General features: G+C 45.2%; 5 protein-coding genes across 11 annotated transcripts in view; 2 read left to right on the plus strand and 3 right to left on the minus strand.

The window, feature by feature from the left end:
- The window catches only part of LOC149286408 (BTB/POZ domain-containing adapter for CUL3-mediated RhoA degradation protein 2-like), a 19,925-nt gene extending 16,571 nt beyond the window's left edge, over nt 1-3,354 (minus strand). Inside the window, exon 1 of one of the 5 annotated variants that reach the window (XM_089494040.1) lies at nt 3,267-3,354. The gene's annotated coding sequence lies outside the window, so the exon portion shown is untranslated. Of the gene's footprint in view, nt 96-1,426; nt 1,607-3,266 lie in introns of those variants that run through there. The other 4 variants (XM_089494039.1, XM_089494037.1, XM_089494036.1 and 1 more) reach the window with 4 other exon arrangements.
- On the plus strand, nt 1,863-8,613 carry IFT20 (intraflagellar transport 20). The gene is made up of 5 exons (XM_089494043.1): nt 1,863-2,104; nt 3,284-3,430; nt 5,407-5,492; nt 7,086-7,189; nt 8,011-8,613. The coding sequence occupies exons 2-5, from the start codon at nt 3,304-3,306 to the stop codon at nt 8,090-8,092; spliced, it is 399 nt and encodes a 132-aa protein (XP_089350169.1). The 5' UTR covers nt 1,863-2,104; nt 3,284-3,303; the 3' UTR covers nt 8,093-8,613.
- Nucleotides 8,614-12,961: 4,348 nt separating this feature from the next.
- Nucleotides 12,962-22,049, minus strand: LOC149286410 (sigma intracellular receptor 2-like). Its single transcript, XM_089494123.1, has 4 exons — nt 21,985-22,049; nt 20,110-20,276; nt 15,257-15,401; nt 12,962-14,119 (listed from the first exon to the last, which is right to left on the minus strand). Exons 2-4 carry the CDS (start codon nt 20,260-20,262, stop codon nt 13,869-13,871), a joined length of 549 nt encoding a protein of 182 aa, XP_089350249.1. The 5' UTR covers nt 20,263-20,276; nt 21,985-22,049; the 3' UTR covers nt 12,962-13,868.
- A 4,537-nt stretch (nt 22,050-26,586) lies between these two features.
- On the minus strand, nt 26,587-168,740 carry NLK (nemo like kinase). 2 transcript variants are annotated; one of them, XM_089494045.1, is made up of 11 exons: nt 165,681-168,740; nt 92,727-92,856; nt 83,980-84,035; nt 57,925-58,031; nt 56,510-56,595; nt 52,171-52,380; nt 45,118-45,219; nt 36,763-36,849; nt 32,435-32,633; nt 30,568-30,667; nt 26,587-27,127 (listed from the first exon to the last, which is right to left on the minus strand). In XM_089494045.1, the coding sequence occupies exons 1-10, from the start codon at nt 166,130-166,132 to the stop codon at nt 30,570-30,572; spliced, it is 1,527 nt and encodes a 508-aa protein (XP_089350171.1). In that variant the 5' UTR covers nt 166,133-168,740; the 3' UTR covers nt 26,587-27,127; nt 30,568-30,569. The 2 variants fall into 2 exon arrangements, with proteins under 2 accessions (XP_089350171.1, XP_089350170.1); XM_089494044.1 differs by having other exon boundaries at nt 30,574-30,667; nt 165,681-168,739.
- A 38,738-nt stretch (nt 168,741-207,478) lies between these two features.
- Nucleotides 207,479-216,068, plus strand: LYRM9 (LYR motif containing 9). 2 transcript variants are annotated; one of them, XM_089494132.1, is made up of 4 exons: nt 207,479-207,496; nt 210,743-210,881; nt 213,556-213,648; nt 215,502-216,068. In XM_089494132.1, the coding sequence occupies exons 2-4, from the start codon at nt 210,756-210,758 to the stop codon at nt 215,517-215,519; spliced, it is 237 nt and encodes a 78-aa protein (XP_089350258.1). In that variant the 5' UTR covers nt 207,479-207,496; nt 210,743-210,755; the 3' UTR covers nt 215,520-216,068. The 2 variants fall into 2 exon arrangements, with proteins under 2 accessions (XP_089350258.1, XP_089350257.1); XM_089494131.1 differs by lacking the exon at nt 215,502-216,068 and adding an exon at nt 215,291-215,417.
- The last annotated feature ends 27,005 nt before the right edge of the window (nt 216,069-243,073 follow it).

Consider the following 243,073-nt stretch of genomic DNA (forward strand, 5'->3'; position numbering starts at 1 on the left):
GGTGCTGGGAAATACAATGGCTCAGATGATTCTCACTTCAGAGTTATGCCTTTACATTTTTTGATCTTGTCCACTTCTTTCATCGCTGCCATTCCTAATCTCCTTCTGATTTCCTGACTTCAGTTTCCATTCCAATCAATATTTGAACCAAGGTATGGGAACTCAAGAGAACCAGTGTGGTATAATGTTTTGAATCTTGGACTACGTCTCTGGAGACCAAGGTTCAAAGATGGTTCAAACTGGAGACCCAGGTTCAAAGATGGCTCAGATATGGACTCTAGAGACCAAGGCTAAAAGATGGTTCAAAGATGAACTCTGGAGACTGTAGGCTCAAAGATGGTTCAAACTGCAGACCAAGGTTCAAAGACGGTTCAAATACAGACTTTGGAGCCCAAGGTTCAAAGATGGTTTAATGGTAAACTCTGAAGACCAAGGTTCAAAGATGGGCTTTGGAGACCAAAGTTCAAAGATAGTTTAAAGATGGACTCTGGAGACCAATGTTCAAAGATGGTTCAGAGATGAATCCTGGAGACCAAGGCTCAAAGATGGTTCCAATATGGACTCTAAGGGAAAAGGTTCAAAGTTGGACACTGGAGACCAAGGTTCAAAGATGATTCAAAGATGGACTCTGGAGACCAAGGTTCAAAGATGGTTCAGAGATGAATCCTGGAGACCAAGGCTCAAAGATGGTTCCAATAAGGACTCTAAGGGAAAAGGTTCAAAGTTGGACACTGGAGACCAAGGTTCAAAGATGATTCAAAGATGGACTCTGGAGACCAAGGCTCTGGTGACCCAGGTCTGCTATGAAACCCATTGGGGGTGACTTTGGCTGAGTCACACTCTCTCAGCCTCCGCCGACAGCAATGGCAACCCCCTTCCGAACAAACCTTGCCAATAAAACCCCAGGATAGGGTCTCCATATGTCGGAAACAACCTGAAGGCACAACCCTATTATTTTTTATTAACAACACGGGACCTTCCCCAAACTACCAATCCCAGGATTCCATAGCAGTTAGAGCTGGTGTCAAAGCGCTTTACTCCTGCAGTGTGGCATCTCCATCCTCCACCTGGCTCTCTTCTGGGCTTCATCAGCAGTCAGCATCCAACAGGTGCAGCATGTTTCCCATTGCCACTATAGCTCTACCTGTGGGACAGCCACCTGTGCCAGTTGTTAGGAATCTCCAATACAGGAAAAAAGAGGTAGGGGTGTGTCTGTGTGTGTCAATAATACCTCTTCTTCCTTTACTTTCCATTTTCCCTTTCGAGGTTCAATTCTTTCCCCCCAAAAAGTCATTATTCCCCTTATCCGCCCGCCCGCCCCATTCCCTTGAGGGGCTCTCTGCCTCCAAAACACAAAACCAACCCCCTCTTTTCACTCACCCCCCCTCCACCGGGGCCCGCCCGCCTCGCTTTTCCCCCTCCCTACTTGTTTATTTACTCGAGTGGCGCCTCTCTTAGCCCACTAGGCCTCGGGCCTCGAAACTTCCCAGTCGACGGCGAACTCACCGAACAACTGACCCGGCTCCCGACCGAGTGGGCGCGCCCTCAGCTTCCCCAGCCCAGCCGAAGGGCGGAGCTCCAGACCCCGCGCCCTGAGCGGCCCTTTCTAGTCAGGGGGCCTCTGACTACATATCCCGGCATGCAAAGCGACCCCGCGGGCGCCCATTGTAACGTAATCAGAGGCGGGCGAGGATCCCTTTCTATATTCGACGTTCCTCTTCTCCAGCCAGGCGGAAGGTGTCGAGCGCCGAGTTATCGAGCGCTGCCTGAGTATAATATGCTTTATTTCGAGGGGGGTTTCAAGGTCTACCCAGCGTGGCCTAGCGGTTTGAGCGCTCGCCTTGGGACCCCGGGGAACAGGGTTCGAAACCCACCGGGTGACATTGGCTCGAGGCTGAGAGTCGCATTGATACAAGTTAATTAAAAAACAAAAGACACCACCATCTTAGCTTTGGAGCATTCCCCCACCCTTAGGACTACATTTCCCAGAAGGCGCTGCGTCCCTCCGAGTGTTGCGTTCCCTGTGGGCGGGGCCAAGGCGGCGGCTGGTGCTGCTGTCGCCGTGGCAGCGGAGGCCGCGCTGGAGGGGCTCACCTGGGCGCAGGTGAGCAAGGAGGACCCTCTCCCATCCCTCCGTCTTGAGATGCTGGGTTGGGGGCTTCATAGAGAGCCTCCCTGGCTAGGAACAGGCCATATCTCTAGGTCCCTGTGGGCTGGGGATGATGGGGGTTGCTGTACAGTGGGACCTTGGTTTCTGGGGATAATGAGGTTGTAATACAGAGGGCGGGGTCTGGGGATGGTGGGGGTTGTAGGACAAAGGGACCTTGGTGTCTGCGGATGATGGGGTTGTCATGCAGAGGGACCTTGGTGTCAGGGGATGATGAGGGTTGCAGGACAGAGGGCCTTTGGTGTCTGGGGATGATGGGAGTTGCTGTATAGTGGGACGTTGGGGTCTGGGATGATGGGAGTTGCTGTATAGTGGGACGTTGGGGTCTGGGGATGATGGGAGTTGCTGTATAGTGGGACGTTGGGGTCTGGGGATGATGGGAGTTGCTGTATAGTGGGACTTGGGGTCTGGGATGATGGGAGTTGCTGTATAGTGGGACGTTGGGGTCTGGGATGATGGGAGTTGCTGTATAGTGGGACGTTGGGGTCTGGGGATGATGGGAGTTGCTGTATAGTGGGACGTTGGGGTCTGGGGATGATGGGAGTTGCTGTATAGTGGGACTTGGGGTCTGGGATGATGGGAGTTGCAGGACAGTGGGCCCTTGGGACTTGTAGTTTGGTGGTCCTTGGTGTGGGACTGATGGCGGTAGCAGGACAGAGGGACCTTGATGCCTGGGGTTATGAGGGATAGTAGGACAGGGATTGCAGTACCTTGGTGTCTGGGGCTGATGGGGGGTGTAGTACAGTGGACCCTTGGGGTTTAGTGTCAACTTGCTAGGTGTTTCTATGTGGGGGTTTTTAAACCTCCAGCTGCCATTGTCCCCTGTGTGACCTGGGGCTGCTGATGGGAGTTGTAGTACAGTGGGCTCTTGGTATCTGGGGCTGATGGGAGTTGTAGCTCAAGGGATGCTTTAGAACAGTAATAATAATATTGGATCGAGGCAGGTAACCAATAATACACAAATAAAACACATACATTCATAATAATAGTCATTCCCAAACTCTGGGCCTCTGGGTGTTTCAGACTCCAGCTCCCAGAAGCCTCAGCTATCGGAGTCAATGGCCTGGGATTCTGGGAGTCGAAGTCCCAAAAAATATACCTGCTTTTTTGGTACAGGAGACGGAGAAGAAGCCGTAATGGCCAAAGACATCTTGGGGGAAGCAGGACTCCACTTCGATGAGCTGAACAAGCTGCGGGTTTTGGACCCCGAAGTGTCCCAGCAAACGGTGGAGCTGAAAGAGGAATGCAAAGTATTTGTAGACAGTAAGTGCCCTTCGCAGGACCCAAGTCTGCACCTCTCGCACCCAAGTCTGCGTCTCTCGCACCCAAGTCTGCGTCTCTCGCACCTTCGGCGGACAGTCGGACATATTACATTGGTCCAAAACGCACTGCCGAAACCGTCCAGTTCGAAACCGCTTCAGCGGCTAGAAAATCCTGGGAACTGCAAAACCCCAGATGCTTTGATGGAGAGTTCCTGCATGGCAGAATGGGGTTGGACCGGATGGCCCTTGCGGTCTCTTCCAACTCTACGGTTCTCTATGATACTCCCAAACACTACACTTCCCAGAATTCCCTAGCATTGAACCGGGGCAGTTAAAGCGGTCTTGAATGAGATGGTTTCTGTTTTGGACCCATGGAAAGTTAACCTTAGGGACTACAACTCCCAAACGGTACCCTTAAAGAGATTTTCTGGACATCAGCTCGCAGAAGCCTTGGCCACGTTGGACAACAGCCTGGGATTGTGGGACTTGAAGTCCAAAATCCCTTAAAGACCACTGTTTGGGGGCCGTTGTCCGAATCTCCCAGCCGGCATTGGTTCGTGGAGGAAATCTGGGAGTTGTAGTCCAAAGAGACCCCAAACCCTGGGCTCATCTAGCCGGGAAATGAATGGGAATTCATTGAATCGTAGAGTTGGAAGAGACCCCAAGGGCCATCCAGTCCAACCCCATTCCCTTGAGTCTCCTTCCTTGGAGGTCTTTAAACAGAGGCTGGATGGCCATCTGTCAGGGATGCTTTGATTTGGATTTCCTGCATGGCAGAATGGGGTTGGACCGGATGGCCCTTGGGCAGAATGGGCTTGGACCGGATGGCCCTTGGGCAGAATGGGCTTGGACCGGATGGCCCTTGGGCAGAATGGGCTTGGACCGGATGGCCCTTGGGCGGAATGGGCTTGGACCGGATGGCCCTTGGGCGGAATGGGCTTGGACCGGATGGCCCTTGGGCGGAATGGGCTTGGACCGGATGGCCCTTGGGCGGAATGGGCTTGGACCGGATGGCCCTTGGGCGGAATGGGGTTAGACTGCATGGCCCTTGGGCAGAATGGGGTTGGACCGGATGGCCCTTGGGCAGAATGGGCTTGGACCGGATGGCCCTTGGGCAGAATGGGCTTGGACCGGATGGCCCTTGGGCGGAATGGGCTTGGACCGGATGGCCCTTGGGCGGAATGGGCTTGGACCGGATGGCCCTTGGGCGGAATGGGCTTGGACCGGATGGCCCTTGGGCGGAATGGGCTTGGACCGGATGGCCCTTGGGCAGAATGGGCTTGGACCGGATGGCCCTTGGGCAGAATGGGCTTGGACCGCATGGCCCTTGGGCAGAATGGGCTTGGACCGGATGGCCCTTGGGCGGAATGGGCTTGGACCGGATGGCCCTTGGGCGGAATGGGCTTGGACCGGATGGCCCTTGGGCGGAATGGGCTTGGACCGGATGGCCCTTGGGCAGAATGGGCTTGGACCGGATGGCCCTTGGGCAGAATGGGCTTGGACCGGATGGCCCTTCTTAAGGTCTCTTCCAACTCTACGATTCTATGATTCTACTTGGACATGAAGCAGTAGGTTCAAATGATAAGAGATTGCAGCTAAACGTTAGGAAATCAATGCCGCAAATGTGGACGGCCAATTTTAATAGATAGGTTAAGAAGAAGAAGCCCGAGGGTTATCTTTAGCCAATACAGGGTGCAATGGGTAGAAGATCTAAGATGGATGGACCAAGCCCTGGAAGCTCCATTATCCACGGTCAGATAGTTCAGGAGTTTTATTCTAGCAGCTCTGGAGACCCAACATTGGGAGCTATTGGTCTTCCAGACCATGAAGGAAGTGCTTATTCTTTATGGGGAAATGGTTAAAGAAATGTAGCGGCAGTGCCAGGAAAAGTGCCGCTTGCCTTCCAATGGCACCCTGCCGCCCGCTTTCTTCACTGTCTTGGACGTATTTTGTTATTGTTTTGTTTCTCGTCGACAGAAATCGGGGAATTTAAAAAAATAGTGGGCAGCCTCATTGAACTCGTGGATCAACTAGCAAAAGCGACTGAAAATGAGAAAATTAAGGTGAGTTGCCACTACCAGACAGCAGACACATGCCATCCTCTTTGCAACCCTCTGAATACAGGGTGAAACAAAACTGTTGCAGTGGGGATCATCATCATCATCATCAATTGTATTTATATACCGTCCTGTGGCGAACCAATCCGGGCGGTTTACAACATTAAAATAACATACAGCATAAAAACAATATATTCCCCCCCCCCGCTTAAAAAGTTATTAAACTGCATATCTAAATTAAAACCACAATAAAACCACAGCCATAGAGCCATAAGAGTTGGAAGAGACCCCAAGAAGGGCCATCCAGTCCAACCCCATTCTGCCATGCAGGAACTCTCAGTCAAAGCATCCCCATTGACAGATGGCCATCCAGCCTCTGCTTAAAGACCTCCAAAGGAGGAGATGCTCCTGTTCCAGCCATCTCTTGAGGGTGCTTTGGTTGGGAGTTCCTGCATGGCAGAATGGGGTTGGACTGGATGACCCTTGGGGGTCTCTTCCAAAGGCTGGCTTTTTCAAGCTTGGATTCAGCCCGCTTGTGCAAAGGGTTGATTTGCAACGAAAGAAAGAAAGAGATGTCCGAAACCAAGCGTTCCTTTCTCTATGCATCTGAGAAAGTAGACTGAAGCCTACGAAAGCTCATGCTGCCAATTTCTTTTTCAGTGAGTTTCAAAGGTCTCTCCAGCTACTGATTCTACAGCAGGGGTAGGCAACCTTTTTGAGCCGGGGGCCAGGTTGCTGTCCCTCAGACAACTGGGGGGTGGAGCTTCCACCCTCCGGGGGCGGGGCCACATGCCGAGGCGGAGCTTCCACCGAAGCCCTGCAGGGGAGGAGGAGGCGTGTGCCCACCCTCACCTCCTTGGTCCCTTCCTTCGGCCGAACGGGCTCCAAGGGGCCCTTTTGGCCGAAGGGAAGGGCTTGGGCACCCGTCCCAGGCTCTTCCCTTTGGCCGAACGCGCTCCAAGGGGCCCTTTCGGCCGAAGGGAAGGGCTTTGGGCACCCGTCCCAGGCCCTTCCCTTAGGCTCTTCCCTTCGGCCGAACGGGCTCCAAGGGGCCCTTTCGGCCGAAGGGAAGGGCTTGGGCACCCGTCCCAGGCCCTTCCCTTAGGCTCTTCCCTTCAGCTGAACGGGCTCCAAGGGGCCCTTTCGGCCGAAGGGAAGGGCTTTGGGCACCCGTCCCAGGCCCTTCCCTTCGGCCGAACGGGCTCCAAGGGGCCCTTTCGGCCGAAGGGAAGGGCTTGGGCACCCGTCCCAGGCCCTTCCCTTCGGCCAAAAGGGCTCCAAGGGCCGTGGAGGATCCCAGGAGGTGGCAGGCCACTTCCGCGGGCCCCTTCTCAGCCCGTGTGGCCCCAGGCCTCCCTCCGGAGGGAGAGACCTGGGGCCACAAGGGCCCTGGGGGAGCCCGCGGAGGCGGCAGGCCGCTTCCGCGGGCCCCTTCGTGTGGCCCAGGAGGAGGTGGAGGAGGCGGCAGCGGCCTTGGCAGCAAGACCGGGCTGGAACCTGTCCTGTCGCATCCGGCCCATGGGCCGGGGGTTGCCGACCCGTTCTACAGACTGACACAGCTATATCTTTGAATTCTACCCTTTTCTCCGCTTTCTCCAGGCCATCGGTGCTCGCAACCTGCTGAAGTCGATAGCAAAGCAAAGGGAAGCTCAGCAGCAGCAGCTCCAGGCTTTAATATCCGAGAAGACCACGCAGCTTGAAAGGTGCGGCAAGATTTTCTACCCATCGCAGAACCTTGTGGCGACATTTTTTATGGTGATCTCACCCTTTTGTGTGGGTCAAAGCCTCTTAGGTTTAGTACAAAGCGTTCCTTACCCGGAATTCTTGAATCCAAAAATTACCTTCGGGCTATGTCCATAAAGTATATATGGAACATAAATGAATTTCATGTTTAGACTTGAGTCTCATTAAGTATATGAAAATGTTCCCAAATCGGAGAAAAATCTGAAATCCCAAACACTTCTGGTCCCAAGCATTTTGGATAAGGGAGACTCAACCTGTAGTCTATTTGTCTGTGTGTGTGTATTGTGTGCCTTCGAGTCGTCTCTGACCTATGGCGACCCAAAACAGACCTATCGTGAGTGTTTCTTGGCAAGATTTATTCAGAGGTTTGCCACTGCCTTCCCCTGAGGCTGAGAGAGTGTGACTTCTTGCCCAAAGTCACTCAAGAGATTTCGTGGCAGAGCTGGCGACCGAACCCCAGTCTCCAGTCATAGCCCAGCACTCAAACCATATTGGCTCCATTACATGTTCCTAAATAATAGAGTCATATTGAATATGCAACTTGGGAAGGCTAAAAAGTGACTTTTCTGAACGATTCCTCCCAAAATCTTACCTGTCTGGAGACTAGATGGAGATTCTGGGGATGATTTAATGTGCCATTTGTGCTTCAGACTAGACACATTGACCATAGATCTTTGGCCCCTTGCTGGAAAGAAACCCAGCTTTTCTCTGAGTGCCTGTTGCCACCCAAAGGTGTGTTTCAGCGTTGTTTATTCATCTTTTCCCCCTTCCCTCTCTCCAGGTACCGAGTCGAGTACGAAACGTTGTGCAAAATAGAAGCGGACCAAAATGAGTTCATCGACCAGTTCATTTTCCAGAAATAGGGGAGACCTTAAGACCAGGAGGCCTCAAGCCATTCCAGAAGCCCAAACGTTCAGCAATGGCCAGCTTTGAAACATTGCGTACAACCGGACCAAAGTCACCTCTCACCAGACGGAAAGAAAGATAGCTCAGAGCCCCTTTCCCTGAACTGGCACTTTTTGGAAGTTGGAATATAGTTCCCATCATCCCCAGCCTGTATGGACCTTAGCTGGGGTGTTGGGAGCTGTAGGCTGAAGCCATCTAATGGGCACCAGATTTGGGGAGGAAGGCTCATTTAGAGCATTATTGTTGAAGGAGTGTTGAATTTGTTATGGAATTGGTAATATTTACTAAGAGTGTGTGGACCGGAGTGCGCCTGTTGTATTTTTATGTATTTTTGAAAAACACGTAACCGTTTATAGCATCCTTTTGAACCACCAGACTGTTGTGTATTTATGCAGTCCCCTCCTCCCTACTTTTTTAAGACAAGAAAGAGAAAAAATACTTTCAAGGGAATCAGCAAATAAATATTTTTTTCCTTTTGGCAATGTCTCCACATCTCTAGTTGCGCATGGTACATGTTGGAATGATGCCTCTTGGGGAAACAGTCTGATGCACCAAAACGTCTTGCTATCCTTGCACCGGGCTCCTCTTTTTATGGGATGATAGCAGATACTTTGAGAGTGGCACACAGCAAAAGGGATTTCCAGTTGTTGTCAAGTCACTTGCAACATGTGGCAACCTTGCGATACGTGTCCCTTAGCAAGATTTGTTCAGAGGGGGTCTGAGGCTGAGAGTGTGTGACTTGCCCAAGGACACACAATGGGTTTCCATGGCCAAATGGATTGTACAGTGGTACCCCGGGTTACGAAATTAATTCGTTCCGCCGCCGCTTTCGTAACCCGGAAACTTTCGCTAGCCGAAAAGCCCATAGGCTTTAATAGCGAAAGCCGCGATTTCGTGTGAAATCGCGCCGAAAAGCACCAAAAATTTTCTTCGTAACCCGGAATAACCTTCGTAACCCGGAAACATTTAATTACATGCATTTTTTTCGTAACCCAGAAATTTCGTAAGGCGGCGCATTCGTATCCCGGGGTACCACTGTAATCTAGAGTCTTACTCCACTATTTAGACCATGACACAATGATGAATCTCGGGGTAACAGGTGGCTATTGTTAATATGACCATTCTGACATTGTCAGGAACCAGTGTGGCATCATGGGTTGGATGATGACTCTGGAGAGCAAGGTTCAAATTGTGACTCAGCCATGTAAGCTGGGTGGCCTTGCGCAGGTCACACTCTCTCAGCCTCAGAGGATGGCAATGGCAGACCCCCACGGAAGAAACTTGCCAAGAAAACCCCACGATAGGGTCGCCATAAGTAAGAAATTACTTGAAGGCACACAACAACATAGTCATGGCTGAGGACGCTGCTGGACTACTACTCCCATTGTCCAGAGACCACAGGCGCTAGGGCTGATGGGAATTAGAGTCCAACATCAGGAGGACTACAGTTTCCCCACCTACTTTAAACCCTGTTTATTGTAACCCTTGTTTCCTCCCAGTCTCCTTTTGTGTACTTTCCCATCAAACCTCTTGGGACTTTTGTCTTACATGACAAAGCACCATGTCCATAGACAGCATAATATGAAGTCTCAACCTTTTCCACACAAGAACCAGTTGGACAGAAATAGGCCATGTTACCTGTAGTTATGGATCCCACATGGACCTAGATAAATCCTTCAAGCAGAAACTTTCAACGCCCATCGCCCACACTGAACTTTCCTTAGGAGAAACAGGTGTCATCTCTCTCCTAGGAGTAAAACATAACAGGAGGCCATCTCTTACAAGAGAAGCTGTCGCTGATCTGTCAATAACCATCTCAAGAGTTGTGGGTCCAAATGGACACGCAATTTAAGTCGGCGAACCACCCGATCTCCGCCTGTTTTAATGCCTTCTTCAAGTTACAACAAAACAATCCCCAAGCAGAGATCTTTTGCAACCCCAAAGCAGTTGTGCTCTTAAACCAGTTTTCCAAATTTTGATAAAGGGTTTTTAGTTCAGGTACTTTCTAGCAGTGGCCAGGATAATAAAAACATTGCTGGGATAATGATGCACGCAAAATGTTTTTGCAGCTTTGTATTGACTTAAAAAAGAGAGTGAGAGAGAGAAATCACCTTCAACCCAATCTGTTGTCAGAGTTAGATGTATTGAAGTTTCTATTCAACCTTCTGAATAGGATAATGAGTACTCCTAAGAATTAAAAAATGCCCTTAAAGATCCCCCTCTCGAATTCTTTGACCGATGCAAAATAAGGTTACCTCTTTTATTAGATTTACCAGCCGCTTTTAACAAAAATAGACCCTTCTGAATGTTTTCTTTTCCAAACACTAAGGCCTGTTACAGACTGCCAAAATAAAGCTGCTTCGGGTCTCTCTGGAGGTATGCTTTTTAAATGATACATGGGTCCTAAGAGTCCGGAAGTCGCGCCAAAGCCACACTCCATTCCTAAGCATTGGAGGGCAGCTTTGGTGCAGCTTCTGGATTCTTAGGATGCTCGCGCCAAAGCCACACTCCATTCCTAAGCACTGGAGGGCAGCTTTGGTGCAGCTTCTGGATTCTTAGGGTGCTCGCGCCAAAGCCACACTCCATTCCTAAGCACTGGAGTGCAGCTTTGGTGCAGCTTCTGGATTCTTAGGATGCTCGCGCCAAAGCCACACTCCATTCCTAAGCACTGGAGGGCAGCTTTGGTGCAGCTTCCGGATTCTTAGGGTGCTCGCGCCAAAGCCACACTCCATTCCTAAGCGCTGGAGTGCAGCTTTGGTGCAGCTTCTGGATTCTTTGGATGCTCGCGCCAAAGCCACACTCCATTCCTAAGCGCTGGAGTGCAGCTTTTGGTGCAGCTTCTGGATTCTTTGGATGCTCGCGCCAAAGCCACACTCCATTCCTAAGCGCTGGAGTGCAGCTTTGGTGCAGCTTCTGGATTCTTAGGGTGCTCGCGCCAAAGCCACACTCCATTCCTAAGCACCGGAGTGCAGCTTTTGGTGCAGCTTCTGGATTCTTAGGACCCATGCATCACTTAAATAGCATACCTCCAAAGAGACCCCAAGCAGCTTTATTTTGGCAGTCTGGAACAGGCCTAAGAGAACAAAGTCCCACATCCTTTTCAATAGACAGGTGGAGGCTTTGGACGTCTTTGGACATACAGCACCCGATAAACTAGAGATTGGAGAACGTGGCATCCCAAATCCTTCCAGACTACAACTCCCACATCATTCACATTACCGACAAGAGCTGATTTGCAATCAGATCTTGGAAGTGACTTGTTAAAAAGAAGTAGTTCCTAGCAACTAATACCTTCTTAACAGTAACGAAGGTATAACTACTTCACTGCAGTGTAATGCTATCTACTCATTCAGGAAGTGCATGGACAGCGCACTGACCCTCGGGGTCAAACGTTTTTTAAAAAGGTCCTTTCCTGGTCCTGAAATGATGGGAGAAGGGGAGAGAGAATGTATAGTGAAAATGCCCCTGATCCTCTAAGAGGGCACTTTGGGACTCTCTCTCTCTCTCTCTCGATTTACAATGTTTGCACCAGCGGTCCTCCAAAATTGCCGGGGAAGGGACTAATGCACTCCCTAGCCTCCAACGTTTGCCTGCCCCTCTTCTAAATGTTTCTTTTCACAGTTTAGGGTGTAGCCTCCATGGTAGAAGAGAAACCTTCCAACATTTCACAGATGAAAACTGGGACATACGTAGCTGAGCAACACGAAAGTGTGCTCAAAATAGCAAATGTTGTTAAGAAGGAAAAACAGACAAGCTAGGAGAGTTTGCAGCAGGTTGCTTCTGCCTGAGCCAACTGGGAAGCGTTCCACTGAAAGAAAACTACGGCCTGCTACAGACAGCCAAAATAAAGCTGCTTCGAGTCACTTTGGAGGTATGGTATTTCAATGATGCATGAGTCCTAACAGTCTGGAAGCTTCACCAAAGCTGCACTCCAGTCCTTAGGACTGGAGCGTGGCTTTGGTGCGGCCTTTGGACGCTTAGGACGCACGTATCATTGAAATACCATACCTCCAAAGTGACTCGAAGCAGCTTTATTTTGGCTGTCTGTAACAGGCCTACATTTTCACTCGGTTGGTAGCAATTTATGTAAGCTGGGGGGGGAGTGAGTAGAAGAAACCAGGACATTTTAGAAGCATAAGAAAAATAGGGGACAACAGAGGGTTAATCCAGATTGTCTACTAAAATGCGACAGCTGGAGGGTATGGAAAGAATTCCACATGGTTCAAACATTGTGAAAGGGTTTGTTTGTTTTTAATGTAAGGCTGAAATTGTGCATTTTGAAGACAAGGGAATGCTATAGGGCTATTATTATTATTATTATTATTATTAAGCTTTATTTATATAGCGCTGTAAATTTACACAGCACTGTACATACAATCTTTTGCTTAGACGGTTCCCTGCCCTCGGGCTTACAATCTAAGAAGACAAAACATAAAAGGAGAAGGGAATGGTTGTGGGGAAGGGGATCAGGTTCTGGAGTTCATCTTTCCTTCAGAGGCCTGGACCAAGGCAGGTGGACTGGAGGGAAGGCTCTATATCTTAAGGATATAATGCCATGCCGCCTTGTTTTGTGGCTGTTTCTGACTCATGGTGACCCGGAGGCGAACATATCATGGGGTTTTCTTGGCAAGATTTGTTCAAAGGAGGTTTGTCATTGCTGTCCCCTAATAATTAATTTTGGCCTGTTACAGACTGCCCAAATAAAGCTGCTTGGGGTCTCTTTGGAGGTATGCTGTTTAAATGATGCCTGGGTCCTAAGAGTCCGGAGGTCGCGCCAAAGCCACACTCCATTCCTAAGCACTGGAGTGCAGCTTTGGTGCACCTTCCAGAGTCTTAGGATGCACGCATCATTTAAACAGCATACCTCCAAAGAGACCCCAAGCAGCTTTATTTTGGCAGTCTGTAACAGGCCTTTGTTTTATTTATATACCGCTATTCCAAAGATCATAGCGGTGAACAGCAAGTAAGCTAAGTCTAAGAGAGTGTGACTCGCCCAAGTGGGTTTCCATGGCCAAGCTAGGATTCGAACCCTGGACTCCAGAGTTGCAGTCCCGACACTCAAGCCACTATGCCATGCTGACTCTCTCCCACCTTTGTTAGTGAACTGCAATTCCAAATGTGAACACACATCTGGATGTGCAATGGAAATCAGAGTATAAATGGCAGCGCATGCGCCACTCTCCTTGGACAACCTTGTAAAACAAATGTATGACGACAAAAATATTGAACTGTTCTTCCAGGAGAACCTGCATACATGTTAAGTCTCCAAAAGGATGCTGGCGTAGATGTAACTAATATCATTTGAGGATTGAGGGAGTTAAAGATGTTTCTAAAGGGTAATTTTTTTAAAAAATCTATTGTTGTAGTAACTATCTACTACTACCTTTATAAAGTAACTTTCCAAATTCAGGTTTCAGGCACGCAATAGCTGGACGGCCATTGGTTCTCTAGTCTGGAAATAAGTCTGTTAGGTCCAAAATACACTGCAGAAATAATCCAGTTTGAGATTGCTTTAACTGTCCTGGTTCAATGCTTGGGAATTCTGGAAACACCTTCTCTATCAGAGAGCTCTGATACCACAATAAACAACAATTTCCAGGATTCCCTAACACTGAGCCAGGGCAGTTAAAGCGATTTCAAACTGGATTATTTCTGCAGTGTGTTTTGGACTCCAGTGGCTAACCTCTCAAAAGCCAGTGCTCACTCCTCTGCGCCGGAGACATTCCCATCCGTCTATTTCTTTTTCCTTTTCTCCACCTGGTTGTACGACGGGCTGAGCAACATCGAAACCAGAATCAGGAGCGGGATCAGCAAGTAAGGGATATAGATGGCCACCAAAGTCAAGCGTTCGTGGTGCGTTTGCGGACCGGGATGCTGGGACTTGGAGAAATCGCTGAAGAGGATATGGGCCAAGATGGGAAGCAGGGTGGTAGCCACGTGCGTCGCATAGATGATGGCTGGGGTCCGGATCCACTTGCAGTTCCCTGGGCAAAAGACGGAGTTAAAGAAACGTCTCTCAAGAATCCCAAACCGTCCACAGGGGTGGCTGTGATAGTGACCCCATTGCTTTCTGATGGTTCAGTGGACACAAACTTTGTTTCATACACAAACATATTTAAAGTATAGTGTGTAAAATGATCTTCGGCCTATGCGTATAAGGTATGCAAGAAACAGAAATGGATTTCATGTTTGGACTTGGGTCCCATCTTCAACGGATCTCCTTATGTATAAGCAAATAGTCCCAAATCCAACACTAACATAAATCCAAAATCTGAAACACCTCTGGTCCTGAGCATTGACCCAGAATCCTGGGAATGACAGTCTAAAAAGGCACCTTTTGCCATGTTCTGGAAGTTTTAATCTAGCATTTAGGGGAAAGGGACCAAGTTCAGATCCTGTATGTGTGTGTTTGTGCCCTTTAGTCACCTGTTGCCTTAGAATCATAGAGTTGGAAGAGACCACTAGGGCCATCCAGTCCAACCCCCTGCCATGCAGGAAATCCAAATCAAAGCATCCCTGACAGATGGCCATCCAGCCTCTGCTTAAAGACCTCCAAGGAAGGAGAGTCCACTACACTCCGAGGAAGGAGTCTGTTCCACAATCGAACACCCCTTACTGTCAGGAAGTTCCTCCTAATGTTCAGGTGGAATCTCTTTTCCTGGAGCTTGCATCCATTGTTCCGGGTTCTGTTCTCTGGAGCAGAAGAAAACAAGCTTGTTTCCTCCTCAATATGACATCCCTTCAAATATTTATAGCGACCCCATACATTTCATAGGGTTTTCTTAAGCACTCTTAAGTGGCTTTGCCAGTTCCTTGCTCTGACATATAGCCCACAGCACCTGGTCTTTGTGTTGGCCTACTGTCCAAGTCCTAACCAGGGTTGACCCAGCTTAACGTCCAAGATCAGACCAGTACTTTTAGGGCAGTGGTTCTCAACCTTCCTAATGCCGCAACTCTTTAATACAGTTCCTTGTGTTGTGGTGACCGCCAACTATAAAATCGGTTCCTAAGACCATAGGAAATACGTGTTTTCCAGTGGTCTTGGGCGATTGTGAAAGGGGTTGCGACCCACAGGTTGAGAACCGCTGTTTTAGGGTATTTAGGATCAACGTCAGACTTACCTTTCCAGAATGCGTAGGCTGCAACAGGGAAGAAAGGCAGCTGGAAAAAGGCTTCAGAGTATATGAAGGACCGGAACCACACTGGTGGGTCTGCCATCATGGGGTCTTTAAATGCACTTGTGTACCAGGCTGACCATTCTGTCAACTTGAGAAGTATAAAAAACGGGTTTAAAAGGTTTTGCCGTTGCTGTTGTGTGCCTTCAAGTCGTTTCTGACCTAAGCTATTCTGGGCAGAATTTGTTCAGAAGAGGTTTGCCCTTGCCTTCAACCTGAGAGGCTGAGAGAGTGTGACTTGCCCAGAGTCACCCAGTAGGTTTCCCCGGCCGAGCGGGAATCAAATCCTGGTCTCCAGAGATGTCGTCCAACACTCAAACCACGCAATACAACACTCAAACCAGGAACTCTTGCAGCACCAAGTCAAGAGCGAGAGAAGGGGTTGTGCACTTGCAAAATGTCTGGCTTGCACAAGGCACCACACTTGCACATGCACCACCTCTGAGAAAGAGGTTAGGTCGGTTTGGCTGGATTCAGTCAGTTCGCTGTTTTCATTGTCAAGGAAGGAGGGAAACAAGGGTAGATAAAGAAAACAATTAGAATAATAGTTTTTTCTATTTGTATACTGTGGCTCGACTTCTTACTACTGAGATTCAATATGGTTAATACACATGCATACATTTTGTGAATTAGATACGTTCCTGTTTCAGTTATTCTAATTATTTTCATTATCTACCCTTGTTTCCCTCCTTCCTTGACAATTATAGTGTAAGCTTTGCTGCTCGTTGGTTTGTCTATACAACTGTTTTCATGCCACTGGGCTGCCTCAACAGGTTGTCTCCCAAATCTCTGGCCTGTTACAGACTGCCAGAATAAAGCTGCTTGGGGTCTCTTTGGAGGTATGCTGTTTAAATGATGCATGCACCCTAAGAATCCGGAAGCTGCACCAAAAGCTGCACTCCAGCGCTTAGGAATGGAGTGTGGCTTTGGCGCGAGCATCCTAAGAATCCAGAAGCTGCACCAAAGCTGCACTCCAGTGCTTAGGAATGGAGTGTGGCTTTGGCGCGAGCATCCTAAGAATCCAGAAGCTGCACCAAAGCTGCACTCCGGTGCTTAGGAATGGAGTGTGGCTTTGGCGCGAGTATCCTAAGAATCCAGAAGCTGCACCAAAGCTGCACTCCGGTGCTTAGGAATGGAGTGTGGCTTTGGCGCGAGCATCCTAAGAATCCAGAAGCTGCACCAAAGCTGCACTCCGGTGCTTAGGAATGGAGTGTGGCTTTGGCGCGAGCATCCTAAGAATACAGAAGCTGCACCAAAGCTGCACTCCGGCGCTTAGGAATGGAGTGTGGCTTTGGCGCGAGCATCCTAAGAATCCAGAAGCTGCACCAAAGCTGCACTCCGGTGCTTAGGAATGGAGTGTGGCTTTGGCGCGAGCATCCTAAGAATCCAGAAGCTGCACCAAAGCTGCACTCCGGCGCTTAGGAATGGAGTGTGGCTTTGGCGCGAGCATCCTAAGAATCCAGAAGCTGCACCAAAGCTGCACTCCAGCGCTTAGGAATGGAGTGTGGCTTTGGCGCGAGCATCCTAAGAATCCAGAAGCTGCACCAAAGCTGCACTCCGGCGCTTAGGAATGGAGTGTGGCTTTGGCGCGAGCATCCTAAGAATCCAGAAGCTGCACCAAAGCTGCACTCCGGCGCTTAGGAATGGAGTGTGGCTTTGGCGCGAGCATCCTAAGAATCCAGAAGCTGCACCAAAGCTGCACTCCGGCGCTTAGGAATGGAGTGTGGCTTTGGCACGAGCATCCTAAGAATCCAGAAGCTGCACCAAAGCTGCACTCCGGTGCTTAGGAATGGAGTGTGGCTTTGGCGCGAGCATCCTAAGAATCCAGAAGCTGCACCAAAGCTGCACTCCGGTGCTTAGGAATGGAGTGTGGCTTTGGCGCGAGCATCCTAAGAATACAGAAGCTGCACCAAAGCTGCACTCCAGTGCTTAGGAATGGAGTGTGGCTTTGGCGCGAGCATCCTAAGAATACAGAAGCTGCACCAAAGCTGCACTCCAGTGCTTAGGAATGGAGTGTGGCTTTGGCGCGAGCATCCTAAGAATCCAGAAGCTGCACCAAAGCTGCACTCCAGTGCTTAGGAATGGAGTGTGGCTTTGGCGCGACCTCCGGACTCTTAGGACCCATGCATCATTTAAATAGCATACCTCCAAAGATACCCCAAGCAGCTTTATTTTGGCAGTCTGTAACAGGCCTCTGTCAGGGTTGTTAGTCAGCATAAGAACAATAACACCAGTCAGTGGAGTCTCATTCTTTGGAGGTTTTTAAACAGAGGCAGGATGGCCATCTGTCAGGGCTGCTTGGATTGCGAGTTCCTGCATGGCAGAATGGGGTTGGATCAGATAGATTCCAAACCTATGACTCTATGATCAGCATCAGAGCTGGAAAATTTCACTTTATAGACTTATTATTTCCAAATTATTTCATAAGCACAGTTTTACATGTTTTATAGTAAAATACATATTGTCCCTACTTGGCCATGGAAACCTGCTGAGGAACCATGTGCAGGTCACACTCTCTCAGCCTCAGAGAGAACCAATGTCGCCAAGAAAACTCCATGATAGGGTTGCCGTAAGTCGGAAATGGCTTGAAGGCACACAACAACAACGATTTTGATATATAAAATGACACACACACAGAGTAAACCTCTGTCTCTTTTATGTTGGATTGTGTTGGATTTACTCTATCTGTTGCTCTTCTTTTGATCCTCATGTGCCTTAGGGAAGACTTCAATGTATATCAACCAATCCATTTTTCTTATGGTAAAATATTAACCCCCCAGCGTCAGAGATCTTTCTTTACCGGCCTCGAAGCTGTGCGATAAGTGCTGAGGTGTGTCAACACAGGGGACAAAGGGGAAATCACACCATCATAAAAGTTCTGCCATGCAGGAATACATATTCTAAGCACTCCTGGCACATGGTCTTCCAGCTTCTGTTTAAAAGCCTCCAAAGAAATGTATTGACCATGCCTTAGGAGCAGCTTAAGGAGTTGGTCTGGGGAAGAGACGGTTAAGAGGTGATAGGATAGCCCTGCTTAAATATTTGGAGGGGTGTCACATTGAGGATGGAAGCTTTTTTTCTGCTGCTCCAGAGAAAAAAAAAGACACAGAGCAATGGATTCAAACTACAGGAAAAGAGATGCCACCTCAACATTAAGAGGAACGTCCCGACAGTAAGAGCTGTTCGACAGTGGAAGACGCTCCCTTGGAGTCTGGTGGAGTCTTCTTCTTTGGAGGTTTTGAAACAGAGGCTGGATAGCTATCTGTCTGCAGTGCTTTGACTGTGCATTCCTGCATGGCAAGGTGAACCTGATGCCCCTTGGCGACTCTTCCAACTCTACGATCCTATGTCCCGATATTGCTGTTGGCCGACTGTCTTGCAAAAGCATGTATCTATGAGAGGACCGCCTATGAACCATAAAAGGAACAGAGTACCTTCTGTAAATAATGAATATGGCCTGTTACAGACTGCCAAAATAAAGCTGCTTCGAGTCTCTTTGGAGGCATGCTGTTTAAATGATGCATGCATCCGAAGAATCCGGAAGCTGCCCTCCAGCGCTTAGGAATGGAGTGTGGCTTTGGCGCGACCTCCAGACTCTTAGGACCCATGCATCATTTAAATAGCATACCTCCAAAGAGACCCAAAGCAGCTTTATTTTGGCAGTCTGTAACAGGCCTATATTTAGTGGTGTTTAAAATGAATGCATGGTAGGAAACAAGGGGCATGTGTAGCTCATGGGCAAAAGGTAGACCCCAACTTACTGGTTGATCTCTGAATGGTTTGTATTAGGTTTGAAAGGATTTCTGGCTGCTTGATATTAAAGAAAAAGAGACCATCTCTTGGGGACGCTTTGATTGTGAGTTCCTGCATGGCAGAATGGGGTTGGATTGGCTGGCCCTTGGGGGTCTCTTCCAACTCTGTAATTCCATGAATTCCCATGTATTTCCTCCCTAAATGAGCCCAGGGTTTGGACTCTTTTTGGACTACAACTCCCAGATTCCCCCTGCGAACCAATGCCAACTGGGAGATCCCAGGATCTCCAGTTCCAAACTTTTCATGGGTCCCAAACACACTGCAGAAACAATCCAGTTTGAGACCTCTTTGGTTGGGGATTATAGTTTTCGTGAGCCTTCTCTGTCAGAAAGATCTGGTGCCACAATAAACTACAATTCCTAGGATTCCCTAGCACTGATAGATGGATATTATTACTGTCATAGCTCCAGAGACATCTAAATATAAGTTACAAAATACAAAACATGGCATAGTAATGGCATAGATAAGGATGTTCAGAGAAGCAATGTTTCTGATTGATAAAGCTCACAGGGATTGCAGCCATAGGTATTGCATTTATCATCCTCTATCCAGAAACATCTGTGTATAAGTTATGAATAGTTACAAATACACATAAAACACAAATATAAAGGTATACATACAATGACATATTAAAACTAGTCAGAGCCTGCAAAGATGTTTTAAGTGCTGCAAGTTTCACAGGGGTTACAGCTGCATGCACTGCATTTAGCCAGCATCATTCCTAACTCTTAATGCTGCTGCACAAATGCTCAATGCCAGGGAATCCTGGGAGTTGTAGTTTTGTGAGATATTGAGCCTTAGAGAGCTCTGGGGCCACCATAAACTACAATTACCAGGATGCCCCAGCACTGAGCCAAGGCAGTCAACGTGGATTGTTTCTGCAGTGTGTTTGGGACCTTTAGTGTTTAAAATTCTTATGTTTAAGTCTAAAACCCTTTCATATATAGATCAAAGGGACACACACATATATATAGTGTGTTACTTACCTCTTTAGGGTAAACTCCAGGGAGGAGAGCTTGCAAATCGATGAAGAGAGTGATGGGGATGTGAGTGAAGAAATAGAAAGCAAAGAGGAGCTCCAGCAAACGAGTTGCAGCCATTGCTTTGCAAGCCAAGCTCTCTTTTCTTGGATCATGCATGCACTGCTTTCACCCTGGAACAGACCATTTTATTTCCTTTGCATTCATTGGCTGGACCCAAGGGGTGGGGCTTCCCTCCTTGCCTTGCCCCACCCACTTTTAAAAGGGAAACCCCCCCCCTCCCCACTTTCATTTTTTAAAAGGAAGAATTGTTGCAATCTCACTGTTCAAAGATAAAGGAAAACCACAGCTCTGCACAGTGTTTTCCCTTTGCATTTTTCCATGCTCCAAAACACACTACAAACATGATCCAAGTTTTTGTATGCCTTGGCTCAGTGGCTAGGGAATCCTGGGAATTGTAGTTTGCAGTGGCACCAGGGCTCCCTTACAGAGAAGGCTCAATGTCTCCCCCAAACTAGTTTTCCCCCCATCATGTTTGTGGGTTAGGAAACATGCATCCAAAACACACTGCTGCAGAAACAATCCAGTTTGAGACTGCTTTCACTACTCTGGCTCACTGCTATGGGCTCCTGGGATTTGTAGTTTGAGAGCCAGCATGGCTTAGTGGTTTGAATGTTGGACTAGGACTCTGGAGACCTGGGTTTGATTCCTGGCTTGGCCATGGAACCCACTGAGTGACCCTTGGCAAGTCACACTCTCTCAGCCTCGAGGGAAAGCAATGGCAAACCTCTGAACGAATCTTGCCAAGAAAGGTTGATCACCATGCAACGGAATCCTGGGATCTGTAGTTGGCAGAGAAGGGTAAATCGATCACAAAACTACGAATCCTATTACTGCATAGCATGGAGCCATGGCAAGTTAGAAGGGTGTCAAACTGCATTAATTCTGCAGTGTAGACATTGCCTGGGAGACCCCTTCACCTCACATCTAGAATAGTCACCAAAAGTGTTAGAAGGCTACCAGATATGTACACATCCAGGCTGAATCTGCACAGTAGAAATACACTGGTGCCTCGGGTTACGAAATTAATTCGTTCCGCCATTCCTTTCGTAACCCGAAAATTTCGTAACCCGAAAAGGCTTTCCGTTAGCACTGGAAAGCCTATAGCTGCACTTTGCATTTGAATTTCGCGCCGAAATGAATTTCGTAACCCGAAAAATATTTCGTAACCCGGAACAGTTTTTTCCAATCCAACTTTTTCGTATCCCGGAAATTTCGTAACGCGATCATTTCGTATCCCGAGGCACCACTGTAATGCAGTTTTGAACTGCTTTGACTGTCATCCTATGGACTTATGGGATTTGCAGTTTGCTGTGGCAGAGAAGGCTGAATATCCTACAATCCTCTCAGAATTCCCTAGCATTGAGCCATGGCAGTTAAAGCAGTCTCAAACTGTGTTAAGTCTGCAGTGCGGCAGCAGCCTGTTTGGTCATAGACCTGCTGCCTCCTCGAATGGAGCAATACAAGACAAATCTTGCTATTCGGGTTTTTCCTGTTCGCTCTCCTTTGCTTTTCGGCTCGCAGCAGCGTTTTATGACCTTTGATTTAGACTGACAAATTTGTGCCATTTCCCCACTGTTTTCTTTTTTCCCAACAAAAGCTATTTTAGAAGAGAATTCCAGCAAGACATTTCCAACTTATGGTGACCCTAAGGATGGTCGCACAAGTTGCTCAGGTAGCGACACCTTTGCGGTCTGAGGGTCTGATCTACGCAAACTTTGTTCCGTGCGCAAAATTGTTTTAAAATATAAATAAAAATAATAAATAACTTTATTTGTATACCGCCCTTCGAAGCATCAGGTATATCAAGTATAAAATTACCTTCGGGTTGCGTGGATGACGTGCGCACAAAACGTACATTGGTTTCAAAAGCTCAGACTCGGGTCCCATCTTCAAGGTATATCATTGTTCCGATGCAAATATTCCAAACTTCGAAAAACCCCGAAACATTTCTAGTCCAAAGCATTTCAGTTAAGGGAGACTCAAGCTGTAATATCAATTTAAACAAACAACACGCACAAACCAACACCCAACAATGCACAGTCTTGCCACCATCTTTCCAATCGTTGCAACGGTGGCAAAAATGAGGATGGGACAATGAGCATCTTACCCTCATGCATCATACATTGGCCCTATACAGACAGCCAAAATAAAGTTGCTTCGAGTCACTTTGGAGGTATGCTGTTTACATGATGCATGCATCCTAAGAGTCTGGAAGCTGCACCAAAGCTGCACTCTAGTCCTTAGGACTGGAGCATGGCTTTGGTGCGGCTTCTGGACTCTTAGGACGCATGCATCATTGAAACACTATACCTCCAAAGTGACTCGAAGCAGCTTTATTTTGGCTGTCTGTATTAGACCATTGTATGATTTATTTTACTGCAGTTGTAAACTACCTCTATGTGGTGGGAGAGGCGGGATGAAGATAATAATAATAATAATAATAATAATAATAATAATAATACATAATTTTATTATTATTATTATTTATTCCTAAATTATCACTTGGGGGGAAACACATGGGCAAAGTAAAGCTGCTTGGAAGGTGAGTACCGAGGAAACCAAAACAAAGCTGCGCTCTGGGGCTAAAACCCAGCTGGGATACTCCTGATTCAAGCTGAAAAATGGGCATCTTTACGCTGGCATATAAATGGCCCAGCGCTAGTGCAAAGGAAAAATGCAGTCGCCAAAAATGCAATGGATGTTAATGACAACATGCACAGAACAGACAGTCTAACAGAGGGGCATGGGGTGAAGGAAGGTGAAATGGGTATGCGCCTCTATGACTGTGCTTTGCCACTGGGCACACCAACGCAACGATACGCTGTACATCACCAGTGCAACTGTGTGCAGCCAATTACATGGGCGGGCATCAAAATGTAATGGCATTTGGGTGGGAAGAGGGAGGTAACTGGAGGCCACTGGTGGTGTGTTTGTGCGACGGTGCGCTTGCATGGTAGGCAAGCAGGGAAAAAATAATACTTGCACGGTGCAGCCTGTTGCCGCGTGGTGTGGGTGTCTGGGCCAATGGCGATGTGGCAGTTAACAAGGCCAATGCGATTTTAGGCTGTGCCTAGATCAAGGGAAGTAACAGTGCCACTCTATTCTGCTCTGGTCAGGCCCCACCTGGAATACGGTGTCCATTCTGGGCACCACAATTTAAAAAGGATGTGGAGAAACTGGACCGTGTCCAAAGGAGGGTGACTAAAATGGTGAAGGGTCTGGAAACCATGAAACCCTATGAGGAATGCCTTAGGGAGCTGGGGATGTTTAGCCTGGAGAAGAGAAGGTTAAGAGGTGATATGATAGCCCCGTTTAAATACTTGAAGGGATGCCATACTGAGCTTGTTTTCTACTGTTCCAGAGACTAGGACCTGGAAAAGAGATTCCACTAAAACATTAGGAGGTACTTGCTGATAGTAAGGGCTGTTCGACCGTGGAACAGAGTGCAGTGGAGTCTCTTTCTTTGGAGGTCTTTAAGCAGAGGCTGGATGGCCATCTGTCAATGGGGATGTTTTGATTTGGATTTCCTGCATGGCAGAATGGGGTTGGACTGGATGGCCCTTGCGGTCTCTTCCAACTCTGCGATGATATGATTCTGCCTTTGGGGTTTCGGCCCACTTTCAGATAGCGCACGATAGAATCATGCGCATGAAGACAAATCTAGAATAATGTAACCCACCGAATCAAAGAACTTTATATCTGACAATACCCCTTACTTTACCTGCTGGGTTCTTTGCAAGTGCAACCCCAGTATAACCAGTGGTGTGGCTAGGACTGGTGACTGGGGGTTCTCTAACATGCTAGTTTTCTATACATAGGTTGTTCTTGTGGGGCATGTGAGAGACATTTAGTAGCACACCTAATTCACATTACACCTACCTCACGCTCCGAACTGTTTACTTGGTTCTTTTGAAGAAGGAAACTGACCTTTGACTGGGCTAAACCTGAACTGCTTTGCAGTTCTTACATTAGTTAGGACTCTCAGGGTAAAACCTCCAACATAATCTGCACTTTATGTCTGCATGGGTTTTATTCGTGCTCCTTAGGATCCCATCTTTTGTCCTGAGCTTTCAGCTGATATTTAATTCAAAGATAACTCAAAGCAGTGTGTATTGTAGAAGGCTCAAATCCACGATCTGGTAAGAGTTCGATTGGCAAGAGAATCCACGATCACCTAAGCCAGATGGAGAACAAAACAAAAACACACTCAGCCACGGGAGGTTTGCTTGTTTCAAACGTCACATTTATTGTTTTCACCACTGTACTTCAAAATCTACATTGTACAAAGTGACCCGCAAGTGTGCCACATTTAACAGACCAACCTCTGAGATTTTACCTTTCATACCAGTGTCTTCTTGGGCTCATTTTACGTTAAAGAACACGCTTCTCATTCAAAGTGAATTGAAATGCTTCAGTCGGTGCGTTGTATCTTTCCTTAAAAAAAAATTCCTCAGGAGCCGCACAAAAAACAAAGATATTTTCATCATCTTTGTTTGAGAAATTCGACATTTGTCTCTTTCGCATCAAAATAATGACTTCATTGAAGTTAAAACTTCCCAAAAAACATAACTTAAACTCATAGTTCAGTTCCAGCTCAGATCAACCCTCTCGAAAATACTCTGCTAAATACAGATAACTTACAATAACTTTAACAGTTAATTGTCCATGACAAACATCAAGGTTTCTCTCTCTCTCTCAATCTCTCTCTCGCTCAATCTCTCTCAATTTAAATATCCCCAGACCGATGTTCAAAATTTAAGACCATCCGTTCGTTCTTTTCTTTGTACAGGTGAAAAGAAAAAAAACCAGTCTCCGATTTTTCTTGCCTTTTGTTTAATATAAAAGTTGGAAGGGACATTCAAGTTTTCAAGTCTCCACACCGGACTTCAAAAAAAGAAAGAAGAAGATCATGTGGAGTTAAACAAACCAAGTTGTATATACTCCAGGAGGTAGAGGCCTTCAATTTGTGTTCATATATATATATACATATGCACAGAATAATTCAGTGTTTGAACAGAAACGACACACACACACACAAAAGAAAGGAAATTAGCAAAAAGAAAAGGAATTAAAGTTATTTTACTACTCCGACGTTTCAAGACTTCCACGGCTTTTGCCTAAATGACACAAACACAACGAACGTAATTCCCTATGTGCTTTTCTTCGCTTTTCTTTATCCACCCAAACTTATATCCAGTGCAGGATTTTTAAAATAAAAATAATAATAATAATAATAATAATAATAATAATAAAATCACAAAGTTTCACAGATCTAGAAAATGTGCAAGCTATTTCCTCGCTCTCTCTCTCGCTCTCCGTCTCTCTCTCTCTCTATACACAGCCATGAGTATCAAGGGTCTTTGAAATAGTAGCCCGGAAATGGGTTTTATTTACACACATTTGGAGGGGCATGCGACGGGTCGGATGCTTTGTGTAAGAAAAGAGCAGAAAAAACCTCTAATAAAAATAGATTAAATATATATATATTTATATATATTTATTTATACCAGGCGGCGGTTGAAAGGAAAGACGTCCCCCGTCTTTCCTAGTCGCGGCTCATTCTTTCTACTCACCAATGGGAAAACAGCGCATAACCACCACCGCAGTGCTAGTGGGAAACGATGTGTAGAGTTGTGACCATCAGGTGGCACTGCCCATCGAAGCTTAGCTAGTGCCATCTGATGGGGATTCATGATTGGTCACAATTGGTTTTTGTATTCCCTCATTTATTCATTATTTTGGTTAAAAAAAACAACCCCAAACGGTCAGGAATGGATCGATATAAAAACGTCATATGCTTTTTGTACAATCTCATTGGCCTGTTACAGACTGCCAAAATAAAGCTGCTTGGGGTCTCTTTGGAGGTATGCTGTTTAAATGATGCATGCATCCTAAGAATCCGGAAGCTGCACCAAAAGCTGCACTCCGGTGCTTAGGAATGGAGTGTGGCTTTGGCGCGAGCATCCTAAGAATCCAGAAGCTGCACCAAAGCTGCACTCCAGCGCTTAGGAATGGAGTGTGGCTTTGGCGCGAGCATCCTAAGAATCCAGAAGCTGCACCAAAGCTGCACTCCAGCGCTTAGGAATGGAGTGTGGCTTTGGCGCGAGCATCCTAAGAATCCAGAAGCTGCACCAAAGCTGCACTCCAGCGCTTAGGAATGGAGTGTGGCTTTGGCGCGAGCATCCTAAGAATCCAGAAGCTGCACCAAAGCTGCACTCCAGCGCTTAGGAATGGAGTGTGGCTTTGGCACGAGCATCCTAAGAATCCAGAAGCTGCACCAAAGCTGCACTCCAGCGCTTAGGAATGGAGTGTGGCTTTGGCGCGAGCATCCTAAGAATCCAGAAGCTGCACCAAAGCTGCACTCCAGCGCTTAGGAATGGAGTGTGGCTTTGGCGTGACCTCCGGACTCTTAGGACCCATGCGTCATTTAAATAGCATACCTCCAAAGAGACCCCAAGCAGCTTTATTTTGGCAGTCTGGAACAGGCCATTGTTAAGTTGAAGGGTGGGAAAAGAAAGGAAAACAAACCCAGACGCTCCAAACAAACAAAAATCAACCCCAACAATTTCCCCCCTTCCCCCAAATTTTGGTTCGATCTTCTTTTTTGCTCAGAGCCCAGCAAGATCACAGCTGCACTACGATTCAGAGAAAAGAACATGTGCAACTCTGGATAAAATATTTGTCTTCTAAAAGCACAACCCCAACTTTGACAAGATTTAAAAGCCTAGTTAACATGTCCCCCCCACCCTTTATTCATATAGCATACAAGGATAGTGGTTGTTAATTTAAAACTTCATTATTAGTAAAAGTACAGTACAAGCATGATTAAACCTCCAGAATTGCAAATCCCAGAATCCAGTGGAAAGCTACATTATGTCTTCAGTAGTACATTTATATCGCCCACGTTCACTCCCAGACCAGCGGAGACGGCGGCATCTCAGACGGCTGAGCCACAGTGGAACTGAAAGGCAACAAGCACACAAGATCAGTGTTCACTTGCAAGAGATCGCTGGAATATTCACACAAAAGCCTCATGATGTACAGTCAAACCTTCCACATTTACAGATTTTTGTGGAATTGATTATTGGGTTTTGATTGGTATGTTCTCTCTAGGAATCTCTAGGTCTTCCAGCATGACTTTGCCAGAGGTTGACCATAACGTTGTGCTGGAGAACCTAGAACAGTGATGACGAAACTTTTAGAGATCGAGTGCCCAGACTACAACCCAAAACCCACTTATTTATCACAAAGTACCTTTGGCTTTCTAGTGGCAAACTCTGTGTTGGGGCAATGGTGCGTGCGCCGACAGAGAGGGCTCTGAGTGCCACCTCTGGCACGCGTGCCATAGGTTTGCCACCACTGACCTAGAAGTTCCTAGAGAAAACCCTTCTCTAGGTATTTGTAGGTCCTCCAGAATGATCCTTTGATCAACTTCTGGGAGATGTTTGACCATACAGTTGTATTGGAGGATCTGGAAATCCCTAGAGAGGTGTTCTCTCCAGTAAAAAGAACAGTGCTTTTTTTAATGTGCAGTTTTTCCACATTCACAGGGGTTGTTCATCACTAACCCCAGAGAATGTGGAGGGACCACTGACATATAGTATGCAACATACACCTTCATCCCTTTATGGTGCAAGGCTCAGTTAGCAAAAGGGACCCAGAGGGGTTACAAAGAAAGCACTGTTCCTGAAAACCAGAAGTATGAGTGTGTTTGTTCAGAGAGTGTAATACACTCCGTCACTCCCTCCCTTTGGCTAAAACATTGCTCTCAGCCCTTCTTCCAGTCATTTAACTTTCATATAGAGAGAGCATGGATCTTCCCATGACATCTCAAATCTCACATCTCTTTTTAAACCTTGCCGCCAGTCATTTGTTCACCTGTCTTGTTGCTCAGAGTTACCTTTTCTGCATCCAGCAAATTCCTTCCCTCTCCCCTTCAATTTCTTTCTGACCTTACGCTTCTTATTTTTCTCTCGGCTCAGATATGTTCCTTCCCTACCTCCAATTCTATCATGCCCACAGAAGCAGAAACACAGCAAGCGGTCTTATATCAGAGCAGACTACCCAATGCTGGCAAATGCATCTGAGGAAGTAGACTGAAGTTTACCAAAACTCATGCTGCCAAATTTCTTTCTTTTTAGTCTCAAAGATGCTAAAAGATATTGGCTTTCCAGTGTCTTGAGCCAAGTGTCATTTCCATGACCTGAGGGTTGCTCCTTTTTACAGGTGCCAAGGACTGAAGGTGGCTCAGATCCAAGTTACCACAAGGACTATATCCTTCCACATGAGCCTGTCCATGTTTTCAGATCGTGGGGTGGGGTGAAAGGAGCACAGTGATTAAATGCTGGTCCTACAGCCACAAGGTTTTAAGTTTGATCCTAGAGGAGGGCTCCAAGGTCCACTCAGCCTTCCATCCTTGCATAGGTTGGTAAAATGAGGACCCAGCTTGTTGGGGTCAATTGGCTTACACATTGTAAACCGCTTAGGGAGTGATAGTTCACTGATAAGCGGTATAGAAATGTACTTGCTATTGCTATTGGAGGGAGGATCTCATCTTTGCCATGATCCTCACATCTCATGAGAACATCAGGATTCTTGATAGCTGCTCCCAAGCTCTAGAGAGGTTAGACAGGTTATCCTTACTATCTTTCCATAGGGGACCTTGTGGGTTCTAGTTCTTGTGGTGTTCAGACCCAACATCTCTCCTGTTGGCACCAGTTGCTCCTCAGCCTTGTCTAGGTCAATACTTCTTAAGCTATCTGAAGCAGAGGACCAGCAAATTTCTTTTCCCCAAGATGCCAGGTACTGGGACCATATTTGTGTCAAATGACTACAATTGTTCCTTTCCTAAAAACCTGCTGCAGACCAGAAGCCAATAACTTGCGGACCGGCAAGTCCATGTACCACAGTTTGAATAACACCAGTCTAGATCACTGTTACACACTGGTTGTGATGTTCCTCATTATCAACAATTGGATGAACAATTAGAATATTAGAATCATAGAGTTGGAAGAGACCCCAAGGGTCATCCAGTCCAACCCCCCTGCCATGCAGGAACTCCCAATCAAAGCATACCCGACAGATGGCCATCAAGCCTCTGTTTAAAGACCTCTCCATCACACTCAGAGGCAGTGTCTTCCACTGTCAAACAATCCTTACTGTTAGGAAGTTCCTCCTAATGTTGAGGCGGAATCTCTTTTCCTGGAGTTTGCATCCATTGCTCTGTGTCCTAGTCTCTGGAGCAGCAGAAAACAAGCTTGCTCCCTCCTCAATATAACATCCCTTCAACTATTTAAACAGGGCTATCATATCACCTCTTACCCTTCTCTTCTCCAAGCTAAACATCCCCAGCTTGTAGCTTCAAGTAAAAGCTCTAGCACTGTGGTAACACATCCATCTCCACGAGCTCAATACTCCATACAGCTGATGTGTTAACACCAGCATAATCCCAGTACAAGCTGTTGAAGATGGAGGAGAGGTGGTTCAGAGGTCTGTCCCTCTAAGACTGCACACTTCTTGAGAAAAAGTGGGGGGTTTGTGAAAGAGCCTTCAGTTTGACATCAGATCTTGCTGGAGAACGTTGTTTCCCTAGAGGTGACAACATTCAACCTTCCTTGCCACCCTAAACCCTATTGACTCTGATATTCCAGAGAGTTTCCCCCCTCAACCCTAGCTATCATACGTTGCTACTTAGAAGGAGATTTTAAATATATATAGGACCAGCACTTAATACTGTGCAACCTGTAATGGGCACAGTCCACTCTACCAGCTTATTGTGTTACACAGGAACAGTAGATCTCATTCTTGCTAGCTAAGTAACTAAGGCCTGATACAGACAGCCAAAATAAAGCTGCTTCGAGTCACTTAGGAGGTATGGTGTTTCAATGATACATGTGTCCTAAAAGTCCAGAAGTCGCACCAAAGCCACACTCCAGTTCTAAGGACTAGAGTGCAGCTTTGGTGCAGCTTCCAGACTCTTAGGATGTATGCATCATTGAAACACCATACCTCCAAAGTGACTCGAAGCAGCTTTATTTTGGCTGTCTGTATAGGGCCAATATGGGCAACAGAATGATGGAGAGCTGATCTACCAAACCTCCATCTTAGATGGCTTTTCACCATGAAATTACCAATTTATAGTATCGAATCAGCCCTACATAGACAGGGTCTTGTGAAATGTTCTAAAGCAACCAACTGCCAAAGGTTCACTATTCTTTTGCAGTGGGTTTTGCACATGACAGCACCTCTTGGTTAACAAAACGCACTGTAAAGCATTAAGGCACTCAGAAGAATAAATCAGGCATATGGGTATGGGTGTTGCAAAGCCACTACAGGGTTTCCTTAACAGTCACCATACCACTAAAGAAAAAAGGTAAATGAATATCAGATGTGATTACATACAGTTACCTAATAAAGCTCTTAAAAGCAGCAGATTGTGGGTTGATGCACAGAGGTACTCTGCTTCCTTTCTGCTGTTCCAAAATGAACTGATGAATTATTTCTGAAAAACAGAAAGGAATTGCAAGGGAAGAAAGTGAACACGCCTTTGCATAAGCATACAGAAATCTACAGAATATACTACATACAGGAGGAGAAAACATGCCGAACATACATTTGGATAAGTAGACGCGAAAATGATACCCATGCCACCAGAGCTGGATGAAACTGCCAACTGCAGGTGGCCCAAAGCCAAAGCTTATTTCAATTTGAATTTCCCCCAAATGTACAGAAATGCCTTTCAAATTGTAGTATTCCAATGGCAACTAATAATCATATCCAACGCACTTTTAAGGATGCCGTCCAGTTAAAGGAATTGTAATTGATTAAGCATATGATGTTTAGTCACTACTTGTGCCTAAATCTTGCGTACAGGTAAAAATAACATTCTAACACAAACATTGTACTTTAATTTTAGATCATGCATGCTTGATCCCAGTAATGGTATGCCTAACAACAAGCAAAACAGGACAGTAGGTAGTTTGAGTGCTCTGGGAAGTGGTGTTCTGACTGGGACCACAATGCCACAGAAAACACAATGTAGGGAATGCTAATAGATTCAGCCTTGGTTTTAGAAACCCAGAATGGAAGGCAAGAAGCACCTTTCACCAGCTAAGGTCCCTTCGCAGCAGAGATCGCTTGGTCACAGTTAGCCATGCTCTGGCAGGATCCTATACGGATTACTGAAATGTGTTGTAGCTGGAGCTGCCTTTGAAGACTGCTCAGAAACTGTAGCTGGTTTAAAATACAGCAGATGGGTTGCTAACTGGGTGCAGAGAACACACCTCACTGAAGTTAGCAGCATACTATATGCTATACTGGCTCCTGGTTTGTTTCCCAGCAAAAAATCCAAAGGCTGGTTTTTAATCTTTAATGCACTAAAACAAGACCATCTTTCCCACTGAGCAGTATGCTATATTGTGACATTTATGTAAATGGGAATAGACAACAAAACATACTAAACACACTAAACAGAAACCCAGTGAATTCATGAGTGCTGGGCCTCTGCAGCTTTGGTGGGAAGCCAAGTTTTAACTTGGTGCCAAACCAGAAGAAATGTTGGCAGCATTCAAGACTCTGGCCTGTTCCAGACTGCCAAAATAAAGCTGCTTCAGGTCTCTTTGGAGGTATGCTATTTAAATGATGCATGCATCCTAAGAATCCGGAAGCTGCACCAAAGCTGCACTCCAGTGCTTAGGAATGGAACATGGCTTTGGCGCGACCTCCGGACTCTTAGGACCCATGCATCATTTAAATAGCATACCTCCAAAGAGACCTGAAGCAGCTTTATTTTGGCAGTCTGTAACAGGCCTCTATTTGCTTTAATGTTTAGCGTGAGCTACTTTGGGCTCTATCTACCATGGAAAAGCAGCATCTATTTGTACTAAATGTGCATGGTGAGATACAGGTGTCTAAGAGGATGGTTTTCACATTGAGGGCCAGGTAGTCTGCCTGCTCTCACACAGAGTGCGAGTACCACTATAACAACAATTTATGCTCTAACAAGTAAAAAAACCACATCTACATACTGCAAAGTTTTTCCTTGGCATTTACTGCATTTCAGAGATATCTTGCATCTCATAAATAAAAGCAAGCACCTTCCATACTGATGCTGGGGGAAAGATGTTCTTAAATATGTATGCAATGATATCGAAGCCTATTACACTTCCAAACCTTGTTTGTTCTATGTGCATGCTTTCCGTTCTACTGAGCTATAAAAAGCAGCCATAAACAAGGCCAAGCGTGAAACATCCTAACTCAAAATACTGACCTTTAACCTGCCGAACAGAACTGAGGTTCTTTTCAAAAGTGTCGTCAAATTTGGGATTCGTAATGGGTTCAAAATCACTGGTGTAAACGCGTCCCGTAGAGGTGGAGAAACAACATTTACACATGCAGGTGTGATATCGTAAACGCCCTTCATCGAGATATGGATGAGCTAAGGCATCCTTAGCAGATATTCTTTTGGACTGGAATTTGGGGGAAGACAACACATAAAAACACGGATATTAAACTCGCAAGCTTTAACTTCCGTTACCATTCTTTCTAGGTTCCATGTCCTATTATTAATACCGCTAGGAGGCAGTGTTCCTTTGAAAAAGCCAACATTGTTAATAACCTCTTCGCTAAATAACTTCTTTCTACTTGGCACCAGCAGGAAATGTTATGCTCTGCAGTCTTCCAATCAAGACAAAAATGCCTCCTCTAATGTGTTTCCAAGACCTTCAGACTGCTCTGCTGAAAATTAAGGGCTGCACAAATACTTTAAAGACTCTAGGACTTTAAAACTGAATCGCTGATCCTGCAGGGTGACTTAGTAGGAAACTGATTTAATATACTTTTAGTCTGTTTAAAATTATGGTTATTGCTTTAAATTGCGCTACATTGATTTTTATCCTACGACGTCCTCAGACACAGGTGGGATATGAATATTTTAATTAATAGCTAAGTGCTCAAGGATGTTTTGGACTTTTTCAAAACCACGTGTATTTTAATAAGACAAATCAAGTTTGGTGAGAAGAAGCCATTCTATTCAAGAGTAGACAGTTGTAAGAATCCTATTTCAGAAGTGTTTCAGAGTTCCTCAACCTGGTGCGCTCCAGATCCTTTGGACTACAATTCCCATCAGTCCCATAAAACATTACCTATGATCAGAGATGGGAACTATAGCCTAAAACACCTGGAAGGCAGAATGTTGAGGGATAAAGGTAACGGTATTTCCCCTTTGACAAGGTTGTCAATTCGTGTCCGACTGTGAGGGTTGGTGCTCATTTCTGTTACTAAGGCCTGTTACAGACTGCCAAAATAAAGCTGCTTCGGGTCTCTTTGGAGGTATGCTATTTAAATGATGCATGGGTCCTAAGAGTCCGGAGGTCGCGCCAAAGCCACACTCCGTTCCTAAGCACTGGAGGGCAGCTTTGGTGCAGCTTCCGGATTCTTAGGATGCATGCATCGGTCTGTTACAGACTGCCAAAATAAAGCTGCGTCGAGTCTCTTTGGAGGTATGCTATTTAAATGATGCATGGGTCTTACGAGTCCGGAGGTCATGCCAAAGCCACACTCCATTCCTAAGCACTGGAGTGCAGCTTTGGTGCAGCTTCTGGATTCTTAGGGTGCATGCATCATTTAAACAGCATACCTCCAAAGAGACCCGAAGCAGCTTTATTTTGGCAGTCTGTAACAGGCCATCATTTAAACAGCATACCTCCAAAGAGACCCGAATCAGCTTTATTTTGGCAGTCTGTAACAGGCCTAAGATAACTCTGTGATTATGTAGCCAGCATGACTACACCTTCTCACTGAAGTGGCACCTATTTATCTACTCCCACATTTACATGCTTTCGAACTGATAGGTTGGCAGAAGCTGGGACTAGTGATGGGAGCTCAAACTGCCGACCTGGGTCTCAAACTGCCAACCTGCCGATCTTACAATCTTCAGAGTCAGCATCTCAACCACTGAGCCACCCAGGAAAAGCTTCGGCTACAATTCCATTCACACATTTAGTCTCAAAGGTGCAACAAGATCCCTTTGCAGGCCATAAAGTGAGAGATGCACTTGTAAATATGGCAAAAAAATACAAACAAATCCAAAGAAAAGCCAATAGCACCACAGGCACTTGGGGGGTGCTATTGCCCACTTGGAAGCAATGGCCTGTTACAGACAGCCAAAATAAAGCTGCTTCAAGTCACTTTGGAGGTATGGTATTTCAATGATGCATGAGCCCTACAGGTCTGGAAGCTTCACCAAAGCTGCACTCCAGTCCTTAGGACTGGAGCATGGCTTTGGTGCGGCCTTTGGACTCTTAGGACGCATGTATCATTGAAATACCATACCTCCAAAGTGACTCGAAGCAGCTTTATTTTGGCTCTCTGTAACAGGCCAAAATAATTATTTTGGCAACTTAAATTGGAGGGTGAAGGAAATGGAAGGTATTGCACAGGCCTTCAAAGTCCTATGATGGACCAGGGCAGCTCCCCAACCCATGGCAGTTGTCTGCACCTTCTTTAAGAGGGTTCTTTATATATTCCCCTCCCATTAAGCTCCCCAAGGAGTATACAACACACTAGACAAATTATACTTTTCTGTCCTGGAAGATGTATGGGATGAGATGGGCCTGTATCAGAGGAAGAAAATCAACTCTCCGGCCCCAGGCTTTCCTTGTCTGACCATCCCAGATGTACGTAGGATGCTATTCCTGTTCTGCTGAAATGAAAGCATTCCAAGGCGATTCCTCGGAAGATGAAAACCCACTAGTAAAGGAAGATGTTCAAGCCCTGAGCAAAAGACTTGGAGCCAGTGAGGAAGGCTTTGAGCTCCAACCAAAAAGGGGTGCAGAAGGGAAAATACATTTGTTACGAGAATGGCAAGTGTTCACTTGCTGCCAATCAAATATGAAGTGAGACAACGGTTCTGCTACTACCTACCTACACATATATTGATGACAGGAGCACAGGATGAGTCATTAAACACCTTTGTGTGAATGACTCCTACTTCCTCACAGTAGGGGCTGGTTGTAAAGGGGGAGAACCCACAGATGCATAGGAAAGGTTAGGAGGAGGCGCTGATGTGTTCAGTCCACAGGAATGTTTTAAATCAGTGTCTGTTTGAGAAGTGCAGAGGGACATGTGGGGGTCTGTGCAAATTCACAGGAGGCTGCAGGGGGGACTTTAAAAGTGAAACGTAATGGTGTTCCAAGGGTAAAGGCTGGGGTAGAAACTGAATCCTTTCAGCTTCTTTTAAAATGGGAGTTAACAAGGTGAAGGTTAGGCTACAAGGAAACATGTCCTTTAAGATCATTCTACTACCAGAGCAGCCGATGGCCAAAGCATTAGGAACCTGATCCTTTATTCCAGGAGTCGGAATCAAACGGCCATCCAGATACTGTTGGATTGCAATTCCCAGCAATGTTCTCCCCTGGCTATGCTAGGTAGGCTGCTGAGATTTGTAGTCAAACATTGAGGGGGGGGGCACATGATTCCCACCCCATACTATTCCTTTACACAATCACATCTTTGCCTCTAGAGGTAAAAACTAAGGCCTGTTACAGACTGCCAAAATAAAGCTGCTTCGGGTCTCTTTGGAGGTATGCTATTTAAATGATGCATGCATCCTAAGAATCCGGAAGCTGCACCAAAGCTGCACTCCAGTGCTTAGGAATGGAGTGTGCCTTTGGCACAACCTCCGGACTCTTAGGACCCATGCATCATTTAAATAGCATGCCTCCAAAGAGACCCGAAGCAGCTTCATTTTGGCAGTCTGTAACAGGCCTAGGTATCTTGTACCACCTGGTACTACTCCAAATAAATACAGGAAGCAAGAGATGTACCGTGTTTCCCCAAAAATAAGACACTGTCTTATATTTATTTTTCCTCAAGAAGAGACACCATGGCTTATTTTCATGGGATGTCTTATTTTATTAAGTATGGTACAACAATCTACATTTATTCAAATATAGTTAAGTCGTCTTCATCTGGGACATCGTCATGACTCTCCAAACCCGGAATGCCACCCTAAATTTCTTGTGACTCCATTTCCTTTAGAACCATTGGCCCCAATCTTTCTACTCCCTTCCTGCCCCTTTCTGTTCTGCGCCAGGCCTATCACTATGTCTTATTTTCGGGGTATGGCTTATATTGCGCAAATGCTTAGAAATCCTACTACGGCTTATTTTATTGGGTATGTGTTATTTTTGGGAAAACATGGTAGCACACACCTTTAATCTTTTCCTGTGGGGTATGGAAAAGGGGGCATATTGAGTCAATTCCCAACCCTTTATGTTTCCTCAGCCATCTCCCAAATGGCTGAAGACCCCACATTTGTATGGCCCAACTCCTCAGCTGGATCTTAGAATCATAGAATCATAGAATCGTAGAGTTGGAAGAGACCCCCAAGGGCCATCCAGTCCAACCCCCTGCCATGCAGGAAATCCAATTCAAAGCATCCCTGACAGATGGCCATCCAGCCTCTGTTTAAAGACCTCCAAGGAAGGAGACATACATACTTGCCAATAGTGAACTGAAATGTATATATTTATATTTAAAAATGGATAAACTTCCATTCTTCCTTTCAGATTTTAGAAAAAGAAAACACCAACTCACTGGGTCAAAGACCAACATCCTGCAAAGGAGATGAACGGCTTCATGTGTAGCTTGACTGGATAATGTATACAGGACAGGAAGGGATGGCTATGAAGAAGAAGAAGAGAAAAAAGCACTGAGACTCATTTGAATAATTTTGCATATATACATCCAACTCAAGTCTCTATAAAACAATGAATTGCTCTGCAAAGTGGTATATTCATGATATATAAAAGTTCAACAACTATAGGCCTGTTCCAGACTGCCAAAATAAAGCTGCTTGGGGTCTCTTTGGAGACATGCTGTTTAAATGATGCATGCATCCTAAGAATCCAGAAGCTGCGCCAAAGCTGCACTCCAGCGCTTAGGAATGGAGTGTGGCTTTGGTGCGACCTCCAGACTCTTAGGACCCATGTATCATTTAAATAACATACCTCCAAAGAGACCCGAAGCAGCTTTACTTTGGCAGTCTGTAACAGGCCATAGTTTCAGAACTTCTCTCTTGATTATAACGTGCAGAATTATGTATACATAGCCAAGTACAAAGACAGTCAGTAAGGTGTAGTGGTTTGAATGTTGGACTGTGATTATGGAGACCAGGATTTGAATTCCCGCTCAGCCGCGGAAACCCACTGGGTGACTTTGGGCATGTCACATTCTCAGTCTCTGAGGAAGGCAAGGGCAAGTATTCTCTGAACCAATCTTGCCAATAAAACCCCATGACAAGTTTGCCTTCGGGTTGTTGGAAGTGACTTGAAGGCACACAACAACAAGCTATACAAGAGTAGCTTTGCTATTATCAACTCAAGTGTACATTTCAAAATTCATCAGCCCAAACCCACCTTCACAGCATGAAGCATTTCCAGCGTGACATATCTGACACTTTTTAAAGAAAAAGGATATGGTGAAATTATTAGTTAAGATGCCTCTGCTAAAAACAGATTGCCACAGGGCTGCCATAAGGCTCAGCTTCACTTTTCTTAAATGAAGCCAGGCAGCGAAAGTTGGAAGAGACCACTAGGGCCATCCAGTCCAACCCCCTGCCATGCAGGAAATCCAATTCAAAGCATCCCTGACAGATGGCCATCCAGCCTCTGTTTAAAGACCTCCAAGGAAGGAGACTCCATCACCCTCCGAGGAAGGAGTGCATTCCTCTGTCGAACAGCCCTTACTGTCAGGAAGTTCCTCCTAATGTTCAGGTGGAATCTCTTTTCCTGTAGCTTGCATCCATTGTTCCGGGTTCTGTTCTCTGGAGCAGCAGAAAACAAGCTTGCTCCCTCTTCAATATGACATCCTTTCAAATATTTAAACAGGGCTATCATATCACCTCTTAACCTTCTTTTCTCCAGGCTAAACATCCCCAACTCCCTAAGTTGTTCTTCATAGGACATGGTTTCCAGACCCTTCACCATTTTTGTCGCCCTCCTTTGGACACGCTCCAGTTTCTCAATGTCCTTTTTGAATTGTAGCGCCCAGAACTGGACACAGTATTCCAGGTGGGGCCTGACCAAAGCAGAATACGGTGGCACTATTACTTCTCTTGATCTAGACACTATACTTCTATTGATGCAGCCTAAAATTGCATTGGCCTTAGAGCCAAAGAGAAATATAGGAGGTAATCCTAGTAAAACTAAAAAAACAGGACATGTTCCTCTGGTGTGTTTTTCTTTACAAAGCATAACCACATTACTTGCAGCAGAATTTTTTAACTTAATGAAAAAAGGCTTCTAATTTTTTTTCCAGAGCCACACTTTATAAGATACAGAAGTGGCTGTGTTTGCACATATCAATGGCCTGTTACAGACAGCCAAAATAAAGCTGCTTCGAGTCACAGTGGAGGTATGGTGTTTCAATGATGCATGCGTCCTAAGAGTCCAGAAGCCTCACCAAAGCCACCCTCCAGTCTTTAGGGCTGGAGTGTGGCTTTGGTGCAACTTCTGGACTCTTAGGACGCATGCATAATTGAAACACCATACCTCCACTGTGACTCGAAGCAGCTTTATTTTGGCTGTCTATGACAGACCACTATGCCACAATTCTAGAAACCCAGAATACTGTAAACTGCCAGTGTGCTGGTTCCCACTTTGCTTCTGCCTTGGCCACTAAAACCAGGGATGTGTTTTGTTCATCCGAAAAAGGAACCCTGGCATGTTACTCCCAAATAAACCATGATTTTAAAATACTAGTTTACACTCCTGATGTGTAAGGAGACAACAAACCTAGTTTGCATGACATGCCAAACAAAATGATCTTAGTGACAAGTCATTTGCCCTACTTTTGCTCCTTCCCATTCGTGGTAAGAGTAAAAGTATTGGCGCAAGCATAAAATTCACCCCCAAGAAGCAATCCTGGCTATTCGATGTTGACATAGCCATGAAGGAGTTAAGATGAACCTTTAGTTATGACATTCATTAGAGATAGTGGGAAGTGTCAATGTAGAATTCAGATTATACGGATGACAAAATAAACTCAATAAAAATGCAATTCTCGTAGCACTGTGGTAGTTATCTGAAATGAAGAGATGGGACACGTACATTAAGTGGACACATAAAATTCAATCCTAACAAAATGACCCTATATCTACAGAAATTATATGGAAAGAAGAGCTTCTAGGGCAGTGGATTGGAAGCAGCCAAAAGAAAGATTTCACCCAGCTTCAAATCCAGGATCAGTCAATTCCTCTGCTCCAGAAACTTATCAGGTCCAGAGAATATCCTCTTGTATTTTTGGCCTGTTACAGACTGCCGAAATAAAGCTGCTTCAGGTCTGTTTGGATGTATGCTATTTAAATGATGCATGCATCCTAAGAATCCGGAAGCTGCACCAAAGCTGCACTCCAGTGCTTAGGAATGGAGTGTGGCTTTGGCGCGACCTCTGGACTCTGCATCATTTAAATAGCATACCTCCAAAGAGACCCGAAGTAGCTTTATTTTGGCAGTCTGTGCCTGTTACAGACTGCCAAAATAAAGCTGCTTGGGGTCTCTTTGGAGGTATGCTGTTTAAATGATGCATGCATCCTAAGAATCCGGAAGCTGCACCAAAGCTGCACTCCAGTGCTTAGGAATGGAGTGTGGCTTTGGCGCGACCTCCGGACTCTGCATCATTTAAATAGCATACCTCCAAAGAGACTCGAAGCAGCTTTATTTTGGCAGTCTGTAACAGGCCTTTGTTTCAGTAAGAACTCTTTAAATTTGGAAACTATGCAAATCATAGAATCATTCCAACCCCATTCTGCCATGCAGGAACTCTCAATGAAAGCATTCCTGACAGATGGCCATCCAGCCTCTGTTTAAAGACCTCCAAGGAAGGAGACTCCACCACTTTCCAAGGGAATGTGTTCCACTGTCAAACAGCTCTTACTGTCAGGAAGTTCCTCCTAATGTTTAGGGGGAATCTCTTTTCCTGTAGTTCTCATCCATCGCATCCATTTTCTATTCTCTGGAGCAGCAGAAGCTTGTTACCTCCTCTGTGTGACACCCCTTCAAATACTTAAACAGGGCTATCGTATCACCTCTTAACTGTTTCTTCTCCAGGCTTTAGAAACATCAGGAGCATCAATATATACTAATCCACACAACCCACACACACACTCAATATTGAGAAGACTATTTAAGAGATAAGGGCCTGTTACAGACAGCCAAAATAAAGCTGCTTCGAGTCACAGTGGAGGTATGGTGTTTCAATGATGTATGCATCCTAAGAGTCCAGAAGCCACACCAAAGCCACGTTCCAGTCGTTAGGGCTGGAGCATGGCTTTGGTGCGACTTCTGGACTCTTAGGACACATGCATCATTGAAACACCTTACCTCCACTGTGACTTGAAGCAGCTTTATTTTGGCTGTCTGGAACAGGCCAAGGTGTTTTCTATTTTCCTTAAAACGAGGTTTCACCAAATACTCAAAAACTGGGGTTATCACTTGTTGGAGACAATGGTCAGGGAAATACCCTGAACGTTGTCCATTCTCCTTCCAGCTTCTTAACCTTAAACTCTGGCCCAATAGCATGGACTAGTAACAATTGTGGAAGCCACATTTCTCATTCATACCCCCAATGAATTTCATATGCAAGAATGCAGAGGAATTGCATCATTTGAGTGCCTTAAATTAGAATTAGAGGAGAGAAAGAACTCCCAATTAAAAGTAATTTCCGCAGATAAAAATAGCCCTGACCTCTTTATGCAAATCCAAAAAGCGGACACTTTTTTGCTTCCCCAGGAAAAGTACATTGCCTACTATTTTGGGCTTTAGAAGCTGTTTTTTTCCTCTAATATTTCTTCCACTATCATTTCCTTAGCATGGCATTTATATTATATATATATATAAACCCCGCTTTCGTAAGCAAAGGTAAAAAACAAAGCTGATCACAGAAGTCCTAGCTAGCATATGCAGGTGTTGAGGGGAAAAAAACCCATTAGGATTATATAAGAGGTTTGCTATTAGTGGCGGATGATTAATTGTTATTGGTATGTGGGAGGAATATGCTATATGCCAAGCAAGGACTAACGCATCCTATGCCTGAAATATAACAAAGCCATCAAGCATTTACTGCATCTATTTATGGGACAGTGTTAATAGAAAAAGCCAACATGGCATAGTGGTTTGAGCGTTGGGCTAAGACTCCGGAGACCAGGGTTCGAATTCCCTGCTCGACCATGGAAACCCACTGGGTGACCTTCGGCAAGTCAGAGTCTCAGAGGAAGGCAAAGGCAGCCTCCCCCCATCGAGCAAATTCTGCCAAGAAAGCGCCATAGGCTCACCACAAATCGGAAATGACTTGAAGACACACAACAAAATGCTAGAGCAGCTGTATAGAATCTGGCAAAATGGAATGCTCCATCTATTGCAAACTCTTTTTTGGGGGGTAAAATGAAAATGAAACTGATGTATGTTTCCTAAGCTGAATGGTTACAGTGTTATGGTAAGTATTCTAGCTGTTCTATATAGGTCTCTCCTATACGGTGAAGGGTCTTGAAACCATGCCCTGTGATGAATGACTTAGGGAGCTTGGGGTGTTTAGCTTGGAGAAGAGAAGGTTAAGAAGTAATATGATTAAGGGATGCCATATCCCGCCTGCAGGTGGGGCAATCCAACTTTTGGGGGTCCTGGCCCGGTCCCGGTCCGGTTTAGGTCCAAAAGTGGGGTTTGCCCCGCCCGCAGCCACCCTCCTCCTCCTCCTCCGCTCCCCTGCGTGCCTTCCTAATGGCCGTGGCTTCTCATGCAGCCAGCACCCACCCACTTCCTTCTCCTCCTCCTCCTCCTCCTCCTCCACCCTCGCGCGCAGCCACTCATGCAGCCAGCGGGACCTCTGCCTCCCCCGCGCCCGCCCGCTCCTTTTATATGGCTGCGCGCGGCCACTCATGGGGCCCGGCTGGCCGCCACCCTCCTCCTCCTCCTCCGCGCCGCGCCTGGCCGGTGGAAGCGCGCAATCAGCCCGCTTGCGTGGCTGGGCCCTGGCTGTGTGCCAGCCTCGAAAGGGAGCTGGTCCTCTTAAGGAAGCGGAGGCTCAGCAGAGGAAGAGGAGGAGGCGGAGAACAGAGAACAGGACCCGGAACAAGGTACATGAAAAGAGATTCCGGCTCAACATTAGGAGGACCGTCTTGATAATAAGAGCTGTTTGACAGTGGAACACATTCCCTTGGAGAGTGACAGAGTCTCCTTATTTGGAGGTCTTTAAGCAGAAGCTGTATGGACATCTATTTGGTATGCTTTGTCTGAGAGTTCCTGCATGGCAGGGGGTTGGACTGGATGGGCCTTTGGGGTCTCTTCTATGATTCTATATGAAGCTGCCATACATCCAGTCAGACCACTGTTTTACCAAGCCCAGAACTGTGCAGTCTGGCTGGCAATGGTCCTTCAAAATTTCAGGGGTTTCTTCACTCTCGTATTGAGGACCTTTTGAAACAGAGATGTTAGTGAGGAACCTGGGGTGCTCATTGGTGTATATCACTGCTCTACCATGCCTCAGATTTGGGGAACTGAGAGTGTGGCCTCCCTAAAGTGTTAGCATCCAAAGATATAGCCATGTTAGTCTGTAGAATCAGTATGTAAAGAGATCTTGTAGCACACCTTTAAGACTAATTGAAAGAAAGAAGTTGGCTGCATGAGCTTTTGTAGACTTACGTCTACTTCCTCAGATGCATTTGGTGGAATGGAAAGCCAGGGACAGACCTATATATGCCCTTGGTGTGAACTGACATTCTTGCACACCAAGGTCTGTCCCTGACTTTCCACTCCACCAAAAGCATCTGAGGAAGTAGAGTGGAGTCTACGAAAGCTCATGCTGCCATCTTCTTTCTTTCAGTTAGTCTCAAAGGTGCCACAAGATCTCTCTACAAGGGTTAGCAAGACCCTTGGAGCAAATTCCAAACACCAAGGCACTGTGAAAAACGCAACCTCCCTCCCTTCCATGTCCCATTTCTTGTCTATCAGCTGTATTTTTAAACTTGGCAAGTGAGTCAATGGCCTGTTACAGACTGCCAAAATAAAGCTGCTTCAGGTCTCTTTGGAGGTATGCTGTTTAAATGATGGATGGGTCCTAAGAGTCCGGAGGTCGCGCCAAAGCCACACTCCATTCCTACGCACTGGAGTGCAGCTTTGGTGCAGCTTCCGGATTCTTCGGATGCATGCATCATTTAAACAGCATACCTCCAAAGAGACCCCAAGCAGCTTTATTTTGGCAGTCTGGAACAGGCCAATAGCCTGAAAAAACTTTGATCCTTTGTCTACATCCAGATTTTGTTGGACTGCAGCTTGGGCCCTAGTCAATACAGCCTAATAATGAAAATTATGGAAGGGGAAGCTCATCCGATCTGGAAGATCTCAATCTGCTCACCTCAGGTCTACAAAGAGGTTTCCAAACCTCTTGCTTCAAAGGCTTTAATAAAATACACTTACGAATAAAGTTCAAACTTCATGAGTATTTGACAGTGGAACAAAGGGCACACAATTCTTCCTTTCAGCAGTAAAAGAATTCCAGTAGGATGTTTATTTGTCAGCAGTTTTTATACAACTTTTTAAATAGACACATAGGCCCCATACAGACAGGCCAAAATAAACCTGCTTCAGGTCACTTTGGAGGTATGCTGTTTCAACGATGCATGCATACTAAGGCCTGTTACAGACTGCCAAAATAAAGCTGCTTCGGGTCTCTTTGGAGGTATGCTATTTAAATGATGCATGGGTCCTAAGAGTCCGGAGGTTGTGCCAAAGCCACACTCCATTCCTAAGCACTGGAGTGCAGCTTTGGTGCAGCTTTCGGATTCTTAGGATGCATGCATCATTTAAACAGCATACCTTCAAAGAGACCCCAAGCAGCTTTATTTTGGCAGTCTGTAACAGGCCTAAGAGTCCAGAAGCTGTGCCAAAGCCGTGCTCTAGTCCTTAGGACTGGATTGTGGCTTTGGCACGGCTTCTGGACTCATAGTATGCATGCATCATTGAAACAGCATGCCTCCAAAGTGACCTGAAGCAGCTTTATTTTGGCCTGTCTGTATGGGGCCATAGTGGATTATGTTGCCGCCGCCATCACCACCACCCAAAATACACACACACACACCCCTGAAGTGAGCATAGGGCTGTTTATGAACTGAGGATATTTACTTTCAGTTTCAAAGATCAGAGTCATTCATGCAAAGTCCTTTCCCTACTAGGGCTGGTATCAGAAACGTCTCTCTCTCTCAAGCAAGTCATATGACATGCTACAGATTTGCAAATCAGCTTTATAGTTTCCAAGCATTACATTTAATTTCCTCATATCTTCTGCTGATATATCCAAGGCATAGATGGTAAACCAAATTGAGGTTAAGTGGCTTGCTTAAGTAATTGGATTGCATCCACTCTAATTTAGCCTGAGTGTTGTTGCTCATATACTATTATCAATGCATTTGAAGTCAGAAATTTTCCGTTTACTATGCTTACACCCAACCAGTCCTGCTTGCTCTCTTCAACAAAGTGTAACTGTGACAGCCAAATGTAGCTTTTATAGAGGAACAGAGTATGTCACGCAAGCTCCCATACCTATTTTTTTTAAATGAACATTGTTTGACTCTTATTTTAAAATTTCCATGCCTCCAAAGTACCATAAATTGCCAAAGCATGGAACGCGAAGCACTGGAACCACTTGGTTGCAATCCGTTATACTTGTCAAGTATCAGGGATGGGCTGTGAATTACCTAGCTCTGTGTGATGTAGCCTGGTTGAAAGGCAGATGGGATAGCAACTTTGCTCTGGATGGAAACCCACCTGGTAGGATTCATGCTTTCAATCCACTTATTATCTCTTCTGTGCTCACTTGTTTGACGTAAGCAAGAAAACCTAACAGTGGAATCGGCTGTGTTGGGTTTCTTAAAGGGATCTAAAGGGTTTCTTTTCAACCCACCTGTTTATGAGGACCCCTGAGTATGTGTGCCTTGGCGCCTTCACAAGCCGTCCTCATTGCTTCCAGTGACGGTGTTCCCAAAAGATCTGTGATCAAATCCAACTGTGGAAATAGAAAAACAAAACTTATCTCCGATTTTAAACACAGGCCGAGGTTAATTCTGTTGAAACCCAAAGGCATGCATGAATAGGATACTTGCAAAGTCCCCCCCGCTTACTATTTTACGCTTATCTGAACTCTTTAAAAGTGGTGAAGTATATACATTTATGCATATACACGATTTTACCGTACCTTTTCCTACAGACACATGAAGGTAACTTATACACTGACAGTGTAAAAGCAATAGTTTTTGTAGATTTTTCAGGCAATGTGGCTATGTTCTAGAAGAGTTTGTTCCTGATGTTTTGCCAGCATCTGTGGCTGGCAAAACGTCAGGAACAAACTCTTCCAGAACATGGCCACAAAGCCCCACAAACTCACAAAAAACTATGGATGCCGGCCATGAAAGCCTTTGATTTCACAGTGTAAAAGTAGCAAAATACTGGCTGTTAGTTGAAGAAGAGGAAGCAAGCAATTGATTCAGCTAATCTTAGCCAACAGCTTATTTTCATATCTAGTTTAACACAAGGTGGTCAATTATTTCTTTCTACTATTCAAGCTAAAACCCTGTCCCAGTTCACTTCCAGTACCTCTATTTGGATAGCAGATTTAACTCACAAGTGGAAAGAATTCAGCCAGGTTTCCTCAGATAATTGCTGGATTTATTAATGCAGCTATCTATCTTGGAGCTGGTATTCAATCAGTTGAATGTAAGTCTTGGATTGATGCCCTAAAATGGTGTCTATGGCCTGTTACAGACTGCCAAAATAAAGCTGCTTTGGGTCTCTTTGGAGGTATGCTGTTTAAAAGATGCCTGGGTCCTAAGAGTCCGGAGGTCGCGCCAAAGCCACACTCCATTCCTAAGCGCTGGAGTGCAGCTTTGGTGCAGCTTTCGGATTCTTAGGACGCATGCATCATTTAAACAGCATACCTCCAAAGAGACCCCAAGCAGCTTTATTTTGGCAGTCTGTAACAGGCCTATGATTCCATTTTTTAAGCTTAATTCAGACATTATGTTTTTCCAGTACTAAGGCGCGTTACACACCGCCATAAGGGACGTCCTTAGGACATCCCATTTTGAAAAAGGTCATAGAATCATAGAATCATAGAATCGTAGAGTTGGAAGAGACCACTAGGGCCATCCAGTCCAACCCCATTCTGCCATGCAGGAAATCCAAATCAAAGCATCCCTGACAGATGGCCATCCAGCCTCTGTTTAAAGACCTCCAAGGAAGGAGACTCTATCACCTTCCGAGGAAGTGCATTCCATTGTCGAACAGCCCTTACTGTCAGGAAGTTCCTCCTAATGTTCAGGTGGAATCTCTTTTCCTGTAGCTTGCCCCTTACCCTGTTACGGACAGAGTCCGTAACAAATGGTGGCGGCCGTTCCACACGGCCGCTGCCATTTTGATGTAACGGATGCTCTGCGTCCGCACGTCGCGGCCCGGAAGTGATGCCACGAGTGCGCGCTCTGGCACTTGTGGAGTCTCTTCCGGGTTGCCAGAAGGAGCGTGATTTTCGCGCTCCTTCTTTGCAGCGCGGAGGAGTCGCACGGTTTGGCTGCTGCGACTCCTCCGCGCTGCAACTGGCAGCGGCCCGAGACTGCCCCTTTTGGGCGGTCTGTAACGTGCCTAAGACTCTTCTGCTAGTCACTGATGAAGGTGAAGGAGAGGAAGAATTCCAGCTTGGGATTTTCTGGTGAGGTTTTGGACAACTACAGGCAACCAAAAGCATTTTTTTGTGTGATCCAAAGGCTAGCTGACTTAGGCCTGTTACAGACTGCCAAAATAAAGCTGCTTGGGGTCTCTTTGGAGGTATGCTATTTAAATGATGCGTGGGTCCTAAGAGTCCGGAGGTTGCGCCAAAGCCACACTCCATTCCTAAGCACTGGAGTGCAGCTTTTGGTGCAGCTTCCGGATTCTTAGGGTGCATGCATCATTTAAACAGCATACCTCCAAAGAGACCCAAAGCAGCTTTATTTTGGCAGTCTGTAACAGGCCTTAGTTATGAAGTGGATGAAAACTGTGGCCAGGGGTTAGTAACCTCTCAGGCTATGAGACTGTTGCAGCTTCATGTCTATATTCATTAATTATTGCTAAATAGAGAAAAGCATTCGTTCTTGCCCATTTCAGCGTACTGCCATTAGCATTAATAAGAACCTCAATTTAATACAATTCCAATTCACAACCCAAAATGTTTTTCTTGTGGAAGTCTAGGTCCTCCAGCACAACTCTATGGTCACCACCGAATCACACTGGAGGACCTAGGAAATGTCTAGAGATGATGATGATGATGATGACGACGACGACTTGTGGGTTTTTCGGGCTATGTGGCCATGTTCTAGAAGAGTTTATTCCTGACGTTTCGCCAGCATCTGTGGCTGGCATCTTCATTCTAGAACATGGCCACATAGCCTGAAAAACCCACAAAAAACTAGGGATGCCGGCCATGAAAGCCTTCAACTTTACATCTAGAGATAGTATTTTTTTCTGGACGTGGGCAAGTTAAACTGTGGGTACCGCTCCATGGATATGGGTGTCATACTGTATTGCTTTACCAGTGTTCTAAATCTTGTAATACATAACATTTATTTATGGACAGCTCTTTTAAAACCCTAGAACACCCTAACTATAAAATATAGGCTCCAGAAGAGCATATCTCTAAACCTAAAAATCCATGTAGCCACAATATCATCTTCCTCCCTTAACTGGACAAATATCATTTGTGATTACTGTATATACTCATGTATATGTCTAGAAAGTTAGATCAAAAAAGTGACCAAAAAAACTTGAGTCAACTTATCCATGGGTCAATCTAAGTACTGTACCTTAAGTGTTATTTAAAAGAAGGAACCATCCCCTGGTGAAAGGCAAGAGTATAATCTGTCCTGGAAGCTCCGACCCGCTTCTACTCTCTCATCCATCCAGCGTTAAGAGTAAGCACAAAGAGTTATGTCTGCTAGAATTTTGTAAGTTCTCTGACATTGTTTTGCTTCGCTTCATCCTTTAGATCCTTTGCTATATGCTCCTAGGTTTTACCCTCAACTTATCCATGGGTCATAGCAAAATCCATAATTCTGGCCCCAAAATTTGCCCTCGACTTATACATGAAATCGGCTTATAGTCGAGTATAAACGGTAGACAGTATTTACCTTGGTCCACTCTCAAGCAAATTATAATGAAACACAGTTTTAAAAAGAGTAACCACCAGGATACTGTGCCTCTGTCGGGACCTACTGAATACACTTTAAAGATACTACAGGACATTTCAGAGTAACACTGAACTTTTCTTACTAATCATTGGCCTGTTACAGACTGCCAAAATAAAGCTGCTTGGGGTCTCTTTGGAGGTATGCTGTTTAAATGATGCATGCACCCTAAGAATCCAGAAGCTGCACCAAAGCTGCACTCCAGTGCTTAGGAATGGAGTGTGGCTTTGGCGCGAGCACCCTAAGAATCCAGAAGCTGCACCAAAGCTGCACTCCAGTGCTTAGGAATGGAGTGTGGCTTTGGCGCGAGCACCCTAAGAATCCAGAAGCTGCACCAAAGCTGCACTCCAGCGCTTAGGAATGGAGTGTGGCTTTGGCGCGAGCATCCTAAGAATCCAGAAGCTGCACCAAAGCTGCACTCCAGCGCTTAGGAATGGAGTGTGGCTTTGGCGCGAGCACCCTAAGAATCCAGAAGCTGCACCAAAGCTGCACTCCAGCACTTAGGAATGGAGTGTGGCTTTGGCGCGACCTCCGGACTCTTAGGACCCATGCATCATTTAAATAGCATACCTCCAAAGAGACTCGAAGCAGCTTTATTTTGGCAGTCTGTAACAGGCCATTGTTTTTAAAAAGCACTATTAGAACGCAAATGGTTAGCCACCCACATGTGTCCTTGCAGCTCCTGGACAAGAAGGGCGGCCTTGGGCCAGCTTTTCTGTCAACCTCCATTCCCCATCTGTCACATGGAAAGGATGACAATCTACCTCACAAGGTTGCTGTAAGCATGGATCAGATAAGCAAGCTGCAATCTTTTTATTCCTAAGTCAGTGATAAGGGCTCATGAGGAAAAAAGTCAAGGCTGTCAGCCCAACATATGTGATCCACATAACCATGAAAATTATACTTAGGGGTCTTTACTGAGTATTTATATTCCAGCCTTCCATCAAAGTCAATCTCTAATAAACATAGTTGGTTAGTATTTAAAAAAGAAAAGGATTTAAGGAAAAAGCCAAAGGATGCCAAAATGCTGGACGAATATATAAAAATGTTTTAAGGTAGGAGCAAAGAAAATTAGCTCAGTAGCATCTACTACACCGACAGGCAGTAGCTCTTCAGGTTTTTTGGGAGAGCATGTCTTTTCAAGACCCATCTGGGAGAGGTTTAACCTGGCACCTATTACATGCAAAGCAGATAAATGAGCTCTTGGTGCCGAAATAGAAGAGAGCCAGAAAGAGAGTCTTCTCTCCAATCTGATCCCACAGAAAAGGCAGAGATTGGAAATGTTACTTTTCGGACCAAAATGTATGGTTGAGGAATACATTTGCTGGATCACTAAAATGTCACAAACAATGCAAGCTTTTCAGTTCAGCAAAATTCCCCTTCAGGTTTAGAAGACAGTTTGGGCGACGTGGGAAGGAATGAAGAATCCAAAAATCTCATCAGATGTTGCCTCTGTAGACAGACTGATTTGCAAGACAGAGCTTGAAGACTCAGGCCCCATACAGACAGGCCAAAATAAAGCTGCTTTGGGTCACTTTGGAGGTATGCTGTTTAAATTATGCATGTATCCTAAGAGGCTGGAAGCTGTGCCAAAGCTGTGCTCCATTCCTTAGGACTGGATTGTGGCTTTGGTGTGGCTTCTGGACTCTTAGGATGCATGCATCATTTAAATAGCATACCTCCAAAGTGACCTGAAGCAGCTTTATTTTGGCCTGTCTGTATGGGGCCTCAACGAAGAAAGAAGTGAAAGTATCATTTTGCAGCAGGGGTGGGCTAAGGGTAAGCCTCCTTACAACTCCCTAGTGGTATAGATCTTTAAGGAGTAGATAGCTCCTTCAAGGGCTTGTCTACATTATTAATAAACCCCTAATCCCCACAGGCTTGCTGTGTGCCGTTCATTTTACGCAGGGCCCAAACCGGGTCCGGGGCCATTTTCACAACATCCAGACCCAATTTGGGGTTTCCACTCCTTGTCCCACATTAAAAAGCCTTATCTTTTGCTCTGGGTTTTCCTGAAAACCCAGAGGTGGCAGCCAACTTGCAGGGATTGCATAGGAAAGCATCATTCGCCAAAAACTCACAGTAGGTAAGGGAGGAGGATTCGGGGCCAGAATACTCTAAGGCCAGCCCAGAGTATTCTGGGAAATGTAGGCAAGCTGAAAGCTGTCTGCTCTCAAGTGGAGAGAAAAAACGTTCCCCTTCATTTTCGACAGCAAAAGATGGCCGCTGCATATGAACAACGATGAGGTGTTTAAGACAAATGCACACTTATCCCCCTATATTTGCTAGGGTTAGGGACACAAAACCCCCATGAATATGGGAAAACCACAAATAACAAAAACACCATGGCCTGATACAGACAGGCCAAAATAAAGCTGCTTCGAGTCTCTTTGGAGGTATGCTGTTTAAATGATGCATGGGTTCTAAGAGACCAGAAGCTGCGCCAAAGCTGTGCTCCAGTGCTTAGGATTGGAGTGTGGCTTTGGCTCTTAGGACCCATGCATCATTTAAACAGCATACCTCCAAAGAGACCCCAAGCAGCTTTATTTTGGCCTGTCTGTATCAGGCCCATGTTTTTACCTGAGAGGACACCTCTTTAGGAATCTCTAAGTCCTCCAGTGCAACTCAGTGGTCAACGGCCAACAGACACTGAGCACAGAACTGCGCTGGAGGAGCTACAAAGGCCTAGTAGAGTATTCTCTCTAGGAACCTCTAGGTCTTTCAGTGCAACTCTGTGGTCAACGTCCGAAAGACACTGAGCACAGAACTGCGCTGGAGGAGCTACAAAGGCCTAGTAGAGTATTCTCTCTAGGAACCTCTAGGTCTTTCAGTGCAACTCTGTGGTCAACGGCCAACAGACACTGAGCACAGAACTGCACTGGAGGAGCTACAAAGGCCTAGTAGAGTATTCTCTCTAGGAACCTCTAGGTCCTCCAGCGCAACTCTGTGGTCAACGTCCGAAAGACACTGAGCACAGAACTGCGCTGGAGGAGCTACAAAGGCCTAGTAGAGTATTCTCTCTAGGAACCTCTAGGTCCTCCAGCGCAACTCTGTGGTCAACGTCCGAAAGACACTGAGCACAGAACTGCGCTGGAGGAGCTACAAAGGCCTAGTAGAGTATTCTCTCTAGGAACCTCTAGGTCTTTCAGTGCAACTCAGTGGTCAACGGCCAACAGACACTGAGCACAGAACTGCGCTGGAGGAGCTACAAAGGCCTAGTAGAGTATTCTCTCTAAGAACCTCTAGGTCCTCCAGAGCAACTCTGTGGTCAACGTCCGAAAGACACTGAGCACAGAACTGCGCTGGAGGAGCTACAAAGGCCTAGTAGAGTATTCTCTCTAGGAACCTCTAGGTCCTCCAGCGCAACTCTGTGGTCAACGTCCGAAAGACACTGAGCACAGAACTGCGCTGGAGGAGCTACAAAGGCCTAGTAGAGTATTCTCTCTAGGAACCTCTAGGTCTTTCAGTGCAACCTTTAGTTAAAGTTGACCACAGAGTTGCACTGGAGGACCTAGAGATTCCTAGAGAGAACATATGAATCAAATCCATAAATAATCAAAGCCACAAATATCAAAGCCGCAAATATGGAGGGTTGAGTGTATTTACATAAACATCCACTTCCAATGAGACTTCTGCAGGATTCCAAAGGACCAGTTTTGTCAGACAGTGAATTCCATCAAGTGGAAGATAAAGATCGCGACTATCAATCATTAATTTAGTGTGTTAAAACTGAAACCACTTTATACCTGCTGAATGGGACTCTGAGCTTGAAACAATATCCTTCGCCCTAACAGTTCAGCAAATATACAGCCTACAGACCAAATGTCAATAGCATTGCTGTAGTGACGGCTGCCCATCAGGATTTCGGGGGCGCGATAATACTGAGTGACAACTTCCTGAGTCATGTGACGAGATTCATCCAACTCTTCCACCCTGGCCAAGCCAAAATCACAGATCTGAAAACAAAACAAAACAAAACGGTAAAATTTAATATATAGGGGTAACAATGGCAGTGGTATTGTTGGAAGTTTCAGACCTTTGCTTCCTAAAAACAGACTACATAGAGTATGATCTGGGCCAAAGTGATGGGTTTATTTGTGCCCAGCAACACACATGAGCCAGGTACTTTACACATTAATATTCATGTGATCTGCTTAATTTCCTGCAATCCTCACTACCAACACTACCAAGGATGGGGGGAAACTAGGCAAAATGTTGTATATTGGAATAGGCAAGGGTCCAGAGTACATAGTATAGTCCCCACATCAGGGAGATTGGAGATGCAAACTATTCCATGCTGTAGAGCAGCAAGCTTTCAAACTGTTTTCGGTTGCTCGGACCCGGAGCAATGGATGCAAGCTCCAGGAATAGGGATCCCATTTCAACATTAGGAGGAACTTTCTGACACTAAGGGCTGTTCGACAGTGGAACCAGGGACGTAGCCTTGTGTCTTGGGGTCCGGACCCCCCTTTCATTAGAAAATGAATGGTGTGTGCTGCTGCACCTCCGCACCCAGGCCCCATTATAATGGTGGCACTTAGTCTGGACCCCCCCCCCCCCTTCCTAAAATCCTAGCTACATCCCTGGTGGAACACCCTCGGAGTGCAGTGGAGTCTCCTTCCTTAAAGGTCTTTAAACAGAGGCTGGATGGCCATCTGTCAATGGGGATGCTTTGATTTGGATTTCCTGCATGGCAGACTGGGGTTGGACTGGATGGCCCTTGTGGCCTCTTCCAACTCTACTATTCTATGATCTATGATTCTATGGAAATGCACTGCTTGTTTTCACCCCTGAGTTTTCGCTCAGTGGAGGAGTGGAATCTTCTCTGATTTGCAGGCCATTTTTTAATTCAGATCTGGCATGCTAATTAGGGGAATCTAAGAGCTTAGTGAAAGAAAGACATTTCTCCAGGTCTAGTTCAGATTTCTCAGCAAACACTCCTGAAGGATCCTGTGTGTGTGTGTGTGTGTGCGTGTGTATGCACTGCCCTGTGAAAGGCATTATCTGAACCACTTTCAGTCCCATTTTTGGAACAATAGCATGATACACATAAATAATCTGAACCATTTTTATCTTTCCTACAGGTGTCTTATTTCCTATCTCTAAGGCCTGTTTTGACATACTGCCAAAATAAAGCTGCTTCGGGTCTCTTTGGAGGTATGCTGTTTAAATGATGCATGCATCCTAAGAATCCGGAAGCTGCACCAAAGCTGCACTCCGGTGCTTAGGAATGGAGTGTGGCTTTGGCGCGAGCATCCTAAGAATCCAGAAGCTGCACCAAAGCTGCACTCCAGCGCTTAGGAATGGAGTGTGGCTTTGGCGCGAGCATCCTAAGAATCCAGAAGCTGCACCAAAGCTGCACTCCAGCGCTTAGGAATGGAGTGTGGCTTTGGCGCGAGCATCCTAAGAATCCAGAAGCTGCACCAAAGCTGCACTCCAGCGCTTAGGAATGGAGTGTGGCTTTGGCGCGAGCATCCTAAGAATCCAGAAGCTGCACCAAAGCTGCACTCCAGTGCTTAGGAATGGAGTGTGGCTTTGGCGCGAGCATCCTAAGAATCCAGAAGCTGCACCAAAGCTGCACTCCAGCGCTTAGGAATGGAGTGTGGCTTTGGCGCGAGCATCCTAAGAATCCAGAAGCTGCACCAAAGCTGCACTCCAGTGCTTAGGAATGGAGTGTGGCTTTGGCGCGAGCATCCTAAGAATCCAGAAGCTGCACCAAAGCTGCACTCCAGCGCTTAGGAATGGAGTGTGGCTTTGGCGCGAGCATCCTAAGAATCCAGAAGCTGCACCAAAGCTGCACTCCAGCGCTTAGGAATGGAGTGTGGCTTTGGCGCAACCTCCGGACTCTTAGGACCCATGAATCATTTAAATAGCATTCCTCCAAAGAGACCCGAAGCAGCTTTATTTGGGCAGTCTGTAGCAGGACTAAGTCTATAAAGTCATTAAAAAGCTTTTAACTATTACTGCTACTGTAGTTCTCTTCGTAGAAACTCTGGGTTTCTACAAATGAACAAAGGTAATACTAACTAATATCTTTCCCTATATGCTTTGTGCATCCTTTTTAATACGCTTAAACACAATTTTTATTCTGTAAGGAAGAATAAATGCAAGATGCACGTGTGTACACAACCTCAGAAGCAGAAGCTATGCAAGTAAACATAAAGAAGGCAATAGATTTCAGAGACCTAGCCATGTTGGTCTGGAATATCAGTATACAGTGCTCCCTTCTTTTACGCGGGGTATCCGTTCAGGAACACATACACACCCCCGTGTAAAAGAAAAAGCGTGTATGCTTGAGCCCCATTACAAGTAATGAGATTTGTGCTCACGGCGGTGTGTGGTGGCAGTGGCACGTGCGCACACCAGAACAAGCAGCACTGCTTTCAGCGTATAATGCACCCGCATATGATGCGGGCGCACTGTACAAAGGGATATTATAGAATCATACAATCATAGAGTTGGAAGAGACCACAAGGGCCATCCAGTCCCACCCCATCCTGCTATGCAGGAACTCACAATCTTTGTAGCATGTTTGAGACTAACTGAGCAAAAGATGTTGTAGCATACGCTTTTGTAGATTTGATGTACTCTGGTGCAGAGAAAGGAAGTTCACAAGCCTAGGATTATATTGTTTTCTTGCACCCCAGGGCTGCGTGACATTAGCTGATCTGTGAAAAAGAAGAGGGACTGGAGAGGCAGGATCAAGCCAAAACACAGTTAGGACCCGCTCTGTCTAGAATGTCCCCTTCACAGGGCCAGCCAACACCAATTGCCCTATGGAGGTCATTTTGTTCATTTTGATTCTTGTAGGTGCTGTTCCTGCTTGATCTGTTGCATGGTAACACTTTGAAAACACTAGGTGAAAAGAGAGATATGAATTCACTAAATAAACACATATGATATTATTATATTATTCTAGCCTTACCATGGGCCCGAACAGACAGACCCAAATAAATCTGCTTCGGGTCACTTTAGAGGTATGCTATTTAAATGATGCATGTGTCCTAAGAGGCTGGAAGCTGTGCAAAGCCACACTCCAGTCCAGTCCTGGGGAACCTCCTCGTCCTTCCCCCTCTAAGGCCCCGAGGGACTGTGTTTGTTTGCCGCTGTTGCCGGAGTGGCTCCCTGGGGGTGGTTTACATCAGCGCAGCTGCGCACTCACCCAGGACCTGCTGACAACGGACTCACAGCGGCGTACCTGCGCAATGGCCGTATGGGACAGGATCCTATTAGCTGCGTCTGCAGCAGAGGAACGACTTGGACAGTAGTCTTACTTTGTTGCAGCTCAGTTACATTGTCGGTGTGTGGGGATTGTATGCTCATGGACTGTGTCCCCCCCTCCCATGAGCCCCAATGTTATTCTAATTCCCCCCCCCCCCCCTCGATGATGTATATTGTTATCCCAGCTATAGTATGGTTTTTTATGGTTTTATCTTGTTGTAGTTTTGTATAGTCTTTGGTTTGTTTATGCCGGGTTTCGTTTGTACGGAGGGTGGGTTTGCACTTTGTTGGGATACTGTTATTACCATTGTTTGTGAACTTTGAATGTTGGAAACCGCTATGATCTGTATTGGAATAGCGGTATACAAATAAAAATTTTATTTATGTATTTATTAAGGACTGGAGCACAGCTTTGGTGCAGCTTCTGGCTTCTTAAGATACGTATTTCATTTACATAGCATACCTGTAAAGTGACCAGAAGCTGCACCAAAGCTGTGCTCCAGTCCTTAGGACTGGAGTGTGGCTTTGCACGGCTTCCAGCCTCTTAGGACGCATGCATCATTTAAATAGCATACCTGTAAAGTGACCCGAAGCAGCTTTATTTTGGCCTGTCTGTTGGGGCCCCATGTCTTCTTTGTACAGGGGTTTCGCTCCTCAGCATTTAAGTCACAGCTGCTTACATCTGCAGTATAAAATATTTACAGACAGACAAAAGGATACCACTTCACCTGCGACTAGCTAAGAATGAAGCCTTGTGGAAGGCCATACGTGGAGCAAGCCACTGTGTAGAAAATCGATTACAGAAATGCAAGCGTGGAATTTGGCATGTGTATTATGCATTTTATATAGGCATGAAAAACCCACCTTAAGAACACAGTTGCTGTTCACAAGCAGGTTCCCTGGTTTAATGTCTCGATGCAAAATACCAGCTGAATGTAGGTATTTCAGACCTGTAAACACACACACACAATGACAGAAAAGGTTAATACAAAAAATGAAACAGAGGAAGATAATAGAATGTATCTGAGAATGGTATGTTAAATTACATTATGTAGTATGATCCAGAACTATGACCAAAATAATATTATATTTGCAATATTTTCTTACAAGATGATGAACGCTCTCTTATTTTTCTGTTCTGATATATACAGTCTATAAGCCAGTTTTTCCAAGTCCACAGATGTCTGGAAGATTATCTATCAGCCACCAGCTTACACTAAAGCAGTGGTTCCTAACCTGTGGGTCGGGACCCCTTTGGGGGTCGAATGACCCTTTCACAGGGGTCAGTTAAGACCATTGGAAAACACATATTGCATGTAGCAATGTAAATAATGTTATGGTTGGGGGGTCACAACTGTATAAAAGGGTCACGGCATTAGGAAGGTTGGGAACCACTGCACTAAAGGAATCAAGTATCAAGGAACACAGTTGATGCGCCAGCTATTTCTCCATATTAATGCGCTAAATTTTTTTTAAGGGTTCCATGCTTTTATTTTGCTAAAGCCTACTTATTTCCAGATACCAAGTTGTTATGTGTGTACGGCACAAAGCAACATGCTGCTTGGATTGACCACGTAACTGTAGATGTTAAAAGAGCAGGTTGCCTATCTGTTACTGTGGTTCTATGAATGGTCATCTGCGCAACCACACATATGGATAATTCTGGGCCTGCGCAGAGATCTTTGGAAGCTTTTAGAGCTGCGTTTTGGTGGCGAATCCCCCTGGTCATTCACATGGATATAATTCAGGGATCTGCACCTTCTTTTTGGTAGAGAAGACTAAAGACCTTGCAAAACTACAAATCCCAGGATTCCATAGGAGGGAGCTACAGCATTTAAAGCGGTGTCAAACCGCATTGATAAAGCAGTTCACAAATAGTAAGTGCTTTTGAACACCGCCACCCTTTATCCCCTTGTAATAAAATAATGATGATGAGGATGATGATGATTTATAACCGAAGGGTGGAACATCCAACATATATAATCAAAAACAGATGACAAAACACAACACTAGAAAATGCTGAAATACTAAAATAATATGCTAATGTACTAAAACAAATTCCTTATCAGTCGCTATCAGTCAGTCACTTTAAAAACGCCATCCCTCCATTTCAATTTTGTCCCATTTTCAGTAGGTTAATGGTCCAGAGTGGAAGCCTGGATTTACATTATTATATGGGTTAACAACTGGAAAGTGAGTTTGGCAGATGAATGGGGTGACAGATCCGAACACATTTATTTGGCTTAAATAAGTAAGTAAGTAAATAAATAAACAGTTACCTCTTAAAATCTGGTAAAGAAAAACTTTGACATGATCCGAGCTGAGTGGTTGAGGGGAGACAATAATCTTATGAAGGTCACTCTGCATCAATTCTGTAACAACATATCTTCAATTGCACTCATTAAGGAAAGTAGGGTTTGACAAGCACATCAGAAAAATCTGTCCGTACACCCTCAAAATCAGTGCAAGAGATGTCCCAACCGCTACCCCTCTTTGAGTTTTTAAAGTCTTTGTGCCCATATAGACAGGCTAAAATAAGGCTGCTTCGGGTCACTTTGGAGGTATGCTGTTTAAATGACGCGTGCGTCGTAAGAATCCGGAAGCTGCAGCAAAGTCATGCTCCAATCCTTAGGACTGGAGCATGGCTTTGACATGGCTTCCAGACTCTTAAGACACATGCATCATGTAAACAGCATACCTCCAAAGTGACCCGAAGCAGCTTTATTTTGGCCTGTCTGTATGGGGCCTTTGTGTTATTTACACCCTACATAGTTAACAAAAGGCTTAAGCAGTTGTTTATACTACGTCCACTATTAGACAGTACGATTCCAATATTAGTGCCACCTCCAGTTGTCCCACAGTTTGAGGCAGTTCTTCTGTCTAGAAGGACATATGGAAGTGTCTTCTATTTGGGAGAACAATATAGCATCTTTGCTTACTCCTAAAGCATGTAACCCACATTTCTGAAATCTCAATTTTGCTTCTTTGGATTGGGAAGGGTCATAGAGAGAGAAAGCCAGAGAAAAGAGGTGCCAGTTCAGAGTCTGGCACTCAGAGGAAATGCAGCTACTTGCTGGTGATGCACAGCAGTAATTCAAGACAGAAAAGCAGCATGTTCTTCCTGTTGACATTTAAGACAGAGTTACAAATTAGCATGAGGAACACCACTGACATTTGCAGAGGACGACAGACCGGGGGGGGGGGGATCCCCAAACATGCTAAACCAGGGAGCCTTCCTGCTTTTCTCAAAGAGTGAGGACATAACTGAAAAGGACACTTTCAGAAATACGAATACACTATTGCTTGCTTGCCTGAGCTAGATGGATGACTCTTCCACTGTCACCAGTAACAGTGCTTAGATGTACAGTGGGGCCTCCGCATACGCCGTCTTTTTATAGGCGGCTTTGAGCATAGGCGCTCAAAGCCGCCGGCGCACGCGGGGCGGAAGGGGCGGTGCATCCCATTCAATTGAACTGGCGCGCGCACCCGTTGCGCCTCGTGTGCCGCCGCGCACAAGCCCCATTGGAAACAATGGGGCTCGAGCATAGGCGGAAATCGCCATACGCGGCGGGATCCGGAACGGATCCCCCGCATATGGCGAGGTTCCACTGTAACTGAAAGAGAGAGCAGGATTCGTAACTGCATCCCCTCCACACTGAAGCACCAGGTGAGTTGTCCAATGCACAACCTTGCTTGGTGACAACCATTTGGGAGGACGTCCAACCTGAAACCAAACCAATGCATCTCCATTTTCAAGCAACAGGTTGGTGGCGCCCTAGTGACAAGGCGAGATGGGTGGCGTGTTCATAACTGTACATATATTTTAACTAACTGTTGCTGATTTTCTTTGCTCAGTTAGTCCATATGAATCCAGAGAAAACGGAGGTACTAGTGATAGGTTCTCCTGGTCCAGGAATGGCGGTGGTTCCACCTGTCCTGAACGGGGTCATGCTCCCTGTGAAGGACTCCGTGCGCAGTTTGGGGGTGCTTCTTGACTCGTCGCTTCACCTGACATCTCAGGTGAATGCGACGGTCAAGAGCACCTGCTATCAGCTTCGGCTGATTCGCCAACTGCGCCCATACCTGGCCCAGAGGGACCTAGAAACTGTTGTACATGCTCTGGTAACTTCGAGACTGGATTTCTGCAATGTACTCTACATGGGGCAACCCTTATACCAAACTCGGAAACTGCAAATGGTACAGAACATGGCAGCCCGGCTGGTCACTGGTGCTCCCAGGACCACCCATATAACACCGGTTTTGAGAGATCTCCACTGGCTGCCCATTCGTTTCCGAGCTCAATATAAGGTGTTGGTAATTACATATAAAGCCCTAAATGGCTTGGGCCCAGGATACCTAAAGGACCGCCTCTCCCCGTACATTCCGCCTCGCACCCTCAGAACGTCTGGGCAGCAGCTACTGAAGGTGCCTGGGGCTAGGTTAGCCTCCACTTCTCGGAGGACGTTCTCCATAGCTGCCCCAGCCCTTTGGAATGCGCTGCCCACAGAGCTCCGCTCGTCTACTACCCTGGCCCAATTTAGGAAGGATCTTAAAACCTTCCTATTCCAACAGGCATTCCCCGAATAGATATCCTGTGGGCCTCCCTCCTCTTTCGTGGCCAAGAGGTTGGGCTATGGGGCTTTTTACTGTTTGTTTTGTTTTTCTGTGTATTTTATCCAGTGTGTATTTTAAATTGTTATATTTTTATTGTTGTAAGCCGCCCTGATCGAAGGAAGGGCGGCATATAAATAAAAATTTTATTATTATTATTTATTTATTTTATTATTTTCTTTTTGAAATTACAGGCTGAGCCTCCCTTATCTGAAAGACTTGGGGGCAAGAAGCGTATTGGAGTTTGGAATACCTGTGCTTGCATATACATATGCATGGAGTGGAGGTCTAAGTGTTGGACTATGACTCTGGAGGTCAGTGTTCGATTCCCAGCTTGGCCATGAAACCTATTAAGTGACTTTGGGCAAGTCACATGCTCTCAGCCTCAGGGGAAGGCAACGGCAAACCTCCTCTGAAGAAATGTGCCAAGAAAATCGCATGACGGGTTCACCATAAGTCGGAAATGATGGGAAGGCATGAAGCAACAGCAACAAGCATACAGTCTGTCCTCTGTAGCCATGGATTTTTTATCCATAGATTCAACCACCCACGGATTAAAAATATTTTTAAAAAATAGATTTCAAAAAGCAAACCTTTACAGTCATCCCTCCATATTTGCGGATTTGATATTTGCGGGTTTCATTATTCACGGATTTGATTAATAGGTTGTCTCTAGGAACATCCAGGTCCTCCAGTGCAACTCTATGGTCAACTTTAACTAAAAGTTGCATTGAAAGACCTAGAGATTCCTAGAGAGGATACTCTACTAGGCATTTGTGGTCAGTGTCTCTCAGACATTGGCCACAGAGTTGCCCTGGAGGACCTAGAGATTCCTAGAGAGTTGCCCTTTCAGGTGAAAATATGGTGTTTTTGTTATTTGCGGTTTTTCCATATTCATGGGGGGTCTTGTGCCCCTAACCCTAGCGAATATGGAGGGACAAGTGTATTTATATAAGGAACACCATTTTACTAAGCCATTGTATATAATGAGTCTTGAACGTCCACGGATCCTGGAACCAAACTCCTGTGGATACCAAGGATCCTTGGAGACGGGACCCAAGTCGAAACATCAAATTCATTTATGTTTCGCACACACCTTATAAATATTGCCTGAAGATAATTTTATATGATGTTTTAAAATAGTTTTGTGCATGAAACAAAGGCCTGTTACAGACTGCCAAAATAAAGCTGCTTCGGGTCTCTTTGGAGGTATGCCATTTAAATGATGCATGCATCCTAGGAATCCGGAAGCTGCACCAAAAGCTGCACTCCAGTGCTTAGGAATGGAGTGTGGCTTTGGCGCAACCTCCAGACTCTTAGGACCCATGCATCATTTAAAATAGCATACCTCCAAAGAGACCCCAAGCAGCTTTATTTTGGCAGTCTGTAACAGGCCATAGTTTGTCTAAACCATCAGAAAAGCAAAGGTGTCACTATCTCAAGCCAGCCATGAAAATGAAGTTTTGGTTCTTTGGAATATTTTGGATTTCAGAATTCTGGATCAGGGAAACTCAACCCATACCTTATCCTGTTTCTTACTACTTTATCAGGCCATCTGAGAAACACAAATTGATAGTGATGGTGTGTGCGATAAAACCAACCTCGGTTTACAACTCAGAAATATGGATCATAACCTTAGCTGACTATCTTACGGTGGCATCTCCCTCTTTACCACTCTTGGATTCAGGAAGGATATGCAGAAGTCTATTCCTTGTTAAGCAACCAACATTATGTCTCCTACAGCATTTCTCAGACTATGGCCTGTTACAGACAGCCAAAATAAAGCTGCTTCGAGTCACAGTGGAGGTATGGTGTTTCAATGATGCATGTGTCCTAAGAGTCCAGAAGCCACACCAAAACCACGCTCTAGTCCTTAGGGCTGGAGCATGGCTTTGGCACGACTTCTGGACTCTTAGCATCATTGCTAACACCATACCTCCACTGTGACTCGAAGCAGCTTTATTTTGGCTGTCTGTAACAGGCCTATATGACTGGAAGGACAAGTAGGCTTTTCCCTCCTAATGTGCCAGGGACCAGTACCATGTTTGTGCCTACTGGCTACAACTGTCTTTTTCTTTTCTAGAAACTCCCTGCAGGCCAGCAGGCCATCGCTAAGGGACTGGCACTGTCCCCAGGATCACTACTTTAAGTAGTACTATTCTACAGCAAAAATGAAGGCAGCACAGCTAGTATTTCTTCCACCTTTCTAGTTTGGGAACTTGCATCCCTTGAGGTTTTGCCCAATTATTGCAGAGGAGTTATTACTTGGGAGGAAAAACTAAGAAAACCCCTGCTCTCTCTCCATATTTGTGCCTGGGCTCAGCAAACCAGAGCTGTGATTTGACATATAAAGAAAGCATTTCAAAAGTGTCTCTCAGGAGGCTTCTTGTCCCTTGGGGGAAAAATTATATTTACCATAGTTAATTCCAGTTCTATATTCCATATACAGTCAATACAGTCACAGCCTTCTGTATCCAAGGATTTTTTAAATCATGGATTCAAGCATCCATGACTTAAAAAGATTTAAAGCAAACCTTTGACTTTGCCATTTTATACAAGGGGCACTATTTTATCATGCCATTGGCCTGTTACAGACTGCCAAAATAAAGCTGCTTCGGGTCTCTTTGGAGGTATGCTGTTTAAATGATGCATGCACCCTAAGAATCAGGAAGCTGCACCAAAGCTGCCCTCCAGTGCTTAGGAATGGAGTGTGGCTTTGGCGCGAGCGTCCTAAGAATCCAGAAGCTGCACCAAAGCTGCCCTCCAGTGCTTAGGAATGGAGTGTGGCTTTGGCGCGACCTCCGGACTCTTAGGACCCTTGCATCATTTAAATAGCATACCTCCAAAGAGACCCGAAGCAGCTTTATTTTGGCAGTCTGTAACAGGCCATTGTATTTAATGGGACTCCACGGATTTTGCTATCCACAGGAGGTCCTGGAACCAAACCCCAGCGGATAACAAGAGACCGGGACAGAAGGCTTTGTCATGCCTTCAAAGCGCTTGAAGTTTAAGGGAAGCATGCTCTGCCCTCCTCTACATTTGACAAGGGAATCATGGGTACCCATGGCCATGTCCAGAAATATCTCCCCCCCCCCCCCCTTCATTCAATATTTTGCTTAATAGTCAAGCTAAGATGTCTGGTAGCATCAGAAACAACTTTGTGACATTTCCACTGGATTTAATAAAAGGACTGAAGTCAGGCAGTCTGTGGTTGGCAGAGAATGCATTCTCTGCAGATGCCAGCCACAGATGCTGGCAAAACATCAGGAATAAGCTCTTCTAGAACATGGCCACATAACCTGAAAAACCCACAAAAAACTAGGGATGCCGGCCATGAAGGCCTTTGACTTCAACAGTACATTTTGCTATACCAATCGATGGGGAACATGAATTGGAGCGCACTACTTTCCACATGTTATGCTTGTGACTTTCTCCCATACATTTGGTTGGCCACTGTGAATGAGCCAGCAAGGCACTGGACCAAATAGGGCCCTTCAATCTCAGCAAATCTTGATCTTACATAGAAATTTCAGCTTGGGGAATGTATTTGAGAGACATAGGCCTGTTACAGACTGCCAAAATAAAGCTGCTTTGGGTCTCTTTGGAGGTATGCTGTTTAAATGATGCATGGGTCCTAAGAATCCGGAAGCTGCACCAAAGCTGCACTCCAGTGCTTAGGAATGGAGTGTGGCTTTGGCATGACCTCCGGACTCTTAGGATGCATGCATCATTTAAACAGCATACCTCCAAAGAGACCTGAAGCAGCTTTATTTTGGCAGTCTGTAACAGGCCATAGCCTTATTGCCGAAGTCTCATTCATAGTATTGTCATGTGCATCTTACCTTTATTACAACTTTTGACTATAGAAAGCATTATAAGAAAGAAAGAAAGAAAGACCTTTCAACACGCATCTCCGGAAGAGGAACCGCAGGGCTCTGTACTCTGTTACGGTACGTACAACTTCCTTGTTTGGCTCTCCCACCTAAATCCGCCTCAACCTCAAATCCTGAGCATAATGTCTCCCAGATGTCTCAACTAGTTGCCATGCCAACTAAAGCAGCTTAAATTAAGCAAGGGACTGGCATGGCACTTGCACTGCTCCAGGTCTGCTGTGCATTAAAGGAGAACACTTTCGACCGGGGGCTCGGAGGTGCTATTAGCATGAACGGCAACTACTGCATGACTGTCTCTGGATAATTTAACATGGGCCTCGAAGCAAGGTGCCCCTCTTTCACAATGAAAGCAAGCCTTTTAAACAGCTGGGAGATCCAATGCCATTTACCAGTTAAGTCGGGGTCCAAAACGATAGCAAGCCTCGGTGGACGTCTATCTTTGCACATTTAACTTTAATCCTTCAATATCGTGGCCAGCAGGCACAGACGATAGCTCTAGTTACAATACCCCATAAACTGAGCAGCACTTCCAGACAGAAAATGTTGCTGACAGTAATCATTAGTGAAGGGACTGCTTAAAACCAGGAGTACGAAGCACACCCATTTGCTTCAGAACAGCCATCAAGGCAAAACGTGGGGACAACAGACAGGGCTCCTTAATCTGTGCTGACTGAAAGGCTTGAAGCTAACAGACTATGCCACGCTGCCAAGCAAACTTAACGCACAAGCCTGACACGTTGCAAAAGTCGAGTTTCTCCTTCGACTCTCCAGATAATTGGCAAATTATGAGGCATCCTTGACAGATGAGGTTTCCTTGAGAACAACAACCGCTTCTTTGGAACGATCTACCTATTTATATAATGCAGTGGGTTTATCACTGGGGGCAAACACGAACACACTGTTCATTTAAAAATAAATACGCTTGTGCCTTCACCTTTGCAGATTTGACTTTTGCGGATTTGGTAACTCACATATTTTACTAATCGGTTCTCTCTAGGAACATCTAGGTCCTCCAGCACAACTCTGTGGTCAACTTTAACCAAACGTTGCACTGAAGGACCTAGAGATTCATAGGAGGAATACTCTACTAGGCCTTTGTAGCTCACTAGGCAGCTGTAGCAATGCAATTCCAAGGCCAAAGTCTGACAGATGTTGACTGCAGAGTTGCACTAGAGGATCTAGAGATTCCTAGAGAGAATACTCTACTAGGCCTTTGTAGCTCCTCCGGTGCAACTCTATGGTCAACTTTAACCAAAAGTTGCACTGAAGGACCTAGAGATTCATAGGGAGAATACTCTACTAGGCCTTTGTAGCTCCTCCGGTGCAACTCTATGGTCAACTTTAACCAAAAGTTGCACTGAAGGACCTAGAGATTCATAGGGAGAATACTCTACTAGGCCTTTGTAGCTCCTCCGGTGCAACTCTATGGTCAACTTTAACCAAAAGTTGCACTGAAGGACCTAGAGATTCATAGGGAGAATACTCTACTAGGCCTTTGTAGCTCCTCCGGTGCAACTCTATGGTCAACTTTAACCAAAAGTTGCACTGAAGGACCTAGAGATTCATAGGGAGAATACTCTACTAGGCCTTTGTAGCTCCTCCGGTGCAACTCTATGGTCAACTTTAACCAAAAGTTGCACTGAAGGACCTAGAGATTCCTAGAGAGAATACTCTACTAGGCCTTTGTAGCTCCTCCGGTGCAACTCTGTGGTCAACTTTAACCAAAAGTTGCACTGAAGGACCTAGAGATTCCTAGAGAGAATACTCTACTAGGCCTTTGTAGCTCCTCCGGTGCAACTCTATGGTCAACTTTAACCAAAAGTTGCACTGAAGGACCTAGAGATTCATAGGGAGAATACTCTACTAGGCCTTTGTAGCTCCTCCAGTGCAACTCTATGGTCAACTTTAACCAAAAGTTGCACTGAAGGACCTAGAGATTCATAGAGAGGCATTCTCTCAGGTAAAAACATAGTTTTTTGCGGCTTTTCCACATTCACGGGGGTCTTGTGCCCCTGATGCTAGCAAAAGTGGACAGATGAGTGTACAGGCATTCTTCAGTTAACAAAGTCTGTGACGATGAAGCTCCTTTTTACAAAAGCTTTCTATGCTTGCTCGGCCCCCCCTTCCTCCTCTGTCTACCTGATTTAGTTTTTAAGCAGCATCGGCATTGGGAGGATGCGAAGCAGGAATGGGGAAACAGAGACTTTTGGTGCTGGATTGCAGCAGTGTGTCTGCAGTACACAATGCAATAAATAAAGCTTAAGCTGAGAGAGTACGATTCTAGCTTAGTTGATCCTATTGTAGCAGCGTGTGTCCGCCTACAACAGGCAAGGTAAACAGCAGCTGCCTCCAGAATTACTTCGCAAGCATGCATGAACAGAGAGAAAGAGAAGAGCTGATACGTCTGCCTCGCTGGTTACCTCCACATAACAACAACAACAAAACCATATCATGTACAGATAGGATTCAAAGATACAGTGCACTCGCATTTTACACAGGCACCATACACAGCTTTCAGCATACACTGAAAGCCGTGCCAGAAGAGCCCGTCGTACACACTAATGGGGTGTGCGGTCATGGTGCGTGCGTGCCACCGCACGCCACAGGCACAAGCCCCATTACTTCCTATGGGGCTTCAACATACACTGGTGCCTCGGGTTACGAAATTAATTCGTTCCGCCATTCCTTTCGTAACCCGAAAATTTCGTAACCCGAAAAATAATCCGTTAGCACTGGAAAGCCTATAGCTGCACTTTGCAGCATTTGAATTTTGCGCCGAAATGAATTTCGTAACCCGAAAAATATTTCGTAACCCGAAACAGTTTTTGCCAATTCAACTTTTTCGTATCCCGGAAATTTCGTAACCCGATCATTTCGTATCCCAAGGCACCAGTGTACACTGATTTCCGATTATGCGGAGGGATCGGGAATAGATCCCCGCGTAAGGGGAGGGTGCACAGTATAGCCATGTGAGTCTCCAGAATCAATATGCAGAGAGATCTTGTAGCACTTTTGAGACCAACTGAAATAAAGACGTTGGCAGCATAAGCTTTCCTAGACTTCAGTCTACTACCTCAGATGCATTTGAGTTAGTAGACTGAAGCCTACAAAAGCCCAGTTGGTCTCAAAAGTGCTACAAGATTTCCCCGCATACGATATACAATCAACACTTCATACCCATTGATTTTTTTATCCATGGATTCAAGCATCCACGGTTTGAAAATATTTTTAAAATGCATGCATTCCAAAAAGCAAACCTTCATTTTTGCCATTTTATAAATGGGACGCCATTTTACTGTGTCATTGTGTTTAATGGGATATGAGCATCCGCGGATTTTGTTATCCACGGATGTCCTGGAACCAAACCTCAGTGGATACCAAGGGTCCGCTGTGTACCTGACTGTAAGTCGACCTCTTGTATAAGTCGAGGGCAGGATTTGGGACCAAATTTATAGATTTTGAGATGTCCCATGGATAAGTCGAGGGCAAAGCCTAGGGGCATGCAACAAAAGGATCTAAAGGATGATGCAAAGGAAAACAATGCCAAAAAACTTACAATGGCCTGTTACAGACAGCCAAAATAAAGCTGCTTCGAGTCACTTTGGAGATATGGTATTTCAATGATGCATGAGTCCTAAGAGTCTGGAAGCTTCACCAAAGCTGCACTCAAGTTCTTAGGACTGGAGCATGGCTTTGGTGCGGCCTTTGGACTCTTAGGATGCATGTATCATTGAAATACCATACCTCCAAAGTGACTTGAAGCAGCTTTATTTTGGCTGTATGTAACAGGCCAATATTCCAGCAAGCATAACTGTGCTCACACTAAAGGCTGGATGGCTGAGAGAGAAGAAGGCGTCAGTGTTTCCAGGACAGATAGCACTCTTGCCTTTCACCAGGGAATGGTTCCAATTTGATAAGAGTCAAAGTACAGTACTTACATTGACCTTTGGATAAATCAACTCAGGCTTTTGGAGTCATTTTTTAAAACTAAAATTCTAGACTTATGCACACATTTTGGGAAGATGCTTTTAAGTACTCTCTAGAAGGTTCAAAAGCTTTCCCTTTCCTATTGAAAAGCTTAACAGACCTGGCTGCTGCATTTTGCACGTCTGTATTATTAGCTTTCAAGAAAGAAAGTCTGCTGAAACATGTTGAACTGCTCTTCTTTTTTGAGGTGCAGGAATCTATCCCTACTCTTTGCATGTTATTTCTGCCTCTGGCACCAAGTGATGCCTAGGAACGCATCTAATTTGTTAAAATGGGACCGGTACTATCTCAGCGCAGCCAGCTTTGTCTCCTCCAATTCTAAACCAGCTGCCCTGTCAAATCCAACTACTGTCTACTGCTTTCTGACACATACACAGATAGATTAAACAGGATGATTTCTGCCTATGAGTGAGGGAGCAGCCAACTATCTGTTCATCCCAGCAGCCTACTATCTATTATGCCCTGGTTTACATCAATACTAGAATGGGGGGGATTCTCCCATTTTCCTAGTGGAAAACAATGACATCTTCTTGATGCATCTATCAGTTCAGTTGTGGGTTTAAAAAAAATCTCTGAAGTATTATTCAGGTTTCACTCATGCCTCCATATTTGTGGCTGTGATATCTGCAGATTTGATTATTCCCCGATTTGATTAATATGTCCTCTCTAGGAATCTCTAGGTCCTCCAGTGCAACTCTATGGTCAACTTTAACCAAAAGTTGCACTGAAGGACCTAGAGATTCCTAGGGAGAATACTCTACTAGGCCTTTGTAGCTCCTCCGGTGCAACTCTATGGTCAACTTTAACCAAAAGTTGCACTGAAGGACCTAGAGATTCATAGGGAGAATACTCTACTAGGCCTTTGTAGCTCCTCCGGTGCAACTCTATGGTCAACTTTAACCAAAAGTTGCACTGAAGGACCTAGAGATTCATAGGGAGAATACTCTACTAGGCCTTTGTAGCTCCTCCGGTGCAACTCTATGGTCAACTTTAACCAAAAGTTGCACTGAAGGACCTAGAGATTCATAGGGAGAATACTCTACTAGGCCTTTGTAGCTCCTCCGGTGCAACTGTATGGTCAACTTTAACGAAAAGTTGCACTGAAGGACCTAGAGATTCCTAGAGAGAACACTCTACTAGGCCTTTGTAGCTCCTCCGGTGCAACTCTATGGTCAACTTTAACCAAAAGTTGCAATGAAGGACCTAGAGATTCATAGGGAGAATACTCTACTAGGCCTTTGTAGCTCCTCCGGTGCAACTCTATGGTCAACTTTAACCAAAAGTTGCACTGAAGGACCTAGAGATTCATAGGGAGAATACTCTACTAGGCCTTTGTAGCTCCTCCGGTGCAACTCTATGGTCAACTTTAACCAAAAGTTGCACTGAAGGACCTAGAGATTCATAGGGAGAATACTCTACTAGGCCTTTGTAGCTCCTCCGGTGCAACTCTATGGTCAACTTTAACCAAAAGTTGCACTGAAGGACCTAGAGATTCATAGGGAGAATACTCTACTAGGCCTTTGTAGCTCCTCCGGTGCAACTCTATGGTCAACTTTAACGAAAAGTTGCACTGAAGGACCTAGAAATTCCTAGAGAGAACACTCTACTAGGCCTTTGTAGCTCCTCCAGCGCAACTCTATGGTCAGTGTCTGTCGGACGTTGACCACAGAGTTGCACTGGAGGACTTAGAGATTCCTAGAGAAGTGTCCTCTCAGGTAAAAACATGGTGTTTTTGTTATTTGCGGTTTTCCATATTTGCCGGGCTCTTGTGCCCCTAACCCTAGCAAATATGGAGGGACAAGAGCAGTCACAAAAACAAGTCCACAGGGGACACAGATTTACATCATACCATGATCTAGAGCAGTCATGGCAATAAAAAAGTTCCCGTTTATTTTCTTTAATACAATAACACTAAAATGTGTTACTGTGAAACTCCTGGGACAGAATCTCATGCTATATTTGATTCATGGGGAAGCATTTTTATTTTGACACATGTGGCAATGGCCTCTTTAGCACATTCTGTCACCACTTTGGCATTGCCCAAGGAGACCCAAGTATGCAAAATTAAGAAAAGTAGGTTCACATTTCCTCACTTCACGCTGTGTGTGTTTTAAACAAGCTTGGTCCCCTAAAATGTGACACTCCAGAATTAAGTTTTCCATACATGAGAAAGTCTAGGAAAGCCACTAGAAATGTTTGCATGAAGGAAAGGAACTTAAAATGCAATTCTTGGGAGGCTGAAGGCTGTGGCTGCTGGACTTTTTGACCAACTTGTTGCCAAAGTACCATTTCTCGGAAGTATTTTGCCAATGCGGATTTAGGTAATTTTCAACTATTGTGTAGAGAGATCTTGTTGCACCTTTGAGACTAACTGAAAGAAAGAAGTTGGCAACATGACCATTCGCAGTCTACTTCCTCAGATGCATTTAGATACTGATTCTATGGACTAACAGCTATAGTTTGATTTCATCTATTGGGGTAGTGTAGCTTGTATCAGCCACATTACATGCCATGGCTCTGTTAATAAAGGTATGGTTAGGCACACCATGCTTTCACTGCAGAGCCAAAAAATTTACATTGGCCTGTTACAGACTGCCAAAATAAAGCTGCTTGGGGTCTCTTTGGAGGTATGCTATTTAAATGATGCATGCATCCTAGCAATCTGGAAGCTGCACCAAAGCTGCACTCCAGTGCTTAGGAATGGAGTGTGGCTTTGGCGCGACCTCCGGACTCTTAGGACCCATGCATCATTTAAATAGCATACCTCCAAAAAGACCCGAAGCAGCTTTATTTTGGCAGTCTGTAACAGGCCTCAGTTAATAAAAGTTACAGCTTTTTTATTCATATCTTTAACTGGATATAGTCATATATTCACTGAAATATATTAACCCACATTAACTGGCTGTTATGACAATAGGAAAATGTGCTCTCTTGAAAGGAAATAATGCTGCTTATTATCCAGAAGCGTAACCAAAAGCTTTTTTTGGTCAAAAAGCTCACACGCCTTTCACACTATAGAATTTATTTCGTTATTTCGTTAAGATACTGAAGAATACATCATCATATTTCCCTTCCAAAAGGAAAGTATACTACCAATAAATATGTGGCCAGTTAGATTTTTATTCAGACCCAAAGCTACGATGTCAGGAGATGCAAAACAATTTAAAAACTATTTATATCTTGTAAGTAATTATTTGTCCACTCTTCTCTCTCAAGGGTTAACCAGGGTTGTAATGAGTAAATAAAGGTATAGCAATAGCAAGTACAGTGGTTCTGCCACATTTACTGGGGTTAGGGGTGAAGGACCCCCGTGAATGTGGAAAAACCGCTATTCTTTTTAGCAAAAAGAAGACCTCTCTAGGAATCTCCAGGTCCTCCGGTGCAGCTCTATGGTCAACATCTGCCAGACGCTGATCACAGGTTCATGCTGGAGGACCTACAAATGCCTAGAGGGGTGGTTTCTATAGGAATATCTAGGTTCTCCAAAACAACTCTATGGTCAACGTCTGGCAGACGCTGATCACAGGTTCATGCTGGAGGACCTACAAATGCCTAGAGGGGTGGTTTCTATAGGAATATCTAGGTTCTCCAAAACAACTCTATGGTCAACGTCTGGCAGACGCTGATCACAGGTTCATGCTGGAGGACCTACAAATGCCTAGAGGGGTGGTTTCTGTAGGAATATGTAGGTTCTCCAAAACAACTCTATGGTCAACGTCTGGCAGACGCTGATCACAGGTTCATGCTGGAGGACCTACAAATGCCTAGAGGGGTGGTTTCTGTAGGAATATCTAGGTTCTCCAAAACAACTCTATGGTCAACGTCTGGCAGACGCTGATCACAGGTTCATGCTGGAGGACCTACAAATGCCTAGAGGGGTGGTTTCTGTAGGAATATCTAGGTTCACCAAAACAACTCTATGGTCAACGTCTGGCAGACGCTGATCACAAGTTCATGCTGGAGGACCTACAAATGCCTAGAGGGGTGGTTTCTGTAGGAATATGTAGGTTCTCCAAAACAACTCTATGGTCAACGTCTGGCAGACGCTGATCACAGGTTCATGCTGGAGGACCTACAAATGCCTAGAGGGGTGGTTTCTGTAGGAATACAGTGGTACCTCGGGATACGAATTACCCAGCTTACGAAATTTTCAGGATACGAAAAAAATTAATTTAAAAAAACTGTTTCGGGTTAAGAAAGTTTTTTCGGGTTACGAAAAAACTTTTGGTGCTTTTCGGCGCTATTTTACACCAAATCGCGGCTTTTCCCCATTAGCGCCTATGGGGATTCGGCTTGCGAAAGCCTTTCGGGTTACGAAATTGACAGCGGAACGAATTAATTTCGTAACCCGAGGCACCACTGTATCTAGGTTCACCAAAACAACTCTATGGTCAACGTCTGGCAGACGCTGATCACAAGTTCATGCTGGAGGACCTACAAATGCCTAGAGGGGTGGTTTCTGTAGGAATATGTAGGTTCTCCAAAACAACTCTATGGTCAACGTCTGGCAGACGCTGATCACAGGTTCATGCTGGAGGACCTACAAATGCCTAGAGGGGTGGTTTCTGTAGGAATATCTAGGTTCACCAAAACAACTCTATGGTCAACGTCTGGCAGACGCTGATCACAAGTTCATGCTGGAGGACCTACAAATGCCTAGAGGGGTGGTTTCTGTAGGAATATGTAGGTTCTCCAAAACAACTCTATGGTCAACGTCTGGCAGACGCTGATCACAGGTTCATGCTGGAGGACCTACAAATGCCTAGAGGGGTGGTTTCTGTAGGAATATCTAGGTTCTCCAAAACAACTCTATGGTCAACGTCTGGCAGAGTTGCGCCAGAGTACCTAGAGTTTCCTAGAGAGAACATATTAATCAAAACTGCAAATAATCAAACCTGGAAAAGTCAAAGCTGCAAATGTGGAGGGCCAACTGTATATTTCTATACCGCTTATCAGCAAACTAGCACTCTCTAAGTGTTTTTTGTGGTGGTTTTTGGACTATATGGCCATATTCTGGAAGAGTTTATTCCTGACGTTTTGCCAGCATCTGTTGCTGGCATCTTCAGAGAATGCTGGTATGGAAGTAAGTGGTGAAACTTCAGGAATAAACTCTTCCAGAACACGGCTACATAGCCCCAAAAAACTATGGACGTCGGCTGTGAAAGCCTTTGACTTCACTCTCTAAGCGGTTTACAATCTGTAAGGCATAGAATATCAACAAGCTAAGATATGCAGATGACACCATAGTACTAGAAGAAAACCTCACAGACCTGGAACACCTGCTAAAGATGATCAAAGAAGAAAGTGCAAAGGCAGGCTTAATGTTGAAGATACAAATGGGGACTGCGGTCAGGAAATCAGACGAATGGAGAGGGTGGCTCTGAAAGAACTAGAAAAGATTATTATATGCAAAGAACTGAGCACAAAAGATAGAATCATACACATCATTGTATTCCCTGTTACTATGTATGGATGTGAGAGTTGGACAGGTAAGAAAGATGATAGGAAGAAAATGCATTCATTTGAGATGTGGTGCTGGAGAAGAGTGATGAGGATTCCATGGACAGCCAAAAGGACAAGCAAATGGGTCCTAGAACAGATCAAGCCAGAAACCTCCCTGGAAGCCAAGATGACAAAACTGAGGCTGTCGTACTTTGGACACATCATGAGAAGGAAGAACTCATTGGAAAAAACAATAATGCTGGGAAAGGTGGAGGGAAGTAGAAAGAGAGGAAGGCCATATGGTAGATGGATGGAGTATAATAAGGAGGGCATGGGTTTTATAGGGTTGTAGGAATTAAGCAGAGCAATGGAGGACAGGGGGTCTTGGAGATTCTCATCCATAGGGTCACCATGAGTCGAGATCAACTCGAGGGCAGTTAACAACAACAAAGCCAATTCCCCCAACAAGCTGCAACTCATTTTACCAACCTACGAAAGGATGGAAGGTATCGGTGCACCTCTCTTGCAAGTTAATCACACCTCTTTAAAAATTCTAAAAGGGGAAAAAAGCCCTATTTTATAACAGAAAGACAGAGGCTTCCAAACAGTTTCCTCGCTCCACACACACAGAGGCAGAATACAAAAACAAAAATGAAGACATTTGGCTTATCAAAGTTGCTCAGCATCCCTCTGAGCCTCTGATAAATGTTTAGGAGGCCATCAATAAGCGACGGTGAGCGCTCATTGCTCTCATCAGATGCGAGCAGAACCACCCGTCCTTATAACGCCACAGAGGTCCCTCAGGTGGCTGTAATGGTGTGAACAGCAGCGACAAGCTAGAAAGTGACACGCTTTATAAATGGGTAACAGGCCACCCTGACAGTTGGCTCTGAGTTTAGGCGTATCACAGAAAAACCGGAGTGTACATCAAAGCTCAAGTATTGGGGAGCAGGGACCTGGCGCCAGCTGGAATCCTGCCCAGAAGCTCTTTGTATTGCTTGGCCATGACCATGGTCATGGGGAATGCACCGCCAAAATGCCAGCTCAGAGGTGGATTAACTGTGGGGGGAAAGAGAGGGAAAGGGGGAAATGGGGGGGAAGAAAAAGGCTAGAAATAGCTTCTGCAACCATGCACGGCAAATTGCTAGACCCATAGTAGTGGGATTAGGATCCCACTAAGGCAGGAGGAATGTGAAAGAGCTGCAATAAAACAGGAGTCCTGTTCCCAAATAGATGGCTTTGTGCAAAAACAAAAACAGTCCCCCAAACCTGGTTGTTCTCCAAAGTAAGAACACACACCAGTAAAGAGTACATGACTCAGGCTTATCCGAATCTTTAATCTGCTTGTGAAACTCGACCACTTCATGCTAAGCAGGCTTTGAAACAGCATACAAGCAAGTAGACTGGTGAAGATCCTCTGCTAAAGGCCACACCAGCCACACTGTGCCAGCTACTACTATCTCCTTCCATGCCTTGCTATGTTTTCTTTAGCTGATGTCAAGTTGGACATCAAGACTCTTAGGCTGCTGCCACACGGCAGGATTAGCACAGTTTGACACTGCTTTAAGTTGCCATGGCTCCATTCTATGGAATCCTGGGATCTGTAGTTTGTTGTGGAACCACAGCTCTTTCCCAGAGAAGGCTAAACATCTCATTAAAGTACAAATCTCAGAATTACATAGCATTGAATCGTAGCTGTTAAAGTGGTGAGAAACGGCATTATTCTACTGTCCGATTCTACAGAACCATTGCTTTAGTAGTTAGCCATGAGCGCTTTCTAGCAGGGAGGCCCAGCTGCATCTTCACTGCAGAATGAAAGCAGTTTGACACCACTGTAACTGCCATGGCTCCATGCTATGGAATTCTAGCATTTGTAATTCTGTATGATATTTAGCCTTCTCTTTCAGAGAGCTCTGGTGCCACAACGATTTCCAAATCCCAGGATTCCATAGGATGGATCCATGACGGTTAAAGCAGCGTCAAACTGCATTAATTCTGCAGTGTGGCAGCAGCCTAGGTTATTTTGTCTAACTCTCACCTCTTTCAGCTGTCCCCATGCCATCTATCTTGATGGTCCTTGTGCTCAGAACAGTATCCCCTGCTCTCTCCATTACATCAATGCAGTTTCTGCACTTAGGGCGGAAAAATAAAATGCACAGATATAGGATGGGTGACACCTGGCTGAATGAAACTACGTGTGAAAGGGATCTAGGAGTCCAAGTAGACCACAAGTTGAACATGAGTGAACAGTGTGATGCGGCAGCTAAAAAGGCCAATGCTATTTTAGGCTGCATCAATAGAAGTATAGTGTCTAGATCAAGAGAAGTAATAGTGCCACTGTATTCTGCTTTGGTCAGGCCCCACCTAGAATATTGTGTCCAGTTCTGGGCGCCACAATTCAAAAAGGACATTGAGAAACTGGAGCGTGTCCAAAGGAGGGCGACAAAAATGGTGAAGGGTCTGGAAACCATGCCCTATGAGGAACGACTTAGGGAGCTGGGGATGTTTAGCCTGGAGAAAAGAAGGTTAAGAGGTGATATGATAGCCCTGTTTAAATATTTGAAAGGATGTCATATTGAGGAGGGAGCAAGCTTGTTTTCTGCTGCTCCAGAGAACAGGACCCGGAACAATGGATGCAAGCTACAAGAAAAGAGATTCCACCTGAACATTAGGAGGAACTTCCTGACAGTAAGGGCTGTTCAACAGTGGAATGCACTCCCTCGGAGGGTGATAGAGTCTCCTTCGTTGAAGGTCTTTAAACAGAGGCTGGATGGCCATCTGTCAGGGATGCTTTGATTTGGATTTCCTGCATGGCAGAATGGGGTTGGACTGGATGGCCCTAGTGGTCTCTTCCAACTCTACGATTCTATGATTCTATGATCTCTGTTCAAGTGAAACATATCACAATCCCCAGCCTACGAAACAGATCCTAAATCTGTGATTCCCACACTTTGGCCCACCAGGTGTTTTGGACTTCAGCTCCCAGAAGCCCTTGCCAGTTTGATCAACAGCCAAGCATTCTGGGAGCTGAAGTCCAAAACATCTGAAGGATCAAAGTTTGGGGGGGGGGAAACTGTACTAAAGAAATAAATATTAGTTTGCCTCCTGCTATTCATTGTTTTCTATCTAATTCAGTCTGATAACAGCCTTCTGCCTAATTTCAGAGTCCTATGCAAGCAATATATTCAGAAATCACACTGAGAGGGGATGGAGCACCAACAGGGAGGTGGCCCTACTCACCTCCAGCATAAACCCCCACAAAGGATCACATCCAATAGAGTCTAGCTACTTCTGTTTTAACACTAGACATTATGGGGACTAAATGTAGGCCCTTCTGCATACGAGCCACAGCCCCTCATCTTAGCTTTTTTGCATCTACTCTTTGGCATAAGGCATCTCAAACCCATGCCCACCTTCATCCGGATGGAGACAAAGCCCTCTGAACATGGGTCTCCCCCTAAGGAAGACTTTTAGCAGTGAACCAAATTACAACTGCAAATTGAAGCGCTGACCCACGCAGCTAATTTGTATTAAAATGCTGATTCACCAATATCTTTATTCTATTATCAACTTTTTTGGCTTTTAAACAAGCAGTTTTTCAAGCTCAGTGTCAACTGGAAACACTTCTCTCCAATTTGAAAGCAGTGCTGCTAGAACTAATTACTATCAAAGATGTGAAGCTTGACAGAAAATCACGTAAGAGAAGATCCTGAGCTTGAGCCCTTCCCTGTCTTCAACATAGCTTTTATCAAGGAATAAAAAGAAAGAAAGAGAAAGAGTTAAAACGCAAGGGATAACTGGACCCCAAAAACCCACCTTGACAGTGTGATGCGGCAGCTAAAAAGGCCAATGCTATTTTAGGCTGCATCAATAGAAGTATAGTGTCTAGATCAAGAGAAGTAATAGTGCCACTGTATTCTGCTTTGGTCAGGCCCCACCTAGAATATTGTGTCCAGTTCTGGGCGCCACAATTCAAAAAGGACATTGAGAAACTGGAGCGTGTCCAAAGGAGGGCGACAAAAATGGTGAAGGGTCTGGAGACCATGCCCTATGAGGAACGACTTAGGGAGCTGGGGATGTTTAGCCTGGAGAAAAGAAGGTTAAGAGGTGATATGATAGCCCTGTTTAAATATTTGAAAGGATGTCATATTGAGGAGGGAGCAAGCTTGTTTTCTGCTGCTCCAGAGAACAGGACCCGGAACAATGGATGCAAGCTACAGGAAAAGAGATTCCACCTGAACATTAGGAGGAACTTCCTTAGAGTAAGGGCTGTTCGACAATGGAATGCACTCCTTCCTCGGAGGGTGATAGAGTCTCCTTCCTTGGAGGTCTTTAAACAGAGGCTGGATGGCCATCTGTCAGGGATGCTTTGATTTGGATTTCCTGCATGGCAGAAGGGGGTTGGACTGGATGGCCCTAGTGGTCTCTTTCAACTCTACGATTCTATGATTCTATGATTCTATGATTGTCAGAATCAAGATATGATCAACAGCATCACACTTTTTGAAAGTACTGTAGCATCTAGTATTTCTGATGTCAACCTCTCATACTGATCCCAGACTTACTATGGCCTACCTCAGGTAAACATCACTAAGAATAGAGTCCTGTCTGTGTCTTTTTAAACTACCATTGTAGTTTCCCTCTTACCCAGAGGCTTATGCCTCACATAAAGGGAAACTCCCCCAAGAAAGTATCTGAAACTCAGCTGTCAAGTGGAAAAATGAGAGACAGTTCCTAAATTTTTCACCACTGGTTCCTGGCTCATGCAACCTGCGGAAGAGTCTATCTATCTACAAGATGTGTATGGCAATTATAAGTGAGAAGGATTTCCCGCTACAGATGTGTCCATCGAAGATCAGCACCCTCCTGTTCTCATCTACAGAGATCTCAAGCTAAGAAAAAACCTATTTTTCCAAGTATCTGAGCTGGTCACTGCAGGCAAGCATTATGCGGCTAAAGTCGTTGCTCAGAAGAGTAAATGTATATGTTATTATATTGATCGTGATCATGGAGCTGTACCTCTCTGCTCATTTCATGAAAGTAGCTGGAAGTATTTTGAAGAGGAGACTGAAGAAGGGTAAAGCTGTTGCCAAGTTCCTCTTCCTAAGCGTAGGAAGGCGGAAAGCCTTGCTCTCTGGATGAAGCCACTGGCCTGTTACAGACTGCCCAAATAAAGCTGCTTGGGGTCTCTTTGGAGGTATGCTATTTAAATGATGCATGGGTCCTAAGAGTCCAGAGGTTGCATCAAAGCCACACTCCATTCCTAAGCACTGGAGTGCAGCTTTTGGTGCAGCTTCCAGATTCTTAGGATGCATGCATCATTTAAATAGCATATCTCCAAAGAGACCCCAAGCAGCTTTATTTTGGCAGTCTGTAACAGGCCCCAGTTTCAGGAAAGCACAAAGGTCTGATTGGAGTTGATGGCACCCCATCATGAGCAGAATTCCCTTGTCACTATCTGAAACCATCCTACTTCATCAATCCATCCTCATGCATGTCTTTTAAAGCTTAAGTGTGAGGTTCTTGTCGTCAGTCTGGTGTTCTTAATGCTGCAACTACTGTAAGGTCTGTCCATTTTCTTATGCATTGGAGGAAAGCCTTTTTTGAAAAACTGCACACATTCTATCCAGAAACGCACTGTCTGTCCGCTTCTTTTTTTTTCTTCCAGATCAAATGGTACCAAGGCCTTTTCTGAGTTTTATGGCAATTATCTTTTTATCTGCTCTAACATGTTAAGTTAGCTCTAAATATAGCAATGGATTAGCTGGATGAGTCTAGGCAGACTGTTGCCTTTAAGATCTTTAGAGCTGTAAGCTGGTAAACTCCCTAAGAGGAGCAAAACAGCTCTTATTCAAACCACTGTCCTTGGCGGCGTAGATTCCTTGCATCCTCCTCTGAAACTCAAATAACAAAAATATTATCAAGCAAGTTCAAATTTAATGAAAGACTCAACGAGAAGAAAAAATGGGTAGGGGGGGGGTTTGAGGGGAAATTGCATTATATCTCATTTCCACACATAAAGCATTTCCACAGAATGACAAAACAGAAAACAAAAAGAAGTCTAACAAGAACAGGAGATCATAATTAGTTAATTTCAGGTACTGCAAGGTAAGGTCCAGATCTAAGCATGAAGCCCTTCTGGAGATCAAGAAGTCTCTGCTGTACTCACAATGTGAACCGGTAACTTCATATAAGGATTAGAGCCAAGCAAGTTCTGATTACTAAATTAAATCTGCTAATGGATCTTGTGGCCTGTTACAGACTGCCAAAATAAAGCTGCTTTGGGTCTCTTTGGAGGTATGCTGCTTAAATGATGCATGCATCCTAAGAATCCGGAAGCTGCACCAAAGCTGCACTCCAGCGCTTAGGAATGGAGTGTGGCTTTGGCGCGAGCATCCTAAGAATCCAGAAGCTGCACCAAAGCTGCACTCCAGCGCTTAGGAATGGAGTGTGGCTTTGGCGTGAGCATCCTAAGAATCCAGAAGCTGCACCAAAGCTGCACTCCAGCGCTTAGGAATGGAGTGTGGCTTTGGCGCGAGCATCCTAAGAATCCAGAAGCTGCACCAAAGCTGCACTCCAGCGCTTAGGAATGGAGTGTGGCTTTGGCGTGAGCATCCTAAGAATCCAGAAGCTGCACCAAAGCTGCACTCCAGCGCTTAGGAATGGAGTGTGGCTTTGGCGCGAGCATCCTAAGAATCCAGAAGCTGCACCAAAGCTGCACCCCAGCGCTTAGGAATGGAGTGTGGCTTTGGCGCGACCTCCGGACTCTTAGGACCCCATGCATCATTTAAATAGCATACCTCCAAAGAGACCCGAAGCAGCTTTATTTTGGCAGTCTGTAACAGGCCTGTGTAACTTTTTTAGGCAAACTGAACAGCACTGAACAGCAGGTACGTCTGTGAGCCTCCATCCTCACAGCCTCCATTGAACACCTTGATACTTTTGTTGTATCATAAGGGAATCCTTACAACAGGTCTTGCTCCTCCCATGCACATCTAAGGCAGGGCTTTATTCTAATCAATTACTTCTCCCATCCTAAGTAGGAGAGCTAGACCCGGTTCCCAGTGAAGGAAGATCAAGCTTCTATCAGGCTCCAAACCAATAAAATCCATGAACAATCAAATCCGCAAAGGTCAAAGCTGCAAATGTGGAGGGACGAGTGTACATTCCAAATAGCACACCTTGATTTTGCCATTTTCCATAAGGGGTACCACTTTACTACATCATTATATTTAATGGAACTTGAGCATCTAAAGATTTTGCTATTCACCGGGAGCCACAGAACCAAATTTATGGATTTCACCGTGAACGGTTTGTTGCTGGAGCATTCCTGGTTCTTCCCAGGATAAGTCCTCTCTAATCGTGACGTTGTGGGAAAATCTTTGCCGCGATTGCGCGAATGTCCTGGGGAAATGCCTTTTTAAACCCCCAATTTCCCTTGTGTGATAAAGTCCCAGGAGAATACACCAGTTCAATATAGAGTCACAACCATCTCAACAACACTGACATAGAAACTCACTGACCTTTTGTAGACTCCTGGAAGGAAACCCTATCTGACCCAAAACAGTAACCTATAGTATTCAGTAACTACGAATCCTGTAATCCATGCAGACCTGCAAATCCCTTTACTCATAAGCAAGCACTGAAGGGGTAAGGAAAAAAGAAACTCTGCCTTTCATGGTAATAATGTGAACTTCCTTAAAACAAGTACACTTGTCCCTCCACATTCTCTGGGGTTAGGGGAGCAGGACCCCCATGAATATGGAAAAACTGCAAATAACAAAAACACTGTTTTTACCTGCGAGAAGACCTCTGTAGAAATCTCTAAGTCCTCCAGGGCAACTCTGTGGTCAACATCTGCTAGACATCAGCCACAGAACTGAGCTGGAGGAGCTACAAAGGCCTAGTGGAGTGTTCTCTCTAGGAATCTCTAGGTCCTCCAGGGCAACTCTGTGGTCAACATCTGCTAGACATCAGCCATAGAACTGAGCTGGAGGAGCTACAAAGGCCTAGTGGACTGTTCTCTCTAGGAATCTCTAGGTCCTCCAGGGCAACTTTCTGGTCAACATCTGCTAGACATCAGCCATAGAACTGAGCTGGAGGAGCTACAAATGCCTAGTGGACTGTTCTCTCTAGGAATCTCTAGGTCCTCCAGGGAAACTCTGTGGTCAACATCTGCTAGACATCAACCATAGAACTGAGCTGGAGGAGCTACAAATGCCTAGTGGACTGTTCTCTCTAGGAATCTCTAGGTCCTCCAGGGCAACTCTGTGGTCAACATCTGCTAGACATCAACCATAGAACTGAGCTGGAGGAGCTACAAATGCCTAGTGGACTGTTCTCTCTAGGAATCTCTAGGTCCTCCAGGGAAACTCTGTGGTCAACATCTGCTAGACATCAACCATAGAACTGAGCTGGAGGAGCTACAAATGCCTAGTGGACTGTTCTCTCTAGGAATCTCTAGGTCCTCCAGGGCAACTCTGTGGTCAACATCTGCTAGACATCAGCCATAGAACTGAGCTGGAGGAGCTACAAATGCCTAGTGGACTGTTCTCTCTAGGAATCTCTAGGTCCTCCAGGGCAACTCTGTGGTCAACATCTGCTAGACATCAGCCATAGAACTGAGCTGGAGGAGCTACAAAGGCCTAATGGAGTGTCCTCTCTAGGAATCTCTAGGTCCTCCAGGGCAACTCTGTGGTCAACATCTGCTAGACATCAGCCATAGAACTGAGCTGGAGGAGCTACAAATGCCTGGTGGAGTGTCCTCTCTAGGAATCTCTAGGTCCTCCAGGGCAACTCTGTGGTCAACATCTGCTAGACATCAGCCATAGAACTGAGCTGGAGGAGCTACAAAGGCCTAATGGAGTGTCCTCTCTAGGAATCTCTAGGTCCTCCAGGGCAACTCTGTGGTCAACATCTGCTAGACATCAGCCATAGAACTGAGCTGGAGGAGCTACAAATGCCTAGTGGACTGTTCTCTCTAGGAATCTCTAGGTCCTCCAGGGCAACTCTGTGGTCAACATCTGCTAGACATCAGCCATAGAACTGAGCTGGAGGAGCTACAAATGCCTAGTGGACTGTTCTCTCTAGGAATCTCTAGGTCCTCCAGGGCAACTCTGTGGTCAACATCTGCTAGACATCAGCCATAGAACTGAGCTGGAGGAGCTACAAAGGCCTAATGGAGTGTCCTCTCTAGGAATCTCTAGGTCCTCCAGGGCAACTCTGTGGTCAACATCTGCTAGACATCAGCCATAGAACTGAGCTGGAGGAGCTACAAATGCCTGGTGGAGTGTCCTCTCTAGGAATCTCTAGGTCCTCCAGGGCAACTCTGTGGTCAACATCTGCTAGACATCAGCCATAGAACTGAGCTGGAGGAGCTACAAAGGCCTAATGGAGTGTCCTCTCTAGGAATCTCTAGGTCCTCCAGGGCAACTCTGTGGTCAACATCTGCTAGACATCAGCCATAGAACTGAGCTGGAGGAGCTACAAATGCCTAGTGGACTGTTCTCTCTAGGAATCTCTAGGTCCTCCAGGGCAACTCTGTGGTCAACATCTGCTAGACATCAGCCATAGAACTGAGCTGGAGGAGCTACAAATGCCTAGTGGACTGTTCTCTCTAGGAATCTCTAGGTCCTCCAGGGCAACTCTGTGGTCAACCTCTGCTAGACATCAGCCATAGAACTGAGCTGGAGGAGCTACAAAGGCCTAGTGGAGTGTCCTCTCTAGGAATCTCTAGGTCCTCCAGGGCAACTCTGTGGTCAACATCTGCTAGACATCAACCACAGAACTGAGCTGGAGGAGCTACAAATGCCTAGTGGAGTGTTCTCTCTAGGAATCTCTAGTTCTTTTAGTGCAAGTTTTGGTTAAAGTTGACCACAGATTTCCCCTGGAGGACCTAGATATTCCTAGAGAGAACATATTAGTAAAATCCGTGAATAATCAAATCTGTAAAAGTCAAAGCCGCAGATATGGAAAGACGAGTGTATAATATGTCAAAAAGTAACTAAAGCCCGCATAAATGAAATGAGAATACAAAGTTCGAGACATGTTGGTTATAATCCCCTCTGCTATTCAAGAATTTTGAACTGTGTAAAGCTTTCCCACATTACAAATTCATTTAACTGCAGCTATTTCTTGGGCACCTTTCTACACATCTTTATGACCCAGAATGTATTATTCAACTCCTCTATCAAATATCTACATTCCCACTCCTCTTTGCACACCAGACCTATAATAATTAATCAACAGTTTCCAGTACGACAAGGTGATTTCTACCTACCATCTTTCCCCGATGCCATAAAGCTTAGAGATTACAAATTCAAAACCAGCAGGCCATTTTATGGGTTGGAATCATTCACACCTACCTTGATTAAGATTGATTTATTTTAATGTATAGGATACATTTCTTCAAAGTAGTCAATGTGTGGTGGCTGAAGAATGTCAAGAGCAGAGAGTACCTAGGAAATAAGAGGAAAGTGGATTTAGTCACCCTAAAATCTTTTACTTTGCAAAGGCAACTGTAAAAACAAAAACAGTGAATCCTAAAGCTTCACTTGCAGGTGAAGGATAGGAGATGCAAACCAGAAAGAGGAGCTCATAAACAGAAAAGACACTGCTGATCAAAGCAGCTTAAAAGAAAAGTGTGGCTTCACATCCAGACTTTTAATGCTCCAAAACACCCTTTAATGACAGAATGGCCTGTTACAGACAGCCAAAATAAAGCTGCTTCGAGTCACAGTGGAGGTATGGTGTTTCAATGATGCATGAGTGCTAAGAGTCCAGAAGCCACACCAAAGCCACGCTCCAGACCTTAGGGCAGGAGCGTGGCTTTGGTGCAACTTCTGGACTTTTAGGACGCATGCATCATTGAAACACCATACCTCCACTGTGACTTGAAGCAGCTTTATTTTGGCTGTCTGTAACAGGCCAATGATTCCATGTTTAAAGTCTTTAAAATACAGCAACGCAGTTTTTGGATTGAACTGATCCCTGCAAACACCTGACTGCATGGAAGAATTTGAGTCAAGCTGACAGAAGTCCTTGGCCAAGCCAGTCCTTTACAAAACAGGTGCATTTCCAGAAAGAGGATCTTGCATTAAAAACAAGAAGCTATCATCATGCTGTAGCATTCATCATGATCAGGCATTTTGAATCGGTAAAGACACCTGACCTAAGGGATAACAGCATGCAAGAAATCAGCCGTCAATCTGGAAAAATGGGAATTAGCCAGTCTGCTTCACAGATCATCACTGTTAATAGCCAGACATTGCTGCAAAAGTTGATTTCCTAGCATTACGGTAAACCTGTCAGGACACTAAGCTAACCTTTTCCTCTAGTAAGTAAATCTACATGTGTCTGCATTGAAAAAAAAATAGTATCTCAAAAGAAAAAACATCCTATTTTTTCATATGAGGTGATGCGCGCATGTGCCATCTCAGAAGGGGCATTCCCTCTCCTCTCACGCACCAATGCAATGCTACTTGCCACCTGCAATTTTTATTAAGTACTTGTATTTTTATTACCCTAATTGATCAATCAGCAAAATGGCCGCGAATTGATTCATTCATGCTCTCTAAAAAAATGGCTCTAGTTACTTGAGCCACATAAAATAGATTTAAAGCCAATACAGTGGTACCCCGGGATACGAATTGATCGCGTTATGAAATTTCCGGGGTACGAAAAAGTTAGATTGGAAAAAACTGTTCCGGGTAACGAAAGTTTTTTCGGGTTACGAAAATCATTTCGGCGCGTTTCGGCGCGAAATTCAAATCTGAAGCGCGGCTAGCGGCTTTCCAGCGCTAACGGAAAGCCTTTTCGGGTTGCGAAATGTATCGGGTTACGAACGGAGCCGCGGAACGAATTAATTTCGTAACCCGAGGTAGCACTGTATTTGAAAAATATGCTGCATCCCACGGGAAAGGATCGAGGCTACAGTTCCAGCACAGGCGCCATTGAAATCAGCGAAGCTTGCTTCCAAGTAAAATAGATTTAAAGTCTTCTGTCCACTGTGTTTTAAAGGCTATAAGGAGAAGTAAGCATCTGGATGAAACATTCAAATATCTAAGAAGTAATCTGATGAACCACGGGGGAGAAACTGGCAGTTGTACATCCAAGTGTTTCATATGCATGAGTTTATCTGGGTTTATTTGTAAGAGAAATGTCCAGTAACATTAACAAAACACTACATTTTCATAAGGAACTAGAGCCATGACTCCTGGATGTCTTTATTTTCAAAGGTCACAACTTTCAGCTGCTTACTAGTTGAGTCATAACTGGACAAACACACGAAGCCGTTCATTATGGAGACACCCAACGAAGAGTTGCAAAAACCAACATTTCCAGCAAATGAAGGGCCTCAAACAAGACCATTGCTATGTTTTGCATGTCCTAAAGCTCCTTTATTTGGCTTTCCTAAAGCGCCACAGTCTACACATGCAAGATCTCTTTGCTCTGAACTTCTTGGGTAAGATCTTCCTGAAAGTGGCATCTCTGTTGCGGTTAAGTGTGCGCAACTACTTCATCCTGTTTGCAGTATTGCAGTTTGAATTGAAGACAGTAGTTTTTGTGATGTGGTTCATCGATCCCTATGGCCTGTTACAGACAGCCAAAATAAAGCTGCTTCGAGTCACAGTGGAGGTATGGTGTTTCAATGATGCATGCGTCCTAAGAGTCCAGAAGCCACACCAAAGCCACGCTCTAGTCCTTAGGGATGGAGTGTGGCTTTGGTGCGACTTCTGGACTCTTAGGACGCATGCATCATTGAAACACCATACCTCCACTGTGACTCGAAGCAGCTTTATTTTGGCTGTCTGTAACAGGCCTATGTTAAGATGATTGCTTCGGAGTATAATTCAGGAATATCACTTCCCTCTTTTAGATGGCTACCAAAAACCAAGATATCCTCCTTCCTTTGAATAGATTACTATAGTAATCAATAATGTGAAATATCTCTATAATCAAAACAGAACACAATAATTATTTGCACAGATTAAAAAAAAAAACCATGAAGCCAAGGTATTTGACTAAGGTGCATCTACAATGTAGAAATAATGCAGCCCGACACCAGTTTAATGTGTAGGATGCCATGTCTCCATCCTGCAGAATACAGTTAGCCCTCCATTTTCGTGAGGGATATATTCAAGCCCCATGGGTTCTCCTCCTCCATGAATATTCAAGACCACAGACCTCATGTCTGTGGGAAAGGAGGGGCGACTATACTGGGATTTGCTGTTTTGCAAGGTACCAGCACTCTTCGGCAAAGAAGGCTAAAGACCTTGTAAAACTACAAATCCCAGGATTCCAAAGGATGGCACTACAGGCACTTAAAGCGGCATCAAACTGCATTACTTCTACAGAATGCATGTACCCAAAATGAAACAGGAACAACTGAAAAAGCAGTCCACAGATAGTAAGCGCTTTTAAACGTCCCCTCTCTTTACCCCATAACAATAGTAATAATAATGTTCATGCATAATGTCCTTTCCACCAAAGGGTGGAACATCAAACATGCACCCAAGGTTGAAAATCTGTGCAGATAAAAGAGCCATCCCTGGAACAAATTCTCTCTCCTTAGCAGGGCTGAACAGTCTGATGCCAACAGAGCCATGGTTTCAGAACCCAATTCAGGTGCAGCCCTAGTTAGCCTCAAACGAATGACAAACTCTTGACCTATTATTATTATTATTATTATTATTATTATTATTATTAACCTTTATTTATAAAGTGCTGTAAATTTACACAGCGCTGTACATACAATCTTTTTAATTGGACAGTTCCCTGCCCTCAGGCTTACAATCTAACCTGGATTAATAAGAGACGGGGGACATATATTTCCACTGCAAACACAAAGCTCACTCAAATTACAGCTGCAATAATTTGGCCCCTTATGCAGAAGAAGCTTAAAGTGATGGTTTTAGAACCATAGCAAAAATCACAGCTCTGTTATGTGTTATGTGGGGAAAAAGTCCCCTTAGTAGCTTGTTTTTCTTTACATAGGCCCCATACAGACAGGCCAAAATAAAGCTGCTTCGGGTCACTTTGGAAGTATGCTTTTTAAATAATGCATGCATACTAAGAGCCCGGAAACTGCACCAAAGCCACAATCCAGTCCTAAGGACTGGTGCACAGCTTTGGTGCAGCCTCCGGACTCTTAGGACACATGCATCATGTAAACAGCATACCTCCAAAGTGACCTGAAGCAGCTTTATTTTGGCCAGTCTGTATAGGGCCAGTGTTTCTCCTCAGCAGTCACTTTCATAGGGTGATCTTCTGGCAATGAGAACGTTAAAACCACAGTCAGCCTATACTTCTGCTGCACAGAATCAGATCAGATCAAGTTGGTTTGGGAACAAAGGTAAAAACCAACTTGGTAAACTGATAGGCATTTCAAATTGCCTACCTGAGCACCTCTTATTTTCATTCTCCAATACAATGTCTGTGCTGCTGTTTCAAAAGATATAGCCTGGTTAGCTTTTTATACCTCCTCCAGTCTGTGAAGAACTAAGCCTACCGATTAGGATCCAAAACACACTGCAGAAATAATCCGGTTTGAGACTGCTTTAACTGCCCTGGCTCAATGTTAGGGAATTTCGGGAACTGTAGTTTTGTGAGAGCCTTCTCTGTCAGAGAGCTCTGATCCCCCAACAAACTAAAATTCCCAGGATTCTCTAACAGTGAACCAGGGCAGTTAAAGCGGTCTCAAATTGGATTATTTCGGCAGTGCATTTTGGAACAATGCAAAAGTGAAGCGCACAGTGCAGTCAGACACTATTGCCTTACTTCTGCTGCATGGTTAAAGAACTGACAAGCCCCTGAAGTAGCAAAGAAAATAAGAGACACTGGCCTGTTACAGACTGCCAAAATAAAGCTGCTTCGGGTCTCTTTGGAGGTATGCTGTTTAAATGATGCATGCGTCCTAAGAATCCGGAAGCTGCACCAAAAGCTGCACTCCGGTGCTTAGGAATGGAGTGTGGCTTTGGTGCGACCTCCGGACTCTTAGGACCCATGCATCATTTAAATAGCATACCTCCAAAGAGACCCAAAGCAGCTTTATTCTGGCAGTCTGTAACAGGCCACTCTCAGTGAGAAGTATTGAGTAGAGTCAAATCAATATGCAGGACAGCAAAAGCTGCAAGTAAAACCTGGGGCATGTATGGTGCCATGGAAAGGCACATTTGGGCAGCTACTAGGACCTAAACATCCTGGGAAAGCCTGTAACTGAAACACTGGCGCTTGTTCTTCGTGGCACTCTGCAGATGCTCGAGAGCAGTGGTTCCCAAACTGTGCTCTTGAAGGGATTTGGGACTTCAGCTCCCAGAATCCCAGACTATTGGCCAACATGGCTGAGGCTTGAGAGAGCTGAAGTCCAAAATCTCTTAAAGGGCAGTTTGGGGACACTGCCCTAGAGTCTCAGTCACCAAATTATTTGCTGGGTGAGATTTCAGCTTAACCTCTTGGCATTCATTCTCTGGGATCCTGCAAGGTTCCACCTTGTTCCTCATGCTGTTCAACATCTACATGAGTGATGAGGAACTTTTGGCCCTTCAGATGACTATAGGTCCTTACCAGCCCAGTCCATGTTTGCTGGAGCTTCTGGGAGATGAAGTTCAAAACACTTGGAAAGTCAAGGGAAGTAATAGTGCCACTCTATTCTGCCTTGGTCAGGCCTCATCTGGAATACTGTGTCCAAAGGAGGTCAACCAATATAGAGATGGGTCTGGAAACCATGCCTTATGAGGAAAGACTTAGGGAGCTGGGTATGTTTAGCCTGGAAAAGAGATGGTTAAGAGGTGATATGATAGCCCTGTTTAAGTATTTGAAGGGGTGTCTCATTGAAGAGGGAGCAAGCTTGTTTTCTGCTGCTCTAGAGAATGGGACACGGAATAATGGATGCAAGCTACAGGAAAAGAGATTCCATTTTAACATTAGGAGGAACTTCCTGACAGTAAGAGCTGTTTGATAGTGAAACACACTTCCTCGGAGGCTGGTGGAGTCTCCTTCCTTGGAGGTCTTTAAACAGAAGCTGGATGGCCATCTGTCGTGTATGCTTTGATTGAGAGTTCCTGCATGGCAGGGGGTTGGACTGGATGGTCCTTGGGGTCTTTTCCAACGCAATGATTCTATGATTCAAAGATTCCTCACTGAGAGGTATAATTATGAGGTTTGGATTTGGCTGACAACAGACAGTTCACTTTTTCATCAGACTCTCATGAAGCAGTGAATGAGAACCAACAAACAGAGACACAATCCAGGGGGGGGGGGGGAAGGTTCTGTTGGTGGCTAGTTTTCCAAGCTAATGGTGTCCAGCTAGTTCGGAAGAGGGCTGCACTCTCTTTAAAGCATCAGGTTCAAGGTGTGGATGTGCTTGTAAATCCATGTTTCGTCACCTGAGCCACAAATATCTGAGGTGAGGCAAGCACCTTTTACCAGGTGAGATTCAATCGCCAACTACTATTCTAATGGTATGCTTACAGCCTGGTATCATCAATATCTGCTCTGGTAGCCTCCCAATGTTATAGACCATTATAATATCCTTCAGTAATGCCCTTGAAGACAGTCCAAATACTTCAGTTAGTACAGAACTGCAAGAATACTATCTGGAATTGGCCATTATCATATTATCTGGCTGCTTGAATTGTTTTGGGTCTTGACTCAAGGTGCTGGTTTGAACCGATCAAGTCCGTCCTTCATAGTTTGCGGCCACAATATTTGAAAGGCTGACTCTACTCCTGTGCTTCTGCTTGTGTCCTGAGATCTTCAGATGATTCTCTGCTACAAACAGATCCAGCAACAGATTACTTGAGTGAAGCTGTATTTTGTTTAAACTGAAAAACAGTTTCCTAAGCGAGATCATCCTGGCACAATTTGTGTTGAGTTTCCAGTGTCAGACAAAGTCACTACATTTTAAAACATTCTTGCAGGCCTTTTCAGTAATACTAAAGGCCTGTTACAGACTGCCAAAATAAAGCTGCTTCGGGTCTCTTTGGATGTATGCTATTTAAATGATGCATGGGTCCTAAGAGTCCGGAGGTTGCGCCAAAGCCACACTCCATTCCTAAGCACTGGAGTGCAGCTTTGGTGCAGCTTCTGGATTCTTAGGATGCTCGCGCCAAAACCACACTCCATTCCTAAGCGCTGGAGTGCAGCTTTGGTGCAGCTTCCGGATTCTTAGGATGCTCGCGCCAAAGCCACACTCCATTCCTAAGCACTGGAGGGCAGCTTTGGTGCAGCTTCCGGATTCTTAGGATGCATGCATCGTTTAAATAGCATACCTCCAAAGAGACCCGAAGCAGCTTTATTTTGGCAGTCTGTAACAGGCCAAAGTCAAGATTTAAAGTTGTACTTTGTGCTGCTGTGATATTTGATATGTATGTTCCTTTTCAAATATGCTATTATTATTATTGCTTTTAATTTATGTTTTCAAGTAATGTTTCTTCACTTTATTACCGGTTTTACTCTGCAATATTGTTATCTGCAATGATCCAAGAATTTCAGCTGTAGGGTGACTCATAAATGAAAGAAAGCAACAAACAAAAACATAACTACAAATAGCTTCTTCTCCCACCTACAGTTTTTTTCTTTGTGAAAAGGCCTATAAATTATATAAAGAGATGTTGTCTAATACTTACAGTAAGCAATTAACATTTCACATATACTTTTGGTCCATACAAATTCAAGACTGAGCTCAAATGACTTTCTTACAGATAGGTAGAAGAAGCTGAAAAGATGAATACCTTGCTTAGGGCCATGGAGACATTGCACAGCACAACTCCACAATAAGGAATGCATGACCATACCACCATTCTCCACCAAAGTTTAAAATGAATGCCTCCAAAGGCTCATGTTTTTTGAATCATAGAATCATAGAATCATAGAATCGTAGAGTTGGAAGAGACCACTAGGGCCATCCAGTCCAACCCCATTCTGCCATGCAGGAAATCCAAATCAAAGCATCCCTGACAGATGGCCATCCAGCCTCTGTTTAAAGACCTCCAAGGAAGGAGACTCTATCACCCTCCGAGGAAGGAGTGCATTCCTCTGTCGAACAGCCCTTACTGTCAGGAAGTTCCTCCTAATGTTGAGGTGGAATCTCTTTTCCTGTAGCTTGCATCCATTGTTCCGGGTCCTGTTCTCTGGAGGAGCAGAAAACAAGCTTGCTCCCTCTTCAACATGACATCCTTTCAAATATTGAAACAGGGCTATCATGTGCTATATTTGCAAGCATTCACAAGAAGTGTCGAGAGAACATTTCAGGGGACTCTAGGGACCAGCAGTTTTGTTACCACTAGGAACAGATATTCCGTTGGGACCAAGGAAACACTCACCCAAAGCTGAAGCAAGCGCCACTAACTCTGCAAGTACTCCTACGCAAACGTTTGCAACATCCACATGTTACTTCACACTGGCCGCTGCCTTCATTCTTAACTCCTTCTGTAGCACTGGCCATGTTTGCACATTAAGCAAAGTTGCAGTTTAGCACAACATATACAAGCACAAACAAGCTGTAATGAGTTTTGTTTGTATGCTTACCCTCCCCATCTCCTTATCCTGGTATTTTGGACTTCAACTCCCAGATGCCCTAGCTGGTCATACCAACAATCAGGAATTCTGGGACCTGTTGTCCAAAACATATGGAGGATCAAAATTTGGGAGACGCTGTTGTAGAGCCAAGCAGAGGAGTTCAGAGTCTTTCGCTTCACCATTTTATTAGTCCTGCCGTCCCATGTTATCCAGACCCATGGCAAGCATGAACTCGGTTAAACAAGGCAGCTCTGGTGCCTATGGTTTGGCGTTGACTACTCTGAAACCAATCATTGCTAATGTTAACCACAAATCATCAACCCAGATGACACAATATAATGCAGTTAAAGAAAGGCTGAAGTGAACGTTTCCAAACTCATTTTTTTGGACATGCAGAATGAGGAGCTGGAAAAGAAATCCAAGGAGCCACTGGCTCCATTCCTCTCCTTGCTCAAGTGCAAACTGTCATTGTGGAGCTTGTCTCAGGTAAGCAAGGAGGTAAATGTAACTCACGAGTGTGATTTAACCAGTTTCAGACACGTAGCTCAGACATGCCTGCAATGAAATACAAGCTCTCATCCCATCGAAATCAAAATGCATCTATCAAAAGCAAGTTGCAGACCACTTACATTGTCATGCTTAAAAAAACACAACATCTTCAGTTCGCGGAAGACCCTTTTGCAAGAGACCAGATTTTGGAAGACGTTGGGCATCTTTTTGAGTGCAACTCTCTTTCCATCTCGTGGATCTGTTACTGACCTGAGGAAGAAAAAAGGAGACGATTAAGCGTCAAAGCTGATTTAAAACAAGTTCTACCTTCCTATCCAAAGAATGACCATGTTAAAAGAATTTTAAAGATGTCCAAGCGGCAAATTTATGACAAGTAAAATTCCTGTACAGGTCTTGTTGTGTTTCATCCTGAGTTCCCAAAGGATTACAGACATAATGCAACACCGTGCGGTATTCAGTTACGAGATTTCCATGCACTCCAACCCTTGATGTCCGATCAATAAACGGAAGTATCTCATTGCTTACATTTCTCTTTAATTATTCTATTAGTCCTAGGACACCTTTCTCATTACAACCCTTTGCAATATTAAAATGCTATAGTACATTGCCTTTCAATGCCGCCGGCTAACAAGATTAATTTGGTAAATGTTTTAAAATGTTACTCCTTCTGCAGCAGATTAGGCCACGCGGCATATATTCTGGTGCAGACGAATGGGCTGACTTTGGCCTCAAAGGTCCATACCAATGGATTTTCAAAATTGGCTGAAAATGCAACCCGAAATAACCTGAAGTCACCTCTATTTTGTATTTCCTGGCTTCCCAGCCAATTTATAGTAGAATTATTCCCAGTTTGGTGGAGTTGATGTGTTAGAAAGGTGAAGCAATGTACTTTAACTCTCATAAAAATAGAAACCATCCCCTGGTGAAAGGCAAGAGTGTAATCTGTCCTAGAAGTACTGACCCTCCTCTACTCTTTCATCCATCCATCCTTCAGTATGAACACAAACAGTTAAGTCTCTTGCAATTTTGTAAGTTCTTTGACACTGTCTTCCTCTGTTTCATCCTTTAGATCCTTTCGTTACATGACCCCTAAGTCTTACTCTCGACTTATCCATGGGTCATATTAAAATTCATAGGCCTGTTCCAGACTGCCAAAATAAAGCTGCTTGGGGTCTCTTTGGAGGTATGCTATTTCAATGATGCATGGGTCCTAAGAGTCCGGAGGTCGCACCAAAGCCACACTCCATTCCTAAGCGCTGGAGTGCAGCTTTGGTGCAGCTTCTGGATTCTTAGGATGCTCGCGCCAAAGCCACACTCCATTCCTAAGCGCTGGAGTGCAGCTTTGGTGCAGCTTCCGGATTCTTAGGACGCTCGCGCCAAAGCCACACTCCATTCCTAAGCGCTGGAGTGCAGCTTTGGTGCAGCTTCTGGATTCTTAGGACGCTCGCGCCAAAGCCACACTCCATTCCTAAGCGCTGGAGTGCAGCTTTGGTGCAGCTTCCGGATTCTTAGGACGCTCGCGCCAAAGCCACACTCCATTCCTAAGCACTGGAGTGCAGCTTTGGTGCAGCTTCTGGATTCTTAGGGTGCTCGCGCCAAAGCCACACTCCATTCCTAAGCGCTGGAGTGCAGCTTTGGTGCAGCTTCCGGATTCTTAGGATGCTCGCGCCAAAGCCACACTCCATTCCTAAGCGCTGGAGTGCAGCTTTGGTGCAGCTTCTGGATTCTTAGGGTGCTCGCGCCAAAGCCACACTTCATTCCTAAGCACTGGAGGGCAGCTTTGGTGCAGCTTCTGGATTCTTACGATGCTCACGCCAAAGCCACACTCCATTCCTAAGCACTGGAGTGCAGCTTTGGTGCAGCTTCTGGATTCATAGGATGCTCGCGCCAAAGCCACACTCCATTCCTAAGCGCTGGAGGGCAGCTTTGGTGCAGCTTCTGGATTCTTAGGGTGCTCGCGCCAAAGCCACACTCCATTCCTAAGCGCTGGAGGGCAGCTTTGGTGCAGCTTCTGGATTCTTAGGACGCTCGCGCCAAAGCCACACTCCATTCCTAAGCGCTGGAGTGCAGCTTTGGTGCAGCTTCTGGATTCTTAGGATGCTCGCGCCAAAGCCACACTCCATTCCTAAGCGCCGGAGTGCAGCTTTTGGTGCAGCTTCCTCCCAAAACCTGCCCTCGACTTATACATTATAGTCGAGTATATATAGTAGGTCCAGCAACATAGAGTAGAATTATTTCTGTTGGTAAAAATCTTATCTGCCATTGTCGGCATATTTAGCACCAAGTTCATGTTCCACAATGACCTAACTTTGCCTTCCAGGAACTGTTTAATATTAACTTCATTTAAAAGATGCCATTCTTTTCAACAGAAAAAGAAGGTTCAGTCTCATTTCTTAAAAAACGTTCCACAGGCGCAAGTCCGAAATGACTCGAAGGTACCCAGAAACAAGTTTTATGGGACCGCTGCTCAAACTACACTCGAATACTGGACCGTGGTCTGTCCGTATTTTAAAGTTAAAACAAAAATCACAAAGCAACAGTTCATTTAATTATTCATGCAAAGCCTAGCCAGGCTCTGTAGCTGGTAGCAATATAACCCTAATGAATGTGAATGGCAGGGCGGTAATTTCACGCCATGTTGAGTTTGTTCTCTCTTAACTCGGAGTAGCAGCTGCTTTGGTTCAGCACAAATAGTACCAGAAAACAGAGATAAGTGCTGAAGCCTGTTACACAGGAATGCCTTTATTTTCTTTGTTGCTGAAAGGGCTGGCTATGCCCAGCTCTTCTGCCAGTTATCCCCATCTGTATGAGCTAATGAGTTACAGGCGGCACAGATAACAGCCGGCTCCGACAGTACCTTCCAGTGTCTCGCCGTTGTTTTTAAGGAGGCCATTGTAGTCATTCTGGACAGAGGGATTTTCTTTTTTTAAAGTGTTAAACTTCTACATCATAAATAGGACTATTATACCATTCACAGCAGCGAAAGAAGAATGGCTTTTTATAGTACATATGTGCATGGAAAATTAATTTGTTCAGTGCTCAAGGGACAAAAAGGCAACATGACACCTGAACGCCTAATTGGTTTACAGTGGCATGAGCCTCTGTAGGCAACTGGGGGCATCATCAGGTGTTTCATGTACCTGACAGAACACACTGTCAGTCAGTGTGTTCTGTCAGGTACATGAAACACCTGATGATGCCCCCAGTTGCCTACAGAGGCTCATGCCACTGTAAACTGTAAACCAATTAGGCGTTCAGGTGTCATGTTGCCTTTTTGCCTCGGCATAGCCAGCCCTTTCAGCAACAAAGAAAATTTGTAAATGTACTTAAGATTTTAATTTCCCCCTAAAAATAAAATACTGATTCACCCATAGAGGCTAAATCTTTATAGCCACCATCAACCAGCGTTTTACACTGTAGCATGAAGAAAAACCCAGGCCGACTTCCCAGTGGATCCTGCCGCCTAAATTTTGTCAGATGGGAAGAACTGCCAAAAGATTGCCCATTTCTAGATGTTTCTTTTTTATTTAAATGTTTTTATTAAATTTCACAAAATAAATTATTATATAGTGCATTAAATAAACATTGTATAATTATCCGTATTAAATATTTAAAGTACCCACCATCAAGCTTGATTTTTAACCTATAATACATTGACCTGTTACAGACTGCCAAAATAAAGCTGCTTGGGGTCTCTTTGGAGGTGTGCTGTTTAAACGATGCATGCATCCTAAGAATCCGGAAGCTGCACCAAAGCTGCACTCCAGCGCTTAGGAATGGAGTGTGGCTTTGGCGCGAGCATCCTAAGAATCCAGAAGCTGCACCAAAGCTGCACTCCAGTGCTTAGGAATGGAGTGTGGCTTTGGCACAAGCATCCTAAGAATCCAGAAGCTGCACCAAAGCTGCACTCCAGCGCTTAGGAATGGAGTGTGGCTTTGGCGCAAGCATCCTAAGAATCCGGAAGCTGCACCAAAGCTGCACTCCAGCGCTTCGGAATGGAGTGTGGCTTTGGCGCGAGCATCCTAAGAATCCAGAAGCTGCACCAAAGCTGCACTCCAGCGCTTAGGAATGGAGTGTGGCTTTGGCGCGAGCATCCTAAGAATCCAGAAGCTGCACCAAAGCTGCACTCAAGTGCTTAGGAATGGAGTGTGGCTTTGGCGCGAGCATCCTAAGAATCCAGAAGCTGCACCAAAGCTGCACTCCAGCGCTTAGGAATGGAGTGTGGCTTTGGCGCGAGCATCCTAAGAATCCAGAAGCTGCACCAAAGCTGCACTCCAGTGCTTAGGAATGGAGTGTGGCTTTGGCGCGAGCATCCTAAGAATCCGGAAGCTGCACCAAAGCTGCACTCCAGCGCTTAGGAATGGAGTGTGGCTTTGGCGCGAGCATCCTAAGAATCCAGAAGCTGCACCAAAGCTGCACTCCAGTGCTTAGGAATGGAGTGTGGCTTTGGCGCGACCTCCGGACTCTTCGGACCCATGCATCATTTAAATAGCATACCTCCAAAGAGACCCCAAGCAGGTTTATTTTGGCAGTCTGTAACAGGCCATAGTTCCGATTTCAGCATTGCATTTCCAACATTTGTTTTGGCAATTCTTTGTCATTTTTGCTAACACTACTGGCGTCAAGTACCATCTAAATTTTCTTGTATGGTGTAATTTTTAGTAATTTTCATTCTTCTTGACCAGTTATTTTCCCATTGTATAAACTGAATGCTTGGTCCAATATCCTGTGCCCATTTAATCATACAATTCTTTACACTTTCTTGTTCTAACTCCTGTTTTAATAGCAATTGATAGATTTTTGAAATTTCCTGGGTTCCTTCTTGTATGATGATGATCTTTTCATTTCTAGATGTTTCTGATGATGTGCTGGAGCGAAATGACCAATGAAGCACATTGAGAATAGCCAGTGTTGCAGCAGACTGAAGATCTAATGTCCAACATAGAATCATAGAGTTGGAAGAGACCACAAGAGCCATCTAGTCCATCGCTATTCTGCCATGCAGGAAATCTCAATCACAGCATCCCCATTGACAGATGGCCATCCAGCCTCTGTTTAAAGACCTCTAAGGAAGGAGACTCCACTGCAGTCCGAGGAAGGAGTGTGTTCCACTGTCGAACAGCCCTTACCCTCAGGATGTTCCTCCTAATGTTGAGCTGGAATCTCTTTTCCTGGAGCTTGCATCCATTGCTCCATTGTGTCCTAGTCTCTGGAGCAGCAGAAAACAAGCTTGCTCCCTTCTCACTATGACATCCCTTCAAATACTTAACCAGGGCTATCATATCACCTCTTAACTGTCTCTTTCCCAGGCTAAACATTCCCAGCTCCCCGAGTCTTTCCTCATAGGACATGGTTTCCAGACCCTTCACCATTTTGGTCACCCACTTTTGAAGATGCTCCAGTTTCTCAACATCCGTTTTGAATTGTGGTGCCCAGAATTGGACACAGTATTCCAGGTGGGGCCTGGCCAGAGCAGAATAGACTGGCACTACTACTTCCCTTGATCTAGACACTATACTTTTATTGATGCAGCCTAAAGTTGCATTGGCCTTTTCAGCTGCTGCATCGCACTGTTCACTCATGTTCAATTTGTGGTCTACTTGGACTTGTAGATCCCTTTCACATTTAGTCTCATTCAGCCAGGTGTCACCCATCCTATATCTACACACTTCTCTTTTTTTGCCCTAAGTGCAGTACCTTACATTTCTCCGTGTTGAATTTCATTTTGTTAGCTTTGGCCCAGCTTTCTAGCCTGTTCAGGTCATTTTGAATTTTGATCTTGTCCTCTGAGGTATTAGCTACTCCTCCTCCTAACTTGGTGTCATCTGCAAATGTGATAAGCATGCCCTTATCAATGCGACGGTGTACCTTCTATCTGGCCCAGTGCTTCTAGAGCTATCTGATGTAGTGGACTGGCAATTATTGTTTGCCAATGTGTCAGGGACAAGTACCATACTTGTGCTCACTGGCTACAACTGATTCTTTCTCTCTTGGAAATTCAACAGGGAGCAGCAGTCAATGGTTTGGGGACCAGCTCTAGTACATGGACCACCACTTTGAGTTGCACTGAGCTGGTCTGCTGTAATGTCTCTCTCTGATACCAGCCTCTACACCAGCGATTCACAAACTCTGGCCTTCCAATTGTTTTGTACTTCACTTCCCAGAATCCCAAACCATTGGCCAAGATGACTGAGGCTTCTGGGAAGTGAAGTCCCAAACATTTAGAGGACTCACGTTTGGGAAGCACTGCTCTACACTATAACTGTGGGAAATGTAAACCAGTATGAGGTTCAAGAATGTAAGGCCTGTTACAGACTGCCAAAATAAAGCTGCTTTGAGCCTCTTTGGAGGTATGCTATTTAAATGATGCATGGTCCTAAGAGTTCAGAGGTCGCACCAAAGCCACACTCCATTCCTAAGCACTGTAGTGAAGCTTTGGTGCAGCTTCCGGATTCTTAGGACCCATGCATCATTTAAATAGCATACCTCCAAAGAGACTCGAAGCAGCTTTATTTTGGCAGTCTGTAACAGGCCAACGTCTGGAGAGGATGGCTTATAGGAGGTTTCCCCTTCTAAATTTAACATCAGCTCCTAGTCTATCTAAGGCTGATGCAAACATGTGCACACCTGTGGGAAAACATATGAGAATGCCATTTTTAATACGCATAGTGAGAAATCTGAATTCATCTGAGAGGACAGCTGCTGACAAATTAAGAATTTGGTAGACTATACTATAGATTAGCTGTGGCTCAATTTCATAGTTAATCCATTACAGTGCGTCCTCGCCTTACGTGGGGGATCCGTTCCGGATCCCCTTACGCGGGGGATCCATTCCGGATCCCTCCGCATAAGGCGAATTCCGCCTATGCTCGAGCCCCATTGGAAACAATGGGGCTCGTGCGCGGCAGCGTGGCGACGCAGGTGCGCGCGGGGCGCAACGGGCGCGCCCATTCAATTGAATGGGACGCGCTGCCCCTTCCGCCCCATGCGTGCGCCGCGGCTTGAGCGCTTATGCTCAAGGCCGCGTATGGCGCAGGCACACTGTACATATATATTTATACAACCAAATTTAAAGTGATATCGTGTCTGTTTTAACAGACACAGAAGCAACTGAAATGTACTACCTGTGCTAAAGCCTAACAGAAAAATCAATATGTTTCTATATTTGTATGGCAGACCCAAGAAAAGAATCCAGCGTGTCTTTCTGCTGATACAAAGGAAGGCCAGATGACAAATGAATCCAAAGATCTTCATTCAATTCATCTGAGGTCCCAAATACATTTCATATTAGCTAGGATTCATTTCTATTTATCAATGACCTGGATGACAGAATTGGGAGCATACTTATCAAATTTGCAGATGACACCAAATTAGGGGGAATAGCTAATACCCCAGAGGACAGGATCAAGATTCAAAATGACCTGAATAGACTAGAAAGCTGGGCCAAAGCTAACAAAATGAAATTCAACACAGAGAAATGTAAGGTATTGCACTTAGGGCGGAAAGATGAAATGCACAGATATAGGATGGGTGACACCTGGCTGAATGAAACTACGTGTGAAAGGGATCTAGGAGTCCAAGTAGACCACAAGTTGAACATGAGTGAACAGTGTGATGCGGCAGCTAAAAAGGCCAATGCTATTTTAGGCTGCATCAATAGAAGTATAGTGTCTAGATCAAGAGAAGTAATAGTGCCACTGTATTCTGCTTTGGTCAGGCCCCACCTAGAATATTGTGTCCAGTTCTGGGCACCACAATTCAGAAAGGACACTGAGAAACTGGAGCGTGTCCAAAGGAGGGCAACAAAAATGGTGAAGGGTCTGGAAACCATGCCCTATGAGGAACGACTTAGGGAGCTGGGGATGTTTAGCCTGGAGAAAAGAAGGTTAAGAGGTGATATGATAGCCCTGTTTAAATATTTGAAAGGATGTCATATTGAGGAGGGAGCAAGCTTGTTTTCTGCTGCTCCAGAGAACAGGACCCGGAGCAATGGATGCCAGCTCCAGGAAAAGAGATTCCACCTGAACATTAGGAGGAACTTCCTGACAGTAAGGGCTGTTCGACAGAGGAATGCACTCCTTCCTCGGAGGGTGATAGAGTCTCCTTCCTTGGAGGTCTTTAAACAGAGGCTGGATGGCCATCTGTCAGGGATGCTTTGATTTGGATTTCCTGCATGGCAGAATGGGGTTGGACTGGATGGCCCTAGTGGTCTCTTCCAACTCTACGATTCTATGATTCTATGATTCTATGATGCTGTTGATCAAAATGAGAAATACAGAACTGAAATGATGATCCGATAATCACCAGAAATACAGCGTTTTATACCGTAAAACTGGGAGAAATTTCATTGTTTTTCATAGGAAGGGCTGGTTTAATTGGACTTCCTTCTTAAGAAGGAAAATTCCCTGGTCAGTTTCGCAGAAATTTATCTTCATATTATCATGTAACACAGCAAAGAAACACTGATATATAAGGTGGCCATATGATTAAAAAATGTACATTACACATGCACACTATGAACAAACATAGGCCTGTTACAGACTGCCAAAATAAAGCTGCTTGGGGTCTCTTTGGAGGTATGCTATTTAAATGATGCATGCATCCTAAGAGTCCGGAAGCTGCACCAAAAGCTGCACTCCGGTGCTTAGAAGTGGAGTGTGGCTTTGGCGCGACCTCCGGACTCTTAGGACCCATGCATCATTTCAATAGCATACCTCCAAAGAGACCCCAAGCAGCTTTATTTTGGCAGTCTGTAACAGGCCATAGTTTGCCAGAGCAATGTAAATTTTTAAACACGCCTTTCACAGCGTAGCTCCTCTTCCATCACAGTATTTTAACCGACGTACTTTGAAACGTCTGAGTCTGGGTTTGAAACCTTTGGGTCAATGTTTATCTGTTAGAAACAATTTCACACTGTTCATTTTTGGTAAAGGTAAATTTGTTAAATTTATTTGCAATCACAAATACATGTCAGATTAGCTCGAATTCACTTCTGCGATGCTGTTGGTTCAATGTGCACAAGATGACCAAACTAACAACGACTGAAATTTGATGGAGAAACAGTCTTTGCCATCTGGTTAAAGATAGAAAGAGTGTTAAAATACTAGTAAGAGATATGTAATTCCTATAGCAGTGATGGTCAACCTTTTAGATGCCGAGTGCCCAAACCGCAACCCAAAACCCACTTATTTATTGCAAAGTGCCATATCCCTCTGGCTTTCTAGTAACAAACTCCAGCAAACTCTGTGCTGGGGCGATGGCACATGTGCCCACAGAGAGGGCTCTGAGTGCCACCTCTGGCACGCATGCCATAGGTTCGCCATCACTGTCCTATAGAAAGAGCTCTGTCTTGCCACATGTGCACACCAGTGAACAAGAACTTCTTTTCCAGTCATCAAAATATAGAAAGCAGGTGTTCATATGCACCCATATTCCTGCCTTCACTTAGAAAGAGCAATTGACTTAGAATATTTGTTGCTGTTGTGTGCCTTCAAGTCATTTCCAACCGATGGCGACCTTAATGCGTGCCACCTTTGGCACGCATGCCATAGGTTCGCCATCACTGTCCTATAGAAAGAGCTCTGTCTTGCCACATGTGCACACCAGTGAACAAGAACTTCTTTTCCAATCATCAAAATATACAAAGCAGGATACTTGCCAAGGAAACCAAGGGGTTTCCTTGGCAAGTATCTTCAGAGGGCGTTTGCCATTGCCATCTTCGGAGGCTGAGAGAGTGAGTGAGTTAACCAGGTTTACCAAATGGGTTTCCGTGGCCAAGCAAGGACTCAAATACTGCTCTCCACGGTCACAGTCCAACATTTAAACCACTATGCCATGCTGGTAGTTCATTTCTTTTGGACTTCCGAAACCGCTTGGCCGTTCACAAGTCAGTATCTGTTACTTCGTGGGTTGGCTGGTGGGTGGAATAATGTGTTTTAGAATAGTTTATTCCTGATGTTTCATCAGCATCTGCGGCTGGCATCTTCTTCTCTGAAGAAGAAACATCAAGAATAAACTCTTCTAGAACATGGCCACATAGCCTGAAAAATTTAAAATTAACATTATTGAAAACATGACTAAAACAAGCAAAATATTGGAATGGGCGCAACCGGCGTACGAATCTTAACTGTGAAAATGCACTCCTGGACGCAGCCAAAACCTGGAAGTGAACCTGAGATTTCAGGACGAACATAACCCCGTCTGCCACAGGCTGAACTGCTACAGTTTATTTTACATTTTACATTGCGCACGCTATGGTTATGTTCAGCATAATGGCCCTTTGTGGTCTCTTCCAACTCTACGATCCTATGAATGTGTTGATGTTGTTGATGTTCAAGTAACTTCCAACTTATGGCAACCATAAGATGAATCTAGAGAGCCAATGAGGTGCTGTGGTTGGAGCATTGGACTATGATTCTGGAGATCAGGGTTCGATGCTTCCATGACCTTGGGCAAGTCACATACTCTCAGCCTCGGGGGAAGGCAATGGCAAACCTCCTCTCATCAAGTCTTGCCAAGAAACCCCATAATAGCTTCAAAGTCGGAAATGACTTCAAGGCACACGACACATAAGTACGTAGAGAGATCTTGTAGCACTTTTGAGACTAACTGAAAGAATGAAGTTGGCAGCATGCGCTTTCCCAGACTTCAGTCTATTTCCTTAGATGCATATATAGGGTCAAGTATGTGGAGAGATCTTGGAGCACCTTTGAGACTCACTGAAAGAATGAAGTTGGCAGCATGAGCTTTCCCAGACTTCAGTCTACTTCCTCAGATGCATTTAATCCAATTGTGGAGTTTTCTCGGCACGATTTATTCAGAGGAGGTTTGCCACTGCGTTGATAACAATAATGTATTGCCGTCAGATCACAAATATCTAAAAGTGACTTGCAAAAGCATGGGAGTCTCATAGGAACTAACTAAAAGAGCAAGAGCAATCTGAGGTACCTCCAAACCAACTGAACTACAACAGAAAGAACACCTGATACAAAATGTAGGTCTCTAGAATCATAGAATCACAGAGTTGGAAGAGACCACAAGTGTTTGAGTAACACCAGTCTAGGTCACTGCTAGACACTGGATTTGATGTTCCTCATTATCAACAATTGGATCAACAATCAGAATCATAGAGTTGGAAGAGATCCCAAGGGCCATCCAGTCCAACCCCATTCTGCCATGCAGGAACTCTCAATCAAAGCATCCCAGACAGATGGCCATCCAGTCTCTGTTTAAAGACCTCCAAAAGAAGGAGACTGCACTACCTTCCAAGGGAGTGCGTTCCACTGTCACACAGCTCTTACTGTCAGGAAGTTCCTCCTAATGTTTAAGTGGAATCTCCTTTCCTGCAGTTTGCATCCATTGCTCCAGGTCCTATTCCCTGCAGCAGCAGAAAAAAAGCTTGCTCCATCCTCAATATGGCACCCCTTCAAATATTAAAATAATTCTAGTACTGTCATGCCTCCAGAGCATCTTTGATGCTCTTGAGACATATATTTAGTTGAGATTATATTAGCTTTTCTATGTATTAGTTTAGAAGGGGAAATAGAGATCTACAGCTTTAAGAAAGGCAAGGATTGTGGGGAAACCCAGGGTCTCTTACTGTCTCTCTCCAGCTAGTTTCAGTTGTGTAGTAAGATTTCAGCCAAGTCAGACCTGGAGAGAGTATTTTCCTTTGACAAAGATAAGTCCACAGAAGAAGAAAGATAGTCCTCAGAAGAAGAAAGATAGAATCCACCAAGAAGAGAGGGCAAGGTATTGAGGAAGGACTATTGAGAAAGAAGAAATCAGTTTCACGTTTTGTGTTTATAACCAGTAAAACACCGCCCCGATTGACCTCAAAGGGGTGGGATATAAATAAAATGTTGTTGTTGTTGTTGTTGTTGTTGTTGTTATTATTATAAAACCTTTGAAAACTTAAGAAATTTGTGGACAAGTCTTTTGTTCAGGCTGTGTTCCTAGGAGCCAGAGACCTTACTACACCCAAAGTCCATAGCATTGCTCTTGGGACAAAACAAGTACCATCAATTATTATTATTATTATAGGCCTGTTACAGACAGCCAAAATAAAGCTGCTTCGAGTCACAGTGAAAGTATAGTGTTTGAATGATGCATGCGTCCTAAGAGTCCAGAAGCCACACCAAAGCCACGTTCCAGTCCTTAGGGCTGGAGCATGGCTTTGGTGCGACTTCTGGACTCTTAGGACGCATGCATCACTGAAACACCATACCTCCACTGTGACTCGAAGCAGCTTTATTTTGGCTGTCTGTAACAGGCCATAGTTTATTTTATTATATCCCGCCTCTCTCCCAGCATAGGGACTCGAAGCGGCTATTCTCCTTTTCTTCTCCTGAACGATTTTGGGACAGTTTCGCCTGATGGAGAAGAAACCAGTGGAGCTGCATGATGTGCTTGCTGCATTTTGCCTGGCCGATAAAGGTATTGCTTTGTTTTTAATGGATGTTGTATTTTGTTTTAGTGATTCCTGTTCTATGAGATTGCAGTTCCCTCCTCTGCTTTGTCAGGATGTTGCACCCTAGGAGACTGGCGGCCAAGTGAGAAGCAGACAGGGAACCCATCCATCCATCCGCTCTTCATCCACAGGGGACCTCTTTCAAGCCCGCAAAAGGTTTTCGCTCAATAAGCCTCAGCTGTAGCTGCAGAGGAGAGATAAAGAGTCTAAGAGGGTTTAACCTAAAAATAACTTTTGAAAATTGACGCAGATAGAAGATAACAATTAAACACCTCGCGTTACAGAATTAACTCATACAAAACCCGATTTATAAACGCAGGAACTGCAACCAAAGGAAGGAACGTATACACCAGGGGTAAGCAACCTTTTTGAGCCGGGGGCCGGGGTGCTGTCCCTCAGACAACTGGGGGGGGGGGGGCGAACTCAAAATGGCGCCCGGAGCGGCGTGGAAGCTGCGGCGGGGGCGGCAATCAGCGGCAGGACCGGGATGGGGCCGGTCCCAAGGCCTCGCCAGGCCGGATCCGGCCCGTGGGCCGTAGGTTGCCGACCCCTGGTATACACACTTATCTCCAGCGCACTTGTCGCAAACTTTCTTTGTCCTTTTGAAAACTTGCAAACAGCCATTCAGAAGCAGATGCTGTTGGTCTGTCAGATTTATTTATTTATTTATTTATTTATTTATTTATTTATTTAGGTATTTATACCCCGCCTTTCAGCCCTAATGGCTCTCAGGGCGGCTTACAATTATTATTTTTGATCAGACAGTCCCCTGCCCTCAGATTCCAGAACGCAGTGCAATCCTTGAGCTTTTCTGTTTTGGAAATATGCATCTGTTTCGTGGTTTGCATCATCTTTGGGTTGTTGTTGTTGTTGTTGTGTGCTTCCAAGCCATTTTTGACTTATGGTGACCCTCTAAGGCAAACTTATCTGAGAATGAGAAAGAGTGACTTGCCCAGGGTCACCCAGTGGGTTTAAAGAACCGGGAAAGCCAGGGATTTTGTAAGTTCTTTAGCACTGTTTTCCTTTGCTTCATCCTTTCCATCCTTTGTTAGAAGCCCCTAAATTTTACATTCGACTTATCCATGGGTCATATTAAAATCTATAATTTTGGCCCCAAAACCTGCCCTTGGCTTATCATCATAGAATCATAGAATCGTAGAGTTGGAAGAGACCACTAGGGCCATCCAGTCCAACCCCATTCTGCCATGCAGGAAATCCAAATCAAAGCATCCCTGACAGATGGCCATCCAGCCTCTGTTTAAAGACCTCCAAGGAAGGAGACTCTATCACCCTCCGAGGAAGGAGTGCATTCCACTGTCGAACAGCCCTTACTGTCAGGAAGTTCCTCCTAATGTTCAGGTGGAATCTCTTTTCCTGTAGCTTGCATCCATTGTTCCGGGTCCTGTTCTCTGGAGCAGCAGAAAACAAGCTTATACATGAAGAGAACTTATGGTTGAGTATATACAGTAAAGAGAAGTTTATGCTAAGTAAGTACAGCAACCATGAGACCACCAGACTGCCCAGCTAGGAAGACTGTTGTTGCTTTAGGTTTAGGAAGCAATATACAAATGCTTGAATATACAAAAGGAGAATAAATTGCCTGAGTCTGATGCATGGCAAACCATGGCCTAAGTACAGCATTAATGCACTATACGAAATACCCTGATTTGAGAATATCACTTCCCTAATGTCACAGTAGATGGAACAAATCCTTTGTACTTCTGCAATTTGGATCTAGCTTAAGACCATGTATGCAAATATATAACCACATACACACGCAAGGTAATTGTAGAAAAGAGATTTCCCCCCACAATCCCGCCACCAAATGAATCTGAGGAAGCAGACTGAAGTCTAGCAAAGCTCATGCTGACAACTTCTTTCTTTCAGTTAGTCTCAAAGGTGCTACAGGATCACTTGACATACGATTATCCCTTTAGTCCAGCGATTCCCAAACTTTAGTCCTCCAGGTGTTTTGGACTTCAATGCCCAGAAACCCCAGCCAACTTGGCCAACAGCCAGGAATTCTGGTAGCTGAAGTCCTAAACACCTGGAGGACCAAAGTTTGGGAACCACTGGCCTGTTACAGACAGCCAAAATAAAGCTGCTTCGAGTCACAGTGGAGGTATGGTGTTTCAATGATGCATGCGTCCTAAGAGTCCAGAAATCGCACCAAAGCCATGCTCCAGCCCTAAGGACTGGAGCGTGGCTTTGGTGTGGCTTCTGGACTCTTGCATCATTGAAACACCATACCTCCACTGTGACTCGAAGCAGCTTTATTTTGGCTGTCTGTAACAGGCCACTGCTTTTAGTCCATCATATTTTGACAGTCTTGTAGGAAGGTTGTAGAAGGGAGGAGCGCTAGCAAAGACAAGATGCATACTGAACAGAACACGGAACAATATTTTGTTAGTCTTGACTCAGATTTATTAATTTCATAACATATATGATTATTTTACACATTGTAAACCACTTAGGGAGTGCTAGTTCACTGATAAGCGGTATAGAAATGTGCTTCCTATTGCTATTGTTTTTAAAGGAGCTTGCTATGGATGAGAGAGAATAACTACATCAATTTACAATCGCAATAAAAACATATTAGAAAGTTGAGCCGTCGAATTAGCCCTTGTAGGTTGCTTCTAGCGACAGACATTCATGTTGCATGAATTGAAGCAGACAGACAAAGAAGAAAGATTAATGTGGAAGGACATCATGAAGCTATGCATGTCCCAAGCTGTGTGTAGGTTTAGGCACTAAAACCCACACACTTATTTGGGCCTAGATGTACACCAGACAAGGAAAAAGTGGCACATGTGCTCATCTCCTAACATTTAGCTGGATACCAGCTGCAGCATTTTGCACCAGTTCAAATTCAAAGTCTTCAAAAGCTGCCCATAGGGAGTCCTGGTAGTGCAGTGGTTAAACACCAGTACCACAGGCACAACTTTGTAAACTCAATCCTGGAGGGATCCAGGTTGACTCAGCCATCCATCCATTTGTTGGTCGGTAAAATGAGTCCCCAGCTTGTGGGGGGAAATTGGCTTACAGATTGTAAACCGCTTAGAGAGTGCTGCGTTCACTATGAAGCAGTACAGAAATGCAAATGTTATCGTCTTGGGTAAAGCACAACCCTAGAAGTTATAGAATTGTGGACTAGTGAAGTAAGATCCGTCGCTTGCAAGAGGAGTCCTGGCCTGCGCTGCAGATGAAGAACACAGAAAGCTGTTCTGCAAATAGTTTTTTGTGGCTTTTTCCAGCTTCAGAATTCTCTGAAGACGCCAGTCGCAGATGCTGGTGAAACGTCAGGAATAAACTCTCCTAGAACATGGCCACATAGCCCGAAAAACCCACTAAAAACTATGGGTGCCAGCAGTGAAAGCCTTCGACTTCACATTGTTCCGGAAAGCTGCTTATCGAAGAGTAAGGGAGGGTCCAGGATGACATGCCCTGCGTCTGCTAAGCAAAGATTAAGAGAGACAAGAGCGCGCTTTTGCCGACCGTTCCGCAGTACTGGGCAGAAAGAAGATAAAACACATCAGAGATCTCCTACTATTTCGTGGCAACCACCAGGCTAAAGCTGTCAGACAAATGTGCAAATTATTAAAGGGAGGACTTATTCCTGGAAAGTTTACACACGGAAAGTCTACCATAAGACAGCACAATATATAAAAGGGGAGACAACTGGAAAGCATAACAAGTCGCGCAAACTTTCAAGTGCACAAACCAACTCCAGAAAGATGTAAAATCAAGAAAACTGTCCTGATGCCTTCTTCGACACTTCGCAACTAGAGCCAAACTAGATATGAGGAAACAGTCACTCACTACCCTCAGTGTCCCATTCCTGGTTTAGACCAGGACGCAGCAGACATGTGAACAAAAATACCTGCCTCTTTCCACTCCATAGCCCAGTATTCGTTGGTTGACTCCCATCCACATACTAACCAGAGTTGATCCTGCTTAAGTTCCAAGACCAGGTTGCCCGGTGTCTTTAGGCTATTTAGGCCAACTTTTATAATGACTAGAGTTCTGAAAACTGCATGCGATGGTTGGTGTGCCTATATTCTGTACTGTATTCTGCTCTGGTCAGGCCCCACCTAGAATATTGTGTCCAGTTCTGGGCGCCACAATTCAGAAAGGACATTGAGAAACTGGAGCGTGTCCAAAGGAGGGTGACTAAAATGGTGAAGGGTCTGGAGACCATGCCCTATGAGGAACGACTTAGGGAGCTGGGGATGTTTAGCCTGGAGAAAAGAAGGTTAAGAGGTGATATGATAGCCCTGTTTAAATATTTGAAAGGATGTCATATTGAGGAGGGAGCAAGCTTGTTTTCTGCTGCTCCAGAGAACAGGACCCGGAACAATGGATGCAAGCTACAGGAAAAGAGATTCCACCTGAACATTAGGAGGAACTTCCTGACAGTAAGGGCTGTTCGACAGTGGAATGCACTCCTTCCTCGGAAGGTGATAGAGTCTCCCTCCTTGGAGGTCTTTAAACAGAGGCTGGATGGCCATCTGTCAGGGATGCTTTGAATTGGATTTCCTGCATGGCAGAATGGGGTTGGACTGGATGGCCCTTGTGGTCTCTTCCAACTCTATGATTCTATGATTCTATGATTCTATGATATGTCAACATGAGAAAGCAAGTAGAAAAAAGGAAGAGCTAATAAAGCCAAATTCAGAGAGCTAAGTTTAAGAAAACCAACGCAACCCTATATTCTGACTTGACAGAATAATTAGAATTGAAAAGGATGAGTACAAACTATTCTACGAAGGAAAGTACAACCCTCTGTTCCTAATTTTTTATCTGATAGATACAGAGGCCATTCTCTTCTGTAGTCCTCTGGTCTCTATGGGAGTATAGGGCTGAAGCTCTATATTCTGCTTATCGTAGCCTCCAAGATCAGACAGGATCCGGTGCCTTTAGGGTTTTATTTAAGGTCTAAATACTTGCTTCATTTAAGACATCTGTCTGGCAATAGCTGAGAATCAGGAGGAGGGTACAATGCAACACAAAGTAAGGCAGGTTTTTTGGTGGTGGGAGGGACAACTTCAAGGTAAAGCGAAGTTTTGGGGGATGAGGGCATCTTAACTCATAGAAAAAGCAAAAAAATTGAATAGTGTTTTTGAAACATCAGACTGGATAAACTAAAAATGGTGGTTAATACCCACGTAAGGGGAGGACGGACTGTAGTATCTGATGGGCATCCATTTATTTTCAGCAATACAGTGGTACCCCGGGATACGAATTGATCGCGTTACGAAATTTCCGGGGTACGAAAAAGTTAGATTGGAAAAAACTGTTCCGGGTAACGAAAGATTTTTCGGGTTACGAAATTCATTTCGGCGCGAAATTCAAATCCGAAGCGCGGCTAGCGGCTTTCCAGCGCTAACGGAAAGCCTTTTCGGGTTGCGAAATGTATCGGGTTACGAACGGCGCCGCGGAACGAATTAATTTCGTAACCCGAGGTAGCACTGTATCAATATCAGTCTGAGACCTGATGTAGGCTCCCATCACCACAGAAAGCTTCTTCAAAAGGCATATTTTATGCTCGCCTTCCAAAAAGTTAACATACTTTGGACGTGAGGGCGATCTGGCTGAGACATCTGTCACCCCATTGATTGTCAGGGTTGATTCGGCTGATCTGGCTGTCTAGGCGGGTGTCCCCTTCCTCCCTCACCGCTCCATGTGCGTCCCTCCCGAAGCTGCGCGCTCGGTGGAAGAGGACGACCATCCCAGATAGAAGGAGTGTACCGTTCTTCGGTCAAGGGTATACGATAGCTGCGCTCCCCTGCTAGAACCTCCAAACAAGCTCAAAAAGTTAACTTGGGCCTGTTACAGACTGCCAAAATAAAGCTTATCGGGTCTCTTTGGAGGTATGCTATTTAAATGATGCATGCATCCTAAGAATCCGGGAGCTGCACCAAAGCTGCACTCCGGTGCTTAGGAATGGAGTGTGGCTTTGGCGCAACCTCCGGACTCTTAGGACCCATGCATTATTTAAATAGCATACCTCCAAAGAGACCCCAAGCAGCTTTATTTTGGCAGTCTGTAACACGCCATACTTTTCAGAAAACATTCAGGGCAGCTGTGTTGGCCATTTAACAAATGCAAACAAAAACCCATCGGTGATACCTTTATCGGCCAACCGAAAGGCGCAATATACTTGTTGCAAGCATTCGAAGCTCCATGGGCTTCTTCATCAGGCAAGATGTTACAAACCAAAGAGGAGGGGGGAAAAAGACTTTTCAGGTACAACTAAAAGCAAATGTGCTATTCATCTGTAACTAAGACACAGAAGACTGTTCAGAAAGCATACAGAACGTTTGCCAGGGCTATCAGGTTAACAGATGGCCACATAATAAATCCAATTTAAACTGTGTTCATCTTGAGGGCAATGGGGGTTTTTCTTATCAGGTCAGAGACTGCTGTCATTTTAGCTCTAGTGCATTGTGGTTCACGCAAGCGTCTGGAGAACGCTCCCCAGAAACAGTCGTTTGTGGTGGCGGCTGAAATTTTAAAGGACTCTCTACCTCCATTTATCTGGTCTCCAAATTGCCTTCCAGTCATTAAAAATCATTCTGAATTGTGCCCTCTGCAAAGTTTAAGACTTAGAGCCCATACAGACAGGCCAAAATAAAGCTGCTTCGGGTCACTTTGGAGGTATGCTATTTAAATGATGCATGTGTCCTAAGAGCCAAGAAGCCATGCCAAAGCCATGCTACAGTCCTAAGGACTGGAGTGCAGCTTTGGTGCAGCTACTGGCCTCTTAAGACGCATGTGTCTCTGAACATCATACCTCCAAAGTGACCCGATGCAGCTTTATTTTGGCATGTCTGTTCAGACCCATCGTGTTCTTGTTTTTTCCTGACCAGAAATGTATGGGCTTGTGGTCTTTAACATTTCCTAGTAACACCAAAGAGAAAACTCTCTCAAAGGATTGACATCAATGTGTCATCTTGATTCAATCAACAGTTGTGGGAAAGAAACCTGTCTGAATCACACTGTTTCAGACACAGGCCTGTTACAGACTGCCAAAATAAAGCTGCTTGGGGTCTCTTTGGAGGTATGCTGTTTAAATGATGCATGCGTCCTAAGAATCCAGAAGCTGCACCAAAGCTGCACTCCAGTGCTTAGGAATGGAGTGTGGCTTTGGCGCGACCTCCGGACTCTTAGGACCCATGCATCATTTAAATAGCATACCTCCAAAGAGACCCCAAGCAGCTTTATTTTGGCAGTCTGTAACAGGCCACAGGGAGATTTCACAGGACATAGGATGCACCCGGTCACAGGTTCACGCTACCATTGAATCAGATCAAGGGACAATGAAGAGGACCTCTTTTAAGTCACATTTATTTCACACCTAAAATGGTCGGACTCCTTCCACAGAAGGGCCAGGAGCAGCATCAAATGTGTACCAAAGAATATCATTACATCACCCCTCCATTTTCGCAGTCTTGAAGTGCATGGTCTCGATTATTCACAGAGGTGCAAACTCCATTGGCTAAAATGGCATGTGTGGCCATTCAAGCCAATGGGGATTGAATATATGCGAGTTTCCGTTTTCATGGGGGCTCCGGAACAGATCCCTGCGAAAACGGAGGGGCGGCTGCATATATTTTGAAGCCAAGTACTTATTTGCCATTCAAGAAGCAACACATACACATGGGTATATATGTGCTGAAGTCCAAGTAGGAGAAACAGCATCAACTAGCCCCTTTCTTTTCTAAGTAGGGCCCAAGGTGCACCCTCCCATCAGAAACATACTTGAAGCATAACTTCCACAATGAAGAGGACCAGCATATGGAGAAGAGATGGTTAAGAGGTGATATGAGAACCCTGTTTGAATATTTGAAGGGATGTCGTATTGAGGAGGGAGCAAGCTTCTTTTCTCCTGCTCCAAAGAATAAGACCTGGTGCAATGGATTCAAACTACAAGAAAAGAGATTCCACCTCAACATTAGGAGGACCTTCCTGGCAGTAAGAGCTCTATGACAGTGGAAGACACTCCCTTGGAGGATGGAGCAGTCTCCTTCTTTGGAGGTCTTTAAACAGAGGCTGGATGGTCATCTGTCAGGGATGCTTTGATTGAGAGTTCCTGCATGGCAGAATGGGGTTGGACTGGATGGCCCTTGGGGTTTCTTCCAACTCTATGATTCTATGACTCTACATGAGATTACAGTATATACTCGACAGTAGGTTGACCTCATGCATAAGTTGAGGGCAGGTTTTTGGACCAAAATTATGGATTCTGCCATCCAGGGGTAGATTTTTAACAAGAATTATATGTTAATTGATCCTAAGTAATTTGCATAGAGAAAAATGAGAGAGAGAGAGAGAGAGAGAGAGAGAGAGAGAGAGAGAGAGAGAGGTGGAATGCTTTCAGTGTTGGATTATGAATCTAGAGACTAGGGTTCAAATCCTTACTCGGCCATGGAAACCCACTGGGTGATTTTGGGCAAGTCATATTCTCTCAGCCCCAGAGGAAGGCAAAGGCAATCCCTTTCTAAAGAATTCAAAGATATATCCACGTTAGTCTGTCGAATCAGTATGCAGAGAGATCTTGTAGTGCCATTAAGACTCATTGAAAGAAAGAAGTTGGCAGCATGAGCTTTCCCAGACTAAAGTCTACTTCCTCAGATGCATTTAGTGGAGTGGAAATTCCTGCCAAGAAAACCCCATGCTAGGTTGAAACCAACTTGAAGGCACATAGCAACAACAAAGCCAAAGCAACATCTTGGACTGCCTGAAGGATGAGACTTCTCCCTCCTTTAACTGTATTTTGTATTGTATTACGATTTTACTGTACACCGCTATGATCATCGCGGAATAGCGGTCTATAAATAAAACATATTATTATTATTATTATTATTATTATTATTATTATTATTATTATTATTGACTGTTATGGATGACAGTTTGGAAAAGATGCCTGTCTCACAGCACCTATCTTTGACCATGTTCTTTTAAAAGATAAAGCCATTATTATTGCCAGACATGTAATTGTCTGAAGAACTGTGCAATTTAATAAAACAGGGCAAGACAGAGGTCTCACCCAAACTCCCAATGCCCTCAGAGCTCATGTTTATTTGGGGTGGCAACGGCGATTTGGCTTCCAGGGAGCTCAGGTGACTGCCACACTGATGGCAAAATGTCAAGCCAGTAATTATACCTTGCAGCGTAGAGCCACTGTTGTTCTCTTTCCCTCCTCTTCTTTAATCAGCTTCATTTAATACTTTACAATCCTAACCCTTGAGCAGAAAAACAATTTTGTGACCTCCTCACTGCAGTAACTTTTAAAAAGGAAAATATTCTTAGGCCTGTTACAGACAGCCAAAATAAAGCTGCTTCGAGTCACTTTGGAGTTATGGTATTTCAATGATGCATGAGTCCTGAGAGTCTGGAAGCTTCACCAAAGCTGCACTCCAGTCCTTAGGACTGGAGCGTGGCTTTGGTGCGGCCTTTGGACGCATGTATCATTGAAATACCATACCTCCAAAGTGACTCGAAGCAGCTTTATTTTGGCTGTCTGTAACAGGCCTCAGAGATCAAAGAAGAGAAAATGTTGACTGAGTGTCTACCTCCTCATGCATAGCATCCTATGAAATGTTGGGAGAACGACTCTGGGCTGGTAGTGTGACGTCGAAGGCTTTCACGGCCGGCATCCGTCGTTGTCTATGGGTTTTCGGAGCTGCATGGCAGCATTCTGGAAGGATTTATTCTTGACGTTTTGCCTGCAGCTGTGGCTGGCATCTTCAGATGGAAGTGATGGCATGGACATGCTCCCCATAATGCCCCAACTTCCCAGTCACAAATGTTCAACTGCTCCTTGCCTCTCCGTAGCAGGAAGGTACTTTCAATCCCCATCTCTGCAATCCCAAACTCCTTAGGAACCCTTGAGGCCCTTGAATCCATTTGACCACCCACTACTATGCAATGGATGAATGATGAAGAGAAACCATCACCTATTTCGAAACAACATATATACTCGACTATAAATTGACTGCATGTATAAGCTGAAGGCAGGTACTGGCCTGTTACAGACTGCCAAAATAAAGCTGCTTGGGGTCTCTTTGGAGGTATGCTGTTTAAATGATGCATGCATCCTAAGAATCCGGAAGCTGCACCAAAGCTGCACTCCAGTGCTTAGGAATAGAGTGTGGCTTTGGCGCGAGCGTCCTAAGAATCCAGAAGCTGCACCAAAGCTGCACTCCAGCGCTTAGGAATGGAGTGTGGCTTTGGCGCGAGCGTCCTAAGAATCCAGAAGCTGCACCAAAGCTGCACTCCAGCGCTTAGGAATGGAGTGAGGCTTTGGCGCGAGCGTCCTAAGAATCCAGAAGCTGCACCAAAGCTGCACTCCAGCGCTTAGGAATGGAGTGTGGCTTTGGCGCGAGCATCCTAAGAATCCAGAAGCTGCACCAAAGCTGCACTCCAGCGCTTAGGAATGGAGTGAGGCTTTGGCGCGAGCGTCCTAAGAATCCAGAAGCTGCACCAAAGCTGCACTCCAGCGCTTAGGAATGGAGTGTGGCTTTGGCGCGAGCGTCCTAAGAATCCAGAAGCTGCACCAAAGCTGCACTCCAGCGCTTAGGAATGGAGTGAGGCTTTGGCGCGAGCATCCTAAGAATCCAGAAGCTGCACCAAAGCTGCACTCCAGCGCTTAGGAATGGAGTGTGGCTTTGGCGCGAGCATCCTAAGAATCCAGAAGCTGCACCAAAGCTGCACTCCAGCGCTTAGGAATGGAGTGAGGCTTTGGCGCGAGCATCCTAAGAATCCAGAAGCTGCACCAAAGCTGCACTCCAGCGCTTAGGAATGGAGTGAGGCTTTGGCGCGAGCATCCTAAGAATCCAGAAGCTGCACCAAAGCTGCACTCCAGCGCTTAGGAATGGAGTGTGGCTTTGGCGCGAGCATCCTAAGAATCCAGAAGCTGCACCAAAGCTGCACTCCAGCGCTTAGGAATGGAGTGTGGCTTTGGCGCGAGCGTCCTAAGAATCCAGAAGCTGCACCAAAGCTGCACTCCAGCGCTTAGGAATGGAGTGTGGCTTTGGCGCGAGCGTCCTAAGAATCCAGAAGCTGCACCAAAGCTGCACTCCAGCGCTTAGGAATGGAGTGTGGCTTTGGCGTGAGCGTCCTAAGAATCCAGAAGCTGCACCAAAGCTGCACTCCAGCGCTTAGGAATGGAGTGTGGCTTAGGCGCGACCTACAGACTCTTAGGACCCATGCGTCATTTAAATAGCATACCTCTAAAGAGACCTGAAGCAGCTTTATTTTGGCAGTCTGTAACAGGCCTTTGGTACCAAAATTATGCATTATCCTGTGGATAAAGTCAAGGGTAAAACTTAGAGGCATGTAACAATGGTTATAAAGGTTGAAGCCAAGGAAAACAATGCCAAAGAACTTACAAAATTGTGGCTGGCATAACTGTTTGTGCTTTTCCAACCCAGGCGTTCAAAAAGGCCAGAGTAGAAAGGGTTGGTGCTTCTTTGAGCTGCTCCTGGGATGGGCTAAGCTCTCCCTTTTGCCACTCTACTCAGAGAAAGAGAACGGTTCCCTTTTTTTGACCTGTGGATAAGTCAGCCCAGTTTTTTGAGGTCAGTTTTTGGACTACAATTTCTAGATGTATGCATGAGTATATACAGTACTTTTTAACAGTGGCCTGGACCTTACTTAGAAAATGCAAACCTATTAACAAGTCAGAAAATGACCACACTCAGGACTCTGAGCACAGCATTTGCCTTTGATGTCCGCCTTTGTAGCATGGCTAAACAGTGAATAAACATGGGCAAGGTTTAGTGGCAACAGTTACAGAGAGCAATAGCAGGCCACTGGGGAGAATAGGCAGAAGAAAGCAGTTGGTTCTGATTTGACCTTTTTAAAAAATGCACATAACATCCATTCAGGCAGTTGATCATGGCCACCTCTACTTAGTTACACAATCATACAAACCAGTTTAAACAGAGGCTGGATGGTCATCTGTCGGGGGACGCTTGCATTGTGAGTTCCTGCATGGCAGAATGGGGCTGGATCAGATGAATCTTGGGGGTCTCTCTCAACTCTAGGATTTTATTATTCTACAGTGTGCCCCCTGCCATTAGCAGAATGTTCACTAGGGCAGTGATGGCGAACCTATGGCATGTGTGCCAGAGGTGGCACTCAGAGCCCTCTCTGTGGGCACATGTGCCGTCACTCCAGCATAGAGTTTGCCAGAATTTGTTACTAGAAAGCCAGAGGGACATGGCACTTTGCAATAAATAAGTGGGTTTGGGGTTGTAGTTTCGGCACTTGGGCCCGTTACAAAGGGGCATAAAGTACGGACTGGGTCCGTACTCTTTTAAAGTACGGACTGGGTCCCTTCCGGATGCCCTAACCCTAATATGGACCCAGTCCATACAAAATGGCGGCGCCCGTTCCACACGGGGGCCACCACTGCTACGTCACCACTGCGCCACCTCCAAACAAGGCGGCGCGGTTGTGATGTACAGGGCGCATAGAGTGCCCTTTCCACGGTGCCAGAAGGAGCTCCAAAACAGAACTCCTTCCGTGGTTTGCGTCGCTGGCGCAGCCTTTAGACGGCTGTGCCAGCAATGCAAAGGAGAAAGGGGCCGAGTGGCCCCTTTCTCCTCCTCCCCGCCGCCGCTGGGTGTCCTTGGGGCATGAAGCCCCAAGGACACCCCTTTCCAGGTCGCAGGGAAGCGGCCTTTTGCCGCTTCCCCACGGCCTGGAAAGCGGCGGATCAGGGCCTCAGAGGCTGCCGTTCTGACAGCTGAGGCCCCGATCTGGCAGGAAAAGGGGCGGAAACAGGCCGCCCCAAACGGGCGGTCTGTAAACCGCCTTGGTCTCTAAAAGGTTCACCATCACTAGGGTCCAGCGTCAAACAGTTTTGATCAAAACTCTAGTTTTAGGTACATGCTAAATGTGTCCGGGAGTCATTCCACATGTTCCATGGCAGCAAAAACACACATCGGCTGTAGCCGATCTGGCTTTCTGATTAATATACCTGTATCAAACAACATAAAGAGGAAGAAGGGAAGGGGAGAATAAAAGAAAGGTGGCAGCACCTTTGAGACAAATGGTTTTTATTTTTAGCGTGAGTTTTCCTGGATGTAAGCCCGCTTCTGCAGCTGCATCCAAAAAAGTGGGCTTATATCCACAAAAGCTCATGCTAAAAATGAATTAAAAATGTCAGTCTTAAAGGTGGTCCCACATTTTAAAAAAATCCTCATCCCTCTTTTTTAAGATGTAAGAATCTAACACAGCTACTTCTTTGAAACCTGTATCAAAGAGGACTCTTTCTTAACACAGATGCCTCTGTTACACTGCAATGTTTAGGTACACTATAATGCCACCAAATGTGTCTTAAGTCTAGGAAAGCTCATGCTGCCAACTTCTTTCTTTCAGTGAGTCTCAAAGGTGCGACAAGATCTCTCCACACAGGTATATATTTGTAATCTTAGGACTGCAACATGTGAAACCTCCTCTGAACAACCAATTTCTTTCCACCAAATAATGAGAAAAGCAAGACAGAAAACAACCCTTGTTGTTGTTTTAAAGGAAAGGGCAAGCAAAATCCAGGTAATGTGAGTAAGATAAGAAGAGAGCAAAGCCAGACCTGAAAACAGGAAAGTGGCCTTTACAAAAAACAAGATTCAAGACTTCATTGTCCATTTTGTTCTTGCCTTGGAAATGGAAAAGGACTGACTTGTAACCACTACAAGAAGCTATTTAGAAAAGGATTAACCAACCACAGGGGAAGAGCTCCATGAACATTCATACCACTTGAGACCCCATTGTGAAAATACAAAAGCAATTACAGCAGCTCTTTCGCTTCAAGTGTCACTTAAGAGAAGGGCTGTGATTTTTCTGGAAGGACATGAAGTCTAACTTGTAAAAAAGAGGGGGAAGTTGCTGCATTAGACCTTAGGGTAAAAAATGGTCACTATGGTTCAGCAGTGGGCATCTTGGTGTCCAGCAAGGCTACTTTTGTCACTGTTAACTGAATCGGCTTCGACTCGTGGTGAATGAGAGACTTCCAAGTCCCCCTTGTCCTCAACTCAGGTCCTTTAGTTCAGGACCATGGCTTCCTTCACTGAGTCTATCCAACTGCTTTACAGCCTTCCTCTCTTTCTACTGCCCTCCAACTTTCCTAGCATGATAGTTTTTTCCAGGGAGTCATGGGATTCAAAGATATAGCCGTATTAGTCTGTAGAATCAGTACGCAGAGAGATCTTGTAGCACCTTTGAGACTCACTGAAAGGAAGAAGTTGGCAGCAGGAGCTTCCCTAGACTTAAGTCTACTTCCTTAGATGCATATATAGGGTCAAGTATGTGGAGAGATCTTGGAGCACCTTTGAGACTCACTGAAAGGAAGAAGTTGGCAGCAGGAGCTTTCCTAGACTTCAGTCTACTTCCTTAGATGCATATATAGGGTCAAGTATGTGGAGAGATCTTGGAGCACCTTTGAGACTCACTGAAAGAAAGAAGTTGGCAGCAGGAGCTTTCCTAGACTAAAGTCTACTTCCTTAGATGCATATATAGGGTCAAGTATGTGGAGAGATCTTGGAGCACCTTTGAGACTCACTGAAAGAAAGAAGTTGGCAGCAGGAGCTTTCCTAGACTAAAGTCTACTTCCTTAGATGCATATATAGGGTCAAGTATGTGGAGAGATCTTGGAGCACCTTTGAGACTCACTGAAAGAAAGAAGTTGGCAGCAGGAGCTTTCCTAGACTTAAGTCTACTTCCTTAGATGCATATATAGGGTCAAGTATGTGGAGAGATCTTGGAGCACCTTTGAGACTCACTGAAAGGAAGAAGTTGGCAGCATGAGCTTTCCTAGACTTCAGTCTACTTCCTTAGATGCATATATAGGGTCAAGTATGTGGAGAGATCTTGGAGCACCTTTGAGACTCACTGAAAGAAAGAAGTTGGCAGCAGGAGCTTTCCTAGACTAAAGTCTACTTCCTTAGATGGATATATAGGGTCAAGTATGTGGAGAGATCTTGGAGCACCTTTGAGACTCACTGAAAGAAAGAAGTTGGCAGCAGGAGCTTTCCTAGACTTCAGTCTACTTCCTTAGATGCATATATAGGGTCAAGTATGTGGAGAGATCTTGGAGCGCCTTTGAGACTCACTGAAAGAAAGAAGTTGGCAGCAGGAGCTTTCCTAGACTTCAGTCTACTTCCTTAGATGCATATATAGGGTCAAGTATGTGGAGAGATCTTGGAGCACCTTTGAGACTCACTGAAAGAAAGAAGTTGGCAGCAGGAGCTTTCCTAGACTTAAGTCTACTTCCTTAGATGCATATATAGGGTCAAGTATGTGGAGAGATCTTGGAGCACCTTTGAGACTCAATGAAAGAAAGAAGTTGGCAGCAGGAGCTTTCTTTCTTTCTGCAACATGCTTCCAGGTCTTATGTGGGCTTAGAGTTGTTCTTAGGAAATGATGGCAACTTCAGTTGGCTCCATCCGCTGTCCAAAACTGTCTCTGAAATGCATCTAAGGAAGTAGACTGAAGGCTACGAAAGGTCATGCTGCCAACTTATTTCATTCAGTAAGTCTCAAAAGTGCTACAAGATCTCTTCGCATACTGATTCTACAGACTAACACGGCTATATCTTTGAGTTCTGTCTCTGCAATTGGTATTTTGTTCTGCTTTATAGGGTAAATATATAGGGTTCAGCGTTTGGGCCCCAGGTCCAGCATCTACTTTGCACAGTTTCTTTACCTAATTATTTTTGCCTTTGTACTAGGCAGGTTTGCATAGTTGCCATTTTGCCCATATCCATATTTTGTGGAGATGTCCACAACAGTTTATAAAACTTCCAAACATGCCCATCGGCCCCAAAAGATTGGATACCCCTGGTTTAGTGTAATCCGCGCAAGCACAAAGGACCCATAAGCAGACAGACTCCCTCTTGTATGTTAAGAAGGAAGATATCCATTGGCCTGTTACAGACTGCCAAAATAAAGCTGCTTTGGGTCTCTTTGGAGGTATGCTATTTAAATGATGCATGCATCCTAAGAATCCGGAAGCTGCACCAAAAGCTGCACTCCAGTGCTTAGGAATCGAGTGTGGCTTTGGCGCAACCTCCAGACTCTTAGGACCCATGCATCATTTAAATAGCATACCTCCAAAGAGACCCCAAGCAGCTTTATTTTGGCAGTCTGGAACAGGCCAAAATAAACTTTCCAGGGCAAGTAATGCCATGTCCTGGTACCATGATAGAAAAGGCCCTCTTTTCATGTCCCTATGCTTCAGAAGGTGGTGGGAAACAGAAAAATTGTCTTCGCAGACAAGCAGAATCATACAGGGTTAGACCCCAGAGCCATTTGAAGTCTTTAAAGATGTTCAACAGCACTCTGAATTGTGTTGGAAAGCAGAGCAGAAATCTGTGCAGGTAATACAACGTTCAGGTAACACAGTTCAGCAAACCAGCATCTGCCAGAACTCCTATAAACAGCATTTTCTCCATGAGGCTGAATTCTGCAGGTGTTCCTTAAGCCATACATTCAGACACATGGGCCTGTTACAGACTGCCAAAATAAAGCTGCTTGGGGTCTCTTTGGAGGTATGCTATTTAAATGATGCATGGGGCCTAAGAGTCCGGAGGTCGCGCCAAAGCCACACTCCATTCCTAAGCACTGGAGTGCAGCTTTGGTGCAGCTTCTGGATTCTTAGGGTGCATGCATCATTTAAACAGCATACCTCCAAAGAGACCCCAAGCAGCTTTATTTTGGCAGTCTGGAACAGGCCATGGAAACCTTATTATTTCTAGAGCTTGCAAGGAAAAAAAAAATAGTACGCTGGCTAACTTCAGCTACTCAATTTGCACTCTCTGCTTCTTTGACACTAGGGTTCGATAACAGTTATTGCTGGGCAACAGGTTCTCCTCAGCTGAACGATAGGGAGACATTTTACCTTGACGTTCGGTCCTCTTGCACCCATCGTCCTGTTCCAAATACTGTAATGTTTTACGCGGCACTGTTAGAATATGGAAATGTTAACATCATTTTGAAAAAGGGATGAGGGATGGAATTTTAGTTCGTATACGTTATGTATTGTTTAGGTATTTTATTTATTTGTTTTTGTTAATCATTTATGTGTTATGTATTTTTTTGTAATTTTGTAAACCGCTTTGATCTTATTGGAAAGGCAGTATATAAATAATTTTTACTATTATTTATTATTATATATTGTTTCCCCCCCCTCTCATTTTGAGATACAAATAACACGCTTATAAAGGCATCACTTATGTGTTTTCCCACAGCACACATAGAAACATAGAGTTGGAAGAGACCCCAAGGGCCATCCAGTCCAACCCCATTCTTCCACGCAGGAACTCACAATCCAATAACCCTCAACAGATGGCCATCCAGCCTCTGTTTAAAGACCTCCAAGGAAGGAGACTCCATCACCCTCCGAGGGAGTGCATTCCACTGTCGAACAGCCCTTACTGTCAGGAAGTTCCTCCTAATGTTGAGGTGGAATCTCTTTTCCTGTAGCTTGCATCCATTGCTCGGTGTCTTTTTCTCTGGAGCAGCAGAAACCAAGCTTGCTCCTTCCTCAATGTGACATCCTTTCAAATACTTAAACAGGACTATCTCATATCACTTCTTAACCGTCTCTTCTCCAGGATAAACATACCCAGCTCCCTAAGGCCTGTTACAGACTGCCAAAATAAAGCTGCTTCGGGTCTCTTTGGAGGTATACTGTTTAAATGATGCATGCATCCTAAGAATCCAGAAGCTGCACCAAAGCTGCACTCCAGCGCTTAGGAATGGAGTGTGGCTTTGGCGCAAGCATCCTAAGAATCCAGAAGCTGCACCAAAGCTGCACTCCAGTGCTTAGGAATGGAGTGTGGCTTTGGCGCAAGCATCCTAAGAATCCAGAAGCTGCACCAAAACTGCACTCCAGTGCTTAGGAATGGACTGTGGCTTTGGGTGACCTCCGGACTCTTAGGACCCATGCGTCATTTAAATAGGACACCTCCAAAGAGACCCCAAGCAGCTTTATTTTGGCAGTCTGGAACAGGCCTAAGTCTCTCCTCATAGGGCTTGGTTTCCAGACCTTTCACCATTTTAGTCATCCTCCTTTGGACACCCTCCAATTTCTCAATGTCTGTTTTGAATTGTGGTGCCCAGAACTGGACACAGAATTATCCCAGGTGGGGCCTGGCCAAAGCAGAATAGAGTGGCACTATTTAAACATGGGTTAAAAAATAAAACCACAACCTTTGGGTAGCCTTACTAGTGTACATTCCCAGAGAACATCACTCCTTTTTATAGGTTAAAAAACAACAACACTTGGCTGCAGAGATTCAACTCCTAATTCCCGCTTAAGGGAAAATATGTTACACTAGGTAGGTGACAACCTTATAGGGAATCAACAGCCGCATCATTAAAAGGCACAAAGCGCCACTAGAGAGAGGCTATGCCTGTTAAGCAATACTTTAAAGGAAACACATCAGGTTGTTAGTTATAATAATTTTTAGATCTTTACAGCCAAGCAGAAGCTTGGATAAAAAGGAATCCCAGAGAGGACAAAAAGGGGACTGTCAAGGATAATTTCAGCCATCAACAAGGAAGGTTTGATACGGAAAGATGTACTATGAAAGTATAATTGAGAGAACTGGGGAGAAAGTAAAATCCTGCCAGCGTCTTCAGATCCCAAGGGAAACTGAGGTTTCAGTGGGCCTTTTTTGACAGTAAAGGCTGAGCAGCAATAGGGCAGAGGCGTGGGCAAGTTCAGCTAACATTTACTGTATATACTCATGTATACATCTATAAATCTTAGGCCTGTTCCAGACTGCCAAAATAAAGCTGCTTGGGGTCTCTTTGGAGGGATGCTGTTTAAATGATGCATGCATCCTAAGAATCCGGAAGCTGCACCAAAGCTGCACTCCAGCGCTTAGGAATGGAGCGTGGCTTTGGCGCGAGCATCCTAAGAATCCAGAAGCTGCACCAAAGCTGCACTCCGGTGCTTAGGAATGGAGTGTGGCTTTGGCGCGACCTCCGGACTCTTAGGACCCATGCATCATTTAAATAGCATACCTCCAAAGAGACCCCAAGCAGCTTTATTTTGGCAGTCTGTAACAGGTCTTAGTAAAAAAATTGACCCAAAAAACCTGGGTCGACTTATCTACAAGTCAATGTAAGTGCTGTACCGTAACTCTCATAAAAATAGAAATCATCCCCTGGTGAAAGGCAAGAGTGTAATCTGTCCTGGAAGCACTGACCTTCCTCTATTCTCTCATCTATCCATCCTTCAATGTGAGCGCAAACAGTTATGCCTCCTGCAATTGTGAAAGTCCTTTGGCGTTGTTTTCCTTTGCTTCGTCCTTTAAATCCTTTGCTACATGCCTTTATGTTTTTACCCTCGACCCAATCTACGAAATTTCATGCTACCAACTTCTCTTCTTCATTTAGTCTCAAAGGTGCCACAAGATCCCTTTGCAGACTGAGGCCTGTTACAGACTGCCAAAATAAAGCTGCTTGGGGTCTCTTTGGAGGTATGCTATTTAAATGATGCATGGGTCCTAAGAGTCCGGAGGTCGCACCAATTCCACACTCCATTCCTAAGCACTGGAGTGCAGCTTTGGTGCAGCTTCCGGATTCTTAGGATGCATGCATCATTTAAACAGCATACCTCCAAAGAGACCCGAAGCAGCTTTATTTTGGCAGTCTGGAACAGGCCTGATTTTCCAGACTAACAGCTATGCCTTTGAATACAAATAACGTAATTGACAGGAATTGTAAACTATGTATAAATGCTCCAAAAATAATCGTTTCAAAACAAAATTTCTAAACATAGATTTAAATCACACTGCAGAAATAATCCAGTTTCGAACCGCTCTAACTGCCCTGGCTCAATGCTAGACAATTTTGGGGACTCTATAGTTTTGTGCGACATTGAGGCTCGTCTATCAGAGAGCTCCGGTGCCACAATAAACTACAATTCCCAGGATTCCCTAGCTCTGAACCAGGGCAGTTCAAGCATCTCAAACTGGATTATTTCTGCAGCATATGTTTGGACCTATGTTAAAGCTATGGGTTTTTTCCAGTCAAGTATTTCAGCTCAATTTTTTGCTTTATTTAATTGTTGTTTCAATGTGTTTTATATATGTTGTTAGCCGCCTTGGGTCCCACTTTGGGAGAAAGGAGGGATAAAATAAATATATTACTTGTCACACTGTTTAAAATGTAAGGGGCACAATCTTAAGGACAAAAGGCATTTCTTAAGTTTCATTTTAAAGAAATAATACTCATTTGTATGCAGATAATGCTGTATCTTGCATTAGAATCATGGGCCTGTTACAGACAGGCCAAAATAAAGCTGCTTCGAATCACTTTGGAGGTATGGTATTTCAATGATGCATGCATCCTAAGAGTCCAAATGCCACACCAAAGCCACGCTCTGGTCCTAAGGACTGGAGTGCAGCTTTGGTGTGGCTTTTGGACTCTTAGGACTCATACATCATTGAAATACCATACCTCCAAAGTGACTCGAAGCAGCTTTATTTTGGCCTGTCTGTAACAGGCCATAGAATCGTAGAGTTGGAAGAGACCTCAAGGGCCATCCAGTCCAACCCCATTCTGCCATGCAGGAACTCTCAATCAAAGCATCTCTGACAGATGGCCATCCAGCCTCTGCTTAAAGACCTCCAGAGAAGGAGACTCCACTATACTCCAAGGAAGGAGTGTGTTCCACTGTCAGACAACCCTTACTGTCAGGAAGTTCCTCCTAATGTTGAGCTGGAATCTCTTTTCCTGGAGCTTGCATCCATTGCTCCGAGTCCTGTTCTCTGGAGTAGCAGAAAACAAGCTTGCTCCCTCCTCAATATGACATCTTCTCAAGTATTTAAACAGGGCTATCGTATCACCCCTTAATCATCTCTTCTCCAGGCTTAAACATCCCCAGCTCCCTAAGTCATTCCTCATAGGACATGGTTTCCAGACCCTTCACCATTTTGGTCGCCCTCCTTTGGCCACGCTCCAGTTTCTCAATGTCCTTTTTGAATTGTGGTGCCCAGAAGTGGACACAATATTATTTCAATGAGACATGCATATAGCACTCTGGATCCAGAATCTGAATCGCAAATCATTCAGCCACTTAGAAGACCAGCTCTCGGTTTCCACTGCAGCTTCAGTCCACACTCCAGCTGCAGGTTGCTCACAATGAAATTGTCCTTGCACTATATATATATATATATATATATATATATATATATATATCCTGCCCGTAGACTGAAAATTGGATGAATATATTAACAGACAAAGGCAAAAAACCCCACCATGTCTCACAGTTATAATTAGACATCTGGGACTTGGAAGCTGCCATTTCCCCAGCTAAGTATTTTCTCCCTTGCCACTGATGCAACAGAAATAAATGTTAGCATTCAAGGATTTCTGTCATACAAGCAGCTGCGAAGAAAGTCTTTCGTTCTCAAAAAGAAGAGGAGCGCACCAAAAGAAAGCGGACTTAACGGCTTCACGAGTTATTACCTTACAATTTGAAACGGATGCCTCTAGAACAGAATTTGCAGCTTTCTAGAAAGGAACGGACTGGTTTCATTCCTTCGCTTCATCTATTCATTCCTGACTTCAGTAACCTTCCAAAGAAGGGATTTGATGCTATGTTTTGGATGTTGGCTGCTATCGAGTCGATCTCGACTCATGGTGACCCTGTGAATGAGACATCTCCAAGTCCGCCTATCATCTACCTCCTTGCTCAAGTCCTGCAGGTTCAGGCCCATGGTCTCCCTGTACATCTACTATGTCTTCTTCTCTTTCTGTTTCCCTCCACCTGCCCCAGCATCCTTGTCTTTTCTAACAAGTCATGCTTCCCCATTATGTGGCCGAAATATGACAACCTCAGTTTGATTTGGATTTCCTGCATGGCAGGGGGTTGGACTGGATGGCCCTAGTGGTCTCTTCCAACTCTATGGCCTGTTACAGACTGCCAAAATAAAGCTGCTTGGGGTCTCTTTGGAGGTATGCTATTTAAATGATGCATGCGTCCTAAGAATCCAGAAGCTGCACCAAAGCTGCACTCCAGTGCTTAGGAATGGAGTGTGGCTTTGGCGCAAGCATCCTAAGAATCCAGAAGCTGCACCGAAGCTGCACTCCAGCGCTTAGGAACGGAGTGTGGCTTTGGCGCGAGCATCCTAAGAATCCAGAAGCTGCACCGAAGCTGCACTCCAGCGCTTAGGAATGGAGTGTGGCTTTGGCGCGAGCGTCCTAAGAATCCAGAAGCTGCACCAAAGCTGCACTCCAGCGCTTAGGAATGGAGTGTGGCTTTGGCGCGAGCGTCCTAAGAATCCAGAAGCTGCACCAAAGCTGCACTCCAGCGCTTAGGAATGGAGTGTGGCTTTGGCGCGAGCATCCTAAGAATCCAGAAGCTGCACCAAAGCTGCACTCCAGCGCTTAGGAATGGAGTGTGGCTTTGGCGCGAGCATCCTAAGAATCCAGAAGCTGCACCAAAGCTGCACTCCAGCGCTTAGGAATGGAGTGTGGCTTTGGCGCGAGCGTCCTAAGAATCCAGAAGCTGCACCAAAGCTGCACTCCAGCGCTTAGGAATGGAGTGTGGCTTTGGCGCGAGCATCCTAAGAATCCAGAAGCTGCACCAAAGCTGCACTCCAGCGCTTAGGAATGGAGTGTGGCTTTGGCGCGAGCGTCCTAAGAATCCAGAAGCTGCACCAAAGCTGCACTCCAGTGCTTAGGAATGGAGTGTGGCTTTGGCGCGAGCATCCTAAGAATCCAGAAGCTGCACCAAAGCTGCACTCCAGCGCTTAGGAATGGAGTGTGGCTTTGGCGCGAGCGTCCTAAGAATCCAGAAGCTGCACCAAAGCTGCACTCCAGTGCTTAGGAATGGAGTGTGGCTTTGGCGCGACCTCCGGACTCTTAGGACCCATGCATCATTTAAATAGCATACCTCCAAAGAGACCCAAAGCAGCTTTATTTTGGCAGTCTGTAACAGGCCTATGATTCTATGATTCTAGTCATCTGATTTATTTTGATGCATCAGTAGATTTGGGATGTAAGGAAAACATGAGACCTACTAACAGTAGTAGTAGTAGAATGGTAAATCGTGGTTCCCTCAGTCACCAAGGAGTAATGAGGAATGTCCACATTGCCAGCCTGGATGTTTGCAATGATCCTTGCGGTGAGAGAAAGTATTGGGAAAGCACACAGTTCTGGACCTTTCCAGTTAGAGACGAAATCGCCTCCGAGGGAGCAATCTGACAGCTTCCCCCTTTTGCAAAAACTAGCTAGCAATAGCATTTACATTTCTGTAACCCTTATCAGTGTACTAAGCACTCTCTAAGCAGTTTACAATCTGGAAACCAATTGCCTCCAACAAGCTGTAGGCTCATTTTACCGACCTACGAAAAGATGGAAGGCTGGAGCCCTCAGGATCAAACTCACAACGTTGTGGCTGAAGTACTAGCATCTAAACACTGTTCCACCAGGTTTAAATGCCAAATAAAACCAGTTTTGTAAACACCAGGCAACGCTGGCTGTGTGTGCGAACACCACGCTCCAAGGGAACTTCAAACTGCTCTTATCATCAGGAAGTTCTCTCTAAAAGTAGTTTTTAAAAACCCACATACTACCTCACGGATAAAAACCAGTTTTGTAAACACCAGGCAAAGCTGGTTGCGTGACAACATGCCAAGTTCCATCTCTGGTTTCCCTGCAAAGAAGAACTCTGCAACGGCCATTCTTGTGAGAGTACCCACCAGACAACAGCTCTCATCTGGGAGATGAACTGCATTTTGATATAGGCACCAGTCCAAAGATCAGAAGATACTGTGAAGTAGAAGGCTTTCACGACCGGAATACAAAGGCCTGTTACAGACTGCCAAAATAAAGCTGCTTCGAGTCTCTTTGGAGGTATGCTCTTTAAATGATGCATGCATCCTAAGAGTCCGGAGGTCGCGCCAAAGCCACACTCCATTCCTAAGCACTGGAGTGCAGTTTTGGTGCAGCTTCCGGATTCTTAGGGTGCATGCATCATTTAAACAGCATATCTCCAAAGAGACCCGAAGCAGCTTTATTTTGGCAGTCTGTAACAGGCCAAAGTTTTTGGTGGGGTTTTCAGGCTATGTGGCCATGTTCTGGAAGAGTTTATTCCTGACGTTTCACCAGCATCTGTGGCTGGCATCTTCAGAAGACACTCCAAACAAGTATTAGTCAGTCTAAAAGTAGGATCCCAGAATCAAAGAGTTGGAAGAGACCCCAAGGGTCATCCAGTCCAACCCCAATCTGCCATGCAGGAATGCACAGTCAAAGCAACCTGGACAGGTGGCCATCCAGCCTCTGCTTAAAAGCCTCCCAAGGAGGAGACCGTGCCAAATTTCCTAGACTTCATCCTACTTCCTCAGGTGGATAAAGTAGGCTCCAACCTATGAAACTTCATGCTACCAACTTCTCTTTTTCATTTAGGCCTGTTACAGACAGCCAAAATAAAGCTGCTTCGAGTCACAGTGGAGATATGGTGTTTCAATGATGTATGCATCCTAAGAGTCCAGAAGTCGCACCAAAGCCACACTCCAGCCCTAAGGACTCAAGCGTGGCTTTGGTGTGGCTTCTGGACTCTTAGGATGCATGCATCATTGAAACAACATACCTCCACTGTGACTCGAAGCAGCTTTATTTTGGCTGTCTGTAACAGGCCCTAGTCTCAAAGGTGCAGCAAGATCCCTTCGCAGACTGATTTTCCAGACTATCAGCTATGTCTCTGAATGTAAATAATGCATTTGACAGGAATCGTGAACTATGTATAAATGCTCCAAAAGTAATAATTTCAACATAAAATTTCTAAACACAGATTTACATGACACTAAGGGAATGTGTTCCACTCTCAAACAGCTCTTACTGTCAGGAAGTCCCTCCTAAAAGTAGTTGTTTTTTTTTAAATCCACATACTAACTCATGAATGACACCAATTTTGTCAACACCGGTCTTTCCTACTCCAGCAATAAATTCTGTGCTTCTAAAGCTCCAATGACGGAATTTTAAACCTAACACCGTTTGGGATTGGAGTCGAACAGCCCTTACTGTCAGGAAGTTCCTCCTAATGTTGAGGTGGAATCTCTTTTCCTGGAGCTGGCATCCATTGCTCCGGGTCCTGTTCTCTGGAGCAACAGAAAACAAGCTTGCTCCCTCCTCAATATGACATCCTTTCAAATATTCAAACAGGGCTATCATATCACCTCTTAACCTTCTTTTCTCCAGGCTAAACATCCCCAGCTCCCTAAGTCAAAGTTCCTCCTAATGTTGAGCTGGAATCTCTTTTCCTGGAGCTTGCATCCATTGTTCCGGGTTCTGTTCTCTGGAGCAGCAGAAAACAAGCTTGCTCCCTCTTCAACATGACATCCTTTCAAATATTCAAACAGGGCTATCATATCACCTCTTAACCTTCTTTTCTCCAGGCTAAACATCCCCAGCTCCCTAAGTCAAAGTTCCTCCTAATGTTGAGCTGGAATCTCTTTTCCTGTAGCTTGCATCCATTGTTCCGGGTTCTGTTCTCTGGAGCAGCAGAAAACAAGCTTGCTCCCTCTTCAACATGACATCCTTTCAAATATTCAAACAGGGCTATCATATCACCTCTTAACCTTCTTTTCTCCAGGCTAAACATCCCCAGCTCCCTAAGTCAAAGTTCCTCCTAATGTTGAGCTGGAATCTCTTTTCCTGGAGCTGGCATCCATTGCTCTGGGTCCTAGTCTCTGCAGCAGCAGAAAACAAGCTTGCTCCCTCCTCAATATGGCATCCCTTCAAGTATTTAAACAGGGCTATTGTATCAGCTCTTAACCTTCTCTCCACCAGGCTAAACATCAACCTGTGGGTTGCGGCATTAGGAAGGTTGAGAACCACTGCTTTAGATCCTTTTCTATATGCCCCTATAAGTTTTACCCTCAGCTTATGGGTCATAGCAAAATCCATAATTTTGGCCCAAAAATTTGCCCTCGACTTATACATGAGGTCAACTTATAGTCGAGTATATACAGTAAATATAGTGGGCCTCGGTTACAGGACCCCCTATGGATACCAAAATCCATGGATGCTCAAGCTCCATTATATACAATGGCCCTATACAGACAGGCCAAAATAAAGCTGCTTCAAGTCACTTTGGAGGTATGGTGTTTCAATGACACATGCATCCTAAGAGTCCAGAAGCCACACCAAAGCCATGCTCTGGTCCTAAGGACTAGAGTGCAGCTTTGGTGTAGCTTCCAGACTCTTAGGACGCATGCATCATTGAAACACCATACCTCCAAAGTGACTCGAAGCAGCTTTATTTTGGCCTGTCTGTATCAGGCCAATGGCACAGTAAAATGTGCCTTTTATAAAAATGGTAATTCAAGATTTGCTTTTTGGAATTTTAACATAATATATTTTCAAACCACGGTGGGTTGAATCCATGAAGGCAGAATCTGCAAAGAAATCAGCAAAAGAGCAAAGAAGACACAGCACGACACACCAGTTGATATTTGTATCATGCAATGCAAAGTCATTGGACTTTTGGAATTTGGAAAGTCAGGTCTCACTGCAGTAATGGGAACAAAAGGCTCTAGTTCTTATTAACAGATACACTTGAAATCATAGCCAGTGTGGTATAAAACCTCATTATCATAATGGCAGTATTCCTTGCCTAAGAAAACACTACTGAAATTCATGGGGTCACTGTAAATTGAACGGTGACTTGAAGGCAAAGGGAGGGAGGGAGGAAGACTAGGCATGAGGGTTTCAGAGCCTTGAATAACACTTTCTCTTACTAATGACTGGCAGAAACTAGAAGTATACACACAAAGCCAAATGAGCATGCATATGTAGTACACAAGTCACATATTCAGCTATTCCTAGCAACTGAATACACACAGCCCGTAATGCAGCTTATCTACTGTCAAGAGGCATTCAAAAGAGCAATCCCAACAACAAATTTAACTCATTAAACTTTCCACTCATCCATGTAAGCAATTCTCGTGTTGAAGGTAAAACATTATCGTAGCTGGCTTTGTCTATTGCGCTTATATTAGTCCTATGTTCTCTTTCGAGTATGAAAGTACAGTGCTACCTCGGGTTACGAAATTAATTCGTTCCGCGGCGCCGTTCGTAACCCGATACATTTCGCAACCCGAAAAGGCTTTCCGTTAGCGCTGGAAAGCCGCTAGCCGCGCTTCGCATTTAAATTTCGCGCCGAAATGAATTTCGTAACCCGAAAAATCTTTCGTTACCCGGAACAGTTTTTTCCAATCTAACTTTTTCGTACCCCGGAAATTTCGTAACGCGATCAATTCGTATCCCGGGGTACCACTGTACTATATTTCAGCCTTAATACTGTGTATTGAGGAGCTTCTGACTCCATTATTATGAAATTATGGCTTGTAAAGTAAAACCTCAGAATTTCATACTTATCGGGGTTCACAAACTCTTTTTCTCCTCGTTGCATGTGCAACTACAGCATCCCCCACACAGGTAATATTTCGGATCCTAATTGGATAAAACAGTTGTCATGGCACTGAATCTAGATAAAGAACGTCTCAGGGCCAAATGTCTGGAAGAGGCTCTGAGGAGAGCAGTGCTATCACTGTGAACTCAATTCTGCCCACATGACAGTGAAATGATACCATGAATCACAGTCACAATTATATTCTAAGAAATGAGTGGTATCAAATTAACATGGTTTAGTCATCAGCTAAAGTAATTTTCGGGGCTCCATATGTCCGTTGTGCACGGAGGGTTGCATGGAGGGTAGCAGCTGTCATTATATTTAAAGAGTAACTCAACAGCAGGACTACTGGAATGTTCTTCTTTAATCAAAAATGGGCAGAGGAAAAACAGGAAAACAGCCACGGTTGCACCGACTAAGAGAAAACAGCTCTTGGAAAGAGATTTGCCAAATATACTGGTTATTTAGGTATGAAAATGTTCCAAACTGTCACTGATAACATGCCACCAACAAAGGGGTAATCTTTTCCATAAATGCACTAGAGCAGTGATGGCAAACCTATGGCACGCGTGTCAGAGGTGGCACTCAGAGCCCTCTCCGTTGGCACATGTGCCGTCGCCCTAGCACACAGTTTGTTACTACAAAGCCAGAGGGACATGGCACTTTGCAATCAATAAGTGGGTTTGGGGTTGCAGTTTGGGCACTTGGCCTCTAAAAGGTTCACCATCACTGCACTAGAGTATTTATTGCAGATGGCACCAAATTTGGAGGAGTAGCTAATACCCCAGAGGACATGATCAAAATTCAAAATGACCTTAATAGATTAGAAAGCTGGGCCAAAGATAACAAAGGCCTGTTACAGACTGCCAAAATAAAGCTGCTTCGGGTCTCTATGGAGGTATGCTGTTTAAATGATGCATGCATCCTAAGAATCCAGAAGCTGCACCAAAAGCTGCACTCCGGTGCTTAGGAATGGAGTGTGGCTTTGGTGCGACATCTGGACTCTTAGGACCCATGCATCATTTAAATAGCATACTTCCAAAGAGACCCGAAGCAGCTTTATTTTGGCAGTCTGTAACAGGCCAAAATGAATTTCAACACGGAGAAATGTAAAGTACTGCACTTAGGGCAGAAAAATGAAATGCATAACTATAGGATGAGGGACACCTGGCTTTAGTAGACTTATACGTGTGAAAGGGATCTAGGAGTCCAAGTAGACGACAAGTTGAACATGAGTAAACAGTGTAAAGCAGCAGGTAAAAAGGCCAAAGCGATTTTAGGCTGCATCAATAGGATCCCTGCATCACCTGGAATAATGCTGCATCCAGTTCTGGGCACCACAACTGAAAAAGGATGTTGAGAAGCTGGAGCGTGTCCAGAGGAGGGCAACCAAAATGGTGAAGGGTCTGGAAACCATAATGCCTTATGAGGAATGACTTAGGAAGCTGGGGATGTTTAGCCTGGAAAAGAGACAGTTAAGAGGCGATATGATAGCCTTGTTTAAGTATTTGAAAAAGTGTCATATTGAGGATGGCACAAGTTTGTTTTCTGCTGCTCCAGAGACTATGACCTGGAACAATGGATGCAAGCTCCAGGAAAAGAGATTCCAGCTCAACATTAGGAGGAACCTCTGGACAGTAAGGGCTGTTCAACAGTGGAACACACTCCTTCCTTGGAGTGCAGTGGAATCTCCTTCCTTGGAGGTCTTTAAACAGAGGCTGAATGGCCATCTGTCAGGGATGCTTTGATTGTGAGTTCCTGCATGGCAGGGGGTTGGACTGGGTGGCCCTTGGGGTCTCTTCCAACTCTATGATTCTATGAATCCACACTTCTTCCATACTCAACTCCTCATATGTAAGATAACCCAATGTTATCTTACACTGGTGGCTTCCTATCATTAAATTCTATGACTAGCCCAAGGCTATCCAATGGGTTTACATGGCCAAGCCAGGATTCGAAGACTAGTCTACAGACACACAGCCCAGTGCTCAAACCACTATGCCACGCTGGCTCTGTTCTAGGTATTGTACTTTAATTCCTATTAAGAAAAGAAAAGGAACAATCAGAGGAGAGTGGTAAAAGTCGAGGAGCTTAGTCCATCCCAGGAGTATCTAAAAGTACCACCAACTCCGTCTCCATTTCCCGCCACACCGCCACTTTTGACCTTTTAGAAATTGGCAGCAGTGGGTAGCTCTTTGTCGCTTCCCCTCGAAGGAATGCTGAGAGGAATGAGGACTTGAATAAGACCATTTGGGTCTGTCTGACAACTTTTCTCAGTGAAAATCAAGCAAAAATTGCCACCTTAAAGTTAAAGGCTATAATCATTGCTAATGTGGTCGCCATTTCCTTTGCTTTGCCCAGGGGTAGGCAACCTTTTTGAGCCAGGAGCCGGGTTGCTGTCCCTTAGACAACTAGGGGACCAAAGCCAATAAATAAATAAATAAATAAATAATATAGGACAACATTTTCAAATGTAGGACATGTTTTTTAAAATGGAGGACATGTGAAAAAAATTTGGTGGTTTTCTAAAAATGTTAATATAAATGCATGTTCCTTAGGCATGATCAAAATGGAGGACATTTGGGCTTCAGAAGCTGGCTGATATCAATATCATCATCATCATCATCATCATCATCACCACCACCACCATCATTGTTAAAGCAGACCTTTTAGCATTAAAAGCACCGAAAATACACAGAAATGCACTTTGGAAAGTCACACTGGCCTGTTACAGACAGCCAAAATAAAGCTGCTTCGAGTCACAGTGGAGGTATGGTGTTTCAATGATGCATGCGTCCTAAGAGTCCAGAAGCCGCACCAAAGCCACGCTCCAGGCTGGACTCTTAGGACGCATGCATCATTGAAACACCATACCTCCACTGTGACTCGAAGCAGCTTTATTTTGGCTGTCTGTAACAGGCCACTGTCTCACCTTCAGAAAGAGTGACTGCATGTCTCAGAAACTGACTGATATCAACATCATCATCATCATCGCAATTAACATTGTTAAAACAGAGCAGACCTGTACAAATGGAAGGGAAATCCTCCTCCTCCTCCTGCTACTCTTCCTCCTTCTCCTCCTCCTCCTCCTCCTCCTCCTCCTTCCCCCTCCTCCCTCCTCCTCTTCCTCCTCCTCCTTCCTTCCCTCCTCACAGCTGCCTGGCAGCCGCGGGAAGGGAAGGATGAGAAGGAGGAGGACAACTTCCACCCCTTCCTTCCCTGCCCGGAGGGGAACAGGCAAGGCGAAGGAGCCTCGCTGAAGCGGGGCTCCTTGGCCCTGCCTGTCCACAGGTGGAGGGCCGCTTGCGCGAGAGGCCAAAGGCCCCGCATGAGAGCCCTGGTCCTGCCGCTGATTGCCACCGGAACGGGGCCTTTGGCCTCTTGAGCGAGCGGTCTTTGGCCCCGCACTGGCGGCAATTGGCGGCAGGACTGGGATCCGGCCCGCAGGCTGGGGGTTGCCGACCCCTGGCTTTGCCTTTACATCCTTGTTGACATGCGTGCATTTTCTTAGCCCTGCTGGATTCGGGTTGCCTGCGATACACATCGCACAGCCACAACTTCATGTACAGTTGTCCCTCCATATTCGCTAGGGTTAGGGGAACAAGACCCCCATGAAAATGGAAAAACCGCAAATAACAAAAACACTGTTTTTACCTGAGAGGAGACCTCTCTAGGAATCTCTAGAGATTCCTCAACATACACTGGCCATAGAATGGCACTGGAGTAGCTACAAATGGTCTTTCAGGGCAACCTTTAGTTAAAGTTGACCACAGAGTTGCACTGCAGGACCTAGAGATTCCTAGAGAGAACATATTAATGAAATCTGTGAATAATCAAATCCGCAAATATCAAAGCCGCAAATATGGAGGGATGACTGTAGTTCCTTCCGTATCCATCCATTCTTTAGCATTAACACAAAAAGTTAGGCCTGCTGGGGTTTTGTAACTTCTTTGGCATCATTTTCCTTTGCTTTGTTCTTTACATCCTTTGTTACATGCTCCTAGGTTTTGCCCTCCCCTTCTCCACAGGTCATATCAACAGCCATAATTTTGGCCCTCAACTTATACATGAGGCTGACTTATAGTAGAATCATAGAATCATAGAATCGTAGAGTTGGAAGAGACCACTAGGGCTATCCAGTCCAACCCCCTGCCATGCAGGAAATCCAATTCAAAGCATCCCTGACAGATGGCCATCCAGCCTTTGTTTAAAGACCTCCAAGGAAGGAGACTCTATCACCTTCCGAGGGAGTGCATTCCATTGTCGAACAGCCCTTACTGTCAGGAAGTTCCTCCTAATGTTGAGGTGGAATCTCTTTTCCTGTAGCTTGCATCCATTGTTCCGGGTCCTGTTCTCTGGAGCAGCAGAAAACAAGCTTGCTCCCTCTTCAATATGACATCCTTTCAAATATTTAAACAGGGATATCATATCACCTCTTAACCTTCTTTTCTCCAGGCTAAACATCCCCAGCTCCCTAAGTCGTTCCTCATAGGGCTTTATGGTTTCCAGACCCTTCACCATTTTTGTCGCCCTCCTTTGGACACGCTCCAGTTTCTCAATGTCCTTTCTGAATTGTGGCGCCCAGAACTGGACACAGTATTCTAGGGGGGGCCTGACCAGAGCAGAATACAGTGGCACTATTACTTCTCTTGATCTAGACACTATACTTCTATTGATGCAGCCTAAAATAGTAGAGTGGACCCTTGTTATACGCTGGGGTTTGGTTCCAAGATCCCCCGTGTATAACAAAATCCGTGTATGCTCAAGTCCCATTAAATATAATGACGTAGCAAAATGGTGTCCCTTATGAAAAATGGATAATCAAGGTAAATTTATACTTTTTTGGAACATTTTCAAACCGTGTATGCTTGAATCCGTGTATAAGAAGGGCCGACTGTATACAGTGGGCTCTCCACATTCGCTGGGGTTAGGGGTGAAGAAACCCCATGAATGTGGAAAAACTGCAACCTCTCTAGGAATCCCCAAGTCCTCCAGTGCAATTCTACAGTCAACATCTGCTAATAGTAGACCACAGAATGATGCTGGAGGACCTACAAATGCCTGGAGAAGTGTTTTATCTAGGAACGTATAGGTTCTCCAGTACAGCTCTATGGTCAACTTCTGGCAGAGCTGCGCTGGAGGACCTAGAGATGCCTAGAGAGAACGTATGAATTGAAACCGGAAATCATCAGATCCACAAATGCGGAGGGCCAACTATATAAGGAATATAGCAGTGGAACATCCACATCCACGATTAATCCTATATTCAACACTGATGTATTTCAGCCTTAATACCATGTATTGAGGGGCTTCTGACTCCGTTATTCTGAAAACATGACTTACGCAGTACCTCCTTACCTTATCTGGTTTTTATAAGAGGCCTTATCCATGCTGTGGGCAGCATTTATTTCAAGATCCTATAAGGCTGGTAACCATGGAGATCAAGTTCAGATGAGTTTTATGTGCAAGCATTTATATACACCCCCTTATTTTCTGCCAAGATTGGTTCCTAAATCAGGTTACCAAAAACAATTAAAACCCAATACAACGCGAGATATTAGCAAGACATGAATGATCATAGAATCATAGAATCGTAGAGTTGGAAGAGACCACTAGGGCCATCCAGTCCAACCCCATTCTGCCATGCAGGAAATCCAATTCAAAGCATCCCTGACAGATGGCCATCCAGCCTCTGTTTAAAGACCTCTAAGGAAGGAGACTCTATCACCTTCCGAGGAAGTGCATTCCACTGTCGAACAGCCGTTACTGTCAGGAAGTTCCTCCTAATGTTGAGGTGGAATCTCTTTTCCTGTAGCTTGCATCCATTGTTCCGGGTTCTGTTCTCTGGAGCAGCAGAAAACAAGCTTGCTCCCTCCTCAATATGACATCCCTTCAAGTATTTAAACAGGGCTATCATATCACCTCTTAACCTTCTTTTCTCCAGGCTAAACATCCCCAGCTCCCTAAGTCGTTCCTCATAGGGCATGGTTTCCAGACCCTTCACCATTTTTGTCGCCCTCCTTTGGACACGCTCCAGTTTCTCAATGTCCTTTCTGAATTGTGGTGCCCAGAACTGGACACAATATTCTAGGTGATGTGCTCTGTGTTCGTGACTCTTCCTTTCCATCCACATTTATAAACAGTTTTATGGCATCTAGCCCACTCTCAACTCAAACTCTGTCCTTTAACATATTTAACTTCTTACTTCATCCTCCGCCAACTCTTCTTCTACCTCTCCCTCCTTTTTTTCTCACACATTCACTAGCTATTTCCAACTACAGAGTTGTTCCTTAAAACCTCGCTTCCTTGTCTTCTGCATTTGTCAGAGCAGGTTTTGTATAATTATAATTTTATTATAATTGTTTTTATAATTTGTATTACAGTTGCAAATGCATAAAATACTGTAAAAAAGGAAAAAGTAAACAAACATAAGTCCCCAAAACAAAATACAAAACAAAACAAAGCTAACATTACATATACGACTTCTACTGGGCGAAAAAAAACCCTATTTAACTCAAACTCCATTAAACTTCCTAAAAATCATACCTGAGTTCGACTATAGTCTTACAAACTTGGACTTTATCTTATCTTAGAAACGCCAAAAGGGTGAAATTCCCCATCATTGGCTGCTGCCACGCTGCAAAATTAACCCAGTTTGACGCCACTTTAACTGTCATGGCTTCGTGCTATGGAATCCTGGGATTTTGAGTTTCATGTGGCTCCAGAGCTTTCTGACAGAGAAGGCTAAACGTTGCACAAAACTACAAATCCTAGAATTTCACAGTGCTGAACCATGGCAGGTAAAGTGGCGTCTAACTGCATTAATTCTGCAGTGCAGATGCAGCCACTGTCTTCTAATTCCCATAACCCTCTCTCCTTCTGCTAAAAATACACATAAACATCAAGATACGATACAATATCCCCAGTTACAGTGTACTCAGTTACAAATTTTGTAACTAAGGCGGGTTATAAACCGCCGCTTTGAGGCGGTCTGCCGCAGCCGCCGTTTGCTCCGTGCGGGAGCCGCAGCAGCCACACCGCGCGGCTCCCGCACGGACCGAAAAAGAAGCTCCAAAACGGAGCTTCTTTAAGCGGCGCCTCTGTGACGTCGCGAGGCGCCAGGGGCGCATTCGCGACATCACAGACGCCACGACACGTTCGGACGCACAGCGTCCGATATGTAAAGATGGCGCCGGCCGTGTGGAATGGCCGGCGCCATATTGTACGGACAAAGTCCGTATTAGAGCCAGGGGCGTCTAGAAGAGACGCCCTTGTAACCCGCCTAAGTATTGACACAGGTCGAATTATTCCAAGAGACCATCAGGAGAGGCGGTAAAAGAGTGAATGGATCAATTTGGTTAATTCAGCTGGAGGTTAGTCTGGAAAGGCCCGCCGGAAGAGATCCGTCTTTGTTGCCTTTTTAATCGCCTCCAAGGATGTAATATGGCGGATCTCTTCCGGCAGGTCATTCCATGTTTTAGGAGCGGCAGCTGAAAATGTCCTCTGGGTTATCTTTGGCTGGAGTCCCCAAAGGCCTGAGTGCACAGGAAGGATTGTATGGGAGCAGGCGTTCCCTCAAGTATGCTGGACCCAAGCCATGTAGGGCTTTATAGATAATAACCAACACCTTGCACTGATCCCAGAAGCTAACAGGCAGCCAATGAAGAGATTTCAATATCGGTGTAATAGAGTCGAATTTAGCTTTACATACGACCAACCTGGTTTCCGTATTCTGAATCAGTTGCAGCTTCCAAGCGTGGCACAAGGGTTGGCCCATGTAGAGCGCATTATGGAAATCAAAACGAGAAGTGAATATACACCATTTCTAGGTCCCGTAGCTCCAGATAGGGTCGCAGCTGGCGTATCACCTGAAGCTAACAGGCACTCCTAGCCGTCACATCAACCTGAGAAGACAGCTGAAGCGACAAATCCAGAAGTACCCCTAAGCTGCGGACACACTCCTTTAGGGAAAGTGTGACCCTGTCCAGGACTGGTGAAGAAATCTCCATACCCGGTGCAGGGTTTCCATAGGCAGGTGTACTTTATCTATTTTAGAGTCATAGAGTTGGAAGAGTCCCCAAGGGCCGTCCAGTCCAACCCCATTCTGCCATGCAGGAACTGTCAATCAAAGCATCCGCGACAGATGACCATCCAGCTTCTGTTTAAAGACCTCCAAGGAAGGAGACTCCACTGCACTCCGAGGAAGGAGTCTGTTCCACAATCGAACAGCCCTTACTGTCAGGAAGCTCCTCCTAATGTTGAGGTGGAATCGCTTTTCCTGAAGCTTGCATCCACTGTTCTGGGTCCTGTTCCCTGGAGCAGCAGAAAACAAGCTTGCTCCCTTCTTAATATGACATCTCTTCGGGCTATTATATCACCTCTTAACTTTCTCTTCTCCAGGCTAAACATCTCCAGCTCCCTAAGTCGTTCCTCATAGGGCATGGTTTCCAGACCCTTCTTCATAGTGGCAATGGTGGCTGCCTTCCCATGTGATCCCTTGTCCGTTGTTTGGTGCCACCGCTGAAGTCACAAGATACCCAGCCATGTTATCGATAATTGATTGTGCGTACAGCACTGTGCACATTTATGGCACTTTATAAATAAAGCTTCATCATCATCATCATCATCATGTGGTCTGAAGACTAAAATACTGTGGCAAGATGCATTTAATGATGTCCTCCACAAGCAACTGGACATTGCTCTAATAAATTTCTGAAGAAATGTTAATAACCGCCTAGTAAGTCATAATTTGCAAAGTGACTCTGTAGCCCAATAAGCACTTTTAAATAATGTACAGGGATCTGATTTTCAAACAATGTAGCTTCTATATCTTTGGACATGGTATTGCCTTCAGGAATAAATATTCAAGTGACGATGATGCCCACAACAATGGTTTATTTATAGGAAATGAGCTTAACAATAGAAACACTAAGTACAGGAATGAGAGCATATACACATCCCCGACTGTACTGGCTTAAAGTGACTTACTCATGTCACAGCCTGATATTTACTATATTTGCTCTTCCTTGTACTGTGGAGATGTTAAATGAGAATCCAGAGTTCTTCCAATTGATTTTTACCCTTACGCGGATTTAGGCTAATCTTTAGAGCAAACTTTCCTTCACCTTTTAGTGTGAAGCAGGTTATACAGGGAAAGGATAAAGAAATATAGCAGAGTGTTGGGAAATTAAATCCCTTAAACAATCTTCATCATTACTGATACATATCTAATTCTAGAATGAACGTTTCATTTAGTCTGGTCGCTTCGTTTTGCAAGGATGTCTTGTGCAAAAACATACTGAAACAAAGGAATATAGCAGTCTATGGCCTGTTACAGACAGCCAAAATAAAGCTGCTTCGAGTCACTTTGGAGGTATGCTATTTCAATGATACATGCGTCCTAAGAGTCCAAAGGCCGCACCAAAGCCACGCTCCAGTCCTAAGGACTAGAGTGCAGCTTTGGTGAAGTTTCCAGACTCTTAGGATTCATGCATCATTGAAATACCATACCTCCAAAGTGACTCGAAGCAGCTTTATTTTGGCTGTCTGTAACAGGCCTAAATAACTGCCCACAGCAGTCTCAAAGGGGCCTGAGATGTTTAAGAAAGGATTTTTAATGCAAGGAAATAAGCTACATCACTAAGGAAAAGATTGATACAAACATGCCTCTGGTCTTTCTTACAGATACATCAATCCCAATGAGTTCATTTTAAAAACTTTGGCCCTATACAGACAGCCAAAATAAAGCTGCTTCGAGTCACTTTGGAGGTATGGTGTTTCAATGATGCATGTGTCCTAAGAGTCTGGAAGCTGCACCAAAGCTGCACTCCGGTCCTTAGGACTGGAGCGTGGATTTGGTGCGGCTTCTGGACTCTTAGGATGCATGTATCATTTAAACAGCATACCTCCAAAGTGACTCGAAGCAGCTTTATTTTGGCTGTCTGTAACAGGCCTTCCTTACACATTTTTATAAGAGGAAAAAACTACTGATGTCTCTTGGAAATAGGAAGAGATGCTGAGCAACTACAACAACACCTTTCTTACTCCTGGAGAGCAAACAGTAACTCAGTACTGAAGTTCTCACTTCTGCAAATAAATGATCGTTATCATGTTCAACTGGGAGCTATGTTTTATTGTTCCTTGCCTTTGAGTCGTTTCCAATGTATGGCAGCCCTGAGGCCATAAGGGTGTTTTCTTGGCTAGATTTGTTCAGAAGGGGGCTTGCTTTTGCCTTCCTCTGAGGCGGAGAGAATGTGACTTGGCCAAAGTCGTCCAATGGGTTTCCATAGCTGAGCGGGGATTTGAACCCTGGTCCCCAGAGTCCAGCGCTCAAACTACTGCTCCATATTGACTCTTGGGAGCTGTGTTACTGAAGCAGAACAAGGGACTTAGAGAAACCGCTACAGCCTAATACTTGTCTTGCATTCAGAGGAGGTGCTCTAGAACACTGGTTCCCAAACTTTGGTCCTCCAGTTGTAGAGAGATCTTGTGGCACCTTTGAGACCAACTGAAAGAAAGAAATTGGCAGCATGAGCTTTCCTAGACTAAAGTGTTTTGAACCTCAGCTCCCCTAAGTCCTAGCCAACTTGGTCAACCGTCAGGAAAGCTGGAAGCAGAAGTCCAAACCATGTGGAGGACCAAAGTTTGGGAACAAATGCTCTAGAACATTTCAGATGTAGCTGTTGGTCCATTTGTTCTATGATGATAAAATCTCTGAACACAGCCCAGAGCTGTGTAAACTGCCCATAGCTCTGCATTCCAACTAGCAAGATACTTACAATACTTACATCAACAAAGAGCGGCTCCAGCCTCCAGTTATCAGCCTGAAGAGACTATTGGTTGCATAAGTAAGAACTTGCTAGCCGTCTACTTTGGATATATTGGGAGTAGTTGTTATACTGGCTCTCTAGTCTACATTCCTTCCCGAAATCAAAGTTGCTGCTTATCAGTAGCTACACACTTCACTCAAATGCATCAAAGGGGATGAAAGAGAACAATTCAATTGGTTCCACAGAAAGTGCGTTCTGGGGTGGAGTGTGGGAACAAAAAGAATGCATGAACGCCAAAGAAAGACTTGTGAAATATAAATACCTCATAGAAAGCTATTTTGGGTTCTCAATATAGTTACAAGCTGTTCCGATATAACGTTTGTAGAGAAGAGTTGAGGCAAATATTGGATTATGTCTCACTTCAGTGTGCACTGGCAGCATGCAGTTACACAGACACACAAACAATATCAGGACCTGCAAAGGCTGTGCCAATACAAAAAAAACCCACTTCAATGAGTCCGGTGGGTTTTGATTCATTATTACAAGATCATCCCCATAAGCTCTCGGTTTATACTGTACTTTTTTTACTCTCACCCCATAAATCGTGTCTTGTTTGATATCTCCCGGGAAGGTCTCCAACACCAACATAAACAGTAAAGGTGAGAGGGGACACTCCTGTTTAGTTCCCCTTTATACAGTTGACCCCTCCACATTTCCGGATTTGGCTTTTGCAGATTTGACTATGTGCAATGTTGTCTCTAGGAATGTCTAGGTCTTCCAGTGCAACTCTGCCAGATGTTGATCGTACAGTTGTGCTGGATAACCTAGACGTTCCTAGAGAAAACACTTCTCTAGGCATTTGTAGGTCATCCAGCATGATCCTAAGATCCAACGTCTGGCAGATGTTGGCCATAGAGTTGCAGTGAATAACCTAGAGATTCCTAGTGTTCTCTTAGCTAAAAATAAGAGTATTTTTTGTTTGTGATTTTTCTGCATTCACAAAAATCCTTCACCTCTAGCCCCAGCAAATGTGGAGGGATCTCTGTATTTCAGTTGGTCTTGTTGCACTGCTGCTTACTAAAGTCTCAACCTTTTGAGGTGAGTAAGGCCTGTTACAGACTGCCCAAATAAAGCTGCTTCGGGTCTCTTTGGAGGTATGCTATTTAAATGATGCATGGGTCCTAAGAGTCCGGAGGTCGCGCCAAATCCACACTCCATTCCTAAGCGCTGGAGTGCAGCTTTGGTGCAGCTTCTGGATTCTTAGGACGCTCGCGCCAAAGCCACACTCCATTCCTAAGCGCTGGAGTGCAGCATTGGTGCAGCTTCTGGATTCTTAGGACGCTCGCGCCAAAGCCACACTCCATTCCTAAGCACTGGAGTGCAGCTTTGGTGCAGCTTCTGGATTCTTAGGATGCTCGCGCCAAAGCCACACTCCATTCCTAAGCGCTGGAGTGCAGCATTGGTGCAGCTTCTGGATTCTTAGGACGCTCGCGCCAAAGCCACACTCCATTCCTAAGCACTGGAGTGCAGCTTTGGTGCAGCTTCTGGATTCTTAGGATGCTCGCGCCAAAGCCACACTCCATTCCTAAGCGCTGGAGTGCAGCATTGGTGCAGCTTCTGGATTCTTAGGACCCATGCATCATTTAAACAGCATACCTCCAAAGAGACCTGAAGCAGCTTTATTTTGGCAGTCTGTAACAGGCCTAAATTGTCTTTATTGCCCGAATCTGGTTAGTCATGAAATTGACCTGTATGAAATTTTCTAGACTCACCTGAAGACAGTTGTCTAGATCACTTAAAGAGAAAGTTGGGGAAAGGAAGGAAATGGGCCATGTGGTTCTTCTTCTATTATTTAATTCTTACAACAAATAAAATTTCAATTGTATCACTGGACATCCTAAAGAGCTTATAGGCCTGTTACAGACTGCCAAAATAAAGCTGTTTTGGGTCTCTTTGGAGGTATGCTGTTTAAATGATGCATGCACCCTAAGAATCCGGAAGCTGCACCAAAGCTGCACTCCAGTGCTTAGGAATGGAGTGTGGCTTTGGTGCGACCTCCAAACTCTTAGGACCCACGCATCATTTAAATAACATGCCTCCAAAGAGACCTGAAACAGCTTTATTTTGGCAGTCTGTAACAGGCCATAATATTAAGAGTGTGCATGGGATGGGAACAGAGAGCTTCACATTATTTCAGCTCATCCAGCACCACAATTCAAAAAGGATGCTGACAAGTTGGAGTGTGTCCAAAGGAGGGCAAACAAAATGGTGAAGGGTCTGGAAACCATGAATCCCTATGGGGAGAGACTTAGGGAGCTGGGTATGTTTAACCTGGAGAACAGAAGATTAAGAGGTGATATGACAGTCGTAGTTAAATATCTGAAAGGGTGTAATATCGAGGATGGAGCAAGCTTGCTTTCTGCTGCTCCAGAGAACAGGACCTGGAACAATGGATGCAAGCTCCAGGAAAAGAGATTCCACCTCAACATTAGGAGGAACCTCCTGACAGTAAGAACTGTTCGACAATGGAGCACACTTCCTTGGAGAGATGTGAAGTCTCCATCTTTGGAGGTCTTTAAACAGAGGCTGGATGGCCATGTGTCGGGGATGCTTTGATTGTGAGTTCCTGCATGACAGAATGGGGTTGGACTGGATGGCTCTTGGGGTCTCTTCCAACTCTAGGATTCTACACTTCAGTTAGTGCATATTAGAAAGTTTGCACTCCATCACAACAGTACAAATACTAGACACCTGATTGTCAGAACCCCTAGAAGCCACACCACAAAACCCCACAAAAAACTACGGATGCTGGCCGTGAAAGCCTTCGACTTCACAACCACACCAAAGCTTGTGTAGGATTTGGCCCTTGAAAACTGGCTCCAAGACAGTTACATCCAGTGCCTAAGAGGCTGTATTGCCCCCAAGCTTACAAGGAAACCTCTCTAGTATGAAGCCATGCAATTAAGCCCTTCGTAATCTGCTCGGGAAATTGCTTCATGAACATGCTTCAAGGCAGCATACAGCACAGCTGATTTATTCAGCAAGGAAAGAGTGTGTGCTGGAGGGTGTGTGTGTGTGAATAATATCGGTCTTAGAAATAGGTTTCCAACGTTCATTAAGTAAAAACTTGCACAAGGGGTAAGCATGTTTCAAATTAGGTCACATTTATGGTAAACGGGTTTCTGATCTACCCTTGTATTCGATATTGATGAAAGCCACAACCCCGGAGGAATTTAAACAGGGCAATCTTCCGGAATATCAGAACAGCCTCCTAAGAATGTGACATGAATAATTCCTTAAAACTGTAACCGCCCGAATTAGGCTCAATGTATGCGTTGCTTTGTCACATGCTCGGCGAGGCGCGCGGCACCATTTGCCTCAGGCACCCCTATGGTTTTCCTGCAAGCAAGAGTGGGATCAAGCTGACATCTTCTGTTAGTTGGGAAATCACTGTTCGCCGACACTAAATATGCCAGACAGGCAAAAGACTTGCGAAGTTATTGTACAAACCCAGGGACGCTCTACAGACGGATCTTCAGCAGAACTACATTGCGCCTGCGCCATACGCGGGCGCGCCATACGCAGCCTTGAGCATATGTGCTCAAGCCGCGGCGCGCGCGCAGGGCGGAGCATCCCATTCAATTGAATGGGCGCGTGCGCCCGTTGCGCCCCACGCACACGAGCCGCATTGTTTCCAATGGGGCTCGAGCATAGGCGGAATTCGCCTTACGCGGAGGGATCCGGAACGGATCCCCTGCGTAAGGCGAGGACGCACTGTATTTAGTTCTGAAACAGCACTCTATGGGCTTGTCAACATGCACTTAAGCAATGGTTACCTACGCCTGGCAGAAGTTAAATTAAACAGATGCATTTGTGGAGCATCAACCCAAAATGTGTCTTCGGTCAATACCTGTCTGAAGTGGTCTAAACGTTCTCAGTAGGGCTATTATAAATGTACTTATTCTTCAGAGGTATCAGCACTATTTTTAGAGCGGATAATGAGAACAAATGATCAGATAAATATTTCGTTGAAACAACAATGCTATTTTAGGCTGCATCAATAGAAGTATAGTGTCTAGATCAAGAGAAGTAATAGTGCCACTGTATTCTGCTCTGGTCAGGCCCCACCTAGAATATTGTGTCCAGTTCTGGGCGCCACAATTCAGAAAGGACATTGAGAAACTGGAGCGTGTCCAAAGGAGGGCGACAAAAATGGTGAAGGGTATGGAGACCATGCCCTATGAGGAATGACTTAGGGAGCTGGGGATGTTTAGCCTGGAGAAAAGAAGGTTAAGAGGTGATATGATAGCCCTGTTTAAATATTTGAAAGGATGTCATATTGAGGAGGGAGCAAGCTTGTTTTCTGCTGCTCCAGAGAACAGGACCCGGAACAATGGATGCAAGCTACAGGAAAAGAGATTCCACCTGAACATTAGGAGGAACTTCCTTAGAGTAAGGGCTGTTCGACAGTGGAATGCACTTCCTCGGAAGGTGATAGAGTCTCCTTCCTTAGAGGTCTTTAAACAGAGGCTGGATGGCCATCTGTCAGGGTTGCTTTGATTTGGATTTCCTGCATGGCAGGGGGTTGGACTGGATGGCCCTAGTGGTCTCTTCCAACTCTATGATTCTATGATTCTAACTCCTGCAATCTGGTGCTGATTCCTTTTCCAGTTAACACATCAAGATATACTAACCATCCAGTCCTCTTTCACTTTTATCTTCTCTTTCAATCTTTATTTTCCTTCTCACTGAACGGAAAACAGAAGGCTGGCTTTCCTGTCATTCCACACAAAGCCTCCAAACTGTAAAAAGGATATCATTTCATTATTAGAAGCCCCCTTTCTTTCTTATACAGTTGGCCCTCTATATCCACGGATTTTTTTATCCACGGATTCAAGCATCCACGGCTTGAAAATATTCCAAAATAAATAAATTCCAATAAGCAAACCTTAATTTTGCCATTTTATATAAGACACATATGTGCCGTTTTATTTAATGGGTCTTGAGCATCCATGGATTTTGGTATTGGAACCAAACCCCAGCAGATACCAAGGGTCCACTGTAGTCTTGTATCACCCAAAGGGATGATATAGCTCTTTTCTAAAACTTCCAGTTTGTTATCATTTTAGTTCAATTATTCTCCTTCCTTTCCCTTTATACATTGTTATACAGTTAGTCCTCCACATTTGCGGTTCTGACTTGCGCTTCTGACTTGGAGGCCATTCATCCACAGAGTTGCCATAAGTCAAAGTCAACCTGAAGTCAGCAAATAAGAACAAATCATTTATCATTAGAGATAATGAAAAACCTCTATTCTTTATTTAGGATGTGGGAACGAAAAGATCAGTGGAGGAAATGAAGTAAGAAGTTATGAAGTAAGAATATCTAGATGTGTGTGCATACTAACTGTGCAATCCTGTGCATCTTTATTGCAAAATAAGCCCCATTGACATCTATGGAACATATTCAGCAGTGTGGATGAGATCTTTAGCCAAAATTAGACATCCATTCCAGTTTTTTGTTGGCACTATTTACTTCAAACCATTATGGTGCCCACCAGGTGTAATATTTACGCTACTTCTAAATCCTAAGGTACATGAAATGCCTCTGTGCAACCATTCTTCAGAAGCGCCTTCCTGCCATCCTTCACCCTTCAGTTAAACACCTTTTAATCTGCCCTTTTAATCTGTCTTTTGCATCCATTTCAGTTTATTGGCCTGTCAAGTACAACATCAGGAACGGGTCATAGTTCAATACCACTAATTCAGGGATGTTGTTGAACTATAACTTCCATCATCCATCACGACTGGCTACACTTGGTGGGATCTGCACTTCTGGAACATCTAGGGCTGTGGTTCCCAAATGTTGGCCCTCCGGATGTTTTGGACTTCAGCTCCCAGAATTCCTGACAGTTGGCCAAGCTGACTGGGGCATTTGAGAGTTGATGTCCAAAACGCCTGAGAGACCAAAGTTTGGGAACCACTGACCTAGAGAGACCCACATTACGAGCCCTATCCACATAAGTTGCATTACGCATGTTATACAGCTGCCATTAGCACTGAACTTTCTTTTCCTATTTTAAGCATATTCTAGCCTTGTGCATTCAAACAGAGAAGAGGGGCGTAGGAGGACTTCAAATGGTTACAGATAGGGCATCAGTCAGTATAATTTATATGTTCTCGCCTGCCCTCATGACTTACAGAAGCAGAGCAATACAAAGGCCTGTTACAGACTGCCAAAATAAAGCTGCTTGGGGTCTCTTTGGAGGTATGCTGTTTAAATGATGCATGCACCCTAAGAATCCGGAAGCTGCACCAAAGCTGCCCTCCAGCGCTTAGGAATGGAGTGTGGCTTTGGCGCGAGCGTCCTAAGAATCCAGAAGCTGCACCAAAGCTGCACTCCAGTGCTTAGGAATGGAGTGTGGCTTTGGCGCGAGCGTCCTAAGAATCCAGAAGCTGCACCAAAGCTGCACTCCAGTGCTTAGGAATGGAGTGTGGCTTTGGCGCGAGCGTCCTAAGAATCCAGAAGCTGCACCAAAGCTTCACTCAAGTGCTTAGGAATGGAGTGTGGCTTTGGCGCGAGCATCCTAAGAATCCAGAAGCTGCACCAAAGCTGCACTCCAGCGCTTAGGAATGGAGTGTGGCTTTGGCGCGAGCGTCCTAAGAATCCAGAAGCTGCACCAAAGCTGCACTCCAGTGCTTAGGAATGGAGTGTGGCTTTGGCGCGACCTCCGGACTCTTAGGACCCATGCATCATTTAAACAGCATACCTCCAAAGAGACCCCAAGCAGCTTTATTTTGGCAGTCTGGAACAGGCCAAAATAAGCATTTCACTTGAGTCACGGGAGCCAAATAGTATAGATTTCCATGGCACAGATTTTATTTTTCCTGCTGACACAGAACACAGATGACCATATAAAATAATTCTCTCCTTAGCAATGACAGGCCAATAAACTTAATTGGGAGTTTGCTCAAAATCCCCTTTTCAATCTTCTTGCAGTGAAACAGGGCAGACGTATCACAAACTAGAAAAGCCAGGAATTTGGCTCTAATCTTAGTCACCTTCGTTTCACTGAATCAGCAAATAATCCCAAAACACACCAATGTTAATAGAAAAGACGGTCCGGTACCTAAAATAAAATGGCATACGGTGATCATAAACTGCTCTTATGTAGTAAGGAAAGGCAACAGAATCAACTGGAATTGATATATTTGATATATATTATTCCCATGCCTTCAGAAATCCAGAAATCTTACATCTCACCATTAATGTTAAGTACCGGGGGGGGAAACTACGCATCTGGGAAGGTTACTGCTGAACCTTTATATCAGCGGTCTCCAAATTGTGCTCTTTAAGGGCTTTTGGATTTCTTCTCCCAGAATCCCAGACTTTTGGCTTCTGGGAGCTGAAGTCCAAAATCTCTTAAAGGGCACAGTTTGGGGATCGCTGCTTTATATAAACAAGCTTCCCAACCATTCAAGGATCTGTTGCATTTCCATACATTATACTACCTCTGGGATTTCCCAGCTACAATGAACATTACTTCAATGAGCAAATAGCAGAATTATAGTTCCCAGCCCGTGAGGCAATGTTTGTTTGTATCTCTTCGACAATCCAGTCCAAGCGATTTGCAAGAGTATCCCCAAAAATATGTGCCTGGGCTCTTGACTAAATGAGCCAAAGAAACAAGATCAACAAGCCAGCTCTTCACTGAGTATGTTCAGCGCTAAAGAAGCACATTGCCACTCCAAAAATGCCACAAGGTTGTGAGTTCGATCCTGGGGGGCTCAAAGTTCAACTCAGCCTTCCATCCTTTTGTAGGTCGGTTAAATGAGTCTGAGTCCTCAGCTTGTTGCGGGCATTTGGCTTACATGTTGTAAACCACTCAGGGAGTGGTGAGTTCACTATGAAGCAGTATAGAAATGTCTATGCGATTGCTATTGCTAGGTCTCTCTGGGACGTTCTCAACAATGCTCCGCACTGGGACAGAATGCAGTGTGCACTTGCATGGAAACTAAAAGAGCAGAAATTGTTTTCAGTTTCAGAGCAGGTTGGTTTCTACACATAGGTTATATCATCCTATAGAAAAACAATAGTTTCCAATACCATACATGCGATGTCCATGCTGAAGGACCACACTAAAGGGCAACACATCTGTAGCACTGTCTCTTCAACAAGATGGGGAAGAAGGCCAAGCTCTCCCTCAAAGCACTCCCTCAGACAGGGAGACCATCTTTAGGTCAAGATGCCAGCTGAAGCAGAAAAAAGGGAGGCATATCTAAGGGTAGACATGTTGGCCACATAGCAAAGTACAGTGGGTCCTTGGTATCCGCTGGGGTTTGGTTCCAGGACCCTCCATGGATAACAAAATCCATGGATGCTCAAGTCCCCTTAAATATAATAGTATGACAAAATGGTGTCCCTTATATAAAATGGCAAAATCAAGATTTGCTATATCGAATTTATACTTTTTTTGGAATATTTTCAAGCCATGGATGCCTGAATCCGTGGATAAAATAAATCCATGGATAAGGAAGGCTGACTATACAATAACATCCAAAATGTGAGTACCGAGAGATTCTTAAACGTCCAGGAAATAAACTTTAAATCCCACTAGCTTCCACTAACCACATGGCCAGAAGAAGGGGCCTACCTGCATGAACATACCTTTCCATATCATCTCAACTGAGGGCAACAACCACAACAGCTTGACAAGATGCAGGACTATGACTAACTTTCTCCTGCATGGTTCGTAACACCTTTGCCTGATGAAGAAGCAGTGGAGCTTCGAAAGCTTGCAACATGTATATTGTGCATTGTGGTTGGCCCAAAAAAGGTATCGCTGTTTTGTGGAAAGTGGGAGGTGTAACCTAATATAGACCAAGACGTTGACTAACGATAGTTTATATAGAGAGGTCTTGTAGCCCCTTTAGACTAACTGAAAGAAAGAAGTTGGCAGCATGAGCTTTCGTAGACTTCAGTCTACTTCCTCAGATGCATTCGGTGGAGGCTTTATGAAATGCATCTGAGGTGGTAGACTGAAGTCTAGGAAAGCTGATGCTGCCAACTTCTTTCTTTCAGTTAGTCTCAAAGGTGCTCCAAGATCTCTCCACATACTTGACCCTATATATGCATCTAAGGAAGTAGACTGAAGTCTAGGAAAGCTCATGCTGCCAACTTCTTTCTTTCAGTGAGTCTCAAATGTGCTCCAAGATCTCTCCACATACTTGACCCTATATATGCATCTACGGAAGTAGACTGAAGTCTAAGAAAGCTCATGCTGCCAACTTCTTTCTTTCAGTGAGTCTCAAAGGTGCTCCAAGATCTCTCCACATACTTGACCCTATATATGCATCTAAGGAAGTAGACTGAAGTCTAGGAAAGCTCATGCTGCCAACTTCTTTCTTTCAGTGAGTCTCAAAGGTGCTCCAAGATCTCTCCACATACTTGACCCTATATATGCATCTAAGGAAGTAGACTGAAGTCTAGGAAAGCTCACACTGCCAACTTCTTTCTTTCAGTGAGTCTCAAAGGTGCTCCAAGATCTCTCCACATACTTGACCCTATATATGCATCTAAGGATGTAGAGTGAAGTCTAGGAAAGCTCCTGCTGCCAACTTCTTTCTTTCAGTGAGTCTCAAAGGTGCTCCAAGATCTCTCCACATACTTGACCCTATATATGCATCTAAGGAAGTAGACTGAAGTCTAGGAAAGCTCCTGCTGCCAACTTCTTTCTTTCCGTGAGTCTCAAAGGTGCTACAAGATCTCTCCACATACTTGACCCTATATATGCATCTAAGGAAGTAGACTGAAGTCTAGGAAAGCTCCTGCTGCCAACTTCTTTCTTTCAGTGAGTCTCAAAGGTGCTACAAGATCTCTCCACATACTTGACCCTATATATGCATCTAAGGAAGTAGACTGAAGTCTAGGAAAGCTCCTGCTGCCAACTCCTTTCTTTCCATTAGTCTCAAAGGTGCAGACTAACACAGCTATCTCTTTGAATAGTTTACACACACACACTTGTAATACTGTTACACAATCTAAAACACCACAACCATGGTCTTCATTTAAATACTGCAAACCTATCACTAAAAGTAAAAAATCACACACTACACAAAAAATGAATATTAAATAATTACATATTTTTTGAACGGGGTGTAATTTATACTGTTAGTGATAGATTTATTTATATGTAGATTATGGTTGTGTTGTGTTAGAATGTGTAACCATTTTACAAATGTATAAATATATATATATACAGTGGGTCCACGTTACCTGTTGGGGTTTGGTTTTTGATAACAAAATCCGTGGATGCTCAACTCTCATTAAATGCAATGGCAGAGCAAAATGGTGTATCCCTTATATAAAATGGAAAATCAAGGTTTGCTATTTGGAATTTATATGTTTTATGAATATTTTCAAGCCATAGAGGCTTGGATGAATCCATGGATTTAAATAAATCAGTGTATAAGGAGGGCTGGGTGTATTTATACCCGAACCTTTGTTAGTCAACTTCAAGAGGTGAGCTAAACAGTTCTTCCCACAACCACAGGTTCGACAGGTTTCCCACAACCACAGGTTTTAGGGCGGAAAAATAAAATGCACAGATATAGGATGGGTGACACCTGGCTGAATGAAACTACGTGTGAAAGGGATCTAGGAGTCCAAGTAGACCACAAGTTGAACATGAGTGAACAGTGTGATACGGCAGCTAAAAAGGCCAATGCAATTTTAGGCTGCATCAATAAAAGTATAGTGTCTAGATCAAGAGAAGTAATAGTGCCACTGTATTCTGCTCTGGTCAGGCCCCACCTGGAATATTGTGTCCAGTTCTGGGCACCACAATTCAAAAAGGACATTGAGAAACTGGAGCGTGTCCAAAGGAGGGCGACTAAAATGGTGAAAGGACTGGAAACCATGCCCTATGAGGAACGACTTAGGGAGCTGGGGATGTTTAGCCTGGAGAAAAGAAGGTTAAGAGGTGATATGATAGCCCTGTTTAAATACTTGAAAGGATGTCATATTGAGGAGGGAGCAAGCTTGTTTTCTGCTGCTCCAGAGAGCAGGACCCGGAACAATGGATGCAAGCTACAGGAAAAGAGATTCCACCTGAACATTAGGAGGAACTTCCTGACAGTAAGGGCTGTTCGACAGTGGAATGCACTCCTTCCTCGGAGGGTGATAGAGTCTCCTTCGTTGGAGGTCTTTAAACAGAGGCTGGATGGCCATCTGTCAGGGATGCTTGGATTTGGATTTCCTGCATGGCAGAATGGGGTTGGACTGGATGGCCCTAGTGGTCTCTTCCAACTCTAAGATTCTATGATTCTATGATTCTATGATGTCAATTCGAACATTTTTAAACCACCGCTCTTAAATTCTTGTTGGTTGGTAAATCTTCGTTAGTAAAATTGCAGTTTTTTCTAAAAAGAGAAGGGGAAGATATGTAAATACGCAAAAGCATTTAATCCAGTGTTGTTTTTTTAATCTTACCGAAAAATATGACAAACGGATATCAGAAATCGTGTGTGCTGGAATGACACGCTTTGCGTGACAATAATGGCCACGCATTCCCTCTCCGCAGCCCCAGGGAAGTGGCCCTAACCAAACTGGAAACAGGAGAATATACAGGACCATTTTCTCCCTTCAAAATGTGTGACAGAGCAAGCAACCACCAGCAGAATAGTCATTTATTGCATGTGTCCCACCAACAGATCGTAGAAGTAAAAGCTATACAGCAATGAAAAGCAAAGTGCAGAAGTATAACAAGAGCAACAAAAGACGAAGAAAGGCACAGTTGCTAGATTCCAGTATTGCCCATTTTACTGTTAATGTTGCCTGACATTTTAAAACTGGCTATAAATCAAATAGCGCAAACCTTTCCAAACCAATTATTAATGGTCACTAAACTGACACAGATAAGGCTCCTGTGTTACCTGTCAGAAAGCAGGAATTATATCCTTAAATGAAATTAATTCTACCTGTGAAACTATTTTTCAATAACTACCTTTCAAAGGTTATTGGCATATCAACTGATGAAGGCTTCATCACATTTGTCCATGATTATCCATCCTGGCACAAACAATTTCTTGCAACCAAAACCTATAGCTCAGTGCGATAACATATGCCTTGTATATATAAGAGGTCTCTGGTTCAGTCCCTAGCATCTTCAGTTAAAAGGGTCAGAGAAAGGCAATAGGAAAGAACCTTGTCTTCCTAATATGCTGGCAAACCACTTTTGACCACAATAGACCATACAAGACTAGATGGACAAACAATGGCCTGTTACAGACTGCCAAAATAAAGCTGCTTCGGGTCTCTTTGAAGATATGCTATTTAAATGATGCATGCACCCTAAGAATCCGGAAGCTGCACCAAAGCTGCACTCCAGCGCTTAGGAATGGAGTGTGGCTTTGGCGCGAGCATCCTAAGAATCCAGAAGCTGCACCAAAGCTGCCCTCCAGCGCTTAGGAATGGAGTGTGGCTTTGGCGCGAGCATCCTAAGAATCCAGAAGCTGCACCAAAGCTGCCCTCCAGCGCTTAGGAATGGAGTGTGGCTTTGGCGCGAGCATCCTAAGAATCCAGAAGCTGCACCAAAGCTGCACTCCAGTGCTTAGGAATGGAGTGTGGCTTTGGCGCGAGCATCCTAAGAATCCAGAAGCTGCACCAAAGCTGCCCTCCAGCGCTTAGGAATGGAGTGTGGCTTTGGCGCGAGCATCCTAAGAATCCAGAAGCTGCACCAAAGCTGCTCTCCAGCGCTTAGGAATGGAGTGTGGCTTTGGCGCGAGCACCCTAAGAATCCAGAAGCTGCACCAAAGCTTCACTCCAGCGCTTAGGAATGGAGTGTGGCTTTGGCGCGAGCATCCTAAGAATCCAGAAGCTGCACCAAAGCTGCACTCCAGCGCTTAGGAATGGAGTGTGGCTTTGGCGCGAGCGTCCTAAGAATCCAGAAGCTGCACCAAAGCTGCTCTCCAGCGCTTAGGAATGGAGTGTGGCTTTGGCGCGAGCATCCTAAGAATCCAGAAGCTGCACCAAAGCTGCACTCCAGCGCTTAGGAATGGAGTGTGGCTTTGGCGCAAGCATCCTAAGAATCCAGAAGCTGCACCAAAGCTGCACTCCAGCGCTTAGGAATGGAGTGTGGCTTTGGCGCGAGCATCCTAAGAATCCAGAAGCTGCACCAAAGCTGCTCTCCAGCGCTTAGGAATGGAGTGTGGCTTTGGCGCGACCTCTGGACTCTTAGGACCCATGCATCATTTAAATAGCATACCTCCAAAGAGACCCCAAGCAGCTTTATTTTGGCAGTCTGTAACAGGCCTGAGTATATTTAGCCTGGAGAAGAGAAAGTTAAGAGGTGATAGGATGGCCCTGTTTAAATACTTGAAGGGATGTCATATTGAGGAGGAAGCAAACTTGTTTTCTGCTGCTCCAGAGACTAGGACCCAGAACAACGGATGCAAGCTCCAGGAAAAGAGATTCCAGCTCAACATTAGGATGAACGTCCTGACAGTAAGGGCTGTTCAACAGTCGAACAGACTCCTTCCTTGGAGTGCAGTGGAGTCTCCTTCCTTAAAGGTGTTTAAGCAGAGGCTGGATGGCCATCTGTCGGGGATGCTTTGATTGTGGTTTCCTGCATGGCAGAATGGAGTTGGTCTCTTCCAACTCTATGATTCTCTCATGAGTCTCTGATTCCCTCTCTAGGAATCTGCAGGTTTTCCAGTGCAACTCTGTGGTCAACATCTGCCAGATGTTGATCACAGAATCATGCTGGAGGACCGACAAATGCCTAGAGAAGCATTTTCTCTATGAACGTCTAGGTACTCCACCACAACTCTATGGTCAACTTGCGGCAGAGTTGCGCTGGAATACCTTGAGAGTCTTAGAGATAACATACCGTATATACTCGTCTATAAGTAGACCTCATGTATAAGTCAAGGGCAGGTTTTGGGGCCAAAATTATGGATTTTGATATGACCCATGGATAAGACGAGGGTAAAACTTAGGGGCATGTAGCAAAGGATCTAAGGCAATGGTTTTCAACCTTTGGTCCTCTAGATTTTTGAGACTTCAACTCCCAGAATTCCTGAACAATGAGCATACTGACTGGGACTTCTGGGAACTGAAGTCAAAAACATCTGAGAGAACCACTGATTTAAAGGATGAACCAAAGGAAAACAATGCCAAAGACCCTATAAAATTCCAGAAGGCATAACTGTTTGTACTCACCCTAAAAGTTGGATGGATGAGCGAACATAGGAGGGTCAGTGCTTCCAAGGCAGATTATACTTTGCCTTTCACCAGGGCATGGTTCCTTTTTTAAAGTAAGAGTTAAAGTACAGCACTAACATTGACCTGCGGAGAAGCCAACTCCACTTTTTGGGATCAATTGTTTGACTAAAATTTTTAGACTTATACATGAGTATATACAGTATTGATCAAAACCAAAAGCAAACGTGGAGGGCCAACCGTATAAAAATGAATGAAGGAAAGGAAGGAAAATAATTAAACTCAAATTCAAACCGGAAGTTTTGGAAAAGAGCTATATCATCCCTTTGGGGTATTTTTAAGTAGCAAGCGTCTCTGCAGAACAGCTATCTTTTCACCAATGCGACATTGATAACTCCCCATGGAATATTGTCTAGTTCATTACTTACAAACTGTTTTCTACCTTCATCCATGCAGCGGACTTAAAAATGCTGGTTCTCCATCAATTCAGAAGATAGTGGCCTGTTCCAGACTGCCAAAATAAAGCTGCTTGGGGTCTCTTTGGAGGTATGCTATTTAAATGATGCATGCATCCTAAGAATCCGGAAGCTGCACCAAAGCTGCCCTCCAGTGCTTAGGAATGAAGTGTGGCTTTTGTGCGACCTCCGGACTCTTAGGGCCCATGCATCATTTAAATAGCATACCTCCAAAGAGACCCGAAGCAGCTTTGGCGCGACCTCCGGACTCTTAGGACCCATGCATCATTTAAATAGCATACCTCCAAAGAGACCCGAAGCAGCTTTATTTTGGCAGTCTGGAACAGGCCAGCATTTAGTTAAATAGTCCCAGAGAAAAGTGCACACAGATGATGTCGTGTTACAAACGGCCATAAGGGAGGTCCTCAGGACGTCCTAGTTTTAAAAAGGGGCGTCACTTCTTGACGCCCCCAAGCCTAATACGTCCTGAGGACATACAAGATGGCGTCACCCCATCTACACGGGGGCCGCCATGATGGCGTCACGAACGTGCTGCCTCCAAACGAGGCGGCGCGGACGTGACGACATTGCGCCTCTGGGCGCAGCCTTCAGATGGCTGTGCCAGCGATGCAGGGGAGAAAGCGGCCCCTTTCTCCTCCTCCCCGCTGCCGCGGGGTGTCCTTGAAGCTTGAGGCCCCAAGGACACCCCTTTCCAGGCTGTGGGGAAGGGGCCTTTTGCCGCTTCCCCACAGCCCGGAAAGCGGCGGATCAGGGCCTCAGCGGCTGCCACTGTGCCCACTGAGGCCCCGATACACCGGAGAAAGGGGCAGGTACAGGCCGCCGCTTTTCGGCAGTGTGTAACCCGTCGATATTTCTTTTCCCCCAAAACTTCAGGGACACTCCTCTAAATTGGGAGAAGTGTGTTTTTCAGCTCTTGACAATCCAAAAGTTAATATCAGATAGCATGATCATTCATGGCACTTTGTGAAACTATCCACAACATTGTGAATGATAAACACTTTGGGCTCTCTCCTTGGTTTTACCCAACTAACTCAAATTTAGGAATCATGGGCCCCAAAATAAAGTCGCTTTAGGTCACTTTGGAGGTGTGCTGTTTAAATGATGCATGCGTCCTAAGAGTCCGGAAGCTGCTCCAAAGCTGCGCTCCAGTCCTTAGGACTGGATTATGGCTTTGGCGTGGCTTCTGGACTCTTAGGGCGCATGCATCATTTAAACAGCATACCTCCAAAGTGACCCAAAGCAGCTTTATTTTGGCCTGTCTGGATGGGGCCGGTGCCAGTTAAAGAAACAGACAAATGGTTGAAGATGTTTGTCAAATCAATGCTTGTTATACTGTACTAAGAAAATCCTCGACTTTTCGCCAGGCTTTTAGAAATCAAAAACTATGCTTGTTCCTAGCTTATCCTGAACCAGGAGGAAATATTTACCCTGACATCCAACTTATCCAGCAAAGCCAACTAGAAAGAGCAAGAGAACTCACTGGGGCACATGAACAATCAACCAGCAGCAGCAGACTGTGTATGAAAGTCTGCCAAGACATCATGCTTTAACAGCTTATGACTGATGAACTACATCAGTGAAGTGGAGAAACAGCCTCCATCAAAAGCAAAACATTCATCCGCAATCCAGACAGCTATAATAGAAGCACCCAGAGCACATTCCTAGCTGGGGAGCCTAGAGAGTGGATCCGATTCCCTTAAAATCCCTCACAGCTTTCAAAGGAAATATCGCCACGTCGCTTCTTCCTATTCTAGAGAGAGAAAATTGAATAAGGAGCAAAGTGTTCTCAAGGCTTCTTTTACCTACCCCCAAAATTACCTCCCCCCCCCCAGTAGGTAGCAAAATGGAAAAGCAAAACAGAACATGATTCACATTGCTGGGTGTGAGTTCTGAGCCATCAAAGCAGAAGTATAGTGTCTAGATCAAGGGAAGACATTGGCCTGTTACAGACTGCCCAAATAAAGCTGCTTGGGGTCTCTTTGGAGGTATGCTATTTAAATGACGCATGGGTCCTAAGAGTCCGGAGGTCGCGCCAAAGCCACACTCCATTCCTAAGCACTGGAGTGCAGCTTTGGTGCAGCTTCCGGATTCTTAGGATGCATGCATCATTTAAATAGCATATCTCCAAAGAGACCCGAAACAGCTTTATTTTGGCAGTCTGGAACAGGCCATAGTGCCACTCTATTCGGCTTTGGTTAGGCCTCACTTGGAACAATATTGTGTCCAGTTCTGGGCTGCACAGTTCAAGAAGGATGTTGAGAAGCTGGAATGTGTCTAGAGGAGGAAACCATACCTTATGAGAAGAGACATAGAGAGTTGGGTATGTTTAGCCTGGAGAAGAGAAGGTTAAGAGGTGATATGATAGCCCTGTTTAAATATTTGAAAGGATGTCATATTGAGGAGGGAGCAAGCTTGTTTTCTGCTTCTCCAGAGAACAGGACTTGGAACATTGGATGCAAGTTACAGGAAAAGAGATTCCACCTCAACATTAGGAGGAACCTTTGACAGTAAGGGCTGTTCGACAGTGGAGCAAACTTCCTCAGAGAGTGGTGGAGTCTCCTTCTTTGGAGGTCTTCAAGCAGAGGCTGGATGGCTATCTGTCGGCAATACTCTGATTGAGAGTTCCTGCATGGCAGAATGGGGCTGGACTGGATGCCCTTGTGGTCTCTTCCATCTCTGTGATTCTATCAAAGTAGATTCAGAGTAATAAAAAGCATGAATCTAACCAAGTGTCTGGATTAACTGACACCACTCTATTTCAGCTAACATAACTAGTGCATTTCTAAATATCAACTTACAATGGCCTGCCAAAATAAAGCTGCTTCGGGTCTCTTTGGAGGTATGCTATTTAAATGATGCATGCGTCCTAAGAGTCCGGAGGTTGCACCAAAGCCACACTCCATTCCTAAGCACTGGAGTGCAGCTTTTGGTGCAGCTTCCGGATTCCTAGGATGCATGCATCATTTAAATAGCATACCTCCAAAGAGACCCCAAGCAGCTTTATTTTGGCAGTCTGTAACAGGCCAATGTTAGTTTTAAGACCTCCACGCTCCCAAAAAGAGCCCACTGGATCGTACTTAAGAGCTATTTAGCCCAGTGTTTTGTTCCCAAAGTACAGAGCGGTTGGTTGCCTACAGGAAGCCTACAAGGAGAAGATGAGCAGAACAGCAGCCTTCAGCATTTGCTCCTCCCAAACTGACATTCAGAAGCATACTGGGGGTGATATATAGACATCACAGCTAGTAGCCATGGATAGTCCAATCCTCCACAAATTGGGCTATAAATACACCTTCTACAGAATGGCTAACCTCCCTCCAAGTAACATGTTTTTATTAGTATTCTACACAGCCAACCCATACTGGAAAAATACCCAGCATCAAAACCATGGAAGTTTGATAGCTTTATATACACATCAATAAGACGTCCTAGTCACATTTCCATTTGAATTTTGGCATCCATAAAAGTAAGCTAGCCCTGGTAAATCTCAATACAGAATAATAGGCACCCAGGCAATTTTTCCACCACGTTTACGTTCATTTTTCCAGCAACGCCAAATTTCAATGAAGAGAGAGGACTTAGGCCTGTTACAGACAGCCAAAATAAAGCTGCTTCGAGTCACTTTGGAGGTATGCTGTTTAAATGATACATGCATCCTAAGAGTCCAGAAGCCGGACCAAAGCCATGTTCCAGTCCTAAGGACCGGAGTGCAGCTTCGGTACAGCTTCCAGACTCTTAGGAAGCATGCATCATTGAAACACCATACCTCCAAAGTGACTCAAAGCAGCTTTATTTTGGCTGTCTGTATAGGGCCTTAGCTAGCTTTTTGTGGCTCTGTGCAGATACTGAGATCCCACGTGCGCAAATGTCTTATTAAAAATAAAGTACTTTCGAACAAGCATTCAAAGATATAGCCGTGTTAGTCTGTAGAATCAGCATGTAGGGAAATCTTGTAGCATCTTTGAGACTCATTGAAAGAAAGCAGTTGGCAGCATGAGCTTTCCTAGACTTCAGTCTAAATCCATCTGAGGAAATAGAGTGAAGTCTACAAAAGCGCATGCTGCCAACCCCTTTCTTTCAGTTAGTCTCTAAGGTGCTACATGATCTTTGAACATGGATGTTCCTCAGCATGTTGCATATCAAGGGTCGGCAATTTAAAGACCTATATATGTTACATTGCAATTTCTATGACTCCTCACCACTGGCTATAATGGCTCCCGTCTAACATCTGGCTTGACTATCATGGATCAAAGTTAGATTGTAACATCTGGAGAGCCAGAAGTTGCCCATCCATGAATATATACCGCTGTACCTATCTATCAACTTGTTACTTCAGGAAAGTACATTACAGTCCGTCCTCGCCTTACGCGGGGGATCCGTTCCGGATCCCGCCGCGTAAGGCAAATTCCGCCTATGCTCGAGCCCCATTGGAAACAATGGGGCTTGTGCGAGGTGGCGCGGAGCGCGCAGGGCGCAACGGGTGCGCGCGCCCATTCAATTGAATGGGATGCGCCGCCCCTTCTGCCCCGTGCGCGCCCCGTGGCTTGAGCGCATATGCTCGAGGCCGCGTATGGTGCGGGCGCACTGTACTTTCTTCTGCTGCCATCAAGAATACATTCCCTGGCAGTTATCTTAGCATTTGCATCTAGCCCAATTCATCCACACCAAGTTTTGGTCCTCCAGATGTCTTGGGGCTTTGACTCCTAGAGATCCCAGCCAGGTTTATGAATTCTGGGAGTTGAAGTCTACAAAATCTGGGGGACCAAAGGTTGAGAAGCCACAGACATACTATTTAAATACTGTAGGGTCTTTCCTGAAAGCCAGTGGTTTGAGTGTTACGCCTCTGCAAACCAGGGTTTGATTTCCCACTTGGCCAGCCTTAGGCAAGTCGCATGCTCTCAGCCTCAAGGGAAGGCCATGGCAAATCACCTCGGAACAAACTTTGCCTGCGACAGGTTCACCTCAGGAAACGCCTTGAAGGCAGACAACAGCAGAATCTTTTCTAACTGATAGAAGACTCCCCAAAAACCCTAGCTCTAAAAGCCACATACTAGGACCTAGAGCCATTGATGTACAGTGGTCCCTCCACATTCTCTGGGGTTAGGGGTGAAAGACCCAGGTGAATGTGGAAAACTGGCAAATAAGAAACCATTATCCTTTTTACCTTAGAGAACACCTCTAGGAATATCTAGGTCCTCCAGCGCAACTCTACGGTCAACATCTGCCAGAGGTTGACCATAAACTCATGCTGGAGGACCTACAAATGCTTAGAGAAGTGTTGTCTCTAGGAACTTCTAGGTTCTCCAGCACAACGCTATGGTCAACTTCTGGCGGAGTTGCGCTGGAGGACCAAGAGGTTCCTAGAGAAAACATATCAAATCCTCAAATAATCAAATCCGCAAAAGTCAATGTCGCAAATGTGGAGGGATGGCTGTAGTCTAAAATCCAAAGGAAGCAGAATCAAAACTTTCTTTTTCCTCTCTTGCTGCAGCCCTCTGCAGTGACAAAACCCTATTCTAGCAATTTGCTAGCTTTCTGGAGCATGTTGTTACGGTTCTTGGGAAGGAGTTCCAGCAATCCAGAGAAAGTGCATCACTTGATCTTGACCTAAGTCTCTTAAATGTTCTCATACACAGCATTCATTAAACAACCTGTACAAAACACTAGTCTTGGAGGAGGCTAAACAGGTGTAAATCTCAATTATCAATGCTGTCCTGTAAGTCGAACAAGCAATGCAGGAGATACGCTTGACGATCACTGACTTTGAAGCCTTCACAAATTGCAAAACAAAGCCTTCACGTTAGATGCTGACTCCTCTGAGGTTGAGTAATGTTTTACATTACAGCTTAATACAACTAGACGATACTTTCAGCGACCAACGTCAACCAAACGTGCCTAAACCACTGTGTACTAAAGCTCCAGACTACAACATGTATTAGTATGGCGAAGTGCAGCATTAGTACATGAAGTGGTTTTAGTTGAGAAACTACAGCACGACAGCTGAAGCAAGCAAAGCCGAAACCAGGGAAAGCAGGCGACTGTTACAAAAGGAGCTGTATCGCTTTGACAGGAACATCCCACACCAAAGAAGATGGAAAAATTCATTTGGGAGAGGTGCAAAGACGCCAAGGAAATACATGATGTGCTATTGCAGGGGGAAACGCAGAGGCTAGACACCTGCCAAGACCAGTCCGACAGCAATTGCTCCTAATCCCAGCCGGTTCTTAAATTCAGTGTTGTTTCCACTGTCTTTCCATTTGCAATGAAGATACAATTCTATTATTGCCCAAAGAACTGTGATGCAGAACCAGACCGCTGACCTCTAAAGACATGAAAGAACAAAAGTCATAGCAATAGCAGCAGAAAGCCTTAGAAAAATATAAGCACACTGCATTTGTCTCAAAGGAATGACACCAGACATAATCCGACTTGCTCAGCCAACAATCCTTTACACACTTACCTTGGAAGAAATCCCACATGAGTCAGTGCAAGGAACTGCCCTCTTAAGTTTCTAACTCTGGAGAAAGTTTGGGTGTGCCAGCTTCAAACGGCACAAGAATAGATACGGCACAACCTTCCAAGACCTAAAAGCACCAAGAATACCTACTTTTGCAAAGTTTCGCCCCTTCAAGTTGGAAAAGTCAGCTTGGAAGACATCTAAGGAACTGGACATAACGTCAAACGAAAAAAACAACCAGGTTTATTAGGCTTGTTCTAAGTCTACAATGAAATTCGTTCTTTTTTAAATGCTTTATTGGAAACTCATTGGCCTGTTACAGACTGCCAGAATAAAGCTGCTTGGGGTCTCTTTGGAGGTATGCTATTTAAATGATGCATGGGTCCTAAGAGTCCGGAAGTCGCGCCAAAGCCACACTCCATTCCTAAGCACTGGAGTGCAGCTTTGGTGCAGCTTCTGGATTCTTAGGATGCTCGCGCCAAAGCCACACTCCATTCCTAAGCGCTGGAGGGCAGCTTTGGTGCAGCTTCTGGATTCTTAGGATGCTCGCGCCAAAGCCACACTCCATTCCTAAGCACTGGAGGGCAGCTTTGGTGCAGCTTCTGGATTCTTAGGATGCTCGCGCCAAAGCCACACTCCATTCCTAAGCGCTGGAGGGCAGCTTTGGTGCAGCTTCTGAATTCTTAGGATGCATGCATCATTTAAGCAGCATACCTCCAAAGAGACCCCAAGCAGCTTTATCTTGGCAGTCTGTAACAGGCCTTTATCTCACCTCTGTTCTGTTTCGGTTTCTTAGTGGCACTTCTTTTGCCGCATTATCATCAGGTTTTCATTTCTACGCCTTAAAAAAGAAGGAATTTCGTTGCAGACGTAGACCATGTTTTGGACCCTGGTCTGTCAAAGGAACGCACTGCTAAGCTTCCCTTTCACAAAATCTCTTTGCTCTTCCATCATTCGCAAAACAAAATGTGGTGAGTGGCCTACAGATTCACATCCTTTACGTGAAAGAAAATGTACCGAGTAATTTTTGGTCTCCTTACTTATTAGCTGAACTTCGCCCTGCCAGGTCAGACCATATTCCTAGCACAAGCCACTTCTGACACATCGCCTGCTGCAGAACCATACAATAGACCTTGGAAGACGTAACCTGCTAGTTGGTAACCTGCTAGGTAGCATGCAGATCCAAATGGCAGTATGAGAGCAACGTGGCTTGGAAGCCACCAGAGGAACTCCTTCCCTGTACTCACCAGACAACACCAAAGGCTCCGTATCCAATAGGCCTGTCTGGCTCAATATCCAGTTGCTGCTGTGGGTGATGCGTGTGCTGATGGTGGTGCGCTTTCACTGCAGCAGCTGCTGCAGCTTGTACCTGAGCTGGAGCGGCCGCAGCAGGTCCAGGGGCTTGACCCGGCGCCGGCGATGGGAAATATGGTTGCTGCTGCCCTGGGTTTAACATGGCTGCGGCCGCGGCTGCAGCGGCTGCAGCCGCCGCAGAAGCGTGTTGCTGCACAGGATGCACTGCGGCCGCAGAGCCCGGGTGCAAGTGGTGCTGGGGATGGTGGTGGTGGTGGAGATGAGGTGGAGGGAGGTGAGCGAGGTGGTGATGGTGGTGGTGGTGGTGACCCGCCGCCGCCGCCGATGTCCCGCCATTGTAAGCCGCCATCATTTTTGCGCCGGCTGTGGCACTACAAAGAGACATTCAAGGTGATGCCCTCTGGTTGGAGAACAACTGGGTCAAGCTGTCATTTGGCCACACGAAAAATAAAATAAAAAAATAAAATGGGATTTTGCTACACTTTCGCAAGCAAGTTGCGCACCGTCACAAGCATGGAGCTCAACAGGCCTTTACGTCTTCATTAAGTCGTTAAAAATGGAGGTTCCTCTGTGTGTGTGTGTGCGCGTGTGTGTGCGTGAGCATGCGATAAACCCCCTTTCCCCCCAAGATGGCCGGTGCGGTTGGTACTAGAACGCCATCCTTCTGCCCCTTCTGTGCCAGTCTTGAATTTGAGTCAATCCCCCTCCCCCCCAGAAAAGGGATGCGAATTCACCCCCCTAAAAAATGTTAGGAGCACTGGCAAGTCCGCCCCTTCCATTCCCACATCCTTTTCATTTATCTCTCTGAAACGTGTAAGAAGATCCCTTTAAGGGCTTCTATGATTCTTCCCCACTCTGTCCTGTGTATACATCCATTCACCTTTAATATTAAAACCGGGATGGATGTAAGAGGTTCCCCGCAAAAAGGGACTAATTAAACTGAAGAATTATAAGTCAGCGGGAAACGAAGTGTCCAAAAAGAACGGAAAGGAGGATGCAAGGAAAGACTCGATCGACAGGAAGCAGGAACAAACTCAAAAGAGAGGACCAAGCACAAGTGTGGGAAGCGAGAAGTCAGGCAACAGAAGTTACTGAGGACAAGGAGGAAGAGGTTGCGAGGGTTTTTAGAAGAGCAGACATAAAACAAAACCGAAGGGCAGGGAATGAACGTTGAGGGAAGAAAATAACTGGAAGCGGAAAGGAGTAAGATAACCAAGCAGCGTGAATAGAAGAATGAAGTACGAAAAAGGAACGAGGACGAGAAGCAATCGGTTAATCGAATGAAGATTTTAAAAAACCCAACGGTGGGGAGAAAAGCAGAACGGAGGCAGCAGGAAAAAGATCATGGAGAAAAGCAACAGCGACTGAAACAAATGACAACTAAATGATATAAGGGGAAAGCGTTAACAGTGTGATCAAGCAAAGAGTGAACAGATAAGAGAAGCCACAGAAGATAAAGGAGTTTATTTAAGGCTGAAAACTGGGGAAGATGAAGAAAAAACACAAACAGAAGGAGGTGGGGAATGTGAAAACAGACGAGGGAGGAAGTTTTACAAATGGGAAAACACTAAAATGCATGAAAGCAGGGGTAATCTTTCTTGAGGGAAGCACAAACAGGCTTCAGGAAGCAAAGAAACAGTCTAAATTGTGAAAACAGCGCTAAATAAAAAGGGAAGGAGGTGTTCAGGGATGAGGGGAAAAAGTTTTGTTCCTAAGAAATGTGAAAGATCTGCGTGTATGTACGCAAAAACATATGAAAAGAAAAAGGAGAAGACAGAGAAGAAGAGGGAACTCCCCAATTTGAATTGAAATATAATGAAAGCGAAAAACGAAGGGTGATAAGAGTGCCAACGAAAAAGACTGAATGGAGAAAGAGGGGATTCTGGAATAAGGGAAGGCAAGAAGGATGATAAAAGTGTGTGTGTGTGTATGACAGAATGGAGAAAGAAGGGATTCTGGAAAGGCAAGAGAGAAGAAAGGAAAATAATAGCAGAGCCGAAACGTCGATTATGTATTATAAAGATAGTTCAAATATTACGGGAGGAATACAGTAGGAAAGGATACACTATTGTGGGAAGAAAAGATAGAAGATTATGGGAGGAAATATAATGGGAGGAAAAGGAGGAATATTGTGGGGGGAAGATAGAAGATTATGAGAGGAAAAGATAGATTATTGTGCGGAAACAATGTCGTCAGAAGAAAAGATAAAATATCATGGGAGGAAAAGAAGGATTGCTGTGAAAAGAGAGACAATTAGGAAGAAAGGATAGAATATTACGGGACGAAAAGAGAATATTATAAGAGGAGAAAGGCAGAATATTTTTGGGGGGAAGAGAATATTATAGGAGGGAAATACAGACTATTATGGGAGGAAAAGATAGACTACTATGGGGAGATAGACAGAATATTGAGGGAGGAAAAGAAAGAATACTGTGGAGGGGAAAGATAGACTATTATGGGAAGATAGACAGAATATTGAGGGAGGAAAAGAAAGAATACTGTGGAGGGGAAAGAGAGACTATTATGGGAAGATAGACAGAATATTGAGGGAGGAAAAGAAAGAATACTGTGGAGGGGAAAGATAGACTATTATGGGAAGATAGACAGAATATTGAGGGAGGAAAAGAAAGAATACAGTGGAGGGGAAAGAGAGACTATTATGGGAAGATAGACAGAATATTGAGGGAGGAAAAGAAAGAATACTGTGGAGGGGAAAGAGAGACTATTATGGGAAGATAGACAGAATGTTATGGGAGGAAAAGAAAGAATACTGTGGAGGGGAAAGAGAGACTATTATGGGAAGATAGACAGAATATTGAGGGAGGAAAAGAAAGAATACTGTGGAGGGGAAAGAGAGACTATTATGGGAAGATGGACAGAATATTGAGGGAGGAAAAGAAAGAATACTGTGGAGGGGAAAGATAGACTATTATGGGAAGATAGACAGAATATTGAGGGAGGAAAAGAAAGGATACTGTGGAGGGGAAAGAGAGACTATTATGGGAAGATGGACAGAATATTGAGGGAGGAAAAGAAAGAATACTGTGGAGGGGAAAGATAGACTATTATGGGAAGATAGACAGAATATTGAGGGAGGAAAAGAAAGGATACTGTGGAGGGGAAAGATAGACTATTATGGGAAGATAGACAGAATATTGAGGGAGGAAAAGAAAGAATACTGTGGAGGGGAAAGAGAGACTATTATGGGAAGATAGACAGAATATTGAGGGAGGAAAAGAAAGGATACTGTGGAGGGGAAAGATAGACTATTATGGGAAGATAGACAGAATATTGAGGGAGGAAAAGAAAGAATACTGTGGAGGGGAAAGAGAGACTATTATGGGAAGATAGACAGAATATTGAGGGAGGAAAAGAAAGGATACTGTGGAGGGGAAAGAGAGACTATTATGGGAAGATAGACAGAATATTGAGGGAGGAAAAGAAAGAATACTGTGGAGGGGAAAGATAGACTATTATGGGAAGATAGACAGAATATTGAGGGAGGAAAAGAAAGGATACTGTGGAGGGGAAAGATAGACTATTATGGGAAGATAGACAGAATATTGAGGGAGGAAAAGAAAGAATACAGTGGAGGGGAAAGAGAGACTATTATGGGAAGATAGACAGAATATTGAGGGAGGAAAAGAAAGAATACAGTGGAGGGGAAAGAGAGACTATTATGGGAAGATAGACAGAATGTTATGGGAGGAAAAGGACAAGGATGTTGTGAGAAAGAGACAATGCTGTGGGAGGAGAAGGCAGTTCTGTGAGGGAAAGACAGGCTATTGGGGGGGCAGAGTGGGCCAGTTGTGTGTGTGTGTGTTGTGTGTGTGTTGTGTGTGTGTTGTGTGTGTATTGTGTGTGTATTGTGTGTGTGTGTGTTGTGTGTGTATTGTGTGTGTGTTGTGTGTGTATTGTGTGTGTATTGTGTGTGTGTTGTGTGTGTGTGTTGTGAGTGTGAGTGTTGTGAGTGTGAGTGTTGTGTCTCAGAAGGGGAGGTGGCCCTGGAGGGTCTCCTAGGAGGGGCTCCCTCTCAATAAATGCCCTGACAGCCTGACCCAGTGCTCAGGGGGCGGGGCTTAAGAAGGGAGGGGCCTCTGGGGCGGGGCTTAATGGGGAAAGAGGGCGGGGTCTCTTCTGAGGGGGGCGGCGGTTGGAGCGGGGGGGCTCCCTCCTCAGGCCGCTCCACGTCGGCGCCCCCCGACCGCCGCTCCTCTCCCGGCAGCCGTGGCCGCCGCCGCCTCCTCCTCCTCCTCCTCGTCGTCCGCCTCCTCCGTTCCTTCAGGCCGCCGCCGCCGCCGCTCCGGCTCTCCTCCGCTGCTGCCTGCTTCCCTTCTTCTCCTCAGCGGAGCCCCAGAGCGAAAGAGCAGCCGGGGAGCGCGCATGCGCTTTCACGCGCGCTCCCCAGGCTTGCCAGCCTGCTTCTCCCGGCCGCGCTCTTAACCCCTTCCCTCCCTCCTCGCGCGCATGCGCACTCCCCGCATAGCTCCGCCCACCCTAGCACTCCCGACCAATAGGGTGAGCCGAGAATGAAATTCCCCGCCCACAGAAAAAACTGATTGAAATATGGATTCTCCCGCCAGCCAATCAGACGCGACGGCCCGCCTTCGCCGCCCTTGCTCGGCCAATGAGGCGCTCTCACCTCACGCAACCTTCACCTAGTGATTCCCCAAACTGTGCCCTTTAAGTGATTAGGGGTTTTTTGGACTTCAGCTCCCAGAAGACTCAGCCACGTTGGCCAATACGGTGGGATTCTGGGAGCTGAAGTCCAAAATTTGCTTAAAGAGCACAGTTTGGTCACCACTGACCTAGATATTCACAGGGTGGGGAAAAGGGAGGCGGGTGGTTGCAACTGATTGGTTAGGACCACTTTAATTGAAAGGTTTTCTGACCAATGAAGCTGCGACAAAGTTTCAGGGAGGCCAATGAAGGGTCGGGAGTGGTTTTTTTTAAAACCAAGCACGGAAACATAGATCTAGTTTATGGAAGAGTGCCCTATATCTTTTCTTCGTTTAAGGATAGTTTATTATTATGCCTCTATGGGGCGGCGCTTGAGGGGAGAGAGCGAATGGGAAACGAAACGACGACTGGAGGGCGGGGCTATGCCTAGATGGACAGCGGCTAGAACCAATCGTAGTGAGGGAGGCGAGGTGAGGCAAGGACAGTGAGGGCCGGGAGTTGGGTCAACAGCCGGGCTTCGTCGCCTGGGGGCGGAGCTTAGAAAGCGAGGGAGGAGCCTAGGCGTGGAGGTTGAGGGGCGGAGCTTGGCAAAGAGAAGCGCAACTCTATGTTCACCTTTAACCAAACGTTGCACTGAAAGACCTAGAGATTCCTAGAGAGGACACTCCACTAGGCCTTTGCAGCTCCTCCAGGGCAACTCTATGGCCAGTGTTTGACCATAGAGCTGCCCTGGAGGACCTAGAGATTCCTAGAGAGGACACTCCACTAGGCCTTTGCAGCTCCTCCAGGGCAACTCTATGGCCAGTGTTTGGCAGATGTTGACCATAGAGCTGCTCTGGAGGACCTAGAGATTCCTAGAGAGGACACTCCACTAGGCCTTGGCGGCTCCTCCAGGGCAACTCTATGGCCAGTGTTTGGCGGATGTTGACCATAGAGTTGCGCTTGAGGACCTAGAGATTCCTAGAGAGGACACTCCACTAGGACTTTGTGGCTCCTCCAGTGCAGTTCTATGGTCAGTGTCTGGCAGACGTTGACCGTAGGGTTGCGCTTGAGGACCTAGAGATTCCTAGAGAGGACACTCCACTAGGACTTTGTGGCTCCTCCAGTGCAGTTCTATGGTCAGTGTCTGGCAGACGTTGACCGTAGGGTTGCGCTTGAGGACCTAGAGATTCCTAGAGAGGACACTCCACTAGGACTTTGTAGCTCCTCCAGTGCAGTTCTATGGTCAGTGTCTGGCAGACGTTGACCGTAGGGTTGCGCTTGAGGACCTAGAGATTCCTAGAGAGGACACTCCACTAGGCCTTGGCAGCTCCTCCAGGGCAACTCTATGGCCAGTGTTTGGCGGATGTTGACCATAGAGCTGCCCTGGAGGACCTAGAGATTCCTAGAGAGGACACTCCACTAGGCCTTGGCAGCTCCTCCAGGGCAACTCTATGGCCAGTGTTTGGCGGATGTTGACCATAGAGCTGCCCTGGAGGACCTAGAGATTCCTAGAGAGGACACTCCACTAGGCCTTGGCAGCTCCTCCAGGGCAACTCTATGGCCAGTGTTTGGCGGATGTTGACCATAGAGCTGCTCTGGAGGGCCTAGAGATTCCTAGAGAGGACACTCCACTAGGCCTTGGCAGCTCCTCCAGTGCAACTCTATGGCCAGTGTTTGGCGGATGTTGACCACAGAGCTGCCCTGGAGGACCTAGAGATTCCTAGAGAGGACACTCCACTAGGCCTTGGCAGCTCCTCCAGGGCAACTCTATGGCCAGTGTTTGGCGGGTGTTGACCACAGAGCTGCCCTGGAGGACCTAGAGATTCCTAGAGAGGACACTCCACTAGGCCTTTGCGGCTCCTCCAGGGCAACTCTATGGCCAGTGTTTGGTGGGTGTTGACCATAGAGCTGCTCTGGAGGATCTAGAGATTCCTAGAGAGGACACTCCACTAGGCCTTTGCGGCTCCTCCAGCACAACTCTATGGCCAGTGTTTGGCGGATGTTGACCATAGAGCTGCTCTGGAGGACCTAGAGATTCCTAGAGAGGACACTCCACTAGGCCTTTGCGGCTCCTCCAGCACAACTCTATGGCCAGTGTTTGGCGGATGTTGACCATAGAGCTGCTCTGGAGGACCTAGAGATTCCTAGAGAGGACACTCCACTAGGCCTTTGCGGCTCCTCCAGTGCAACTCTATGGCCAGTGTTTGGCAGATGTTGACCATAGAGCTGCCCTGGAGGACCTAGAGAGGACACTCCACTAGGCCTTTGCGGATCCTCCAGGGCAACTCTATGGCCAGTGTTTGGCGGATGTTGACCATAGAGCTGCCCTGGAGAACCTAGAGATTCCTAGAGAGGACACTCCACTAGGCCTTGGCAGCTCCTCCAGTGCAACTCTATGGACAGTGTTTGGCGGATGTTGACCATAGAGCTGCTCTGGAGGACCTAGAGATTCCTAGAGAGGACACTCCACTAGGCCTTTGTAGCTCCTCCAGCGCAACTCTATGGTCAATATCTGGCAGATGTTGACCACAGAAATGCACTGGAGGACCTAGAGATTCCTAGAGAGGTGTTCTGTCAGATAAAAGTGTAGTGTTTCTGTTATTTGCAGTCTTTCCACATTCACAGGGGTCCTATGCCCCTAAGCCCAGCAAATGTGGAGGGAAGAGAGTATACTTCTACAATGAAGATGCACCCAAAATCACACCCAAATAAATCTATTCCTGCTGCTGAGCCTCTAGATTTGAGGACTGGAGTGGGCAGGGAAAAGGCACTATATATATATATATATATATATATATATCTCCTTGACTCGTCCCACTGGGTGAATACCAGGCCTTTGCCAACACAGTGCGTCTCCCTTTTGCTCAGCTGTGAAATGAAGATAAGGATGGTGGGCTTTTTGGCTAGAAGCAGGCGTATTTGTGCACTTGGAGGCTGATGGGCAACAAAGGACAGCTGGAATGAGAGCCATTATCTGGATGAATAGAACGTGGTTACTACAACCTGTACTAAATCAACCCCTCCACGAACGGGAAGGCATTAACTTATACATGAGATCGACTTATGATCGAATACATACGATACCTGTTCAATATGTGGAATAAAATTCCAGTACAGATTGAAAGGAAACATGGACATATTATGCTTTTCTTAATAACAGCCACTAGGATAGTGTTAGCACAGTACTGGAAGGATCAAGAAATGCCCAAGGTAGATGACTGGTTAACTATTTGAGATGTGTGAAATGGACAAATTAACTTGTCCCATAAACTATAAAGACATGGAAGTTGTAGAGGGGGAATGGTCTCCGATACTGTTATACTGTGGCCTGTTACAGACAGCCAAAATAAAGCTGCTTCGAGTCACTTTGGAGGTATGGTATTTCAATGATACATGCATCCTAAGAGTCCAAAGGCCGCACCAAAGCCACGCTCCAGTCCTAAGGACTGGAGTGCACCTTTGGTGAAGCTTCCAGACTCTTAGGACGCATGCATCATTGAAACACCATATCTCCAAAGTGACTCAAAGCAGCTTTATTTTGGCTGGCTGTAACAAGCCTGTAATACCAGGTGTTGAAAGGTGAAGGAGGAATAATATTTGTTTAGAGTACTCAATAATTACAAAGGCAACATGAAAGGATATAGAATGAACTTTATGAAAACTTTATTGAAAAGGAATATAACTATTATATAGTTAAAATAGGGATATTTATATAATGAGAAGACATGAGTCCATGTATTAGAGTGACTGAGGAAGTTATGTTCAATGTACATTCAGGTTGGGATTATATGTTATATTATAATCACCATATTGTAAACGACTGATAGAACCATGCTTTTTTTATTTTGTTCATATGCATTAAAAATAAAAAGTAATATACGGCCTCATTCCTATTTACAAAAAAAAAGCAGTTTGCGATCCGAATCGATGGATCGATTCGACAGCGGAGTGTGATTCCCACTATATTTGCCCCATCGCATTTTCCCCTTGTTAAATAACCCACTTGCGGTTCACATTCATGAATGAATCAGTTCAAAATGGACCCACTCCATCCGGCCGAAGGGCTAGTTTAAATCAATTCCAATCCACGCTTGGTTCACACTTGCGCGGAATCGATGGCCTGTTACAGACAGCCAAAATAAAGCTGCTTCGAGTCACAGTGGAGGTAATGGTGTTTCAATGATGCATGCGTCCTAAGAGTCCAGAAGTCGGCCAAAGCCATGCTCCAGCCCTTCAGTGTGGCTTTGGTGCGACTTCTGGACTCTTAGGACGCATGCATCATTGAAACACCATACCTCCACTGTGACTCAAAGCAGCTTTATTTTGGCTGTCTGTAACAGGCCGATGTATCCCAAAAGATGTGAAAAACATCAGCATCAAAAAGACGTGGGTTAAATGGGTCCAGCATGTGCCCCCCTCCCCTCGAATCACTTCGGCGAATCGATTCAAGTGGGAACCAGGGTCATTTGAACCGGTTCAGACCAATTTGTGATCCGGTTTGAAAGATAGTGGGAATCCGGCATATATGTGTATATGTTCCAGAAAGCAAAACTTGATTTTTGCCTTTTTATATACAGAACGCCAGCTTACAGTGTCATTGTATTTAATGGCACTTGAGCATCCACGGATCTTGGTACCCATGAGGGCTTCTGGAACCAAACTGCAGTGGATACCAAAGGTCCACTGGAAACTGAAGGTGAGCAAATGTTTGATTCTGTGACTCCCCAGACCATTGCAATGTTAAGATCGCTGTTGCCTGACTCTTTCCATCCCAGTGGCTGTCAGGGTGATGTCCGCCTGGGATACAAGCTCATCCCACACTTGCAGAATGAGTAGAGTCACCCAAAAGACACGTACCATGGATGCTGTGAGCAAAGCCAGGGTCATGTCGCTGTTTCGAGGCACACTTCTCCAGCAACAGGCAGCCCTTTTGGCACAGCACACTGATGAGGAATTAAAATGCTTCTTTATATTTTATTCATAAATGCTACTGATGCCATGAGAAATGTCACAGAGGCGGCGCGGAGAGAGACCAGAGTCAGCCACGGACGGTTCTTACGTTTTTGTTTGCTTCTTTGTTTAAAGCCTCTCCATCCATTTGTGCCTCTCCGTCGCAGATGTTACTCCAACTCCCACCACAACCAGACTCCATGGGCAACGGTCAGGGGATTACGGTCCCGAAGAGACAGGCCAAAATAAAGCTGCTTCGGTTCGGGTCACTTTGGAGGTATGCTTTTTAAATGGCACACAAATCTTACGAAGACAGAAGCTGCGCCAAAGCTGCGCAGCTTCTGGCCTCAATGACCAGCAAGATTTAAAAGGGATACAAAGCACAGACCATAGATACAACAATCAACTTCAAAGTGGCACACAATAATAATAATAATAATAATAATACTCTCCTGTGGTTTTGCAATATCCTTGCTACCCTGTGTTCCCACTATGTTTTCCGTTCCCAAATCTCTCAGTGGCATTTTGACCCTGTTGCCATTCACACTTCCCATTGGAGCAATTTAAAATGGAGGCACCACCATTTCCAGGAATGAGGCAGTGCGATCCGAATCGATTTGGTAGTGTACTCACACTACTGAAGATGTAGATTGTTGTAATCCAACATAATGGCTTGACACCAGAAGACTGAGGAGATCTGAGGCTGCATCTCCGCTACGGAAATAATCCAGTTCGACCCCACTTTAATTGCTATGGAATTCTGGGAACTGTAGTTTGTCTTGGCACCGGAGCTCTGTGTTTGCGCCTTCAACATATAGTGACCTCATGGTTTTCATAAGGTTTTCTTAGACTGGTTTAATGCGCAGAGGTGGCTTTGCCAGTTCCTTCCAATGAAATAGAGCCTACAGCACCCGGTATTCCAGTGATGGCAAACCTTTTAGAGACCGAGTGCCCAAACTGCAACCCCAAACCCACTTATTTATCACAAAGTGCCACGTCCCTCCGCCTTTCCAATAACAAACTCTAGCAAACTCTATGCTGGGCTGATGGCACATGTGCCCATAGAGAGGGCTCTGAGTGCCACCTCTGGCACGCGTGCCATAGGTTCGCCACCACTGCGGTATTCATTGGTGGCCTCCCATCCAAGTACTATGCCTGGCCCTGCTTAGTGTCCAAGATCAGACAGGATTTGGTGCCTTTGGGGTATTTAGACTGGAATTCTAAATGCCCCATCCTAAACTGAAAATCCTAGGATTTCATAGGCTTGTACTTTGGGTTTTGAACTGTTGTTCGAGTTACACTTCCACTAAACCCTGGCAATGATTATTTTTATTTGTGAGCCCCCTTGGGTCCTTTTCTGGGAGAAAGAGGGCATAAAAATGGGGGGAAATAGTTATTTTGGCAAGTATGGGAGTTGTAATCTACACACATCTAAGGACCCAAGAGATGATGAAAAGTACAGTGTTATCCACTGAGGTTTGGTTCCAGGATCTCCAAATCCTGGAACCGAATCTCCAAATCCGTGGATACTCAAGTCCCATTAACTATAATGGCAGAGCAAAATGTTGTGTCCCTTATATAGAATGGAAAATCAAAGTTTGAAATTTGGAATTTATACCTTTTTTGAATATTTTCAAGCCGTGGATGCTTGAATCCGTGGATAAGGAGGGCCGACTGTAGAAGAGAAGTTAAGGAATAGTACCGTTATTTAATATGATTATCTGGCACAACGCTTAAGCTATGGACCAAGAAGTCCTACATGTGGAGCCAAGATCCCGGTTCCCTGTTGGAACCCAAATTGAAGGACCAGAAGAAATAAACAAACTGCAGCTCACAAACCCATCTCTCTGTCTCGATGCGCGACCCCACATTCCCCCATAATTGCGCCAAGCAATCAAGCAGGGACGATAATGGCTTCTTTTGGGGAGGGAGCGGCAGAGAAAGGGACCTAGCCATGCAGATGTTGGCAGAATGTGGGATGCATAGATAAGCAAATGATTTTTATTTCAGAAAACAGCAGATGCGGGGGCAGAGGGAGAGCAACCGCCAGCAGATGTGTTGCTTTTAATGCAAACAAGAGAAATGGCATTAGGAGTATGCGCCTCGGAAATCAATGGCAAATTACCACTCCTTTCAGCTTTCATCCCGAATGACGCTTCTGCATCATTTTGCTTTTTACAGTTTCCAGCGTTCCATAATTGTCTCGCATCATATGCCTTCTTTTCAAAATCAGTTGAAGAAGACAAAGAAATGGAAGAAGAAGGCTCACTATCATCATCATCATCATCATCATCATCATCATCATCATCATCACCATCACCATCACCATCTATGATGAAATCTGTTTCTGTCACTTTTCATCCTGGAAAGAAGTGACCAGTGGGGTGTCCAGTGGGGTTCTGTCCTGGGCCCAGTGCTATTCAACATCTTCATCAATGACTTGGATGACAGAATTGGGGGCATACTTATCATATTAGAAGATGGCACCAAATTAGGAGGAATAGCTAATACTCCAGAGGACAGGATCAAAATTCAAAATGACCTGAATAGACTAGAAAGCTGGGCTAACAAAATGAACTTCAACATGGAGAAATGTAAGGTACTGCACTTAGAGTGGAAAAATTAAATGCACAGATATAGGATGAAGGACACATGCCTGAATGAAACTACATGTGAAAGGGATCTAGGAGTCCAAGTAGACCACAAGTTGAACATGAGTCAACAGTTTGATGCGGCAGCTAACAAGGCCAATACGATTCTAGGCAGCATCAATAGAAGTATAGTGTCTAGATCAAGGGAAGTAATAGTGCCACTCTGTTCTGCTTTGGTCAGGCCCCACCTGGAATATTGTGTCCAGTTCTGGGCACCACAATTCAAAAAGGATGTTGAGAAACTGGAGTGTGTCCAAAGGAGGGCAACTAAAATGGTGAAGGGTCTGGAAACCATGCCCTATGATGAACGCCTTAGAGAGCTGAGTATGTTTAGCCTGGAGAAGAGACGGTTAAGAGGTGATATGATAGCCCTGTTTAAATACTTGAAGGGATGTCATATTGAGGAGGGAGCAAGCTTGTTTTCTGCTGCTCCAGAGACTAGGAGCAATGGATGCAAGCTACAGGAAAAGAGATTCCAGCTCAACATTAGGAGGAACCTCCTGACAGTAAGGGCTGTACGACAGTGGAACAAACCTCCTTGGATAGTGTTGGAGTGTCCTTCCTTGGAGATCTTTGTACCATGGTTGGATGGTCATCTATCTGAGATGCTTTGATTGAGAGTTCCTACATGGCAGAAGTGGGGGGTTGGATTGGATGACCCTTGTGGTCTCTTCCAACTCTAAGATTCTATGATCCTATGACATGATTTCTACACAAACGCCGCCACCGCCGCCACCAAGAATAAAATGTGTTTCTCACATCTAGAATCGATCACTATAACGGAAATAAAGGCCTTGGGGGCCAATACCAGAGACTGGGGCTGCAGAATTTTGTTTGACACCACATTAACCAACATGGCTCCATCCAGTGCAATCCTGGGACTTGTAGTTTGTTGTGGCACCAACGTTCTCTGATGGAAAAGGCTAGACAAAACTATACATCCCACAACTCCGTACCATTGAGCCGTGGCAGTTAAAGCGGTGCCAAACTGCATGACTTCTGCAGCGCAGAGGCAGCTTACGACTTTAGCAGCGAAGTTGAACCTGTTTAGTTAGTGAGCATAAGAGTCACATCCGTTTATGCTAACATAACAGGGTGTTTGCGCACCGAATTTGCATTGTGCCTATCCTTAGAGTTACTATTAGAATAGGATCCAATCCAGCTACAAACAGGTAGCAGGCCAGGCGCAACCCAGGTAAAAATGGGAATATTGCAACCCAAAATTGGTATAACTATGTAATGGAGGTACAGCCAAATTACTTTTCAGAAGTAACTTTCCAAGCTTGGCCCTTTGGGCAGTGCAGAACTACTAACTGCCTTGCTCCCAGAGTTGTTGTTGTTAAAGCCTTTAAAAAACACACATACCAAACAGATTGGCTTCAGACAAAATGGATCAACATGTCAGGTTCCTCAAAACAAAAGACCGACTGAAATCGTAATGGGATAACTATCTGCGCAGGTGGCATGTACATCTGTCGGCACAAAAGCCAAAGTGTGGGGAAGCCACAAATTGCACACGTTCTTGATATACTCTATATACTCATGTATAAGTCTAGAAATTGAGGTTTAAAAACTGACCCCAAAAAACTGATGGTGAAAGTTTAGTCTGCCTTGGAAGCACTGACTCTTTCATCCATCCAGCCTTTAGTATGAACACAAATAGTTATGTCTGCTGGAACTTTGTAAGTTCTTTGGCATCACTTTCCTTTGCTTCGTCCTTTACATCCATCATTACATGCCCCTAAGTTTTACCCTCCACTTATCCATGGATCATATCAAAATCTATAGACCCCAAAACCTGCCCTCGACCTATATAAGAGGTCAGTTTATAGTTGGGTATATACAGTATATTTTAATTAAAAAATAAAATATTTTCACTACGGTCCATTGTCTTGATTTCCTATTTTGGACCAATAAATGGCTCCTTTATTGAAAATGCAGAATGGATTCACGGTCTCATCGGAGTGACCGCCTGCTATGAATATTCTGGATATTGCCACACTTTTCGCCCGTCACAAATGCACACACAAAATGGGCGAGACTAAGACGCCTGGGGAAACTCTCCTTTCTTTAAAGACATAGCCGTGTTAGTCTGTAGAATCAGTAGATAGAGAGATCTTGTCGCACATTTGAGACTCACTGAAAGAAAGAAGTTGGCAGCATCAGCTTCCTCCGGTGCATATAAATGCATAAAGGTGCATATATGTATCTAAGGAAGTAGACTGAAGTCTAGGAAAGTTCATGCTGCCAACTTCTTGCTTTCAGTGAGTCTCAAAGGTGCTCCAAGATCTCTCCACATACTTGACCCTATATATGCATCTAAGGAAGTAGATTGAAGTCTAGGAAAGCTCCTGCTGCCAACTTCTTCCTTTCAGTGAGTCTCAAAGGTGCTCCAAGATCTCTCCACATACTTGACCCTATATATGCATCTAAGGAAGTAGACTGAAGTCTAGGAAAGCTCCTGCTGCCAACTTCTTTCTTTCAGTGAGTCTCAAAGGTGCTCCAAGATCTCTCCACATACTTGACCCTATATATGCATCTAAGGAAGTAGACTGAAGTCTAGGGAAGCTCCTGCTGCCAACTTCTTTCTTTCAGTGAGTCTCAAAGGTGCTCCAAGATCTCTCCACATACTTGACCCTATATATGCATCTAAGGAAGTAGACTGAAGTCTAGGAAAGCTCCTGCTGCCAACTTCTTTCTTTCAGTGAGTCTCAAAGGTGCTCCAAGATCTCTCCACATACTTGACCCTATATATGCATCTAAGGAAGTAGACTGAAGTCTAGGGAAGCTCCTGCTGCCAACTTCTTTCTTTCAGTGAGTCTCAAAGGTGCTACAAGATCTCTCCACATACTTGACCCTATATATGCATCTAAGGAAGTAGACTGAAGTCTAGGAAAGCTCCTGCTGCCAACTTCTTTCTTTCAGTGAGTCTCAAAGGTGCTCCAAGATCTCTCCACATACTTGACCCTATATATGCATCTAAGGAAATAGACTGAAGTCTAGGAAAGCTCCTGCTGCCAACTTCTTCCTTTCAGTGAGTCTCAAAGGTGCTCCAAGATCTCTCCACATACTTGACCCTATATATGCATCTAAGGAAGTAGACTGAAGTCTAGGGAAGCTCCTGCTGCCAACTTCTTTCTTTCAGTGAGTCTCAAAGGTGCTCCAAGATCTCTCCACATAATAATAATAATAATAATAATAATAATGATTTGAAGATAAAGCCAGGTTAGTCTGTGGAATCAGAAGAAAATCCGGCCTCTGTTTACTCCTCAGTGCTCATTTGAAAGACAGGGTTTTGATCTTCCCATTTACTTATTAATAAAGTAGTATAAATACCATAATGAAAGTAGTACGGGGGGGACCTACAAACCTGTTTACAGTTTGCAAGTTTTTGGCTTTGAGGCCTTTGTTTATCACACCATGCTCCTAAAGAACATTGCACGGCGCAACGAACCGTCTTTCGGTAACAGCCACAAACCAGCCGCCCGCCACTCTCGGTATGCGGCAGATGGTTTCAGAGGCAATCCTCAAGAGCTAGGATTAAAAAGCAATTTCCAGCCACTTTAAAGTGGGTCTCCATATTTGGGTCATGGACATTAACTCTTTCGGGGAAGAGGGGTCAGGGACAAAAGGGCTCCCAGGTTGGATTGTCCTTTGCCCAGTCCATCTAAAAGCAACGGCAAGACAGAGTTGGTTGCTAGCATCCTCCTTGATGCACTACCTTTCTGTATGCAGGGAATGCATTTGAATAAAACAGAGGGTTCGCTTTGTGCAACACTGCAAGGAAGTCCGCTAGGGAAAGCAGCCACATTGACCCACAGAAAAATCTTCAGAGCCGAGATTAGGATATCTTCTATTGGAATAGCAGGATCATCTGCAAGCGAATGAGATGATAACGGGGTTTTCAAGTTTCATTTTTTTCCTCCAGTGTAAAATAATCTCTCCGCCAAGATCAGAAGGGTTCCCCAAAGTTGAAAGCAGAATGAAAAGTGCCATGGAAGTGTTTTGGTTGTATTTTAAATTGTGCTGTTTTGTTGCTGTTGTGGTTGTTTTTAAACTTTTGTGATCCACCTTGGGTCCTACTTGGGAGAAAGGCAGTGTATAAATAAAATAAATTATATTGTTATTGTTGTTGTTACTATTATTATTATTATTATTTATTGTATCTTGCATTTCTCCAACACAGGGACTCACAGGGAAGGAAGGAAGGTAGGAAGGAAGGATGGAAAGAAGGAAGGAAGGAAGGTAGGAAAGAAAGAAAGAAAGAAGAAAGGAAGGGAGGGAGGGAGGGAGGGAGGGAGGAAGGTAGGAAAGAAGGAAGGAAGGAAGGAAGGAAGGAAGGTAGCTAGGAAGGAAGGAAGGAAGGTAGGAAGGAAGGATGGAAAGAAGGAAGGAAGGAAGGTAGGAAAGAAAGAAAGAAAGAAGAAAGGAAGGGAGGGAGGGAGGGAGGGAGGGAGGGAGGGAGGAAGGTAGGAAAGAAGGAAGGAAGGAAGGAAGGAAGGAAGGAAGGAAGGAAGGAAGGTAGCTAGGAAGGAAGGAAGGAAGGTAGGAAGGAAGGATGGAAAGTGGCAAATTTAAAACAATACCATTTAAAAACATCTATTTATATATTTATATTTATTAATATTCTTGTGCTGTTTTTAATTGCATTGTTTTCACACGTTGTTCGCCGCCTTGAGTCCCTGTATTGGGAGAAAGGTGGGATATAACAAAAAAATAGTAATAGTAATAATAATAATATATGTGTGTATATAGGGCAGTTGGTGTGTAGAAGGAAAAAGTGTTTTCAAAAACATATGGCAAGCACCAGAAATTTGGAGACGTTGTCCAGAATTCCTTTAGGGACATTTGTTGTTGTTGTTGTTGTGTGGCACTAGAGCTCTCTGGCGGAGCAGCTTAAATACCACAAACGACAGAACCCAAGATCCCATAAGATGCATCAATGCCAAATATAAGTACAGTTGGCCCTTCTTATACACTCATTTTTTTATCCACGGATTCAAGCATCCACGGTTTGAAAAGGTTTAAAAAAAGTATAAGTTTCAAATATCAAACCTTGATTTTCCATTTTATATAAGGGACACCATTTTGCTATGTCATTATGGCCTGTTACAGACTGCCAAAATAAAGCTGCTTCGGGTCTCTTTGGAGATATGCTATTTAAATGATGCATGCATCCTAAGAATCCGGAAGCCGCACCAAAAGCTGCACTCCGGTACTTAGGAATGGAGTGTGGCTTTGGCGCAACCTCCGGACTCTTAGGACCCATGCATCATTTAAATAGCATACCTCCAAAGAGACCCGAAGCAGCTTTATTTTGGCAGTCTGTAACAGGCCTATATTTAATGGGATTTGAGCATCCACGGATTTTGTTATCCACTGGGGATCTTGGAACCAAACCCCAGCGGATAACAAGTGTCCACTGTAGTATCAAAGTACTGTAACTGCATAGCATGAAAGAGGCTTTAAATTTCCCATACAGAGACCCAGCGTGGACTAGTGGTTTGAATGTTGGATCACAACTCTAAGAGACCAGGGTTCAATTCCCAGCTTGACCATGAAACCCATTATATAACCTTGGACAAGTTGCACTCTCTCAGCCTCAGGGGAAGGCCATGGCAAACTTCCTCTGAACAAATCGTGCCAAGAAAACCCCAAGCCGTACGGTCGCCGTAAGTCGGAAACGACTTGAAGGTACACAATGTACACTCACATGTGAAAGTGAAACATAAGTTAAACCGGTGATGAGTAGAGGGATAGGCAACCTGGTACTCTCCAAATCTTTTGGATCGCAACTCCCATTAGCCTTAGCCAGCAGAACCAATGGGGATTGTAGTCAGGAGGGCAACAGGTTCCTTACTACAGTCTTTGGTCTGATCTAGAAGAGATGGCTATTGGCACAGTGGTGGCACAATGGTTAAACCCTGATCCTGCAGCCACAGTGTTGTAAGTTGTATCCTAGCCCTGATTCCCACTACCTTTTAAACTGGATCGCATATTGCTTCAAATGACCCTGGTTCTGACCGGAACCAAATCGCTGAACCAATTCGGAAAGGGGGACCATGCGCTAGACCCATTTAACCCACGTCTTTTTGACGCTGATTTTTTCCCCCGCGTCTTTTTGGATCAATTGATTCTGTGCAAGTGCGAACCAGATGCAAATCAGAATCGATTTAAATTTGACCCTCGGCCACCTGGAGCGGGTCCATTTTGAACCGCTTCATTCGTGAATGCTGAATCACAACTTGGTTATTTTACAGGGAAAAAATGCGAGCGGGGCAAATGTAATGGGAACCATGCTCCGCTGTCGAATCAATCCATCGATTTGGATCAAAAACTGGTTTATTTTTAAGTGAGAATGAGGCCCTAAAGAAGGGCTCCAAGGTCCACTCAGCCTTCCTTCCTTTTGTAGGTCGGTAAAATGGAGTCCCCAGCTTTGTTGGGGGCAATTGGCTTACAGATTGTAAACCGCTTAGGGAGTGCTAGTTTGCTGATAACCGGTATAGAAATGTACTTGGTTGCTATTTTAACAACCTTTTTGGCACAGATGTTATCCCATCCCCATTCTCTTGGCCTGATTTCTTGCTTTGGTTCTCCATCAAAAATAAGTTTCTGCCATGCCTCTCTTTGGAAGGTGCACCCGCGCCTTGTGCCAACGACAAAGTCTCCATCTAGCTTTCAGATCCTTCCGGTTTCATTGCTTTGTTCTCCTTCGGGATTGCTGCTCTGTGAGGACTCCAATTAATTAAACTGTATTGCAATGTCAGTTTTAAGGGGGGGGGGGGAAAGCGGGGGGAAAAGTCCTCCTTTGAGAGCCATCAAAAGTTGTACCGTGAACCCTCTTCCTTTTGACTCGCCTGCTCTGCAGAAGACTTTATAAGGCGGAAAGATGATATATATCTATCTGTAATAATATTTAAATTGCACAGTGTGCGGCGGGGATGTAAAACTTAGCAACAGGGGAGACGGCGGTAAGGAGAGAGAGCGCCTCATTTAAATGCTCTCTGTGGAAATGGCACAATGACATTGTCGCAGTCGTAAAGTCAACATTATGCACTGTGTTTGCATATATCTGGGTGCGAAATTAGAGCATCTTCTTTGGCTCTCTCCAAGGCTCCTTTTCTAATCTGTTTTGCAATCATACCGATTCAGGCCCATTCAAACCAAAGTGAAAGCATCACCGCATTCACCATTTATTTTGTGCTTTCCAACAAAAATGGAGCTTAAGCCCATGAGCCATCCAAGGCAGAAAACTAGGAGGTAGCAATAGCGATTGCAAGTACGTTTCTATACCGCTTATCAGTGCGCTTAAGCATTCCCTAAGCGGTTTACAAAGTGTAAGCTAATTGCTTCCAACAATCTGAGTACTCATTGTAGTGTTTTAGATATCATATCATTTTAGGTATCATATCATTTCTGTGTTTTCTAAGGCCTGTTACAGACTGCCAAAATAAAGCTGCTTTGGATCTCTTTGGAGGTATGCTGTATAAATGATGCATGCATCCTAGGAATCCGGAAGCTGCACCAAAGCTGCACTCCAGCGCTTAGGAATGGAGTGTGGCTTTGGCGCGAGCATCCTAAGAATCCGGAAGCTGCACCAAAGCTGCACTCCAGCGCTTAGGAATGGAGTGTGGCTTTGGCGCGAGCATCCTAAGAATCCGGAAGCTGCACCAAAGCTGCACTCCAGTGCTTAGGAATGGAGTGTGGCTTTGGCGCGAGCATCCTAAGAATCCGGAAGCTGCACCAAAGCTGCCCTCCAGTGCTTAGGAATGGAGTGTGGCTTTGGCGCGAGCATCCTAAGAATCCAGAAGCTGCACCAAAGCTGCCCTCCAGTGCTTAGGAATGGAGTGTGGCTTTGGCGCGAGCATCCTAAGAATCCAGAAGCTGCACCAAAGCTGCACTCCAGCGCTTAGGAATGGAGTGTGGCTTTGGCGCGAGCATCCTAAGAATCCAGAAGCTGCACCAAAGCTGCCCTCCAGTGCTTAGGAATGGAGTGTGGCTTTGGCGCGAGCATCCTAAGAATCCAGAAGCTGCACCAAAGCTGCACTCCAGCGCTTAGGAATGGAGTGTGGCTTTGGCGCGAGCATCCTAAGAATCCAGAAGCTGCACCAAAAGCTGCACTCCAGTGCTTAGGAATGGAGTGTGGCTTTGGCGCGAGCATCCTAAGAATCCAGAAGCTGCACCAAAGCTGCACTCCAGCGCTTAGGAATGGAGTGTGGCTTTAGCGCAAGCATCCTAAGAATCCAGAAGCTGCACCAAAGCTGCACTCCAGCGCTTAGGAATGGAGTGTGGCTTTGGCGCGAGCATCCTAAGAATCTGGAAGCTGCACCAAAAGCTGCACTCCAGTGCTTAGGAATGGAGTGTGGCTTTGGCGCGACCTCCGGACTCTTAGGACCCATGCGTCATTTAAATAGCATACCTCCAAAGAGACCCGAAGCAGCTTTATTTTGCCAGTCTGTAACAGGTCACAGTGTCATTCACATACCCTCCGACATTTCCAGGTGGAAACCAGGACATACGTGTCCAAGCGACATCAGGATGTGGTCAAGATAAGAAAGGGAATTAATGAAGAAGAACATATGAATTTGGACAAACTGCCACAGTTTGCTTTTGCCTGCGACTACTGGAAAGTTCAAGATTCTGCCCCAGATGAATTAAGTGAGTTCAAACTACTGTCACGCTTTGAACTCAGTTTGCTGGAATCAAAGTAAGCCAAAAGGATGAAGGGGAAAGTGGGAGGAGGAAAGAGAAACTGGGACATTTTAAAGATATAGCCGTGTTAGTCTGTGGAAGCAGTATGTAGAGAGATATTGCAGCACCTTTGAGACTCACTGAAAGAAATTGACAGCACAAGCTTTTTCATAGACTATAGCAGTGGTGGCGAACCTATGGCACGCGTGCCAGATGTGGCACTCAGAGCCTTCTCTGTGGGCACGCATGATGTCGCCCCAGCACAGAGTTTGCCAGAGTTCATAACTAGAAAGCCAGAGGGACGTGACACTTTGCGATAAATAAGTGGGATTTGGGTTGCACTTTGGGCACTCGGTCTGCAAAAGGTTCACCATCACTGGAGTATAGCCTACTTCCTCAGATGCATTTGGTGGAGTGGAATCCAGGTACAGACATATAAAATGGGGCATTTGAAAAGTACCTGGAAAGTGGGATGATAGAGGATTAGTCTGCCAAATCGCTGGAGGATGTGCGTCAAAGAGTGGATGGTGTCTGAGGCAGAAGCAGGCAGATATCAGAATGGTCTGAGGATCAGAAGCTCAGAAGCTAGGCATCTGAAAAGCCAATATGCAGGACCATCGCATCACCTTTAACTATCCCTCAAAATTCAATATCCCTGTTAGTCTGTAGAATCAGTATGTAGAGAGATCTTGTAGCATATTTGAGACTAACGGAAAGGAAGAAGTTGGCACCATGAGCTTTCCTAGACTTAAGTCTCCATCCTCAGATGCATTTAGATGCATTAAATGCGTCTGAGGAGTTAGACTGAAGTCTGGGAAAGCTCATGCTGCCAACTTCTTCCTTTCCATTAGTCTCAAAGGTGCTACAAGATCTCTCCACATACTTGACCCTATATATGCATCTACGGAAGTAGACTGAAGTCTAGGAAAGCTCCTGCTGCCAACTTCTTTCTTCCAGTGAGTCTCAAAGGTGCTACAAGATCTCTCCACATACTTGACCCTATATATGCATCTAAGGAAGTAGACTGAAGTCTAGGAAAGCTCCTGCTGCCAACTTCTTCCTTTCAGTGAGTCTCAAAGGTGCTCCAAGATCTCTCCACATACTTGACCCTATATATGCATCTAAGGAAGTAGACTGAAGTCTAGGAAAGCTCATGCTGCCAACTTCTTTCTTTCAGTGAGTCTCAAAGGTGCTCCAAGATCTCTCCACATACTTGACCCTATATATGCATCTAAGGAAGTAGACTGAAGTCTAGGAAAGCTCCTGCTGCCAACTTCTTTCTTTCCATTAGTCTCAAAGGTGCTACAAGATCTCTCCACATACTTGACCCTATATATGCATCTAAGGAAGTAGACTGAAGTCTAGGAAAGCTCCTGCTGCCAACTTCTTTCTTTCAGTGAGTCTCAAAGGTGCTCCAAGATCTCTCCACATACTTGACCCTATATATGCATCTAAGGAAGTAGACTGGAGTCTAGGAAAGCTCCTGCTGCCAACTTCTTTCTTTCAGTGAGTCTCAAAGGTGCTACAAGATCTCTCCACATACTTGACCCTATATATGCATCTAAGGAAGTAGACTGAAGTCTAGGAAAGCTCCTGCTGCCAACTTCTTCCTTTCAGTGAGTCTCAAAGGTGCTGCAAGATCTCTCCACATACTTGACCCTATATATGCATCTAAGGAAGTAGACTGAAGTCTAGGAAAGCTCATGCTGCCAACTTCTTTCTTTCAGTGAGTCTCAAAGGTGCTACAAGATCTCTCCACATACTTGACCCTATATATGCATCTAAGGAAGTAGACTGAAGTCTAGGAAAGCTCCTGCTGCCAACTTCTTTCTTTCAGTGAGTCTCAAAGGTGCTCCAAGATCTCTCCACATACTTGACCCTATATATGCATCTAAGGAAGTAGGCTGAAGTCTAGGAAAGCTCCTGCTGCCAACTTCTTTCTTTCAGTGAGTCTCAAAGGTGCTGCAAGATCTCTCCACATACTTGACCCTATATATGCATCTAAGGAAGTAGACTGAAGTCTAGGAAAGCTCATGCTGCCAACTTCTTTCTTTCAGTGAGTCTCAAAGGTGCTGCAAGATCTCTCCACATACTTGACCCTATATATGCATCTAAGGAAGTAGACTGAAGTCTAGGAAAGCTCCTGCTGCCAACTTCTTTCTTTCAGTGAGTCTCAAAGGTGCTCCAAGATCTCTCCACATACTTGACCCTATCTATGCATCTAAGGAAGTAGGCTGAAGTCTAGGAAAGCTCCTGCTGCCAACTTCTTTCTTTCAGTGAGTCTCAAAGGTGCTCCAAGATCTCTCCACATACTTGACCCTATATATGCATCTAAGGAAGTAGGCTGAAGTCTAGGAAAGCTCCTGCTGCCAACTTCTTTCTTTCAGTGAGTCTCAAAGGTGCTCCAAGATCTCTCCACATACTTGACCCTATATATGCATCTAAGGAAGTAGACTGAAGTCTAGGAAAGCTCCTGCTGCCAACTTCTTTCTTTCAGTGAGTCTCAAAGGTGATCCAAGATCTCTCCACATACTTGACCCTATATATGCATCTAAGGAAGTAGACTGAAGTCTAGGAAAGCTCCTGCTGCCAACTTCTTTCTTTCAGTGAGTCTCAAAGGTGCTCCAAGATCTCTCCACATACTTGACCCTATATATGCATCTAAGGAAGTAGACTTAAGTCTAGGAAAGCTCCTGCTGCCAACTTCTTTCTTTCAGTGAGTCTCAAAGGTGCTCCAAGATCTCTCCACATACTTGACCCTATATATGCATCTAAGGAAGTAGACTGAAGTCTAGGAAAGCTCCTGCTGCCAACTTCTTTCTTTCAGTGAGTCTCAAAGGTGCTGCAAGATCTCTCCACATACTTGACCCTATATATGCATCTAAGGAAGTAGACTGAAGTCTAGGAAAGCTCCTGCTGCCAACTTCTTTCTTTCAGTGAGTCTCAAAGGTGCTCCAAGATCTCTCCACATACTTGACCCTATATATGCATCTAAGGAAGTAGGCTGAAGTCTAGGAAAGCTCCTGCTGCCAACTTCTTTCTTTCAGTGAGTCTCAAAGGTGCTCCAAGATCTCTCCACATACTTGACCCTATATATGCATCTAAGGAAGTAGGCTGAAGTCTAGGAAAGCTCCTGCTGCCAACTTCTTTCTTTCAGTGAGTCTCAAAGGTGCTCCAAGATCTCTCCACATACTTGACCCTATATATGCATCTAAGGAAGTAGACTGAAGTCTAGGAAAGCTCCTGCTGCCAACTTCTTTCTTTCCATTAGTCTCAAAGGTGCTACAAGATCTCTCCACATACTTGACCCTATATATGCATCTAAGGAAGTAGACTGAAGTCTAGGAAAGCTCATGCTGCCAACTCCTTTCTTTCCATTAGTCTCAAAGGTGCTACAAGATCTCTCCACATGCATATCCTTCAAAGTGGAAATGAAGCTCCCATCCAAGAAAAGACAAGGTCTTCATGTAACTGGGATTGGGCAGCAGGGTGTTCACCTCACATACCTCCTGCACTGCACAAAAAAGGCTGAATTAAGTATGGTCAGAGGGAAGAGTTTTTGAGGAGGTAGAAAATCCAGGATGGGAGGAGAATAGGATCAAATGACTGGCACCCTGATGATGATGATGATGATGATGATGATGATGATGATGACGACGACGACTTTCTCCCACTACAGGGACTTAACATTTTGTTGCAACAGGCTGCCACTCATAAAAATAAAAATCTGAATCTCTTGAAATCAAATACAGAAATTATAAGTGGGATAGCATTGCTTCTTCGTCATAAGATTTGATGCCATGGAATACTCTCTGATAGTTTTTTGTAGGTTTTTCAGGCTCTGTGACCATGTTCTGATGTTTCACCAGCATCTGTGGCTGGCATCTTCAGAGAATGGTGGCATGGAGGTGTGTGGGGTGTGTATATACAGTATATGTGTGTGTGTGTGTGTGTGCGTGTGCGTATCTATATCTATCTATCTATCTATCTATCTATCTATCTATCTATCTATCTATCTATGGCCTGTTACAGACTGCCAAAATAAAGCTGCTTTGGGTCTCTTTGGAGGTATGCTGTTTAAATGGTGCATGCATCCTAAGAGTCCGGAAGCTGCACCAAAGCTGCACTCCAGTGCTTAGGAATGGAGTGTGGCTTTGGCGCGAGCATCCTAAGAATCCAGAAGCTGCACCAAAGCTGCACTCCAGTGCTTAGGAATGGAGTGTGGCTTTGGCGCAAGCATCCTAAGAATCCAGAAGCTGCACCAAAGCTGCACTCCAGCGCTTAGGACTGGAGTGTGGCTTTGGAGCGACCTCCGGACTCTTAGGACCCATGCATCATTTACATAGCATACCTCCAAAGAGACCCCAAGCAGCTTTATTTTGGCAGTCTGTAACAGGCCTATCTATCTATATTTGTGTCTGTTTAATTAAAGATCCATTAACATAAATCCTCTTTGCATATCCTCCCAACCTGGGGCCTTGCCATTCAACAACAGAACAATACACAGATTAACATGGAAATCACTCCTCCCAACCCAGGGTCACACAGTACATATATATATGTGTGTGTGTGTGTGTGTGTTTTATACACACACTCACACACACACACACTTCCATGCCAGCATTCTCTGAAGATGCCACCCACAGATGCTGGCGAAACGTCAGGAATAAACTCTTCTAGAACATGGCCACATGGCCCGAAAACCCCACAAACAACTATGGATGCCGGCCATGAAAGCCTTCAACATTACTTTCTGATACTTCGACCTTCAAGCCACTCATTTACTCCTGATCAGAAAACATCACTTGTTGTAGGTAGAGAAGAACTGCATGTGATTCTTCCAAAGGGATTGGCAGCAGCCTATTCTATTTTATGGAAAGCTCCTTGGGGTCTCCTGGGGTTGCAGCAGAAATCAAAAGGGGGTGAGTTTCAAAATGGAACAAAGTGGAACAAGCAGCAGAGGTACTGATGGTTAAATATTGGCAACCCTGGGGGACTGTAAAACATTTTGTACAGTCCTGCTCTCCTTGGGTATTCGGACACAAGGACTGGCTGCAAATTTACTGTATGTACTCATCTACTGTATACATTTAGAAATTTTAGTTTAAAAATTGACCCAAAAATCCTGGGCCGACTTATCCACAGGTCAATGTAAGTGCTGAATGTTTAAATACTATTTAAACTTGTGGTATACAGTGGTGTGGCGCTGGACTATGTTTCTGGAGATGAGGGTTTGAATCCTTGCTCAACCATGGAAACCCACTGGATGACTCCGGGCAAGTCACACACTCAGCCTCATAGGAAGGCAAAGGCAAATCCCCGCTGAAAAAACTTGGCAAGAAAACCTTATGAAAGGGTCATCAGAAGTCAGAAATGCTGTGAAGGCACATAACAACAATGAATTTAAAATTGGAACACTGGCAACATATCAGAGCAAGGGATATATGAGTCTCAAACATCCCTTAAGTGACAATCCAGTGTATTTCAGCTTTGTAAACTGGCAGTTTTAAAGTCATCCAGGATGTAATTTCTATTGACTGATGTTCTGGAGAGTATGCTTGTTTTGAACTTAAAAGGTTCCTCAGAAGTCAGTATAATAATTTGTACATTTTTTGGGGTGCAGTTTGCAGAGCATATGCTTCCTTCATTTCAGTGAAGTCTAGAAGACACTTTACATAAGTCCACCACAATGAAAGGAGGTGTAGAGCAGCAGTCCATAGCGAATTGCTCCTTCACTGCCATGCTGAAATAAGGCAACCAAGCCCAAGTGTGGCTCATTTCTCAGCATTTTAACCTGTGTATGATCACTGTACTGTACTTTAAATCTTATTTTTAAAAAGGAACCATCTCCTGGTGAAAGGCAAGAGTGTAATCTGTCCTGGAAGCACCGAACGCCCTTTATTTTCTCATCCATCCAGCCTTCAGTGTCAACACAAACAGTTATGTCTGCTGCAATTTTGTAAATTCTTTCGCATTGGTTTCCTTTGCTTCATCCTTCAGATCCTTTGCTACGTGCTCCTAAGTTTTACCCTCGACTTATCCACAGGTCATATCAAAATCCATAATTTTGAGCCCAAAACTTGCCCTCGACTTATACATGAATTCGACTTATTGTTGAGTATAAATGGTAGTTCCATCGGTTGCATGGAAAATGGAAGATTACCCCCTTCCATGGTTCTCTTTTCAGAGAGAGACTGGTAAAAAGAACTCTGATTTTCAGGGGCAGCTGTTTCAACTTTTGGTCGCACCAACATGCCATGCAACCTTTTACTTTTGCCGGGTCCTACTGGGAAGGGCAAGATTCCCCCCTTCCTGCCGATCCTCCTCCAGGTAAGAAATCATCATCATCATCATCATCATCATCATCATCATCATCATCATCATCATCATCATCATCTCCCATGATCCCTAGCCAACATAGCCTATACTAATAATAATAATAATTATTATTATTATTATTATTATTACTACTACTACTACTATCCCTGATATCAAGATATAGGAACAAAGAGCTGGAAAAAAAGCCGAAGAATCCTGAAATCAAATAGCTCATAAAGAACTAGAAAAAGTGAAAGTGCGGAAGGAAGGAAGGAAGGTAGGAAAGAAAGAAAGAAGAAAGGAAGGAAGGAAGGAAGGAAGGAAGGAAGGAAGGGAGGTAGGAAGGTAGGAAGGAAGGTAGGAAAGAAAGAAAGAAGGAAGGAACGAAGGTAGCTAGTAAGGAAGGAAGGTAGGAAGGGAGGATGGAAAGAAGGAAGGAAGGAAGGTAGGAAAGAAAGAAAGAAGAAAGGAAGGAAGGAAGGGAGGAAGGGAGGTAGGAAGGTAGGAAAGAAAGAAAGAAGGAAGGAAGGAAGGTAGCTAGTAAGGAAGGAAGGAAGGTAGGAAGGAAGGATGGAAAGAAGGAAGGAAGGAAGGTAGGAAAGAAAGAAAGAAAGAAGAAAGGAAGGAAGGAAGGGAGGAAGGGAGGTAGGAAGGAAGGTAGGAAAGAAAGAAAGAAGGAAGGAAGGATGGAAAGAAGGAAGGAAGGAAGGAAGGTAGGAAAGAAAGAAAGAAAGAAGAAAGGAAGGAAGGGAAGGAGGGAGGTAGGAAGGAAGGTAGGAAAGAAGGAAGGAAGGAAGGAAGGAAGGAAAGAAGGAAGGAAGGTAGCTAGGAAGGAAGGAAGGAAGGTAGGAAGGAAGGATGGAAAGAAGGAAGGAAGGAAGGTAGGAAAGAAAGAAAGAAGAAAGGAAGGAAGGAAGGGAGGAAGGGAGGTAGGAAGGTAGGAAAGAAAGAAAGAAGGAAGGAAGGAAGGTAGCTAGTAAGGAAGGAAGGAAGGTAGGAAGGAAGGATGGAAAGAAGGAAGGAAGGAAGGTAGGAAAGAAAGAAAGAAAGAAGAAAGGAAGGAAGGAAGGGAGGAAGGGAGGTAGGAAGGAAGGTAGGAAAGAAAGAAAGAAGGAAGGAAGGATGGAAAGAAGGAAGGAAGGAAGGAAGGTAGGAAAGAAAGAAAGAAAGAAGAAAGGAAGGAAGGGAAGGAGGGAGGTAGGAAGGAAGGTAGGAAAGAAGGAAGGAAGGAAGGAAGGAAGGAAAGAAGGAAGGAAGGTAGCTAGGAAGGAAGGAAGGAAGGTAGGAAGGAAGGATGGAAAGAAGGAAGGAAGGCAGGCAGGCAGGAAGGCAGGCAGGAAGGAAGGAAGGAAGGAAGGAAGGAAGGAAGGAAGGAAGGAAGGGTGGATAGACTTCAACTTAATCTTATTCTGTTAGCTCAAGTTTGGGCCTGGCCAATGGATCAGGTTGAGGCAGTGTCCACGGGCCATTCCTATTTTGGCTAGGGATCATGGGATATTTTAATTTAATTTAATTTATGTTGGCTAGGGATCATGGGAGGTTTTAATTTCAAAAAAGGAACTTTTACAGCCTTGAGGGCAACTCAGTAAAAGGCTGCATTTATACAGCCAGTGTATAAATGCCCTTATGCTCTCGTAATCCCCTTACAAGAACATACAAGGAGCTGAGTGAAAACCATGTCTTGTCAAACCCAAGGGACTCGATTATGCTCTAATGAATCTCTCCTTGGGACATGCCATGCTGAATTGTGGGATTATGATCTATGAGATGAGGACAAGGTCTGCCAGTAAGAGTAACTTCTTGCTGGAAGAGTTCCTGGTTTCCGTCAGAGTGACACGCCAAAGTCCCAGGGCCTTTCTGAAGAGGTCTCCAAAAAGAAACCCACAACCCCATCTCACTTTGGTACACATGCCAGATGGATGCCCAGCCTTCTGTGATGGGCATCTTTTGGATGTGCTTTAGCCATGTGTTTGAACTGGATGGCCCTTTGGATCCTTTCTATCATTTCATTTGTTGTCCTCCCTTTTGCCTTTCACCCCAGGCAGCATTGGATTGCATCTCTCAGGGACATCTTAGAAACTGGCCCTTGGGTTGAAGAAGGTTGCCCACCTTTGAACAAGCGGTTCCCATCATGTCAGTAGGGTAGTGAATCTAGTGTCGGTTTTAATATGAACTCGACTCAAAGCAGGTTAGCTTATTTTGCTGACCAGATTGAGCATCTTGGATAGTTCCTTCAAAGTCTGTAGTCAAAGTAGGAATAGATTCATTAATGCACTGGGACGGATGCCACCAGCTTTGAATTATACTCTTCCGACAGATGGCTGACACCTCTCTTCTGCTCCTCTGGTGAAGGAAAGTCTGACTCTTCTCCAAGGAGGCTGGAGCATCTCATTTCATACTTCCTTAGATATAGTTTCTAATGATTAGCTCAAATGTGGTTGTTGACTGCCTTCTAGTCGGCTTTGACTCATGGAGACGTCATGAGTAAGACACCTCCAAGCCCTGTGTCCTCAAATGCTCTGCTCAGGTCCTGCAGGTTCAGGGCTGTGACCTGAATAGACTAGAAAGCTGGGCCAAAGCTAACAAAATGAACTTCAAAGATGGAGAAATGTAAGGTACTGCACTTAGAGTGGAAAAATGAAATGCACAGATAAAGGATGGGGAACACATGGCTGAATGAAACTACGTGTGAAAGGGATCTGGCAGTCCAAGTAGACCACAAGTTGAACATGATTCAACAGTGCGATGCGGCAACTAACAAGGCCAATGCAATTTTAGGCTCCATCAATAAAAGTATAGTGCCTAGATCAAGGGAAGTAATAGTGCCACTGTATTCTGCTTTGGTCAGGCCCCACCTTGAATACTGTATCCAGTTCTGGGCACCACAATTTAAAAAGGACATTGAGAAACTGGAGCATGTCCAAAGGAGGGCGACAAAAATGGTGAAGGGTCTGGAGACCATGCCCTATGAGGAACATCCTAGGGAGCTGGGGATGTTTAGCTTGGAGAAGAGATGGTTAAGAAGTGATATGATAGCCATGTTTAAATATTTGAAGGGATGTCATATTGAGGAGGGAGCTAACTTGTTTCCTGCTACTCCAGAGAACAGGACATGGAGCAATGGATGCAAGCTAAAGGAGAAGAGATTCCTCCTCAACATTAGGAGGAACCTCCTGTCAGCTGTTCAACAGTGGAACACACTCCTTCCTCGGAGTGCAGTGGAGTCTCCTTCCTTGGAGGTCTTTAAACGGAAGCTGAATGGGGAATGCTTTGATTGAGAGTTCCTGCATGGCAGAATGGGGCTGGACTGGATGGCCCTTGGGGTCTCTTCCAACTCTACAATTCTATGATGCTATGATTCTTCCTCCTTGATGGACTCTATACATCTGGTATGTGATCTTTCTCTCTTTCTGCTACGCCTTTTCTAATGAGTCATGTCTTCTCATGATGTGTGTCTTTCCAGGTCCTTCCAGGGAGACCTTTAGCTTGATCTGTTCTAGGACCCATTTGTTTGTCGTTTTGGCTGTCCACAGTCTCCTAAGCACTCTTCTCCGCATCTCAAATGAGTTTTCTTTCTATCTGCTTACTTCACTGTCCAGCTCATACATCCGTATATAGCAATGGGCAATATGATTGCTTGGACAATCCCCACTTTAGCATTCAAAGTTATATCTTTGTTCCTTTGAATCTTGTCAACAGTTGGCCCTCCACATTTGCGGCTTTGACTTTTGTGGATCTGATTATTTGCGGATTTGATTAATACCTTCTCTCTAGGTCCTCCAGCACAACTCTGCTGGACGTTGACCATAGAGTCACCATCAACTTTATTTGTCTTTGGCACAACGTCCATTACGAAATGTTACAAAAGCACTGCAGGGAAATTGTATGTACCTGGCTTGACCACAGAGTCATATTGATGGCCCTACAACGAAAGCACTTCTTTTGGCATTTGTAGGCCCTCCAGCGCAAGTCTATGGCAAACCTTCTGGTGGATGCTGATCATACAGTTGAGCTGGAGGACCTAGATATTCCTAGAGAGCTGATCTCACAGGTTAAACAAAATAGTGGCCTGTTACAGACTGCCATAATAAAGCTGCTTCGGGTCTCTTTGGAGGTATGCTCTTTAAATGATGCATGGGTCCTAAGAGTCTGGAGGTCGCACCAATTCCACACTCCATTCCTAAGCACTGGAGTGCAGCTTTGGTGCAGCTTCTGGATTCTTAGGATGCATGCATCATTTAAATAGCATACTTCCAAAGAGACCCGAAGCAGCTTTATTTGGGCAGTCTGTAACAGGCCAGTGTTTTTTAATTTGCAGTTCTTCCACTTTCATGGGGGACCTGTGTCCCTAACATTAGCGGATACGGAGGGCCATAGTTTTTTCATAGCTTCCCTTCCCTGTCCTAGTATTCTGGTTTCTTGGCTACAATCTCCGTATCAGTTATTGATCCGAGGTCTGGGAAATCTGCTTCCCTGCAATTTCCAAACAAAGGTTGAAGGAAAGCTGAAAAGCATTTGCAGAAAGGTTTTGACGGAGAACTGTTTTCCCACTTTCATGGGGGTCCTGTGTCCCTAACCCTAGTAAATACAGAGGGCTGACTGTAGTTTTTTCCTAGCTGCACTTCCCTGTCCTAGGAATTTATCAGACAAGGGAAACTGGAAGTGTAATCCAATGGCAATCCGAACGCAATCGTGGGGTTTAACGTTATTGTGTGATCGACTACCACACGCAATTTTGGGCAGTGGGAAGTCAGTCCAAACGCAATCATGGGGTTTCACGTTATTGCGTGAGAGGTGATCACATGCAGTTTCGGGCAATGGCAAGCTATTTTCGGGCAATGGCAAGTCAGTTCAAACGCAATTCGAATTCACGTAAATTCGCTGAACTAGCGAATTCACGTGAATGAGTTCTGGCCCCACTTTCTTTTCATTCAAAATTAAGAGAAATCCCTCCCCTGTGATAAACTCCCTAGTCTTCTGATTTCTTGGCTGCAATCTCTGGATCGGATATTGATCTGAGGTATGGGAAATCTGCTTCCCTGCAATTTCCACAGACAGGTTCGAGGGAAGCTGCAAAGCCTTTGCAGAGGAGTTTTGAAGGAGACCCAGAAGCTGTGAAATGAGGTTTGCAGCTTTTCCACTTTCATGGGGGTCCTGTGCTCTTGGCTCCAATCTCCGGGTTGGTTATTGATCCGAGGTACGGGAAATCTGCTTCTCTGCAATTGCCACAGATGGGTTCGGGGAAAGCTGCAAAGCCTTTGCAGAGGAGTTTTGAAGGAGACCCACCAGAAGCTGTGAAATGGGGGCTGGGGGCCTGACGGCAGAAAAGAGGCCCAGCTGCAAGCAGGACAGATTCCCCAGAGCCTCCGACAGCGAAGTCCAGGAGCTGTTCTGGAGAACCGGGAGGACTTCCAAGTGACGCTTCAGCCTGCACAACAACCTACATGTGAACCTGAATCACAATGCTTTGAGTTCCTGCAACCTGACTCAGTCCTATCCAGGGAGGGGGGACAGTCAGTGATGGACAGTGTCCACAGTCACACAACAGACACTGTTGCTGAACAGCGACAGGTGTCTGCTGCACCAGGAGATATGCCAAGAGAGACCATTGTTGCTCCCCAGCAGCAAGAATATGATACAGCAGAAGAGACATTGACATTGACTTCAGCATTGCCCAGAGCGTTAACAACAGTTCAAAACCCAGATGATGCTCCAGAGTCAACACTGGACAAGCGAACAGTGTGATGCGGCAGCTAAAAAGGCCAATGCTATTTTAGGCTGCATCAATAGAAGTATAGTGTCTAGATCAAGAGAAGTAATAGTGCCACTGTATTCTGCTCTGGTCAGGCCCCACCTAGAATATTGTGTCCAGTTCGGGGCACCACAATTCAGAAAGGACACTGAGAAACCGGAGCGTGTCCAAAGGAGGGCGACAAAAATGGTGAAGGGTCTGGAAACCATGAAGCCCTATGAGGAACGACTCAGGGAGCTGGGGATGTTTAGCCTGGAGAAAAGAAGGTTAAGAGGTGATATGATAGCCCTGTTTAAATATTTGAAAGGATGTCATATTGAAGAGGGAGCAAGCTTGTTTTCTGCTGCTCCAGAGAACAGGACCCGGAACAATGGATGCAAGCTACAGGAAAAGAGATGCCACCTGAACATTAGGAGGAACTTCCTGACAGTAAGGGCTGTTCGACAGTGGAATGCACTTCCTCGGAAGGTGATGGAGTCTCCTTCCTTGGAGGTCTTTAAACAAAGGCTGGATGGACATCTGTCAGGGATGCTTTGAATTGGATTTCCTGCATGGCAGGGGGTTGGACTGGATGGCCCTAGTGGTCTCTTCCAACTCTACGATTCTATGATTCTAAGCGAGCAGAGAGTGGACTGATGTGTCCTGAAACTCTCACAAAAGAGGAACAACAACTTCAGACACCAACAACGACTATGGTGTCTACATCTGAGCTGAGTGCACCTTCCATCGGGAGGCAAAAAGAGTCTCTGACAAGCCTTTCACTCCAGGAACAACAGCAATTCAGGAAGGAGTTGAAGAGGGACAGCGGAGGTGTCACAGAGTGTCATCTCGCACAGTATCATCCGTTCACCCGAGACTGAATCAGCCGATTGACAAACTCAAGTGCGGGGATTCATTGGACGTGGCCGACCCTGGTGTCTCTGCCCCGCGCATCCTTATCGGGAACATCCACAGCGCGCAATGGCAGGAGAATGTCACAACGGCCTCAGTGTGGCTTCCTTTCCGCACGCCTCTTAAAAGGGATTGGGGGGGGGGGGGAAACCCACGAACTCGAAATGCAAATGCAATCTCTCTTTTCTGATGAGGGCATCATTATGTAGTCATCTATTCCAGAAGCGGCACAATTAAAGACTCCGTTTTTTAAGTAAAATAAAATAAAATCAGTGCTTAGTGTGCTTTGCTTCAGAAGTGCTTTGGCGCACTGGGAAGACTATTTAAGTCAGAGGCGAATGTCGCTAGAAGATGGTATGCGGGGAGATCATTTCTTTTTAACTGGGTGACATTATTCTTAATATACTGTAATGTTGTTGCTATTTTTTTTAAATTGAAACCTTGACAGATTTTTTTCGCAAACATCTGGTTTTAGAGATTTCCCAATTTTGGGAGAAGGGCAGGATATTACTACTACTACTACTACTACTACTACTACCAATAATAATAAATCAAATAACATCCAAACAATGGCCCCATCCAAACAGGCCAAAATAAAGCTGCTTTGGGTCACTTTGGAGATATGCTGTTTCAATGATGCATGCGTACCAAGAGTCCAGAAGCCATGCCAAAGCCACATTCCAGTCCTAAGGGCTGGTGCACAACTTTGGCACAGCTTCCCGATTCCTAGGACGCATGCATCATTTAAACAGCATACCTCCAAAGTGACCCAAAGCAGTTTTATTTTGGCCTGTCTGTATGGGGCCAATGATCCCTTTATTGGGCCAACCCAAATGCACGATTACATATGGAGTCAAAGGCTTTCATGGCCGGCATCCATAGTTTTTGTGGGGTTTTTGGGCTATGTGACATCTTCAGAAATGCCAGTCACAGATGCTGACAAACGCCAGGAATAAACTCTTCTAGGACATGGCCACATAGCCTGAAAAACCCACAAAAACTAAGCACGATTACATGTTGCAAGCTTTCGAAGTCACGCTGGCTTCTTCATCAGGCAAAGAGGAGAAAGAAATTGAAGATGTTAGTCCTAGGCCTGCATTTTCTGGTTCTGGTCTTGGTTCGGATGCTTTACCGCAACACCATCTAAGGTTTTCCTGATGCAAAACATGAAGACTTCTTGAGAAATTCAGTGTTCACAAAGGAAGGAGGCATGTTGGATTCCAAGAAAATGTCTTCTTTAAATTGCAAATGGACATTGAATTTCCTAGACTTTGAAAATCTCCCAGTGACCAAAGGGGAAAGTGCCAGCCTGCAGATAGCCCTCCCTGCCATCTGAACTAGGACCAGAAACAGAAAATGCAGGCCTAGGACTAACATCTTCAATTTCTTTCTCCTCTTTGCCTGATGAAGAAGCCAGTGTGACTCCGAAAGCTTGCAACGTGCTATCGTGCATTTTGGTTGGCCCTATAAAGGTACTATTGTTTGGATGTTATTGCATTTGCTATGTGGCCAACACGGCTACCCCTAAATAATAATGATAATGACAATGATAATATACTTAACAGAAGACTCCATTTCTCTGCCATGGCCATGCGCTGCTCAGGTCCTGCAACATTTTAAGAGCAGATGAAAAAGTGGGACCAAAGAGGATCAATGGGGGCTGTCCCTCCCAAAGTGGGACAGTTGGAGGTTGTGCAGTAGTGGAGGACACCTGGCTGTAGAAGACTACATGTGAAAGGGATCTAGGAGTCCAGGTAGACCACAAGTTGAACATGAGTCAACAGTGCGATGCGGCAGCTAAAAAGGCCAATGCAATTTTAGGCTGCATCAATGAAAGTATAGTGTCTAGCTCAAGGGAAGTAATAGTGCCACTCTATTCTGCTCTGGTCAGGCCCCACCTGGAATATTGTGTCCAGTTCTGGGCACCACAATTCAAAAATTCACTTTTGTTACGCCGGATAATAAATACATCTTTCAGGGATGGGCGATTTCCATCGGATCTTAAATTGGCCATAGTAAGACCGATCCTAAAAAAGCCCTCCCTTGACCCCCTGGTTCATAATAATTATCGGCCGGTGTCGCTGCTACCATTCTTGGGGAAGGTGATTGAGAGGGCGGTTGCGATTCAGCTTCAGGGGGTCTTGGATGAAACGGATTATCTGGACCCATTTCAAACTGGCTTCCGGGCGGGTCATGGGGTTGAGACGGCCATGGTCGCCTTGGTCGATGATCTCCGTCTGGGCATTGACAGGGGAAGCGTGTCCCTGTTGGTGCTCTTGGACATCTCAGCGGCTTTCGATACCATAGACCATGGTATCCTTCTGGGGCGCCTGGCTGAGGTGGGAATCGGGGGCACTGCGCTCCAGTGGTTCCGCTCCTACCTCTCTGGGAGGTCCCAGATGGTGCAGCTGGGGGACGTGTGCTCCAGTGAGCGGGCCCTTAAAACTGGGGTCCCTCAAGGAGCCATTCTGTCCCCCATGCTATTTAACATTTACATGAAACCGCTGGGAGAGATCATCCGGAGACATGGGGCGCGGGGTTATCAGTACGCTGATGACACCCAAATTATTTTCTCTATGTCTCCGACTGATGCAGTGACCGGGGATGGCGTCTCTTCCCTTGTGGCCTGTCTGGAGTCAGTAATGGGCTGGATGAGGGAAAACCGACTCAAACTTAATCCAGAGAAGACGGAGGTACTAGTGATAGGTTCCCCTGGTCCAGGAATGACGGTGGCTCCACCTGTCCTGAATGGGGTCACGCTCCCCGTGAAGGACTCCGTGCGCAGTCTGGGGGTGCTTCTTGACTCTTCCCTTCACCTGACTGCTCAGGTGAATGCGACAGTCAAGAGCACCTGTCATCAGCTTCGGCTGATTCGCCAGCTGCGCCCATACCTGGCCCAGAGGGACCTTGAAACTGTTGTACACGCTCTGGTAACTTCGAGACTGGATTTCTGTAATGTACTCTACATGGGGCAACCCTTATATCTAACTCGGAAGCTGCAACTGGTGCAGAACATGGCAGCACGGCTGGTCACTGGTGCTCCCAGGACCAGCCATTTAACACCCGTGCTTAAAGATCTCCATTGGCTGCCCATTCGCTTCCGAGCACAATATAAGGCGTTGGTTATTACCTATAAAGCCCTAAATGGCTTGGGTCCAGGATTCCTGAAGGACCGCCTCTCCCCGTACATTCCGCCTCGCACCCTCAGAACATCCGGGCAGCAACTCCTGAAGGTGCCTGGGGCTAGGTTGGCTGCTACGGCCAGAAGATCTTTTTCCACAGCTGCCCCAGCCCTCTGGAACACGCTGCCCACGGAGCTCCGCTCATCCACCACCCTGGCCCAATTTAGGAAGGGCTTAAAAACCTTCCTATTTAATCAGGCATTCCCCGTCTAAGACATCCTGTGGGCCTCCCTCCTCTCTCGTGGCCGTGAGGTTGGGCTAAGGGGTTTTTTATTGTTTTTATGGACTGATAATATTGTGTTTGTTTTTAACTTTGTACTCTGTCTGCGCTTCGGTGCACTTTGTTAGCCGCCCTGATCATTCGGAAGGGCGGGGTATAAATAAAAATTTTATTTATTTATTTAAAAGGATGTTGAGAAACTGGAGCGTGCCCAAAGGAGGGCGACCAAAATGGTGAAGGGTCTTGAAACCATGCCTAGGGAGCTGGGGATGTTTAACTTGGAAAAGAGAAGGTTAAGAGGTGATATGATAGCCCTGTTTAAGTATTTGAAGGGATGTCATATTGAGGAGAGAGCGAGCTTGTTTTCTGCTACTCCAAAGAATAGGACCTGGAGCAACAGGTACATAGCCGATGCATTGTTCTGAAGGTGCGTTCTAAGCATAATAGGATATAGAAGGATGCAAATAGTGACCTTAGCTGTAAATCTAGTCTGACAGACCTGCATTAGATGATGCAGGTCTGTCAGACTAGTAATAATCCTGAAGTGTGAAAGCAACAAATCTGCTTAACCAGTGTAAATTCCTTTCAAGTCTGCAACTTCTTCAGGGGAGATTCTCTTGTTACGTGTATTGTTGTGTGGACCTACGTATTAATATATGCCATGTTTCCAAGGAACCATTATCCCTGTTCATACTTCTGTTTCTGAATACAGGTTGAGTCTCCCTTATCCGAAATGTTTGGGACCAGGAGTGGTTTGGATTTTGGAGTATTGGAGATGGGACCCAAGTCGAAACATGAGATCCTGCATGAAACTAAGGCCTGTTACAGACTGCCAAAATAAAGCTGCTTTGAGTCTCTTTGGAGGTATGCTATTTAAATGATGCATGGGTCCTAAGAGTCCAGAGGTTGCGCCAAAGCCACACTCCATTCCTAAGCACTGGAGTGCAGCATTGGTGCAGCTTCCGGATTCTTAGGACCCATGCATCATTTAAACAGCATACCTCCAAAGAGACCCCAAGCAGCTTTATTTTGGCAGTCTGTAACAGGCACAGACTGCCAAAATAAAGCTGCTTCGGGTCTCTTTGGAGGTATGCTATTTAAATGATGCATGGGTCCTAAGAGTCCAGAGGTCGCGCCAAAGCCACACTCCATTCCTAAGCACTGGAGTGCAGCATTGGTGCAGCTTCCGGATTCTTAGGACCCATGCATCATTTAAATAGCATACCTCCAAAGAGACTCGAAGCAGCTTTATTTGGGCAGTAGTTTGTGTAGAAGCAAAGATTTCACTATATTTTTGGTGGGTTTTTCAGGCGTCGTGGCCATGTTCTGGAACAGTTTATTCCTGACGTTTCGCCAGCATCTGTGGCTGGCATCTTCAGAGAATGCTGGCATGGAAGTCTCACACTATAGATATCCCACTCTCTTCCATGCCAGCATTCTCTGAAGATGCCAGCCACAGATGCTGGTGAAACGTCAGGAAGAAACTCTTCTTCAGCATAGCCACAAAGCCCCAAAAACTATGGACGCTGGCCATGAAAGGCTTCGACTTCACAAAGATTTCACTATCTCAGCCACCCTTATGGACAATTTTGGATTTTGGAATAGTTTGGATTTCAGAATTCTGGACAAGGGAGACTCAACTTGTATACCCCAATTCAGAGTGGTTTCTCTTTCCAACCTTCAGTTTTTAAGCTGCATCAATAAAAGTATTGTGTCTAGGGAAATAATAGTGCCACTTTATTGTGCTTTGGTCAGGCCCCACCTGGAATACTGTGTTCAGTTCTGGGCACCACAATTCAAAAAGGACATTGAGAAACTGGAGGGTGTCCAAAGGAGGATGACTAAAATGGTGAAGGACCTGGACTTTTTCTATGGCATTCCTTTTTAGATGCTCACAGACTGACTGTTTCATGATCTGGTCCAGAATCTTTCCTGGTGTAGACGTCAGACTAACTGGACGATAACTGTTGGGATCCTCTTTATTTCCCCTATTTGAAGATGGGGACAACGTCTGCCCTCCTCCAGTCTGCTGGGACTTCTCCAGGGGTCTGGAAACCTTGCCCTATGAGGAACGACTCAGGGAGCTGGGGATGTTTAGCCTGGAGAAGAGAAGGTTAAGAGGTGATAATGATAGCCCTATTTAAATACTTGAAGGGATGTCATATTGAGGAGGGAGCAAGCTTGTTTTCTGCTGCTCCAGAGAACAGGACCCGGAACAATGGATGCAAGCTCCAGGAAAAGAGATTCCAGCTCAATATTAGGAGGAACCTCCTGACAGTAACGCCTGCTTGACAATGGAATAAACTCCTTTGGAGTGTAGTGGAGTCTCCTTCTTTGGAGGTCTTTAAGCAGAGGCTGGAAGGCCATCTGTCAGAGGTGCTTTGATTGAGAGTTCCTGCATGGCTGAAGGAGGTTGGACTGGATGGCCCTTGCGGTCTCTTCCAACTCTATGATTCTATGAGTCTGCAAGACCTGAGCAGGTCAGTTTTGGATAGGATGATTTGGAGAGTCGACAATTGTCTTGTATGGATAGTATGTAAATGTTTAAGCCTTGTAGCTGTCACGTTTTTATTGTTGTAATATGCTGATTGTTGTAATCCCGCCTCGATCCGTAGGGAGAGGCGAGAAATAGAAATAATAATAATAATAATAATAATAATAATAATAATTCATTGCATTGCCATAGGTCAAAGTCAACTTTACAGCAGTCAACAGCGGACAACAACCCAGATGCTCCAGAGGGTTCCAGTGCTTGGAACAATGGGTTGCTTGGTGCGTGTCGCCGTACGTCGGAAACGACTTGAAGGCACATAACAACAACTTTTTCTTTTTCTCTCTACAAATTTCAGTCCAATCAAGGCAGGATAGGCTTGGATTTGTGCTCTGCAGTGTATCCGCCAGAGGGCATCCATTCATTGCTTGGCGCCTCTTGGTTCTCCTTGACATCCCCACAATGATTGCTGGTAATATAGAGATAGGAAAAGGATACAGAAGAACTGAAAATTCCCTTTACAATTCAGATTCTCACTCCCTTCCTGGAGTAACAGTGAAAGTTGCTCATAGAAAGCAATGGAGAAATAGAAGATTTGTCTGTTTGATCAGGCATAATGAACCAGCGTGGCACATTAATTTGAGCATGGGAGTGCAACTCTGGAGTCCAAGAGGATTAGATCAATTCCACAACAATTGCACTATTGGAAGTTAACAGAATAATAGCACTATAGCGATATATATTTTCACACAGTTGCGCAATTTGTCTGTAATGACGACATAAAAACGAAAGAGAACTGCTATTGCGTTCCACATCCATCCATTAGTATATCGTTTTTACATTGCAATTTGAACGTTTCATACACGCGCCATTTCCGCGCTACTGCGCACGTCTGAAAATCGTGTTTCTGTCCCGCACGGAATAAAATAAACTTTCTCTAGTTCACAACATTATTTTTATCTGGTGCAAAGAAAAACGTGCCCTATGCCTCAAAAGAAGACTGAAATCCGCTACAAAACCAATCTGGGTACAGGTCCCGTATTGCGCCACCGAATTAAATATTATTAACGTCCGCACCTTCGCGATCACTCTTCATTCACACTATTGGCAAGCTATTCGTGGCACTTTGCCATGAATCAGCAGTTGCGGCAGCATTCCAGCGTGCGCATGGGAGAAGTATTGAATGAGCACACTGTCGTCAGAAAATCTTCATGCAATTGCGCGATTATATCGAGAGCATTCCTTTTCCTCCTGTTTCTTTTCCCAGTCTGATAATTTACCAAGATTCGAATCTCTGCTTGGCCATGGAAACTAGCGGGTGACCGTAGACAAGTCACACAATCTCAGCCTCATAAATGACAGGTTCGCCTTAGCATTGCACTAAGCCAGAAATGACTTGAAGGCACAGAACAACGAATGATCGGGCGACATTATGCTGGGGAGGTACAGAATTCATTATCCCCCCCTCCCTCTACTCAGTAACATCTTAATCTTAAATAAAATCTATTATTATTATTATTATTTCATGCAGTGTTGAATACACATTTCCCACATAGAACAGTATGATGCATGATGTGCTTGGCCACACGTTGTTGTTGTTGATTTTATGTGCCTTCAATTGTTTCCAACTTATGGCAACTCTAAGGTGACCCTGTCACCTATTTATCTATTTAGATGTTTAGTAAGCTGTTTAGATGTAGTGTAGCACATGGCTTTTGCTCCCACCCTGAAGGCTGCATTGCTTAGATCTGCTTTCCTGCACTAACTGGGGCTTATTTTTCTGCATGGAAACCACCTTTAGGACTGGGCTCAAAAAGAAGCTCCAAAGTTGCCTATCCAAAATATTCCTCTATAGGTTTCATAGCTCTGTGTTCTCTCCAAGACCCACCCCCCCTTGGAGGCATAGACTGCGCATGCGTCCTAGGGAGCCTGGATTTTTTGGTAAGACTTGCAAAGAGTGCGTGCATACAGCAGTCTGCATTGCACTGCATTTGCATTGCAATTGCATTGTACTGTGGATCCAAATGCAATGCAGATGGAAGGGCAAAATTGGGTTGCATAGGGGTCTGCAAGACTGTGGAGGCACTGGGTTCAAGGCACTGGGTGTTACTGGTTGAGTGATAAAGCCATGGCCCTTGCAGCCCAGTCTTTCTCTTAAGGAGGTAACCATGGTGTACCAACCTCTTCCTAACAATCTTGCAAAGCTGGTCAGTCTAGAGTCTTCAGGGTTCATGCACTCTGACACTGCTTTAACTGCCTTGGCTCCACTTTATGGGATCCTGGGATTTGTAGTTTTCCCTGGAGCACCAGAGCTCCCTAACAGAGAAGTCTAGATAGTGTGCAAGATTGCAAATGTCAGCATGCCATTGCATGGAGCCGTGGTGCTTAAAGCAACGTATAATGCCGTTTTGACACTGTTTTAACTGTCTTGGTGCCACCTTATGGGATCCTGGGATCTGTAGTTTCATGGGGGACCAGAGCTCCCTGACAAAGAAGTTTAGCCATCGTACAAAACTGCAAATCTCAGAATGCCATAGCATCCTGGGGCCGTGGCGGTTAAAGCAATGTATAATACAATTTGGACACCGCTTTCACTGTCTTGGCTCCACTTTATGGAACCCATCGGGAGGAATAGATGTAAGATCTTACAGGCCTGTTACAGACTGCCAAAATAAAGCTGCTTCGGGTCTCTTTGGAGGTATGCTGTTTAAATGATGCATGCATCCGAAGAATCCGGAAGCTGCACCAAAGCTGCACTCCAGCGCTTAGGAATGGAGTGTGGCTTTGGCGCGACCTCCGGACTCTTAGGACCCATGCGTCATTTAAAGAGCATACCTCCAAAGAGACCCCAAGCAGCTTTATTTTGGCAGTCTGTAACAGGCCACAGACATGTTTGCCTTCAATATGCTTTTCGTTTCTTTCAGTGATTTTATTTACTCAGTTTTATGAATCCCCCCAAATCCAAAACACTTCCGGTCCCAAGCATTTTGGATACGGGAGACCTAACCTGTTGCCCTCCAAGGTCCCCCCAAGGATGGTTGCCAACCCCAAGCATAGCCCACTTATGTGACAGGAGACTTTTTTCCTTCTACGTCAGCATTATTTATAGTTATTGATCCAGGCATAAAAATGTCTCTGTTGTGTGTCTTCAAGTCGTTCCCAACGTATGGCGACCCTAAGGCAAACCTTTCATGGGGCTTTCTTTGCAAGAGTTCAGAGCGGGTTTGCCATTGCCTTCCCCGAAGCTGAGAGAGTGTGACTTGCCCAAGTGAGTTTCTATAGCTGAGTCAAGAACCGAACCTTGGTTTCCAAAATCCTAATCCAATGCTCCAACAACTACAACCTGCTGGATTGTAAATGCTGTGGATTGAACCACAGACCTTTTGCGTGCTAACCAAGGCCTGTTACAGACTGCCAAAATAAAGCTGCTTCGGGTCTCTTTGGAGGTATGCTGTTTAAATGATGCATGCGTCCTAAGAATCCAGAAGCTGCACCAAAGCTGCACTCCAGCGCTTAGGAATGGAGTGTGGCTTTGGCGCGACCTCCGGACTCTTAGGACCCATGCGTCATTTAAATAGCATACCTCCAAAGGGATCCGAAGCAGCTTTATTTTGGCAGTCTGTAACAGGCCCAAGTGAGCTTGGGTCGTCCCTAGAAACAGGCTTTTCTCCTTGGAAATATACTGGTAATGATAAAAAGCCTGTGCGCACACATACCTGGATCCAAAACCGTTGAACTCAGCAGGACCTTTCTGAGCCGATGCACCACAAATATGCTTCCTTTGAACATTCTTGTGGTGTGTTGCCTCTGGCATCCCAAGAGAGCCCAGCGTCGTATGTACGACTTGAGATTTCGAGTCAAGATTTCCATACCTACACACACACACACATCGAATGTGATGGTGAGTCATGGAGAAAAATGAGCCCTAGGGTAGAGCGTGGGGTTTGGATCTGAGATTTCAAAGTGCAAAAGTGTCTAAAGTTAGCATGGCAAATTAAGCTTTGAGCTTCAGATGGAAAATTGGGCGCTGGAGCGCATGGAGTTGCACCATTGTGCAGTAAACAGGTTGGAGGGCACGCACTGCAGCCGGTGGCATAGGTGTGTCCTCCGAGGCCCCCTTGGTTCATTTGGCGACTGACTCTTAAATATAACACTGCTGGTTTGTTAATGTTTAGATGTGTAACAGGTTAAAGGCATGGTAAATTGAACCCCCGGATTAGCTTCTTTTGGATGACAGTTAAGTCCATCCAAATCTTGATGTTTCTGGGTGTGTTCTTTGCAAAGGCAAGTGAGGCAGCAAAAGGTGAGTTCTCTCTTAGGCAATTAGGTTTCAGGTTGTCTTGGATTTCAAAACGATGGCTTCTTTTCCCAGATTCACGTTGTGATGCCTCTTACTTGTTGCATTTTTTCAAATCCCCAAGAAGTTTTGAGGGTCAGCCTAACACTGGCTAGTTGGCCAGTCTTTATTGATCATTGACAGGGATCCTACAGGAGAAGGCATCACATCTCTGTAGCATCCCAGAGGCCCACTCTGTTCCACAGCCATGTCTTTAAATCCCATTGCTTGTCATAAGGACAGACCTGTAGCCACTGAGTAAATTTGGGGCCACAAGTGGTGGTAATTCATGATTATTAACAACTATAAATGCCCCCCTTCTACATCACAGTGTGCTAAATTGTCAGCTTCATGTGCCCATTCCTTTGAGTTGTCTTATTCTTTTTTATCGTTGTGTGCCTTCAAGCCGAACCGAACCCTGGTCTCCAGAGTCCTAGTCCAACATGGAAACTACTATGCCATGCTGGCTCTTACTTGGGGATAAAAGTCATGCCATCACAGCCACAATATGGGTTGCTTGCATGCTGTGTTAGACTTTGAAGGGTTTCTTTGTGCTTTATCATTGGCCTGTTACAGACTGCCAAAATAAAGCTGCTTGGGGTCTCTTTGGAGGTATGCTATTTAAATGATGCATGGGTCCTAAGAGTCTGGAGGTTGCGCCAAAGCCACACTCCATTCCTAAGCACTGGAGGGCAGCTTTGGTGCAGCTTCCGGATTCTTAGGATGCATGCATCATTTAAATAGCATACCTCCAAAGAGACCCGAAGCAGCTTTATTTTGGCAGTCTGTAACAGGCCATTATTATTTTTTAAATGATTTTAAAATTATTATTTTTTAAATGATCCGCGTAGCTGAGAACAGAAAATGGCTCCTCTCCCCGGGGCGGAATTGGTGAAGAGACCGTTGCAGCTGTATCGCTACTTACTCCGTTGTTGCAAGGCGCTTCCAGGAAAGAATGTCCAAGAACACTACAAACATGCAATACGGCAGGTAAGAAGAGATCTGCGTGTTTTGAATCAGGGTCATAGAATCGTAGGCCTGTTACAGACAGGCCAAAATAAAGCTGCTTCGAGTCACTTTGGAGGTATGGTATTTCAATGATGCATGCGTCCTAAGAGTCCAAAAGCTGCACCAAAGCCACACTCCAGTCCTAAGAATCGGAGTGCAGCTTTGGTGTAGCTTCCAGACTCTTAGAACTCATGCATCATTGAAATACCATACCTCCAAAGTGACTCGAAGCAGCTTTATTTTGGCCTGTCTGTAACAGGCCATAGAGTTGGAGGAGACCACAAGGGCCATCCAGTCCAACCCCCCTGCCCTGCAGGAACTCTCTATCGAATCGGGTATCAAGAGACAACTCTTGGGCTGGAGGGTCACATTGCTGGTGCATAAACAGGGTCGGGATGACCAAGCATCCTTTTCCAGGACATATCCTACATTTCATCCTTCTGTCCAGGAGGAATTCCATAATGTCCTCTACTTTGAGCATGGAATTCATATTTATATTTGGTTAAAGATGCTTTCCAACCCAGTAGCTTTATCCCCGTTGACATTAACAGATTTTTGCCAATCTAAATGGAATGGCCTCATAGCCCAAAAAACCCGCAACGAACTATGGATGCCGGTCGTGAAAGCCTTCGACGTCACAAACGGAAGAAATCTGTAATTGACAAATTGCCAGCAATGGGTTTTTCGGTAGCGTATATCCAAATGTTAGGGTGCGACAAAGCAAAGAAAGACATTGCTCAGCCTTATCAAAGATGCTGACTTCCAAACTCATATAAGGCAGGCAGTGCCATACCTTACATTCAAAGGCAATAGAGGAATGTTTGCACCTGCCAATGGCTTGACAAACCTGAACATTCCCAAATTAAAAAGAGCTGGCTTGAATGCTCTCCCTTCTGCTGTATCAGATGGCAGCTATAAAAAAAGATCCCATATTGGAAATGGATTTGCTCCAGTGGTTTGGACGAAGTTGAGTCGGTGTGTCATGTCCTGCTTTATTGTACTTTCTATAAAGATATCAGAACCTCACTTATAACTCCTCTTATCCAAAGGATCCCTGGTAGACGAGATAAAGTCTATGTAGAATACCTTCTCTCAGAATTAAATGATCAAATAACTGCCAAAGTTGCTAGATTCTGTTCAGCCATAGAGGGGTAGAAACACAACATTGGCCTGTTACAGACTGCCAAAATAAAGCTGCTTGGGGTCTCTTTGGAGGTATGCTATTTAAATGATGCATGGGTCCTAAGAGTCCGGAGGTTGTGCCAAAGCCACACTCCATTCCTAAGCACCGAAGTGCAGCTTTTGGTGCAGCTTCCGGATTCTTAGGATGCATGCATCATTTAAACAGCATACCTCCAAAGAGACCCCAAGCAGCTTTATTTTGGCAGTCTGTAACAGGCCAAAGTTAAATATCTGGTTATTAGGCCTCCCGTTGCTTCCTTCTTACAATGGCTGGAAGGATTTTAAAATGTATATATTATGCCCAGTTGATTGTTCTGCTATGTTTTTACCCTATTTATTATTGTGCGGACGACTTGCCGTATTAAATGAATTGATTTATATTAGTCTTTTCGGCTTTTATTTGGTAATGTCCTACACTTTCCAACTCTGTGATTCTATGATATTGAATAAATTACCAGGATAAAACAGCAGAAAGGGGATTAGTTTGCTCTTGGTTTGCAAGTGAGTGTTGTTGTGGGAGTTTGAATCCAAAGTGTCCTGTTCCTTTGAAACTCACTGAAAGAAAGAAGTCGGCAACATGAGCTTTCGTAGACTTCAGTCTACTTCCTGAGATGTATTGAAATTTCTTTCTTTCAGTGAGTCTCAAAGGTGCTACAAGATCTCTCTGCATATTGTTCTGTCCTGTTTCTTGCAAACTCCAGAACTATGTTGCGTCAGAAGGAAGAGGAGGTGGGATCCAAAGCACGCATGCAGGATAACCGTTCTAGTTCTGACACCAACTGCTTTCACCATCCACTCTTTCTCCAACTTATTTAACTACTAAAACTGCAAACAAAGGGCCTGAACAGACAGGCCAAAATAAAGCTGCTTCGGGTCACTTTGGAGGTATGCTATTTAAATGACACATGCATCTTAAGAGGTCAAAAGCTGTGCCAACGCTGCGCTCCAGTCCTTAGGACTGGAGCATGGCTTTGGCGTGGCATCCGACCTCTTAGGATGCATGCAACATTTAAACAGCATACCTCCAAAGTGACCCGAAGTAGCTTTATTTTGGTCTGTCTGTTCAGGCCCAAAGTTAAGGTTATAGACTACCTTGGTTTGAGTCAGAAAATGTAATTACTAGAAAATATTTTGAGCCTTAAGAAGGAATATAGATACAGTGGGTCCTTGGTATCCGCTGCGGTTTGGTTCCAGGACCCACTGTGGATATCAAAATCCATGAATGCTCAAGTCCCATTAAATACAACGGCACAATAAAAAGAGTGCCCATTATGCAAAATGACAAAATCATGGTTTGCCTATTGGCATGTTAAAAATATATATTTTAAATATTAAATATGTGGATGGTGAATCCATGGATTAAAAAAAACCCTGTGGATTTGGAGAGCCAACTGTCCTTTCCCCCCAGACCAAGATCAGGCCAACTGAAACAGGCCGCTCTGTTAAAAATCTGCATCTGGATTTATTTTTGCAGAGTTTCAAAGTCCATGGAGACGAAGACAATCCCGAGAGGATTCAGCAGATCATCAAGCGGGCCATTGAAGATGCCGACTGGATAATGGAGAAGGTAGGTCTTCCCTTGAATGTTCTGGTTCTAAGGTTGTAGGAGAGGCAGCAGGAGGCGTTGTTGTCAGATGGCATCACAGCTTAGTTCTTCTTTGGGCTTACCCTCAGACGCAATAAAAATCCTTCATCTGAACGGCTTTTAGATGAAGGATTTAGGCCTGATACAGACTGCCAAAATAAAGCTGCTTGGGGTCTCTCTGGAGGTATGCTGTTTAAATGATGCATGGGTCCTAAGAGTCCGGAGGTCGCGCCAAAGCCACACTCCATTCCTAAGCGCTGGAGTGCAGCTTTGGTGCAGCTTCTGGATTCTTAGGATGCTCGCGCCAAAGCCACACTCCATTCCTAAGCACTGGAGTGCAGCTTTGGTGCAGCTTCTGGATTCTTAGGATGCTCGCGCCAAAGCCACACTCCATTCCTAAGCACTGGAGTGCAGCTTTGGTGCAGCTTCCGGATTCTTAGGATGCTCGCGCCAAAGCCACACTCCATTCCTAAGCACCGGAGGGCAGCTTTGGTGCAGCTTCTGGATTCTTAGGATGCTCGCGCCAAAGCCACACTTCATTCCTAAGCGCTGGAGTGCAGCTTTGGTGCAGCTTCTGGATTCTTAGGATGCTCGCGCCAAAGCCACACTTCATTCCTAAGCGCTGGAGTGCAGCTTTGGTGCAGCTTCTGGATTCTTAGGGTGCTCGCGCCAAAGCCACACTCCATTCCTAAGCGCTGGAGTGCAGCTTTGGTGCAGCTTCTGGATTCTTAGGATGCTCGCGCCAAAGCCACACTCCATTCCTAAGCACTGGAGAGCAGCTTTGGTGCAGCTTCCGGATTCTTAGGATGCTCGCGCCAAAGCCACACTCCATTCCTAAGCACTGGAGTGCAGCTTTGGTGCAGCTTCCGGACTCTTAGGACCCATGCATCATTTAAACAGCATACCTCCAAAGAGACCCCAAGCAGCTTTATTTTGGCAGTCTGTAACAGGCCTTAGTCATGATATTTTTAGTGTCGAGGCTTATGGGAATTCTGGGGACTCCATAGGATGGAGTCATGACAAATAAAGGTGTGTCAAACTGCATTAATTCTTCAGTGTAGCAGAAGATAACAAAGAAAGGGCTAAAATTTTGTTATGGCACAGTCTCTCTCTCTCTCTCTTTCTCTAATTTATTTCATTCATAAAAACAATACATGAACAATGTGAAATCTAAGGCTTTCACGTCCGGCATCCATAGTTTTTTGTGGGTTTAGGGGGCTATGTGGCTGTGTTCTAGAAGAGTTTATTCCTGACATTTCGCTGGCATTTGTGAAGATGCCAACCACAAAAAACAATATATGAACACACATATTTTTAGGAAATATAAGAGCTATGGCCGGATACAGACAGCCAAAATAAATCTGCTTCAAGTCACTTTGCAAATATGCTGTTTAAATGATACATGCGTCCTAAGAGTCCAGAGGCTGCACCAAAGCCATGCTCCAGTCCTAAGGATTGGAGTGCAGCTTTGGTGCAGCTTCCAGACTCTTAGAACGCATGCATCATTGAAACACCATACCTCCAAAGTGACCTGAAGCAGTTTTATTTTGGCCTGTCTGTATAGGGCCTATATATCATTACTGACAATTATATAATTTTGTGTGCATCTCCCATTCTATGGCAGACCCCCGCTTTGAAGAAACGTGCCAAGAAAAATCCTTACGGTTGCCATAAGTAAAAAAATGACTTGGAGACGCACAACAGCAACAATTTTGGCGGAACACACTGTCAAATAAATTGCGCAAAAATGGTTAGCTTGAAGGATCAAATCTGTTTTATATTTGTTTTTCTTAACCCTCTGGTTTCTTCCCTCTATCCTTTTCCCTCTGTTCTAGTATAAGAAACAGAAATAAAGTGAGAAGGCAAATAATTTTGTGCACTGATCAGATGGAGAAGACCAGTTTGGAAAGGCAGCTGTGCCTTTGCGTTACGGATTGTAGAAACCAAAGTGATAAACTCTGCCTTGACTATGCCAATTGCATACGTTTGTCATCGCTGGCCATCTATCTGAGTGAGGTCTTGCCAAGAGGAACCAGCGTTTGAGTCAAGATTCGAACATTAGCAAGGAAGAAAGTAGGTTTTTTTTCCAATCAAAATAGTGGTGACTGTTCAGAGAGCATGGAGCAGGACCTGTCTTTTGGATCGTTTGAAGACTCTCCATTATGAATGTATTGCCGACATGCTCAAATTCACTCAAACTGAGTAATCCTGAAATCATAAACCACTAATAAAGATGCTCATGTCTCAACTGAACCAAAATGTGTCATTGCAGCACTGACGCTGACTACTAGTCCATCAGGTCAGGTTATCACAAGATGTAGATCAGAGGTGGAAAACTGCCGCAGGTCCGGTTTGGCAGTTTTCTGCTATGAAGGCTACCAAAAATGCCAAAACGCACACAAACGTGGCCAGAAATCTATTTCTGGTTTGGACAAAAGGGACACTTTTTGTGTTAAAAAATGCAACAGGGTGGGGATTTTGGAGTCTTAGGAGACCGCAAGTTTAACGTGAGCTTGCAATTGAATGCGGCAGCTAAGAAAGCCAATGCAATTTTAGGCTGCATCAATAGGAGTGTAGTGGCTAGATCCGGGGAAGTAATAGTGCCACTGTATGCACCATTGGTCAAAGAAGGCACCCTCGGTCCAAAGATGCACCCTCGGTCTTTCTGTATGCATGGAGAAAGGGTTTGCCATATTCTTCTTATTCTTCTTCTCCTTATTATTATTACTATAGTAAGATCACCCTCTTCCTATGAGGGACCCAAGCATCTCCATAGCCTTGCCTGTGACTGTGAACTCTTCATGGGCTCTACAACCATGCGCAACCACCTCTCTTCCACCTTCAGGGGATCCAAACATTCAAAGTGTCAGTAGCTGAAACCTGAGATGCATCTGCCTCCTTCTGTGCTGACTGCATGATATCCATGTTTAAATATCTGAAAGGATGTCATATCGAGGATGGAGCAAGCTTGTTTTCTGATGCTCCAGAGAATAGGACCTGGAACGATGGATGCAAGATACAGGAAAAGAGATTCCACCTCAGCATTAGGAAGACTTTCCTGATGGTAAGAGCTGTTCGACAGTGGAATATGCTGCCTCAGAGAGTGGTCTTCTTGCATGGCAGAGACCTAGTCCCATAAAGGTATCGGTGTTGCGTAGATTTTGGATGTTATACATATTATTACAGCATTCTACAGGGCCTAAATATCCTAAATGCACCAGATCTGGTGCATCTTAGAGGCTAAGTAGGGCCAGTCTTGGTTTTAAAGAGTCGTACGCTTATATTTTAATAATGTAATGTTTTTAATTGTTTAATTGTTTTTTAAACTTGCGTTTTGCATGTTTTTATCGTGTTTTAACTTGGACTGTTTTGGATTTGTTAGCTGCCTTGGGTCCCTGTACTGGGAGGAAGGTTGGATATTAATAATAATAATAATAATATGGGAGACTGCCAACGAATATCAAGTGCTGTAGGCTCTATTTCAGAGAAAGGGATTGGCAAAACCCACTTCTGAGCATTCCTTACCTCTGAAGTTCATGGGGTTGCCATAAGTTGACAGACAACTTGAAGGCCTGTTACAGACTGCCAAAATAAAGCTGCTTCGGGTCTCTTTGGAGGTATGCTATTTAAATGATGCATGGGTCCTAAGAGTCCGGAGGTTGCACCAAAGCCACACTCCATTCCTAAGCACTGGAGTGCAGCTTTGGTGCAGCTTCCAGATTCTTAGGATGCATGCATCATTTAAACAGCATACCTCCAAAGAGACCCGAAGCAGCTTTATTTTGGCAGTCTGTAACAGGCCGAAGGAACATAACACACACATGTGAAAGCCAGTGTGGTTTAGTGGTTTGAGGGTTGGACTACGACTCTGGAGACCAGGGTTCAATTCCCCATTCAGTCATGAAACCCACTGGTTAACAAGTCACATGCTCTCAGCTTTGGGGCAAGGCAATGGCAAACCTCTGAACAAATCTGACCAAGAAAACCCCGTGATAGGTTTGTCTTAGGGTCCCATAAGTTGGAAATAACTTGGAGGCACACAACAACACCACCACACACGTATGTGTTCTAGATGTAGTAGCTTCCATGTGCCGACAGAGGGTAGCACCGCATGCCATTGACTGTTTCCCCAGCCTTGGATGCTTTTTGATAATGCTCTTATTTCTCAGTCTTTGCAGATTTTTGGTTGTTGTTCTTGCTTCTTTGACGGGAACACGTCCCATCACAATCTGCCTCAAGTTATGTCTCCAAATGGATGCCTCCTGTGCAACCTGTGGACAAGTCTGATCCCATGGACATTAGACTCCTCTAGAAGGGAAGGTGCTTTTTCTTTTAATTTCGTGAAACACAGAAGTGTCTTCTCACGCAACAGATTCAAAACAGTCTCGACAGGCTGAAACCAGCATGCTGGGATTCATCCGAGATAAAACTGTTCAGTCCTTTATTGAGGCATGGAGGAGCAAGGTATCTATCACAAGACGATCCACCTTGGCATTAGTCCATGCGAAACGGTCCTAAGCAGTTGTTGTTGTGTGCCTCCAAGTCATTTTTGACTTCTGGCAACCCTACGGCGAATCTTTGCATGTTTTCTTTCAGACGGGGATTGCCTTTGCCATCCTCTGAGGCTGAGAGAGTGTGACGTGACCAAGGTCATTCAATGGGTTTTTATGCTTGAGCAAAGATTTGAACCCTGGTCTCCAGAGTCGTAGACCAACACTCAAACCACTTAGTAGTTTTAGTGGACTGCAAGTAGAACGTGTCCAGTGTGATACTGAAATCATTGCACACCAAAGTCAGGATCATCTGCGAGAGTGAAATAGTCTTTCCTATTTTCTGAAATGCTAGAAAGCAGACAGAAAAATTGACTCATTTGAAATGCGGTGCTGGCGGAGAGTTTTATGGGTACCTTGAACTACTATAAGACAAACAAATGGGTTTTAGAGCAAATCAAGCCCAAACTATCACTATAGAAGCGAAGATGACTAAATGGAGGCTGATAAAACCCAATAGAGGCAACTAAATGGAGGCTATTGTACTTTGGACATACAGTGGGCCCTTGGCATCTGCTGGGGTTTTGTTCCAAGATCCATCGTGGATACCCAAATCCGTGGATGCTCAAGTCCTATTAAATACAATGGAATAGTAAACTGGGGTCCCTTTTATAAAATGTCAAAATCAAGGTTTGCTTTTGGGAGTGTGTGTGTGTGTGTATTGCATGTTGTGGATGCTTGAATCCATGGATAAGGAGAGCTGACTGTACCATGAGAAGATGTAATTTATTGCTCAGTAAAATGGAAGTCAGTAAGAAAAGAGGAAGATCACACTACAGGTGGATTGATTTAACAAGGGCGCGTCTACGCCATAGAAATAATGCAGTTTGATGCCACTTTAAGTGCTGTAGGCTCGGTGCCATTAGTCTTTGTCAGAGGGCTCTGGTGCCAAAACAAACTACAAATCTCGATAACTCCCAGGTGAGCACAGCTGTTATGCACCCAAGACTGCATTGCGGGAATGTATCCAAGTATCCTAATGGCAATAATTCCATTCTGCCTCTTGAATCCTGAGTTGTCGTTCTTGGTGCGTGCAACAACCTTTGGGTCCTCGGCTGCACCCCAATCATCCCACAGAGTTACCCTACCCCTCCATTGTCCCTGCTCAATTGAATTAGGCAACCTCAGGATGACTCCTTTGCATTGCTCCCTACCCAGGGAGGATGTATGGGTGAGATTAAAACTCGGCCCCTGCAAGTAGTCGGCTCATAGCAGGTTGCCACCTCATGTGCAGTCAGCACAGAAGGAGGCAGATGCATCTCAGGTTTCAGCTACTGACACTTTGAATGTTTGGATCCCCTGAAGGTGGAAGAGAGGTGGTTGCGCATGGTTGTAGAGGCCATGAAGAGTTCACAGTCACAGGCAAGGCTATGGAGATGCTTGGGTCCCTCATAGGAAGAGGGCGATCTTGCTATAGTAATAATAATAAGGAGAAGAAGAATATAGCAAACCCTTTCTCCATGCATACAGAAAGACCGAGGGTGCATCTTTGGACCGAGGGTGCCTTCTTTGACCAATGGTGCATCTACATGACGCTCTATCTACTCTACACCTTGTGTGACGGAGGGTGCGTCTACACGGCACTCTATCTGCGCCAAACCTTGTGTGATGGAGGGTGCGTCTACACTACATTCTATCTATGCTACACCTTGTGTGACAGGGTGCATCTACACTACACGCTATCTGCACTACACCTTGTGTGACGGAGGGTACATCTACACTACCCTCTATCTGCACATATTGTGTGATGGTGGTGTGTCTATATGACACTCTATGCTACACCTTGTGTGACTGAGGGTGCATCTACACTACACTCTTTGCAGTACACCTTGTGTGACGGAGGGTGCCTCTACACTACACTCTATCAATGCTACACCTTGTGTAACTGAGGGTGCATCTACACTACACGCTATCTGCACTACATCTTGTGTGATGGAGGGTGCATCTACACTATAGAAATAAGGCAATTTGGCAGTACTTGTCTCTATCCTACCTTTCATAGGATTTGTAGTTTGGTGAGGCCCCAGTACTCTTTGGCGGAGAAGGCTGAAGACCTTTCAAAACTACAGATTGCAGGATTCCATCAGATGGAGGCACAGTACTCAAAAGCCAGTGTGGCATAATGGTGTGAGAGTTGGACTATGACTCTGGAGACCAGGGTTTAATTCCCAGATCAGCCTTGAAACCACTGGGTGACCTTTGGCAAGTCACACTCTCTCAGCCTCAGAGAAAGGCAATGGCAAACCTCCTCTGAACCAATCTTACCAAGAAAACCCCAGGATGGGTTCGCCTTAGGCTCAAAACAAGCTGGGAATGACTACGGCACCACAGCAACAATATCAATATCAATAACAAGTACGTTTCTATACCGCTTATCAGTGCAATAGCATTAGCAAGTACGTTTCTATGCCACTTATCAGTGCAACAGCATTACCAAGTACATTTCTATACTGCTTATCAGTACAATAGCATTAGCAAGTACATTTCTATACCGCTTATCAGTGCGCGCAAGTTTGGGTTGAGAGTTTGCACATTGGGTTGAGGGATGGCTTACACATTGTAAACCGCTTAACCCAAACTGCATTATTTCTATAGTGCGGATGCACCCTGAGACAGAAGGACCCAGTTTGTGAAGTGCAAAGCTGGAGTTCTCAATATTGAACTAAACCATGCAACACCTTTTCATGGTGCAGCCCACATCCTGCACAAATTTTGAGGGACTTGAACCATCAGCATTATAGCATGGTCTGTGTGTTGGATTCGGACTCAGGAGACCAGGGTTCGAATCCCTGCTCAGTCATGGAAACCCACTGGATGGCCATGGGCAAGTCATACACTCTCAGCCCCAGAGGAACGTTGCTTGGCCGCCCATGTCCTGGTTTTCATCTGTGAAATGTTTGAAGGTGTGCAATAACAACGACAATAGAAGGTGTCTTAAAAAGCAACCTCATTGCTGCATCCAACATCTTGTGTTCAAAACAGCGATACCTTTATCGGCCAGCCTGAAATGCACAAAAATGCATGTTGCACGACTGCATCCTTCATTGCAGCTTTGTTGATCCGGAGGAGGCCTGTGTCCTTCCCCACCAAACTCATTCCTTCATGGATTTAATTTCCCTTTGCAGGCAGATCTGAGATCTGAGGATGGCATGATGGAGCTCAGAGTCCCTTTTGTGTGACTTGGAAGTGGAAAAGAGAGAATCCAGTTGATGAACGAAGAGGACAAAGACGGTCTCCAAATGAGCCCATCTTGCATGGATTCCTTGTGATGGGAGCAGTGAGAATTCCTTTGGCAGACAGTAATACTGAGAGATGGAGCCAAAAGAGTATGCAGACCTAGACGATGATGGTTCAATCATCTTCTGTCCGTCTCTTATGTCTTTGCTTGCTCTCAGAAACAGGACTCTAGGCAGTTCACAATAAGAGTAAAGATAGATAAATCCTGAACTTGGGTGCGTCTACGCTGTAGAAAGAATGCAGTTTGATACCACTTTAACCAACACGGTTCCATCAAGTGCAACATAAAATGGATATGTGCCTTCTAGTCCTTTCCGACTTATGCTAAGGCATCCCTATCACAGGTTTTCTTGGCAAGTTTCTTCAGAGGGGTTTCATCCTCTGAGGCTGAGAGAGTGTGACTTGCTCATGGTCTCCAGGGCTGAGCCGGGATTTGAAGCTTGGTCTCCAGAGTTGTAGTCCAACACTAAACCCACAATGCCATGCTGGCTCTCTAAACCAAAATGTAAGCTGTTCTATTAAAAAGCCCATATCTCAGTAGCTAGTCATCTAGTTGCAAAAACATCGACTGAATAAAACTCTTTCAGGATTCAAAAACTTCGTGCGCAATTATGTAATATGCACATTTCATACATTTTCATGCATATGTAGACACTGTACATGCATTACCTGACTTGCACACAACTATTTCATTTGCACAAACGAACACACATTTGTGACATTCCCATTTCATTCCCTTTCTGATAACAAGGGGTGCGTGTACACTAGAAATAATGCAGTTTGACACCACCTTAAGTGCTGCAGCTCCATCCTATGCAATCCTGGGATGTGTAGATTTACAAGGTCTTTACAAACCTTCTCTGTTAGTTCTGTCCTTTCAAATTATTGTAACCCGCCTTGAATCCCATTGTTGGAGAAAGGCAAGATATAAACCTAGGAGTTTATCACACTGGTGCTAATATTGACATTAAAGAGAGGTTAAAGCGCCTTTAAAGCATCCCGCAAATAAAGCGGGAATGGCGAGTAATTGCGTGAATGATTATCACATGCAATTGCGCAAACAAAGTGATCTCAGAAACGCACTGTCGCTGAAATCCCGACAGTAAAAAAGATGCGCTTTAAGGCTTCTTTGGCCTGTTACAGACAGCCAAAATAAAGCTGCTTCGAGTCACAGTGGAGGTATGGTGTTTCAATGATGCATGCGTCCTAAGTGTCCAGAAGTCACACCAAAGCCACGCTCCAGCCCTAAGAACTGGCTTTGGTGTGGCTTCTGGACTCATAGGACGCATGCATCATTGAAACACCATACCTCCACTGTGACTCGAAGCAGCTTTATTTTGGCTGTCTGTAACAGGCCATAGTGACCACCTTCATGGCGGGTTTTGTGCGACATCGTGTGAAGTTGTTACGCGCAATTACATGATTTTCCCAGGATATTCACAAGATAAACCCCCGATTTCCTTCGTGTGATAAACTTGAAAGAAAGAAAGAAAGAAAGAAAGAAAGAAAGAAAGAAAGAAAGAGTGAGTGAGTGAGTGAGTGAGTGCTGGTGCCTCACCAAACTACAAATCAGGATTTTGTAGGATGGCGCCACAGTGGTTAAAATGGTATCAAACTGGATGATTTCAACAGTGTAGATGCACCCAAGCTGAGGATTTCACCAGCTTTCATGCTCATAACAACCCAGCAAGGTAGATCAGACTGAGAAATAGCACCTTGTCCCAGCTTCCGTTGAGCTTTGTGGCTGGATGGAGATTTAAATTCAGTGTCTCGTGGCCTAAACCGTAGACCAAAAACCTACATTTTCTGACCCCTGGTTGGTGATATGATACGATCTGGACTCCGTCGCATACGCTTGTGGCACCGAAATCATCCCAAACACGATACCGAAATGCCTGGAAGAAAACAAGCCCGTGTTTTCTCCAAGTGCAAGCGAGAGTGAAAGAATTGGTATTTTCGGGGCTTGTGTTTGTTGTGTGCGTGCGTCCATGGTGTCAATGCGCCGCTGCCAGCTCATGGGTGCTTCCAGTGACTCAGGTGCGCATCAGTTAACGCCGTGTCATTAGAGCACTTGGGTGATGGACGGGTGAGATAAAAATTTAATCCAATAATAAGAAAGCTGAAAGGCTGGCTGACGATACAGAGAGAGAGAGAGAGAGAGAAAGGCGCGTGGAAGATTGAGTTGTGCGCTGCTTGAACATACCGTTCGATGCATGCGTGTGTGTATGTGTGTTGCTAATGTGAGATTAAAGCTGCCACGCTGCACCGCTCCAAAGGTCAAGGGTCGCTTTGTGCAGACGTGTCGTGGAATGTTCTTGTTTTCTGTTCGCCTGCCAGTGAATTTGCTTTTACTTTGTAAAGTACAAGGAATTTTACAGTGAATTTACTTCTTTGTGCCGCTCAAACTACTTCTCTCCCTTCGCAGGCAACTTAGCAGAGTCTGGAAGCGACCAGCTGCACATGGCTAATTCTTTGCCATGGGTTCCTTTTGCAAACAATGAAGCCGTCCGTAACATTACATAAAGATAGTACGCGGAGAGATCTAGCACCACCTTTGAGGCTAACTAAAAAAAGAGGTTGGCAGTGTGAGCTTTTGTATTAAGTGTACTTCCTCAGGTGCATTTGGTGCATTGCGTAAAGATAGCAACTTACAGAGAGAGAAGGTCACTCCATTTACAGTGGAACTCATGCCATGTTCTGGTGTCAATGTGGCCAAGGGAGTTTATCACACGAAGGAGATCGGGAATTTATCCCGTCAATATCCCCCCAAAATCGCGCCATCGCGTAAAACGATTTCACACGCCGCCACACAAAACCCGCCATTAAAGTGGTCACAAAGAAGCATTAACGTGCATGTTTTTACAATGCATTTCCGATATCACTTTATTTGTGCCGTTGGGTGTGATAGTCATTCATGAAGTTACTTGCCATTTTTGCTTTGTTTGCGGGATGCTTTATATGCACTTTAATCTCTCTTTAATGTTGAAATTAGTCCCAGTGTGGTAAACGCCACAAGAAACGGACGGGTTTTGCCCTATAGGCTAGTGATATGCACCATTCCGATGTGGCTGATTTTTATTTTAACAAAGGTGTGTATATGTGCCTTTGAGTTGCATATTGACTTATGGATTTCATAGGTGATGGGACATTCTATGAAATCCATAAGTTGTCATGCGACTCAAAGGCACCGATGGGAAATTCATCACCTAGCTCAGGAGTGGGCAACACAACTTTCCGTGTTGTAGGACTACAGCTCCCAGCATTTCTCACCATTGACTACACTGGCTGGGGCTGATGGGAGTTGGAGTCCAACTACCTCTAGAGCCCATATTTTGTACCTGGAAGTATTCTGGAACATGTGGCTCAATGTGACACATCCAGGTTGGCTTTGGGCTCGCACATCTATCCAAAGGAGGTGGAAAAGCAGATTTGCTGGATGAGACAGAATGCTTGTTTTAGTCCAGCGCTCTGGCCAGATGCCCACATGAGGGCATGAGTAAGACCAGCCAAATCTATCTGTGGGTGCAGCAGCTTCATGCCAATGTCACTTTCGTTTTTGCAGGAAAGACCAATATTGTGCAACTTCTCGACCAGTGCTAATGCTCAGTGAGCATCAGATGGAAACTGAGTCACTGCCCGGAACATGGAAACCAAGTTTCCGTCTGTGCCTTGCCCTTGGGCATTCCTCCTAGCTACCCACCCAGAAGGTAATTTCCTTTTCAAGGAGACGGTGGCCTAAACCCAGTTGTTCCTCTCACCACTGAATCCATAAATCCTATGGAGAAAAACCCAACGCTTAAACCTCTAACCCCAGAAAAGGATGGGCATATAGTAGGTGGACAAATAGCACTTGTCCCTCCACATTTGAGGCTTTGACTTTTGTGAATTTGATTATAAAAGAAGTAAAAATGCATAGACATATCCCTTAAGAATACAAATACAGAGAATCGTCTGTCTATCGGAGCCCAGCTAATCCTGACAAAAACCCAACTAGAAGTTCAATTACAAATCTGTATTGCAAGTCATCACGGGTTGAATTTTAATTGCACACAATTTGGCTACTTTACGGCAAAATCAAGGTTCCTCGGAGTGTAGTTGAGTCTCCTTCTTTGGAGGTCTTTAAACAGAGGCTGGATGGCCACGTGTTGGGTATGCTTTGATTGAGACTTCCTGCATGGCAGAATGGGGTTGGCCCTTGGGATATCTTCCAATGCTAGGATTCTATGATTCTACCGCCTGTTACAGACTGCCAAAATAAAGCTGCTTGGGGTCTCTTTGGAGGTATGCTATTTAAATGATGCATGGGTCCTAAGAGTCCGGAGGTCGCGCCAAAGCCACACTCCATTCCTAAGCACTGGAGTGCAGCTTTGGTGCAGCTTCCGGATTCTTAGGGTGCATGCATCATTTAAACAGCATACCTCCAAAGAGACCCCAAGCAGCTTTATTTTGGCAGTCTGTAACAGGCCAGTACTGTTCTGAACATCTTAGATGTTGGTGGAGTGTTGGCAAAATAAGATCAGTACATATGTCTCTATAGTATAGACAATGGAAAGGTACATGTTGGGTATATAGTAGTGTTCATAGAGCAATCGAAAATGTATCAATGCACAAATATAAGACAAATGTTAGAACGCCGAGCATGTGATGATATCATGAAAAGGAACATAACCATAATATTTCCACTTATCACACATGTAATCTTGCATAAAGACCAGACATATAGGCCTGTTCCAGACTGCCAAAATAAAGCTGCTTGGGGTCTCTTTGGAGGTATGCTGTTTAAATGATGCATGCGTCCTAAGAATCCGGAAGCTGCACCAAAAGCTGCACTCCAGTGCTTAGGAATGGAGTGTGGCTTTGGCGCAACCTCTGGACTCTTAGGACCCATGCATCATTTAAATAGCATGCCTCCAAAGAGACCCAAAGCAGCTTTATTTTGGCAGTCTGTAACAGGCCATAATATTTCTAATATGTATAATGTTCGAAAGAGTGTCTTACATACTCGATCCTTTCTGGGGTTCTTGTTTTAACTTGGCAAATCCCACATTTACGTCAGCTCCATAGAGTCAGAGTCTACTTGAGTTTGGGGCGAACGATTGGAATCCAGGGCTGCCTCCGCACTGCAAAAACAATCCATTTTGACACCACTTTAACTGCCATGGTTCAAGGGTATGGGATTTGTAGTTTTGTGATTCACCCCATCAAACCATCTCTCCTTTATTTATTCCGGTTGGGGTTTCTATGGTGAAATGATGTTTTCCAAGCTGTGTTTTGGATAAAGAGGGCACCAAAGACCTGTAAATATGGACGGTTTAAAAAGAGGTATGTCTCCCTCGTCATGTAAATATTCGAAGGTAAAGCGATAATGCAGTTTGACATCACTTTAACTGCTAAATCCTTAAAATTGCTTAATTGCTTTCTTAAATTTTATATTTATGTATTTTAATATTTTGTATTGTTTTATACCAGGGGTAGGCAACCTTTTTGAGCCGGGGGCCGGGTTGCTGTTCCTCAGAAAACTAGGGGGCCGAAGCCAATAAATAAATAAATAAATAATATAGGACAGCGTTTTCAAATGTAGGACACATTTTTTAAAATGGAGGACATGTGAAAAAATTTGGTAGTTTTTAAAAAATGTTAATATAAATGCATGTTTCTTAGGCATGATCAAAATGGAGGACATTTGGGCCTCAGAAGCTGGCTGATATCAATATCACCACCACCACCATCATCATCATCATCATCATCATCATTGTTAAAGCAGACCTTTTAGCATTAAAAGCACCGAAAATACACAGAAATGCACTTTGGAAAGTCACACTGTCTCACCTTCAGAAGGAGTGACTGCATGTCTCAGAAACTGACTGATATCATCATCATCATCATCATCATCATCATCATCATCATCATCATCATCATCATCACCACTATCATTGTTAAAACAAAGCAGACCTGTAGAAATGGAATGGAAATCCTCCTCCTCCTCCTCCTGCTACTCTTCTTCTTCTTCCTCCTCCTCCTCCTCCTGCTCCTTCCTCCTCCTCTTCCTCCTCCTGCTCCTTCCTCCCTCCTCCTCCTCCTCCTCCTCCTTCCTTCCTTCCTTCCTTCCTTCCTTCCTTCCTCCCTCCCTCCTCCTCCTCTTCCCCCGCCCCCCTCCTCCTCCTCCTCCCTTCCTTCCTTCCTCCCTCCTCCTCCTCCTTCCTTCCTTCCTCCCTCCCTCCCTCCTCCTCCTCTTCCCCCGCCCCCCTCCTCCTGCTCCTTCCTCCCTCCTCCTCCTCCTCCTTCCTTCCTTCCTTCCTCCCTCCCTCCCTCCTCCTCCTCTTCCCCCGCCCCCCTCCTCCTCCTCCTTCCTCCTCCTCTTCCTCCTCCTCCTCCTTCCTTCCTTCCTTCCTCCCTCCTCCTCCTTCCTTCCTTCCTTCCTCCCTCCCTCCTCCTCCTCTTCCCCGCCCCCCATCTCCTGCTCCTTCCTCCCTCCTCCTCCTCCTCCTCCTTCCTTCCTTCCTTCCTTCCTCCCTCCTCCTCCTCCTCCTTCCTCCTCCTCTTCCTCCTCCTGCTCCTTCCTCCCTCCTCCTCCTCCTCCTCCTCCTCCTTCCTTCCTTCCTTCCTCCCTCCCTCCTCCTCCTCTTCCCCCGCCCCCCTCCTCCTCCTCCTTCCTCCTCCTCTTCCTCCCTCCTCCTCCCTTCCTTCCTTCCTCCCTCCTCCTCCTCCTTCCTTCCTTCCTCCCTCCCTCCCTCCTCCTCCTCTTCCCCCGCCCCCCTCCTCCTGCTCCTTCCTCCCTCCTCCTCCTCCTCCTTCCTTCCTTCCTTCCTCCCTCCCTCCCTCCTCCTCCTCTTCCCCCGCCCCCCTCCTCCTCCTCCTTCCTCCTCCTCTTCCTCCTCCTCCTCCTTCCTTCCTTCCTTCCTCCCTCCTCCTCCTCCTCCTCCTTCCTTCCTTCCTTCCTCCCTCCCTCCTCCTCCTCTTCCCCGCCCCCCATCTCCTGCTCCTTCCTCCCTCCTCCTCCTCCTCCTCCTTCCTTCCTTCCTTCCTTCCTCCCTCCTCCTCCTCCTCCTTCCTCCTCCTCTTCCTCCTCCTGCTCCTTCCTCCCTCCTCCTCCTCCTCCTCCTCCTCCTCCTCCTCCTCCTTCCTTCCTTCCTTCCTCCCTCCCTCCTCCTCCTCTTCCCCCGCCCCCTCCCTTCCTTCCTTCCTTCCTTCCTTCCTTCCTTCCTCGCGGCTGCCAGGCAGCCGCAGGAAGGGAAGGATGGGAAGGAGGAGGACAACCCCTGCCCCCTTCCTTCCCTGCCTGGAGGGGAACAGGCAAGGCGAAGGAGCCTCACTGAAGCGGGGCTCCTTGGCCCTGCCTGTCCGCCGGCGGAGGGCCACTCGCACGAGAGGCCAAAGGCCCTGCGTGAGAGGCCCAGTCCTGCCGCTGATTGCCGCCGGCGCGGGGCCTTTGGCCTCTTGCACGAGCGGCCTTTGGCCCCGTGCTGGCGGCAATCGGTGGCAGGACTGGGCTCGGGCTGTTCCCAAGGCCTTGCGGGGCCGGATCCGGCCCGCGGGCCGGGGGTTGCCAACCCCTGTTTTATACAAACAAAAACAGCTTCGTTAATATACTGCTTCATACTGAACTAAATAATACTTGTAAGCTAATACTTATACGTGTTTGCTGCCTTGAGTCCCTATATTGGGAGAAAGGCGGGATATAAGGAATAATAATAATAATAATAATAATGGCTTCATCCAATAGAAACCTGGGATTTGGAGTTTTGGGAAATCTCAGCAGTCTATAGCAGAGAAGGCTCCATCCATTGTAAAGCTACCGATCCCAGGATTCGCTACAGCATTTAAAGGGGTGTCAAACTGCATCATTTCTACAGTATAGAAGCACCCCAAAACATCCCGCCACTCTTTTTAATAAGAGATTAAAATCTGGGGTCTTCTTAAAGTTGAAGTGGTATCAGACTGCTATAATTATGCAATGCGAAAGGGAAGGCCAATGCTGTCACTCCAGCAATGCATGTTTTAAAACTGCATCGGGACCGTTGCCCAAAAAGTGAATGTTGTTGTTGTCTTTTTCCCCCCTCTGGTCAGTATTGCCTTTGAGGATGACGTGATCCTCTGTCACTTTCTAAATATTATTAGAAGGACAACTTCCCATCTGTAAGTATTTGGAAATACCCCTTTCTAACCCCTGAATGATGCCAAGACTTAGAGGATGTGAGACATAGCATCGTATAAACAAAAGCAATGACCAGATCTAGCCTTTTTGGCCAACTAATGGTTGCTCCTTTTGCTTACTGTAAAGCTCAGAAAGGGCCTAAATGTCCCCCCAAAACCCAGATCACATCTGATCTTGGAAGCTCAGCAGGGCTGGCCCTGGTTAGCACATGGATGAGAGACCACCAACGAATACCAAGCGCGCTGTAGGCTATGTTTCAGAGGAAGGAACCGTCAAAACATGTCTGGGTGCTTCCTTGCTCAGCCTCTTATCTTCATAACATTTAATGTTGTCTGTTCATAGGATTCTATGCCTTTAAAACCAAATCACAGTGGAAAAAAATAATCAAATAGAGGACTATCTATTATTACGGTGCGCCAGCGCCACGTGCGGACGCATTTTACGCAGCTTCCAGCTTATGCGGAAGCTGTGCGGGGAGAATAATAATGGCATATGCGGCCATGGCGCACCCGCGCAATGCTGCCACATGCGCATGCCCCATTATTTCCTATGGGGCTCGAGCATAGTCAGATTTTCCCTTATGCGGGAGGATCCGGAACAGATACCCCCCCGTAAGGAGAGGGCCCACCGTATTATTATTATTATTATTGCTGGATTTAGGACTACCATGCGACTGATGATAAATCAGAGTGCATACTGATGGCTTCTGTATCGGCGGGACGGAGAACCTACTCCAGGGGCAGGAGGATGAAGTGGGGGACAATGGGGTTTTTAAAAGTAAAATTGATAGAATATTTGATCGATTGATTAATCAGTTGATCATTCAATCAATTGATCCTCACCCAGAGTCAATTTGAAGAAGCACAACTAGTGGGGACGGCAACCATGCCAAAAAACCCAAAGCGATTACACCGGTGTAAGAAAAGATCTGCTTTATAGTGGGAACGAGGGACCTTTTGGAACCGATTTCCAACACGGAGCGAAGGCGAATTGGGAATCGGTTTAAACTGCAAGTGGGAATGAGCCCCGGGTTTTAGTCAGAAATGTAAAGGTGAAGAGCTGAACCCTGTCCCCAAAGTACCTCCAGCCACTTGGGCTGCGTCCACACTGGAGAAATAACCCACTCTGTCCCTTATCTCATATTTATGCATGTCATTTTTTCCCCTAGACGTAAAGTATCTTACATTTATCCCTGATGAGATTCATTTTGTTAGTCCTGACCCAACTCTCAAAGTCATTTCCGATTCTGATCCTGTTCTCTGGGCTTTATTGAATAGGCTGCTGCAGTCCAAGAAGATTTTCTGGTTTGACTTCACCGTCCTCCTTAACCTCTTTGCTGATGCTGCTAAAAAACCTTCCAGCTAGACAGAAAACTTGGTGGAAAAGGGGGACCAGGTGAGCATGAAAAGCCTTTGAAAAAAGGAGTTTCATTGATAGAAGCTATGGCCTGTTACAGACTGCCAGAATAAAGCTGCTTGGGGTCTCTTTGGAGGTATGCTATTTAAATGATGCATGGGTCCTAAGAGTCCGGAGGTCGCGCCAAAGCCACACTCCATTCCTAAGCGCTGGAGTGCAGCTTTGGTGCAGCTTCTGGATTCTTAGGATGCTCGCGCCAAAGCCACACTCCATTCCTAAGCGCTGGGGTGCAGCTTTGGTGCAGCTTCTGGATTCTTAGGATGCTCGCGCCAAAGCCACACTCCATTCCTAAGCGCTGGAGTGCAGCTTTGGTGCAGCTTCTGGATTCTTAGGATGCTCGCGCCAAAGCCACACTCCATTCCTAAGCGCTGGGGTGCAGCTTTGGTGCAGCTTCTGGATTCTTAGGATGCTCGCGCCAAAGCCACACTCCATTCCTAAGCACTGGAGTGCAGCTTTTGGTGCAGCTTCCGGATTCTTAGGATGCTTGCGCCAAAGCCACACTCCATTCCTAAGCACTGGAGTGCAGCTTTGGTGCAGCTTCCGGATTCTTAGGGTGCATGCATCATTTAAACAGCATACCTCCAAACAGACCCGAAGCAGCTTTATTTTGGCAGTCTGTAACAGGCCTTTGTTAACAGTTTTGTGTTTATATAGCCTTCCGCAGATTCTGCATGCATGGATTCAACTGTCTACGACTTGGAAACATTCAACAAGAACAATAAAAATAGCCTTGATTTGGCCGTTGTATATAAAATATTATGCCGTTGTATTCAAAGGGGCTTGAGCATGGATTTGGGTATCCATCGAGGGTCCTGCAACCAAACCCCAGTGGATACCAAGGGCCGAATGTACATCTTTTGGTCCTCAAGGTACCCCACAGTTCTCCTTCTTTGCAACAAAAGACCAACCTGGCATCTCTTGCTTTGAAAACTGATCCCACCAAACAATGCCTCTCTCTTCTTCTTTTCCTCAAATGAATTCCAGCCTTATGAATCTCAAAGGTGCTGAAAGACTCTGTCCTCTTGGCATCACAGGCATCGTACTTGACACAGTTTCGCCACATCTTTTATTTCCATTTTCCCCGAAATGTCGGACTGGTCTCATCTGCACAGCGGAGACCAAAATGGCCTTTGTTGGCTGCGAGACCCAGACTGGGATTGGCGCTTCTCCCAGTCTTGCGTTTCCAGTTTCTGGACCGTTGCTGGTGTGTAGGAAAAGCTTGGGAATATTCAGGTTTTCATCTACCGTTCCTAGAAAGCTCTTGCCCAGTGGCCATGCTGGCTTTGGAAACCTTTGGAGTTCAAGAGTTATAGAAGAAAAGAAGGCAGGAATAATGGAAGGAGAGAGAGAAAAGAAATCACTGGCCTGTTACAGACAGCCAAAATAAAGCTGCTTCGAGTCACTTTGGAGGTATGGTATTTCAATGATACATGCGTCCTAAGAGTCCAAAGGCCGCACCAAAGCCACGCTCCGGTCCTAAGGACTGGAGTGCAGCTTTGGTGAAGCTTCCAGACTCTTAGGACTCATGCATCATTGAAATACCATACCATCAAAGTGACTCGAAGCAGCTTTATTTTGGCTGTCTGTAACAGGCCCTAGTAAGGGAACAAAGGTAGAAACAAAACAAATTGCCGAGTAAAAGTCAAGTAGGTAAAGTTTGGGAAGCAAAACAAGGGGTTAGGAGAATGAGTAAAGGTGGCATGAATAAATCCAAACATTAAATAGGTTAGATTGTAAAAAAGATATGGGGAAAGAAAGAAAGAAAGAAAGAAAGAAAGAAAGAAAACCCAACAACAAATGATGAAGAAATAAATGAAACAGAAAGGAAGGGAATGACATTGGCTCCACATTTGTGGCTTTGATTTTTGCAGATTTGATTAATATGTTCTCTCTAGGAAACTCTAGGTCCACCGTCGTGACTCTATGGTCACCTTCTGCCAAAAAGTCGCATCGGAGGACCTAGAAATTCCTATCTGACTCCAGGAGCTTGGAAATAACTTCTGCCTAGAGCAGTGGTTCTCCAGATGAAGTCCTCCAGATGATTTGGACTTCAGCTCCCATAACTCCTGACTGTTGGCCAAATTGGATGGAGCTTCTGGGAGCTGAAGTCCAAAACAATTGGAGGACCAACGGCTGGGAACCACCGGCCTAAAGAGTTGGCGCCCATCATTGCACCTGAGAGATGGACCAAGAGTGTACTGGAAAATTGGGAGGCGAAGGGCATCCAATGCAACCCAGGCAGGGAGGGACGGGCGACAAAAACACCACACAGTCATGAGATGTGGAAAAAGACTATTGCTTATATAAGATGGCTTAATCATGAAGTGTTATGTAAGAGGTGGGAAATCCCTGCTTGAAGATCAAGGTGGCATTTCCAGTCATCTAAGGTGGGGGCAAGTAGTGTGGTTAGGTAAGCTCCGGACCTGGACTGTATGATCTCATGGGGGTTCCTCCAGTTTAGAGAAACGTAGGCCTGTTCCAGACTGCCAAAATAAAGCTGCTTGGGGTCTCTTTGGGGGTATGCTGTTTAAATGATGCATGGGTCCTAAGAATCCGGAAGCTGCACCAAAGCTGCACTCCAGCGCTTAGGAATGGAGTGAGGCTTTGGCGCGAGCATCCTAAGAATCCAGAAGCTGCACCAAAGCTGCACTCCGGTGCTTAGGAATGGAGTGTGGCTTTGGCACGAGCATCCTAAGAATCCAGAAGCTGCACCAAAGCTGTACTCTGGTGCTTAGGAATGGAGTGAGGCTTTGGCGCGACCTCCGGACTCTTAGGACCCATGCATCATTTAAATAGCATACCTCCAAAGAGACCCCAAGCAGCTTTATTTTGGCAGTCTGTAACAGGCCATAGAATCCTAGCATTGGAAGATATCCCAAGGGCCAACCCCATTCTGCCATGCAGGAAGTCTCAATCAAAGCATACCCAACACATGGCCATCCAGCCTCTGTTTAAAGACCTCCAAAGAAGGAGACTCAACTACACTCCGAGGAAGGAGTCTGTTCCACTGTTGAACAGCCCTTACTGTCAGTTAGTTCCTCCTAATGTTGAGGTGGAATCTCTTTTCCTAAAGCTTGCATCCATTGCTCTTTTAAAGTCTGAACTGAAGACAACTCTGTTTCGGGAAGCCTACCAACTCTCGTCTTGACATCACGGTTTTGGTATTGTGAAGTTGAAGGCTTTCATGGCCGGCATCCATAGATTTTTGTGGGTTTTTCGGGCTCTGTGGCCATGATTTAGAAGAGTTTGTCCCTGATGTTTCACCAGCATCTGTGGCTGCCATCTTCAGAGAATGCTGGCATGGAAGAGAGTGGGGTGTGTGTGTATGTGTGTGTGTATACACACACACACACATATATATCTGTACATACATATACACACACACACACACACATATATATATATATACATACATACATATACACACACACATACACACCACACACATGTAGTGTGTGACTTCCATGCCAGCATTCTCCGAAAATGCCAGCCACAGATACTGGCAAAACGTCAGGAATAAACTCTTCTAGAACAAATCCATATAGCCCCCCAAACCCATAAAAATGTAATTATTGCTATTAATTTGATCCTATTGGCCTGTTACAGACTGCCAAAATAAAGCTGCTTTGGGTCTCTTTGGAGATATGCTATTTAAATGATGCATGCACCCTAAGAATCCGGAAGCTGCACCAAAGCTGCACTCCAGTGCTTAGGAATGGAGTGTGGCTTTGGCACAACCTCCGGACTCTTAGGACCCATGCATCATTTAAATAGCATATCTCCAAAGAGACCCCAAGCAGCTTTATTTTGGCAGTCTGCAACAGGCCATTGTGTAATTTTAGTATAATCTTATATTCTTAATTTTATACAGTATCTACTTGTTGTTGGCCGTAGGCAGGCTTTTCTCTGTTTTTGCATTGTTTTGCTTTGCAAAGTGCTGTGTAAAGCCTACGGTGCTCTGTAAAATAGGTAACAAAGGGATTTACTACCTCGGACCAGGTCCTAACCTAAAGGGGGAAATGGTCAATGGAGCAGAAGTAGTGGGAACCTTGGTTGAGAGTAACCATGTCCTTAGGATTTGTTTTGCAAAGGAAAGGACACAGACTTTAATTGTAAGTACATCACCTCCAAGTTCTGGAAACCATGCCCTATGGCGCATGGCTTAAGGAGCTGGGTATACTGAGCTTGGAAAAGACAAAACTGAACGGTAACATATATGATCCATATATAAATACCTGCAGGGATGTCATATAGAAGATGGAGCAAGCTTGACATTTTGTTGTTCCAGAATACAAAACCAATGGATTCAGATCCAGGAAAAGTGATTCCACTAAACATTAGAGGAATAACTCCTTGATAGTAAGAGCTGTTTGCCTTGGAGGTGAGGGACTTTCCTTCCTTTTAAGTCTTTGAACTGTTAGATGACTATCTCTTGGAACTGCTTGGGCTGCGTATTCCCTTGGAGTCCCTTCCAACTCTTTGAATTTTGTTGGGCATAGGAGGTCTGTATTCGGTTCAAGGTTATGGAAGGGGAGCAGCAACAAGCTGCCGTTGCACATGGATTCATAGCACATGTTGTGGTTAGTGATGCATTGCACACTGATGTTTCTTGTATATTTGGCTGCAGTTCATGAAGGAGGAGGCATTGCATGACTGCAGCATAACTCCGTGAGCATGAAGTTATTCTGCATCTCCTCTGTGTGGGATCTCAGCCATATTTTCTCTTGCCTGGCATGCGGTGCTTCCAACGCTGGAGTCAGACAATGCTTTGCTTTGTGTTTCCAAATGCAAAGGGTGCATTTTGGAAAAGGGACCAACCAGGGGTATGTTGGAGCTCATTTTGGCCAAACTGGGCATCACACTTCACAGCCCCCCCCCTCCACCCCGCTTTTCCTTTTGGTATTTCTTCAAAGGCTTGCAAAACCTGTTCCCCAAGAGGCAACAATGGGACAAAAATAAAGGTTGGCATGTATGCAAAAAAACATGCCATGCCTCCCTCAGATTGCCTTTAGGCCTCTTCCAAAGAGATGGCCCTCCAGATGGTGTTGGGATGCAGATCTCTATTAACTATTGTGGCTAGGGTTCCCAGTCAAATCAGGACAGTTGGAGAAGTCCTAGTCAGCCAAAGAAAATGGGAGATGTAGTCCAAAAAGTCAGGAAGCCCAATACATGCAATAAAATGTCTCAATTAACATCGATCTGGGTCTCCCTGTGATGAAACAGAGCAGCTTCCCAGATGTTTTCCCCAATCTCCGGTGTATTCTGCAGCTTGCTTGGCCTTCATTTTGCATCCTCATCCTAAAGATGTGTATATTTCACTGTGCTTCTCGCCGACTGCGAAAGGTTTGCGTTTGCTGTCCAGAAACATCAGAGAGAGACAAAACAAAGGCCGCTATCAGGCTCTTGCAGCTCTCTTGAATCACTATATCAAGGGGCCAACCTTGAGATAACAGACGGCCAAAGATGCCAGGGCTCCTTCGCTGAAGCATTTCATGCGCTGACCTTTTGTAATGGCGTCAGGCAATGTTGTATTAGGACCAAAGTTTCACAACTGAAATTTGGGGTGTAATTGTGCTCAGCTATTGTGCTAAGGATGAGTACTTTTTTTTGCTGTTGTTGTTGTTGTTGTTACGCCTTATTCTTCTTTTAATTCCTTCCTAGTTGATGCCCTCACTTATCTAGGTAGTAAATCATTTATCTTTGCAAAAGGAAGGAAGGAAGGAAGGAGCATTCAAGCCAAACTGCACTTTCAAGAGGCTTTTGGCTTAAAAGGAAACCTACATAACTTGAATTAAAGTGGATTTTGGAGCACCTTTGAGACTCACTGAAAGAAAAGAAGTTGGTATGATGAGCTTTCATGGACTTGAGTCTGCTTCCTCAGGTGCAAGTAGGTTCAAGTACGAAAACTCATGCTCCCAGCTTCTTTTTTCCAGCGAGTCTCAAAGGTGCTACAAGATCCCTTGGCATCCTGGTTTTCCGGACCAACGTGGCGATTCTCCGAATGCTCTGAACATGCCAGCCACAGATGCTGGCAAACCATCAGGAATGCACTCTTCTAGAACATGGCCACATAGCCTGAAAAACCTACAAGAAACTAACATGGCGATGTCTTTGAGTTCTTTTTCTAGAAGTGGACCATCATTGTTATTTTTAACACCAATGAATCATTACGATTTTAAAATAAAGGAAAAGGGAGTAGAAACACATAGATAAGCCCTCTTGGTTTAATAGGTCTTCTTTGGTTGGACCTAAGAGAGCAAGGCCTCATTTCCACTACCTCTTGCACCGGATCGTGATTTAAACTACCATAGTTCCCACTTAATCTGAATCGCTGATGCCATTCCGAATGGGGGGCCATGCTCTCTAGACCCATTTAACCTGCGTCTTTTTGACACTGATTTCCCCCCGGCTTCTTTTTCGATAAATCAATTCTGCACAAATGTGAACCACAAGCGGATCGAGAATCGATTCAAATTTCCCCTTCAGCTGGCTGGGACCGAATAATTTTAAATCTATTCATTTGTGAAGGGGAACCATAAGTGGGTTATTTTTATTCGATTCCGTGCCACGAAATGCGACCAGGGCAAATGTAGTGGGAACCATGATCCGATTTTGAATCGATCCATCGATTTGGATTGGAGATTTATCTGTAAGTGGGAATGAGGCCCAAGGCTCTCTATGGGTTGGCCATGGGTGGCTGCCTTCTATAAAACAGCAGCAGCACATTATTACTATTATTATTATTACTATTATTATGATTATTATTATTGTACTATTGGCTATTGTGCCCCATACCTACCTTATGAAACACTGGCCTCTTACAGACTGCCAAAATAAAGCTGCTTCGGGTCTCTTTGGAGGTATGCTGTTTAAATGATGCATGCACCCTAAGAATCCGGAAGCTGCACCAAAGCTGCACTCCAGTGCTTAGGAATGGAGTGTGGCTTTGGCGCGAGCATCCTAAGAATCCAGAAGCTGCACCAAAGCTGCACTCCAGTGCTTAGGAATGGAGTGTGGCTTTGGCGCGAGCATCCTAAGAATCCAGAAGCTGCACCAAAGCTGCACTCCAGCACTTAGGAATGGAGTGTGGCTTTGGCGCGAACATCCTAAGAATCCAGAAGCTGCACCAAAGCTGCACTCCAGTGCTTAGGAATGGAGTGTGGCTTTGGCGCGACCTCCGGACTCTTAGGACCCATGCATCATTTAAATAGCATACCTCCAAAGAGACCCGAAGCAGCTTTATTTTGGCAGTCTGTAACAGGTGACTGTCTCCCTAAATAAACCAGTTTATGTGCTAAGAAAGCAACAAGATTCCAGCCAATGCCTTTGTAGAATGAACTAACTGACCTACAAGATGCCAGGATGCCATAGCTGCTCCCTTGCCATTGTTGTTTGTCTAGATGTGTTTAATATGGGAATTATGGAAACACTTAGATGGCTGTTTTAGGAAGCAGGATGCTGGAAGAGACAGACATTTGTCTCCTTTATATCCTCAGCATAAATAGCAGGCTCTGAGAATCTGTTGTCTACATGGCCCCAAAACTAAATCCTACGTATTCAAAGCTCTGGTGGTGCAGTATTTAAATGCCAGCACTGCATTTACAACATTGTAAATTCAATCCCAGAGGGTTGCAAGGTTGACTCAGCTTTCCATCCTTTTGTACAGGGGTCGGCAACCTCCGGCCCGCGGGCCAGATGCGGCCCGCGAAGGCCTTTCGGCCGGCCCCTGCTGCCGCCACCGCCGCCAATTGCGGCTTTTCGCCGCTCCTGGGCGCCGCCATTTTGTTTTTCAAAATGGCGGCAAAGTCTTGCACGACACTTCGCCGCCATTTTGAAAAACAAAATGGCGGCGCCCTAGAGGCGAAGTCTCGCACAACTACAAGAAAGGTCGCGCGAGACTTCGCTGCCATTGGTGACAGCCACTGGGAGGCCCATTGCCTTTGCAGGGGCCCTCCAAGAGGCCCGTTGCCGTCACTGGGACCCTCCAAGAGGGCCCCGGCGGTGGCAGCGACCCTCTGGGAGGCCCGGTGCCATCGCTGGGGCCCTATTGGAGGGCCCCAGCGACGGCAAAAGGGCTGGCAAAGAGGGGGAGGCCTCCAGCGCTGGTGGCCCCCACCGGCTCTTTCCCAGCCTGTGACAGGGCCTGGGGCCCCATCAGGGGCCGGCAAAGAGGAGGAGGCCTGGCCCCTGGAGGGTGGAAGCTCCACCCCCCAGCTTCGCCCCCCCCCCCCCAAGTTGTCTGAGGGACAGCAACCTGGCCCCTGGCTCCAAAAGGTTGCCTACCCCTGCTTTTGTAGGTTAGTAAAATGAGGATCCAGCTTGCTGGGGGCAACTGGCTTACAGACGGTAAACTGCTTAGAGAGTAGTTCACTATGATAGAAATGTAAAGTGTGATTGCTATTGCTATTCATTGTGCACACAACTGTCTCACCAAGGGCCACAACTTTGATACATCTGGACCATTACCTGGAAATGCCTTCCGCTTCCCAGTCTGACGGCTTCTGGCTTCAGTTCTGCATCCTAAAATAGGAGAGCAAAATATCAGGGCAGGTGTCAAGATTTGTGCCCTGTCCCCCAAATCGTTGCAAAATTGTAAGTCTTGCAAAAAAGATCTAATGCTCTAGTGGTCCCCAAACTTTGGTCCTCCAGATGTTTTGGACTTCAGCTCCCAGCGTCCAATGTCCTCTTGGTCAATAGTCAGGAATTCTGGAAGCTGAAGTCCAAAATGTCTGGAGGACTAATGTTTGGGAATCACAGCTTCTAGCCCATGGCAATGTTTTATCTGCATGGTACTTGTGTGTCACAACAGCTGGACAAGAAAGGAAAGGAAAGGAAAGGAAAGGAAAGGAGGAAAGGAAAGGATAGAGAAGGAGGAAAGTAACGATAGGAAAGGAGGAAAGAGAAGGGAAGGGAAGGGAAGGAAAGAGAAGGAGGAAAGGAAACAAAAGGAAAGGAGGAAAGGAAAGGATAGAGAAGGAGGAAAGTAACGATAGGAAAGGAGGAAAGAGAAGGGAAGGGAAGGGAAGGAAAGAGAAGGAGGAAAGGAAACAAAATGAAAGGAGGAAAGGAAAGGATGGAGAAGGAGGAAAGGTAACAAAAGGAAAGGAGCGAAGGGAAGGGAAGGGAAGAGAAGGAGGAAAGGAAACAAAATGAAAGGAGGAAAGGAAAGGATAGAGAAGGAGGAAAGTAACGATAGGAAAGGAGGAAAGAGAAGGGAAGGGAAGGGAAGGAAAGAGAAGGAGGAAAGGAAACAAAATGAAAGGAGGAAAGGAAAGGATAGAGAAGGAGGAAAGTAACGATAGGAAAGGAGGAAAGAGAAGGGAAGGGAAGGGAAGGGAAGAGAAGGAGGAAAGGAAACAAAATGAAAGGAGGAAAGGAAAGGATGGAGAAGGAGGAAAGTAACGATAGGAAAGGAGGAAAGAGAAGGGAAGGGAAGGGAAGGAAAGAGAAGGAGGAAAGGAAACAAAAGGAAAGGAGGAAAGGAAAGGATAGAGAAGGAGGAAAGTAACGATAGGAAAGGAGGAAAGAGAAGGGAAGGGAAGGGAAGGAAAGAGAAGGAGGAAAGGAAACAAAATGAAAGGAGGAAAGGAAAGGATAGAGAAGGAGGAAAGTAACGATAGGAAAGGAGGAAAGAGAAGGGAAGGGAAGGGAAGGAAAGAGAAGGAGGAAAGGAAACAAAATGAAAGGAGGAAAGGAAAGGATGGAGAAGGAGGAAAGGTAACAAAAGGAAAGGAGCGAAGGGAAGGGAAGGGAAGGGAAGAGAAGGAGGAAAGGAAAGGAGCAACTTGCTCATTGACCAGGAGCAATACTTTCTTCCCCTGAAATGACAATGTGTATTATTTTACAAGCAAGCTGTAGGTCAATAATTCCCAAACATTGGTCTTCCAGATGTTTTTCACTTCAGCTCCCATAATTCCTGGTCTGTTGGCCAAACTGACAGGGCTTCTGGTAGTTGAAGTCCAAAACAGCTGGAAGACTGACGTTTGGGAGCCGCTGCTGCAGACAATGGGGAAGAATGGAAGTAAAATTATGACACCTACTGTCCTGAATTTGACCTTCGAGATGCTTGGTCTGATTCTAACTTTAGTAACCGGTCCTCTCCGCTTGGCGGTTATTGTGTGGTTTTTGTGTGTGTCTCATCTGCCAATGTTCCTATTGCAGAATAATTCATCAGACGCCTTGGACCATCACCAGTTTAGCAGAGCTTCTGTGCAAATCCCTCCAGCTTCCACTCATGGGACCAAAGGTCGCAGCATAGAATGGCCTCCGTTGGGAGCCCAGAAAGGAGAGAATGGAGGAACAGAAGCCAAAAATAAAATGCTGCCGATTCAGCACAGTTTCTTCACAGTCACCTCATCCCCATATCCACAGGTTTTGCACTTCTATGGCTATGCGCACAGTCTCATGATCAAGGTCCGTCCCGGGTGACACTTCACTCCACGCAAACGCTTATGCTGCAACTTCTTTCACCTAGTTGCCATATACAGTATATTGAAACCTGATAGCTGTTACTAACATTGTAAGACAGAGAAGACTCCTAAGATGAGGAGTGAAAGTTATGACCAGTTATAAACTCACTTTGGCCTGTTACAGACTGCCAAAATAAAGCTGCTTCGGGTCTCTTTGGGGGTATGCTGTTTAAATGATGCATGCACCCTAAGAGTCCGGAAGCTGCACCAAAGCTGCACTCCAGCGCTTAGGAATGGAGTGTGGCTTTGGCGCGAGCATCCTAAGAATCCAGAAGCTGCACCAAAGCTGCACTCCAGCGCTTAGGAATGGAGTGTGGCTTTGGCGCGAGCATCCTCAGAATCCAGAAGCTGCACCAAAGCTGCCCTCCAGTGCTTAGGAATGGAGTGTGGCTTTGGCGCGAGCATCCTAAGAATCCAGAAGCTGCACCAAAGCTGCACTCCAGCGCTTAGGAATGGAGTGTGGCTTTGGCGCGAGCATCCTAAGAATCCAGAAGCTGCACCAAAGCTGCACTCCAGTGCTTAGGAATGGAGTGTGGCTTTGGCGCAACCTCCGGACTCTTAGGACCCATGCATCATTTAAATAGCATACCTCCAAAGAGACCCCAAGCAGCTTGATTTTGGCAGTCTGTAACAGGCCAAGGACATTTGTATCCCCATAAGAAAAGTCCTTGATGGTGGCAAATTTTGCTTTGGCTGCTAAGATGAGCTGCATCTCAAAAGCAGTCGTTTTAACAGTAAAGGATTTTATTGTGCGGGTGTTGTCAAAACAATGTTGTAAACTGTGAAGTCGAAGGCTTTCATGGCTGGCATCCTTAATTTTTTGTGGGTTTTTCAAGCGATGTGGCCATGTTCCATATAGCCAGCTCTCTTCTATGCCAACGTTTTCCGAAGATGCCAAAGCCACAGATGCTGGAGAAACATCTAGAACATGGCCGCATAGCCCGAAAAACCCACAAAAAGCAATGCTGTACATTTCTTACATTTTTATATGCTTGGCAAACATCTGTCTTATCAATCCTGTTTTGTATTTGGTGCCAGATTTTAAAGTTATTCTGCCATTTGGCTTGTTATTTAAGTATATGGCATTGTGGCGGCTCATGGCTTTTAGCGATAAAGTTCAGTATCAGTACAAGATCCCTTTTGCAGATCCATATAAACCAGTGGTTCCCAACCTGTGGGTCAGGACCCCTTTGGGGGTCGAACAACCCTTTCACAGGGGTCTCCGAAGACCATTGGAAAACACATATTTGCATCTAGCAATGAAAATAATGGGGGTCACCACAACATGAGGAACTATATGAAAGGGTCGCGGCATTAGGAAGGTTGAGAAGCACTGATATAAATAGTGCGGGGATGAAGTTCCAAAATCCCATGGCTATAAAATGCACTCCCTGAGCCTTTGAGGGGGAATAAAGTGCCACTTTGGGATTGTTTTTCAAAAGTACTAAAGTATGTTAAAAAGTGCCCCAGATGTGCCAATATGTAGGCTCCATTTGGCTCCGTTTCTCTTGGGACTCAAACCACCTGCGTTCTCTTTCCGAGGGCCGGACGAATGTAGGTTTGGTCATCAGGCCACTCCA

This window comes from Sceloporus occidentalis, unplaced genomic scaffold (genome assembly GCF_023333645.1).
Source record: "Sceloporus occidentalis isolate IW3139 unplaced genomic scaffold, rSceOcc1.0.p SCAF_69, whole genome shotgun sequence".
In the NCBI taxonomy this organism is placed as follows: Eukaryota; Metazoa; Chordata; class Lepidosauria; order Squamata; family Phrynosomatidae; genus Sceloporus; species Sceloporus occidentalis.

Bases quoted from the DNA above. Each gene is read 5' to 3' on its own strand.
- LOC149286410 (XM_089494123.1), bottom strand. From the start codon at position 20,262: ATGCATGATCCAAGAAAAGAGAGCTTGGCTTGCAAAGCAATGGCTGCA. The intron at 15,402-20,109 runs GTAAGTAACACA...ATACTTCTCAAG, and splicing joins CTGGAGTTTACCCTAAAGAG to TTGACAGAATGGTCAGCCTG. The intron at 14,120-15,256 runs GTAAGTCTGACG...TCTTTTGCCCAG, and splicing joins AGCCTACGCATTCTGGAAAG to GGAACTGCAAGTGGATCCGG.
- NLK (XM_089494044.1), bottom strand. From the start codon at position 166,132: ATGTCTCTTTGTAGTGCCACAGCCGGCGCAAAAATGATGGCGGCTTAC. The intron at 52,381-56,509 runs GTGGGTTTTTCA...TTTTGTTTTCAG, and splicing joins ACAGCAACTGTGTTCTTAAG to ATCTGTGATTTTGGCTTGGC. The intron at 45,220-52,170 runs GTATAAAGTGGT...CTATTTCCACAG, and splicing joins CTCAGAGTCCCATTCAGCAG to TTGGATTTGATCACAGATCT.
- LYRM9 (XM_089494131.1), top strand. From the start codon at position 210,756: ATGGCTCCTCTCCCCGGGGCGGAATTGGTGAAGAGACCGTTGCAGCTG. The intron at 210,882-213,555 runs GTAAGAAGAGAT...TTATTTTTGCAG, and splicing joins ACAAACATGCAATACGGCAG to AGTTTCAAAGTCCATGGAGA. The intron at 213,649-215,290 runs GTAGGTCTTCCC...ATTCTATGGCAG, and splicing joins CCGACTGGATAATGGAGAAG to ACCCCCGCTTTGAAGAAACG.
- IFT20 (XM_089494043.1), top strand. From the start codon at position 3,304: ATGGCCAAAGACATCTTGGGGGAAGCAGGACTCCACTTCGATGAGCTG. The intron at 3,431-5,406 runs GTAAGTGCCCTT...TCTCGTCGACAG, and splicing joins ATGCAAAGTATTTGTAGACA to AAATCGGGGAATTTAAAAAA. The intron at 7,190-8,010 runs GTGCGGCAAGAT...CCCTCTCTCCAG, and splicing joins AAGACCACGCAGCTTGAAAG to GTACCGAGTCGAGTACGAAA.